Below are 288,358 nucleotides of genomic sequence, written 5' to 3' on the forward strand. Positions count from 1 at the left end.
ATGTGCCAATAAATTACATTTTAGAGACTGAATTTTACTTCAAAAGATTAATAAAAATTACCAGTGCAAATTAATACAGTTAAAACAATCTTCCCAAATTCATCAGCTTGTTACAAGAACTTGTATGGAAATTGTTAACTCACAGCGTTGAGGTCAGAGATCAAATGAGAAGAAGCTGGGTGAGGAACAGAAAGGTAGAAGAACAATGGAATGTCAGCAAGTTTGGAGTTTCCTCCATATTTTCTCTTCAAGAGGGTAATGTTTGTAACCTGCAACTGGGAGGACTCTTAGGTGCTATGCAGAAACCTGGCTCTATCTCCTCAGATCCCAGGATAGTCATGATGGGTACAGAGCACTCTGTGTGCTGCCTGACTTTCCACTCACCTCCCTCAGGAGCCATACGTCCATTGGTTATCCCCCAGTACCTATGCCCAAGGCACCTCTCTGAAGGCAGCCATAGAGAGAGTAGTAAAGCTGCATTAGCTTCCAGGCTGATGAGGAGAGGAGCATGCATACAGAGCAGCTGTTCTCCATCTTCAATTCTTCCCACCCTGTGGAACCCCTATTGCTTGGTACATTAGTAATGGGGTTTGGAGGAGGGAAGAAAGCATTTTGTGGAGCATACCCTCTTCATCCTTCCCACCTGCTTTGCTTCTCTTCGTCAGCATAAATGGAGGGAAGCATCTGGCTCCTCATTAACTTACTAATCAAATATGAAGACAAAATGAAGTTAAAGGCTCCCAAAATGATAAATAGAAGTACAATTAAAACAAACCCACAGATGTTAGAGAGATGAGGCTCTCTTGGACCCTGGCCAGAATAAACTGTCAGCTGTATGGAAAAACTTGCCAAGCTCTTCAGGGTAACATCAACCCCCTAAAATGTTATCATTAACAATTTTAGTTTAACATCTTTGGATGCCTTCAAGTTATTGTTCCAGGTAGGTTTTCTCCTGAGCTGGAAACATGTCATTTCCTAGAACCATGCTGTAATTTGATGTAAGGACTAATTACTCAATCTATTTTTTTAATCTTGAAAGGAGTTTGAAATCTATTGATTTACATTTGCCTCATTGGAATGAATAAATAGGTTTGAAAACTTAGGCCAAAGTTTTCAAAAGTGGCTTCTGAGGCTATTTGTGCCACAGTTGCCTTTCTTCTTCAATGGCAGCTACTGTAAGTACAGATGTGACTGCAGGAATTCCAGATGTGTCATGGAGGAGAAGAGCACACTTCAAAGCTGTTTAGCGCTTGTGTTTTTAGTGAAAATGTCCCAGATTTTTTTTTTAAAGTCTCAATTTGTGGCTCTCGGAAGTGAGGCCAGTCCTGAGGCTTTTGTGAGACAAAACAAGCTGCTACAGCACCTTCCAATCTTTTTCTTCTTTTGAAGTTTGGCTGACCTGTGTTCAGCACAGGACCCGAAGAGAAAGTGCTAAATCTGTTCCACTCCTTCTGATCCTAGGTGGTTGAATGGCTGCTATAAGCTACACTAGCTGCAACGGTTCCCTGGGGACTGCTCTGATGGCCAGGAATTGCAGATCACAAGGTGCTGTGGCCACACACTCAGGGACGACGAGAGGGGGGGGGAAGCTGGTATAAATTACCGGGGCCCGGCGGTCCAGAAGGGGGCCCGGGGCCCGGCTTCCCCCACTCTCGTCGGCCCTGTTTAGCTGGTCCACCCTTGCTGGGGGGCCCGAATTTTTTTTTCACCGGGGCCCGAACCCGCTCTCGGCGGCCCTGCGCACACTTACTCTAGTTTCTAGTTTGACCTTAATAAGCCACATACACTGGGTGGAAGGAAGGCAAGAGCAGATGGTATAGAGACCAGTAAGTAGCTATGGCATCTATGCCACTCAGGAATCCTGCCCATATCAGGGGAATCCCCAGCTGTCAAGTGAGGCAGGATGGAATGGAGGCAGAGGCCTTACATGACTAACAATTGTAACTGTATCTGAGACTATTTAGGTAGAGTTATTTGTTCCATTGAGGGTAGAATAAAGCTCAGTATCTCATGCTTCAAACAAAGAAAAGGGGAAACTAAAAAAATAAAATAAAACGACACAGAAAACATAGCCAGCCTCTCCCACTAGGGGTCCATGCAATCTACTATTCCCACTAGTTCTGCAGCTATAATTGATGCTACTGCCGTTGCTTTGCTGCCGTTGTGTCCAGTGTCACTAGAAAACTAGCTAACAAAAGAAAAACTATCAAAGAAGACGGGGAAGGGTTTCTGAAACTCTGAGTGCACTTGGCTGCAGAAAAGTTCACAATCAACATCAGATGTGTGGAACATTGTTCATTTTTCACATTACAACTATGCTGTATGTTTTAAACATATCATAGAATATTGAGGTTGGAAGGGACCTCAGGAGGTCATCTAGTCCAACCTGCTGCTCAAAGCAGAACCAATCCCCAACTATTTTTTTTTGCCCCAGAGCCCTAGCTGGCCCCCTCAAGGATTGAACTCACAACCCTGGGTTTAGCAGGCTAATGCTCAAACCACTGAGCTATCCCTCCCCCCTATGTTGTTTGCTGTCTTCACCATACAACAGGAAGCTGAGTTAAGGCTCTAAGTTATATTAACATTTTTGTACCCATTGCACCCACTACAATAAGTCAGGCATAGCATGTGGAATTTAAACGATAAAATTAGGATCTGGCTCCAGATATGGATTGTGTGACAGACCCAGACCAGTGGGGTACAGGAGTCTGGTAGAGGGCAAATATACTGGTCACTGGATGAGTAGTTTTCTGTTCCCTGAGTGACCAGACCTATTGGGATCCAGGAAGTGGGCGGGCAAAGCCAGCCCACTGCTAAAGGATCCCCCCCAGCCTAAGGGGGGGTCCACAGGACCTGGAGACCAAAAAATTACGGGGGACAACTAATAAAAGAACAGGGACAGGAGTGAGGTCAAAGGGTCAAACGAAGTGAACCAGATGGGGACACCGAGCAGAGAACCCCGGACAGCGCCCACTGCTCCTCAAAGGCGTCAAGGGAGCCAGTGGACGCCGCCCAGAGGAACTCTGCCCGGATATGTGAAAGAACGGAGGACCTGAAATACGCCCCACAGTCACAGGAAACTCCATCGGCCAACCTCCTCACTCTGGTTTTATAGATGGCCAGTTTCGCTAGGGCCAGAAGGAGGTTGACCAGGAGGTCCCGCGACTTTGTGGGGCGACGGATAGGGAGTGCATAAATAAAAAGGTGAGGAGAAAAGTGCAACCAAAATCTCAACAAAATATCCATGAGGAGCCGGAATAGGGGCTGCAGCCTGGCGCACTCCAGGTAAACATGCGCCAGGGTCTCCCTCACGCCGCAAAAGGGGCAGGTGTCTGGGATAGGGGTAAACCGCGCCAAGTACATGCCCGTGCTCACGGCTCCGTGAAGGAGCCGCCAACTGATGTCCCCGGTGGGCTTCGGGATCAGAGCAGAATAAAGGCTGGCCCACCGGGGCTCCTCACCCTCCAGAGGTGGCAGAAGGTACCGCCACTCGGTATCGGGGCGGGACACGAGGGTGAGGACATGAAGAACATGGAGCACGAGCATGTATAGATGTTTCCTTGGCGCGGTCCGGAACAGAACTGGCTGCAGATGGTGCAGCCGGCTCATGGCAAATGGACGGGGAGGGGGCTGGTTGGGTCCACGGGGCAGGGGCCCGATGAAAAAGTCTGGAGGGCTCGGAGTGGAGGGTGGGCGGGGTGTTCCCTCTCGCAGGACCCGGTCGAGATAGTCCCGAGCAGCGGGCGGCAAAGCGGCCCTCACCTCCTGAAGTATGCGCCGGGGAGTACGAGGTCTGGAGAGCCCCATGCGCTGAGCGAGCGTCAGGGGATCCAGCCAGTCTCCCCGGTCGTAGTCCAGGAGGTCTCCGACTTTGGTGACTTCTGCCAGGACCAACCTCTGGCGCACCATGGGGGACTCCGCCACCTGCACACGAAGCTGGGGGTTGTGTAGCAGGGGCTCCGCGAGGAGATCTGCCCCCACGGTGGCCGCCACGGACCTGGTCACTGAAAACAGTTTCCAGGTCCGGAGGAGGTCCTGGTAGAAGACCGGCAGCTCGGAGAGGCCTCGCGGAAGACCTCTCGGATGGAGACAAAGGAGCTGCCGGTCATATCGGAGCCCTCGGAAGCGGCGCAGGAAGGCGTGCGCCAATACGCTCCATGCCGGACTACCTGCACCATAAAGGAGCCTCTGCAGGGCCCGGAGGCGGAAGACATGGACCTGAGCGTGCAGACACTTCAGGCCCTGCCCTCCCTCCTCCAGGGGTAGATGGAGAACCCCCGCAGAGACCCAGTGCAGTCCTGACCAAAAGAACTCCAGAATCAACGCCCGGAGGGTGGTCAGGAAGCCCGGAGCCGGGACCAGGGTGTTGAGCCGGTACCAGAGCATGGACAGGACTAGTTGATTGAGCACCAGTGCTCTCCCTCGAAGGGAGAGACACCGGAGCAGTCCTGTCCATTTCCGGAGCCGCTCTGACACCCTGCCCTCTAAACCTAGCCAGTTCTCCGGTGGAGACGGATGCGTGGCAGAAAGGTAAATGCCGAGATAGAGCAGCGGACCCGCGCTCCACCGGATGGCCTGAAGTGCAGGTGGGACGGAGCTCGCCTGCCACCCGTCCCCTACCACCAGGCCAGAGCTCTTGACCCAATTGACCCGGGCGGAGGAGGCTGCCGAATAGATGGTATGGCAAGCCTCCACCCGCACCAAGTCGCCCGGGTCCTGGACCACGACGAGCATGTCGTCGGCGTACGCCAAGAGGACCAGCCGCAGCTCCGGCTCCCGCAGCACCAACCCTGCCAACCTCCTATGGAGGAGACAGAGGAAGGGCTCGATCGCCAGAGCATACAGCTGGCCCGAGAGGGGGCACCCTTGACGTACTCCTCGCCCGAAGCTGACCGGTTCGGTCAGGGTCCAGTTGAGCCTGACCAAACACTCTGCGGAGGCGTACAGCACCTGGAGAAAACCCACAAACTGGGGCCCGAAGCCAAACGCTCGCAGAGTGCCCAGGAGATACCCGTGGTCCACCCTGTCGAATGCCTTCTTCTGATCCAGGGACAGGAGGGCGAATGACAGACCATCCCTACACCCGAGTTCCAAGAGGTCCCGGACCAGATACAAGTTGTCGAAGATGGTGCGGCCCGGGACGGTGTAGGTCTGGTCTGGGTGGATCACGTCCGCCAGCAGGGACCCTAGCCGCAGCGAGATGGCCTTCGCTACGATTTTATAGTCCGTGCTGAGGAGCGAGATGGGACGCCAATTCCGTAAATCGCGGAGGTCCCCCTTCTTCGGCAATAAGGCGAGCACGGCTCGCCTGCACGAAAGAGGGAGGACCCCGCCCTGCAAGGACTCGGCCCAGACGGTGACAAGGTCCGGGCCGAGGATGTCCCAAAACACGCGGTAGAACTCCACGGTCAGCCCGTCCATGCCCGGAGATTTATTGGTGGGCATGCGGCAGAGGGCTTCCGAGAACTCGGCCAGAGTGAGAGGTAGCAACAGCCAGTCTCGGTCGCCCGCGCTGACCGTCGGGAGTTCATCCCAGAGCATTCTGCAAGCGTTAGGATCGGTCGGATCCGGGGAGAAAAGGCCTGCGTAGAAGGCCCTGGCCCTCCCGCACATTTCCGCCGGATCCATGAGGGGGGTGCCGTCCTCTGCTAGAAGGCAGGTGACGTGCTTCTTGGCCCCCCTCTTTTTCTCCAGGGCATAGAAGAAGCGGGAGCCGCGATCCATCTCCCGAAGGAGGCGGATGCGGGATCGAACAAAGGCACCTCGGGCCCGATGGTCCTCGAGGGTCCGGAGCTCTTCCCGCTTCTCCCGGCACGCTCCGCAGAGGGATGGATCACCGGGGCTGGCGGCCAGACGCCTCTCCAGCTCTAAGACCTCCCGTTCCAACTGCCCTATCGCCGCATCCCTCCGTCGGCTGGCGCCCCGGGTGTAGTCACGGCAGAAGAGCCGGGCGCGCACCTTCCCCAGGTCCCACCACCGCCGCGCTGAGGGAAAGGCACGCCGCTGCCCTCGCCAGGCCAGCCAGAACTCCCGGAAGGACGCCACGAAGCCCACATCCTCCAACAAGCTATTATTAAAGTGCCAATAGGTCGGCCCCGGCCTCTCCGCGCAGAGAGAGGCTGTTACAGTGGCTAGATGGTGATCTGAAAAAGGGGCCGGCCGGACGCTGGAGGAGTGGGCCTGGGAAAGATGGAAGCGTGACATATAGATGCGGTCCAACCGGGAGTGGTACGACCGATGGACCTCCACCCGGACAAAAGTGAATGTTGAAACGTCATCCGGGTGGTGGTCGCGCCAGACGTCCACCAGGGAGTGATGTTCGACGATCTCCCGGAGGACATCCGCGGCGGCCGGGTGCTGCTCGGTCCCCGAGCGGTCCCGTTCCTCAAGGGTGGCGTTAAAGTCCCCGCCCAGGACCAGGCACTCGCGAGGATCCAAGGTGCCGAGGAAGGCGGACGCCTGCTGATAAAAACACAACCTCTCCGAGCCCAATGTCGGGGCGTAAACGTTGACAAGATTAACCACAAGCCCCTCCATGCGGACCCGGAGGTGTAGCAGGTGGCCTGGCACAGCCTCGGCGACCCCCAGCACCTCGGGCCGTAGGTCGGGGGAGAACAGGGTCGCCACTCCAGCCGTACGAACTGTGAGGTGGCTAAAATAGACCCTGTCCCCCCACTCCAGCCGCCAGCTAGCTTCAGCAGCCGGATCCGTATGGGTCTCCTGCAGGAAAATCACAGAGTACCCCCCCTCCCGAAGGAAGGAGAGCACCTGGCTCCTGCGGAGACCCATCCTACAGCCCCGGGTGTTCAATGTTGCGAAGATGATCGGTGCCATGAGGAGGGCTGGGGGGGATCCTCGCCGGCAGAGACGCCCACGGCCTCCGTCGGGCCGCGCAACAATCCGTGACCTACCCCGTAGGCGATTAAGGAGTCACAGAAGAGGCGGACCAGTTGGTAGGCCGCGGCGGCCTGCCTCCCGGTCCTCTTACCCTCCCCCATGAGGGCCCTCGCGGCCCAGAGGATCTGATGAAAATCCCCCCATCGCTGGAGTGCAAGCTGTACCTTGTTGCGGGAGCCACGGACGTCCTCACGGAACTCTCGTAGCTCCTCTCTCAGCGTATGGGGGGGTGGGGTTACCGATCTATGGCTATCCCCCAGCGGGGCCCCTGTCACAGCCCCGTGCCCCACAGAGACGGGCAAGCAGGGGGCAGACCCTCGACGTGGCGTCCGATGGGCTGGCGCCACGTGGCCCGCCTCAGACCCTGGCTCAATGGGGGGCGGCGGAGGGAAAATAGCAGCCCCTGGTGGGTCGGGACAAGGAAAAACAAAGGCCGCTCCTTGGGGGTCGTCCTCTGGGATATGGAAGGAGACAGCCCCAGGGGCGGCAATAGCATCACAGGAAGTGGATGGGATAGAGACTGGGTCGGTGTCAGGGGCAGGGTCGGAGTCAGGAATAGGGACAGGGGAAGGGGCGATAGTGGGCTCGGGGGGCCCAGCAGCCAGGCTCCTGGGTGGGGGGGGTGGCACCCCGCAAATGGGCTCAGGGATTTGCGGGGAGGGAGGTGGGCCCTCTGTGATGCCGGGCTCGTGCTCCAAGGCAGATGGTAAGGCCACGGCATCCATAGGTGGAGAATCAACGACGGGGCCCCCACCCAGGGAGGAGGTTGGCTGCCCCTCAGCCACGAGGGAGTCCCCTGGCGACTCGGGTCCCGGTTGCATGGCACTGGCCGTCACCTCAAGAGGCTCGGCGGCCGCTAGCGGGGTGCCATCTGCAGCCGGGTTGGTGGAAGAGTCCAGGGGCTCCTCGGAGGCGGGAGCGGAAGCAGTGGGTAAGGGGACAGAACATGGGGAAAGGGGGGCTGAGGCGAGGTCGCTCAGATCGAGGCCCGCTGGCAGAGGGTCGTCCTCCCCCTGGGTAACCGGGGTCAGACCCAGGGCCTCGATCTCCTCATAAATGGAGGGGAGATCACCTTCCACCACCCAGGGCTCTCCCCGCCTGCACCCGAAGCGACGCTCGCCTTGGTGCATGCAGGGGCTTCAGATTGTAAGGGGGCGAGAGGGGCTCCATCAGGGGCTTCCATAGGAAGGGACAATGGAGGAGGGGTAGTGCTTTCCTCCGATGCTGCCACGTCTTCCCTAGCCGGTAATGGTGGACAAAACCCACCCGGGGGCAAAGCGGAAGGCTCAGCATCGGTGCCCCCCTTCCTGGTCTTCCGGGGGGCTACCGCATCATATGGAAGGAGTGGAGCTTGAGCCTTCCGCTTGCCCCGCTTCCCCTGTACTAAGGACCATCCCTCCATGGCATCATCCGGGGGTTGGCTAACAGGGGTCGGGTCAGGGAGCAAGGGCGAAGGCTCAGGGACTCGGCGAGGCAATGGTGGGGCAGCATGTAGGAGGGAGGAGCCACCCTGGGGCATGCCCTTTTCTATGCCCGGCGGTATCCCTACCTCACCCTCCTCCACAGGCCCCGCCAGATCATAGGCGGCAGAGGCGGGGCCCTCCCGCTCGTCTGGGCACACTAGGGGAGATACCCCTTGGGCCCGAGCGGGAGCGTTGTTGGGCCGGAAAGGAGGAGGGGCGGCTTCGGGCGCCGGGCAGCCAGGGGCGCCGGCGATGACGGGGCCGGCGCCCTGCCGGGGCTCGGGGGTCCCGGATGCCCCTCCGTGCCGGGCCAAGGGGCAGTCCCTCTGGATGTGCCCCATTGCCCGGCAGAGGTAGCACCGGGCCTCCCCCGTTGAATAATGCATCCGGTAGTGGGCCCCCTGGTAGGGGACCAAGAAGGACCCCTCGAGCGCCTCACCGTCACGTGCCGCCGGCGGCAGTTGTAACTGTACCTGCCGGCGGAACGAGAGGACATGACGGAGGGCGGGGTCTTTGCAGCCCAACGGGAGAGGGCTGACCACGGAGATCGGCCTCCCCAGGGTAGAGAGGGCAGGTAACAGGGCGGCATTAGGAAGGAAGGGAGGGACAGAAGTCAGGACCAGTCGGGCGCCCAGGTCTTCTAGCGGCTCCAGGGGGACGAACACGCCCCCCACCGCCAGGCCCTTCTCCACTGCCTCCTGGGCGGCGGCCTCCGATGCTAGGAAGAAGACGACCTTTCCGTACATCTTGGAGGCCGCCACAATGGCCGTGGGCCCCACCACCCTCGCCAACGCCCGCACGTAGGTTTCCACGTGGGGCGAGGTGGGTACCAGGAGGCAACGGACGCCGTGCTTCCTAGTCAAGGTGGGGAAGGGGCCCCGGCCACTATAGATGGCAGCAGAGGCGGTGGTTGATTGAGATGATGATGCAGCGGCAGGCGGGGGGGCCGCCGCTACCTGGGCATATGCCCTGGGGGCCGGGGGAGGGACACCTACAGAGCTGGTGGAGGGAACAGCGGGGAGGGATGCCGCGGCCGATGGCGGGGCCGTGGCAGTGGGGGCAGCCCCTGCCATGGAGGGTCTGGCTTTTTTAGCAGGGCCTTTACCCTTCTTTGTGCCCTGGCCCTTCCTGCCGGCTGGGGGGACTCCTCCAGAGTCGGAGGGAGTGAGGGACATGGCAGCAGCGGAGGTCACCTCGGTATCTGCCGCTGCCGGCGCTCCAACAGGGGCATTAGCAGGTGGCACGGCAGCGGCGGTTGAGGTAGAGGCTAGGGGGGACGATGGTGGGGTGGGTGGAGGAGGGGCAGCAGGGTCTGCCCGAGAGGTCCCACTCGCCTCGTCCCCTGCCATAATGAGGACGGGGGCAGAACAAACACCGGAGGGGGCAGGGAGAGGGGAAGCAGGTCGACCACTTCTCCCCGCTAGGCTGCAGGCAGGGGAGGAGGGCGCCAAAAAGGGGTGGGCTGGATGGGGGGGACTATCAAGGGCTAGGGGTCAGTCACTGACTCGGGGAGGGTTTCCGGCTCCTCTAGTCGCACCAAGGAAGGGGGAATATAACAGCATTGGGGGGTGCAGTGAGACAAGGTCAAACTAAAACGGGAAGGGGCACAAGCGCAAGGGAGGGGACATGGGCACACGAGGGGAGGGGCTAATCAGGGCAAGGGGACCGCAGGGGGAAGGGAGCAACCAGGCGGGAAATGGGGCAGAGGAACCACGGGGCTAGCTTCAGAGGCTGGGGCGGGTCAAACAAACAAAGGCTGCAGAGGGAAAGGGCGGGGCAGGCAAACAAACTGGAGCTAGCAAGGGGCTGGGGCAAGGGGGAGGGGCAAAAGGCAGCAAGGGGCAAATGGGTAGGCAGCAGGGGCAAAGCTGGGGGCTTGCTGCAGGGGGGAAGGGGTCAGTCCAAAAGGGAGGGGAACGTGCACCCACGTGCGCTTGTAACAAAAGGAAAGTCTTTGGAAGCTGGCTGCTGTATCAGGCCCAATGGTGGCAACAGGGCGTGGCAAGCCTAGGTGAGCAGCTGAAATCCCAGAGGCAGGAGCTCAAGGTAGATGGTAAGTAGCCAGTGGGGGTGGTGGAGGGGGCAACGATGATGGTGGTGGTGGGGATCGGGGGGGGGACACAGATGGACCAGGGGGCAGGCTCCACACCACACCCTCTGTGTCCCCACAAACAAAGTCTAGATCCCCACCACAAGAGCACAGTTCAAAAGTTACTCAGTCCAGGAGGGCCCCCTCCACGGTGGTCTGTAGAATTCCTACGCGCTCCCCCACTGGCAGATGGTCCTCTTCTTCTCCTCAGGGCTCCAGCAGCTCCCCAGCAGCAAACACAGCAGCTCCAGGCAGCAGTCCGGTGGCCAGCAGGAAGGACCCTTCTCAGGTGGAGGTGGTGGTGGCATCCCCAGCAGCAGGAGCAATGGCTGGGGTCTCTCCCTCCCCTCCTCTGGGGAGTGGGCCAGCAGGCCCCCCCCAAGGGGCTGTAGCTGGAGCAGCAGCAACCAAGGGTGTGGGTGGGTCTAGCAGCCAGCCAGCAAGCAGGTAGCAGAGAAAGAGGAGGAGCAGCCCCCTACCTCCCTCCCTCCAGGCCAGAGGGCTACAGGAGAGTGATCTATTAGTCCCAGGTCAGACAGGGTTTCTGTTCCCTGAGTGACCAGAGCAGGGGCTGCACTAGAGTAATCAGGAACCTGCTAGAACCAGTTAAGGCAGGCAGGCTAATTAGGACACCTGGAGCCAATTAAGAAGAAACTGCTAGAATCAATTAAGGCAGGCTAATCAGGGCACCTGGGCTTTAAAAAGGAGCTCACTTCAGTTTGTGGTGCGAGTGTGAGGAGCTGGGAGCAAGAGGCGCAAGGAGCTGAAGAAGGATCTCTTATACCGGGTTGCACCAGTGCAGGGGCAGAAGGTACAGCAGATCCTAGTATGTCAAAAACACCAGAACGCTGTATTAAGTCTTGCTCATAGTCATCTTTTGGGGTGCATTTGGGGGTAGAGAAGACCCTGGCACGAGTCCTACGACGGTTCTTCTGGCCCGGAGTACATGAAGAAGTGCGGAGGTACTGTGCCTCCTGCCCGGAGTGTCAGCTGCACAGTCCCCGTCCCCACTTGAGGGCACCTTTAGTACCCCTTCCCATCATAGAGGTCCCCTTCGAGCGAATAGCCATGGACCTAGTGGGACCCCTGGAGAAGACGGCTCGGGGCCACCAATATATACTTGTTGTTTTGGACTATGCTACTCGCTACCCAGAAGCCGTCCCCCTGTGGAACACGGCCTCTAAAACTATAGCCAAAGAGCTGGTGGGGATCTTTGCCCAAATGGGGCTACCGAAGGAGATATTAACCGACCAAGGAACCCCATTTATGTCGAAGCTAATGAAGGATCAGTGTACGCTGCTCCATATACATACCCTGAGAACTTCGGTCTACCATCCGCAGACTGATGGGTTGGTAGAAAGGTTTAACCGAACCCTCAAGGCTATGATAAGGAAGGTGGCAAGTCGGGACGGGAAGGATTGGGACACCCTACTACCCTACCTTATGTTCGCTATCCGGGAGGTACCACAGGCCTCAACTGGGTTTTCCCCCTTCGAGTTATTATACGGGCGTCACCCCCGTGGCATACTAGATATTGCCAAAGAGATCTGGGAAGAGGAACCCAATGAGGGGAGAAATATAATAGAGCATGTAATGCAGATGCGAGACCGGATAGCCCGGGTTACCCTATTGTACGGGAACATTTGGAGAAGGCACAGGAGGCCCAGCGAACCCATTACAATCGCCAGGCAAAAGTGCGACAGTTCCAACCAGGGGATCGGGTTATGGTGTTGGTACCCACGGCAGAAAGCAAGCTTCTGGCCCAATGGCAGGGGCCCTATGAGGTGGTTGAACCCGTGGGGGAAGTAACCTACAAGGTGCGGCAGCCAGGACGCAGAAAATAAGAACAGATTTATCACGTTAACCTTCTGAAACCCTGGCATGCACAAGAGGCATGCACAACGGTCCAAAAAGACCTAACCCAGGAAAACAAGCCTTCCAAACAGGTGAGAGTGTCTCCCGATTTAACACCAGACCAGAAGAATGAGGTGTCTGAGATGATCTTCCGGAACCAAGATGTGTTCTCGACAAAACCGGGTCGAACAACCAAGACATATCACCACATCGTCACGAACCCTGGGGCCAGAGTAACAATGAGGCCCTATCGGGTGCCAGCGGCAAAAAGGGAGGAAATAAAAGCAGAAGTAAAAAAAATGCTGGAGTTGGGGATCATCGAAGAATCCCACAGTCAGTGGTCCAGCCCAATCATGCTGGTGCCCAAACCTGGTGGCACCACAAGATTTTGCAACGACTTCCGGCGACTAAACGAAGTATCCTAGTTGGACGCATACCCCATACCTTGCATAGATGAGCTAGTGGACCGTCTGGGTAATGCCCGGTACTTCACTACCCTAGACTTGACAAAGGGGTACTGGCAGATTCCCCTTGCGGAAGACGCAAAGGAAAAGACTGCGTTCTCTACACCAGAGGGTCTTTTTCAATATACTGCCCTCCTTTTTGGACTACATGGGGCCCCAGCTACCTTCCAGCGCCTCATGGACAAGCTATTACGCCCGCATAACAGTTATGCTGCTGCCTACTTGGACGATGTGGTCATTCATACCCCAGACTGGGAAACCCACCTGGAGAAGGTGGAGGCAGTCCTCGACACCTTCAGGCAAGCTGGCCTTACAGCAAACCCTGCCAAGTGCGCTGTAGGGTTTACAGAGGCCAATATCTTGGCTACGTTGTGGGAAAAGGTCTGGTAAAACCCCAAGTGAACAAGTTAGAGGCCATCCAAAATTGGCCCCGACCAAGTCGCAAGAAACAAGTCCGGGCGTTCCTAGGTGTGGTGAGGTATTACCGACGATTTATCCCCCACTTTGCCACAAGGGCAAGCCCCCTGTCAGACCTAGTGAAAGCCCGTGAACCTGATCTGGTGAGATGGTCTGACGCAGCAGAGGAAGCATTCACAGACCTACGGACTGCCCTCTGCAATCCCGTACTGATAGCCCCTGATTTCACCAAGGAGTTTATCCTGCAGATGGATGCATCGGAAGTAGGGTTGGGGGCCGTTCTATCACAGATGGTCGGGGAGGAGGAACACCCAATTCTATACCTCAGTTGGAAACTCCTTCCAAGGGAACAAAAATATGCAGTGGTGGAGAGAGAATGCCTCGCTGTAAAATGGGCCATGGAAACATTGCGCTACTACCTGCTCGGGCGCAGATTTGTCCTCGTGACCGACCATGCCCCTCTTCAATGGATGCAGCGGAACAAGGAGAAGAACACAAGGGTGACCAGATGGTTCTTATCCCTCCAACCTTTCCAGTTCCATGTGCAACACAGAGCAGGGAGCCGTCATGGCAACGCTGATGGCTTGTCATGTGTGCACTGTCTGGCGTCCCAAGCTGCCCAACCCCTTGGCATTGAGCAGGGGGGAGGGATATGTGACAGACCCAGACCAGTGGGGTACAGGAGTCTGGTAGAGGGCAAATATACTGGTCACTGGATGAGTAGTTTTCTGTTCCCTGAGTGACCAGAGAAGGGGCTGCACTAGAGTAATCAGGAACCTGCTAGAACCAGTTAAGGCAGGCAGGCTAATTAGGACACCTGGAGCCAATTAAGAAGAAACTGCTAGAATCAATTAAGGCAGGCTAATCAGGGCACCTGGGCTTTAAAAAGGAGCTCACTTCAGTTTGTGGTGTGAGTGTGAGGAGCTGGGAGCAAGAGGCACAAGGAGCTGAGAGTGAGAGGGTGTGCTGCTGGAGGACTGAGGAGCACAAGCGTTATCAGACACCAGGAGGAAGGTCCTGTGGTGAGACTAAGGAAGGTGTTTGGAGGAGGCCATGGGGAAGTAGCCCAGGGAGTTATAGCTGTCATGCAGCTGTTACAGGAGGCACTATAGACAGCTGCAGTCCACAGGGCCCTGGGCTGGAACCCCGAGTAGAGGGCGGGCCCGCGTTCCCCCCAAACCTCCCAATTGACCTGGACTGTGGGTTCTTCCAGAGAGGAACGTCTCTGGGCTGTTCCCCAACCCACATGGTGAATCTCTGAGGCAAGAAAATCTGCCAATAAGCGCAGGACCCACCAAGATAGAGGAGGAACTTTGTCACACTGGTGTCAGGAGTGGGATCTTGGGGTGCACAGCGCGGTGGAAGAAGGAGGGTGATTTAAAAAAAACAAAAAAAACCCAGAAAAAAACAAAAAAAAGGGGAGGGTTTTTCCCCCCCACCACAATGGATGACGTAGTGCGGGCACTGATACATGCTATGGCGGCCCAGCAGGAGGCTACCCGTGTCCAGGCAGCCGCCCAACAGGAGGCAGTGCGGCTGCAGCAAGAGACTAATCGCCTGCTGATGGACCAGGCTGCTCCAGACCGAGCTATATTGCGGGAACTGGTAAACCAGGTAAAGTCCCTTACAGAGCTGAATCATGGCCATGATGGGACGCGGCTCATACGGGCCAGCCATTGGCTGCAGAAAATGACACGGGAGGATGATGTAGAGGCATACCTTCTGGCCTTTGAGAGGACAGCCCTACGGGAGGCCTGGCCTCGAGATCAGTGGTTTGGCATCCTTGCCCCATTCCTGTGTGGGGAGGCCCAGAAGGCCTACCATGATCTGCCTGAAGAGGCTGCGGCAGACTACCCCCAGCTGAAAGCAGAGATCCTGACCAGATCTGGGGTAACGACAGCAGTGCGGGCCCAGCAGTATCACGGTTGGAGGTACCAGGAAGACAAAACCCCGCGGTCCCAATTGTATGACCTCATCCATCTCGCACGAAAGTGGTTGCAAACAGAGTCCCGGAGTCCGGCAGAGATACTAGCGGTTCTGTTCATCGACCGATACATGAGGGGACTACCACCAGACCTTCGTGCCTGGGTAAGCCAGAATGAACCCTCCACTTATGACGAGGTTGTCGCCCTGGTAGAGAGGCGAAGGACAGCGAGGGAGCTGACCCGACCAGTTAAGGAAGAGGCACCCCTGGTTAAACTAGCAGCACCAAGCCCTAAAGTTCGGGTGACTGGGCCACCAGGAGGGCCCAGGTGGAAAAAGAGAGAGGCTGAAGGCCCATCAGAGGCCACAAAGAGTCGGAGCACTGAGGGAGAAGAGGATCGTGATGTTAGACTGCCCAAACCAAGAGACCGGGGAACGCCTAGGGCTCCATACAGATGTTATGCTTGCGGGGAGTGGGGACACATAGCTGCACAGTGTCCCAATGCTGAGGAGCCTATGCAGTGTAACCTGGGGAACTGGGCAGATCCATGCTCCCTAATCCACCTTGTGGGGGTCTCACTATACCAGACCAGTGAAACTAAATGGGGTAGGGACCACGGCACTGGTTGATTCGGGGAGTGCTATCACGCTTATCTCAGGGAAGCTCGTGAAGCGTAGTCAGCTGCTGCAGGCTAAACGTACCGGGATAACATGTGTCCATGGGACAGTTAGTTACTACCCCACCATCCCAGTAAAAATCAAGATCCAAGGGAACACTACTGAGGTAGCAGCAGGGGTAGTCCCTAAACTCCCATACCCGGTGCTCATAGGGAGGGACTTCCCAGGGTTTGGAAACTTACTCCCAGTAGGGGGATTGGAGAAAGATGGGGACCCTAAAATTGATGAGGCATCCACAGCAGACTGTCAACCCCCAATCTTCTCTGAAATATCCCCAGATTTGTTCTCCACTCCCAGACAGGGTAGAAAGACAAAAAGGGAAAGAAGGGCAGCTAAGGCCTTGGGAACCCGAATACTGACCCAAAGCCAGAGGGTCGCTCTTGTAGGTAGGCGGACCCGCGCAGCTGAAAAGGAGGCCACGCAGGAGGGAGAAGCACCTAAGTCTGACCCCCACCCTAATGCTTCTGAACCAGTAGAGGCAACAGAGACTGGGCCCATAGACCTTGGGCAGATTAGCCCTGGGAGAGGAAATTTTGGACAGGACCAGGCAGAAGACCCAAGGTATGACAACATTAGGAAGGAGGTGACTGAAATAGATGGGGTCCCCGTGGAAGGGAAAACCCAGGGCCATACCTGGGAGAGATCAGGATGATTTCCCTATAAACAGTAGCAGAAGGCTACAATGAAGGGCTGGAGTTCAGGAAATTGTGAAGAGGCTGTAGAACAGTCGTCTCCAACCTTTTTACACCCAAGATCACTTTTTGAATCCCAGGATCTACCCTTCCCCGAGGCCCTACCCCTTCCCCAAAACCCCGCCTCGCTCACTCCATCCCCTCCGCACTCCGTCGCTCGCTCTTCCCCACCCCCACTCACTGGAGTAGGAGGTTGGGGTTTGGGAGGGAGTGAGGGCTCTGGGTTGGAGCCGAGGGGTTTGCAGTCTGGGAGGGGGCTATGGGCTGAGCCTGGGGAAGGGGGTTGGGTTGCAGGAGAGGTGAAGGGTGCAAGTTCTGGGAGGGAGTTTGGGTGTGCGAGGGGGGTCCAGGCTGGGGCAGAGTGCTGGGGTGCAGGAGAGGGTATAGGGTGCTTCTCTGGGCTGTTCCCCAACCCACATGGTGAATCTCGGAGGCAAGAAAATCCGCCAATAAGCGCAGGACCCACCAAGATAGAGGAGGAACTTTGTCACAATTGTGACCGCCCCACATTTGGGCTTGCTCAAATTGGGGGATTTGCCTTTACACACTCGAAAGATAAGAGCCATTCTGGAAAATCCCCATCTAGTGTGGGTTCATATTAAGAAAGTCCAAAATTTCAAGGTATCCATATCCTAGGCTTTTGTCTGTGCCGCAACTCTAGCCAGGTGTTTACAAAGTGAAAAACTCAGCACTGCCCAGATCAGCCTGTTATCCTTCTCTTCTCTACTTAACTGTTAGAAAACTAACACCACAAGCAGTTTTCACACCAAAGGGAACTTTAACTACATGGTTCCATTTGTACCTATTAAATCCCCATGACAAAACAAACAAACAAACCAGAAAAAAACCCCCACACATCTCCCTTCAGTCTTCTGTTGTTGAGAAAACTAGGAGGATGTACTAGCAGCTCAGAGTGGTGGGGATGAAGGAGAGAAGTAATCTTATTCACCAACCCTGATTTGTAGTAAGGTCGATTGTTTAAAAAAAAGAGAATGCTGTACTGTACAGGGGCCACTGCTGATCCTTATGTATAACTTGTTACACAACAGTTGTTTTTCCTTAGGATAGGAGAGAGAAAAAAAATCGATGGCATAAATAATATACTTTTCTTTTCCTCCTGTGCCATATGTCCTCTACCACTGCCCAACACACACAAACTTTGCAATTCTCTCTTGAATTTTCACACAGACCTGACATGATAGATCATACCAAGAACCTTATACCATCCAGGAGCATCAATGGAAATTTGAGATGTATGCTGCCTTCAGTCCCCATATCTAAGGCTGGATCTGATGGATTGAATATATAATTTTAAAATAAATAAAACGTGTTTTCTCCCCTTAAATCATAATTCTATTATTTGTATCCATATTATAGCTAGTGTATAAGCAAAGCTACAGTAAAAGTTACTTGAATGTTTCCATTTTAAATGTCTTTCCAGTTTCTTACAACTTTGTCAAGCTGTTGCATTTTGGGCTGAAATTTCCTAGGTCTGGTCTCTGGTCACAGCAAATTAGTATTTATGGAAAGCTTAAGCAAAAAGACATTTGAGTACAAAGGCATCTACAAAACTACTCTGTTTGCATTTTATTTTTGGCAGCCTTTTATTGAACAGCTTTAATGCCTAATTGGAGAAGGCCTGAAAGTGATTAATAATTATTTATTACTGTAGTGCCTAAAGACACCAATCAACAACGAGGACCTCATTGTGCTAGGCGCTGTACACACAGCTAGTGGAAGAACAATAGCTACCCCAAACAGCTTGCCATTTAAGTAATGAATGGCAGCAGGTGAATCCAACAAACAGGAAGTTGAGCAGAAGGTAAGAGTGAAACAGTTATTAATAGTTTAGTAACCAGCAGTTACAGTATACTAGCTGCATGGCACATACACAGCCCCAGCTAGTAAAGGATTATTCAAGTAAGGAAAGGGTTGCAAGATTATGACCCATGAGCTTATATGGAGACAGGATGGTCCAGTGGTTAAGGCACCAGTCTGAGGGTTTGGGTGTTCCACCACAGATTGTGTGACGTTGGGCAAGTCACTTAGCCTCAGTTCTCCATCTGTAAAAATGGAGAGAATAGCACTGCCCTTCCTCACAGGGGTGTTGCACAGTGTGAGATGCTCAGAGACTATGGTGATGGGCACCATAAAAGTATCTAAAATAAATAGAAGCTCCAGGGCCCCAATCTTGTAATCCCCTTACTTACCCTATAGTCTCATGGACTATTCAATTGTGAGTGAGGATTATTCACCTGAGTAAGGGCTTGCAGGATTGAGACCCAAATGTTTAATATGAAAATCGGTATATTTCAGAAGTAATTCTTATCACAAAAATCAAGGTGTGTGTGTGTGTGTGTGTGTGTGTGTGTGTGTGTGTGTGTGTGTGTGTGAATAAAACAAAACCCCTTACTCCAAGGAAAGTATTAAACATTGGCACAACAGGGCCAGCTGGATTCTGAGCAACCCCTCATGGCAAGAGGTCACTCCAGTGCTGCTACCAATTTCTCCCCTTTTCCGGGAACTCCCTCATGGTGAGAGGTCACTCTGCAGTGCTTTCAGGGCCCCTTAATAACTCACAGTCCACAGATAGTTAAAACATCCCCCTCTTGGGGTCCCATATATTGGGTCCTTACATAGTGCCCCTTCAGGCCCCAACCCCAGTTCAGTCACTCTCTCCAGGGCCGGCCCTAGACCAAATGGCAGCCCAGGTGAGGAACATCTTTGGTGCCCCCCATATTTGTTAAACTTTTGAATACCTTATTTTTATTGTATATGTAGCCCATTTCATGACTTTGATGCACTATTTGCATTGCATGATTTAACCCTGTCATATAAGATGATATATTTGCATACTAGGATCTGTAAATCTGTATTTATTTATGCCATATGTAAGCAAATAAAAAAAAACAGTTTCCTCTAACTTATAGAAACTTTTTAATTTTAATAATAACTGGAATGTAATAACATCAAGAAATTGAACTGAGCACCAACATTGGGTGGACAAGTCTTAAAACACAAGTACACTGTCACAATCACACTAAAAAAGATTTACAATATTGCAGCTGGGCTCTCACTTCATTCTTATATCTCACTGACTGACTAGCTGGCAATGCCCTGCCCGACATACCTATGAGGGCATGGCTGACAACATTCTAGGAATTTCAAGGAAAATGTAGTTCTCAGAAAATCTGGAAGGTTCCAGAGATTCCATAAAGGTCCAGAACATTGTAGGAAGTTAGTGAAAAATGAATCCACATACGGAATACCTGAAATATTTTACTTCAGACATTCTATTTTCCCTTTTGTCACTAACAACAGAAACAGCATCCCGAGCCCAGCTCCCCACAAGCCCAGCACCCCAGGCGACCTGGGTTGCCTGCCCCTAATGGATAGGGAGTCCTGAGCCCTTTCTCCCAGACCTAAGTCTCAGTTCAAAGTCTCTCATGCTTCACTTGACCAGAGCTGAGCCTTCTTCCATCCTCTGGTTCTAGCTACCAGGCCCAAACCTTTCTCTCAGGCCTTGCCTACACTATGGGGGGAGAGCAATCTAAGTTACGCAACTTCAGGTATGTGAATAACGTAGCTAAAGTTGACAAACTTAGCTTAGTGTGGACCCCACAGTAAGTAAATCTATGTCGACGGGAGATGCTCTCCCTCGTGCTTCTCGTTCAGGTGGAGTACAGGAGTTGACCGGAGAGCGATCTGTGGTTGATTTTGCGGGTCTTCACTAGACCCGCTAAATCAACCGCTGATGCATTTATCGCTGTGCGTCGATCCCCCGGTAAGTGTAGACAAGCCCTCAGTGTCTCTAGCAGGAGCCTTCTGCTCACTGCAGTTTCTCTCTGTCACAGCTCCTTTGGTCTCAGGGTCTTCCCTACGGGAGCCTTTCACACTCTCTACAGCAGTGGTCACCAACCAGTCAATCCTAGAGGATCTCCCAGTTGATCATGATGTCTGGCGGTGCCACTCCCAGAAGCGGCCAGCGCAGCCCCGGGGGTAGGGGGGCAGGGGTCTCCCGCCATGCGCTGCTCCTGCCTGCAAGCACCATCCCGTGGACGGGATGCTGTGGCCAATGGGAGCTGTGGGGGTGGTTCTTGCAGAGAGGGGCAGTGTGCGGAGCCATGTACCCCCTGCCCACCCCAGGGGCTGCAGGGGCATGTTGGCCCCTTCTGGGAGCGGTATGGGGCCAGGGTAGGCAGGGAGCCTGCCTTAGCAGCAGCCACGCTGCGCCACCGACCGGGAGCTGCCGGAGGTAAGTGCTGCCCAGCGGGAGGCCGCACCCAAACCCCCAGCCTTGAGCCCCCACCTGGAGCCAACACCCCAAATCCCCTCCTGCACCCCTAGCCCTGAGCCCTCTCCCAGAGCCAGCACCCTATACCCTCTCCTGCACCCCAGCACTCTGCCCCAGCCTGGACCCCCCTCGCACACCCAAACTCCCTCCCAGAACTTGCACCCTTCACCTCTCCTGCAACCCAACCCCCTTCCCCAGGCTCAGCCCATAGCCCCCTCCCAGACTGCAAACCCCTCGGCTCCAACCCAGAGCCCTCACTCCCTCCCAAACCCCAACCTCCTACTCCAGTGAGTGGGGGTGGGGAAGAGCGAGCGACGGAGTGCGGAGGGGATGGAGTGAGCGAGGCGGGGTTTTGGGGAAGGGGTAGGGCCTCGGGGAAGGGTAGATCCTGGGATTCAAAAAGTGATCTTGGGTGTAAAAAGGTTGGAGACCACTGTTCTACAGCCTCTTCACAATTTCCTGAACTCCAGCCCTTCATTGTAGCCTTCTGCTACTGTTTATAGGGAAATCATCCTGATCTCTCCCAGGTATGGCTCATTCTGTAGTCAGGGTTGGCTGGCACGAGCCCTTAACGGGTGAGTTACCCTGTTATAATGTGAAATATCTGAGAAGGATCTTGAAAGTGTAGTTTTAATATTGCCATGAGAAAAAAATTATATAGCTTTTCCCACTCTCATTCTCATCTTGTTACACATGCCTGGGGGATAACATTCTTTTCTTATTAAAATGTTTAAGATTAGTTCTTGCTTGATAATTTCTTGTTTCTATTAGTAGAGATAGGTCTGCGTTAAACTGTTTTAAATTTGTCATTATTAAGCTTTCTCTAAAAAACATGTTTTACAGCGATCATAATTTTCCTTATGCTCCAGTTAGTATTATACACCAGTGTGATCCATCCTAATGACAAAGATATGGAGAGCTGTATGGAAGACTATAATGATTCTCCTAAGCAGTACACTTCAGACCCGTGTTCTTCGTAGGTCTCAACACAAGGTGTATGAAATGCTAGTCCTGGTGAGTGTCATAAATGTCAGGTCCAGGTAGGAGATCATTCCATGTGTGGACTAGTCCATTTTTGGACTAGACACAAAACAGACATTTTTCAGACACCTCTTTTTGTTTTATTGAAAAATATGATAGGAATTATAAAACTCTAACCCAAATTAACCCTTCAGCTAATACACTGCTAATTTTTGAGAATAAGTAAAATAATTATTTATTGTTGCCTTTCTCAGACATTGTTCTTTTTTTTAATTACATCAAAATGGAAAAAATAAAGTTTATTTGAGGATGAAAAAATAACACTCTTGATGACCTTTTGCTATATTTCCACTAGAACTGGGCAGATTTTTTTTCAAAAGACTTTTTCAATGGAAAATGGTTTTTCAACTAAATGGAAATTTCCTTGAAAAAAATTCCATTTTCATTAAACATTTTTTGGATATTCATGAAAACAACAAAAATTAAAATATGTTTAGTGTGGGATTTTCTTTAAAAAAAAACCACAAAAAACTAAAAACAAAAAAAATTTGAAGGCAAATTTTGATTAAAACAAACATTGCTTTCATCTAAATGTTCCCCTCTGTAAAAAGTTATTTCCTGAACAGCCTAACTTTACACTTTTTAAACTCCTTTCAGTGTGACCAATCTGAGAGAGTTCAAAATGCTGCTCAGAGTTACAGGATATATGCCCACCCTGACTGCACCTCACTAAACATTTGGAGCTTGATTGTGCCTTGTGTTGGGGGCAATATGTAGCTGTGCTGCGTCCCTGGGAGCACTGGGAGTCAGTCTGCCTGAGGAGATAAATTCCCTCATGCTGTCAACCATGGGTCAGGGGGAACCACAGCCCCACCCCTCCCAATACTCTCTGTGGCACTGTAGTTCTGTCTGCCTCCTATGCTGTCCCGCAACGACTGTGCCCCTGTGTCAGAGGCAGGCAGAATCAGGATCTCTTCACTGAATTTTTTTCCATTAAGATTAGAAATCGCATAGCTCAGCAGCAGCACACTAGCAGATCTAGATTTTGCTGACACCATAACTCTTCTAAGTGACAGATCAATCAAGATGGTCCCGCATCACAGAAAAGATGGGGTTAATAATCTGTTATGAAAAAACAAATCTAACTGAGAACCCCAGCAACTCCCAACTCAAGCATTACGTTAAGATGGCAAGGAATACAAAAAGTAAATCAATTCACATTGGGCAGTAAGGTGCAAGCAAATGAGGATGTCCAGAAGGAAATAAAGTCATGAATTAGCAAGGTTGCAGCTGTGTTCACCAGCTTACACAAAATGTGGTCACTGAAAATCTACAACTTAAAGACCAAACTGAATCTTCAACTCAAATGTTATTTCCATCTTGACATTTGCATGTGAAAGCTGGAAATCCACCAAAGGTCTGCCCAGACATTTAAATGCTTTGAAAGGAAATACCTCAGGAAAAAAAGCAAGTATTAAATAGAATTAATTTATAATAAAAGCCAAGATTCTTCAGAGTTCAACAACTCCTTATCTCCAAAAATATCCAGAAAAGAAGATGGAAATATCTGGGATGTGGTAAAGATGAAGCCAGAGTGCCTGCCATGGGGTAAGCATGCCACTGGGCAGCTGGAGGAACATGTAAAAGGAGCTGGCCGAAAGAATCCTTGTTACAAACACTATTTAGAGATGGAAAACTTATGGGACTTAACAACACAGAGGACACATGAACAGTGGCCTAGGATAGACAGGGAGGGTGGAATCTTGTTTGTGCCCTGAGTGACATCTGATGGCATGGGAAGGATTCAGATTCAGAAGATTAGAAACAGAAAAGAGAAAGGGCTTCAGATAAAGCTGTTCTTGTGACAACTTTAATATATTACCAAGAGCAGAAAATAATTCTAGGCTAGTGTGCTCTTGTGGCAGTGACTGGCTCCCTTTTATAGACAGACTAGGCAGTTGCCTGGGGCAGCAAAATGCTTAGCGACTTCACAGTGACAATGATTGCAGGACTCTGAGGGGTGTATGCTATCCAGCAGTAAATGTCTTATGCCAGAGCCAGTCTTGCTTGTGACAGTTTGAGACTGTAACCACATGATCCACCATTATTTGCAAAGAGAAGAGAGAGGGTCTCAAGTACTTTCAGTGTGCCTTCAAGAGCAGTGGGCAGAACCCCCCTTTTATAGTCCTAAGCAGTATTGAATCACAGAATTAGAGGAGCTAAAGGCCTCTTAGCATTTCTCTCCCTGCCTACGCAGGATTGTTCTGGAGGGACTTGATGACGTAGTACAGCGAATCCAGTAGATTATCCACCAAACAGGTTCAGTTCATCCACTTCTGCCAATGGTAAAATTGAGATACATCAGATTACCTTACTCGGTGAGGAACATTGATGGACTATAAGGCTACACTTTCAAGTCATCCACAAAAAAGATTAGTCCTAGTACAGGGTATTTACTTTTTTAGGCAAACTGGAAAATGTTTGGCCCTCACAACTCTACAATCACTCTCACAGTGTTGGGCACTTGGAATCTGAAATCCCAGCTAGCAATATATTGCAGGTGTACATAACTTCCCACAAAATGGTGTTGTAGCCAATTACTCCAGATCTGAATTTGGCCCATAAAGGTAAATTCTCTCTGTAAATGAAGGGTCAGGACAAAGTGTATGAAATGCAGCTTTTTGTTGCTGGCAATCTCAAACAAACAATTTCATTTGCTCCATTAGAGAAAACAGGAGTACTAACAGGTAGGATGGTTTTGTGCAGTTATATTTCAATTTAAAATAGTTTATATAAATGTGTTTTGAACATTGGTTTCAAATCTCACCCTCCCATCAAATTGTTCATTAGGCTTCAAGGTTGCAAAATCTGAGTATCTTGGTATAGTTTGTAATGCACTGTAGAGAACAGTTCTGCTTGGCCAGGGGTCTAAGTAGGGTAACAAGAATAGAAGCAGCAGCAGCAACAAACAATAGTAATTAATCTTTAGCACTTACACAGTCTTGTTTATGGAAATCAGCTGTAAAATTTTTAATGGAGAGAGTAATTAACCATTGGAACAATTTACCAAAGGTCCTGCTGGAGTCTACATCCCTGATGATTTTAAAATCAAGACTGGATGTTTTTCTACAAAATGTGCTCTAGGACAGTGGCTCTCAATCTTTCCAGACTTCGGTACCTCTTTCAGGAGTCTGATTTGTCTTATGTACCTCAAGTTTCACCTCACTTAAAAACTACTTGTTTACAAAATCAGATATAAAAATACAAAAGTGTCTCAGCACACTATTATTGAAAAAAGTGCTTACTTTCTCATTTTTACCCTATAATTATAAAATAAATCAATTGGAATATAAATATTGTACTTACATTTCAGTGTATAGTTTATAGAGCAGTATAAACAAGCCATTGTCTGTATGAAATTTTAGTTTGTACTGACTTTGCTAGTCATTTTTTTCTGTAATCTGGTGTAAGACTAGGCAAATATCTAGCTGAGTACATGTACCCCTGGTTGAGAACCACTGCTCTAGGAATTATTCTGGGGAAGTTCTAGATCAGTGGTGGGCAAACTTTTTGGCCCATAGAAAGCTTAGAAAATTGGAGTTGGGGTGCATGAAGGGTGCAGGTTTTGGCTGGGGGTGCGGGCTCTGGGGTGGGACTGGGGATGAGAGGTTTGGGGTGCAGAAGGGTGCTCCGGGCTGCAGGGCCGGCTCCAGGGTTTTGGCCGCCCCAAGCAGCCAAACACCCCCCCCCCAAAAAAGCCGCGATCGCGATCTAAAAAAAGCCGCGATCGCGATCTAAAAAAAGCCGCGATCGCGATCTGCGGCGGCAATTCGGCGGGAGGTCCTTCACTCCCAGGCGGCGTGAGGGACCGTCCGCCGAATTGCCGCCGAATACCTGGACCTGCCGCCCCTCTCCGGAGCGGCCGCCCCAAGCACCTGCTTGAGAAGCTGGTGCCTGGAGCTGGCCCTGCCGGGCTGGGATCGAGGGGTTTGGAGAGCAGGAGGGGGATCAGGGCTGGGGCAGAGGGTTGGGGCATGGGGAGAGGCTCATGGGTGCAGGCTCCGAGCAGCACTTACCTCAAGCGGCTCCCAGAAGCAGTGGTATGTCCCTTCTCCAGCTCCTACGCGGAGGCATGGCCAGGCAACTCTGCGCACTGTCCCATCTGCAGGCACAGCCCCTGCAGCTCCCATTGGAGCGCCGGAGGTGGCCATTGGACCACGTAGGAGCCAGAGCTGGGCCATGACGTGGCTTTCGGGAGCTGCGTGGAGCGGCCCCCGACCCTGCGCCCTGGCTGGAGCGCCGGAGCGGGGCCGAGCCGCGTGGTGCTCTGGAGTGGGGCCAAGCTGCGTAGTATGGCCCCAACCCTGCATCCCAGCCAGAGCAGGGCCGAGCTGCGTGTTGCGGTCCCAGACCAGTGCCCCCGCCGGAGCGCCAGAGCAGGGCCGAACGGCATGATGCGGGCCCTGACCCCAATCCCCAGTGGGAGCTTGCAGACCAGCTTAAAACGTCTCATGGGCCGGATACGGCCTGCGGGCCGTAGTTTGCACACCCCTGTTCTGGATGTTCTAGATCAGAAGTTCTAGACCAGATGATCACAATGGTCCTTTACCGGCTTAGAATCTATGGATCATTCCTTGAACACCAATGACTCCTTCCCACCTCTTTGTGGGGCGGATATCTTTTGCCCAGGGTTGGGATGAGGAGATGAGGCACCGAGTGGGGAGGGATAGCTCAGTGGTTTGAGCATTGTCCTGCTAAACCCAGGGTTGTGAGTTCAATCCTTGAGGGGGGCCCTTTAGGGAACTGGGGTAAAAATCTGTCTGGGGATTAGTCCTGCTTTGAGCAGGGGGTTGGACTAGATGACCTCCTGAGGTCCCTTCCAACCCTGATATTCTATGATTCTCTGAGGTTAAGTGAAGTTGGTCAGTCACCGATTCTACTACTTGCTCCCCTATCTCTCCCGACTATAGCTAGTGCCCAGGCTGGTAGCAGCTCCCAAATGAGGAATACTACCCCTCCGTCCGTCCCCCTACCTTGCCATTGTACAGGCAGGGGCAGGGCATTCAAGAGGGCTGAGGGGAGAGCAGAGCTGGCCGAGGAGCCCGCTGTGTGAAGCCAGTTGCACAGGCAGCGGAGTCAGTGGCATGCGGCAGGTGGCGCCTGAGAGCCACGCTGGACTGCGACTGGCGACTCCCTCCCAGTGGGCTCGCACATGGCACGCGCCTCTGTGAAAAGCCGCGCGCCGCTCCGGGTCAGCTCACTTGTGCCGGGAGAGCCTCAGCGGGAGGAGCGGCCCGTGAGTCTCCGGCTGCTGCTGCTGGCGCTCCAAAGCTCCGCCGCCTCCCCCTCCCAGCCCCGAGTCCGATGCAGCCTCAGTGCCGCCCAGCGGGTACGCGCCGAGGAGGCATGCCAAGGAGCGGGGCGGCGGCAGCGGCACTGCCCTCTGCCTGCACCCCTCACCCTTACTGCTGCGCGGGCAGAGGGGGCGAGAAACCAGGCACCAGAAGCTGCGTCTGCTTTTAAGAGGCGTTTCCCCCTCTTCCCCGCGGGATCCTGCTCCCCAGCCTCCCGCCCTCCCCGTCCCATCCACTATGATGCTTCAGCTTGGGACTTTGCACCCCTGTTCCTGTGCATGGCTCCATTGCGTGCCGGAGGAGAACTCGGTACCGTCAGAGCCCTAATTAGGAAGGATGACTTCGGGGGATGAGCACAGCCTCAGGAGCGGCGAGGAGGAGAGCCAGCTGCAGCTGACTTGCTGAGGAGGGTGTGATCCCCAGGCTGGCTGTGGGGGTCCCCCAGACTTCAGCCCACCTCCCCCGCTCTGTCAGGATCTGCGGTCCGGGTCCGGAAGATCCCCGCCTTGTATCAGCGCAGCAGCAGCAGCACATCGTGGCCAACTTGCTGGGAGAGAGCAGCCCCTGGACTGGGTTTCGGGGCTCCTCCCTCTCTGTGAGGCGCTGCTGTCCGGGCTGAGGAGCCCCTCCTCCCACTGCCTGAACCCAGCGGCAGCAGAGCCAGGGGCTGACTTGCTGGGGAGCGGGCAGAGCCCGGGCTGGCTTTGGGGTCCCCTCGTCTGCTGCCGGGGCGGCCGCGGGCAGGGAGGTTGGACTTGGGCTGCCACCATGTCTAAGGCGGCGGACAGCGGCGGGGCGGCCCCAGCCGAGGACCTGTCCAAGGTGTCCGACGAGGAGCTGCTGAAGTGGAGCAAGGAGGAGCTGATCCGCAGCCTGCGCAGGGCCGAGGCGGAGAAGATGAGCGCGATGCTGGACCACAGCAACCTCATCCGGGAGGTGAACCGCCGCCTGCAGCTCCACCTCGGCGAGATCCGCGGCCTCAAGGTGAGGGGCGGGGGCAGAGGGGGCCGCTGCCGCCTGGCACTGGGCAGGGCCCCTGCGCCTAGCCCGCTTCAGGTGCGCTGCTGGAAGGGTTTGGCTGCGGGGCTGAGCCCGCTGCCCCTGTGGTCTGTTGGGCTGTTCTGTGCTTGGAGCAAATAAAATTTGGCAAGAGTCTCCTGGTGGTATTTTGCGGGAAGGTTTGGAGAAGAGAAGCACAGATTCCCCATGAGGTTAGGGGGATGGGGAATGATGAATGTGTCTCTCTCCCCCACATCCCTGGACTGGCAGAGGGCCTTCCGTGGGTTCAGGGATCTGCCCTTTCAAACAGAGGGGGGATTTCCTATCTGCATGTGCATCATCCAGGGACAATTCCCCTACCTACCCAAATGTTTTTACTCAGTCATTATATAGGTAAATTCTCACGGAGGGTTGATAGGTGTTTGGACAGAGTAAAACCTGAATAAGGATGCCTGGATTCAGCCCACAATGAATAGGAGTTGCTTCTTTAAAAAAATCACTCAACTTTTATCTCCTCCCTAGAGTGTGCAGGAAACAGAAATGGCAAACTGTGTGCAGGGTGTAGAACGAGTATATGGTGCAATGTACATCAAAAACTTTTTTTGTGGTGATGGGTACCTTTGATTCTTTGAATTCTTGCCCTCAAAACGTATAGATTTCAGAAGATTTAAATGTTCTCATTTCAAGTGAAAGGATAAAATATACGATGCTGGATAGATTAAAAGATTGTTTTTAAGATTGTCTGACTGTCGTGTTAATTCTATTGCTGTCTTAAGATTGTTTCTTACTTTATCAAAAAAGCTTCTCACCAGGCTTCTGGGAAGCCTTGATGATTTTCAGTGTGCAGCACATAGTATTTATGCTTTCCAATCCTGGGACAGATTGTTGGAAACCTCTCTGATTTTGGGTTCACCAATACCATGCTTTGATTTCTTTAGTGAGAGCATGTCCTCTGATTAAACACTAATATTTTTCTGATTCCCTCCTTTAATTTTTTTTAAAAGCCAATTGCAGTTGAAACTCTTCTGAAGCAAGATGTTTTAACAAAATCTATGAGTTGGGCATATCTTCAGAGAGTTTCCACTTTTTGACGTGCTGTTTCTGTTTTAAGACCTGATCCAACCATTCTAAATGGAATATTTCCATTGACTTCAATGGGAGGCAGATCAGGCCTGTAATTATTTATTCCTAAATGTTTTAATGTTTTCTGGGTGAGAGGCATAATCACTCATGGATGCTCACCCTGCCTTTGAGAACTGCGGCTGTGTCATAGCTACAGCTATGATGTAACATGCCAAAGCTGTTATATGGAACAAAAATTTACTCCAGTTGGGATTTATATAGTTTATATAGCTCACAAACACTTTCCATCCTGTTGCTCTGAGGGATGAAATTCTTAGGGAGTTCATTAACTGAATTGAAACTGAGGGGTTATGAGGGGGTCATGAGAAGAGACACATAGGGAGAGGTATGGACTTATGAAATATTATCTGGGGAAGTTCTTGTCTGACAAAGTAGAGCAGATGCATACAGTTAGCCCATATTATGTACTTTGGTTAAGAAAAACCTCTTCTAATGCGCTAGAAATGGGTGATTGATAATGGTGTAGAATAAAACAGAAAATCAGTGAGAGAGAGAAGACTTCATTCCCCTCCTCATATGTCCTGCTCTGCAAAGCATGACTAGACCTGTTTCCACTTTGGCGGTAAATGACATCTGTTTGCACTTCAGGAGGTGCTGGGGTCCCATCTGATGATACAATTATCTTAGTTAAAATAAAGCTAAGGTTCTAAATTACAAAAGCAATGCAAGGAAATGCAGAGTTTACGCTGTTACTCTCTCTGCTGCTCTCTCCCTTGGTATTGCAGGGGTGTGGTTAGAGTGTATGGGCTTATATACCAGGTAAGTTTAATTAAGAAACCACATTGGAATGTGATAGGGAATGAGTGATAAGTTACTATCTTAACTCTGACTTCCTAAGCGATACTTTTATTTCCCCTTTTTTCTTCATATTTTTGAACTGGGACTTGAAAATGAATTTTCTTCTAATAATTCATAGGCCTGCTTTGTAATGTTTTAAGTATCCATTGTAGATGTTATTCATTACAGAAGCCTTATTCTCTCTTTAAAAGCTTGAGCTTAGTTTCAGAAGGCTACATGGTTGTGATTTTCTAAGGTGTTTAAGGGAGTTAGGTGCCTACTCTCCACTGAATTTCAATGGGATTTGGGCACCTAGCTTCTACATCTTCCTTTGAAAATCTGAGCTTGTATAAACATTGTTGAATAAACATCCTTCTTTGCTACTAGGAAACAAAAAGAAAAAGGATTTTCCCTAATGCTAAAACATCATATGTGTAATTCATCTCTGTATTTCAAATAATACAGAAGAAAGGAAGAAAAGGGAAGTATAGGAAATGTATTTAAAGTGTGAGCATTTACAAAATAAATATGTGTCACAAATACACAGAATGTTACAAAAGCATTAAAAGGTGGAAAAGAATACCCTGAGTTGCAAATGATGAATATAATCACAGGCCAGATTATTAAAACTAGGAACAACCATAACAAATGCTTTTGCATCATGTCCTGCTATAGCAATATGGCCGTTATGTTCTTATGTTTTTGAATCTTTTTATTTTAGAGCATGAATGTTTAGTAGTTAGAGAAGGGCATGGGGTATGTATTTCTTAGTCTTCTTTGAACTGAGACTATTAAGAGTTATTTATAGGAAATGATTTCATTTCAGAATGGCTGAACCAGTCTGGACTAAATCAAACCTGATCAGATTCTTTTGTCCAAAATTGGAATCAAACCAAATGAAACCCCAAACTCTTTTGCGCTCTGAAAAGTATGGTTTTATATATATAAACCTTCCTTCAATCATCTATCGATCTATCTAGATATCTAGATATAGATTAGATATAATAAAATCAAAGTATAATCATATATATAATCATTAGTGCCTCTACACTTCCTGTTATTCAGCAATAATACAAAAGAGGACATTTCATGATAGTGGAAATCTTCTGAGAGAAGCTATGATAAATATATTTTTTCTATCCTGTTTGATATTAAAAGGTTATAGATGAGTTTTGGTTAAAAAATTGAACTTTTCACACCACATCTGAAATTAACGTCTGAACCTTTGAGATTCATTCAGTGAGATGTTTAGTTTTGTGCTGCCTAATGTCTTTGTTTTACAGAAACATCATGCAGTCATATTAGGCCAATCGTACTTGCAAAATTGATTGACGTATGCTGATTGGAGCAGGATGGGGAAGTTAGATGACATGTCTATAACAGCTCTGCTAATCGGCTTATGTAATGTTAACATTAGAATGAATGTTAATTTTTAGACATGTCTCTCTAATTATTTTCTTTCTTTTAAAGGATATCAATCAGAAGTTGCAAGAAGATAACCAAGAACTGAGAGACCTTTGCTGTTTTCTGGATGATGATAGGCAGAAAGGCAAGAAGGTATCACGAGAGTGGCAGAGATTGGGCAGGTACAGTGCTGGGGTTATGCACAAAGAGGTTGCCTTATATTTACAGAAACTGAAAGACTTGGAAGTGAGACAAGAAGAAGTGGCTAAAGAAAACATGGAACTGAAAGAACTATGTGTTTTGCTGGATGAAGAGAAAAGTGGTGGAGCAGGGAGCAGGAGTTCCATTGACAGCCAAATCAGCCTCTGCCAGCTAAATGCAACAAGTACTTACATACGAGATGTTGGTGATGGGAGCAGCACCTCTAGCACTGGAAGTACGGACAGTCCAGACCATCATAAACACCATCCAAATACTAGTCCTGAACATCTCCAAAAAAGTAGGGGTGAGGGAAGCCCAGAGCATCAAAAACATAGGAGTGTTAGCCCAGAACATCTCCAAAAACCTAAGAGTTCTGGAAGTCCCGACCACCAGAAGCATCTAAAAGGACCAAGTCCAGAACATCATAAAAATGTTGGCAAAGGTAGTCCTGAACAGCAAAAGCACACCAGTAGTAGTCCAGAAACTCTTCCAAAGCACATTTTAAGTAGTAGCCCTGAACATTTTCAAAAACATAGGCCTAGTAGTAGCCCAGAGCATCAAAAGCACAGCAGTGGCAGCCCCGAGCATCTTCAAAAACACACATTGAGTGGAAGCACAGAACATCTCCAGAAAGTGAGGGGGACAAGCCCTGAGCATCTCAAACAACATTATGGGGGGAGTCCAGAGCATCTCAAACATCTCAGTGGAGGCAGCAGAGAAGGTACCCTAAGAAGACAAGTAGCAGATGATATGTTACCTCATCACAGGAGTGTATACAATGGAATGAATGGTGGGTCAATATATTTACTGAAACCACATTTACAAAGACTACTGAAGTCGATGTAAGATTATACCAGCCACTTTTGAAAAGAACAATTACATGTAATGATAAAGCCAATAAGAGCTAGATATTATTATTATTATTTCATTATGAAGTGAGGCAGGCATAATGTAGCCATTCAGACATCCATCGGCCATTAGACTTAATAGATAAGTAAGGGATAATGCAACCATGTCACTTAAGTGTGTAAATGTCATGTCTGTGACAGATTAACAATTCTAGGCCCTGATCCTACAATGATAGTTATATAGACAGACCCTTATACCTATGTGGAATTACATTGAAGTCAGCTATTAGATAATAACAACTTCTGGTTAGGTCTGATGCTGACTGGATGTGAGCCACCTATTTAAAGTTGAAAGCTTCCCCATCTCAGTGCCAGTTTCCTGCGCCACCCGTCTTCTAGTTAAAAGATGAATCAGATAGCTTCCTGAAGGCCGTTACTTGGCCATAGGCCCCTACAGTGTCCCAAACCCTATAGTTGGTATATATCTATTAATGAATTGAAAATAAAATGAACAGGATTAGAGAGAATTTTAAGTATTTTTTTCCTGCTCTTTAGTGTTCCAATTCCGGAAGCACATGCTTAAGTATCTTTCTGAATTGAGCCCTTGGTATTTTGGCAGGAAAAAAACACTATGGAAGCATCCTATAGAAATTAATAGACTACAATACCTTTTAAAATCAACCTATAGAACTCAATAAAATAGTCTATCTCTGTTGTAGAATATTTATAGAATGGATGAAAAACCCACCTATAAATTCTATAGATCTTTCCAGTAATTTCCATAGAATCTGCTTGATTTAATTCCTTTTACATTCTATATGATGTTTTCATAAGGGAGGGCCTGAGTCTTAGTTATGCAGTTATAAAACTCATTCCTCACCTCTTCTTACTCTGATTTGGAGTAGGGCATCCTACAACTCTGCCGACAATGGAAATTTTGCCTGAGTAAGGGGCTGAGGATAGGGTTTATAGGCCCCAGCTCTGAAAGGCCAGAGCCCTGCACCTGCATGGAGCCCATTGACTAAAATGGAACTCTGCACTGGCATAAAGGTCTTCCTGTGTGGATCTGCTTATAGGATCAAGGCCATAATGAATTACATGCCTGGGTTGCAATCCTCATCAGCTTGTGACAGTGCTCCCTCAAGTCAATCCATTTATAAATAATGCATGCCTTACAAGAGGGTTTCGTTTATGAGATGACCTACTCCTCAGGCCTGTGGACTGGCTTATTCCTAGTGAAGTGTGGATTCACAACACCACCAAACCCTGAAGGATGGTTAAAATATGGAGATTTCCAATTAATTTTTAAAACAATTAATTAAAGTAAATATTTGAAAAATGAGAATTTAGATTTAAAGATATAGACATTTAAAAAACTTCTTATGCTTTATTAAAGTATATTTCCTTTTTCATTCAGTTTATTTCATTTAAAATGAATGAAAAACATTGAACCTCATAATATTTTAATGTAGTGATACATTTTCAAAGGACCTCCTTATTTGCAACCACGTTATTCATGAATCTATCCACTTTGATACCTTAAATCATTTCTTAGCACACCCAAATATATATTTGCATGCTTGCAGACATAGATGCAGGTTTTCTGTGTGCAAATGGCCATGCTAACTAATATTCTAAATACAAATAATCAGATCCCTTGAAAATTTGGCCATGTTATTTCTAATGAAACTAGAGAAGTTGCAGGTTTAAACCTGAAGTGATTGGCATCTCTTGAGTAAAGTATTCCAGCTTTCCACAATTTGGACTGAAGTCATAATGAGCTGAAGGGAGGAGCCAGTAATTTGGGAGTCTCTCTGTTCACTATTGAGCTGGATCAGACTTTACGTCCAAATGCTCCTTGAATCCTGCCCATTATCTAATCACGTTAGTGGAGGCCTTTGGGTGCTCAAGGGCCTTCACTGTACTTTTCCTTTGTTTTTGTATAATATGACTTAAGCGTGAGTTAAGTAAGGTAATTGTGAGGTTCACGTTTGAAGTTAGAGTCTGACCCTGGGGCCATTGAAATCAATGTCAAAGCTCCTAATGACTTCAGTAGTGCAGGATTAAACCCTCTATAAGTTAAAATTTAGGTAACTTTTCTGCTTCCGAACTATACTGTAACTGTTTTGTCAATTACTCTAAAAAAATTGCAAGATAGACATTGGTAATAAAGAACTACATTTTCATAAGTGGCCTGTAAATCTGTGTTTGCATAATTCTATGCATACTGGTACATGTGCAAAAAGCCTGCACATTTGAGTGCAGATTAGAGAATTGTGAATTAGATTACCCAGTATTTGAGTGCAAACTCAGGTTTTACATGTGCAAAGATGATGCAATTTACAAGCATGAATGTAGAGGGCCCTTGTGAAAACTTGCCCCAAAACATAGTGGAATAGAATAAAAATAATGCTATAATCACTGCATTAAAAAAAATCAAACTTGTTATAGGTACTTGGGATCCTGTGTGGGTTAGATAAAAATCTAGATAAATTTCCATCTCAGTACAAGACAGCATGTGTTTGATCAAATATCAATGTATAGTGTTCATTTTATGAGGTACTGGCAATCTCATTGCGATATTATTTGTGACTATCATTTGTTTGACCAATAGGAATAAAATGTTCATGTTAGGGTATGATGAATAGAAAGGTTTAAAATCAATGGAAAGATACCCATTGACTGCAGTAGGCTTTGGATCGGGCTGTAATTCTGCCTGATGCCAAACCATCCTGTGAGGTGCAATGGTCTCTCAGTTCTTACTGACTTCAGCGGGAGGTGAGGTTAGTTAGTGCTTTGCAAGATTGAGCCCTATGTAGGGCTAAAAATTGTGTGTGTGTGTGAGAGAGAGAGAGAGAGAGTAAAATTTGGTATGCATATTACTCTAACATTAACATTTTGTGGAATTTTTCTGCAGTGGGGACATGAACATCATTATTTCTGTAAAAACACAAAAGAGAAAAATCCTAACATACACACAAATGTTTGTTCCTTATTACAGTTGCGTTGCTTGCTTTGGATGTTGTTAATCTTTCACATTTATACTACAAACTTTGTCTAAGATTTCTAATTTGGCAGTTTCAAATAACATGGGCCTGAAGCAACATAGCAGATTATGGTCATGTCACTCTTATGTGACAGTTACCAGCCTGAACACAAAATGAGTTGTTTTTTTGTGGATATAAATCCATTTCCAATTTATAAATTGTGAAAAAATAGAAAATGCTTAGAATTAGAGGTGCTCCTTTTTTTGCTGAACATTATTTTGAAAAAATCGTATTATGCAGACTTGAAATGGACTAATTGCTCTTGGTATTTGGAAAGCACTTTTGTAAACAATCAACACATTTCTAGTAAAATGAAAGCTCCTATAGGTACTTTTCTTGCTGTCCAAAATTCTGCTGTCATTAATACTTGCATCACCTCTGATAGAGCAGTATAGTTAGCAGCACAGTTATGATGGCAGAATTTTGCCCTACTATATGTGTTATAATAAATACAAAAGGTATAAAAATAGCTTAAGAGTTTGATTGAAACCGACAAACACTGTGGAGTTAAGGCTGTTTTAGTAGGCTATTATAGGGGTAGCTGAATTGTATCATATTAAGTAAATATGCTGCAGTGTGTGGAATGGTATGTGTTGTAATACTTAAGGCCTAGTTTTCTCTCAGATGCATGCTTAGGGCTCCCACTGAAGTTAGTGGGAGCTGCTTGCACCTGAGAGCAGTATTTGTAGGCACAATTGGATAAGTAAAGGATGTTGGGTGTCAGCTTTAAGTTTAAATTTCTGTTTCCCCCCTCTTTATGCCAGAAGTATGATTGCATTTTGATATGTTTTTCATGTATTAATTTTCAAATTCTAATGATAATATTGTAAACGTTTTAAAAAAGTAGAAGATAGGAAAATGTTCTATACATTCCACTGAAATGGGTCCCCTCATCTGCTCAAAAGTTTTGTGTGCTTAAATGCTCTGCTAAATTGGGGCCAGAGAGTAGAAATTGGCCCAGTGTTTGTAACTGAAAACCAGGGCCGCCCAGAGTATTCGGAGGGCCTGGGGCAAAGCAATTTCGGGGGCCCCTTCCATTAAAAAAAAGTTGCAATACTATAGAATACTATATTCTCGTGGGGGCCCCTGTGGGGCCCGGGCAAATTGCCCCACTTGCCCCCACCTCTGGGCAGCTCTGCCAAAACATATACTTCATCTTAAGGATGTTAACCGAATACAACATATGTTGTAACAGTTAATAATATTTTACAGTGATCAGTCTTAAAGTGTTCTGCTTAATGAGCACAGAACTATTTGGGGATAAGAAGACTGCAGAAATTATAGGACAAAATAGCAATGGTAAAATAAGTTTTACAGTAAACATTTATGGAATCTAGAAATAAGGTATGACAATCTTTAACTCTGACATAAGTATAGGTATTGTATATGTTCCTCTATATAAATTAATATGCTTTGGGAGCTAGTAGTTTGAGTTGTTTTTTATTCTAAATGGTTTATTGTAAATCTCCCATTTTCTGAATCTGTTTTAGTCTGGACTTTGATTTTTGTGCTTTTAGAGCTGCCTCTTGCTTCCTGTTGAGGTTATTAATGAGCCGAAGTAAAAGTGCTGACTAGCACTAACTGGTACATACTGCTGGAAGTATGGGAACTCATGTACAGAACAAGTGCAGCAGTATTTCTCTCAAGCAAAAATATTTGTAGGTTAAATGGACACACATCTTAAATTATGAACAATTACTGTTATAAATATGTTGCTTTTTAAGGAAAGACAGTGCATAGCAGAACATACTGCTTGTATGTGAATGAGCACAGAAGAAATTGCTCTGTGTCTTCAGGGAGAAAAGGTTGAATGGCAATACTGCAACTGATTTAATTGTTGTCTGGTGGTAGTATGCAATGGCCAAAGAACAAAGCAATGGCATATGTTCTTGTGCAGGTTTATTTAAGGTAAAGTAACCCCCTTTAAAAAATCAAAGTTTTATCAGAGTCAGCACTCAGTGCTATTTAAGATGCAACAATTATTTTCCTATACTGACAATAGGTAATCATTTTGGTGTCTTAAATACTATGGTGTGGTAACTTGTTGGTAAATGCAGCCTTTTTAATGGAAACCACTGTACTCCTGTCAGTAGGGGGTCTAATCTAGCATTACTTACTCAGGCAGGTAACCCTTACTCTTGCGAATAGTTTTGTTGACATCAATGGGACTATTTGGATGGTTCACATGAGTAGGAGTTTCAGGATCAATCCAGTTTGACAGAACTTCTACTTGTCTACTTGTATGACGAGATAACTGGCTCTGTGGATGAGGGGAAAGCAGTGGACGTGTTATTCCTTGTTTTTAGCAAAGTTTTTGATACGGTCTCCCACAGTATTCTTGCCAGCAAGTTAAAGAAGTATGGGCTGGATGAATGGACTATAAGGTGGATAGAAAGCTGGCTAGATTGTCGGGCTCAACAGGTAGTGATCAATGGCTCCATGTCTAGTTGGCAGCCAGTATCAAGCGGAGTGCCCCAAGGGTCCGTCCTGGGGCCGGTTTTGTTCAATATCTTCATTAATGATGTGGAGGATGGCGTGGATTGCACCCTCAGCAAGTTTGCAGATGACACAAAACTGGGAGGAGTGGTAGATATGCTGGAGGGTAGGGATAGGCTACAGAGGGACCTAGACAAATTGGAGGATTGGTCCAAAAGAAATCTGATGAGGTTCAACAAGGAGAAGTGCAGAGTCCTGCACTTAGGACGGAAGAATCCCATGTACTGCTACAGACTAGGGACTCAGTGGCTAGGCAGCAATTCTGCAGAAAAGGACCTAGGGGTTACAGTGGACGAGAAGCTGGATATGAGTCAACAGTGTGCCCTTGTTGCCAAAAAGACTAACAGCATTTTGGACTGTATAAGTAGGGGCATTGCCAGCAGATCAAGGGACATGATCATTCCCCTCTATTCGGCATTGGTGAGGCCTCATCTGGAATACTGTATCCAGTTTTGGGCCCCACACTACAAGAACGATGTGGAAAAATTGGAAAGAGTCCAGCGGAGGGCAACAGAAATGATTAGGGGGCTGGAGCACATGACTTATGAGGAGAGGCTGAGGGGACTGGGATTATTTAGTCTGCAGAAGAGAAGATTGAGGGAGGATTTGATAGCTGCTTTCAACTACCTGAAAGGGGGTTCCAAAGAGGATGGATCTAGACTGTTCTGAGTGGTACCAGATGACAGAACAGGGAGTAATGGTCTCAAGTTGCAGTGGGGAAGTATATGGGTATCTACATGACTAGAATATGTTGAATTTGTTATAACAACAAAAACATTTTTGTGGGCTAGTGTGGTTAATGCTGGAGGTGCAGTTTGTAATATGAAGATTATGGAGCTTTTGGTTAGCTTCATGTTACTGGAAAATTTGTGTGTGAACACTTTGGAGAGAATTGTAAGTACTGCCTTACATATTGTTAACCACACTGGAAATATTTTATTTATGCTTTAAATGTTTTAGTATCTGGTGAATCATCTTTCCAAAAATGACTCCATATCTTAATAAGAGCACTAATGTTGGTTTATAAAGCGGTCTAATCTAGTTTAAACAGTTGTCTGTATGTACTGGCACATCACCACTGTGATTACTAAAAGTTTAAAGATTGAACTGGGAATCATACAATAGCTGATACAACAATGCACATAAAAGTGGGAATCGCTACAAATGATTGCATTTAACAGCCCTCCATCCTTACAGCAGTGTAGGTAAGAGCAGACAACAATGAAAAATGCACATTGCATGAATGCGCTATGTCCAGGCTGTATGCCTGTATTTCTGAAATGCTAGTAACCTTTTCTGAAAGGGTTCAGCTAAAAGTTCAGCACTATGCAAGAGGCACAAAATAAAGTGTGTAAACTTTTAAGACAGGCTTTACTGTAAGCTAACGAGAAATACCCATTTTAAGCCAACATTGGCCAAATTCCAAAGTTTATTGTTTAAGTTGGATAGTCACGCAAAGAAAAAATTTGGTGAGATTTTCATAAGCACTCATTGGCGACCTAACTCTGCTCCCATTGAAATCAATGTCAGTTTTATCATTGACTTCAGTGGAAGCAGAGTTAGGCCTACAGAATGATGTTCTAAGGAGATGTGGCCATGTGGCCATGGTATTTTGGCTCAGCCAGCAATAATTCTTGTGTTGGGCCTTTGGAATAGCCCATGTCTGAATGCGTGCAATACACTTTCTCCATGCACACTGTGGCCTTATTTGTTAGGCTAGTATGGAAGAGGGCCCAGACCTCTCCCCTGGCCCTTCTTGTTCCCTTCAGGAGTATAGCAGTGGCAGCACTACACTGTCCTTGTGTTCAGGGAATGTAAGGGATTGGATTTTGGCTGATTCCTGTGGGACATAAAGGGTCGGAGAAAGCTTATTGCACCTGTCTCTGTGCACCTTTGCACACCCACACAGGGCCAGCACAGTCTGGATTGACCTACATCAAGCCTGTTTGCCATCAGTTTTCGCATCTCCGTTTCATATGTATGGTAGTTGTGCTCATGACTGGTGGCAGAAATTGCACCAATTCAGGTTTTCTGTGATTTAAATAAACAGTAACCCTTTTAATTTGAGCATCAGACCTAGGGAATTGTTCTGTAAGTGCTGTAATGATTCCTGTCTGGGAATAAGAGAACAGTGGGCTCTGCAGTGTTACAGTATGTCTTAACCATACCTTTTAAGATCATGTAAAAATTTAATCTTGAGATTTATATTAAGGTTTATTAATGTTATACACTCCTCTCTCTCTGCTTCTGTCTTTCTGTCTCTTCCTTATATGTTTAAAAAGTGACAAGTATGTTTGGGTGCATTAATAAAGAAGGAATATGGTAAAACACATAATATAAATAAATGGATATGAAGCAATGGCATGTTCTCACATGGAATATTGTGCTTAATTTTGGTTCTCGTACCTTGAGGAGGTTACAGCAGAGATGGGAAGCTTCAGGGCAGGACAACAAAGATGGTGGGGGAGGGGAGGGGAGGGGAAGAAGAACTTACATAGGAGGAGAGACTGCAAAAAGCTAGGATTAATTGGCTTTGAAAGGAAAAGAGTTGAGGGGACTTACCAATATTGAGGTAGATAAAATTACAAAGAGTATAGGAAAAGATTTTCAAAAGGCACAAATTGGAGTTAGGTGTCCAATCTTCATGGACTTCTAATTGGTGGTAGGCCTTTAACTGCCCTTTATGTCTTTGTAAACCTTCCCCAGAGTGAAAACAAACACTCCTCCTGTTGTGAACTGCCCCTCACTGTGAGATGCCAGGTCACTCAGTGAAGTGAATGGCAGGAGAGCATAAACCACATAAAATGAACCTTCCATTAAAGGAAATGCCACTTCATGCAGCGTGTAATCAGCCTCACCACAGGAGTTCACAGAGTGTAATACCTTAGCTGGATTTAAAAGGGGGCGAGTGACCAGCCATTATACGTGTTGTTATGCATGTTAAAATAGGGGTAGTTACACTTTGTGATTCAGGGCATCATGATGCTGATTGTCTCAGGCATCAGGAAAGAAATCTGCTCTTCCTCCATGTACAGCACTGTACAATTGGCTGGGGGTCTGATCCACTCCCATTGAACTCAATGGAAATTCTTGGGAGTTGGCTTGGCACCCAGGTGTCAGATGGATTTATTGAAATTTCTCTGAAAACACAGACATGAGACCAATACTTGTTAGCCCGGTTGTCTGACTGGTGTGACAAATCCTATATCCTAGAAATCTTATTATCTAAGCCCTGTTTGGTCCCATGCATACTGCATCCTTCAAGAGATCCACGGACTACCCTGTATGTGATGGGGAAATGCCACCTAAGCAATATTTACAAACAATCTAAGGGCTCCACCAGTTCAACAGGAAAGGTTATCAGGAGGGGAACTAAAAAAACAGGTGCTTGTGTATCTGGAGAATGGAGTTTAGCAAATGGTAAACCTAGTATATCTCATGAGTAAAAGGCCAGTAACATCTGCTAGAGCCAAAGGTGTCCATGAGAATTCCTAGGTCCTGAGGACATTAATATTTGAAACCCCTTTAACCTTATACAAATGTTTTTCCTCCACTCTTCCTCTTCTTTTTCTTCTGCTTCTCTCCCATCCCTTTCTGCTTTCCTATGTGTCCCTGTCAGGCCTCCTTCCTCACTCCTTCTCACCTGTTGCTGTGCTGAATAAAAGTTAAAAAATATTTTGCCATCTGCTTTTTCTTGATGGGCTACTTCAACAGTAGTCCTGTCCTGTAGCAATACAGCCACTCTGGTCTCTGCTTTTGCATGTGTTTTGTTCCTCACTATGAACTATTACTGTGTCCAGCAGCTGCTGCAAAGGCCCAGTGGCACCAAAGTGGAATCACTGATTATTAGAATGAGTGGGAATCACATCAAGGAAATAGGAGATAACTCTACTGCAGGAAAGTTATCTGGCACTTTTAAAAGTATGCTTTATTTGAATTAACTTTCATGACTGGTGGACCCTCTGAGTCATTGTCACTTTCCCCAGGTGGGTCTGGCTAGACCTAGGCATGTTGCAATTATACAGAGGTATCTGCGCAGTCCTATCAATTCCAGACCAGCAAGTGCCCTGATGTTCCCAGTGTTTGACTTTTGCAGAACAGAATCTAACAGCTGTGCCAGATTGTCTGGGTCATTTGAGGTGTGTGACTACCCAACTCATTTCAAGTATATATTAGAACTTAAATGAGGTTTGAAGACAGACTTCCAGAGGTGAAAAGCTAGCATATTAAATCACTGTGCCATGTTTAGTAGCACCTTTACACTTAGGCAATCCAATTCTCATTCAAATCCACTGACTTTGCTGGGATGACACTTGGGATGCATTTGAGCTATAGTTTCTTAATTGATTTTTATGTTATATTTTGATTTCAGATTAGTGACTAGGAGGTTGTTTCAGCACCCATTGAAGTCTATGGAAAGGATCATTGATTTCAGTGGGAACCATCAGGAGCTTGGAGGATCTCAGAATGTTTGTCTACCTGAAGTATGCAGTAATATTTTGAGGCTGGGAGGGAAGGTCTGCCACAGCTCTTGAACTCTTAACTCAGTCCTTTATTCAAAGGAGGCTCCTGTTGATTTCAGAACTGGGTCTTATGCATCACGTTAAACTGAATTCTGGGTTTCTGTATTGCAATATTGTTGCAATGTAAAACATGCTCTTTAGATATATTTTGGTGATTAAATTGTCAGACTGTTTGAGGTCTGGCTGTTTTAATGCAGATCAGTAATATTATCATAATTCTTCATAAGTGGTGCTTGCTTAACCTCTTCAGATTTATAATGCACATTAATCAAAAAGCCTCTTTTCTTTCCTTCTGCGTATGCTAACAGAATATTTCTTACTGCCCTGTTGAAATAATAGAGCCTTAAAAGAATGGCTGCCAGATGTAATAGGTCCTGGAGTAGAATGGGTTAACAATGAGTAATGAGGAGCCCAAGTGGTCAGGTAAAGTGGAAATGAAAATACCGGCAGCCTGCGTTTACCATTCAAATGTAGAAATCATGCTGTACAGATGCTTTCTGGTGTTATATGGTGTTTAGGGATTCCAAGAATATATCTGTTTAGTGAGGTGTAATAAAACTGTGCATGCCTAGTTTTCATTGCTAGAGTGATTTTGTTTATTGGTTTTAGAGCTAGCAAGCATTGCCTTAATTACTGAGCCAGAGAACTGCTAGGCTGAATTTAGTTCTTTCATGTCACATACAACGATTTTTTTCCCTACCAAGAGAGCATTCAGCATTATGTTCAATTAGTGGTCTTGAAATAAACATTGTCCAGGTGGTGCTACTTGAATAGTTATAGTGTAGTCTCCATGAAGAGAATCAACTTGGAACTCAAGTTGCTCAATTTCTGAACGCTGCTGCTTTTTCCAGAGAGTAGTACATCTTCAAAATGCCATGTTCTAACTGTCACAGGATCAAAACTGATCCATGCTATGATGGGTCTGTGTGCAACCTTGCAATCTTGTATTTTAAGACTGTAGGAAGGTATATTTTCTAACCTTCAATATTTTTTTCTTTCTGAAGGTGCTTTGGAGTTTGGAGTCTCAAATGGAAAAAGGGTAAAATGCTGCACAATGGCATTTTGGGAAAATATTTTTGATAGGATGAGACTCCTTAATCTCTTAAACCACAGTTAGCACAATTCATTGCCACAAGATACCATTAAGACTAAGAGCTTAGTATGAATAAAAAGAGGATTTGCCATTTCTTGGGATTTTGACAACATATAGAGCTACAATAGTAGAGATGAAAACAAACAAACAAAAACTTTAAGGGTTTTGGAAGAAACCAAACCCTCCTGCTGGAGGGCATAAGCCAACCTCTGCTAATGGAGGTTTGGAGGAAACTTCACGGTGGGCCTGTTATTCCATGACGGCCTACTACAGGGTATCTTGCATCTTCCTTTAACATAGCTGGTATTGGTCACTGTTTGAGACAGACTATAGGACTAGATAGATTCACAATGGAAATTCCTGTGTTTTTAGGTTACAGTTTTTGAAAAACGGCTCTTTCTTTTACCATACCTACATGCATGTTTGTGATTTGTCTACACACTGGTTTTCTGGCTGTGGCCACTAGATCACTGATGCTAGAGCCCTCTATTACAAAGGTAAAAGCATTTGTAAGTTATCCAGCAGTGATGATTTGGTTACTTATAGATACTTCTGGGGGAATTTTGCACCAAAAAATTAAAAATTCTTCACCAAAAATTAAAAATTCTGTGCACAATATTTTAAAATTCTGCAAATTTGATTTGTCAAAATAACACTATATAATCATTCCAGTTTCAAAATTATTTTGATAATTTATTTCAGAATACCAGTCAGCAAGTATGTCTGTAACAATACAGACACACACAAAAAAAATCCCCCAGGAATAGTTAAAGAAACCCCTACGACAACCCAGTTCCTGTTTCTCTGCCCCCTCTCCTGCAGAATCCAGTCATGGAGTGCCCCCCAGCCCAGACACCCGTACCCCTGACCCCCAGAGCCCAGAGGTAGAAACTGCCTGATGCTGGGTCCTGGGCTTGTATGGAGTTTCCTCCATGCCATCTCCTTCCTTCAGGTCGTGCTTAGTACTGCAGCTGCCCAGAACCCTCCAGCTCCGTCTCCCCCTCCCTGGCAGTGTCTTTTATTTGTGAGCTGGGCTCTGCTGGATTCAGTGGCCTCTAGTGGCAGCCAGCAGTTCTGTAGTCCATTTCGGGGGGAGTGGAGCGGGAGGGGAGGAAAGGAATTTCTGCATGCACAACATTAATTTCTGCTCAAATTCTGCTTCGCACAGTGGCACAGAATTCGCCGAGGAGTACTTGTAGATCAGTCCAGATTCTTTTAGATTTTCCAGGCATTTTTTTGATCAAGGAACTTAAAAATAGTAAAATAGTAAAAAATAGTAAAAACCCATCCCCCAAACAAAACACAACCCTCTCTGCACCCTTTGTGCTGCTGCATGGCCTTTCTTTGATGTAAGTTCAGTTGTGATCACATTTGCAGACAGTCTCAAAACTGGAGCAGTAGCATTTACACCAGGGGACAGAACCAAACCACAAAGAAACCTGGAACTTAGAGCAATGAGGGTTGAAAGGCAATGAGGTACATTTCAGTAGTAATAAAGGTAGAGTGTATTCCCAGGAAATTAATAGGGGAAAGATGGGGGAAGAGACTTAGTCAAGTAGCTGTATCAATCCCATTAAAATTAAGAACATAAGAACATAAAAATGGCCATACTGGGTCAGACCAAAGGTCCGTCCAGCCCAGTATCCTGTCTACGGACAGTGGCCAATGCCACGTGCCCCAGAGGGAGTGAACCTAACAAGTAATGATCAAGTGATCTCTCTCCTGTCATCCATCTCCACCCTCTGACAAACAGAGGCTACGGACACCATTCCTTACCCATCCTGGCTAATAGCCATTAATGGATTTAACCTCCATGAATTTATCTAGTTCTCTTTTAAACCCTGTTATAATCCTAGCCTTCACAACCTCCTCAGGCAAGGAGTTCCACAGGTTGACTGTGTGCTGTGTGAAGAAGAACTTCCTTTTATTTGTTTCAAACCTGTTGCCCATTTATTTCATTTGGTGGCCCCTAGTTCTTATATTATGGGAACAAGTAAATAACTTTTCCTTATTCACTTTCTCCACACCACTCATGATTTTATATACCTCTATCATATCCACCCTTAGTCTCCTCTTTTCCAAGCTGAAAAGTCCTAGCCTCTTTAATCTCTCCTCATATGGGACCCGTTCCAAACCCCTAATCATTTTAGTTGCCCTTCTCTGAACCTTTTCTAATGCCAGTATATCTTTTTTGAGATGAGGAGACCACATCTGTATGCAGTATTCAAGATGTGGGTGTACCATGGATTTATATAAGGGTAATAAGATATTCTCTGTCTTATTCTCTATCCCTTTTTTAATGATTCCTAAGATCCTGTTTGCTTTTTTGACCGCCGCTGCACACTGAATGGACTTCTTCAGAGAACTATCCACCATGACTCCAAGATGTCTTTCTGGATTAGTTGTAGCTAAATTAGCCCCCATCATATTGTATGTATAGTTGGGGTTATTTTTTCCAATATGCATTACTTTACATTTATCCACATTAAATTTCATTTGCCATTTTGTTGCCCAATCACTTAGTTTTGTGAGATCTTTTTGAAGTTCTTCACAATCTGCTTTGGTCTTAGCAGTTTAGTATCATCTGCAAACTTTGCCACCTCACTGTTTACCCCTTTCTCCAGATCATTTATGAATAAGTTGAATAGGATTGGTCCTAGGACTGACCCTTGGGGAACACCACTAGTTACCCCTCTCCATTCTGAAAATTTACCATTTATTCCTACTCTTTGTTCCCTGTCTTTTAACCAGTTCTCAATCCATGAAAGGATCTTCCCTCTTATCCCATGACAATTTAATTTATGTAAGAGCCTTTGGTGAGGGACCTTGTCAGAGGCTTTCTAAGTACACTGTGTCCACTGGATCCTCCTTGTCCACATATTTGTTGACCCCCTTCAAAGAACTCTAATAGATTAGTAAGACATGATTTCCCTTTACAGAAACCATGTTGACTTTTGCCCAACAATTTATGTTCTTCTATATGTCTGACAATTTTATTCTTTACTATTGTTTCAACTAATTTGCCCGGTACTGACGTTAGACTTACCGGTCTATAATTGCCGGGATCACCTCTAGAGCCCTTTTTAAATACTGGCGTTACATTAGCTATCTTCCAGTCATTGGGTACAGAAGCTGATTTAAAGGACAGGTTACAAACCATAGTTAATAGTTCCGCAATTTCACATTTGAGTTCTTTCAGAACTCTTGGGTGAATGCCATCTGGTCCCGGTGACTTGTTACTGTTAATTCCAAAACCTCCTCTAGTGACACTTCAATCTGTGACAATTCCTCAGATTTGTCACCCAGAAAGGACGGCTCAGGTTTGGGAATCTCCCTAACATCCTCAGCCGTGAAGACTGAAGCAAAGAATTCATTTAGTTTTTCCGCAATGACTTTATCGTCTGTAAGTACTCCTTTTGTATCTCGATCGTCCAGGGGCCCCACTGGTTGTGTAGCAGGCTTCCTGCTTCTGATGTACTTAAAAAACATTTTGTGATTACCTTTTGAGTTTTTGGCTAGCTGTTCTTCAAATTAGTTTGTTTAAATCTTGTATCTATATTGATATTACTTTTTGAGGTAACTAAGCAAAATAGTAGCCTCCAAGAAGATGTGAGATCTGGATTGGAGGTGTGCCCACTAGGTTATTTTGATCTCAAGATGTAGTCTACTATATGAAAAAGTTTGTAAACATTTGGATAGCAATTGGTCTTTTATTTTGTCTCAATAGCAACTTGAAGGGGACGGGATAGCTCAGAGGTTTGAGCATTGGCCTGTTAAACCCAGGATTGTGAGTTCAATCCTTGAGGGGGCCATTTAGGGATCTGGGGCAAAAATCTGTCTGGAGATTGGTCCTGCTTTGAGCAGGGAGTTGGACTAGATGATCTCCTGAGGTTCCTTCTAACCCTGATATTCTATGATTCTAACTCTGTGAAGTTCAAAAGCTTGTCCCTTCTACCAGCAGAAGTTGGTCTAATAAAAGATCTTCTCCGAATGCTTGCTCATATCGATTCCAATTAGGTGTGCGTGCACGATCGTCGGAAGATTTTTACCCTAGCAACTCTCGGTGGGTCGGCTGAGGCGCCCCCTGGAGTGGCGCCGTTATGGCGCCCGATATATGCCCCTGCCGACCCGGCGCCCCCTCAGTTCCTTCTTACCGCCCGTGACGGTCGTTGGAACTGTGGAGAGCTGCGTAGTGGACCTCCACATCCCTAGCGTTCCTCGTTCTATTGCTAGTTCCTTAATGTAGTTGTAATTAGTTTAGTAGTTAGCAAGTTTATAAGTTAGTAAATTTAGTGTATATAGTTGTAGATAAGTTGAGGATTCGGGGTTTATCCCCGTTCCTCTCACCCGGTACCGGGGCTCATGCCCAAGGCTCCAGGCTTTAAGCCTTGCACGGCTTGCCTCAAGCCTATGCCTATTGGAGACCCCCACGACTCCTGTCTGAAGTGCCTGGGGGAAGCTCATCAGCCTGACAAGTGCCGTATCTGTAAGGCTTTCAAGCCTAGGACGAAAAAGGAGCGGGATTTCAGATTAAAACAGCTCCTGATGGAAGCGGTACTTAGCCCAGTGCCCCTGGCACCGCACGCAGATCAGGCACCATTGGTCCGCAGCACGCCTCTGGCACCGGAGCGTCCCAGTCCTAGTAAGGCCCACCAAGCCCAAGGTGGTCCCTCAGGTGCCTCTCGCTCAGCTCATTTGGAGCCTAGGGTTCCTGAGGCAACGGTTAGCCATCCTCCCCGGATACAGTCAGAGACAATGGCTTTACCACCTGAGCAGGCCGATGTCCCTCCAGTCGTGGACCTTGGACAACTGGACCCGCCCCAGCCTGACCTTCCCCAGGACCCACTGGTCCAGGGACTGTCGTCCTCATCTTCGCCTGACGAGGCTGTGGCAGGCACGTCCTCCTCTGGCCCTCCATCCAGGACCTCCTTCGTAGGGTGGCACAGAACATGAATCTGCAGGTGGAGGAGGTGGCAGAGATTGAGGACCCAGTTGTGGACATCTTGTCAGCTGATGCCCCCACCCGGGTAGCTTTGCCCTTTATTAAATCTATCCAGGCCAATGCCAATACTATCTGGCAGTCCCTGGCGTCCATCCCTCCCACAGCACGGGGGGTGGAAAGAAAATACATGGTGCCAGCCAAAGACTACAAGTACTTGTATGTGCACCCCCAACCTTGCTCCCTCGTGGTACAATCCGTAAACGAGCAGGAAAGACGTGGCCAGCAAGCGCCCGCCCCTAAATCCAAGGACGCCAGGCGCCTGGATTTATTCGGGCGTAAGATTTACTCCTGTGGTGGACTACAGCTCAGGGTATCTAACCAGCAAGCCCTCCTGAGCCGGTATAATTATAACACCTGGAACTCGATGGGGAAATTCAAAGAGCTGGTTCCCCAAGAGTCCAAGGAAGAGTTCGGAGCCTTGCTCGAAGAGGGCAAGAAGGTGGCAAGGACATCTCTGCAGGCGTCTTTAGACGCAGCGGACTCGGCTGCTAGAACTCTACCCTCAGGGGTGGCCATGCGACGTATTTCCTGGCTACAAGTGTCCGGCCTCCCACCGGAACTGCAGCAGACTATACAGGACCTTCCCTTTGAAGGACAAGGTCTCTTCTCGGAAAAGACTGATCCCAGACTGCAAAGTTTGAAGGATAGCCGGGCCACCATGCGCTCATTGGGTATGCATACCCCAGTGACACAACGTAGGCCCTTCCAGCCCCAATCGCAGTGCACTTACCCCAACCCTCGACCGCGACAAGACCCTCCTAGAAGGTGTGGTCGCGGCACTAGGAGGCGTCAACCTGGTCCGCAGTCAGGCCAGAATCAGGGCCACCCGAGACCACCAGCGGGGCCCAGACAAAACTTTTGAAGCCGCGCTCGAGGACGGAGCACCAGTCTCCTCCCAGGATCCTTCCCTACCTTTCTCCAACCGCCTCTCCTTTTTCCTCCCTGCGTGGTCCCACATAACATCAGATTGCTGGGTCCTTCGCACGGTGAAAACAGGATACCATCTTCAGTTTGTTTCGCCCCCCCCTTCCCACCCTCCCTCCCCGTCCCTCTTCAGGGACCCTTCTCACGAGCAACTCCTCTTGCAGGAGGTACAAACACTCCTGTCTGTTGGAGCGGTGGAAGAGTACCAAAGGACTTGAGGGACAGGGGGTTTTACTCCCGCTACTTCCTAATCCCCAAGGTAAAGGGGGGGCTTCGGCCCATCCTAGATCTACGCGGACTCAACAAATTCATGGTAAATTTGAAGTTCCGCATGGTCACCCTGGGAACCATTATCCCATCCCTGGATCCTGGAGACTGGTACGCCGCCCTCGACATGAAGGACCCGTACTTCCACATAGCGATTTACCCGCCGCAAAGGCGTTTCCTTCGCTTTGTGGTTGGACACCAACATTTCCAATTTGCTGTCCTCCCCTTCGGCCTGACCACAGCGCCAAGGGTCTTCACAAAATGTATGGCCGTCATAGCGGCCTGGCTCTGCAGACATCAGGTCCAAGTGTTTCCATACCTCGACGACTGGCTCATTCGGGGTCAGTCCGAGCTACAGGTGCGGTCTCACGTTCGCTTCGTCATCACCTGCTTCAGGCAGCTGGGCCTGCTGCTCAACACCCAAAAGTCCACTTTGGAGCCGACCCAAAGACTAGACTTCATTGGGGCAGTCCTGGACTCGAATCTCGCCAAGGCTTGCCTTCCACAGACCCGCTTTCAGTCCATGATGACCATTATCCACGGCCTCCAAAGCTTCCCAACCTCGACAGCACACACGTGCCTCGGTCTTCTGGGCCACATGGCCTCGTGCACCTTCGTGACCAAACATGGCAGACTACGCCTCCGCCCGCTTCAGATCTGGCTCTCGTCAGTGTACCGTCTAGGCCGGGACAGTTTGGACACAGTACTCACGGTGCCTACGAAGGTATTGTCCTCTCTGAGTTGGTGGCTAAATCCCAACCATGTTTGCGGGGGCACACCATTCCATGCCCCGCAACCTTCTCTAGTCCTCACCACGGACGCGTCCTCCTTGGGCTGGGGCGCTCACCTCCCGGACCTTCGCACTCAAGGCCTCTGGTCCGCACAGGAAATATCCCTCCACATCAACGTCCAGGAACTGAGGGCAGTGCGCCTGGCGTGTCAGGTATTCTGCGAACACCTGCAAGGCCATTGTGTCGCTGTCTTCACAGACAACACAACGGCCATGTTTTACATCAACAAGCAAGGCGGAGCACGGTCGTCCCTACTATGCCAGGAAGCCATTCGCCTCTGGGAGTTCTGCATAGCCCAATCAATCGACCTGGTGGCGTCATTTCTCCCAGGAGTCCAGAACACCTTGGCAGATCGCCTCAGCAGGTCCTTTATGACTCACGAGTGGTCAATACGTCCAGACGTCATTCATTCCATTTTCCGGAGGTGGGGGTTTCCCCACATAGACCTCTTCGCCTCCCGTGAGAATCGGAAGTGCCAAGTGTTCTGCTCTCTCCAGGGACGCTCCCCGGGCTCCCTGTCAGACGCCTTCCTGATACCGTGGGAAGACCAGCTGCTCTACGCCTTCCCTCCGTTTCCGTTGGTCCACAAGGTCCTTCTGAAGTTACGCAGGGACAAGGCCCGCCTAATCTTGGTCGCACCAGCGTGGCCCAGACAACATTGGTACACCACACTCCTCGATCTGTCGGTGACCAAGCCAATTCCTCTCCCATTGTGGCCAGACCTGATCACGCAGGATCACGGCAGGTTATGCCATCCGAACCTGCAGTCCCTTCATCTCACAGCATGGATGCTGCATGGCTGACACAATCTGAGCTGCGCTGCTCCAGTTTGGTGCAGCAAGTCCTATTAGGAAGCAGAAAGCCCTCCACTAGGTCCACATACCTAGCCAAGTGGAAACGCTTTTCCTGCTGGTGTGCCCTGAAGGATGCTGTCCCCCTACAGGTTCCAATATCTACCATCCTAGATTACCTCTTGTCACTCAAACAACAAGGTCTAGCGGTATCATCCATCAAGGTACACCTGGCAGCGATTTCAGCTTTTCACCCGGGCAAAAATGGCCGCTCGATTTTCTCCAATCCCATGGTCAACCGGTTCCGCAAGGGTTTGGAACGGCTGTATCTGCAAATCCGTCATCCGACCCCTATGTGGGACCTCAACCTCGTCCTCTCTAGACTCATGGGTCCCCCCTTCGAGCTGATGGCCACCTGCTCCCTTCTGTACCTTTCCTGGAAAACAGCTTTCCTCATCGCTATCACATCAGCAAGACGAGTATCGGAGCTTCGAGTTCTTACATCGGATCCACCATACACGGTGTTCCATAAGGACAAGGTACAGCTGCGACCACACCCCGCCTTCCTCCCTAAGGTGGTGTCTGCCTTCCATGTCAACCAAGACATCTTCCTTCTGGTCTTCTTTCCGAAGCCCCATGCTTCGCGACGGGAACAGCAGCTACATTCCCTAGATGTTCACAGGGCTCTCGCCTTTTATATCGAACGAACTAAGCCCTTTAGAAAGACATCCCAGCTGTTCGTAGCAGTAGCAGACCGGATGAAAGGTCTCCCGGTCTCCTCGCAGCGAATTTCGTCTTGGATTACATCTTGCATGCATGCATGTTATGACTTGGCGGGTGTTCCAACTACCCGGCTTACTGCCCATTCTACTCGGGCTCAAGCGTCATCCTCCGCCTTTCTAGCTCATGTGCCCATACAGGAAATCTGCAGGGCAGCGACTTGGTCATCCGTACATACCTTCGCTTCCCACTATGCTATAGTGCAACAGTCCAGGGACGACGCAGCGTTTGGTTCAGCAGTTCTTCGATCCGCAACATCTAACTCCTACCCCACCGCCTAGGTAAGGCTTGAGAATCACCTAATTGGAATCGATATGAGCAAGCACTCAAAGAAAAAAAGACGGTTACTCACCTTTGTAACTGTTGTTCTTCGAGATGTGTTGCTCATATCCATTCCAAACCCACCCTCCTTCCCCACTGTCGGAGTAGCCGGCAAGAAGGAACTGAGGGGGCGCCGGGTCGGCAGGGGCATATAGCGGGCGCCATAACGGCGCCACTCCAGGGGGCGCCTCAGCCGACCCACCGAGAGTTGCTAGGGTAAAAATCTTCCGATGATCGTGCACGCGGCGCACGCACACCTAATTGGAATGGACATGAGCAACACATCTCGAAGAACAAATGTTTTAGAAATGTGAAGTTACAAAGGTGAGTAACAGTCTTTTACCTCACATACCTCATCACTTTAATAAAATATGTGCAGATTCACAGTGAATAGAAACATTTCTGTGGTTCAAACTGCATCAGGTTTGTTACAGAGCTAGTGTATTTTCAGTTCCCTATTTTGCTATACACTTGCCTATTTTGGAAAAGACTGTTGGAAAAGGGGATGGGATGGATCACTGTTTCGTTTTTTACCCCTATGATTCAGTGAGTACATTTCTCAGAAAGCCTGGTGTATATTTCTCTTACATCTGATTTGTATGAAATTTGCACTAGGTTATCCTGAAGGGTATTACAAATAATGCTGGCTGATGGAGGAGAAGAGACTGCAACATTTATAGTGCAGTTCCGTAAAAATATAGTATGATTTTAAGTGGTGGTTTAAATTAGTCAAACACAGCAGCATTTAAAACTCTGTTAGGGATAACAGAGATTTATTACAGTTAATGAAAGGCTAATCTAAGTGAGCCCTGAGATAAACAGTACAACAAAGCAAACATGAATTAGTATAGTAAATAAACAAGACCCAGTAGACATTTAAAAGACTTTGTGATCTTGGGAAGCACTCAATAAGTTTTCCAGAACTCCTATGACATAGCTTAGATTTAAAGTTTAAATGACATAGAACCAACTTGTTCCATTTAATCAGCAGAATCAGATTTGCCTTCCATGTGCTTCCAAATGTTTGGCTTCATGGCCCAATGCCTATGGCTGCATAACTATGTTTCTTTTAGTGCATCTGTTTTTATGGGCTTATGAATAGTAAGGCTCTCCCTTGATCATTGCCTGGAAGTTTTAGAAATGTGAATTTACAACTAAGACCTAACATCTGTGGTGCTTTTTGAAACATTTCTGGAGTGATTTGCTACCAAGTTACTCACATTTAAATAAACCTTACTTACAGTTGGGGTAATACATTGCTTGGTGACTCACATTCTATGTTGGTTTAGGATAGGAGTCTCTTTCAGTAGAGAATTTTACAGTGGATGAATCTAAGGATTTTAAAAATGCATCCCATGATTTTTGTTGTCAGGTCAACTGAATACTGAATACTGAAAAGCTTGATAGATTTCAGAAAATATTGCCCAGCTATGGATTATGTAGTATTTCACTGGAGTTAGTTAAACAAAACCAGTAAAACTAAACCTGTTGAAACAAATGTGGTGGGGCTAAAATTGGAACATTCTAACCTAGTTCCTGCAGTGCTCTTTTCAATGACATAATTTAACTGTTATTTTAGTACTTTGTTTTCATTTCTGTTGTGGGACTTTGAATCATTTTAGGGTTTGCTATATTATTAAATCCATAAAAACAATGAAAAATAAAACAAAGCATTCCAACAAAGTTTTTTTTCCTAACCAGATCTCGAACCACCAAGACCAAAGGCTCTGCAGTCTTAACTAAACAGCAGAAGACACCAGAGTCAGTGTCTCCTCCAGGTACAGGTGCTTAGTATTCTTTGATTTATTCCTTGTTGGAACTTGATAAGAAATGAGGCCTGATACACTCTGCAATCAATATGCGGAATGCTACATTTCATCTAGTTGCTACTACAGAGCAGGTGTATAGTTTGGAGAGCTACGTAGACAAAGAGCATCTTGGATATATTCAACCAAACTCTGTTAGCTTTTGGGTATCTGGACTCATATCTCTTTTCACTTCCATATCAAGGTACTAACATGGAAAATGAGGAGAACTCATCTTTTAGAACCTACTGAAAAATTGTACTCAAGCTAGTAAAGATGAATCAGTGGATTAACTGAGAGCACGAAAATGACTGATCAGACTATTTTGGAATCACGGCTCTCAGAGTTATATCACCTCAAGACACCCAGTCATCCTGGTTTTGTTGAGAATTAGTTGGATAGTGCCAAGTCAATGTGTTGATCACAGTCCTGCTGTTATATCCAGGGTTACAGACCCAAGGGACAGAGAAAAGATACTTGTGGAAGTCTAACAGCAAAAAGAGATTCTGGATAAAGGGAACTGTGTTATCCTCTTTCTTGACATTTCTGCAACAATTCAAATTAAACAGAGGGTTTTTTTAAATACACACATAAACATTTATCAACAGTCACTTGGAAATGCATACTGTAGATTGTGAAACTAGGAGTCTGTTTCCAGGACAACACATTTTTATTCTGGTACTCTGTCATCTGAAGGCTTTTTATTTTAAAGCCAGCAAACTCAGTTGCTGGAAGGATTCTGATATCCATTTGTACAAGAGGGTTGTTTGAGTGACTGAATTATATTCCAATGTGAAATCACTATTTTTTGCTTTGGGAACAAAATATTGGTTTGAATGTACTAATGTGCAAGAGCTCTATGTTTTATTAATGTGGCAAATCTCAGTTTTGTATGTTTCTTGTTATTATGGTTACATTTGGAAGAGATGTTTGTCAGCAGATTGCTGTTAGATATCAGTCTTATCACTTCCTTGCTATAAGATTTCAAATATCTGCATAATGGAAAAATAGGATTAAATAGGTGACATTTGCCCCCAAATTTAATATTTTTAATAACATACTTTTACAAACCCTCAAATTATTTAACATTTCAGTGAATTTACATGAAATTCCAGTAGAAATACATTTAATCTCCCCTGTTCCCCAGAAATTCTCTGCCTTCTTTGCAACCCCAAAATACGTAGTACTAATGAATGAAAACATGAAATTGAAATTGACTGGAAAGAGACTACACTCCAGAGTGAAACTGAATGTATTTTCATTGTCCTAAGTGAGAGAAATACAAAGAGTCAAAACAAACAGCACTAATAGTGAGAAATGTTGTGTCTCAGAGAATGAGGAGCTCCCTAAATCAAAACACTGAGACTCATCCAGTATTTCTTCTTTCCCTCTCATGGCGCTCTAACCAATCTCCCCATTACTGTCATCATAATTGGGAGGGGCATTCCTGATGTGAAGCTGCTAGATAGACAGACAGCAGACAGATGACATTCTCTTCGTTTGTCTCTTTTGATCTCGCAGTGCTTTTTGCACTGTGACAGGCTGGTAGAGGAATGGAGAGACAGCATAAGTGAGGAGAGAGGCAGGTGGCACACAGACTAGCCTCTTAGGGAGGGCAGCAGCAGGCCAAAATCAGGAGATGGTTTGAGTAAGTTGGGAACACAGGAGTTTGTGGCCAACTCTGGGAACTTTACAGGTGTAGACAGTTTTACCTGTGGTTATCAAAGCTGCTTTTGTTAGTTACCTTCAGGAAAGGGCTTCCCAGGTTGGCCAGAGCAGAACAGAAACGTTTGGCCATGACTCCTTTTAAGGTGCTTCCTCAGTTCATGATGAAGCTTCCCTTGCAGCAGGATGTCTGGATATGTCCTGAGTATCTGTTGTGCAATTCCTCCAATGTCATTATCATGAGCTTGATTCCCGTGCATGACAATGAAGCCAGGCAGTCAGAAGGCCTGATTCTTATTTAAAAAAATAACAGGAGTACTTGTGGCACCTTAGAGACTAACAAATTTATTAGAGCATAAGCTTTCGTGGGCTACAACCCACTTCTTCGGATGATTCTTATTTAGATTGTTCTGGCAGTGTAAAGGAGCTTCAGTGTCAATGAGAATAAGGCCCAGCGAGTCTGCTTTAAAGGAAGGGGTTATGTGGGTTTGGTGAATAAAAGGGTATTTCTCCCATCAACATCACTGTCACAGTGGCAGCTATTGGGCTCAATTCACCCTCACTGGCATAGGGAAAAGTTACATGCGCCTGCCTGTGCCAGCAGGGACAGCTGTGCCCCAGAGGGTTTCACTTTGGAGGATGGGCATGCAAGAGGTTTCCTCTGGAGGAAGGCAGCTTTAAATTAAATTGGGGGCAGGGTGCAGAGGAGCCCACTGGCAAAGGCTCCAGTGTGCTGGATCAGCGTGCTGGATCAGTGCCCCAACCATGATCCGTGCTGCCCATTTTGGGAACATGCTAGCCAACTGCAGAACTCACTGTGGACTTTCAACCACCCTAGATTATTCTGGCTAACCCAGGGCTGAGTCTAGCTACTGGATTAATAGGAATTCTACAGAGCTTCTGGGAGACTGCAGCTGCCTAGGTTAATTTCAACTGGATTGAGCATTTAAAACTATAATCCTGCATTGTGAGTAGAAATTCTGTTAAAATATTGGTGTGATGGTCTGTCTGTTTCCTGTAGCAGAGATGGCTGAGGGCAATATTGGTTTATATTACAGGTTTTGCCATAGTTTGTGTTTCTGTGTGTTCAATAATAGATGCATGGAAGTAAATTGTCCTTGATAGCTATTCCGATAATGCTTGGCATTTTATGTGTGCTGTTATTTTGCACAGGCTTGTTAGGGCCTGCTCTTTCAAGGTGCTGTGTACTTCCTGGGACCTCCTTGAGTGCCTCAGCTCTCTGAGAGATCAGGTCACTGCACACCAGTCAGGAAGCATTCCTTACCTGGTAGGATGGGGCCATTATAGCAGTTCAGCTCCTGTATCTTTTGTTTGCTCAATAATCCTTGAGCAAAAAAAAAAAGGCATCTTTTTTTAAAAGTATTGTGCAGAAAATTGAAAAATAAAATAAAAGATCAAGCTGCTACTGAAATAAACACACAATGTAGTATCATCCCCAGGGTAATGTCTACAGTGTGTTTAAGCAGAACAGCTGGCAAAAGCAGGAACTGAAAATCCCTAATATATTGGTCATCAGACTAATCTCGTTAATTAATTTTCTGGCAATCAGCAATTGTAGTAAGTCCGCTCCCTTCAGCCCCAGTATACATCCCCTGACCTGAAATTTGCTGCTCTGATTCTAATTGTATAAACTGACTGCTGCATTCCTCAGAGAATGTTGAGCTGCTGTTGAGCTCCTGACAGGCTCAAGTGAATGCTGCGGTCTCCTGGATGGAAACAGTTGCAGTGGCCTGGGTGATTGGGGCACTGTAGCTTTGATTGTTTTTTATCCCTGTGGCTTGGATGCTGTGAAGAGCGATCTGAAAATCCTCTCCTCTTTTACGCCTTTTAGTTGCAGGCCCCAGTCTGCAAAGACTTGACATAGGCATAACCTGAGGGTGCATATGTGTTTCAGGACCCCCTCTGTGCCTGAATGAAAAAAGATATGAGTCCATTACAGTGTCACCTGGGGAGCCTTGGCTTCTAAGCTCCAGCTGGAGAAACTCATACTTTCAACTCTGAAGGTCCCTTGTTAAGTCCCCAAGAAGGTGGCCATCAGACTGGTATTGCACAACTTTAGTCTGTGAGTGTTAATTTCAGTAGAACTGCTTGCATGCATAACATTATGTATGTGCGTAAGTCTTTGCAGGGTTGAGGCCTCGATGTTTCGATAGAGCTGCTGGTGAACTGATAAATCGAAGCTAGCCAGCTTCTCAGATCTAATCCTTTTCATCAGTTGATTTCAAGCGCTTTACAAAGGAGTTCAGTATCATTATCCCTGTTATACAGATGGGGAATCTGAGAGGGGAAGTGACTTGCCCAAGGTCACCCAGCAGCAAAGCTAGGTGTGGAACCCAGATATCCTGAGTCCCAGGCCAGTGCGCTGCCCACTAGGCAACACTATCTCCTCTTATAGGTCTTTTAAAGATAATATCTTAGGGGAAATAAAGCTTTACTATCATGCATAGAAAACCTCATTTTTAATCATTATAATGATATCAACATTATCAGTGTGTTTCCTTTTAAAATTAGCTTCTTAGGGAGATCTCTTTTTTTGCTAGGCCAAAGGGAAACTAAGCTACTTTCTAATTTTTGATGCAGAAAACCCATGAATAGATGGCAATGTGCTTGTAATGAGATTGTCTTAAAGATCCTTGCTCACAAGTAAAAAATGCAATTTAAGGCCCTCTCTCTCCCCAAAATCTTAATAAACAAAGAATTGATGCTTTAGGTAAAAATTGATGAAGGGATTACATGCTGTGATCATGTTTGCGAAGGCAGCTTTAATTTCTAATCTTGTTTCTTGTGACCTGTTTTTCATGTTACAGTGTAGTGCAACAACCTTAGTCATTGTACTACTACTATAGACAACTTCTGGTGGCTGTGCAAATCTTAGCCTAAACATTTTTCACTCTATAGTGACTGGTACTGTAGCACCTCCTGTTATATGTACAGAAAGATACCGCAATTATTGCAGGTTCCTGTGATGTTTAATGTTGAATTTTTAATGGAATTTTTTATTATAAAGCCTGTTTGAGTGCAATTTAATCTCTCTAAATCATCCATAGATTAAATCTCAGATGAGGTTCCATTACTATTTTAATCCTACATAAAAACTAGTGCAAACATCAGGTTATGTGTCCTGAGCATGATTTACCAACATTTTTGATGGTCTTTTAATTATCTATTTCTTAATTACAGGTTTCAGAGTAGCAGCCGTGTTAGTCTGTATCCGCAAAAATAACAGGAGTACTTGTGGCACCTTAGAGACTAACAAATTTGGAAGATGATGTCTGTCTGTATCTGTACGAGTTTTTTCATGAAGTTGATGGATTTCCACTCCATACGGCTAAATGCAGTGCCTTGCATAATGACAGGTTTCAGAGTAGCAGCCGTGTTAGTCTGTATCCGCAAAAATAACAGGAGTACTTGTGGCACCTTAGAGACTAACAAATTTGGAAGATGATGTCTGTCTGTATCTGTACGAGTTTTTTCATGAAGTTGATGGATTTCCACTCCATACGGCTAAATGCAGTGCCTTGCATAATGACAGGTTTCAGAGTAGCAGCCGTGTTAGTCTGTATCCGCAAAAATAACAGGAGTACTTGTGGCACCTTAGAGACTAACAAATTTGTTAGTCTCTAAGGTGCCACAAGTACTCCTGTTATTTCTTAATTAGATTAGTCTGATTATTGACTCCTTGAAATATGTGCATATTTTAAGGATCACAGGGCAGTAGTTTTTCAGAAAGTCTTCATTACGTTTTGTTTTACAGTCAGTATTTCTTGCAAGCTGAAGTGTAGAACAGATGGTGTCACTTATGATGTAACACTCTTGTATAAAGGTCTTTGCTGTAAAACATTCTGCAGAGACATATAATTTTCTCCTGTGAAAATATTCCTAATGTATTTAGTCAATTTTATAATAATAGCGTGGGCTTAAAGCATGTGTGCCACTAAAAACCTTTTACTGGGTATAGGTCAAATAATTAAATCATTGCCCCAATTTAAGATAAAATGAGTAATAAGTGGTTAGAAGTTTAAAGTGCCTAATCAAAAAATAAGTAGTTTAATACAGACAGTGAAAATAGCACAAGAAATCAATTATTTTTAGCAAAATGCACATAAGAAATTCTCTAAGAGTCAAACTATCAAGGCTCATACCTCATCATTTTACTTTTAAGATAAATGCATTTGATATGGAAATCACTGAGAGACAACAACCATGGGACCCCCAATGTCATTTGTCAGAGAAGAACCATATTATATGTGATTCCTTCTTGTTTTGTGTTCAGTCTAGTTTTAAATATCCCAAGTGATAGTGCTTCTGCGCTGCATGAGCATGTTCAGCTTGAGTTGTCAGTGAGCCATCCAGGTTGAAACCTCAGAGAAAGAAATTTAAATATACAGGACTGGACAGGCAGAGACTGGTCAGGCATGGGGAAACAGATTTGAAAGCCATCAGAATAAAGATGATAGTTAAATTTGTGTGAATGGATGAGGTTGGCCAAGGCCAAGCAACAGAGTGGACAAGGACAAAGCCCTGTAGGTCCTTTGCAGAGGGAGTGAGAGAGAAATCATCAAAGGATACATTGAAAGGGTAAAGGGAAGGGAGTGGAGGCAATGAAAGCCAGGGGGGGACAGAATGTCCTGGAGAAGGGGGTGATCAACAATATCAAAAGCTGTGGAAAGGTTGAGGCTGGAGTACAGGTGGGAACTTTGTATGAGGGGTAGGGCAGAAAGAGGAAATGGCAGGAATCTCACAGTGGTGGAGAGGGGAAATTGAGTGATATCAGGGAAGTCTCCTGTTGATAGAGAAAGAGGATTGATTTGGAGATATGGTAGTTCAGAGTGCAGGTGTAAAGAGACCTGGTGATTGCCATGCTTCTTATGAAGATTTCTAGGATGGACACTGCCTGGTGTTTTAAAAATTAAAGCTGTACATTGTAAAGGAAATGACAATAAGTGCCTTCCTCTGATTGGGCAGATCCAGTACTTGATGAGATATTCTTTTGCTTCTCAATAATGTGATAGCCTTGTTTGTACAGAAAGTCTAGCACATCTAAACAGTAGGTGGGATTATATCTGTTTCTCTCAAAAATGCTGACAGACAATGCTCCTGTAGCTTCTGAGGTTTGAATTGTTAGTGAATACAGAATTGAGCCTAGTTCATTCCCTATATGCAGGATGGGGTTTGTTTGGAACTAGCCACCAGCTATATTGTTCAGTTCAGGCATGGATTTGGGGGGCGGGAGGGTTTGGAGGGAGGATTTCAATTATTGATGTTTTGGTCATTTACAATAAGAAATTACAATTATACTGTTGTGACGCATATTGGTACATATGTAAATACGGAATTAACAGTGTTAAGCAAATTATTGTATGTTGACCATATATTGTTATATAATTAACATTTCCCTTTTTTTTAAAGTTATTTAAATACAGCTTTAATATGGTGTGTGTTTTTGCTTGTATAATAACAAAACGAACTTCATATTAATGTAGGCATAGATCTTAATGCAGCATGTGTAAATCTGGAGATTATGGCATTTTCCCGACACACTTCATTTTGTTATTATACAAGCAGAGCTGAATGCTCTTTCTCTCTCTCATTGTAACCTGTCTATCCACAGTGCAGATACAGTACTTGTTTTTAACAGGGCTACTGCAGGCACTCCCTGTTCAGAGGTATCTTGCATTCGCCTAGGGCCGTTTAAAATAATTATTCCTTTTGGAACCATTTAGAAATGTTACATTCAGGACTGGCTCTAGGCACCAGCAAACCAAGCATGTGCTTGGGGCAGCACAATTCCAGGGGCGGCATTCCGGGAGGTTTTTTTTTTGCTTCCGCAGTTGCGCTCTCAGAGGTTTTGTGTTTTTTTTGGCTTGGGACAGCAAAAAACCTAGAGCTGGCCCTGGTTACATTGTGCTACTTAGTGGCTTTTGCCCCATCTCATGATGATAATGATAAATAATGAGTGTAATAGAACTAAAGAACTGTACTTCATTAAAAACATTGCAATAATTAAAAGAATTAAAATAGTAAAACTACCTTTGAAAAAATAAAATCAAAGGGATCTAGAAAAAACAAAAGGGAAAAATGGGTAAAAGGACAGAGAGACATGAATATAGGGTCCACAATTCTTACAGTAACAAATAAACCTTCATAGCAAGGTGTTTTATAAAAGTCAGGGAGAGCTTGATGGAAATGGATTATAGGGAGAACCAATTCCCACATTTTAGACCCACCTTAAGAAGCAGAGGTAGGGAACTTAAATGATGGATAGTGCCTGACCACAGAGACCCACCAACCTGAGGCTGAAGCTATAATTGACTTTGAGACCATTAAGGGCTTTAAAAATCAAGGGTGCTATCTTAAAATCAATCCACTGCAGCAGGCAGCTGATGAGAAGCACACAGGGTGGCCCTTTCATGGTAACAGTAGCTATAGCCAGAGGGCATATGTGCTGTCCTGGCTGCATTCTGAACAAGCTGCCAGGACTGGAGAAGCCCTGCTAAGTGAGGATTACAGTAACTGAGGCATGTGGTCATGAGGACAAGTGTTGGGGTTGTGAGGTCCTCACAGGATAAAGAGGGATGTAGCAGTTCAACTGTAAAAGCGCCGTTGCCGAATCACATCCAACCCATTATTTATCATTGCCACAGAAAGGGGGTCATCTAACGTGACACGATGCTTGAACTGACTTACTGCTTTGATAAATAGGAATATAAAGGAGAGGGGAGCCTCCTCATCACTAGGGGCAGCTTTATGTATTTTGCCGCCCCAAGCACAGCAGTGAGGCAGCCTTTGGCGGCACGCCTGCGGGAGGTCTGCTGGTCACGCGGATTTGGCGGCATGCCTGCGGGAGGTCCGCCGGTCCCGCGCCTTCGGCGTACCCGCCGCCGAATTGCCGCTGAAGTCGCGGGACTGGCGGACCTCCTGCAGGCATGCTGCCGAAGGCAGCCTGACTGCCACCCTCACGGTGACCGGCAGGCCGCCCCCCGCGGCTTGCCACCCCAGGCACGCGCTTGGTGCGCTGGTGCCTGGAGCCGCCCCTGCTCATTACTGTACTCCTGGCCCTGCCTTCTTCCACAGCCTTTCATAAAGCTACCTAGAAATAGCTTTCTAGTATTTAAAGAGGAGTTAGCAGCCGCGTTGACCACTAGCAGTTGGGAATTCCAAACTATGGGCTGTTTTCTGTTCTAGGAGTGCAGGAAGTGACATGGAGGGACCCAGCTAGGTTCCCTCTTAGGGGCTCCTAGCCAGCACACACTGCTTTACCACCTTTATGGACATTCCCTGTTGGCCAGTGTAGCGGGAGGTTAGGAGGCCTCCCCCTCCCTTACCTCTCCCTGACCGCTAGTACCTGTGGGAGTGCTAGGAAGGAGGAGGTCCTACTTTCCCATTAGAGCTCTGATCAGCTCCTGTGCAGGGGCATGGAGAGGGGGCTCTGTGTAGGAGCTGGTCAATGTCTTTATATTAGTAGCCCTAGCAGAGGAGTAGCCTAAAGCTGAAAAAGCTTACAGAGGCTGATCGAGTCAATTAAGGAGTGACTTGCTACAGAAAATTCCATCCAGGTGATCAGTTACCCTTTTGTTCCATTGGAACTATCGATTCCAGCATCATTAGGAAAGGCAGAGTGGGGCGCTAGCATTTTGGAGCAGTTATACCTAGGATTACGACCTGACCAATATTTGACCATCGTGGCTGCTTTTCTATGGATTTGCCAGTTGCCAGAAAAATAATTAAATCTGCTGGGTTATTTATGTGGGTCTAAAGATTTGCATTATTATCACAATGCACTGGGATATCTAATGTTAAAAGTTTCTGTGTCCAGGTAAAGATGCTGCAGTGTTCCCACGTCTTCAGTAAGAAAATGATGTTATCAATCTTATCTATATGTGTGTTCTCTCTGGATTCTATATATGGCTGTTGAAGGGGGAGGGAGGTTGCGGTGTTGCCTTGTAGGGGGTAGGGTGTGCCTTTTTTGCATTTCAAAGGTGGTAACCTTAGTTATACTCTACCAAGTGACACACTCCTTTAAACCCGCATGTGACACAGATCAAATTTTTTACATGTACAAAATTGGATTTTCTAACTGCTAGCCCTGCGAACTCAGCGTGGAGTATCCCAGTGTCAGACTTAGTTCTTTCTGGCTTGTACATCACAAGTAATACAAATTTGCCAACTGGAACCTGGTTAACAATTCTGATGATAATGTGCAAGTCAGGAAAGAATTAGCTTATTCTCCCTTAGCAGTATCGGCTCTGCAGTATGAATAGCAAAGAGTGGTTAAAAACTAGTTTGTGTTTCTAGGAACTTAGTATGGCCTTCATCACTGCAGAAGCTGAGCGCCTTATAAACAGTGACAATACACCTGTGAGGTAGAGAAGTAGTGTTATCCCCAATAGCTGGTACGTCTGCACTGGAGAGTGAGAGAGAGAGAGAGAGAGAGAGAGAGAGAGAGAGAGAGAGTTATAAGAGGTAATTTCCCAAGGCCCAGGTAGCATTGTCTGTTTCAGAGACATCATTCTTCTATTGTGAGGCTAGTGCTCAGGCATGTGCCTTCTCCCTATTCCTTTATCAAAGGAGGCGTAATTGGGCCCTGAGTATCAGTAGCATTGTCTTCTAGCTCAGAAAAAATACTGAGAAGAAATAAACTACACATTTCCTATTTAAAAATAGATTTTTAAATATTCCTATTTAAAAACAGTGACCTGTCAAAGAAAAGCTAAATGAACAGAACAGTGAGTGTTAAATTTGCTCTTAAATAGTGAATCACTTAGGGCCAAATCCTACTTGCCTTACTAATCTAAGTATTCCAATGACAGCAGCTGGTACTCTACTCATATGAATAGAGTGTACAGATTGTACTTTTCAGCATGCTCGTTCTTTGATTGAAATATATTAATTTTACTTTAAAATCTTCACTATAAATGTAAGATGCTATGTAGTTTCAGAAACTTTTAGCAGCTGCCTATTGCACTGTTATAAATAATTAACAGCACATTCATCATAGATGATTCAGATTACTTGCCTGTCTTTAGTATCAGTTTGACCTTTAAAGTATTCTTCTGCAGTTGGATTGTAATTTAAAAACAACACGTAAAAGTCTATTAGTCAGTCTCTTTCAGACATTTCCATGTTCCCTATATATTATTCAAATAGCTTTGGTTTATTTGGGAGAATATCAATAGTATTTTTTAACAGTGACTTATTTTGCAGTGGCTGTGACAAGAAATTTTGTTTTTGATCTCTAACAGCCTTAAAAGGTCAGCAAATATATTTACTAGTGTTTATTCTGAAATGTATAAAATATATCATTTGACGAAAAATGTAGACTTGAAGAAAAATGCAGTACATTAATCAATGTGCTGTGAAAGGAAATATTAAATTGAAAATGTTATCGAAAATGAAGATCTTGGCCTTCGTGGAAAAAGTTTGTGTTAGTCACTCATTTTTCTTCCAAAAAGTAGATAATCAGAAATATTTCAGCATATTGTTAAACTATTACCCAGCATGAGCAAAAATTAGTAAGAGGACGAAGTCTGTAAGACAGATTGCCTATTAAAGTTAAGGTGAGCAAAAATACTAATCTCAACAAATGAGGCATATATAAAATTACTCCACTTGCACAATGATGGGAAAGTGATGATATTGATTAATATGGCCTGCTAGAAACTCTGTAAGGCATCAAGATATGAGGATCTGATTAGCATCACTCGCATTACCGTATTAGGAAATGCTCCAGGGCCTAACACAATGGAAGACTGATGACAGAGCCTAATGCTCCTCTGCAGCTTTCTAGCAGTTACATTATCCAGCAATCTACTGCAGTTTTTGAGTGCAAATACTGATTGAACTGGGCAGACTTAGGCAGACAAGCAACCAGAAAATGTCTCCCATAATGCACAAAGCCTTAAATGGAAGCACAGATTTGTACTGATAGGGTTGCCAACCCTCCAGGATTGGCCTAGAGTCTCCAGGAATTAAAGATTAATCTTTAATTAAATGTCATGTGATGAAATCTCCAGGAATACATCCAACCCAAACTGGCAACCCTATGTAATGAACATTTTTAAATGTGCACTGACCTTTTAGGAATATGCACTATTAATATAAAACTTAACACAGAAAGCTCCTGTTGCTGCTTCCTAGGACCAACACTTTTCCTCTCTTACTTGGACTATTTTCTCATTATGTGCAAAATTCTAGAAAATAATATTAATGTTGTAGTTTTTCTTCCTCTGAGAACAGGAGAACTCACTTTGGTATCATATCTAGGATAAGCTAATCTAGTTAGTGAAAGAACTTAGGGCCTGGTCCTGCATTTGTTTATGCAAGTAACTTTATGCATTTGAGGATTCCTATTGAGTCCACAGTCTCTTAGACCAGGGGTCGGCAACCTTTGGCACGTGGCCCATCAGGGTAATCTGCTGGCAGGCCATGAAACATTTTGTTTACATTGACCATCTGCAGGCATGGCCCCCGGCAGCTCCCAGTGGCCGCGGTTCACCGTTCCTGGCCAGTGGGAGCTGTGGGAAGCCGTGGGCTACGTGCCGAAGGTTTGCCGACCCCCCGTCTTAGACAGAAACAGAAACAATGTTGGCTGCATGACACCATAGAAATACTAATGGGCTGGGCCTTAAACTGCTTATTATAGGGGAACCTGGTAATGACTCCTATATTTAGGTTGCCTAATATTTTCCATTGTAAAGGAAACTTTTCTTTGAGGTCTTGCATCCTTACTGATTTCAGCAGGCCTGTGACACTCAGCAGGGAGCATTTCCTTGTTCTACAGAATTGCCTTTTCTTTGTCCTATGAAATTCTACTCAGGTTTGCCTGAGTGTTAAAAATCACCATTTCCCTCTCTCTGCTGAGTTCCTGCCAGCCTGCCCAAATCTTTGAACGTACCGAAGTCAGGCTCATGCTGCCGCCAAAGCAGCAGTAGCAGCAGCTCCCACTACATGGAGAAGACCAGGGAGCTCTCAGAACAGCTGTAGTGGAAGGGGAAAAAAAACCTCACTGTGCTCCCCCACCCCTCCACTGTAAACACTAAGACCCAACATATGGCCATAGTGGCATATTTACTTCCCACTCCTTCTGAGGTCACCACATGGGGCAGGAGAGAGAGAGAGGTTGATCAGCTGGGCTCCCCACAACTATGTTCTGGACTCAGCACAATGGTACCAGAGGCCAATCTCTCCCTCATGGGGCAACACATAGGAGAGGAACTCCCCAAACTGTGGGAGTGGGGATGGTGGTAGAGGGGGGAAGGAGAGAGTCAGGCTAGACTGGACTTATTCTTTAGTCCTGGCCATTCTCTGGGACCAGCACCAGGATCTAGCAAACAATTGTCACCTCTGGGAAAATAATGTTCTCTTGCTGCCTGTTCATCTGGTTGGTCCTGTAGCTCAAGTGTTACAGTACTAAAAGTTCATACCTCTAGCCTGATGATGATGTGCAATAGGGGGTTGTTAGAGGTGCACATAATAGAATTTGTTTTATCTTTTTCTTAAAAAAAACCCAGGAAATCACACAAACACTTACACACACAAACCTACGATAAATAACATTATTTAGACTGAAAACTCAAACACTCAAAAGCTAGGAAAAACCAGAAGTAAGGTACCTTAATTCGGACCCTTTGTGCATCTGATACAGTCTTTAATTACATGAGCACATGCTACTTTTTCCACAGGACTCCCGCCTTATTCAGTGCACAGGATAGATGTGCAAGGGAGCAGAATTAAGGTTGAATAGGAATCCATGAATCTGGCTTTTCCTAACTTTTGAAGATAGGTTTAATATAGTTTTTTTTCGGTGTGTGATATATTTAATGGTTGAAGGTTTTAGTATTATTAAATAAACAAATTGTAGTGTCTGTGACAGGTTCCGGATTGTTAGCCTGAACTGCCCCTTAGAAAAGTTAGTATCTATATTATAGCCACTGCCACCAATGGTAGCAGTGGTACTGAGTTACTGGTGTAGTTGAGAGTCAGGTATTTTTAACACTGTGCTATGCTCTGTGCCCCTGGCTGTGGGAGCTGCTGGTACTTCTGAGGAAGACCTCTATAGAAATCATATAGACCGTCCCGATGTGCACAAAAAATAGCACATATGGCAGGCGAACAGCTTGGCTTAACAGTGAAATCTTCGGTGAGCTTAAACACAAAAAGGAAGCTTACAAGAAGTGGAAACTTGGTCAGATGACTAGGGAGGAGTATAAAAATATTGCCCGAGCATGCAGGTGTGTAATCAGGAAGGCCAAAACACAACTGGAGTTGCAGCTAGCAAGGGATGTGAAGGGTAACAAGAAGGGTTTCTACAGGTATGTTAGCAACAAGAAAAAGGTCAGGGAAAGTGTGGGACCCTTAATGAATGGGGGAGGCAACCTACTGACAGAGGATGTTGAAAAAGCTGAAGTACTCAAAGCTTTTTTTGCCTTGGTCTTCACAGACAAGGTCAGCTCCCACACTGCTGTCCTGGGCAACACAATATGGGGAGGAGGTGAGCAGCCCTCAGTGGTGAAAGAACAGGTTAAGGACTATTTAGAAAAGCTGGACATGCACAAGTCCATGGGTCCAGATCTGATGTGAGTAGAGAGCCATTGGCCATTATCTTTGAAAATGTGTGGCGATTGGGGGAGGTCCCGGATGATTGGAAAAAGGCAAATATAGTGCCCATCTTTAAAAAAGGGAAGAGGGAGAACCTGGGGAACTACAGAGTGGTCAGCCTCACCTCAGTCCCTGGAAAAATCATGGAGCAGATCCTCAAGAAAACCATTTTGAAGCACTTGGAGGAGAGGAAGGTGATAAGGAACAGTCAACATGGATTCACAAAGGGCAAGTCATGCCTGACCAACCTGATTGCCTTCTATGATGAGATAACTGGTTCTGTGGATATGGGGAAAGCAGTGGACGTGTTATTCCTTGTTTTTAGCAAAGTTTTTGATACGGTCTCCCACAGTATTCTTGCCAGCAAGTTAAAAAAGTATGGATTGGATGAATGGACTATAAGGTGGATAGAAAGCTGGCTAGACTTCTCAGGCTCAATGGGTAGTGATCAACGACTCAATGTCTAGTTGGCAGCCGGTATCAAGCGGAGTGCCCCAGGGTTTGGTCCTGGGGCCGGTTTTGTTCAACATCTTTATTAATGATCTGGACGATGGGATAGATTGCACCCTCAGCAAGTTTGCGGATGACACCAAGTTGGGGGGAGAGGGACCTAGACAAATTGGAGGATTGGGCCAAAAGAAATCTGATGAGGTTCAACAAGGACAAGTGCAGAGTCCTGCACTTAGGATGGAAGAATCCCATGCACTGCTACAGACTGGGGACCGATTGGCTAAGCAGCAGTTCTGCAGAAAAGGACCTGGAGATTACAGTGGATGAGAAGCTGGATATGAGTCAGCAGTGTGCCCTTGTTGCCAAGAAGGCTAACGGCATATTGGGCTGCATTAGTAGGAGCATTGTCAGCAGATTGAGGGAAGTGATTATTCCCCTCTATTCGGCCCACATCTGGAGTATTGCATCCAGTTTTGGTCCCCCCACTACAGAAAGGATATGGACAAATTGGAGAGAGTCCAGCAGAGGGCAACATAAATGATCAGGCGGCCGGGGCACATGACTTATGAGGAGAGGCTTAGGGAACTGGGCTTGTTTAGTCTGCAGAAGAGAAGAGTGAGGGGGGATTTGATAGCAGCCTTCAATTACCTGAAAGGGGGTTCCAAAGAGGATGGAACTAGGCTGTTCTCAGTGGTGGCAGATGACAGAACAAGAAACAATGGTCTCAAGTTGCAGTGGGGGAGGTCTAGGTTGGATATTAGGAAACACTATTTCACTAGGAGGGTGGTGAAGCACTGGAATGGGTTACCTAGGGAGATGGTGGAATCTCCATCCTTAGAGGTTTTTAAGGCCCGGCTTGACAAAGCCCTGGATGGGATGATTTAGTTGGTGTTGGTCCTGCTCTGAGCAGGGGTTTGGACTAGATGACTTCCTGAGATCTCTTCCAACCCTAATATTCTATGATTCTTCTATGATTCTATCTCTGATGGGTGGGAAGGGGACGTTGTCACTTAAGCTACATTAGAGTCATGAGACTTAGATAACCAGATGACTTTTCGCCTAATGAAAACCTCCTTTCCTAACTGAAAAATGACAATATAAGAACGATAAGAATGATCACGTTGGGTCAGACCAATGGTCCAACTAGTCCAGTGTCCTGTCTTCTGACAGTGGCCAGTGCCAGATGCTTCGGAGAGAATGAACTGAACAGGGAAATTATTGAGTGATACATCTCCTGTCGTCCTGTTGGTCCTGCTTTGAGCAGGGGTTTGGACTAGATGACTTCCTGAGGTCTCTTCCAACCCTAATATTCTATGATTCTATGGCTTTATCTTCACTATGGATCAGAGTAAATGGAACAGATTCATGGAGAAGTTTGCATTCCATGTGCTGCTGCTGGTTCCCATTCCAACACTTTCTCTTCAGGTCTTGACACATGGGGATGAAAGTATTTTAAACCTTTTTAGAACAGCGTGCCATTATAGGGATCTGCTGGCAAGACAAAATGACCAACCATGAGGTTCTCCAAAAATCAAATGCCACAAGCATCGAGGCCATGCTGATAAAAGACCAATTATGCTGGGTTGGACACATCATTAGGATGCCTGAACATCGACTCCCCAGAAAAATTTTCTATGGAGACTTGGCACAAGGACATCGGAATCAAGGCCGCCCCAGAACGCGCTACAAGGACAGCATCAAGAACATCATACACTTTGATACAATAAAACCAGACGATCTCGAGAAGGCTGTGTCAACTAGATCAGCATGGTGACACACAACACTCAGAGCTTTCCAAGCCTTTGAAGAGGACAGAAATAATCGATTGTTAGGTGCAAGAGAAAAGCATCATACCACTGCTATAACTATCAAGATGCTCACCAATGACTTTGTCTGCCCGATCAGCTCAGATCAGCATACGCGTCACGCTTTGGACTTCAGAGTCACTCCAGAATCAACAAAAAGAGAGAGCATGAAAAGGGGGAGGCAGCAGGGAGGCAATGGGACACTACACTGCTAAAAATGTCTGTGTAGATGGGGAGGCACCGCTTGGGTGTGTAGAGAGTTGTGCTGGGCATATATCCTAAGGTTATGGCTTGTCTTTACTCACATAAGCAATGCCACACTGTCTATACTGCTGTTTATACCCATTGCTAGGCGGGTGTGCAGTGCATATACTTTACATGCCACCATAAGTATAAACATTGCCTTAGGGTACGTCTTCACTACCCGCCGTATTGGCGGGTAGCAATCGATTTATCCGGGATCGATATATCGCGTCTCGTTAAGACGCGATATATCGATCCCCGAACGCACTCACCGTCGACTCCGGAACTCCACCAGAGCGAGCGGCAGTAGCGCAGTCGACGGGGGAGCTGCGACCGTCGATCCCGCACCGTGTGGACCCCAGGTAATTCGATCCAAGATACTTTGACTTCAGCTACGCTATTCGCGTAGCTGAAGTTGCGTATCTTGGATCGATCCCCCCCCCCAGTGTAGACCAGCCCTTAGTGAGAGGCAGGCCCTGCCCTGAAAAGCCTATCTTCTAAATAGACAAGGCAGACGAAGGATGGGCGATGAAGCAGGAAGCTTTTTTTGTTGTAACAATAACTTTAGAAAAGAGCCAGAGATCCCAGTTAAGTTTGTCAGCCATACCTATACAGTCTGGAAAACCCACTGTACTTTATTCACTCTCCTCATTTTGGCTGGAGACCCCACGTTGCAAAAGTATATTGATCATAGACTCCAGAGTATCTTATATAAGCCTACTTATGCAGCAGAGTTGGGAATTTACTTGGGCCCTGAACACAGGGAGGGGTATGTGTGTGTGTGTGTGTGTGTGTTGCTCTTACATGGCAGCCTCACCACATGGTTAGATGCTGGGTTATTTTTATTTTTCCCTAGGAGTATGTAAGAAAAGAAGTCCAGTGTAGCTAGAATGATTTAGAACATGGCAAAACAGGTTGAGTGCAACAGTACAAAAGAACAGAATATAGGCATTTAGTGGAGGATCCAGATGGCTCATGCTGCCTTGTTCTTTCAGCACTGTAGAGCTGCTTAAAAGCTTAGCAATGTGCTGCTAAGCATAATCAGAATGATCCATCAGGCCAGAGACAATGCACATTACTCAAAAGTCAAAAATGGCTTAGTAGTTACATTTTTCTTATGTAAAAAGCAACAGAGGGTCCTGTGGCACCTCTAAGACTAACAGAAGTATTGGAGCATAAGCTTTCGCGGGTGAATGCCCACTTCATCATCTTATGGTCCTCTTTTCTAATATATTAAACTTACCGTGCAAGTTGCCTAGCATCTTAGAGCCCAGTCCTTCAAGCATTTGCGTATGTGCCAAACTTTAAGCACATGAATGGCTCCATTGACTTCAGTGGGACTTTGCTCAAGTGCTTAAAATTAAGCATGTGTGTAAGTGTTTGCAGAATTGGGGCCTTGGTTCTTGTTTTAAAGGGCAGAACTGTGCAAAGTATTCATAACAAAATTGGAATCACAAGAGACTCACCTGCACTGGGGGCCTTGTCTCTGGCTTGAAACTCAGGCCATGTTCACAGAAAGATTTCAATCAAATTTGGCTTTTGGAATCTGTATCTCATGAATTGTGAAACAAATTCATGTGGATCAAAACCATAGAAAATGTTGTGAGAATCCCTGAGAAGAAAAATGATCCAGTCTTGTATAACTCTAGTAAAGAGCACAGACCCACTAGTCAAAGTAGCAAATGTAATTGTAAGAAAGATTATAGTGTGAGTATATCTTGAAAGCAAAGCTTAGTTTATATAGTGTTTTCAGTTTTAGTTGTAGTTTATTGACTTTTCTAGCATAAATCATTAGCATAGTAGATTAATGCAACATTCTATAGTGTTTAATGTAATAACATAACAAGATTTCATTTCTTACATAAACAGGGCTATGTTAGTGCATTTTTTTATCATTGTGTAACCAACCTTGGCATATAAACTATGGCGAGCTTCAGACTGATGTAACTCCACTGAGTTCAACAGCATCATGCTTGTTTGCAGCAGGGCTGAATTTGGTCCTGAGCATAATGTAGATGCACATATTACTGCAAATCTGCCAGTGACTAAAATAATCACAGGCTCTCCTTTGTTTTTTCTTACTTTATTTTTGATAGCTTATGAGGGGCTGTCCAGAGGGAGACAGCGTGGTGTCTCGCAGCTGTTTTTTTTATATGACAGTATATATGACAGTTTTTTTTATATGACAGTATGCCTTGCTGGGAGTATTCACGAAAGCTACTCCTGTATTTTAGGCTTTCAGTAATGTTTTGCAAATTTTAGCAAATATTTCCAGTCCAGGCAAATTAGAACCTGATGATGCAATGGACCCATCCTGTACAGTGGCGTTAAGTACATTCAGGGTATTGCTCATTTTTTGTTTGAAGTGCAATAGAAAATGCACAAACACTCTGATGTCATGGTGATTGGTATGACACAAATGCCTAGTCAGATTAGGTAAAATAAAATTTATAAATGGATTTAAACTATTGAAATTGTATTTTGTATTGAGTGACAATCATATTGTTCTTTTCTTTTTAATATATAAAAGGTGGCTTATACCTTTTAACTGGCGGGTTAAATAGTCCCATGCCTATTATTTTTTAACTCTTAAAATCTTAAAACCAGATTCTGATATCTTGATTGACATTGAATAGATTTTATTACTATTCTTATCCCATGGGCTTCAGTGGGGCTACTTTTGAGGTTAGGTGCTACTCAGTGTGAGTAGGTTTTCTGAATTTGGCCTTTAGAGTTATCAGGCTGGGTCAATGATTTTCTACTCTTTTTTTTTTATTACAGATAGGCAGCAAACCTAATGCTAACCCTAATGAAAATTGACCACAGCATTTAACAGCATCTCAGTGTGACTCCCTTATTCTGCTGATCCTTGGGTGCACTGCCACATCCAGTTATATTAGTAATCTCAAAAGTAGTTATAAGCTGCTGCACTTGTTACAGGTTGAAAAATAAAGAGTGTTATTAGTGCACTAGCAGACAAATGAGCAGCACTAACTCTGAGAAAAAGTTCCAGGTCCTTCAGACATCTCCTAACCTCTTATCTTTCCTTTGAGTTGTCCAATCACGTGGGTGTACTTGCAGCTATTAAAATATGCTGAAATAGAGGTAGAGGTGAATATTGTAAGATGTAATTTTTCAAAATTTTCAGCCCTTGCAAATGTTTGAGGAGAGGCAAAGAGGTGAGGCTTTCTGAAGATAATACACTGAGCAACACTGTTATCAAGTGTCCGTTCCTTAATGCTAGTTCACAGGAAAAACTTCTTCAGGCAGAGCAAAGGCACTAAGGCCTAGCAGAGGGCTGGGATCAGTGGGAGCTGAGGGCATTCCACACTTCACAGAACTGGGATCATAGGGCTCATTTCTGGGTTAGGTTGTGACTTGGACTATACAAAGGAGTAAGGTGGAATAAGAACCCCCTTACAGTCCTGCACAGGCTACCCAAATGTTGGGTTCTAACATTAGGAGTAAGTGGAGGTAGTTGCCTGTTTACTACTTCCTGGGTGGGGAGGAATAGGGAATGGTGAACCTTCGACTGCACCTCTTTTTCTTGAGGCCAGAGTGATCAAGCCAGCATCAGGTGATATATATGCCAGCAGTAGATTACTACGCCCTTCCCACCTGCCTGGCAGCCAGGAGGAAGTGGAACTAAGCCCTGGTCTATACTACGAGTTTAGGTCAAATTTAGCAGTGTTAGATTGATTTAACCCTGCACCCGTCCACACGACAGCCATTTTTGTTGACTTAAAGGGGTCTTAAAATTGATTTCTGTACTCCTCCCCAATGAGGGGATTAGCGCTGAAATCGACATCACCGGGTCGAATTTGGGGGTAGTGTGGACGCAATTCGACGGTATTGGCCTCCGGGAGCTATCCCAGAGTGCTCCATTGTGACTGCTCTGGACAGCACTCTCAACTCAGATGCATTGGCCAGGTAGACAGGAAAAGCACCGCGAACTTTTGAATTTTATTTCCTGTTTGGCCAGTGCGGCAAGCTGATCAGCACAGGTGACCATGCAGAGTTCATCAGCAGAGGTGACCACGGAGTCCCAGAATCGCAAAGGAGCTCCAGCATGGACCGAACGGGAGATACTGCATCTGATCTCTGTATGGGGAGACGAATCCGTGTTATCAGAACTCCGTTCCAAAAGACGAAATGCCAAAATATTTGAAAAAAATCTCCAAGGGCATGAAGGACAGAGGCTATAACAGGGACCAGCAGCAGTGCCGTGTGAAACTTAAGGAGCTCAGGCAAGCCTAACAAAAAACCAAAGAGGCAAACAGCCGCTCCGGGTCAGACCCCCAGACATGCCGCTTCTATCATGAGCTGCATGCAATTCTAGGGGGTGCCCCCACAACTACCCCACCACTGTATGTGGACTCCTGCAAGGGAGTCTCACGCAACAGGGATAAGGAAGATGATGAGGATGAGGAGGTTGTAGATAGTGCACAGCAGCCAAGTGGAGAAACCATTCTCCCCGACAGCCAGGAACTATTTATCACCCTGGAGACATTACCCTCCCAACCCGGGCTCCCGGACCTTGAAGGCGGAGAAGGCCCCTCTGGTGAGTGTACCTTTGTAAATATAATACATGGTTTAAAAGCAAGCGTGTTTAATGATTAATTTGCCCTGAAGACTTGGGATGTATTCGCGGCCACTAAAGCTACTGGAATGCAGTCAAGCAACATCCGTTCTTTATTTCTCTGTGTTATCCTCAGGAGAGTGATATCATTCATGGTCACCTGGTTGAAATAGGGGAATTTTATTAAGGGGACATTCAGAGGTGGCCGTTCCTGCTGGGCTGTGTGCCTGTGGCTGAAAAGAAATCATCCCCGCTGTTAGCCACGCAGTGGGGGGAGGGGTGAAGCGATCATCCCAGAGAATTGGGTGTGAGGGGAGGTTTAGTTGGGTTTGTGCTGCACGTTAACCCGAAAACCTTAGCCCCTCCTTTTAAATGGCCAACCCATTTTAAATGGTCAACCCAACTCTCCCTTTTTTTCCTCACGCAGCTGCAAATGTTTCAGCACTACCACTATCATCTCCGTCCCAGAGGCTAGCACAGATAAGAAGGCGAAAAAAAACGCACGCGCGATGAAATGTTCTCTGAGGTCATACAGTCCTCCCGCACTGAAAGAGCCCAGCAGAATGCGTGGAGGCAAACAATGTCAGAGTCCAGGAAAGCACAAAATGAACGCGAGGACAGGAGGGACGTGTGAGATGAGAGGTGGCGGGAGCAAGAGGAGCGGTGGCGGCAGCATGATGAGAGGAGGCAGGAGGCAATGCTGAGGCTACTGGAGGATCAAACTGATATGCTCTGGTGTATGGTTGAGGTGCAGGAAAGGCAGCAGGAGCACAGACTGCTGCTGCAGCCCCTGTGTAACCAACTGCCCTCCTCCCCAAGTTCCATAGCCTCCTCACCCAGATGCCCAAGAACGCGGGGGGGGGGGGAGGAAGGGGGGCCTCTGGGCACCCAACCACTCCACCCCAGAGGACTGCCCAAGCAACAGAAGGCTGGCATTCAATAAGTTTTGAAGTGCAGTGTGGCCTTGTCCTTCCCTCCTCCCCTCCTCCACCACCCCACCTGGTGCTTCCCTCCTCCACCACCCCTTCCGGGCTACCTTGGCAGTTATCCCCCTATTTCTGTGACTAATTAATAAAGAATGCATGAATTTGAAACAACAATGACTTTATTGCCTCTGCAAGCGGTGATCGAAGGTGGGAGGGGAGGGCGGTTGGCTTACAGGGAAATAGAGTGAACCAAGGGGGCGGGTTTTCATCAAGGAGAAACAAACAGAACTTTCACACCGTAGCCTGGCCAGTCATGAAACTGGTTTTCAAAGCTTCTCCAATGTGCAGCGCACCCTGCTGTGCTCTTCTAACCGCCCTGCTGTCGGGCTGCGCGTAATCAGTGGCCAGGCGATTTGCCTCAACCTCCCACCCCGCCATAAACGTCTCCCCCTTACTCTCACAGATATTGTGGAGCACACAGCAAGCAGTAATAACAATGGGAATATTGGTTTCGCTGAGGTCTAACCAAGTCAGTAAACTGCGCCAGCGTGCTTTTAAACGTCCAAATGCACATTCTACCATCATTCGGCACTTGCTCAGCCTATAGTTGAACAGCTCCTGACTACTGTCCAGGGTGCCTGTATATGGCTTCATGAGCCATGGCATTAAGGGGTAGGCTGGGTCCCCAAGGATAACTATAGGCATTTCAACATCCCCAACAGTTATTTTCTGGTTTGGAAAGTAAGTCCCTTGCTGCAGCCGTTCAGACAGACCAGGGTTCCTGAAGATGCGAGCGTCATGTACCTTTCCCGGCCATCACACGTTGATGTTGGTGAAACGTCCCTTGTGATCCACCAGTGCTTGCAGCACCATTGAAAAGTATCCCTTTTGGTTTATGTACTGGCTGCCTTGGTGCTCCAGTGCCAAGATAGGGGTATGGGTTCCGTCTATCGCCTCACCACAGTTAGAGAATCCCATTGCAGCAAAGCCATCCATTATGACCTGCACATTTCCCAGAGACACTACCCTTGATAGCAGCAGCTCAGTGATTGCGTTGGTTACTAGGATCACAGCAGCCCCCACAGTAGATTTGCCCACTCCAAATTGATTCCCGACTGACTGGTAGCTGTCTGGCATTGCAAGCTTCTAGAGGGCGCTTCAGGACAGGGGAAAGCAAGTCACAAAGTTCCATGAAAGTGCCCTTACGCATGCAAAAGTTTCGCAGCCACTGGGAATCATCCCAGACCTACAACACTATGCAGTCTTACCAGTCTGTGCTTCTTTCCCGGGCCCAGAATCGGCGTTCCACGGCATGAACCTGCCCCATTACCACCATGATGTCCAAATTGCCAGGGCCCGTGCTTTGAGAGAAGTGTGTGTCCATGTCTTCATCAGTCTCGTCACCACGCTGCTGTTGCCTCTTTGCCTGCTTTTGCAGGTTCTGGTGCTGCATATACTGCAGGATAATGCACAAGGTGTTTACAGTGCTCATAACTGCCGCAGTGATCTGAGCGGGCTCCATGCTTTCCGTGGTATGGCGTCTGCAGGAGAGCAGAGTGGCAGCGGAAGTGTGACGATGGTTTGCAGCCCTACTGCACCGTCTGCCGCCAGAGCAGGAGAGCAGCGTGGCAGCAGAAGTAGTCGTTCGTTCGGTCAATGACAATGGTTTGCAGCCCTACTGTACCTTCAGCTGCCAGAGCAGGAGAGCAGAGTGGCAGCGGAAGCGTGACGATGGTTTTCAGCCCTATTGTACGTCAGCTGCCAGAGCAGGAGAGCAGAGTGGCAGCGGAAGCGTGACGATGGTTTGCAGCCCTATTGTACCGCCTGCTGCCAGCAGCACCCAGGACACAACAGCGGTGGCTGAGCTGAGCGGGCTGCACGCTTGCCATGGTATGGCGTCTGTGCGGAAAAAAGGCGTGAAATGATTGTTTGCCCGTTGCTCTCAAGGAGGGAGGAGTGACTGACGACATGTACCCAAAACCACCCACGACATGTTTTTGCCCCATCAGGCAGTGGGAGCTCAACCCAGAATTCCAATGGGTGGTGGAGACTGCGGGAACTGTGGGATAGCTACCCACAGTGTAATGCTCCGAAAGTCGACGCTAGCCTCGGTACTGTGGACGCACTCCGCCGACTTAATTCGACTTAATGCACTTAGTGGGGACACACACAATCGACTGTATAAAATCGCTTCCTAAAAAATTGACTTCTATAAATTGACCTAATTTCGTAGTGTAGACATACCCTAAGAGGAGTGTCTGAATCATGATACCTAGCAAGGTTACTCTGCAGATGGAGCCACTTCCCACCACCCTTTGCTGAAGGCTGTGCCTAAAGCCACAAGTCACCCCTAAAGTCATCCCTCCGATGAGTTTTTCAAATAATGCTGTGTTTGAGTTAGCAGGGTATAATTAAAAAGAAAATCTGAAAAGTTTCTTAACAGTTGAAAACTGCCTGTCCCCCATTTTTGGATAACACAATAATGACTGAAAAGGTTTTCATGGATTTTTCCAAAATAATTCTGAGAAAATGAATGAAAAGGGTTGTTTGGATTGGAAGGGCCACCTCACTATTAACTGTCACATTGTTAGTGTGGCACTATGACATGGTGCATAAATGCACTGGAAATCCCCAAAGGACCAGAACAACCAGTAGGAAAAATCCTGACTGCACAAAACTGTGACAAAGCAGTATAGGTTTGTTTAGATTTGCTGTTTGTGCACGTACTATGGAAACATCCATCCACATTTGATTAGGAGGAAGGAAATCCAGCATTGACAATACATTTTGAAAATAATGAAAGCTTCTTATTACATACTGTGTCTTAGTGATACAGTCGCTTAACAGATTAGGTCTTTAGCTAAGGTCTGAAAAACAATTCCCTACAGTTCAGAAAACAGATTGAGGATTTTTTATAAGTATGTTTCTTTGAAAATTATCAATAAACTAACTAAATAATCTTACAAAGACAGAAAGTTGGAAAGCTTTCTTAAAAAATTTGTAATGCATAGAAAAAGTCATGAGGCTAAAGGCTAACTCACAACCTGATTACCTCTAATCTCTCATCTTGTCTAAATGGTAATTCTGATAAATTTAACACCAACCAAAGACACCTTGGGGGTGGAAACCTTTCCTGGAAGATGCCCAAGAAGAGAAATGGATTTTTGAGTTAGATGAACAAAATTAAAAACAAATTTATTTTCAGTTCTTAAAAATTAAAGTTTAGAGGGCAGATCCTCTGCCTGGAGAAAAGACTATGATAGTAGAAACTAGTTTAGTGAATGAAGATTGGAGACACTTAAAAAATCCTTTTGATGAGGCACAAAAAATTGCTTGTGAAAGGGATAATTAAGTTTTTTTTGTAACTCAGATTGCAATGTAAAATAAAATATGCTTCGAAAGAGGGGCCATATTGATAATAATTCTCTCTGCATTATAGGTAGTTCGTGCTCCATGTATTGTAGATTTGGAATTCCCCATAAAGAAGATTGTTGTTTTTTTAAAAACAAATGATTTGTGCTTCAAAGGGATAGTTACCAGTATAACAAAGTACCCAACTGAGTAAGCAGTTTGATACCTAGACTATACTGTTGGTTAAACAAATAAACATTGTGACCGGGTACATAGGGTATATTTGAAATTACACAAATTAGTGATGTAAAGAAGAAATAACACAAGGATGTAGGCAGGACGTTGTTATAGTGATAGGCAGAAGACCATGCGTGTGCAATAAATCAGTTTGTAAACAAGTTCTGGACAGACACGGGTGGACCAAACTGTGTATAGAGCTTGAAGTGGCATTGTTGTATGTGGGTAAGCACTTAAGGCATTTGGTGTCATATGTCATAGTCTGTCATATTTCATGGGGCTGGAATAATTTCCTGTTAGTTTACAAGGGTGGTCTCTGCTTTCCCTTTAATATTTTTCTTAAGCACCTGTTCAAAGTGCCAATATAATTGAATTGCTTTAGATGTGGTCTTCTGCCAAGAGTAGAACAGTATTGTGCACCCTGGGTCGAATTCAGCTCCCAGCCCCGGTGCCACTGGTGTAACTCCACTGAAATCTCATTTACTCCAGCTGTGAATACTGTAACTGAGGGCAGATTTTTGGAAATACTATGCTCGTAAGTAAAGAGGTTGCACAGATGGTTGTTCTCTTTGTATTGGTGTCCATGTATTTCAAACAAATGGTGCTGGATGAGAAAATGTCATGTTGGGGGTACCTGTTCTTGGGTGCCTTGGAGAGAAGGGCTCTGACCACAGTGAAGGCTAAGTCACGACAGAAGTAATGGATCATCTATCAGATCATTGAAGTCAATAGAAAAAACTGCCACTGATTTCACTGGTTGTTGGACTAGGTTCTCAGACAAGAGCAAAAGGGGTTATGAGCCCTTTCCTAAACATTGCCATGAAGGAGTTGGTGAATATGGGCATGGGGAGAGCCAACTGTGCTGAGGAATTCTCGGCTTTATAGGGGAAAATGAAAGCAAACAAGAGTCCGCCATAGAAATAAAAACGTAATTATACCAGTTGTAAAAAAATATAAGTGCTTGAAATAAGCGAAGAAGTCCCCATTTTAAAAATAGTTTTTCTAAATATTTCTAGTAGCAAATGCCCACAGACTCCCTTATGTTGACCTTGGGCCTTTTACACTCACCATAAGCAATATCTCAGGTGCCTTATGCTATAAACCATGGTTGCTCAGAGTGATGCATGTGAAATACAGGCATTTAGCTGAATTGATCGGGCATCAAAAGAAAACAGCATAGGCCAAATCCTCAATTGGTGTAAATGGGCATAATTCCACTGAAGTCAGTGGAGTTACTCTGGTTTACACCAGCTGAAGATCTGGGGGGACTTCTCAATTAGTAGAGTCTGGAATTAGTCTTTTGCATGCACCTCATTTGTCAATCATATTTGGAAGATGATATGTCCAGAACATAGTCCTGAAGGTACTGAAAAGGATAGAGGGTGGGGTGGGGCCATGTATTTTCACAAAACATCCAAAAGATCATCACTGTCTCAAAAGCAGAAATAAAATTACTACTCAGCATGCAACTGACCCCTTGGGAATGAGAGTGATGTATGTTTGGAAGACTATGCTGGTAGTTCCAGAATGTTTTACTTAGGTTATTCATTACCTTCTTTTTGTTTGTTTTCTGTGAGACATAGTGTGACAGGTTGGATCACATAAACCCTCTTGGGAGCTGCCACTCTATGTGCCAAGACTACTTCTGCCCCTGCTTTCCCTTCCAGCTCGGGACCCCGACACCCTGTCTTGCTGAGCCAGACACTCCCGTCTGCTCCAACAAAGACCCAGGGTCTGAATTACTTGCTCCAAAGCTGCAGGTTTACCTGAAAACAGCTAACAGAAGTGTTCCTGTCTTTAACACTCAGATGCCCAACTCCCAATGGGGTCTAAACCCAAATAAATCCGTTTTACCCTGTATAAAGCTTATACAGCGTAAACTCATAAATTGTTTGCCCTCTATAACACTGATAGAGAGATATGCACAGTTGTTTGCTCACCCAGCTATTAATACATTCTCTGAGTTAATTAATAAGTAAAAAGTGATTTTATTAAATACAGAAAGTAGGATTTAAGTGGCTCCAAGTAGACAGACAGAATAAAGTAAGTCACCAAGCAAAATAAAATAAAACGCGCAAATCTATGTCTAATCAAACTGAATACAGATAAGATCCTCACCAGTTCCAGAATGCTCCCTTTTACAGACTAATCTCCTTTTAGCCTGGGTCCAGCAATCACTCACACCCCTTGCACACTGTCCTTTGTTCCAGTTTCTTTCAAGTACCCTGGGTGGTGGAGAGGCTCTCTCTTTAGCCAGCTGAAGACAAAATGGAGGGGTCTCCCAGGGGTTTAAATAGACTTTCTCTTGTGGGTGGAGACCCCCTCCTCACTCCTATGCAAAGTCCAGCTCCAAGATGGAGTTCTGGAGTCACCTGGGCAAGTCACTTGTCCATATATGACTCACAGTTTCTTACCAGGTAGCAGCCATGGGTCACATGCTACCTTGAAGGTCCTCAAGTAGACTTCTTATGTGGGTTGGAGCATTCCAAGATTCATTGTCCTTTAAGTGTCTCTTGATTAGGTACTTAACTTCAACATTCCTTGCTCCAGGAACTGACCAAATGCTCTACTAAGGTTATTTAGAAATCAAGCCAGTACACAGCCAATATTCATAACTTCGAATACAAAAATGCTACATGCATACAAATAGGATTAATACATTCAGTAGATCATAACCTTTACGGAGATATGTTACATGGCATATGTAGCATAAAACACATTCTAAGCATATTTCCATAAAGCCTTATGGGGGATACCGTCACACATAGAATGGCAAAAGTAGAGAGAAAATTTACTCTTGTACTAAGAGCTTGTTGGGTAGAAATCCTTTGTGATTTGTTTGCATAGGGATCTGAGCTTTGTTCTTGACAATGAGCTTTTGAAAAGAGACATCATATTCTTTGTTTCTCACCATAGTTGTTACTACCAGTGTGGGAAAAGATTAGGGTAAATAGAGAAGGAAGAGAGGGAAGAAAACAGTGACAGTTCTAAACATATGCCTGTTATGCCCTTTAGAACTGTAAAATAATATGGATGATCAAGGGGGGATATTTCCTGGCTCCTAATGAGGTGTTATTTGTATTCCTCTTGTGACAAATACAGAAGGACCCCTAGGATTATGGGAAGAAGGGACACAAGAACTTGGGAAATGTTCAAAACTCCTCTTGAGAAAATGAAAATAAAACTGAATGGCAAATTTAAGATATGGGGGCTGTTCCTGCTCCCATTGAGGTCACTGGGAGTGTCAAATTAGCTTCCCCTGGAACAGGATCAGGTCACGCTGTCTGAGATTCTGTGATCTCTACTATTTGTATTCAGTTCACTGCTGCTCTTAAAAACTCTGCTTAACTGGATGGAGGTTTAATTAACTTCGGTGTTGAGTATAAATATCACAGAAGTCACATGGATCAAATTGAATTTCTTTCCTGAAACAGGATTTCAGGGCTCTGCATTTTGCTTGCTGGCATATTTACCTTGTAAGAGGAGCTCTCCATCTGTAATAATTGTAATAATATGAGGTATGGAATGCTGCATCACTCTATACTGTACTGTGGAGAAAATGATTTTTGTGGCTCCATTCTACATATTGTATATTGATGGTTTGTGAAACAAAGATCTAGACAAAGAAGTGTCAAAATTACACAAATGTGGATATCTGGGGCCAGACTCTAGCCCAAGACACACACACACAAGTTCCATGCACATGAATAACCAAGGGCACAATTTAGCCCTCATTCTTTACTTTAAGTAAATTAATGAATGGTTGTTAGTTAATAGACATAAGCTGGTTGAGAGTGTGCTAAAATGGCACCATTCTCATGTGACAGCTTAGTGGATCAGGAAATGTGTTTTAGCTCTTTACAATTTGGAGGTGGTAAAATCTTGTGCATCTTTCTGCTTCTGCTGCTGCCGCCTCCTGCTCCTCCTCCTCCTCCTTCTTCTGTATTCTAGGTCTCATTTATTTCACTAATCAAAATACAGCCCTTTTTTCTCAATAGCAAGCTATACAAAATGACAATGTGATGGAAAGGGACATTTCCAAATGATGCTTAAATCAGCATTTGCATTTAGCTTAGACAGTTGTCTGGGAGGAAATCTAAATGTGGCAAAATTGCAAAGAGCTCACCTATGTAAGGGCTTCTTGTGAAAGGATTTTTAGAACAACCTTGAAGACCCTCCCCAAATGGGAAAATCTCTCTCCCTTCATTTCCAGATTATACCCTAAAATTGTTTAGAAAATGCAAATGTGTACTAGTCGCTTTCAGTAGCATTGTTGTTGCTGCTTGTACTGTGTTACAGATGTTTAACATACAAGGCAGAGCTACTGCTCTAGGCTAATTTGAAGGCTGAAATAAAAGCTAAGTTCTGTAAAGTTTAATTGGCTAAACTGTAGAATGTGATACTACCAATTCAATTAGTATATAAGTAAAAAGGTGAGCAGAGGAGAAGATGCCTGAAATCATTAAATTATGTTTGCTGAGGTAGAAAGTTTCAGTAGCTGAAATTGTTAAATAATTTTCTAAAAATCCAGTATGTACAAGAAATTGAGCAAGGTTTGATTTATTTTAAGCTCAGGTGAATATAATGTGAAAACCTATTGCAGGTTCTTGGAACTAGCCAGAGACCGCAGTCAGTTTAATAAAAGATACAGATACTTGTACCATGATAAAGTGTTGCTTCATGCATGAAATAGATGTCCTAGTACCGTGTCGGTGATTTGGTGCTGTATTGCCCTAAAAATGTGCAACCAACACGCAGAATCAGTTTTTAGTGGATTATTCACTTATCACTTGTTTAGTTTGCACACTCTGGGATGTTATTTGATTGAAAAAATGACTGAAATACACTAAGAACGAAGTAAGAAAGATTTATTAAAATGTACTTTTCACAGCTATAGAACTTCAATATTTTCCTTGAGATATTTTATGAACCCAGTCTTGTAGCCTTTTATGGCAACCTGCTAAAATTAACATTGTGGCTTATTTTATTCTTATTCAATTTCAGGGTGGTGGTTCTGTTCTTTAAAGCCCTCAGTGGGCCTAATTTGAACTCTCTCTGGGCAATCCACCTCATCCTGTGGGATCCCTCATAGTGGCTTCAGTTACTGGGACACTCATAGCAATCCTTAGTTTGAACTCTAGGGAGTTGGGGGCAGAGCATTTACTGTGATGGACCCAGGGTAGTTAAACACCCACCTGCTAGAGATCAGGATGAGCCCAAGTCGTGCCTTGTTCTGAGCGTATTGTAAGACCCACCTTTATACACCAGCTATCATGCAGTCCAGAGTGGCAGAGGGGCTCAGCAACATCTTCCTAGACAACAGAAACCAATGGCTGAAAATATGCAAAGATGGAGAATTTAGGTCCTATATGTCAATGCCCTTTGATTAGGGCCCTACCAAATTCACGTCCATGAAAAACGCATCATAGACCGTGAAATCTGGTCTTTTGTGTGCTTTTACCCTATACTATACCGATTTCACGGGGAAACCAGAGTTTGTCAAATTGGGGGTCCTGACCCAAAAGGGAGTTGTGGGGGGTCACAAGCTTATGTTACGGGGGATCGTGGTATTGCCACTCTTACTTCTGTGCTGCCTTCAGAGCTGGGTGGCTGGAGAGTGGCGGCTGTTGGCCTGGTGCTCAGCTCTGCAGGCAGCAGCACAGAAATAATGGTGCCAATACCATACCATGCCATCCTTACTTCTGCACTGCTGCTGATGGTGGTTCTGCCTTCGGAGCTGGGCTTCTGGCCAGCAGCCGCCGCTCTACAGCTGCCCAGCTCTGAAGGCAGTGCCGCCACCTGCAGCAGCGCAGAAGTAAGGGTAGCAGTACCACAACTCCCCTTACAATAACATTGCGACCCCCCACAACTCCTTTTTGAGTCAGGACCCCTACACTTACACCACCGTGAAATTTCAAATTTAAATAGCTGAAATCATGAAATTTACGATTTTAAAAATCCTATTACTGTGAAATTGACCAAAATGGACTGTGAATTTGGTAGGGCCTACCTATGTTATATTTAGCTTCTATAATTTTTTTTTTATGTTCTACCTATAGTGACTACTGGCATGTTGATACATTTAATATTTTAAAAACGACAACAAGTAAACATCACAGTCAAGGCATTCCTAAGCATCTGAAAATTATTTAAATGTGGACTTCAGTAGAAAGCAAGGTCTTGTCAGAACTCAGTATGTCCATGTGTAAGTGTGCAGTGAAATTAACATTTGTGAGCAGATGAATATGCTTATGTTTAATGCAGCTGTACTACCTCAAGCTATACTTTACTCATATTTTGTAAGCTAAGCAGGGAGAGGCAGGGTCATTACTTGGATGGGCATCCTCTAAGGAAAACCCGAGGGCTGCAGGAAGTGATGTTGATAATGCAGTACACAGCATTTTTCCTCTGAGTCAGTATTAAACATGATGAGAGTAGAGGATGAGAGATTAAATTGAAATCCTTCTTACTTGTTGTTTTAAGTCCCAGACACTTTTTATGAGAATGGGAGAGTTTTCCAATGTTTTGTGTCCATACATTAACATGGGTAATTACATTTTGCTTACCCACATTTCCCCTGTAAATTTTAACTGGATACATTATCATTCACTTCTTGTCATGAACACTTGGGCAGTGCAGCAGTGTGCTATTAACAGTTACTTTTATGCCAAAGGCTGGCAAAATGGTTCAGCTATATCTAACTAGCCAAATTTTGTTCTTGGTTACAACTCCATTGAAGTCGTGTTTCCAAAATGATAGCAGAATTTGCCAGGTAAAGCTTGATACTAGTCTTCTTTATATTGACAGAATGTGAATTATCAAAAAAGGTTTGCTGAGACACTGAGCCTCCTGCAATTGTATTGCTACAAATCTTTACAATATCTTAATCATCTGAGATAGTGTTCATGTTAAAAATAAAGATACTTTTGTTCCATCCCCAATTCCCTGCCACAATCCATTATCAATTTTAACTTCTAAAGATTTTATATAACCATAAGTAAAGTGTCGTCTGAGGCTGCAAATTGTCCTTGACTATGTCCGAAGGAGAACTCCACCTTCCTGAACTAATTGTTTTTCCCTCTCTCTTTGACTGGGTCCATCACTGAAGTAAATGCCCTGCACAGGTTTGTTCTTTCTCTGTCTTGAAAGCAGTTTCCCACACAGATCTGAATAATCTTTTAAAAAATAATTTCAAAATTTTTGCGTTAGGTTTCTGCCCTTCATGGCTGGTAAAGTAAATAACCATACTGTAATTATGCAAACCCCTGTGGTCTAATTATATGAGCCAATGTACCTCCATTTGACTCTGATCCGATGGTATATCACAACTGATCATAGAATCATAGAATATCAGGGTTGGAAGGGACCTCAGGAGGTCATCTAGTCCAACTCCCTGCTCAAAGCAGGACCAATCCCCAACTAAATCATCCCAGCCAGGGCTTTGTCAAGCCTGACCTTAAAAACCTCTAAGGAAGGAGATTCCACCACCTCCCTAGGTAACCCATTCCAGTGCTTCACCACCCTCCTAGTGAAAAAGTTTTTCCTAATATCCAACCTAAACCTCCCCCACTGCAACTTGAGACCATTACTCCTTATTCTGTCATCTGGTACCACTGAGAACAGTCTAGATCCACCCTCTTTGGAACCCCCTTTCAGGTAGTTGAAAGCAGCTATCAAATCCCCCCCCACATTCTTCTCTTCTGCAGACTAAACAATCCCAGTTCCCTCAACCTCTCCTCATAAGTCATATGCTCCAGCCCCCAATCATTTTTGTTGCCCTCCGCTGGACTCTCTACAATTTTTCCACATCCCTCTTGTAGTGTGGGGCCCAAAACTGGACACAGTACTCCAGATGAGGCCTCACCAATGTCGAATAGAGGGGAAGGATCACATCCCTCGATCTGCTGGCAATGCCCCTACTTATACAGCCCAAAATGCTGTTAGCCTTCTTAGCAACAAGGGCACACTGTTGACTCATATCTAGCTTCTCATCCACTGTAATCCCTAGGTCCTTTTCTGCAGAACTGCTGCCTAGCCATTGGGTCCCTAGTCTATAGCAGTGCATGGGATCAGGGCCGGCTCTAGGATTTTTGCCGCCCCAAGCAAAAACAATTTTGGCCGCCCCCGTTTTTTTCTTATCCCACCCCTGGCCCCGCCTCAACTCCGCCCCTTCCCCAAATCCCCAGCCCTGCCTCCTCCCCCCAGGCTCTCAAGCCTAGGAAGGAGGGAGGGGGAGAAGCGGCGCGCGCGCCGCGGCCACTCAGAGTCTCCCCTTCCCTCCCAGGTTTGAGAGCCTGGGAGGGAGGGGGAGATCCCGAGCGGCCGCGGCGCGCGAAACAGCTGATTCGCACGCCGCTGCTCCCCCTCGCTCCCAGGTTCTCAAACCTGGGAGGGAGGGGGAGATCCCGAGCGGCCGCCGCGCGCGAAACAGCTGATTCGCGTGCCGCTGCTCCCCCTCCCGCCCAGGTTTGAGAGCCTGGGAGGGAGGGGGATACTCCGAGCGGCCGCGGCACGTGCAACAGCTGATTCGCGCGCCGCTGCTCCCCCTCCCTCCCAGGTTTGAGAGCCTGGGAGGGAGGGCGAGTAGCGGCGCGCGAATCAGCTGTTTCACGCGCCGTGGCGCGGGAGCGGCAGCAGCAGCGGAGGTGAGCTAGGGCGGCCGGGGCACATTTTTAGGGGCGGCAGGGGCGGCATTCTGGCACCGGCCATGCCGCCCCTAAAAATGTGCCGCCCCAAGCACCAGCTTGTTTTGCTGGTGCCTAGAGCCGGCCCTGCATGGGATTCTTCTGTCCTAAGTGCAGGACTCTGCACTTCTCCTTGTTGAAGCTCATCAGATTTCTTTTGGCCCAATTCTCTAATTTGTCTAGGTCCCTCTGTATCCTATCCCTACTCTCTAGCATATCTACCACTCTTCCCAGTTTAGTGTCATCTGCAAACTTGCTGAGTGTGCAGTCCACACCATCCTCTACATCATTAATGAAGATATTGAACAAAACCGGCCCCAGGACCGACCCTTGGGGCACTCTGCTTTATACCAGCTGCCAACTAAACATGGAACCATTGATCATTACCTGTTGAGCCCAACGATCTAGCCAGCTTTCTATCCACCTTATAGTCCATTCATCCAGCCCATACTTCTTTAACTTGCCATCAAGAATACTATGGGAGACCGAATCAGAAGCTTTGCTAAAGTCAAGGAATAACACGTCCACTGCTTTCCCCTCATCCACAGAGCCAGTTATCTCGTCATAGAAGGCAATTATGTTAGTCAGGCATGACTTGCCCTTGGTGAATCCATGCTGACTGTTCCTGATCACTTTCCTCTCCTCTAAGTGCTTCAGAATTGATTCCTTGAGGACCTGCTCCATGATTTTTTCAGGGACTGAGGTGAGGCTGACTGGCCTGTAGTTCCCCGGATCCTCCTTCTTCCCTTTTTTAATGATGGGCACTATGTTAGCCTTTTTCCAGTCATCTGGGATATCCCGATCGCTATGTGTTTTCAAAGATAATGGCCAATGGCTGTGCAATCACATCCGCCAACTCCTTTAGCACCCTCGGATGCAGCGCATCCGGCCCCAGGGACTTGTGCTCGTCCAGCTTTTCTAAATAGTCCTGAACCACTTCTTTCTCCACAGAGGGATGGTCACCTCCTCCCCATGCTGTGCTGCCCACTGCAGCAGTCTCGGAGCTGACCTTGTTCGTGAAGACAGAGGTAAAAAAAAAGCAATGAGTACATTAGCTTTTTCCACATCCTCTGTCACTAGGTTGCCTCCCTCATTCAGTAAGGGGCCCACACTTTTCTTGACTTTCTTGTTGTTGCTAACATACCTGAAGAAACCCTTCTTGTTACTCTTAACATCTCTTGCTAGCTGCAACTCCAAGTGTGATTTGGCCTTCCTGATTTCACTCCTGCACGCCTGAGCAATATTTTTATACTCCTCCCTAGTCATTTGTCCAATCTTCCATTTCTTGTAAGCTTCTTTTTTGTGTTTAATATCAGCAAGGATTTCACTGTTAAGCCAAACTGGTCGCCTGCCATATTTACTATTCTTTCTACACATCGGGATGGTTTGTTCCTGCAACCTCAATAAGGATTCTTTAAAATACAGCCAGCTCTCCTGGACTCCTTTCTCTCTCATGTTATTCTCCCAGGGGATCCTGCCCATCAGTTCCCTAAGGGAGTCAAAGTCTGCTTTTCTGAAGTCCAGGGTCCGTATTCTGCTGCTCTCCTTTCTTCCTTATGTCAGGATCCTGAACTCGACCATCTCATGGTCATTGCCTCCCAGGTTCCCATCCACTTTTGCTTCCCCTGCTAATTCTTCCCGGTTTGTGAGCAGCAGGTCAAGAAGAGCTCTAGTTGGTTCCTCCAGCACTTGCACCAGGAAATTGTCCCCTACACTTCCCAAAAACTTCCTGGATTGTTTATGCACCGCTGTATTGCTCTCCCAGCAGATATCAGGGTGATTGAAGTCTCCCATGAGAACCAGGGCCTGTGATCTAGTATCTTCTGTTAGTTGCCGGAAGAAAGCCTCATCCCCCTGGTCTGGTGGTCTATAGCACCCTTGTTGCTCACACTTCTAAACTTAATCCAGAGACTCTCAGGTTTTTCTGCATTTTCATACCGGAGCTCTGAGCAGTCATACTGCTCTCTTACATACAATGCAATTCCCCCACCTTTTCTGCCCTGCCTGTCCTTCCTGAACAGTTTATATCCATCCATGACAGTACTCCAGTCATGTGAGTTATCCCACCAAGTCTCTGTTATTCCAATCACATCATAAGTCTCTATCCGGGCCTTTTCCTTCCACAGGGAGGATGGACGAGAACAGCACTTGCACCTCAAACTCCTTTATCCTTCTTCCCAGAGCCAAGTAGTCTGCAAGAATGACTGCTCAAGGTCATTCTTGGCAGTATCATTGGTGCCCACGTGGAGAAGCAGGAAGGGGTTGCGATCCGAGGGCTTAATGAGTCTCGGCAGTCTCTCTGTCACATCGTGAATCCTAGCTCCTGGCAGGCAGCACACTTCTTGGTTTTCCCGGTCGGGACGGCAGATAGATGACTCAGTCCCCCTGAGGAGAGAGTCCCTGACCACTACCACCCACCTCCTTCTCTTGGGAGAGGTGGTTGTGGAACCCTAGGACAGTGCATCTCATGCCTTCCAATGGGTGGAGTCTCCTTCTGCTCCCTTCCCTCAGATGTATCATCTAGTCCACTCTCTGCATTAGTACCTGTGGAGAGAACATGAAAATGATTGCTCACCTGTATCTGCATTGCTGGTACATGGACGCTCCTCTTTCTTCTTCTGGAGGTCACATGCTGCCAATTTTCTTCACCGTCCTTCTGTCCCCGCTGCACCGCCTGCTCTGATTCTTCAGAATGTTGTGCCCGTAGAAGCATATCCTGATGTCTGTCCAGGAACTGTCTGTCACTGGAAATTATTGACATGATTCTTGTTTAACAGCCAGTAAACCCAACAAGCCAAAAAATACCCCCAGTTCTGCTCGGTTAAAACCCCTCATGATTTTTTTACTGTCATCTTGGATTTATCAGAGTGATTAGTGTTTGGGATTTCATGACTACATCTGGCTTGCCTATCTGATGAACAGCTGTACTTATGAAGAGACAGTTTTCTTAACGAGCCCTTGGCGTTCCGGTCTTCATCCTTGAAAAAAGTTGTAAAAAATGAATGAATATTGATAGTGCAGTAAATTCCCGTGTGTGTTAAAGGACTTAGCTGTGCAGTCACAAAACAACGATTTCAAATTATTGACTTCTGAACTGCAAAGTAATGAAACTTAAGTTATGGAAAAAAATTTCTATATTAGAGAAACTAATCCCAGGTTACATCTAGCTTTTTTTTGTCTCTGCCTGCAGTCATACTGTTGTGGGCTATTTAGGAGATCTCATAAATTAAGCTGAGTTCAGCCATGCTAGTACTTGAACATTACCATGTTTTTGTCCTAGTGGAGGAAACTCAGCTGGAATCAAGGCATCATTCTGTTTGGGAATAAAGATGGCCTTAAGGTTAAGGCACTAGTCTGAGATTTAGGAGCTCTGGGTTCACTTTCTAACTCTATCATAGACTTCCAGTATGACCAAATCACTCAGAGTTGGATTTTGAAAAGCATCCAACATTGATCTAACGCTGCTCCTATTGAAGTCAATGGTAAAACTCCAAGGAGAGCAGAGTTAGGCTAACACTGAATGCTTTTGTAAGTGCTACCCTTGATCTCACTGTATATCAGTGCCCCATCTGTAAAACAAGAGTAATAATTTTCCTTTTTCCTATCCTAAAATTGTCTTGTCTATTTAGACTCTTCAAGGCAGGGACTATCTCTTAATAGGTGTTCTGACAGTGATTAGCAAAATGGGCCTCTGTTCTCAGCTGAGGATCTAGGTACTATCTTAATACTGATAACCACAACAATTTTGCATCATACTCAACATGCTGATGTGTTAAAATGTCATCCAGCCGCACAAACCTTAGTAATATTCCCAGATCTCCAAAAGTAATTTTATGACTTGTTACCATCCTGCAAACAGCACTTTGGGAAGCGGGATCACCTCATCAAAATCAAGATGGCTGGCAATCAGCCCAATCTCTATGGAACATCTCTGTGCTGCATGAAGCAATACTGGTGGTTTAGTAGGTCCATCAGAGTCAGGGCTGAACCAGTTCCCTAGTAAGATGGTAAGAGGTTCTGTACAGCTGGAGGTACCATTTGTTACTCTAGATGTACTTCAATGGTTGTAGATGTGCCCCTTGTATATAACTGGTTTGAAAGTTTTAATGTAATTTTTATGGGTCCTACAGGCCAAGCAACTATAATAGGACAAGAACTTTTTGGACAAGTACAGAATGTATTATCAGGAAAATATGTAAATATATTATTACTTTTTGTAATGTAAATAATTCTTAAAATTGAAACTTCTGAATTGGTGGGAGACGTTTACGAGAAAGGGTAGAATGAGAGGAGACAATAGCATCATAGAAATGCAGGAATTGAAGGGACATCGATAGGTCATCTAGTCCAGTCCCTTGTTCTGAGGCAGGTCTAAGTATTATCTAGACCATCTCTGACAGGTGTTTATCTAACTTGTTCTTAACCCTCCCCCCAGTGACCGAGATTCCACAACTTCTTTAGGTAATTTGTTCCAGTGCTTAACTACCTTTACAGTTAGGATGTTTTTCCTAATGTCTAACCTCAATCTCTCTTGCTGCAATTTAAGTCCATTACTTCTTGTCCTGACCTCAATGGATAAGGATAAGGAGAACAATTTATCACTGTCCTCTTTATAACAAACTTTTACGTACTTGAAGTTTGTTATCGTGTGCCCCCCTCAGTCTTCTCTTCTCCAGAGTAAACAAACTCATTTTTTTCAACCTTTCCTTGTAGATCATGTTTTCTAGACCTTTAATTATTTTTGTTGCTCTCCTCTGGACTTTCTCCAATGTGTCCACTTTCCTGAAATGTGGTGCCCAAAACTGGACACCATATTCCCACTGAGGCCTGATCAGTGCTGAGCAGAGTGGAAGAATTACTCCTTGTGTCTTGCTTACACTCCTGCTTTACATTCCAGAATGGTGTTTGCTTTGCTGCAACAATGTTGACTCATATTTAGTTTGTGATCCACTATAACCCCAGATCCTTTTCTGCAGTACTCCTTCCTAGGCAGTCATTTCCCATTTTTCCTTCCTGAATTATGTACTTTGCATTTGTCCTTATTGAATTTCATCCTATTTATTTCATACAATTATTCCAATTTGTTAAGATCATTTTGAATTCTAATTCTGTCCTCCTAAGTTCTTGCAAATTGTCCCAGGTTGGTATTGTCCACAGACTTTATAAGTGTACTCTCTATGCCATTTTCCAAATCATTTATGACTATATTGACCAGAACTGGACCCAGGACAGATCTCTGTATAGGACCCCACTCATATGCCCTTCCAGCTTGACTGTGAACCATTGATAAGTACTCTCTGTGTATGGTTTTCCAACCAGTTGTGCACCCACTGTATAGTAGTTTTGTCTAGGCTGTATTTCCATAATTTGCTTATGAGAAGGTCATGTGAGACAGTATCAAAAGATTTAGGCTATGTCTACACTACTAATTTTTGTTGACAAAAGTGATGGTGACACCCAAAAGTCAACATAATAAAAATTGGACTCTCATGTTCACACTTGCTCCCTCTGTCAGCAGATCACATCCACAATAGGGGCACCATCATCAACAGTGTGAGCATTGCACTGTGGGTAACTATTCCACAGGCCAGCTCGACACCTTATGTTGCTATGGAAGGCAGAGTGGATCGCATCACAGCACATCTTGGGACCTTGCTAAATGTCCCATGATGCATTGCTTTGTGTCCCAGCAGTCCATGGGCTTCCAGCTTTCTTTTGCAGCATTTTTGCAACAGTCCTTCTTTGCTATGCGGTCAGGATGGGCATTGTGGGATACCTCCTGGAGGCCAATGAAAGTGATGAAATCAAGCATGGTGTCTACACTGACACTTTGTTGAGAAAAATGTAGAGGAAAAAGACATAAAGTCTCTTGTCAGGATGGATGTATTTAGTTGTCAAACTGGGCATTTTTCCCGACAAAAGTCTCATCGCAGTGTGTATGCACTCACTGTTTCGTTGACAAAAAGCAGTTTTTGGTGACAAAACTTGGTAGTGTAGACAAGGCCTTACTAAAATTGAGATATATCACATCTACTGCTTTCCCCCATCCACAAAGATTGTTAACCCTGTCATCACTTTCCTAGTTTATCGTCTTAGCTGAATCCCTCAAAGGAATTAGTCCTGGTGGGTAAAATTATCCTCTCACATGTATATACAGGGCTCCCATTTATGCCAGTGGGACTTGTGCGCATGCATTCATGAGCAGAATTTGGTCTATTACGTATAGCTGAGGGTACATTATTCTTTTATTACATTTATACTTTGCACAGTATGCTTCATCACCGGTTTTTCCTTGCTGAAAAGATAAAGAAGTGGCAACCATCTAGGAGGAAGGTATAGTACTCTGGACATACTCTTTTGCTAATGATAGAAATGATGTATCCTGTTAACTCATTTAGGGAGGAAATCTGTCTTAAAATTGTTCAAACTGTTCACTGGGGAGCTAGAATGTATTGTGCAGTATACTTGTGCTTTAACTGTACTTTAGAAAGTTTACTGCAGCTGTATCTTTACTTGTTATTGGATCATTTCAGAAAGGAACCAGAGATATACAGAAAGTGACATTACTCAGTTGACTGTTTCTAGACATCTCAGTTTCTGGAAGCCATGGTGTGTCACCTCAATAAATGTTTCCACTTTCCCATCATTATAGAGAAATAACAGAGAATGAGTGAAGAGTTCCAGAGTATGGCAGGATATTTTTATTATTGTATTTTCTTGGCATGAGAAGACCTTGAATGTGGGTGTTTTTGTTTTGGATTTGTTTTTATTTTTGCTATGGTGTAAGGAGCCCAAGAGCACAAGGCCAGTGCCAGGATCACCTGAAGCAGTAGCAGAACTGAGTGCAAATACAGCAGTTTTTTGAGCCACTGAAGTTTTGCTTGCATTGTCTGCTGTTGAGGGATTTCTTATGTAGTGTTGTATTGGGAAAGTGCTCTTGGTGTTTCTTTAGGTCATTTTAATTTTAATAATGTCTGTAGATTGTGTATTCAGAATGAATTAAAATCATGAGTCTTTGAATGTGCATCAAATGGTTTGGGTAGATGTAAGGAGTGGCAGGAAGCTGTGGAAGTGAAATTTCTTTGATAGACAAATATTTGGATGTTCAACTCCATTTAATGCAGTTCCTGTCAGGGTAGGGGAAAGGGTACTGGAGTGACTGTTCAACCCCTTTTTTCAGAAAGAGAGAATATATGGCTGATTAAGCCCCAAATAACAAAAACAGATGCTGGTAAATTTGGTCTAGCAAGTGAATTAAGTTATCAAAACCACAGCAAAGTTCCCATTTGATTTCAGTGGGAGAGGATTTCACCTAAATATCCTATATCCTGGTTCTGGACTTCTGCACCTGTGTAAACTGGCTTCCTTAGAGTTGGAATGGTTACTTATACTTGAACTAAGACTACTAGGAACTGGAAAAACAGCCCTGCCCCCCACATTGTTTTCTTTCAAATACACTGCAGCTAAAGTTTTTTCATGGTCCCAGCAGGGTTTATTGTAGTTGCAGTGTAGTAATCTTAACAATGCAACACTTTTTAGGCACAGAACAAAGAGACATGTACCTTTGAAAAGCTTGTGGGACACAACATGAGGGAAAAGGAAAGTTAGATGCAGTACAGGATTGCAAACTGCATCTTACATTCTTTAGCTTTGTACAACTCCGATATTTCATAGAAGAGGCAAAACTCCAGTGAACTGATTGGAAGGTGCACTAGGCCAAATCCTGTTCACTGACACCAATGTACATTCAGAATAACTCAATTAGTTAGAATGGAGTCACTTTGGATTTACACTGATGTCACTGAGAGCAGATTTTAGTCTATGTAGAGAATTCAGAGAAAGTATCAGGTAATTTTATTCTACATTTTTAACCCGGAATGATGGAAAATACAGAGTTCTTATAAACAGAATACCCAGAAACATTTGAAGTTACCACTTACATTCATACAAATAGTTTGATTTTTTTTTTCTGAAACTAAATAAAAACCTTGCTTCACTGAAGTCAACAAAATCATGAGTTTTTCAGGGAGGCTGAGAGTTAAGAAATGCAATGTGCAGCTTCAGCAGGAACCAGATTAGATAAGCCTGATAAAGGCAGGAGGATAATGAAAGAAGCACGAGCAGGGGTAGATGGGCATCATACTCAACTATCAGTTGAATGAGTGGTTAAAAATGAGGAAACTGTATTGGAGTCAAGGTAGGGGAAGGAAATCAGCAAGATGCACTGTGACAAGAGCAGGTAATGCTCAGTGTGTGTGGAGAGAACATTTCCTTTGAAGAGCAGTAAACAGCATTATTTCTTCTGGCAAGTACATTGTGAAAATCTAAAACAGATCCCTTTACAAGAACACAATAAAAACAATGAGGGTGATGTTAGCATGGACATAAATGCAAGAAATTAATAGCAGATGCAAAGAAGGTGAATTGAAATAGAAATTCATAGCAATGGAGGATCTTATGGTTTGAGTTACACAAAGCAAGCTGGAGCCTGTATTCGAGCACTAGAAAAAGAATATTCTTTCCAGAAGGAGTGGAAAGAATTCCACTGCAAATGTTAAGTATCATTATGTGGAAATTACTCAGCAAAATTCATCATATGAAAGATCTTCAATCACAGTAGATCAATAATTGCTGGAAGGTTCAAGTAGTGGATGCCAAAGTTGGATACTAAGCTACAGTAATATTGGAGATGTCATGTTGGAGGAGCTAGAGTGCATGTAAAATGTCTGAGAGTGTGTAGGGATGAAGTGGGTATTGATAGCACTAACATTTTGGAGAGTCTTTTCATTTAGCTAAATAGAGTCTTGCTGAAATCAAGTAATTTTGCATACACTTAAGATTTTGGAGAAGGAAGGGAATAAAGATGAAGATGTCAGTTTGATGTTTACCTAGCCCAGTTTTCCTCTGACAGTAACTTCTTCATCTCTTCTTTCTTCCATTATAAGTGAGTCTGAGTACAGTTATTTATTAAGCTAACTGTAGCAGCAAAACAGGGCTCCTTTGCTTGTGTATAACTGTTTTTTTCTTACTGTATTCACCCTCTAGTTCTTTTTCTAAAACAAAGTTGTTAAAATAATATGAAAAATAATTCTGAAGAAGCTACAGTTAGGTAGGAAGAAAATTAATAGACTCCAAGGCCAAAAGGGACCATTATGATCATCTAGATTAACTTCCCATATGATACAGAAAATAACTTTGAGTAAATCATTTTGAACCTCTAGACCTGCATTTCCTTTAGCATTGCCAGAGTACGGGTCAGAGGGACAGAGAAGAAAAAACACGATGAACTAAGTTCAACCATTGCATGTCACCTGCAATTATGGACTTGATAGTTACAGGTGCCAGCTTTTTCCTTTGCCTGGGGGTGCTGAGTCGGTGCCTATGGATAGCATAAAATATACCATGCTGATCCTAGTTATTCCCAAATATTGTATAGCAGTTAAAAATGTTGAAAGATTATATGTGAAATCCTCAGCTAATATAAACTGGCTTCCACTGACTTCAGTGGAGCTGATTTACTTCAACTGAAGACATGACCCTATTTTTTACATCACCAACCATTTGATTCTTTTGTTCCCCAATTACTGCAAGTCATGTCAAAGTCCTTGGAAGCGACAAGAAATGGGTTAGTGGCAATCCTAATGTTATTCGCAGTTAGCTCCCTCATGTCACTACCTCAATTATAACTTTTAAAGAGAAATCTACTGAAATGTATTTACTGCAAACATAACTAAATATGTTTTTACACAATCGATGAACAGACTTCAGTGGGACTCTAATAATGGTATCTGCATGTACAGATCTGTTTGTAGGATCAGGCTCTACACATGTAGGATTGGAGTTCCAAAAGATCTCCATAACTCTGACATAACTGACATAACTCTGCTTCCACTGAAGTCAATGTTGAAATTCCCCTTAATGTCAATGGGAGCAGATTTCAGAGTGGCAGCCGTGTTAGTGTGTATCAGCAAAAAGAATGAGGCGTATTTGTGGTACATTAGAGACTAACAAATTTATTTGAGTTTGGCCAATGCTGAGCATTTCTGAAAGTCCCACAGTGAATGTGTGTTTTGTGTGAATGTGAAAATTGCTGGTTTTAGAATTCAGAAATTTACACATTAATCTTGGAGTGACTTTAACAGCTTTATTCCATGTGGTGCCTAATTTTAAAGCTGGTACAACTGATGGGCCCCCAAAGTCATGCTTGCCTATTCGACCCATGAAACGAAGATGTACTTGTGTATACAGATCAGGTAACTGCACACCTAACTGTCTTTTGGAGTGTGTACAAATGCCCCTTGACTCATCTAAGTGCGTGGCTTTGTGGGGGCATTAGCTGTGCCCTGGCTTTGAAGTCTGTCTGCCCTACCATAATGTGCAGGTAGACTAAAAAAGGCTATGTGCATATTGTGTAGCCTGATATACAAGAAAGGGCTTATTATAAATGCAAAGCTGATTAATGCTGCAGCAGGAATGCATATGGACATTAAAGATAAGAGGAGTCAAATTGAGGACGTAGCTTCCCATTTTTCAGCATTTAGCTTTGGGGGTATAAAAACTAAGGTAGTCCAACACCAAAACTTTCTTCATGGGTAATATAGTTTTAAGTAATATGCTCATTTGGGATCATTGTAGCCTGACTCGAAAATCTAGCTTGATGGTTTTCTGATAGATAGTCTGTATCCAGGCCTTTTCTGAGGATTTATGAAAAAATGCCAGTGTCACTTTTGTTTTTGTAAGCTGCATGCAAACTTGCAAGAAGAATGAACTATATTTCAGTTTTTACAGGATTTTTATCAGTTGCTGTTTTATTGGATTAGTGAGTTAACACCATTCATATTCAGTTTTGTGCCTTAAAGGTTTAAAAGTAATGGTTAATAAGAGGGCGGGCACTTTTGCACTTCTCAAAAATGATAAAGGAAAACTCCACACAAGACAGGAAACACCTATGTTGGGTTAAAACTACGTCTGTCAATTAATTGCAGTTAACTCACGCGATTAACTCAAAAATATTAGTCGCGATTAATCGCAGTTTTAATCGCACCGTTAAACAATAGAATACCAATTGAAATTTATTAAATATTTTTTTCACCTCATACCAGTACTATAGTGCAGTGTCTTTATCGTGAAAGTGCAACTTACAAATGTAGATTTTTTTTTGTTATGTAACTGCACTCAAAACAAAACAATGTAAAACTTTAGTGCCTACAATCCCGCTCAGTCCTACTTCTTGTTCAGCCAATTGCCAAGACAAACAAGTTTGCTTACCTTTATGGGAGATCATGCTGCTTATTTACGTCACCAGAAAGTGAGAACAGGCATTTTTGTGGCACTTTTGTAGCCGGCATTGCAAGGTATTTACGTGTCAGACATGCTAAACATTCGTATGCCCCTTCATGCTTTGGCCACCATTCCAGAGGACATGCTTCCATGCTGATGACGCTTGTTAAAAAAATAATGCGTTAATTAAATTTGTGACTGAACTCCTTGGGGGAGAATTGTATATCTCCTGCTCTGTTTTACCCACATTCTGCCATATAATTCATGTTATAGCACTCTTGGATGATGCCCTAGCACGTTGTTCGTTTTAAGAGAACTTTCATTGCAGATTTGACAAAACGCAAAGAAGGTACCAATGTGAGATTTCTAAAGATAGCTATAGCACTCAACCCAAGGTTTAAGAATCTGAAGTGCCTTCCAAAATCTGAGAGGGATGAGGTATGGAGCATGCTTTCAGAAGACTTAAAAGAGCAACACTGCAATGCAGAAACTACGGAACCTGAACCACCAAAAGAGAAAATCAACCTTCTCCTGCTGGCATCTGACTCAGATGATGAAAATGAACATGCGTTGGTCAGCACTGCTTTGGATTGTTATCGAGCAGAACCCATCATCAGCATGGATGCATGTCCTCTGAATGGTGGTTGAAGCATGAAGGGACTATGAATCTTTAGTGCATCTGGCTCATAAATATCTTGCAATGCCGGCTACAACAGTGCCATGTGAACGCTTGGTCTCATTTTCAGGTGACATCGTAAACAAGAAGTGGGCAGCATTATCTCTTGCAAATGTGGGAAGGGATAGCTCAGTGGTTTAAGCATTGGCTTGCTAAACCCAGGGTTGTGAGGGGGGGCATTTAGGGAACTGGGTAAAAATCTGTCTGGGGATTGGTCTTGCTTTGAGCAGGGGGTTGGACTAACTGCCCTCCTGAGGTCCCTTCCAACCCCAATATTCTATGATTGGCTGAACAAGAAATAGGACTGAGTAGACTTGTAAGCTCTAAAGTTTTACATTGTTTTTTTTTTTAATGCAGTTTTTTTGGTACATAATTCTATATTTGTAAGTTCAACTTTCATGATAAAGAGATTGCATTACAATACTTGTATAGGAAAATTGAAAAAATACTATTTCTTTTGTTTTTACAGTGCAAATATTTGTAATAAAAATAAATATAAAATGAGCACTATATACTTTGTATTCTGTATTGTAATTGAAATCAATATATTTGAAAATGTAGAAAACATCCAAAAATGCTTCAATAAATGGTATTTTAGTATTGTTTAACAGCGATTAATTTTTTAAATCGTGCGATTAATCACAATTTTTTTTAATCGCTTGACAGCCCTAGTTAAAACAGATCAGCCAGTATTTTACAGGTAATGGGCTAGATTTAGTCCATGTCTAGGTTGGATTCTGCTAGCATACCCAAGGCCTGGGGCCCCCAGCAGTGAAATGTTGGCCATGGAAAAGTTTTGATAGGACTAATGGGTCACAACTTCCCTTCTGCCAGGGGGCTTGCAGACAGCCAACAAATGTGAGCAGAGCTGGCTGGCGAAGATGGTGCAGTCAGGGTAGTAGTAGGAATTCTCTGATTCAGCATATCCTAGCTCCATATGCTATGGACCTCCTCCCCCCAGTGGATATTGCAGCCATGTGCTCCTTGGCAGAAAACCAAGAGGAGTGTAAGTGGTAGCATCATGGTATATGCTTCCTCAGTGAATCTTCTCTGGGGGCACAGAGAGCCAGACTTGAGACCAGTAGGTGTGACTTAGAAGTGTATCTATACAAATGTGACTTTAGCCAAATATTCCTAGGTATTCTGTCTCATTTGGGAGGCTATGAATTTATATGTACTTGTGTAGAAAGTGCTGCTTATTTGTATTCAGCATATTTTGGTGTTGTATTCAACATAATGTATTGTCTCTGGTGTAAGATACATTACCTTTTGTTTGTAAATTTCACTTGGCACAGTGCTGAACACAGTATATCATTTCCCTATCTGCCTCCAGATAATAATTGTCACATGTCTGAAAATTCATAAACCAGAAGGATAAAGGGGATATGAATACAAGCAAAGTGTAGTGACAAGATTTAAACCAACAGGATATAGGATAGGAACAAATTTGTAAACTACAATTTCAATTTTTGTTGGCCAAATAAGAAAAAGTGTCTTTTAAAATAAATGACAAAAGCATGCAAAGAAAGTGGCATTCTGTAGCAGCAAAACAAAGGTAAAAAAATATAACTCAGAGCTAAATATTGGGGGTGTAGAGGTAACAATAAAACCTATATGAAGAATTAAAGAAATAAATAAAGACCAATAAATAAGAGGAAATGTAAAACGTGTGTCTTAGGGACCTTTGTGAAAAAGAAGCAAATATCCTTAGGAATAAGGCTGTAAAGTATGTACATTCTTGATAGTGTTTGCTTAACTGGCAGAAGTATGCTTGAAAAAAATTCATCAGCAGCACTAATTTATTCAAAATCAGCTTACCTGAGATGGCAAATTTGTCAAATTTCACTTGAATTTGATGTGGAGTTATGGTATTTTATTAACCAACAGAAATTAAATTGTTTAAATATTGCAGCATAATGACCTATGGGTTTCATATCTTGCCAGTGCTAGTAATCGTTTTTCTTTTTTTTCATGACTTACATAATGAATTCAGTGGGGATATGCATACTCTTCTCTGTTGTCATAGAAGCTTCACATCCACCACGTGATTCAAGGAAATATGTCAATATCTTCCCCCTTTCTATGAGGATATGTGGTGGTGGGAAAAGAGTGGCACTTTTGAATTGTCAACAATTAAGCTAATTACTTATGGTAGCTAGATAATAGGATAAATGAAAAATGCTGCATGTCATGTACTAGACATGCTTGTAAGAAAGTGACTGATATTAATTTCCATGTTCTCATTAAGTTAGAATTGTGAAAATAGGTGTAGTCATTCATTATGGGCTGCTGAGTGCAGCAATCTCATAGGGTACCTAGGAATAATCCTCTAATCCAGTAGAAGTCTGATCCTGAGCCTATTGAATTCAGTGGGAGCTTTGCCATTGACTGCGATGGGCTCAGGATAAGATTCTAAAATGGCACAGAATCTTCTTAGTGATCTGAGAAGCATGTTTGGACAGTGATATCTCCCTTTCTTATCAAGGGGAGCTTCATGAGAACCAGGGACCCTCTATGGAAAGGGAAGACAACAATGCACAGCTCATTGTAGAGTCACACAAGACACTCCTTCCTCTTAGGACTGTGTGAGAGTCACAAACTCAGATTTTCCCCCATGTTAGCGTGTTTGTTGTGACACTGCTGGGCAGGCCTGAGGGTTGTTATTTTATTATTTTTATTCTAATCCATGAATAGCTGACTGATTTGTTAACATAATGCTGTTTGCTTTTACTTTTGTACCACATACATTTAAATAATTTGCCATGTCCAAAGTGATGTCAAGTGCCAAGTGATGTCACTGGTCTCACAACTTTGTAATCAATAATGTTTATGTTATTGAGCCAAATTTTCACCCTTTTCTTCCCTTCTCCTTGCCCTGCCTCCTGGCTAATGAAGACAACTGTAATCTCTAACTGCACAGGCTTGCTGAATGACAATTCCCATCCTCCTTCATTTGCTCTAGTGTTTCCAGCAGCCAGGTCCATACTTATAACTTTTGCTTCCCACTGTTTGCCTGACAGATTTGAGTTTGGGCCCTCAAGCAATGGTTCAAATTACACATAATATTCTGCTCCCTAACTTTTGTACTCAACTTCATATTGTTGGGAATTGGATCAACAGATTCAAGTTACTTTCTGAGGGCCAGATTGTGTCTGTATGTGCTGGTTCAGAGGGGGCAAGGAGCCCCTTCCATTTCCCAACCTGATATGCTCTCTGCTCTGAAGGTTTGGGGAAGAATGGGGAAGGAGGTGGATCTATATCCCCTGGAGACTTCCCCATACAAGGGATTCCCCAGCAGGGTTGGTAATCCAGATTCCATAGTCTTTGCAGCACCGGAGAGGTACACGGGAAGGCTTGGGACAGTGAATCAGGCCCCATATGTTTTACCCTTGCACCCTCCATGCTGCAGCTGGCCACAATCACTTCAAAGCAAAAATAAGTGATATAACCTTGATATAACAGGCATTAGAAACTTGGTGAAATGGCAAAATTCAACAAAAAACTGTATTATCTGGTTACAAACTATACGAGAAAGATAAACTACACCAAAGAGGTGGGGACTAGTGTTGTATGTAAAGGATTTCATAGAATCTAATGAGATAACTATTGTGAGTGGAGAGAACCACACAGTTGAAACTATATGGATACAAGTCCTAAACGATAAGAAAGTAAATATATGAGTAGGGCTGTACTATTGACCTGCAGTTCAAGAAATAGAAATTGAGTGCACAATGTTGAAAGAAATCAATGAGGCAGCAAAATCTAATAAAATGGCAATAATGGGGGACTTCAACTACCCACCAGTAAAATAGTCAAATGTCAGAATGGGACAAAATTTAGTGAAACAATTTCTCGACAGTTTAGGTGTTCACTTATTGGAACAGCAATTTCTAGAGCACATATGAGGAGAAGCTACTCTTGACAATTATAAGTAACAGAGGAGCTAATTCAAGAAGTGATAATAGCTGAGCCACTGAATAATAGTGACCACAATGTAATTAGGTTCACCATCCAAGGGAACCAAAAGTTAGGGAACCAGAAAGTGACACAATTGCACTAAACTTCAGAAAAGGAGATTTCATTTTAATGAGGCTAGTCTAATAGGCCATAAAGTTAAAAGTAAGGGAAGTAATATCCGTAGAAGTGGCATGGATAGTACTTGAGGAAACAATAATAGAGTCTCACAAAGCATGTGTAATGCTGAACAAAAAGGGAACAATGAAGGCAAGGAGTAAATCAATATGGCTAAATGGCAAAGTTGAGAGGCTATTCAAGCCAAGCAGAAATCCTTCAAAATTTGGAAATCTGACCCTAGTGAAGCAAGAGCATAAATTACAGCAGGCAATATGCAAGAAGGAAATTAGAAGTTCCACTTGTGGGCCCACTGGAATCTCCAGAGGCTACGGAACAATTAAGGAAGGCAAGGGCATCACTGAGAAGCTAAACAATTTCTTTGCATCAGTCTTCACCACAGAGGATGTTGGAGAGATACCTGCCTAAGACCTGCACTTTTCTGATAATGAAGATGAGTTACTCTTGGAAACTGAAGTGTCAGAAGTAGTAGTATAGGAAAGAATTGATAATTTCAAAAGAAATAAAAGTCACCAGGCATAGGTGGTATATCTAGGAGAAATATGAAGAGGCTGAATTACTAATACAGATATCCAATCACTCATTAAAATGTTCCAGAGGACTGGAGAGTAGCAAATATTGTTCCTATACTTAAAAAAGGTTCTAGGGTTGATTTGGGAATTATAAACCAGTATGCTTTACATCTGCACCTGGCCCATTGGTTTGCACCTGGCCCATTGGTTGAAACAATAATTAAAAAACAAAACAACAAAACTCCTGGAAGATAATGCAAGTTTTCTGCAAAGGAAAATGATGTCTCACTAATCTCTTAGAGTTCTCTAAATGTGTTAATAAAGTAGTGGATAAAAGAGCATTGGTTGACATAATTTATTTGGACTTCCAAAAGGTCCTGCAGAGGAGGCTATTAAATAAACTAATCATGTGAGAGGCAGAGTATTGGCTTGGATCAAAAGTGGCTAGGAAACAGAAATCAAAGAGTAGGATTAAATGGTCAATTTTTATCATGACAAAAGGTTAACAGCAGGTGCCTCAAGATTCTGTACTAGGTCTCGTGCTATTTAATATATTTATTAATAATCTAGAACTGGGGAGTGAGCAGTAAGGTAGAAAGTTTTGCAGATTACAAAAAGTTACTTAGGAAAAGTCAGGACCAGAGAGGACTGTGAGGCGCTTCAGAGAGACCTAACCGAGCTAGATGAATGTGCAACATTATGGCAAATGAAATTCAGAGTTGATAAATACAAAATGATGAACATTGGGAGGAAAAATGTGAACTACTCATACACCTTATAGGGTTCTAAATTTACTGCATCAACTCTGGTATTACCTAGGTATCATTGTAGACACTCAGTGAAGAACGCTGCTCAATGTGGTCAAAAAAACTAGCAAGATGTTAGAATGGGAGAATATTGTAATGCCTTTATATAAATAAGCCAGCCTCTAAGTATTAAGGATCAGTAGCAGATCTATTGAGGGAGGCAGATTATCCAACGTCTGTCTAATGCAGGGTTTTTACACTTTCCATTGAAGCATCTGCTACTGGCCACTGTTGGAGATGGAATTCTGGACTAGAAGGATCTTGGGTCTGATCCAGTCTGGCAATTCCTATGTTCCTGAAGCAGTTTGATTGTCAATCATAAGTGCTAAATATTACTCTTTTAGTGTCTGTGGACAGCAGCAGCAACGTTAGCATCACTTAAGGGGTGCTGGAATTGTTTTTTTTTTTTTGTAGAGTCCATCTACAGAAATAACATAGGGCCAGACTCCTGAAAGTGCACACTCATTTTTGTATGCATGTGTTAACAATCTGGCTGTGATGGGATTTACAGACCCCAGGCTAAACCAGAGCAAGACTGGGTGGGGTAGGTCCCACCCCGCAGCAGCTGCAGGGCATGCTCCAGGTGGAGCTACAGGATGTTCCAGGAAGTGAGGCTGATGCCTGGAGCTGTGGGAAGAGCAACTGCAGTACTTGTGAGGCCACTTTGCAAGTAGTGATCAGGACCCTCCACCCTTTGGAGCTGGGAACCAAGGAGAGGCCAGAGGAGTGGAACATTATCCCCTGGCAGGCTAAACTGCTACAGACTGTGACCACGCCCCAAATACAGGTGCTCCTGCCCAGTAGGAAGAGATCCAGCAGGGAGTATAGTTTGGGATTGCTGGATGAAAAATGAAATTCCCTTCAATTTAGGCTTAAACAGTTTCGTTAGCTCTTATGATGTATGTTTTAAAGACAATGCTATTATCACTCATGAATTACAATATACATGCAAAACCAGATAAGACAAAAAGGTAAATGGTCAAGTTGCCTTCCTTGGGGACAGTGTGACTCCTTTCAAATCTCTGGTCTCTGCTATGTTCACCCCGTGTCTTCTCCACTCTCTTATTGTCAAACATCTATCTTTTATCCCTTGTTCTGTAACTTTGTACACACTCAGTTTACCATGTTACCTCATCTGTGTGCTTATCTACTAGAAGCCCCTAGTTTCTCCTGCATAAATCACAATAACTATCCTAAACGAATACATTTTCCCCTATCCTGATAAAACTTACTTTTATCTGTCTGATTTCCAAACCCTCTCTTCTCTGCTGTCAACCCCACTGGCTCTTGTCTTACAGCAGTTGTTTGTTATTCTTATTGGTCTGTTTATGTAGCCTTGGGTTTTCACTTGTTAGCTTGTCTTGTTGGGGGGAGGGAAATACACCTGAAGCTAACAACTCCCTCTTGACACTCTGCTTCACCTTGCTATTTTATACTTCAGGCACACAAACCAGTTTCATATAGTACACAGCCCTGATGCTTTTTCTGCTAAGTTCTGAAATGCTGCAGCAGCAGAGAGACATAAAAAAGCAAACATTCCGTTATATTTTTTATAATACTATAAATTATATTATTTTTTCTAACATTCAGTATATAAGAACAGCCATACTGGGTCAGATTATTGGTCCATCTATCCCAGTATCCTGTCTTCTGACAGTGACTGGTGCCAGATGCTTCAAAGGGAATGAACAGAACACAGCAATTATTGAGTGATCCATCCCCTGTCATCCAGTCCCAGCTTCTGGTAGTTGGTAGTTTAGTGACACCCAACCAGATGTGTCCCTGACCATCTTGGCTAATAGCCACTGATCCTCCATGAAAATATCTAATTATTTTTTTGAACCCAGTTATACTTTTGGCCTTCACAATATCCCATGGCAGTGAATTCCACAGGTTGACTGAGTGTTGTGTGAAGAAGGATTTCTTTTTGTGTTTTATAAACCTACTTGCTATTAATTTCATCAAGTGACCCCTAGTTCTTGTGTTATGTGAAGCGGTAAATAACACTTCTTTATTCACTTTATCTCCACCTTTTCATGACTTTATAGACCTCTATCATACACTCCTTACTTGTCTCTTTTCCAAGCTGAACAGTTCCAGTCTTTTTAATTTCTCCCCATATGGAAGCTCCATATCCCTAATAATTTTTATTGCCCTTCTTTGTACCTTTTCCATTTCTAATATATCTTTTATAAGATGGGGTAACGAATACTGCACGCAGCATTCAAGGTGTGGGCACACCATGGATGTATGTAGTGGCATTATGATATTTTCTGATTTATTATCTATCCCTTTCCTAATGGTTAGTAATATTCTGTTAGGTATATGTTTGAGTAACACAATTCATTACACAGTTCTCTAACAGGGTGGACCAACAAGTGGTCTGGGCACTGAAATACTCTTTTAGGGCCTGGTTCGGGACCTGGTGGAGTGGGAGGGCCCCGGGTCCCCTACCTTGCTCCCATCCTCCCTCTGTCATGACAGAACCCTGAGGGAAAAGGAAGGGATGCACAAAGAAGGGCTCTCTTCCAGAACAGAGAGATTAAAAAGAACTGTGGAGCAACAGCCTGACCACTAGGCCAGCTGGGTTTCAGACCGACCTGCTACAGTGACCTGTTAGTTATTTGTTATGAGAAAGATTTTTAATAAAAATAAGCACATAACGAAAACAGTGAAGTGGCCCAGTAATAGTATCTGAAGCTCAGAGGGAAGGCAACATTCATTACACTTGTTTATTATGTGCTAGGATCAAACGGGGCAAATGTGCTGGGATCAAAGGGGAAGAAGTACACTACGTAACAGATGCTTTTAAAAAAATTATACACTCAAATGATGAGGCGGAGAGTAATCTGCACTGCTCCATCTGGCAGCTGTGAGGAGAAAAATAACAGCACTTGAGAACGTTATTAATTAGGGCTGAAGTGGGCAGTTTCAAGTACTGCAAACTTCTAAAATAAAGACCAATTGGGGAACTAGTGAGTACTTGGCCTGGAGTGGCTTCCCAGAAGAGCAGCCAAACAAATGGTGGTTGACATTTCATGTCAGTCATAAGTTGATTATAAAACAGATGTAAATGGTAAAGTAGGATAGTGTGCACTGATTTGGCATTCAGTGGGCATGAAAAACAATGTGCCAGAGGGGTGTAGTAGAATAAGCTACTGCCAGGAGGTAAAGAATACCTGCACCCCAGCTAAACAGGGAAAGTTCCAGTATTACCACTTATCCTGTTTTACTGAGTGATTTACACCCATTCTATACCTATTCCACCACATTGCCATGCTGAATTTGGCATTGAGATTTCCTTTTAAACCCATCAGAGTTCTGCCCAGACAGTATATAGCAGGCAGAAATGTTTATTGTTGTTAAAGTAAATATATTAATTTTGTTATTTTTAAAAATACCATTATGGGCCAAAATCTGTTCTCAGTATGTCCTATACAACCATATTGGGACAAATTCACCCTTATGGTATCTCCACTGACTTCAATGGTCTTACTCCAGAGATGTGTTTGGCCTGTTGTCTTGAGGTGTGACTGAGGGCAGAATTTGGCCCTCTGCATGCACATTGAAAAGATTACAGCTGTTACAAAAGCCAGGATTCCCCTGGGATTCAGACTGGCACTAGATGGAGTGAGGACATAACTTTAGTTGTGGCTATTTTATGTCGGTTGCAAATTAAATTATATGATGACTTCCAGGTGTGTCCTCTTGATGTATGTGCTATGGAACCCTAGCCTGACCTATTTTTCTGCTACAGTCGCAACTTACTGAAGGTCACAGCCTGAGAGCAATATCCAAACATGCTGAGGAATGGTGAAAACTAAATTACTCAGATATCACATTGTGTCATTTTCTGCTGCACTGGCTATTGCTCCTCTGCCATCCTCTGTCAGTCTCTGACCTTTTGCCTTTGCTTTTGCTTCTTCCTTATAGGTGCCTTGTTGGAGTTCCCTATGTATAATTGGATGTATTATTATTAGCTAAATTGTAGCAGTGCTCAGAATGTTCCAGGCACTTGCCAAACACAAAGGAAGACATAATCTCTGCCCTGAACAATGCACAGTTTAAAAGTCAGAGACAGAAGAATGGCAGTGGAGAGGTATACAGCAGACAAGCAAAGTGGTCAGGGAAATGATGCACGTCTTATTAGTGCACGTCTTATTAGTAACATATTTGTTTGTTATGGATTTTAATTTTGTATATAGTTTAAAAGTTAAATATACTAAATTCCTGTTCTTCCTCCATAAATCAGCTCTTGCCCTTTCCTCCTTCCCTGCCCCACAGCTGTTCCCAGGTTTAGTCCCTGCAGTTCACCAGAGAGTAAAGAAGGGAATAAGTAGAAGACTTTATCAGCCAGTTTCTTGTAGGTGCTGTGGAAATAGGTCTTCAAGAGGGATTTAAATTCTTGTCTGGAAAAATGAAAGCTTGGTGTTTGTTATTTGTCATCTTGCTAGAAATGTAATAAACTCTAGGTAAAAGTCTGGGATATTACTATCCTCAGGTTGATAAAGCCTGTGCAGAAAGCATGCTCGCACCTTTAAATTACAAATGTGCAGCATTATAAACAAATCACGTGGAAGACAAGTTCTTATAACTTTTATCTCTTTCATTTATGATGCGCAATATCCTGCCCATTATTAAACAACCTGAAACGTGGCTAATAAAAATTAAAGCGGAATCTATTGGCATTACCCGAGACCTCCTACAGCCCTGGGTTCTCTGAATTCTCATTATGCCTAACATTACTATCTGGGAATGATGTTAGTATCAGTCAGACATTGTTTCCAGAAGCATCCCCCCCACCCCTCATTATGGTACCTCAAAACAAAAAACAGATACATGGATATATGTGTTGTGGGCAGATACTTTCCAGTGGTGGCTCTGAGTATAAACAGAGAACATCAAACAATAAATTAACCCTAATCTTATCTCTCACTAGAAAAAAAACTCTTAGGACCTTCAAGAACCTTCTCCATGGTTCAATTAATACAGGGGGTGGCATTCTAGCCTCACAGTCATATTCTTATTTAACACCCAAGGCATAACTCTAATAAATGTCCATTTACTGAGATGAAAATGCATGCTGGCATGTGCCACTGTTCATCTCCGCTGGAAGTAGAGTAAACATAACATAAGAATGGCTGTACTGGGTCAGACCAAAGGTCCATTCAGCCTAGTATCCTGTCTACCGACAGTGGCCAATGCCAGGTGCTACAGAGGGAGTGAACCTAACAGGTAATGATCAAGTGATCTTTCTCCTGCCGTCCATCACCACCCTCTGACAAACAAAGATTAGGACACCATTTCTTACCCATCCTGGCTAATAGCCATTAATGGACTTAACCTCCATGAATTTATCCAGTTCTCTTTTAAACCCTGTTATAGTCCTAGCCTTCACAACCTCCTCAGGCAAGGAGTTCCACAAGTTGACTGTGCACTGTATGAAGAAGAACTTCCTTTTATTTGTTTTAAACCTGCTGCCCATTAATTTCATTTGGTGGCCCCCAGTTCTTATATTATGGGAACAAGTAAATAACTTTTCCTTATTCACTTTCTCCACATCACTCATGATTTTATATACCTCTATCATATCCCCCCTTAGTCTCTTTTCCAAGCTGAAAAGTCCTAGCCTCTTTAATCTCTCCTCATATGGGACCCGTTCCAAACCACTAATCATTTTAGTTGCCATTCTCTGGACTTTTTCTAATGCCTGTATATCTTTGAGATGAGGAGACCACATCTGTATGCAGTATTCGAGATGTGGGTGTACCATGGATTTATATAAAAGCAATAAGATATTCTGTGTCTTATTATCTATCCCCTTTTTAATGATTCCTAACATCCTGTTTGCTTTTTTGACTGCAGCTGCACACTCCATGATATTTTTCATAGATTCATAGATTATTAGGGTCGGAAGGGACCTCAGGAGATCATCTAGTCCAACCCCCTGCTCAAAGCAGGATCAATCCCCAACTGGGGCCCTCAAGGATTGAACTCACAACCCTGGGTTTAGCAGGCCAACGCTCAAACCACTGAGCTATCCCTCCTGATTCGTTGTAGCTAAATTAGCCTCCATCATATTGTATGTATAGTTGGAGTTATTTCTTCCAATGTGCATTACTTTACATTTATCCACATTAAATTTCATTTGCCATTTTGTTGCCCAATCACTTAGTTTTGTGAAATCTTTCTGAAGTTGTTCACAGTCTACTTTAGTCTTAACTATCTTGAGCAGTTTAGTATCATCTGCAAACTTTGCCACCTCACTTTTTACCCCTTTCTCCAGATCATTTATGAATAAGTTGAATAGGATTGGTCCTAGGACTGACCCTTGGGGAACACCACTAGTTAGCCCTCTCCATTCTGAAAATTTACCATTTATTCCTACCCTTTGTTCCCTGTCTTTTAACCAGTTCTCAATCCATGAAAGGATCTTCCCTCTTATCCCATGACAACTTAATTTATGTAAGAGCCTTTGGTGAGGGACCTTGTTAGAGGCTTTCTGGAAATCTAAGTACACTGTGTCCACTGGATCCCCCTTGTCCACATGTTTGTTGACCCCTTCAAAGAACTCTAATAGATTAGTAAGACACAGTTTCCCTTTACAGAAACCATGTTGTCTTTTGCCCAACAATTTATGTTCTATGTGTCTGACAATTTTATTCTTTACTATTGTTTCAACTAATTTGCCTGGTACTAACGTTAGACTTACCGGTCTGTAATTGCCGGGATTACCTCTAGAGCCTTTTTTAAATATTGGCGTTACATTAGCTATCTTCCAGTCATTGGGTACAGAAGCTGATTTAAAGGACAGGTTACAAACCATAGTTAATAGTTCCGCAATTTCACATTTGAGTTCTTTTAGAACTCTTGGGTGAATGCCATCTGATCCCGGTGACTTGTTACTTTTAATTAATTCCAAAACCTCCTCTAGTGACACCTCAGTCCAGGGCCGCCCAGAGGGGGGGGGGGGGGGGGCAAGTGTTGGAAGTAATGTGAGTCACACTGCTCCAGGAGGAGCACTGGGGAACATTCTGCCTCAAGGAAGGCAAAATACCTCCCAGAGCTCCTGGACAACCCCATTGAGACAGTCACCTTCGCTTCCCACTGTTACTTACAAAAGGGCTAGGAAGAATCGGGCTCTCTAAGAGTCATGTGTTTTTCCCTCTGGATAAATGATTCCTTATAGTGATGATACAGGCTGTGAAGTCAGGCTTAATGAACCTTAGATCATCCTAGAATGCATCCCACCATTACTATTTCATAGCTGAAACCGCTGTGGTATGTATGGGAGAAAGAACACATACGTACACTACAGGGTTGTAATTATCAGCATTAATATAATTTACAAATAAAATATTTGTTATTACAATTTTACCCTGACTAATGGAGGCAGTAAAAGTTTTTCAGCTAATGCAGCAGATTTTTCCTTCACCCAGATAAAGTCTTAAGGAAAATAGCACCATGACAGAATAGTATGTAGAGAATAGCTCAGTCTGTTGCCAAAATGAAATGAATAGCTAAATCAACTAAATGGAATGCTATACTTGGGATACATTGCTTGTCTCTATGAAAATGCATATAAATGTTAATACAAAGTGACTGATATAAGAGGATGTGAATGTGATATATCACAAAATGGTCAATGCAGAAAGATACAGTTTTCTTAAATACGAATGGGGGTGTGACGGGGTTGGGACTCACCCCCTGGCGCCTCCTACTGGTTGTCTCGGGAATTAGCTCTGTCCAGTGGAGCGCCCCCTCCTGGTGGTGTCCCGTCTGTTGTTTCGCCCTCGGTTGGCATGTGGACCCGCGTCGCTCTCCGGCTTGCGGCGTCCTCTTCTGGACCACTGCCCTCCGGCAGTGCCCCTTAGTCCATCCACACCCCCTTCCGGGGGGGGGGGGGTTACCAGGAGTCTTTGCACTGGCCTCAGCGGCCTGCCACAACCCCCAAGTCTAGCCCCTCTTGCGTCAGGGGGCAGGTTGCAGCGTGACTCGGCCACTGCTCCACGGCTCGGTGCAGCACAAGGGGGAAAGGCTGTCTCCAATCCGGGCCCTGATTGGCTCGCAATAAGCCCTTCTCTTATTGGCTGCCGTGCTGCACAGGCGCACTGGCCTGCTGCAGCCCCCTCTAGCATGGGGGTGTGGCAGACACCCCACCATAGGGGGAAAAGATTTTATAAGGAATATCATGTGAAGAGAAAATCACTTCCACTTAAAGAACTATCAGGTAAAAGGTATATAGACTCTGCTACGATGAGACATGTCTAGTTGTATCCAGCTTTGTAAGCCATTGGATGATGTGAAATTGTGAATCCACCTTAAAATTAATAATCACCAAAGGATACTTTAAAAAGTTTTTCCCATTTATTTTAATGTTATTTACATATTTGTTAGTTTTTTGTCCTATTTCTCACTAGTATTTAAATTAATACTTGTTATTTGGGCAATGGCTTCTATTACCTGTGGTCTAGATTAGTACATTGAGCAAATACAGATAATCACACAAGTCTAGAATCTGCCCGTGAGCTATGGGGCTGTGCAGGGGAGGAAGGACTCCTCTCAGGCCCGTGTGTGACTGCATGAGTCTTGCCTAGATGGTGGCCCCAGGTCTGGGGTGGAGTGAGGAGGGAACAGGAGCTGAATGTCCAATGCGTCCCCCAACACTCCCCCATGTTAATGTGTATGTGTGTGAGAGGTTTAGGAGTGGACAGAGCTATGCTCCAGCCAAAGGAGGGTGGTGCGGTATAAAGTTCTCGAAAAAGGCTGTGGCAAAAGTACGCCTGACTGAGAGCAAGAGGAGTTTCTCTCTGAGACACAATTCCTTCCCAAGGCTCCTTGTGAGGCAGTGCAGTTATAGGCCACAGGGGCTCAACTGATAGAACCAAAGAAAGAAAGATAGAGATGTTTGAAATACAGCAAATAGTCCCTCTCAGAGTAAGCTAGTGGCATTTTATTTCCTCTCAACCTTTTACATCTAGATTATAAGATCTTTTGGGCCCTTTTTCAGCAAGGTCCTTAAGCTTATGCTTCACTTTAAGCATGAGTCATCTCATTGAAGTCAAAGGGTACCAATGGTTTTAAGTATCTTGCTGAATCAGGGCTCATGGCAGGACTGTATCCTGCTTCTGCTATATATGTGAACATCACTACGAGGCTCCAATCCCGAGCTCTGCTTTCTTTCATTGCAGCGGCTGTTAAGCTTTTGGAGTGTGTCACTTCTATTGTGTTTCATGGGATTGTGAAATCCATACTGGTAGTTTGTTCTTCCAGGTCTTCAGTGTATCTTCCCAAGCCCGTCACCTTTGTTGTTACACTGTACAATGTAGAGTTTACATACCCCACTCCTTTTTGTAACTTATTTGTTTCCCTTCCGCTTACACTGGAAGTTCTGGATGGCTGCAAGTCACAGTTCTGCTGGCACATCCAGGTTTTATGAGGTTCACTGAAGTTTGGTTTACAGGTATTGCTTGTTTCACTTGCCTTGGCTTCATCAGGCATTTATTTCTTTGTTCTCTCCCCTCCCCTTTCCTGGGGTGTGTGATCTTATCTGTTATTAAATTAGTTCGATTTTGGGAAGAAGCTCTACCTAGAACACTAACAAGCCTGTTGGCACCCACAAATGTTGTTAATTTGCTTTCTTTATGGAAGATGGGTGGTGGAAAAGGGCCCACTTACCCTTATTAGTCACCAACCTAGTCTCGAATGGAAGGAACACAGATTCCCAGAAGACATAAAATGGTGTGTGTATAACATGCTGGGTGGGTTGTGTTTAGCTCCAGCCAGCGAGGTCGCATGATGGTAATTGGCAAAATCAGAAGCCGGTGAATTACTCCTGTTCAAAGCAACAGAGGGTCCTGTGGCACCTTTAAGACTAACAGAAGTATTGGAGCATAAGCTTTCGTGGGTGAATGCCCACTTCATCATCTTGCGTCTGATGAAGTGGGCATTCACCCACGAAAGCTTATGCTCCAATACTTCTGTTAGTCTTAAAGGTGCCACAGGACCCTCTGTTGCTTTTTACAGATTCAGACTAACACGGCTACCCCTCTGATACACTACTCCTGTTCAGAGGATCAGTAAAACAACAGTTTATTGCAGTGCATAGATGGCTACCCTAAATCATCTTGTGCAATTGCAGGATGGCTCTGGTGGCAGATGCAAAAGCTACATACACCCAGTGTTCCCATCAATCCACCTGCTGCATAGCTGCCCTGAATGACTGGTCCAAGAATACATAGCAAATTAGTGGTAAGTGCAATAGAACTCAGACTCGCTGGATAAAAAGATTTTTGCTGTTTTTGACATTTGTTTCCATTTGGATGCAGAATGAAACCTAGACCATTCGAAATATTTCATGGAAAAACAAGAGCTCAGAATTCAGAATAGCCAATAGCTCCATGGTCAGGGCATTCATATGGGAGGTTCAAGTCCCTGGCTTAGCTGACTTTAAACAGGGTCTTGAACCTGAGTATCCCACGTGAGCAGTCTAACCACTGGGCTATCTGCTATTCTGGGTTAGATTGGTCTGACTCTCTGGTTTTGACCAGAAATTCCATCCTGGACCAGAGAAATGGTTTTGCCAAATTGGTACTTTCCAAAGAAAAAATTGTTTGGTTGATAAGTTCCCAACTAGCTCTAAACATAACATGTTGCCGTTGGGAAAGGGAACAGCAGCCTACTGTGGCTGGCAGACTATGAGGAGGGTCTGGTTCTTTGACTGCAGTACTTGCTTAGGGGTGATGGATTCTTTCATCTAAGCTTCTGTTCTGGTGGTGGGGTGAATTCATTAATTTGCTTGAGATAGGCAAACAATTTTTATGCCATTAAGTGGCCATTGGTAGAGAGCATTCTGCATTTTTTTCTGTTCCAATGATAGGGATCATATGTGTTCAATTTCAGTTTCATATCCAGTTTATAGGGTTTCAATGTTCATCTGTGCTTTTACAAGAATCAAAAATTCTGATCTGGTCAGATATCCCCAGGCGAATGACATTGGCTTGGAGACAATAGGATATTATGGTCTCATAAGTCTGTTTGATGCAATGTGATTTTTTTCATCCTTCTCTGAGGTGAAAAAGATTCTTAAATCAAAGTGATATGTATTGTCATAACATTGTTTGATATGATAGCGCTTCCTCAGTAGGGCCACTACTTTGGTTAGCTTTGGGAAGAAACTACAACACCGCCTCTTTTCTGTGGTAGTGATCAAGGTTAGCAACTATCAAAACTGCAAGAAACTCTCTCTCACTCCTAGCCCTTGGGCTAAATTCACTGATGGAATCAGAAACCATAACACAATTGAAATCAATGGGGTTGTGCCGACTTAAGCAAGCCCTGAATTTGAACATTGCTGTCAACTTTCAAGAGAGCAGAATCCAGAGTTGCAGTGCAGTGAGTTAAACTGTCCCCACACGGTCCTCCTTTTGAAGATTCATGAGGCCACAACATGGATATTCTGTGGAACTCCCACTTGGTAGCATGGAAAATTCAAAAAAGTAATATTTTCATGTTGCAACAAAAATAATTAGTTCCTTCTGTCATCTCACTCAGCTCCACATAATGGCTCTGACAGGACTATTTCACTATAAGAAATCAGAGTCTAAAAATATCAAAAACAGATAGCTGTTGTTAAATAGATATTAGGTCACTTTTTTTTTACTTCTAAAATGTAAATTTAGAAACTCATTAAATTGTGGTCCTCCTGGATTAGACATTTTAAAACAACTGCAGAGATTTCTCTGAGGGATTTTTAAAATTTGTTTATGTGATTAAGGAGAAAATTAAGGGCATGATCCAAAGCCCATTAAAGTTAATGGAAAGACACTCGTTAATTTCCAAGGGGCTTTGGATCAGATCTTAAGATTCTTTTTTCCAAAAAAGTTTCTTAACTTACATATTGGGGAGGTAATAACCTATTATTACTTTCTAAAGGAAAACATGGCACTGATTCAATTTGGATGAAATATATCGTTTGTATACAGTGGTTTATAAGGCTCTAAATCTTGTAAATGCATTTTTATGTGTAGTAGGAGATGGCATAGACATTGCAGATGTAAGCACTCATCCTCAAAAAAGCAGTTCCTGTTAGCAGGTAACTTTCATTTAAGGCTCAGTTCAGCTTGATTTAAAAGCAGAAAACCCTACACAAAGCTACAGAGGCAGAAAACATGCTCCTTGCCTGGTCAGATAATTAATCAAAAAATTGGTTGCTGTGACAAAATTGGTTCAGAACCAATCAGCCAACATCTTCAAAAGTTACCTCTGATTTTGGGTTCCTCAGTGCTTGGCTGTTCAAGATGGCTCAGCGTGGGCACTGAAAGACTGAAGCATTCAGAATCAGCAGCTGTTTTTGAAAATTTTGGCGGCAAATTTCCACCGACCTCATTTTTAGATATGTTTTTTGCAGCTGAGCTCACAAATGTAATTTGCATTTAATTTAACATGAAAGTAATATTTCCAGAAGCAAACTGCAGCATTAAATTATTCCAAATCATCGTCACAGGTTTTCCATTTTAACAGCTGGATATTTACATGCTTCATTAATGTTATATGTTAATAACATTGCTTATAGCTACTAATGTTAGTTTATTAAGGGGTTGTTGGTACACTCGACTTTGACCTCTGGTGACCTATATTCACATTCTGATGGTGGTCATGAGTAAATTGAATTTTTTCCTAATCTCCAGTTATGCACATCATAAAACCACTATGCACTTCAGTAAAGTGCTAAACAATCTGCAGTTTTCGTTATACTACAAGGGAAGCAGTGATGCAAGTAAGGATTATCTAGTGCATTGGCAGAATAGTATTTGGGAACTTGCACTATGCATTGTGTCAAGACTACTTATTAGTCCATATATTTTGTGAACCTTTAGTGAGTGATGTTTACCCTATTCTGTTCTGATTTTTTTTTTATTTATAATATACCCACATCAAAGCAGAGCTTAGGCATTGTATATATGGTCCTGTCAGACAATAATTGGGCTTTATAATTAGATAACACAATTATTGTGTGAAAGGACCATAGTCTTCACAGCTTCCTCACTGAGTGTTTGGCTTCTCTTGTTACTATTTTGTTCAGTTTGTCTCTGGGGTGCACTGGGATCATGATTGTGCTGCAGGGAGGGAAAACATTTTGCACTTTACTTACCCCCTTGCACATCCATGCACCAACCTCCAGTTCCACTAACCAATGAAGGCCACTGGAAGTGCCTATACACCTTCAGAATGTCGAGCTATATTGAGTGCTCTGCAGAAACACAAACTTTATTTTCATTTTAAAAAGTAGCTACTATGTATATGCACCAATTGTTTTCCTCTAGCAAAAATGACATAAGGGTTGTTAGCATTCAGTTCTCATGGGCAGCAGTTGCAAGATGTCATGGTCCTTCAGATGACTATTTCCCATTTAAAGCAAACTCTAAATATGTATATTGAAAAACAAAGAAGCCATTATAGCAGCTGTCACAGTACATGGGATAAAAAGTTCCTAAAATATACATTTCCAGGGTAGTCTTTGAAGGTTTGGAAGAGCTCTCTTATGTTCTATCAAATCAATAATATGAGGTACATTTTAGAATTCCATCCACACACTGGATAGTGTACACTTTTGAGAGAGGACATACAGGAATGATTTTCTTTTCCTCTCTCCCCATTATTACACTATCTGGAAGGGAAAAGAAAACTTGAGATGAAGGTGTATTAAAATGAAAAAGTTCATCCCATTATGCGTAAGCACAGAGTTATTTGAACATATGGTAACTGATCAAAGCAGATTGCTGCTGAAATCAGGGGAGTCACAGACAGAAATTAATTTATGGCTCCTTGTTCTTCAGACCATAGACCCAGTTCTACAAGGTACAATATGATCAGCCCTACTGAAGTCAGTGGGACTCCTCTGGAGTACAAGTGCTGTTTGAAAGATCAGGGCCTATAGCTGGCTTCAGTTAGATGCATTGGGCCAGTTTAATCAGTTCCATGATACGTTCTGTAATTATATAAAAATGCATTTACAGTAGTTGCTGTTGAAAAGTCAGTATTTACCCAGAGTTACTGCAGGTATTTCAATATATCTAGAATGGAAAATAACTGTGGTATCTCAATTGTGTAAATGTTTACTTCTTAATGGCAGCTCCTGTAAGAAGTAATTTGGTAATCATTAATTAATAGGTTTTTAGAACTGTTGTCTCTGCCTGAAAGCAAGCCTGTGAGTGCAGTGTGAATTGTGTTGATAAATTGCATAGTCAGTTGCTTGACCACACTTTGGTTTGATATGAAATATACTCAAGGGGCCAAATAACCAATTTTAGTCAGGTTTATTGCTCTAAGCCAATAATAATATAGTTACAGGACAAAGATTCTACACAATACCAATCCCCAGGAAGCCTCTTTTGCAGCAATGTTACGTTCACTGCAGGAGGTATGTTCCCCAAGTTATAAATTTCAGCTGGTATTATTTATATGATGATTTTACTAGTTACACATTGTGACGCTCTGTACCTCCGGGGAACACCCAGCACCCCATGTTCATCCTTATAAAATGATTGTGTGGTATCCAATGTAAAGTTTGTCATGTCAGGTGTCTTTGGAAGGCTCATGATGCACTGAGCATTCCTGTTATAGTGATGTTATAGTAATTGTTGTTACAGTCATGTTATAGGTTGTAATTTCATGTATATAGTTATGAGGCTAGAAATGTGTCCTCATGGCTTAAAACAGGCCCAGGCAAAACTCTCCAAGAGCAGAGGGGCAGTTCACACCTCATCAGGGCATGTATGGGACAAGTCCAGCTCAGCCTCTCAGGAACAAAGGACACAGGCCTAGGCAGCAACAAAGGATCTGTTGGACTCTCGAGTGAGTCACCGCCCTTCCTTTGGTCAGTTTGGGACTACGATGAGGTAATGATCACCTGATCCTGAAGGGGGGGCAAAGCCAAGAGGGAAGAAATAACATGATAAAAGGGAGAGATGTTTGCCATGCTCTTCCTCTCTCTTCCACCTCCATCTACAGACATCACCACCAAGCAACTGAAGCACTGATCAAAGGGGAGAGCCTGGCTGAAGAGCAACCAGCCAGCCTGGTGAGAAGCATCTACGTTTGTAAGGGCATTGAAAGTGTTAACATCAGCTTAGAATGTGTTTTGCTTTTATTTCATTTGAGCAAATCTGACTTGTTGTGCTTTGACTTATAATCACTTAAAATCTATCTTTGTAGTTAATACATTTTTTTGTTTATTATTCCTGAAGCAGTGAGTTTGGTTTGAAGCACGTCAGAGACTCCCCTTGGGATAACAAGCCTGGTACATATCAATTTCTTTGTTAAATTGACGAACTCATATAAGCTTGCAGCGTCCAGCAGGCATAACTGGACGCTGCAAGACGGAGGTTCCTAGGGTTGTGTCTGGGATCAGAGATATTGGCTAGTGTCATTTGGTTGCACAATCGAAGGAGCAGCTTACATACCAGAGGCTGTGCGTGAACAGCCCAGGAGTGGGGGGTTCTCACAGCAGAGCAGGGTAAGGCTGGCTCCCAGAGTCAAGGATTGGAGTGACCTAGCAGATCACCGGTCCGGATAACACCAGAGGGGAACGTCACACACATCTCTTGACATGTTACTAAAATCCAACCTATTTGTCCCAGTTCCCTAACTTCTTGTTCTGTTCCTTCCTTATCTTTGTTTTGGATACTAGCATTTCAGGTACTGGTCCATGGAGGTACTGCCCTAGCTTGTACTAAGACATAGAACAAATGTATCTTGATTTTGACCAGTTTCCTGTCTGCTTATGCCCAAGCTTACTTAAAGGTGTTATGGGATACTTAGCATAAGAGAACAGGATTGTAGTAAAGGTACAGGCCAATTTAGAAGTGCTATACTATTTGTGCTTAATGCTACTTGTGCTGAATGCATACTAACGTATATAGGGTGTGGCTAATAGATATTATCAATATTATATATATTGACAGGGCAAGGCCAGATGGCTATAGAAAAGTAGTGGGAGATAGATATATTAGCCTCAGGCTAAACAAATCCCTGGTACCAGGATAAGTAAATGGCAGCAGCTCCAGGTCAATTAAGATACCTGGGGCCAATTAAGAGCTTTCCAGAAGGCAGGGAGGATGCTAGGTTGATTGGGACACCCGAAGCCAATCAGAGGCTGGCTGAAACTAGTTAAAAGCCTCCCAGTTAGTCAGGTGGGCATGCGTGTCAGGAGCTGTGAGAAGCTGCGCTGTTGGAGAGACTGAGCTGTACACACCATATTAGGCACAAGAAAGGAGGCCCTGAGGTAAGGGTGAAGTGGAGCTTGAGGAAGTGGGGGCTGCTGTGGGGAAGTAACCCAGGGAATTGTATGTGTCCTGTTCCTAAAAGGTCAGCTACGATAACTGATACTATTAGGGTCCCTGGGCTGGAGCCCGGAGTAGAGGGCGGGCTCGGGCTCCCCCCCTTTGCCCTCCTGATTAATAACTGAGACTGGGAGACAACAGAAACTCTGCAAGGGAGGATAGCTTCTCCTCACCTCCCTCGCTGGCTTAGGATGAAAATGTCTCAGTAGACTGTGACCCTTGTCTCTAGAGAGAGAAGGGTTAAGTGGAGGGTCACAGTGAGCCTCTGAGGCTAGCGAAATCCGCCAGGAAACACAGGACCCATGGAGACAAGGACAAAGCTTTGTCACAACATATATAGATAGATAGATAGATAGATTAGATTAGATATATGGTAGCCAACATATATTGGTCAACAATTGAATACAGTAATAAGGTGCACTAGTTTATTTGGTTTCAGTGGTGTTACACCAGCAGTGAATTTGTCCCTTATGGGTAGCAGTAATTTGATCTTTGGAGGCCAGGGTGGCGGAACTGGAGGAGCTGAGAGAGGCAGAGAGGTATGTTGATGAGGCTTTCCGGGACACTGTAGAATTGTCCCACCTCCGCTTAGACAGCACCTGTGCTGTTAAGGAGGAAGAAGGGCCCAGGGAAGTAGAGCGGTCAATGGGAGCAGAGGGAAACTTTTCCGTAGTTGGGACCCTCCTTCTAGATGGTTCTGGGGTTGCCTCTCGCACTGAGGTTGCCTCTCCGGGGGAGGGAACTCCAGTTTCTAGGAAAAGGCAGGTGTTAGTAATGGGAGATTCGATTATTAGAAATGTAGATAGCTGGGTCTGTGATGACCGGGAGAACCGTATGGTGACTTGCCTGCCTGGTGCGAAGGTTGCGGATCTCTCGAGGCATCTAGATAGACTTATGTGTAGTGCTGGGGAGGAGCCGGTGGTCGTGGTACATGTAGGTACCAATGACATAGGGAAGGGTAGGAGAGATGTCCTGGAAGCCAAATTTAGGCTGCTAGGGAAGAGACTGAAATCCAGGACCTCTATGGTGGCATTTTCAGAAATGCTCCCAGTTCCACGCGCAGGGCCAGGTAGGCAGGCAGAGCTTCAGAGTCTCAATGCGTGGATGAGACGATGGTGTAGAGAGGAGGGGTTCACGTTCATTAGGAACTGGGGAAACTTCTGGGATGGGAGGAGCCTATACAGGAGAGATGGGCTCCACCTAAACCAAAGTGGAACCAGACTGCTGGCACTAAACATTAAAAAGGTTGTAGAGCAGTTTTTAAACTAGGAGATGGGGGAAAGCTGACTGCTGCAGAGGAGCGTGTGGATCGGACACAGACTTCTCTTAGGGGAGAGTCTGATGATAGAGAATCTCCAGGTTATAGTCAGGAGCAGAGGACTGAAAAGTATAATGTAAGGGCCGGATCAGATGATAAACAGTCACATAAAAAAGAATCTGGCACATCAGAAAAAGGCAGGCTAATAAACAGGGACAAGTTTTTAAAGTGCTTGTACACAAATGCCAGAACTCTAAATAATAAGATGGGTGAACTAGAGTGCCTTGTGATAAAGGAGGATATAGATATAATAGGCATCACAGAAACCTGGTGGACTGAGAGCAATCAATGGGACACAATCATTCCGAGGTACAAAATATATCGGAAGGACAGAACAGGCCGTGCAGGGGGAGGAGTGGCACTATATGTTAAAGAAAGTGTAGATTCAAATGAAGTAAAAATCTTAAGCGAATCCACAGGTTCCATAGAGTCTCTATGGATAGAAATTTCATGCTCTAGTAAAAATATAACATTAGGGATCTATTATCGACCACCTGACCAGGACAGTAATAGTGATGATGAAATGCTAAGGGAAATTAGAGAGGCTATCAAAATTAAGAACCCAATAATAGTGGGGGATTTCAATTATCCCCATATTGACTGGGAACATTTCACTTCAGGACGAAATGCAGAGATAAAATTTCTCGATACTTTAAATGACTGCTTCATGGAGCAGCTGGTACGGGAACCCACAAGGGGAGAGGCGACTCTAGATTTAATCCTGAGTGGAGCGCAGGAGCTGGTCCAAGAGGTAACTATAGCGGGACCGCTTGGAAATAGTGACCATAATACAATAGCATTCAACATCCCTGTGGTGGGAAGAACACCTCAACTGCCCAACACTGTGGCCTTTAATTTCAAAAGGGGGAACTATACAAAAATGAGGGGGTTACTTAGACAAAAGTTAAAAGGTACAGTGACTAAAGTGAAATCCCTGCAAGTTGCGTGGGCCCTTTTTAAAGACACCATAATAGAGGCTCAACTTCAATGTATACCCCAAATTAAGAAAAACAGTAAAAGAACTAAAAAAGAGCCACTGTGGCTTAACAACCATGTAAAAGAAGCAGTGAGAGATAAAAAGACTTCCTTTAAAAAGTGGAAGTCAAATCCTAGTGAGGCAAATAGAAAGGAGCACAAACACTGCCAACTTAAGTGCAAGAGTGTAATAAGAAAAGCCAAAGAGGAGTTTGAAGAACGGCTAGCCAAAAACTCCAAAGGTAATAACAAAATGTTTTTTAAGTACATCAGAAGCAGGAAGCCTGCTAAACAACCAGTGGGGCCCCTTGACGATGAAAATACAAAAGGAGCGCTTAAAGATGATAAAGTCATTGCGGAGAAACTAAATGGATTCTTTGCTTCAGTTTTCACGGCTGAGGATGTTAGGGAGATTCCCAAACCTGAGCTGGCTTTTGTAGGTGACAAATCTGAGGAACTGTCACAGATTGAAGTATCACTAGAGGAGGTTTTGGAATTAATTGATAAACTCAACATTAACAAGTCACCGGGACCAGATGGCATTCACCCAAGAGTTCTGAAAGAACTCAAATGTGAAGTTGCGGAACTATTAACTAAGGTTTGTAACCTGTCCTTTAAATTGGCTTCGGTACCCAATGACTGGAAGTTAGCTAATGTAACGCCAATATTTAAAAAGGGCTCTAGGGGTGATCCCGGCAATTACAGACCGGTAAGTCTAACGTCGGTACCGGGCAAATTAGTTGAAACAATAGTAAAGAACAAAATTGTCAGACACATAGAAAAACATAAACTCTTGAGCAATAGTCAACATGGTTTCTGTAAAGGGAAATCGTGTCTTACTAATCTATTAGAGTTCTTTGAAGGGGTCAACAAACATGTGGACAAGGGGGATCCGGTGGACATAGTGTACTTAGATTTCCAGAAAGCCTTTGACAAGGTCCCTCACCAAAGGCTCTTACGTAAATTAAGCTGTCATGGGATAAAAGGGAAGGTCCTTTCATGGATTGAGAACTGGTTAAAGGACAGGGAACAAAGGGTAGGAATTAATGGTAAATTCTCAGAATGGAGAGGGGTAACTAGTGGTGTTCCCCAAGGGTCAGTCCTAGGACCAATCCTATTCAATTTATTCATAAATGATCTGGAGAAAGGGGTAAACAGTGAGGTGGCAAAGTTTGCAGATGATACTAAACTACTCAAGATAGTTAAGACCAAAGCAGATTGTGAAGAACTTCAAAAAGATCTCACAAAACTAAGTGATTGGGCAGCAAAATGGCAAATGAAATTTAATGTGGATAAATGTAAAGTAATGCACATTGGAAAAAATAACCCCAACTATACATACAACATGATGGGGGCTAATTTAGCTACAACGAGTCAGGAAAAAGTTCTTGGCGTCATCGTGGATAGTTCTCTAAAGATGTCCACGCAGTGTGCAGAGGCGGTCAAAAAAGCAAACAGGATGTTAGGAATCATTAAAAAGGGGATAGAGAATAAGACTGAGAATATATTATTGCCCTTATATAAATCCATGGTACACCCACATCTCGAATACTGTGTACAGATGTGGTCTCCTCACCTCAAAAAAGATATTCTAGCACTAGAAAAGGTTCAGAAAAGAGCAACTAAAATGATTAAGGGTTTAGAGAGGGTCCCATATGAGGAAAGATTAAAGAGGCTAGGACTCTTCAGTTTGGAAAAGAGAAGACTAAGGGGGGACATGATAGAGGTATATAAAATCATGAGTGATGTTGAGAAAGTGGATAAGGAAAAGTTATTTACTTATTCCCATAATACAAGAACTAGGGGTCACCAAATGAAATTAATAGGCAGCAGGTTTAAAACAAATAAAAGGAAGTTCTTCTTCACGCAGCGCACAGTCAACTTGTGGAACTCCTTACCTGAGGAGGTTGTGAAGGCTAGGACTGTAACAATGTTTAAAAGGGGACTGGATAAATTCATGGTGGCTAAGTCCATAAATGGCTAATAGCCAGGATGGGTAAGAATGGTGTCCCTAGCCTCTGTTCGTCAGAGGATGGAGATGGATGGCAGGAGAGAGATCACTTGATCATTGCCTGTTAGGTTCACTCCCTCTGGGGCACCTGGCATTGGCCACTGTCGGTAGACAGATACTGGGCTAGATGGACCTTTGGTCTGACCCAGTACGGCCTTTCTTATGTTCTTATGATCTTGACATATTTTTTTTTAATAAGATGCACTGATATTTCATGCGCCATGTGTCTGACAAAGTGGGTATTCACCCACGAAAGCTTATGCTCCAATACGTCTGTTAGTCTATAAGGTTCCACAGGACTCTTTGTCACCTTTTACTGATATTTCAGTTGACCTGGACTCATGGAAGATGCCTCCCCCACATGCTTAGATACTTAGGGCAAGATTCTGATGCCCTTAGGAATATCAGTGAAATCAATGGGACTACTTGAGCAGAAAGGTGCCAATCCTGCAAGTTACAATGCACAGGTAGTTGGTTCTCTGTACCTATACAAACCACCACTGAAATCAGCTTTGGTTTTACTTGCAGAATCAGCTCAGAAGGTACTACTTAGCATGAGTAAAAGTGGCAAAATCTGGCCGTATTAATTAATTATAAATAAAATTGCTGTTAAAAGTGTGCCTGTAAAACCATTTACCCAGAGTTAGCATGCCACATGACCATGATATATCCTATTCTCAGGAAAATACCTTCAGTATATCAGATACTGTGATGTGGAAACTCTGGGTAAATGGTGGCTTTTTAATAGTCACTTCTGTAAATGCATTATTATCTATTGTGTTGGATCACATTGTGGAGATGTGTTTAAATTATTTTCTGTAAGTGCTTTGTATCTGCTATAGTCTCATCTGTTAAGTATTTTAAAATAATTGATACATGACTAAAGTATGTTCTAATGAAATTTATTTATTTAAAATTTCTATTAATTTCTTAATTATTAAATTATTCATGTTACTTTAATTTTACATGTTACTGAATATACTCTGTCATAATATGCAGCTACTTTCTCCCTGTATTGAGGGCAAGATTAATACTGAAACATTATGCATAATATCCAGTTCTAACAAGAAAAATAGGCATGAATCTCTATTAATTCTCAGTCCTGTTGCCTGTTTTGACTTTCCTGTCTTTAATGCCTTCAAAGTGAAAGACCTGCAAATACAAAATGTTGTCCTAAATGAATTAAAATTCGTAAGCAATATACATTTTATGCTATAATTTTGTTTTGGTAAGAGCTATATCCACATAAAGGGCAAGGTTTTCAAAATTGCTCAGCGTTAGTCTAACTCTGTTCCTATTGGAATCAGTAGGAACTTTAGCAGTAGTGGGTCTTAAGTGGGTCAAAAGTTCAACAGAGACACTTTCATCACACCAGCTGCAGGTGATCTATTGGGGGAAAGAAACAGAGTATTGCAGTATATGTGATACAGCAGAGCTACATAAATATATATTACTGTATAAAACATTTATCCTGTGTTAGTAGTGTTTACATTTAATCATTTTTATTGTATATTATGGGAGCCCTAATCAGTGCATTCTTGGAAAACAGATACTAAAAAATCTTGCAAGCGCTGCTTTTCCTGGAGTGAGATAATATTTGTCTGTAGTATGTATTAACAAAATGTGTTTGAGTGGAGGACACGTTGCAATAAACACATTTCTGCTTGTTTTACATGATGGTTTTTAAGATTTCTTAGGCAATCACATTAAAATAAATGATGAACACAATAGTTAGTGGTTCAGCAAGGCCCAGAATTCATTATAGCCCCCAGACTGAGTAGCTGGGGAGAGGCTCAGTGGGTAGTGTGAGAAACCTTACTCTCCTTAGTGTAGAGCCACTATGGAGTATATCCACAGAAGCTACTTCAGCCCAATCCAAGTCCGTAATCAAGAAACAGTCCCGTTGGTCTGTTCAATAGACATCATCACATTGTTTCAATCACTGATTTCACTATAGTTGTAATTTGTAGAACTCTTGTGGTTTTCTAAAACAGAAACAAGCAAGACAACAAAGAACACAGACCTTGTGTCTTTCTATATTCGGAGGAGAGATGCTGTTTCTCACCCCTGCCTGCACTAAATAATTCAAATTAACTAATCAAAACCAATTTGGCACTCTCTGCTGTCATTGCATATTAATAAACTGTCTGTGCAGATTCCCATCATGGCTTATTTATGACTGGACCATTGTTTGAACTATTTTATTGTATAGGGCTGGATCAGTCAAGTGTCCTTAGATCAGTGTTTTCTCAATGACTGGTCTGTGAACTGACGCCAGTCCCTAAGATCTCCATGACACAGTTTAGGAAGGCAACAAGTCAGTTCCAGATATCAAAAAGATTGAGAAATGTTTAGATCATTCATGTTTAGGTCATGGTGTCTAAAATATGTGGCCTAAATGGCTCCCTTCCATGGAGGATTTAGTGAGGTGAACTCTGTGTCTTCTTCCTTTGAGGTGGGAGGAAGCAGTGAGATACATCATAGATTTATGATTGGGACTCTGAAGGTGCTGGCGGGAGGGAAGTCTGTCATACAGGAGTTCTTCCTCTCTCCAGCCCCAAAGTCCCACCTCAGTCCAAGAACACCTACCCACCTGGTGTTAGTGTGGAGTGGTTTCTAGACATTCCCAAAATGGCAAAATGTGATGTTACCACCTTCTTTCATTGCTTTTGGGGCTATTAGTTTCTCCTTTATTCCCTTTGCACTGTGCAGCACAAGGGAGCACCTGGGCCTTTTGTTATCCACATGTGGAAGGGGCAGTATTATTTCCCATAGCAGAAGTGTTTCTAACACATTTTGAGAAGAGGAGCACTTCCATAAGGTGACAATCAGCTTTGAAAGTGCCCCTGTAAAGATAAGTTAAAAGTGGAGCTTGAACCATGTGTGTGCCCTTTGAAAGCGTGCTTTGGTGCAACTCGGCCCAGATTCTCCCTTCCACTTCCTATCTTATCCTATCAGTGTTTCTGCTCTCCAAGCCTTGATCACATCCACACCATAAGGAAACCAGCATGCTCTGCTTCAGAGTAATATCACAAAGGAGACTTATGTGGGAAAGTAGCTTTATGGTTTCCATCAGCTCTTCGCTGGCTTTTTCACTGGAAACAGTTTGAAATTTTATAGCATCTCTGCCATTCAGTGGCACAGTTTTCAAGCTGAAACTTCAAAGTTGGGCAGGGCAGCATTTGCAAAAAATGAATCTCTGGTCAACAGCTGACTGCAAATGGAAAGGCAAAGAAACAGCCAAAACTGCAAAGACTCGGTGTGAATGACAGGTTATGGAACTAAAGATAAAACAAATGGCAAAAAATAAGTAAGGCCAAATGTTGCTCTCATTTATGTCATTTTTAATCTCCAAAGCTCAATAGAGTTACGCTAGATGAATAGTATTGCAAGTGAGAACATAATTTGGCCCTTAAATGAAAGGGACATATAATTTAGATCCCTAGTATAAAATTAATCTTGGCACAAGTTACACTATTATTACTAAAATCTCCTATTCTTAAAGCTGCATAAAAAGTTTCACACTTAGGGTACGTCTACATTTGAGCTCGGTGGTGTGAATCCCAGAGGGGTCTGGGCATGCCACCCTGGCTACACTGCTGTTTTTAGTGTGCTAAATCCAGGAGAACTAGTGTAGAAATGTCTACGCAAGCAGGGAATCGCACCTCCCAGCTCAAATGTAGCCATATGGTGAAACTGTCTATCTAAAATTAAAGGTAGATATTGACTAGTAGAACTGAAGAGACTGATGAGTAGAGAGTACTTTATTATAAAATAATTTGTCCAGACAGACACTAAGAAATCACTGTTTTGTTTAGGTGTATATTATGTAATAGATATTGGCATGATCACATTTGACCATACAGATCTAGGCCCCAGTTATGCAACTTCTTGCAAATGAGTGGACTTCTGCTCTTGCACAGAATTGCATTGACTTCTCTAGGACTCAGTGTGGACTCAGCAGTCTGCCTGCATGCCAGAAAATTGCATTAGAATTCTAAGCTGGAATTCCTTCCACATACAGTACAGGTTAAAAATCCACTTTGAAAATCTCAGGCATATTAAGTTTAGTTACACACACATTTTCAGAGGAATAAAATGATGTATGATTGATTGCCCTCTTCAGCTGTACAATCATTGCAGTAATGCATTTGATTTGAATATAGCAAGCCAAAAATTTCTGCTGAAATTTTAAATTCTGCCCTCACTTTGCTCTCCCTTTCCCCAATTGGCAAGCACGGGTCCTCTCTGGCCTCCTCTTTATGTCCTTGTCCTAATGGGCTCCTACTTCACCCCTTCCTTTCCTTTCTAGTGTGGAGTAGAGCCCACCACAAGTTCTTTATCTTATTTATCTTTGTGTTTCTACACTAGGTTGTTAAGAACAATCTGCTCTAAGGCGCTGTACATAGCTGTGATGCCCCCAGAGTGGACTCTGAGAGTCAAATACCAGCACCAGATTACTTCCCTCTCCATACCAGCCTCGCTGCGCTGGTTGGTGACTGCATCCCGTGCAGGAGTGCGGAGTAAGATACAGAATAATCAGAAGATTTGGGCCCAGTTTCTGCTAATTAGATTACACGTCTGCCCATGACACTGATCTTTAACATAATATGACCTGTTTTTCTACTTAGAAAAATATGGATGTAGTTAATGCTGATGCATATTGGACAGAGAGATAAAAGAGGTGAACACAGACGTATAAACAAGGGGACAGAACTTGATATCTGCTTTGAATTTTTTAGGGCAAAATGCCATAGTTCAATACATTCCTTCTGTACTAATTGTTATGGGAGGGAACCACAAATGAAAGTAGACTAGCAATAGAATACATGTCTAATTATATTATATACATGTTTAATGATAAATTCTGAACAAAAACTTGGTTCATATTGGTAAAAGTAGCAACAGAGGGCCTGAGTCTGCCCTCAGATGTATGCATGCAACGACTTTTAAAGTTGAAAGCAGAGGTTCTCAAACTGTGGTCCATGGACCACCAGTGGTCCGTGAGCTCCATTCAGGTGGTCCACGGTTAGTTCCCTCTAAGGTGCGTGCCTGGGCGGCCGCACACGAGAAAATGAAGGGCCACCCATCTACCTAGTTAGTGGAGCTAATTAGGTGCCTGGACCCTGGAGAAGATGCACATGTAAAGTGAGGTGGTGGCCTTGGGGGGAATAGGAGGTAGGTGGGAGGGGGCAGTGGGGTGAGAAGAGGGGGTGGGGGGAATTTGGGATGTGCAGGGCTGCAGTGGCCAGAGAAACAGGTGACTTTCCCCAGCTGCAGGGCTGCGGCTGCTGGGGAGAGACGGCCCTACTTCCCAGCCTCAGCTCTGTGGCTGCTGTGGTGGGGGAGAGACCCCGCTCCTTCCCAGCCCCAGATCGGGGGCTGCTGCGGTGGGGAAGAGAGAGAGAGACCCCCCCCTCCTTCCCAGCCCCAGCTCGGGGGCTGCTGCGGTGGGGTAGAGAGGGCACATCCATTGCATTAGAAAGGTAAAACTACTGATATGAAAATATGAGTTGTGTGCTTTTATTTGTAGAACAAAAAAAGTTAATTATTATAACTTTTTTTTATATAGTGCTTTTATCCAAAGCATTTTACAATAGTTAGCTAATGGTACAAATATCATTTGGAAAGCTCATTAAGTGGTCCGCTGAGACTCTCAGCAATTTTCAAGTGGTCCGCAGAAAAAAAAAAGTTTGAGAACTACTGGTCTAAAGGGCATAATTTGGCCCATAATCTGTTAACAAGTTGATTTATTATAAACCTACATTTGCAGTGTACAGCGAATACCCTAATGCTCTACAGAATAAAATACACACATGCACACACCATAAAAATGGGCCTCTTGCAGAACTGGATCCCTGTGTACAGGGGGAAAATGTACAATTAACTTGTTAACCAATATCTCTCATATGTTGCATCTATAGGTATTTTCCTACATATACAGCAAAGTACATATTTCTTCTAGAGATTTTCCTTAATATATCTAACATGGTAAAGGCAAACTTTGTTAAGCATGACAATAGTTGCTGCACTTTAATGCTGATTTTACTACAGTATATGATGGGAGTCAAGGGATAAAACTTCTTACTGGGATCGTTGCCTGTGTTTCAATGTCCTATGTACATTATGACTTTCCCTATCAAATAGAATATTCTGTAGTTCTCAGATCATTACAAAACATTATCTTGGTTAAAACCCTCTAAAATGCCTCATGAGAGACTTCATCCAAAATGGGGATTTCCTGAAAATTGTGGAAGATTTTGTGTTTGATGTTTTTGTTTCAAAATGTAGAAGGCTCAGTAAAGGTCATTCCTTACTACATTTCAGTAAACGATATACCAGCATTACTTAATTAAATATGTGGTCTTTGTTTGATTTGGTGATGTATGTGCTTAACATGCAGTATGTAGTAGGTGATGTATCTTATAGGATTAGTGGTAAATTTAATTCAGTATATGATGCACTTGATTCAGTAGTCAATGTTTTCTGATTTAATAACAAAATGCCATTGGTTTGATAAGTGACATACTTGATAAGATTAATCAACAACTTTAGGATTTAGACATTTTGTACTGGATACATCATGATTTTAAAGGAGGAAAGACTTCAAGAGGATTTGTAGTATGAGATATTCGGTGACATATATGATACTCCTTCAGTATCTGTTTCCCAGTGTGATAAACAAGTTTTACAAGAAAATATACACAAAGTATTTTAAAACTTAATGTATATTCATGCACTCTTGAGTTGCTATAATATTTCTGGATTCTGAATTGGAAGGAGATTTGCATTCTTTTTCATGTAAAGGCAGTTGTCTGAATCAGCAGATTTGGTAGAATGCTTTTACAGCTGGAAGATAAAAGACAAAGTAAATGTATAACTTATTATAGCCCTGTAGCCTGATTTTTACAAGAATAATGGTGGTTCCCTGTCTTAGTGATGAAGGACTTTTCTTTCTCTACCCTTTGAGTGTTTTACACATTGTAATGTAATTGCTACTGGATAAGTGAGCACAGTACAATACACAGAGGCCAGCATTTTTCCATGTTCATTAATTTTGGATATCTGTTTGTGGGTGCCTGACTTGAGACGTCTAGAAGCTGATTTTCATAGATACTGAATGCCTGCAACTCCTCAGAAATTCAGGCCTTGATGTCAGTGGAATTCATCTTATGGACCAGGAAATCCACTGCAAGACAGGTGGAATTTGAAGACTTCAGGGCTGTGGATTTTGTCATTTGGCAGAGTGCGTAGAAATGGATGGTTAATCGCATGATGAAATTGCCACCATGTTTAGCTCTAACATAGCCGCCTTGCTGGAGTGTCTGCAGAGAAGCCGAGGATTAAATAGATGCGGAGAGCTACCTTCTTACTACTAGAGAAGGTCCCTCCAGGTCAGGTGTAAGGCACATATGGTACAATAGCTTTGAGAAGTAAGCATAGATGCTTATCTGTTTTGTGGCTAAAGAGGGCTCTAGCAGCCAGAGCCTCTCCTCCCCTTCCCCCCTCCTCTCCCCTGCAGCTTCAAATCACTGGCCAGGCAGCCTCCTGCAACTCTAGAGCTCCTCCTCCCTCTCCCCCTCCCCTGCTGCCCAGCCTGCCGCTCCCTGGGGAGAGCCGGGGCACGGCTGTTCTAACCTGCTTTTGCAGGGGGGAGAGAACTGCCCCGCAGCAGGGAAAACAGAGAGTTTAGCTCCTGTCTAGAGCCCAGGTGTCCATTTCCTCACGGGGCGCTGGTCGTGCCCTCGCTGGAACGGAGCGGGGGCAGGGGGAGGGTGACTACGGGGTACTTGGCCGATGAAAAGGACGCCTGGCAGCAGTAGCCTTGCCCAGCCTGGTGCTGGGCGCTGGGGGATAGATTTTGGGGAAGATTTAAAAAAACAAAGCCCCAGACAGATGATGGTTAGAGGCCTTGGGGGGTCCCCCCCATTAATGTCTTCTGAAGTCTCCCCACCCCCAGGCCCTCTGAGCCAGTTGTGGCTGTGTCCAGATGCCCCCTGGAGTGTGCTGCAGAGCGGCATGGTAAGGGAGCCAGGGGGTTGGAGAAGGGGCAGGGGGGTTCTGGAGGGGGCAGTCAAGGGACAGGGAGTAGGGGGGGTTGGATGGGTTGGAGGTTCTGGGGGGGCCTGTCAGGGGGCAGGGGTGTGAAGAGTGGTCGGAGCAGTCAGGGGACAGGGAGCAGGGGGGGTAGATGGGTTGGGGGTTCTGGGGGGGGCAGTCAGGGCACAGGGAGTGGTTGGATGGGCGTGGGAGTCCTGGGGGTCTGTCTGGGGGCGGGGGTATGGATAAGGGTCGGGGTAGTCAGGGGACAGGTAGGGGGTAAGGTCCTAGGGGGGCAGTTAGGGTGGGGGGGGGGTCTCAGGAGGGGGCAGTCAGGGGACAAGGAGCAGGGAGGCTTAGGTAGGGGGGAGTCCTGGGGGGGCAGTTAGGGGCAGGGGTCCCAGGAGGGGGCAATCAGGGGACAAGGAGCGGGGGTGGGTGGGTTGGGGATTCTGAGGGGAGCAGTCAGGGGGCGGGAAGTGGGAGGGAGTGGATGGGGGCGGGGCTAGAGCGGGGCTCCCCCCCCGTATCCTCTTTTTTGATTGTTGAAATATGGTAACCCTAGGCGGTGGGGACTCAGAAGGAAAAAGGTTGAAAACCCCTGAGTTATGCTGTACTTTTACTTGTATGCACACACATGCAAAGAAGTGAAAAGAAAAGGATCGCAAAGATACCAAGAGAGATTGCATCTGAATGTGACATTTTTTGTAAGCACAACATGCAGCTTGTCAGACCACACCAGGTATGGAAATATGTTTCAGTTTGCAACATATTGTTACGTTGCCAGCTTAATAACAATGAGTTTCACAGACTCTGGTTAGTGATACTGTTGACTAGGTTTCTAAAATACATCATATACTAATCCCAGTATTTTAAATAAAATATTGTAAAATATCACACAGGCAGTAAGTATCATGCTGTAATAAATGTGACGTCCTAAGTTCTATAATTCAGCTATGATAGATCTTTCAAACTAAAATATTTTCAATTGTGATTTTAATGTTCTCATTTAATACTCTGAAAGGCAGTTCCTAGCTAAAGGAATGAATTAGCTATGTGGCATTGTTAACAGCAGGTATTACACGTGCTATTACATGAGCCACTATAAGAACTTTAGAAAATTAGGAGACCTCATTGCATAGTCAATTACTGTGAAACAATAATGTTTGTTACCCACAGTTAACAATTTTATTAGCCAATGCTTTGATGCTAAATTTGAGGGATCGCAATACTTCAGAAGAAACTCTTGTCTGTAGTAATGACTGTTTTTGAGCGTCGCCGTATTAAAAAAATCAATTTTTCTGTTTTGGTTTATAGTCAATTCTTTACCAGTTATAACATAAGAAGCATTTTGCTCAGTGGTTAAAAAATTAGATTAAATAGACAAGATGACTTACCCAAAATAAAAAATTATTATTTATTACTTATTTCCTCTCTGCTTTTACTTTTTTCAAACATCTACATTCCTTTGCCTTCCATAGTAACAGATTTGTTTCATTTGTTAGTTTAATTTGAGGTCAAGTTTTCTCTTTTTTCCCCATTCTCTAAGCTTCAAAACCAAATATGAGCTTATTTCTCAGTCGCTTCCTAACAAAAGCATGTAGGGACAAAAGTTCACATCTATTGAAAGCTGCTCCTGCTATATCTCCCCTACTTTAGATTCTTACAAGAGCTGAGCAAGTGATATTTACACTCAAGACACAAATAAAAACCTGTCTTTATTAACATGTAAAATAATTCAGTGATTATTATAATAAAATCAACAGAAATGATTGAATGATTACAGGGCATATATTGCTTACGGAATATCAGTACATCAAGCTAATAGAGATCAGTTGAAGATAAGTGTTCATATGTTAGGGACTGGATGGCCCTGGAAATTGATAAGGGGAAACAGGTCCTTTCACTCTTAGACTGCTAGTTTAAATCCAGTAGGTGTCAGCTGGGACTGGATGCCATTGCTGTTCAGCCAGTGTCTTCTCCGTGGCCATTGTGAAACGAAAGGCTGGTCTCAGTCTTGTTATATCAATAGAGAAGAGTCCATGTAGCAAAAACCATCATGATGCTTTGGCACCCTTGCTTGAAGTTTCAGCAGAGGGGCCAAGAGCTGAATAAGCTTGGAGACTGAGGCACAGTAACAACATGCCATGGTGAAGATGGCACTGCCAAAATTGTACCTATTCTCTGGTCAGTAGAGGATGTTACTTCCAGGGCTGACAGTATGTCACCTTTCACAAGCATTTAACCTCGGTATTGCAATATCACAGTGGTAGGTGCCTTACAAAAACCCCAGATCTATCTATCTGTTCAGGGTTGTGTTCTGGTCACCACAGTTTGAGTGCCTCACAAGTTAAGGAGAATGGCATAGTGAAATCTCTACTGGGCTTCATAGGGCCTTTGGCCCCTGCCCCTTCTCTGCTTATAAAAAGCACTGCTTGGGGTAGGGATTTTGGGGGAGATGGGTGCAGTTGTTGAAAAGACAATACTTAAATTCACTCACAGTTGTAAGGAATTATCTAAAAGGTGATTATTGTCAAGGACTTAAAGGCCACAGAGCACGATGCAATGCCCCTTTGCTCAATATACAGCTAATAGGCCCCGTTGCGCACCGAGGGTAAATGCTGCAGTTTAGCTTGGTGTGTAAAGAATCTATTGTAACTTTGAGCAATGAAGTTAGCTGTATGATATAAGGATGATGTGAAGGCTTCAAGGATCTTGTGCTAGTCAGAAAAAGAATCTGTCTTCCTAGTCAGAAAAATAATCTATCTTCCTATAATAATTTCCTTCTGATTACAAAGTATATTTTGTGTCTATATTATTTTTGTCTGTCCATTAAAATTTTAAACTCCATAGAGCAGGGAGTGTCTTCCTATGTTTTGTGTATGTGGCTAAGTACAAAGTCATGGTATAACAAGTACTGTTGGAAAACTCAGCCATCTGTGCAGACTGGCTCAATGGGCATTCCCTTACCACAAGGAGCAAAGCTAAGCCCAGGAATATTGTGAGTTATTGAACCTGGAAAGAATCCATCCATGGACTTCTTTGTAACAGTCAGGAATGGGAAGACGTAGACATTGAGGTGGAAAAACTGTCAGTCACTTACTTACTTTAGCTTTGCAGCCTATGTGGTGTCTTAAAGAAAGGTGTCAGAGACGCCTGTTCTCTTACACCCTTTTGTGCTGGCTGATTTTTTTTTTTTCAGTAAAAGAAGCAAACATAATTCAGATTACTACTTTTCTAGCCCCACTTGCTCCCTTAGAGACTGATCCTATGAAGTGCCGAGTACTCTAATGGGAGTTGAGGGCACTTAGCTCAACACCTCGTAGGAGCAAGTCCTGAATTCTCAAGTCAAGGAAATCTTGGCTATCTGTAAATCTGCAATTTTCCATAAAAGAGCCATTCCCTCATTCAGACCTGGTCTGTCAGTGCTGACAGCTAAGAATCTAGTCTTCGACAGAGCGGGAGGTGGTGATCAGTTTCTGTTCTGCCTGATAATTCTTCTGCTTCGGTTGTTATTGCAGAGTCTAGTTGAAGTTTGTTTATGCTACCGGAAAAAAGTAGGCTTATAATCTCCCTCAGACATTGGCATGTTTCCAGGAAGAAGAGTGTTTGCATGTCAACTGTCTCAGGGATTCAGTGTGTAGTAATTGCTACTATTAGAGGAATAAGAGAGAAGGACATTTGTTTAGTCTCCCATCACCACATACTGAGATTTTTTTTTTCAGTCTGCATTAGGAATCTTTATTTTTGTTGAGCTCTTGACCAGCAGTCCTCAACAAAAGACTACCTTGCACATGGTGAGTAGACCAGGGTCACGCAAAAGCCGGCTCCTGAGTTATATGCCCCCAATTTTTGCCCCTGTGGAGTCAGAAACAGCTCCCAGTTAGACTCCTGTTTAGGTGGAAAGGTTTATTTTTGGGTGGGAAAAGTCCACAGTGAATTTCTATGGAGGAGTTTTTTTGCTTGCGGTGCTGCCTCTTACGTTTCTTAGGAAGTTTTCAGATGCATATGAGATTATTATCAGAGCATGAAAAATCTCTGTGCTGTGAGGCAAATTTCTACTGCTGACAAGAGCCAGAAAAACAGGAAATTTAGCGCTCTAGTTCTTGACAGGTAGCCCTGCAGCCTTGTACTGAGAGCGGTCTCTGCCCTTCTTGTGTAAAACATGATGTAGACCAAGTGGCTGGGAATGAGAGAAATGGGTTTCCTGGTGCTATCCCACAACTACAGCACACTGTATGAGCATAATAGCAAGGCCCTTCCTACCACTGAACTCACAGAGACAACCGGAGGTGATGTAGGGAGACTGAAGCCAGCAACCAAACCTGATGACACCACAGTAAGCATTGCCACAGGCACCAGTGGATACAGCATTGATGCAATGGGAATTGCAATAATTCTTAATCTGGGTATTCCTGGCATAGGGTGAGTATGTCCCTGCTTCAGTAATTTGCTTCCTCTAACCCCACCTTTGGGTTGTGGCTGGGGCTGGTTGAAAATCTTCTGTCAAATCTATTTTTAGATGGAAAAATGGGTTTTGATTTTTTTATGGGTTTTTTTTGTCTCAAGTTTCCAGAAAGAAAAAACCCATGTTGTGACCAGCTCTAGTTCTGTCAGTGAAGGAGGGACAATCCAGAAAATAGTTAGCTTATCAAGACAAGGTTAAAAGGTAACTTGAACGCAGTCTATAAGTACCGAGAGAAGATTTCTGATAGCAGAGGATTCTTTAATCCTGTGCACAAAGGTATAATAAACTCCAATGGCTAGCAGTTGAAGTTAGTAAAGTTCAAATTGGAAATAAGCACAAATTTAACAGTGAGGGTAACTAACCATTGGAACAATGTACCAAGGGATGTGATTGATTCCCCTAGAGATGGAAAAATGTATTCATCACTTTAAATCAAGATTGGAAGTCTTTCTAACTGCTCTAGTTCAACCAAAAGTTATTAGAGTCACAGAGTGAAAATTTGTGGTCTGTGACATACAGAAGATCAGACTAACAAATCATAATGGTGTCTTCTGGTTTAAAATATCTGAATCCTTTTAATTGCTTTTCCCCATTACCTTCAAGCTCCTCAGGGTGCTATCTGCATTCTGATCTAGTACCTATCCTGCTAGATCAATTACAGAACCTTTCTGTCTATCTAGATACTTCTATAGCTTCATCACTATACTATCTGAGCTCAAACTTACTTAATAAAATGAGAGGTTGTCTTTTTATTGTCTTTTTTAATGAGTTATGGTGGATATATGTATATGATATCATCTGATTTGCAATTCCCCTCTGACCCATTGCAATTCATCCTTGAAGTCATATCTGCCTTTTATCATACAGGACTCTGGGAATAGTGATATCTTTTTGTCTTAATCCTAAAAATTCGCCGGAGACGTCTTTCCAGCCTGTAGCTTTTGGGAGAGTAAAATGTCAGCATTTTTGTTTTTTCTAGAACTTTCATTTTTTACAAAACTACTATATTTTTCCATATGAATTAATAAAATGGTTATGATAGCTACGAGTAGATTGTTGGTTCTATCATCCTAAAGTATTTCCCCAAATTATTAAACCACAGTTATTGAAATGTGCTGTGTGAAGTATAAAGCAATCTAATATGTAGAAATGTCTAGCCTGGCTACTTAGGTTTGTGTCATTACATGTAATGTGAGGAATCTCCCGTGGTTTGGATCAGGCCCTTTGAGCTCTTTTCTTAGACTGTAAATTCTTGAGAGCTAAGTAGCTGTATAACATCTACCACAATGGGGCCCCTACCTTGAATGGAACCTCTGGGCACTACTGTAATATAAACTTCAATAATAATAGTAATAGTCCTGTACTGCTGGTAACAGCACTCTAAAAAGAGGCTATTTCTCCATAAAGCTTGCAGCAGGTATGGGTCTCTGTTCTGTCTACATTGCACTATGAACTCTGAAGGATATTATTGTTTCCATTATCCATTGTAGCTTAAAGTGGAGTTCAGTTATTTAGGAAAGGGAGCTGCTTGCCCACTATTGAAAGAACCAGGAAATAAGGAAGAGAGACTTTGTTTAAAATATATGTTTGTGTCAGCTGGATAATAGAGGTAAAACAGCTGTGATCTCTCTTACGGAAAAGTCCTGTACAATGTAATCGAAAATTATAGCCTTTGTCTAGAATTTTGGAAGCCTCCAATAGTGTTTAATACAGGACGACATCCCTGTTTATAGAAAAGGGACAAAAAAAGATACAAAATAAAACCTAGAGAAGCCAGAATGGAAATCATTTTGTAGTACATTTTATAGGTTTAAGAGTAATTTCTGTAGAATCCTACTGATTTAATCCCCATTGAATTAAATTGCACTTTTCCATAAGGGATTGAGAAGGTGGTCGAGACCAACTCACCAGCAACATATCATGGTTTTGAAAGCCTTCAACAGAAACAGCTCATTGCAGAAAGATGGTACAGTCAGAAATTGCTAGCTGGGTTATTTTTGGCTGGGCATTACAAAAAAAGTATGTACTGACAGATCTGTATTTATGTATCTGTTCATAGTCATTTATTTAGAGCCATTCCTAAATATATTTGATTACTTCTCCTATGCAGTAGATGGTATAGCTTAGAGGGATTGGTTAGATAAACTATTGGCCTCTGAATAGTAAGGAGGAGAAGATGATAGTCTGTGTTAAAGAACCTGGGATTTTGGTTGGGTTTGATAGATGGCTTGCAGAGAGATGCAGCAGCTGAATGGCTGCTAGGGGAGGATGTAGTGCTGACATAAGGTGGCCGCAGCCTGCCCTCGACTGGGAAGTATGTGGTCTGTAGTGAGCCAGTGCAGACTGGAAAGTGGGTGGTGCTGGCCAAGAAATGGACATGGCCAGGTGGCTGGGGGACATGTGAGTCAGCATATCCATCTCATCAACCTCTGCTGTGTGGAAATTAAAGATGCTACAACCAACAGACAAACAGAGGGAGGGCAGGCGACAGCATCACCACCTACTCTCCCTTGGGATGAATTCCCCTAGTGTGCAGAGGCCATGTCTGACTCAGGGAGGTGCAATTTACATCCTCCCTGTGCCAGCTTCAATAAATCTTCCCCTCTAACTGCTCTACAATTTGAAATTATACATAGAAGGGTAAGAGAAACATAGCCGTGTTTTATGTATGACTGATCTCATTTGCCTTTGCATCTGTACCAAGCTATTTCTGATTAAATCATGACACTGCAGAGAAAACTGCACAAGGGTCTGTGATTTGGATTTAAGGTTTACAGAGATGGCAAACTAAAAGGTTATACTGATATCTCAGTCTCCTTAATAAAGTGCTATCACTGATTGGACTGGCTGGTGAACAAGATTTATTCATTGAGGGGTCAGATCCTTTGCTGGTCTATAGCTGTATTGACATCAGTGGAGTAATGCTGATTTAACCAGCTGAGGATCTGGCCCCAAGCACTTGGTAAACAATATACTTGCCAGCTCTCATATTCTGGCATGGAGCTCCTATATTTGGGACTCCCTCCCTGTCTCTTGTGTATTTTGAAGAGCCTTATGTTTCTATTTCCACCAAATATAGCTCTAAGTCAGATGGAATTTTCTTCTGTTTGTTTATTTTTTTTTACCCACTCTCTTCCTCTTTCTCCAGAAGTATAAAATATGTGTGTTTATAACAAATGGAGACTGCAAGAGATATTTCTCAGTGAACTGAACAAATGCACATACCTCAAAGAACACAGCAAAAGACTGGGACTCTCCAGGATAGACTTAGAGAGATTTTTAAGATGAGGTGTGAAGTTTCAGGAAATCTTGAGTAAAACCCTGCACTTTGATAACACACCTCTATTGTGTTCAAATAAGCAAGTGCTAAATCCGTCCATTCCATATGATCCAGATGGAGAGCTCCCTCCATGCAGATCTCCCCTGTCTAGCTGGAGGAAGGATACATCACCAACTACCACAGCATGTTATATTAATAACTAGTATTTTATGAAGGACCAGATTGTGGTGCCTTTGTTTGCATTGAACAATATCTTGCTCCTACCGTAGATCCATTTACATCAATTACACTATTTGTGGTGAAATCAGTATGATTAAGGGTATCATAATCTAGGCTAAATATTGGATTACAGAGAATCCTAAATGTTCAAAAGTGACTAGTGACTTTGAGGTCCCCAACTTTTGGGTGTCACCCTGATGACATAAAGGGGCCTGATTTTTCAGAAGTTCTGAGCACCGTTTCTTGGAAAACCAGATCTCTTTGAGATGTCTCAAGCTGGGCACCCAAAATCACTAGTTGCTATTGAACAGTTATACCGTTGTCTTTTAAAAACAGCAAATTTTGCTGTTCAAATCTGTCTGCTCTTGCAATCACGTGTGCAGTGTAAAGTGCTGTGGGGTCTGCAGATGAAAAGCCCATTATATTCTGATATTTTTTCATTTTACTTAGGGTAACTCTGCTTCATTCAAATCATTTGCCACCATTATCAAAGAATTAATTCTGGAACAGCGACAGAGGAAAATATAAGAGCGAAACCAAGAGAAAACACCTGAAAGCAGCTGGAAGTAGATGATGTGGAGCACTGGGATAGCACATACACTTTAAAAATATTTCGTTCTTTACATAGTCGAAGTTAGAGCCCTTTATTTAGCTTGGTACACTGACCAGCTAAACACCATCCTTCAGGGTCACTTGGACACAGTGCTGTTTGTTTGTATTTTTACATGTTAGCCTTGTACAGTACTTTAGAGAAAATGAATCCTTTCCTAGAAGGCTTTTCTTTGCTGCTTGATATAAATGTAATGTGGCTGGCACATCCGTTTCATCTAGGGTCACCAGACATCCCATTTTTAAAGGGACAGTCCCGTACTTAAGCCCATTCCCCTGCCAGTCCGTCAGTGCAGCCCCTGCTGTGTGCTGGCTCTCGGGCAGCAGGGCCCCACCCCCCGTCCTGTTTCTGGCTTACACTGGCTGCACGCTGCATGCTGCGGTGGCTGGTGAGTGCAGGCAGGTGGCAGGCAATGGCTGGTTATGTGTCGCCTCTGCGATCCACCCATCTGCCCTTTACGTACTCCCTGTCTTGCTGTCCTCTCCCTGCTTTGCCCCTTCAGCACCCCCATCCCCGCTGCTCCTCTATATCCCCTCCGGCGGCGCGCATCTCGCTCCCAGCGCTATGCAGAGAACCAGCCCCTGGTTGGAGCGCTCAGCTCATCAACAGCCTGGCCGGCAGGCTTCTTCCTTCCCCCACTGCCTCTGGCTGGGCCGGGGGCCCCAGGAAAGCCCAAGACCTCTGGCCCGGGCGCTGGCCAGGAGGAGCCGAGCCCTGCATGGGCCAAAGCCCCAACAGCGCTGGCATGGGGAAGCCTCTCTGCCCCTCAGCTAAGCTCTGGAGTGGAGGAGGGAAAGCGATTTCCAGCCCGTTTGCACTCTGACCCTGCAGGCTCCACATCAGCCTCCCAGGCAAGGACTTAGCACCCTTTTCACCCACTCCGTCCCCTAGGCACCCTCCCCTGCTGAGCCACCTCTCTGGCTGGGTTTGCTGAAGCCCCTGCAGTCAGCTTCCCTGGGCCCTGGTGCACAATGCAGTCTTAGGGATTAACCCCTTCATGCCCACGCTATAGTTGGGGGACAGGAGGCAACTGGGTGTGGCTATGTTAACTGCTTTTCAACACTGTGTGGGCAGGAACGGACAAGCTGCTTCCAGCCAGAGTGGAGTGTGTGTGGGGGGAAGAGATGAGCTCTGCAAAGACATGGGCCAGGTCATCCCTTTCCCCCTCACCCCCCGCCCCGCAGCTGGAAGCTGTTCCCATCCCTTCTATTCCACACAGTGCCGAAAGGCTGCTGCTGGCCACATTCTGGTATGAACCCTGGCAGAAATCTGGGGAGGGGGAGGGCATGTGACCCTGTGTGCCCTCCCCCCCATGTTGCCTTGGGAAGACGTGGCGCCAGGTACCAGGAGAGGTGGGTCCGTCCTGGGGGCCCAGCCAGGCATGGAGGGCGGAAAGTGCCGGGCAGAGAGGGTCAGGTCAATTGGTCAACCCCCGTGCGAGAGAGGTGCACGGGAGTGTGTGTGTGTCACCTCTCCTCATGTGAACCCTAAAGCCTTAAAGAGAAAAAGGTAAATTCTGGGGACTTGATTTACAGGGATCCTCTAAGTTACATCAGTACGTGTGTCCTGGATATGACTCGACAGTGTGCCCTTGTTGCCAAGAAGGCTAACGGCATTTTGGGCTGTATAAGTAGGGGCACTGCCAGCACATCGAGGGACGTGATCATTCCCCTCTATTCAACATTGGTGAGGCCTCATCTGGAGTACTGTGTCCAGTTTTGGGCCCCACACTACAAGAAGGATGTGGAAAAATTGTAAAGAGTCCAGCGGAGGGCAACAAAAATGATTAGGGGGCTGGAGCACATGACTTATGAGGAGAGGCTGAGGGAACTGGGATTGTTTATTCTGCAGAAGAGAAGAATGAGGGGGGATTTGATAGCTGCTTTCAACTACCTGAAAGGGGGTTCCAAAGAGGATGGATCTAGACTGTTCTCAGTGGTACCAGATGATAGAACAAAGAGTAATGGTCTCAAGTTACAGTGGGGGAGGTTTAGGTTGGATATTAGGAAAAACTTTTTCACTAAGAGCGTGGTGAAGCACTGGAATGGGTTACCTAGGGAGGTGGTGGAATCTCCTTCCTTAGAGGTTTTTAAGGTCAGGCTTGACAAAGCCCTGGCTGGTATGATTTAGTTGGGAATTGGTCCTGATTTGAGCAGGGGGTTGGACTAGATGATCTCCTGAGGTCCCTTCCAACTCTGATATTCTATGATTCAATGATACCTGAACACTAAAGACTTTAGTTGGACTAAAGCATTTCACTCCTCAGGACTGTGTCCACGGACAGAGAATGGGAGACACTGACATTCCATCAGTCCCGAGGCCCCTGTATTGGCAGGGAATTGATTAGGTGAGATATGCCCAGTTGATCCCAGTGGGTGAACTACCATGTGCTGTTGAGGAAGATGAAAAATCTTCAAGGTCTCTGCCTGTCTGAGTTGGGGAAAAATTCCTTCTCAATCCCAAATCTGGCAGTCAGCATGATCCTGAGCATGTGAACAAGACATGTCAGCTTGGCATCTATAAAATAATTCTCTGTACTATCTCAGAGCATCGGTCCAACCTATCAGATTTCCTGTCTGTGGCCAATCTCTGATGCTTCAGAGTAAGGCCCACCCTTTCCCACCCAAAATATACCTGACGCTTAGACGATGTCATGTGGCTATTTATCGTAACTATTCATCTGTCACAATTTGGGATCTGAATGGAAAGAAATACTAGTTTTCATAAAGCAGCTGCCAGGAGTTGCAGTAATAGCACATTAGTAGCTGAGAATGGAGGCTAGATTAAGATCCATATGCACATGATCTCTCCTCAAATTGGTAGTATAACATTAAAGCAGATAAAAGAATATGTATGATGTAATCTGACAGCACTTTTGTGTGCTGGTTATTATAGCTGAGTTTTAGTTGCTTTTCCTTTAAATTTTTGAAGCAATGTCTTTAATCAGCACCACAGTAACAAAACAGCAACATATTACAATATCACTGAGATATCTCTCTGTGAAAGCGGGCCAGGAAACTTAGCTAGCTAGTATTTATGTGATATATTTTGTTTTCCCGTAAGGTGCTGATTTTGTGCAGCTCCATGTGGTATTTATGCAAATTGCTTAATTATCTAATTTGCATATTCACTTATTTGCACATAATACAATTCAGCTTATGATCAACACACTCTGTCCTAAGCAGTGACAGGGTTGGAACAAGGAGATGTGGAAAATTTGCTAGTGACTGTTTGGATGCTACAAAGGGGGAAGTTGGGTGGGTGCTGGAGTAGCTGGTAATGGCGGGTGGTGTTTGCTGGTTGCTTGTGACTGCTGGGGTTTTGAGGGTTGGTTGTTGTTTGAGGGTGGGCAGGAGTTCCTTGGTGTTGGGTGGCTGGCTGGGGTTAGGGTTGGTGCTGGTCCCGGAGTGGGGATGGCTGGTGCGGTATGGTGTTGAGGGGCAGAGGAAGACAAGGGATACACCTTGTGCAGCTGCTGATACCCCTTCCTACAACTGCTGCCTGGACCCAGCAGGGAGAGTAGAGAGGGAGAGGTGGGGCAGGGTGTGCCACAGTGGTCTCTAGCTGCCATAGCAGCTGTAATTTCTGCCTGCAGCTCAGCCAAATGCATGAAATTCTGCAGCTGAGCTGAAGGTCGGCATGACAGGGCTGCCAAACGACTGAGTGTCATATGCAATGCTTGACATTGGGCGCTCAGGGTTTAATCCATTGCTTTATCAATGCCCAACTTTCAGGGCATAAGTGTGTAGTTGTGTTAAAGGCACGGGGAGCTTGTAATTAACACAGAAATTATTTTTATTTAAATGTTACATAATTCTAACACAATGGCATCCAGAGTCTGGTATTGACTGCAGCCTACAGCTTCTTGTAGTGCAGGACCCTGCCTTCAAAATGGAGTATGACTTTGGTCTCTGCAGTCATATCTACATCCTTACATAACAGTGACAGCTACTCCACACAACAAGTGGCCCCATGAAATCCCCTTGAGACTATTCACATTCTTTAGTCTGGGCTCTAATACCTAACTTTTTTCCTAGTGTTCTTGAGAGGAAGTTTATCTAATGGTTGAAGTGCATCGTGGGGCCTTAGGAGATCTAGACTTCCTTTATTTCTGTTCATTATAGTAATGATGATTTATTTGCATTGTAATCATATCTAGAGGCCCCAACTGGTGTTCAAGGCCCCACTGTGTTTGCAAACCTTTTGTTATGTTGCCTATCTAGCTATAAAATATAAAACAGGTGGATACAACAGACAGGGTGAGCACAAGGTAACAGTGAGATGATTACAGTTAACATAATAAGCAGCAGTGTCTGCACCCCAGCTGCCTAGCCATTGTCAAGTGTTTTGTAGGCATTGTGGCAGAGGAGAGGTCGGAAGGAGGACAATGTAGTGACTTGGTGGACTTTTACAGGGAGCTTGTCCCATGCATCAGAATGGAATGGGAGAAAGCACGCAGGTGATTGAAGGAAAATTGGACTGATGGGTGACAAAGACTGGCATCCCTGACTGTGATGATTGGGATCACTGGCTCAACATCATATCAGAGACAAGTAGGGTGAAGTCACGAAGGACCAATTTTCAAAGGTATTCAGGTGGTTAAAGATACAGATAGGCACTTCTGGGATTTTCAGAAGTGTCTAAGCAGGTTAGGAGTCTGTTGATTTCAAATGAAGTTAGGTGCTTAGCCGTCTTTGGGACTTTTAAATATTCCATTAGGCACCTATTTGCATCTTTAGGCACCTAAATACCTCTGAAAAAATGGCTCAAGTGCCTTAACAATGAAGACAAATATTTTTGTTTGATCTAATGGAAAAGGGGGAGATAGTGGAGGGATGCAAAGAAGGGGGCAGCATAGGCAGAGGGATGAGCTAGGAAGATCTTCTCAATAGTATCTTTATTATGCATCTTTATTTCCTGCTTTGTCACTAACTTCCTGTAATACATTAGGCAATTCATGTAGGCAAAAGTTTATAAAAGGGGACTTTTTTTAGTATCTCATATTTTGGGTACTAAACATGGCAGGTGCTGAACTTCAGAGGTGCTGAGCCTCTACTTCCCATTGATTTTTGTTTGGAGTTATGGGTATTCAGCTCTAGGCAAGACCAGCTCCAACATGTCTCACATTGGGTACCCCAAAACTGAGGCTCCCAGAAAGGCCAACTTTCAAAAATTTTGGCCTTAATGTCTGTGACTGTTTCTCCATCTGTAAAGGAGTACTTATCATACTTACTTCACAAATGGGTTGAGGCCTAGTCCTTCAATATTTGTAAAACACTTTGAGCTGCTCACATGGAGGGCTTTAGAAAAGTGCAAACAGTTCTATAATGAAGTTATTGGTGGCGAAAGGCACAATATTGACAGCCTTGTAGACTGAAGTCTTCTCTTTACCCCCAAAACACATAGCATGGACATGGTCTCCGCAAACTCCCCCATGCTGCCCCATAGACAGCAGCAGAGAGCAGATAATTATTTTTTCTCATAGTTGGCCTCTCTGCTGAGATTGCCAACATGGTAATTTTGCAAAATGGTTACCTTTATGCTTCAAATTTGACCCAGGTCAGTGGAGACCAAGAGTCATTATCATGTGATGGCTCTTTAATGGGCTATGTGACATGAGCTGGTGGTTTCAGTCCAATTTCTAATAGTGATCTAGAGGACATATTTAATGTTGCAACATCTTTTACTGCATTTAGTAGCCTATTCCACATGTTAATTACCCCTGTGTAAAGAAATTAATCCTAAAAACCCTTATGTCCTGATTATTTTAAGATGTAGTTTGTGTGCTTATGTTAGCCTGCCTTTCTCTCAAACAGTTCTATTGCATCTACCCCGTCTATGCACTAATTATTTTAATCTCTCTTCTAAGGAATATAAATGTAGTTTTCCTATAATTCAGAGACCATTTATTATAGTTGCACTCTTGTATACTTTATTCAACATGCTTCCTGTAATATGGCACTCACAACTTTGTACAATACAATTAGTGTGGTCTCACTGGTTCTTTGTATGATACCATCAAGTGGTCTTCTGATTTGTGCTTTGATCCTCCATTGATGTATCTCACCTATCCTGTTTGCTTCTTCTAAGGACACTAAGAGCCACATTTTTGAAGGAATTTAGGCACCTAATGGATACAGATAGGCACCTAGTGGGATTTTCAAAAGTGCCTAGATGCCTAGGTTGGATATTAGGAAACACTATTTCACTAGGAGGGTGGTGAAGCACTGGAATGCGTTACCTAGGGAGGTGGTGGAATCTCCTTCCTTAGAGGTTTTTAAGGCCCGGCTTGACAAAGCCCTGGCTGGGATGATTTAGTTGGGAATTGGTCCTGCTTTGAGCAGGGGGTTGGACTAGATGACCTCCTGAGGTCCCTTCCAACCCTGATATTCTATGATTCTATGATTCATTGAGATCATTAGGAGTTAAACAATTCCTACTAGTGTGGATGCAGTTATATCACTATCAAAGTGCTTATAGCATAGGGTTACCATATTTCCACAAGCAAAAAAGAGGACATGGGGGGGAGGAGCCCCGCTCTAGCCCCGCCCCTGCCCTGCCCTGCCCCCATCCACTCCCTCCCACTTCCCACCCCCTAACTGCCCCCCTCAGAACTCCCAACCCCCCCCCCCTCCTTGTCCCCTGACTGCCCCCTCCTGGGACCCCTGCCACTAACTGCCCCCTAGGACTCTACCCCCTATCTAAGCTGCCCTGCTTCTTGTCCCCGGACTGCCCCTCCTGAGAACCCCCTACCCTAACTGCCCCCATAGGACCCTACCTGTCCCCTGACTGCCCCGACCCTTATCCACACCCCCACCCCATATTCACACCCCCGCCCCCAGACAGACCCCCGGGACTCCCATGCCCTATCCAACTGCTCCCCGCCCCCTGACAGGACCCCCAGAACTCCCGACCCATCCAACCCCCTCTGCTCCTGCCTGCCTCGACCCCTCTCCACACTCCCGCCCCATATTCACACCCCCTCCCCCGGGACTCCCACCCCCTATCCAACTGCTCCCCGCCCCCTGACAGGACCCCCAGAACTCCCGACCCATCCAACCCCCTCTGCTCCTGCCTGCCTCGACCCCTCTCCACACTCCCGCCCCATATTCACACCCCCTCCCCCGGGACTCCCACGCCCTATCCAACTGCTCCCCGCCCCCTGACAGGACCCCCAGAACTCCTGACCCATCCAACCCCCTCTGCTCCCTGCCTGCCTCGACCCCTCTCCACACCCTTGCCCCCCTGACAGCCCCCCCAGAACCCCCGACCTATCTACCCTGCTCCCTGTCCCTGACTGTCCCAACCCCTCTTCACACCCCTGCCCCCCTGACAGCCCCCCCCCGAACTCCCGACCCATCCAACCCCCCTCCCTGTCCCCTGACCAGGGCCGGCTTTAAAGAGCCCAGGAATCGGGCTGCGCTCCGGCCGGGGTCGCGGGGCTTGGGGCCGGGCCGGAGGTGCTCGGCCGGAACCGGGGCCGCCGCCCTGAGGCCCGAGCCGGGCCGGGCCAGAGCAGCTGGGGCTGGGGGTGCTCGGACGGCGCCGCTCGGCCGGAGCCGGGCTGGCGTGCTCGGCCGGAACCGGGGCTGATGCCCCGGGGCCCGAGCTGAGGAGGCCGCAGCCGCTGGGGCAGAGCCGGAGCCGCTGGGGCCGCCGGGCGTTGCTCGGCCCGGGCTGGAGGGAGCCGCTCGGCCAGGGCCGCGCCTCCCCGGAGCTCTCCTCCCCCCCGCCCCAGCTTATCTGCTGCTGCCACCCGCCTGCCCCTGCTTCTTTTCAGACTTCCCACAAAGATCTGATTCACGGGAAGCAGGGGAGGGGGAGGAGCAGGTGGGCGGAGCGTTCAGGGGAGGGGAGGAGGGGGAAGACAGCTGAGGGGCCGGATGGCGTGGTAAGGCTGCAGGGGCTGCAGGGGATGGGGGGAGCCGGGAAGGGGCTTTGGCTGCCGAGCGACAGCTTTTCTGTCTATACATAGCCGACCGGGGGGAAATCCCGGACATTTTTAGATTTTTAGAAATCCCCCCCGGACGGCTATGTATAGACCGAAAAGCCGGACATGTCCGGGGAAATCCAGACATATGGTAGCCCTATTATAGCAGTATAGCTGATTCCTGTATGAGAAAGGGAATAAGCTGTATTGGTATGAGCACTTTTATGCTGATATACCTGTGTTCACTCTAGAGCTTGAACAAGTACTAAACGTTTTGGTAAAAGAAAAAAAATCCACCCCCCCCCCCACCTCAACTGAAATAGTTATACTGGTACAAAATTGTGTGGAGATGAGGCCTGAGATAGTGGTTTTAAGTTTCATTTCACAACCACACTCTGATTCTTTCTCTTAACAGTGGTTTGTAGCATCTGATCCATTAGGATTTAATCATTTCTCCCTTTTTTGACCCAGTGTTTGTCACTTTATTTGTTAAATTACATGAACTGCTTTTCAGCCAGTATCCTCATTTTGCCCCTTGGACTCTTTCCAGTGGCTTTAATGGGCATTAGATTAGGCCCTTTATATAGATAAGGGGGCACACTGCTTGTGCAATGCAAAGGGACCTTGGTGTATATGAGAGTCAGATCCAACAATGCTTTACACTTTGAACTTTCTGTATATGCATACCTCAGTTAATTAATTCAGAGTCTCATCCAAAGCACACTGAAGTCAATGGAAAGACTTTTTGGGCCTGATTCTTATTTGCACTAAGTTCCCTCTGTACTGTTCTGGCACTACCATAGTGATGTCAAGGGACCTTTGTGTAAATGAGAATCAGGCCCACTGACTTCAGTGGGGTGTGGCTGAAGCCCTGGTAGGGTATTAAAAAATAAAAACAAAGTTATTAGTATAACTCATCACTACTACTTGGTCCTCTATCATAGATGCCAATGTATTACATTTTATATGTCAAAAACCGAGTGTTTGAATTTTTATATGCTAGCACTTTTCTTGTTTTCATGTGATTAAAATCACATGTGCAATGCTTATAGAAGTCTTATAATTTAGCTAAATTTCACACTAGACCACCAAAAACCATGTCTGTGAGCTATGGAATTACATCGAAGGTAAATTTTAAGTTTCTATCCCCACAATGCTGAAGCACTAGATTTGATTTTTTTTAAAATTACAATTTTTTATAATGGTCAAAGTGTTTGTTTATTCCACTCATTTGTTAAAAAGGCTACATCATTTTTGCTCAGTGTTTTTTTTTTTTTTTAAATTCTGGGACTAAGAACAAACTTGGAAAAATTAAATCCAAAAGGTAAAAAAAAAGTCTGAGGGAGTCTGAATAACAGTCTTTTCCTGTTAAGAATAGAGATGGCTGTGCAACTTTAACTAAAGGAGTCATTTTGAGGTCCTCCAATCAACTCATCTTTTGTAACCCAAATCTTTGGGGGAAATGAAGCACAAATCTGAAATCCAGAGTTAATTTGTACTGCTCTTTAGAAAGTCTGATTCATTATTTCAATACAAAATTGTGCATTGGCAATGTTTGTAATACAGCTAGTAAGAAACTCTTGGAAATGTTTATAGCTCTGACCATAAAGCAGAATAACTTTTCTTTTTACTACTAATGATCTATGTTTCCATGACTGAGAATTGAAATAAGGATTTAAAATGTCACAGAAGGAACATCCCTGCAAATTCCGTGAGCAAGCACTACCATTGTCAAATACAGTAATTAAGCAGGAAAAGCAACCCAGGAGTGATCGTCCTCATCCACCTCCCCATCACTTGTCTAATAGCGATATGATTATTTTATAACTACAACATCATATAATTGTTTTAGGTCAGTGACTACAAATAAAATGTAAACATTCTATAAACATGGCAAATAAATAATGTACTGGCTTGGTTTATTGAATGAAGGGCTCCATGTTTGCGATGGGTGAGTATTAGAGGGCGGGTGTATGATGGGTAGGCATAAGAGGGTTTTTGATCTGGAGGTTGAGTTTTGGTTAGAATCATGGGGAAGAATATAAGGTTGTTTGAATGTGTTTTATGTTATTTTATACTTGTACATTTAGGTTAGAGATTATATGAACTGTATGGATATTTGGAATATTTGTCTTTCTCAACTGGGTTCTTTTAGGTAGCTAAATGGGTGGTGTTCTTTGTAGGGTTTGTTTGTTACTGTGAGATTCCTTGGTGTCCAGGACATATATTTTAATTGTAATAGTAAGTCTGAACTGTAACTTAAATTACAAAAGGTTTTTGTCTGTTGCATGAACAAGATCAGATCTAACTAGTCTCTTTGGCATTGTGCTTGTCATTTTCTTTCTACCCATCCCAGTATCTTTCTTTGACCTCAGTTGCTAAGATGATTTCTTTATCCAGATGAAAATTTTACGATCAATATTGTACTTAATACATTTATATACTAGGTTTTTTATGTGGTATGATCTGTGTTTGAAAGCCCTCTTCAAGTCCCAGGAGATTACTTTAGTGTTGTATGGTTTAGAATGCCAGCAGATGTATTTAATTCACCTAAGATGGCATTTTCCACAGTGTGTTTTAATCTATTTAATGGGTATTTTCAGCCATCCCCAAACACTTTTTCTTGTTCTGGATGGGATGGCATATGTTAATTTACAAAGCTCTGTTCAGAAGTGAATGTTTGGGATTCCTGGCCCTTTCAAAAGCTTTTTACTACAAAGGAGAGTTTTTGGCACACAAAAAATAATCGCATTAGGCCCAAGCTTCCTTGCCCAAGCTATTCTTATATTGGAGTGAAATTTTGCCTTTAAGGGTCAGGTTGTTTGTCTGCCCCTCGCCATGGAAGAGGCTGGTGTTTAGCTGTGTAAACCCAGAAATATCCTATAATCCACTTGGATTACTGTATCAATAGTTAAACTCTCAACCAATCTCATTTTTGGACATTTTTGTGCTTCTTCAGGCTATTAAGTCCAGCAAGTGGCTTTTTGATTTAGAAAATCTGTACCTTCCTTGATCAGAGGTGTAGTTATTACTTCTGTATTCAGCGCTGTGAGGTGCTGAGCAACTACAATTGCATGAGCTCAGCACCTCACTGGATTTGGCCATCAGATGTTAAGACATATCTGTTTTTCTTTTGCAGAGTCATGCTATATGACAAACATGTATGGAACAATGGCACTCTGTTTCTGTACAGTTGGGTGGGAGAAGGAAGAGTTGATGCTGGAGGGTAGTCAGTAGCTGGATCATAGGAACTGGCTTATGCTTCTGTATTGTTAATATATTTTGTAGAGCTGGGGGGCCTCTTCAGCAAGGAGTTGTTTATTAATAACAATAATAAATACAAATGAAACAGGAATTTTAAAGCTGTGACACAAACTGAAGATTATTTCCCTAGACCTGATGCTTTCTTTTTCTCCCATCCATGTGCTTCTCTCCATGCCCTAGTTGTGGAGCCCTCCCCATGGTTATCTCTTGCTCCTGGACCAATTCTTAATCCTTTCTCTGATTTAGTAGCCTTTCCCATTTAGTGATCCTCCCATACTACTAATCCTGCTGTCCCTCATCGCAGCCTGTGTCCTTGTTTCCTTCTTCAGCTCTTCTTCTCTTACTGAGGCTGCTCTAAAGCTCAGTTTTGTCAGTCTTTCCAATGAGTTCAATGGGCTTTGGATCAAGCCCATTCTGAACACCAGTCTTGCTTGCTGCATTCAAAGTGCAGTGGGGTGCATCTTGAGGCAGGGAAGCATTGCTAAAGAGTAAAGGAGAGCATGTTGGTATATGGAACTAACCACTCAGTGAAATAAGAAAGGCCAGAAAGACCTCTAACAATCCTGAAGCACACAAAATCAATTCTGGAACAAACCTGCAACTAGTGAGAAGAGTTTAGCAATGGCATAATGGGTTCGATTTTTCTCAGTTTTCGTTGATAACCTGGCAGATGCATTTTGCGCAGACGGAAGCTGAGCTGAAAGCGTATCAAGTAACCCTGTGAGAAAAGCATCATGAATGTCAACCCATGAGTCAACAAAAAGCCTGAATCAATGGTGTGAATGTTACAGCAGGCCCTCATAGTGGCATTGTTATGCAGCTGTTAAAAATAAATCTTACATATAACTTTAGAGGAGAAGTTGGAATCAAGACTACCACATATTATGTCTGGTCTTAGATCTAGTGATGATTTCCTAGTCACTGAGATGCACTTTTGTAGTAGAGGCTTTTTTCCAAGAGCTATGAGGGGGTTCGAAAGCAGAGCTTTTGTTAGAGCTGAATTCATCTGGAGGAAATTTTGTTGCATCCAAAGTTTTATGTGCAACAATAAATCTCCTACACCAAGACAGTAGAATCAATATTGTTCTTAAGTAAAATATAAATATGCTTATCCTCAACAGAAAGTAGAAACCCAAGTCTGTATTTTTAATAACCTGTCTCAAAGGCAACATCTAAATAGTGAATAAGAGTGTGGCTTAGAACAAATCTTTAAGGGACTCCTTAAGTGACATCATCAGGAGTCAAAGGCCTGGTCCACACTAACCCCCCACTTCGAACTAAGGTACGCAAATTCAGCTACGTTAATAACGTAGCTGAATTCGAAGTACCATAGTTCGAACTTACCGCGGGTCCAGACGCGGCAGGCAGGCTTCCCCGTCGATGCCGCGTACTCCTCTCGCCGAGCTGGAGTACCGGCGTCGACGGCGAGCACTTCCGGGATCGATCCGGGATCGATTTATCGCATCTAGACAAGATGCGATAAATCGATCCCAGAAGATCGATTGCTTACTGCCGGACCAGGAAGTAAGTGTAGACCTGCCCAAAGAAAAGTCTGCTACTGAAACAGAATTATGCCGTCAAGTTGAGTAGGAGCAAAACTAATGCACTCTGGCCCTAGTCAATGCAGCCCCAATTCAAAAGGATGTCATCATCTACAGTGTCAAAGTAGCACTTAAGTCCAGACAAATGCAAACACACAGACAACCCCAGTCAGACTCTGTCGATAAACCATTAAAGCCTTGACTATAGCAGAGTCAAGACTCTGAAAAAATACAAGCCTCTGACTGCAACAAATAGAGATAATTTGCAATTAAAAGCTGCAACTGAGAAAACACTAGTCGTGTAAGAAAATTTGGATAAAAATGTCTAATTCTAGAGACATATAATTACTTACATGTCTGGATCCCATGTGTGTTGAAAACAGGAGGTACAGCACCTGTTGCCCGAGAAACAAAAATAACTGTTTTGATCGAAAGAATAAAATCTGAAGGATATATTCTAGTTAAAAAAGTATAAAGCTTACAAGCACTAAGACTTAATTTTGAAATAATCAGAGCAGTATCCATGGAACCGAGTTTAGTGAATTGACAAACAAAACCAAAAATAACCACCACCACCAACAAAAGAAGTTATATTGTTAGTTACAGGAAAAAACTGAATAGTTGTGACCAATAATCGCAGATGAGAGTGCTCAGTTTTACTGCAGCATAATTTAAGACAAATAATTTTTCTTGTCAAAAGAGCAATAATCTGAGTGATACAAACCCTACTCGATGGTTTTTGCTGCCATAGGTGTTCTAGAAAACATGCTTTACTTTCACAATAAACAGTTGCTAAACATTTTGCTGAGCTTAATACAATTCTCCCTTAGGCAAACCTCAGTTTTATCTATATGATAGTGCTAGCCTTAATATTGTTGGGTTTCAGAAGAATTTCACCATACTTTAACAAGAAGCTCTCTAGGATTTAAGAATGTCATACAAGGGATGCAACTCTAATAGGGCTAGTGGAAATACAGAGTAGCTTCAATGAATTTATACCAGTGTAAATAAGAACAGGATGTTGACAATATATAGTAACTAGATTTTAAAATAGGCTGGATATGGTTATAACATTTCTAGTTATGACTGTTAATATAGGAGTAATCAATCATGCTTTGAGCTGTTACTTGGTCACTGTAAGGTACAAGGGAAAAGATTTATATTCTGTAATATTAGATAGTTGGCTATGTGCAGATTCTCACCTTTCATCCAGTGAGATATTAGTTGTCATTGCCAGGAGATGGATTTAATTGACCTGGTCTGATACGATATTGCAAATCTTATGTTCCTGCCCAAAGTAGTACAGTGAAAGCAAGGTTACATGTACCCTTCATGTTTTTGTAATGGCTTTCCAAAGACTACAGCCAGCATCTTAAAGGCTTTCCCTATTGTTTGAGCCTTCTGCAAATATTTTAAATTGAACCAAATTCATCAGCTACCTATATATCTTGGCACACAGTTCTTTGCTGATATAACTAGATGGCTCCATTGACTTCAATGTAATTTTACCCATTTACACCACTTGAGAATTTCTCACTGTATTTAAAATATGGTCACCACATTCATCAGAATATAACAAGGCTTATTTAGATCCTGGAACACTCCAGGTAAATTATGATTATCAAATAGAGCTAATCAGAAAGTTTTGATGAAAACCAAAACAAGATTATTTTAATATTTTCCATAAAATTTTATTTTTCCACTTCTGGCCAGCCATATTACGAGATTCCTCCCAATTTAACAGAACTGCACATCAGCGAAGGAACTATCAGCCAGCTCCTTAATTGTACAAAATAAAACCTCTATTCAAAAAGGAGCTGCGTAATGAACAATGGCCACATATATATAGACACAACTGTTGTCAGCACAACTCAAACTCAGCACCTTAAGCACTAAAAACCAGAGCTTTAATGCTTGAGTTAAAGAAGATGTTTTTTGCTGTCTAATTAGCAGACTTTTAGAGTCAGTTGGGCCAGTCACTAAAGGGAAACATGACCACATGCACTAATGGCTTATCCAAGGCCTATTGAAGTCAATGGAAAACCTACTATTGACTTCAGTTAGCATTGAATCAGGGCCTAAGCCATATTCATAGTATGAGAAAGCCCTAGTGGAAAAAAAAACAGAACAAAAGGAAGCTGTCTTAAAAAATAGAATTTAATGTGACATCCTCAACCATTCTAAAATGGAGGAAATGTAGTTTAAAGAACATTACAAAAGTATTTGATGTAGGGAGATCAGTCATAGACATACTGAAAATGGATATTCTGTATGACAAAAAAAAGTCAAGAATATGCATGTGGGAATAACATCAGGCTCTAACATAGTTTGACACAAACCAAAAATATCTAGCAGTTTCAAGAATTCTGATATCATAAGAGAAAAACGATCAGCTACATAAATACTGAAGTCCTCTAATAACATGTTAGACTAACTGATACAGAATGAGGGCAGTTTGTCTCATACTTTCTATAAAAACTTTCTATAAAAGTTTTTGAGGATGATAAATTACCACATATAATACACTGTTATTATACAGATAATCCAGAATTTAGTTTCATTCCCAGAATGGAGTGAGGCACAATGACTACACTTCCAACTACGTTAACAGCATGTGGAGCTGATGTAAAAAGGGAACATTTGAGGAACTGTGTGTGGTAAAACTACGAAGATTCTCATCTTCACCGAGCAGATCCATTACATCTGAATACAGCAGATCCAGTACATCGGAATATACTTGCAGATTGGAAGGAGACTCTTAAGGGTCTGTCTCCACTGCAATAAAACACCCATGGCTGGCCTGTGTCAGCTGACTGGGCTCACAGGACTTGGGCTGCAGGGCTATAAAATTGCAGTGTAGATATATGGGCTCAAGTGGAGCCCAGATTCTGGGACCCTTCCCCCCTCACAGGGTCTCAGAGCCAGGGCTGAGACAACAAAGATGATTAGGGGGCTGGAGCACATGATTTATGAGGAGAGGCTGAGGGGACTGGGATTATTTAGTCTGCAGAAGAGAAGAATGAGGGGGGGATTTGATAGCCGCTTTCAACTACCTGAAAGGGGGTTCCAAAGAGGATGGATCTAGACTGTTCTCAGTGGTACCAGGTGACAGAACAAAGAGTAATGGTCTCAAGTTGCAGTGGGGGAGGTTTAGGTTGGATATTAGGAAAAAAATTTTGCTAGGAGGGTGGTGAAGCACTGGAATGTGTTACCTAGGGAGGTGGTGGAATCTCCTTCCTTAGAGGTTTTTAAGGTCAGGCTTGACAAAGCCCTGGCTGGGATGATTTAGTTGGGGATTGGTCCTGCTTTGAGCAGGGGGTTGGACTAGATGACCTCCTGAGGTCCCTTCCAACCCTGATATTCTATTCTGATTGTATGACCTAACAGCCATCTCCATTGTTTGTGCTCATGGCTTTAATGAATAATACTATAATTTTAAAATACACATTTATTTGACAGGGATCATATTTAATGAAGTAGAATGGAACTCATTCAAGATTGCTGCTTTAGTAGAACAAATATCTAAAAACAGAATATTGGACCATGGGAGAAGCAGAAATAATGCAACCAAACATGAAGCTAGGAGTTCCCACACTGGATCTGACCAGTGGTACATTGGTGGGGAGAGATGGATCAGCATTCACGTCGCACTCCCCATCAGTACTCAGCCCAAGCCGGGGAAGCTAATGATCCAACCAGCAGACCAAATTCAGTGATGAATCCTGGTCATGTGCCACCTGAGACATATTGCACATAAACTAAGGGCTTGTCTACACTACCTGCTGGATCGGCGGGCAGCGATCGATCCAGCGGGGGTTGATTTATCACATCTAGTATAGATGCGATAAATCGACCACTGAGTGCTCTCCCGACGACTCCGGTACTCCACCAGAACGAGGAGTGCAAATGGAGTCGACAGGAGAGCGTCAGCCGTTGACTTACCGCAGTGAAGACACCGCGGTAAGTAGATCTAAGTACATCGACTTCAGCTACGCTATTCACGTAGCTGAAGTTGCGTATCTTAGATCGACCCTGCACAGTAGTGTAGACAAGCCCTAAGAAGAAGTGGTCCATCTACTCCAGTATCCTGTCTCTGGGTCCAAATCCTGTTTAGTTCTTGAGCAAAAACAAGTTGTTTGGTCTTATCCAAGTCCTCATTTGGCCGCAACATCACTGACAGGTTTACGCTGATATTCAGAACATAGAATCATAGAATATTAGGGTTGGAAGAGACCTCTGGAAGTCATCTAGTCCAATCCTGTGCTCAAAGTAGGACCAACACCAACTCAATCATCCCAGCTATGGCTTTGTCAAGCTTTGTCATGACAATAGAGCTTTTACTGGTATTAATACAAATATTTTTCCATTATTTATTAGTTGTTTTAAGACTGAGGGAGCTCAGATCAGATGTGTTTGGGAGTTAATATTCTATATGTAAGCAGCTGTGCAACCAAAGATTAAGATTTGTTTTGTTGTTAATGGAGGTCTTTTGCCGGGCATTAGAAATCCTAAGAACTACATGGATAATAAATTAATGTACTTAGAGAAGCATAAAACACAAATGGCTTTACTAATTACATCAGCTGAAAATCATCTTGTTTGTCCAATGATTATCAATTTGTCTTTCAAAACAATTATTGTCTAATATTTTGTGGTGGGGTAATTTGCCCCTTATAGGCTGTAAGCCACCTTGCCACCTTGCCACGTGACATGGCCTTTTAAGGCTTTAAGGGTTCGTTATATGGACCTAATGGGGACAGAGAGAAAGTGGTCCTGGGAATAAATGATACTTGGGAGGAAATCCTGTCATTATATCTTTAAGAATCTGAGGCCAGGAGTCTTTCAAAAGGGGCGGTAAAGGCTCCTCTCTCCCCTCCAAATAACTGGGAATGAGCTGGGAAAAGAGGTCCAGTATAAATGCTGTCTCCTCTCTCGTGGCAGGTCAGATGCCTGCAGACACTGTAGGGAGTAAAAAGGCTCCTGTAGGGCCCTAAATTAGAAGCAATAAGACACCAGCAGGAGAAGGCTGCCTGCTGGATCCTCCTAGCCTAAGGATTAATTGAGGATAAAGGGGCCAGCAGAGGGAGAAGTTAGTTAACGCCCTACAGCTGGCAAAATTATAACCCGACCCCAAGGAGGAGAGCTGGTGGGGCTCCTGCAGTAAGGAGAGACAGTGACTGAAGCACAACACCAGCTCCAGGAAGGAGGGTGGGGGGGCTCCTGAACTGGGACAAAGAGCTGACTGGGCCTTTTATTGGGACCCCAGCATGGAGATCTGGAGCAACAAAGTAAGTCACCCATTGTAGAAAACTGAATAAATTATCCCCAGGAAGGGGGTACATGTTCTTGAGCCAATCCAAGTCTGGTAATTGAAAGAACACGAGGGTGGAGTGCCTTGGCAGGGCCATAAGGGGACATGGCTTACTTCTTGACAGATATATTGGAGCATCTTGCAAAATGCTAGACTGGGAAGCAACACTAATATAGCTCTGGTCAGTGTTACAGCTACAGTTCTCGTAATGCCTTTGGCTGTGCTGCACTGAATATAGGGTGGATGAAATCCTGCTCCATAGCAATCATTGGGAATTTTTCCACTGACTTCAATGGAGATAAAATTTCACGCCGTGTAATTTATGGTGTCCATTTTACAACATAACTTGAGTATATTAATTTATACTTCAATATATGTATTTGTAATAATTAAGGGCACCAGGACTACTGATTTCAATTAGCATTTGCTAGATCAGGCCCTCGGTATCTGACCTAATTGTTAGTATTAATGAGATTGGTAGGGAGATTAAAATAAATCTTTCATACTATGGAAGGGTTGAAAAACCAGGAGATTTTACACTAGATGCTCAGATAGTGTAAATCAACATTGACTTCAGTAGAGTAGATTTACACCAACTATGGTTCTGGTCCTTAAGATATAAAGTAGAAAACAAAGGAATAAATAAGAGAGGTGAAAATCTTTTACAAATATAATTTGTATGTATGTGGTGCTAGAAGGTGGTAAAGTAGAAAATGGCAGAAGCAAAAAGCATCAAGAGTAAAAGTGAATTCAAAAGACAATGGCACGGGTTGGCGAGAGCATGATGTTCAAAAGGAGCAGCACTGAGTCCAGAAGCCTCCTCTTGCTGTGGAAATCTGCAAATCAATCCCCTTGAGAAGATGGTACTGTAGAAGGGGGAGGAGTACATAGTCTTTCCCCAAGAAGAGTTTTGTTGGAAGGGAAGGATGTACTGTGAACTACTTCCCAAAATAACTGCCCTTAGGGCAGTGCCGTAACAAGGGCGAGGCGAGTGAGGCACTTGTCTCAGGCACACAAAGCTGAGGGGCGCAGAAAGTGGTGGAGAAAAAGGGGGGGAAAAAAGCCGCTGGCTGGCACGGAGATATTTATAACCCAGGTGATCTCCACCCCCCGCCCCACCTGCCGCCCCCCCCCCCCCAAGTGTCCCCCGGCCCCAACTTGCTTCCCCCGCTCCCTTCACGGCCCGGGCCCGGAGCAGAGCAACTCCATGCTTCCTCCCTGCAGCAACTGCTGCCACAGGGTCCTAGTGCCCCCCATCTCACTGCCAGGGCAGACTGACTCTGAGCCTGCCCTTCTCCCTCAGACCCTTTCATTTTCCAATGGGACCCTCCAGCAGCACAGGGGGTCCCCCTGCTCACAGTCACCGCTCCTGCCCCATGCTGGGCAAGGAGGCAGCCCCATCCCTCACCCCCAGTGAAGCTACAGTCAGGGGCAACAGCAGGGGAGGAGGCGCACGCAGCACCCCACGGCACCCACCGCAGGGGAGGCAAGGGAGATTCCTGGACCTGAGAGGGGCCCCAGGAGCACATGCAGTGACAGTGGTGGGGGTGAGTGTGCTGCTGGGGGGGCAGGAAAGGGGGGGCTCCTCCCCCAGAGCTTGCTGCTGCCGGCAGAGAAAGGGCTGGGGGGAGTCCTCCTCTCTGGCCCCTGTCTCAGAGCAGCCTGCCTGCACCCCAAACTCATCCCCAGCCCTGCCCCACCCCAGAGCCCACACCCCCAGCCAGAGCTTTCACTCCCCCACAGTACCCTCAACCTTCTACCCTAGCCCTGAGCCCCTCCAGCACCCCAAACACCTTATCCCCAGTCCCAGCCAGAGCCCTCACCCCCTACACCCCTACTCTCGCCCTGAGCCCCTCCCACACTCCAAACCCCTCATCTGCAGCCACAACCCACAGCCCTCACCCCTACACCCCTTCCCTCTGCATACCTCCCATCCCCAAACTCCCTCCCAGAGCCTTCACCCCAATCCCCTGCCCCAGCCTAAGGCCTGCACCCCAGACCTCCTCCCTCACCCAAACTCCCTCCCAGAGCCTTGGGCGGGTGGGGGGGGGCAGAGTTTGGGCAGGGGTGGGGTTCTGGGCACCACCAAAATTTCTACAAACCTGCCACCCCTGATCCTGCCCTGCAAGCCTGAACTCCCAGCATTTTCAGGACACATGCTGATCCCTAGTGGCCACTGCTGCTATCCAGCACCTCCGTCCTCTCTTAACCTGTGAGTCCCTCTCTGGATTGGAACTGGACTGGAACCAAAGACCATCTTGGAAGCAACATTGCCAGCCCAAGCAGTCAAAAATCATGAGTTGACCCCCCAAAATCACAGGCTCTACCACTGCCCCTTCATTCATTCTTCGGCGGCAATTCGGCAGCAGGCCCTTCCCTCCGAGAGGGACTGAGGGACCCGCCGCCAAATTGCCGCCAAAGAGCCACCCCTGGGGGAGGGCGCAATTTTATATTCTTGCCTCGGGCACAAAAATACCTAGTTACAGCTCTGCCTTAGGGTGGGAAAGGTACTGCGTGAGACTGTTGTGAGTGCTGCTACCACAAGGGGTGGGTTACAGAGAAGGAAGGAGGGTCATGAGATGGGAGGTCCTCTTAAAGGATGTGGTTGTTTTGGATAAGCTTTGCAACTTCAGTGCTTATCTAAACCAAACTTTGGGACTCTTCAGAGACTCATCCAGCACTAGTTAATACAACACTTGCAGAGCACAGCATATAAAACCTCAGATTACCTTTCTCCCTCTGTTTTTATGTATAGTCCACTAGCTCACTGTGTACTAATCATTTCTGACAAATGACTTTATATTGCCTTCATGTTCTGTAACTTCATATGAACTACATATGTTTGCATATTTTAAGGGAGGGTTTCTCAAACTTCATTGCACCGCGACCCCCTTCTGACAACAAAAATTAGTACACAACCCCAGGAGGAGGGACCGAAGCCTAAGCCCACCTGAGCCCTGCTGCCCTGGGTAGGAGGGCCAAAGCCAAGCCCCACTGCTCCATGCCGGGGGCCTGTAACCTGAGCCCCGCCATCCAGGGCTGAAGCCCTCGAGCTTTGGCTTCGGCCCTAGGCGGTGGGGCTTGGCCTTTAGCCCCGGGCCCCAGCAAGTCGAAGCCAGCCCTGGCAACACCATTAAAATGGGGTTGCAACCCACTTTACGATCCCGACCAGCAGTTTCAGAACTGCTGTTTTAGGGCTTGTATTCATTGAGACACTCAGGAAAGTTAATCAGAATTAAATAAAGGTATGAATTTAAAGTGGATTAGTTAAATTGTATTAAACCCCCCTTTGGACGCTCTAATTCAGAATTAAAATGGCCCTTAGTCTACTACCTCCTCATAAGGGTGGTAAGTGAAACTTAGTCTACTAGAGAGACAAGGTGGGTGAGGTAATAGCTTTTGTTGGAAATATATTTCCTCACCCACCTTGTCTCTCTAGTATCCTGGGACCAACATAACTACAACTACATTACATTCCCAGTCTCCTGACATTTTTATTTCATGGACTGGGTGGCACGTGAAGTGACTTGGATATATTAGGGATCTAGAGTGCCAAATGCACAGCTAATTTAAATCGGGGAACTCCAGTGAAGTCAGTGGAGCCATTGGGTTTATGCCAGTTGAACACCTGACCCAGCGTGTCCACAGACACACCCTTTCGAGACCAAAGAGCGAATTCTCCACTCTATTCCATGAGTAGATGGCTGGTGTAATTCTAACTAAAGTCACTAGAGTACACCAGCATACAAATGGTGTAGAGGATTAGTGAATCAGGCCCCAGAGAAGGGCTGACTTCTGTTGAATTAATAGGGACTGGTAGAGTCACAGTTATGCTCTTGTATCGAGAAGTAGTCTTTTGTATTACAATTAAACTACATGAAAACTATGTAAATTCCATGAACATTTTCTTTAGAAGCAGTTTTCTACCTGCAGAGCTTCCATATGAGCCAAGATATGCATGGTCATCTGTATTGGAAAATTCTGATTTTTGGCTTTGGTTCTCCTTATGGACTAAATCCTGCTCCCATTTAAGTCATTAGGAAAACTGTTTGCTTCAGTGGGAGGAGAATTGACCATATGTGACTCTCTCGAGGGTGGAAGTGAGCCCATGGGATTGATGTATGCTTATTTTTTGAATCTCATACCTGAGGGAAATCCTGCTCTCCTTTTTCACCTGAGGCCAATGAAAATATTTGTGTGAATTGGGTGAGCAGGATGGGGTGAGCAGGATTTACCTCTGTGATTGGCTCTTGCTATAGAACAAACTCTTTTATGTCCATGCTTGTGCAAAAGTGACCCCATAGTTCACTGTATTATTCTTATGTTTCTAAAATTGTATGTGGTTACATAGCACAGCAAATTCAGAAAGCTTAGGGTAGGTATTAGCCGAAATTGATCTTCATTGCCTTTCTTCAGGACTTTTATTGTGTTGTAGTGTAGAAGCAACTGCCTTGTCATTTAAAGCAGTGGTTCTCAAACTTGGGATGCCGCTTGTTCATGGAAAGCCCCTGGAGGGCCGGGCCGGTTTGTTTACCTGCCGCATCTGCAGGTTCGGCCGATCGCGGCTCCCACTGGCCGCGGTTCGCCGCTCCAGGCCAATGGGGGCTGCGGGAAGCGGTGCGGGATGAGGGATGTGCCAGCCCGCCAGGGGTTTTACCTGAACAAGCAGCGGCCCAAGTTTGAGAACCACTGATTTAAAGTACAGTAGTTTAGACTCAAAATCAACAAGGAATTAGGCTGATTCTGCCAAGTCTTAATGTTTTAGACTACTTATAGTATCAGTACTTACTGGTATTATCTTAGAGAGAAACAGAACTGAATGTTGTAAGGTACATTTAAGAGGAGATATCTGCTGTGGTTACACCAAATCAGAAATCTCCTGTCTTATATAGGCACTGATGCTAGTGCACAAAAGCAGACCTGTGTGTATAATGTGAGTTTTTTCTTTTTAATTTTAGACTCAACCTTGTCCTATGTTAGGCAGCTGGAGGCAAGAGTAAGACAGCTGGAGGAGGAAAATCGCATGCTACCCCAGGTGGGTGACTTCCTGTTGATAGGAACAGTAGCTCCTAGCTAGATAGTAACACTCATATATTAGTGTTTAACATCAGTGTTTTCTGCAGTGGGACATTGATATAATTGAACTCTCACGGTGATCAAAGACTCTCATTACAGTAATCAAAGCCTCTAGCATCTTTTATTTTCATTTCTCATTGCTGATTATAGTGGAGCATTTCTACTGGTGTATTTGAGATCATGACAATACTTCAGAGCATTTTTTTTTCCTTTACAAGTGTTGATACCTTGTAAGAACTCACTGGGGGCTGAAATTTATGTTATAATTAACAATTAAGACGTTTAAAATTACAAACAGCTGACCTTTGACAGTCCTAGTTTCATCTTAAGAGTGAATTTCTGTCTTTATATCTTTCTAAAACATAAGCCTTTTGTTTGGCTGTTCATAAGTTATTACTGGGCAAAATGTAGCAAGTTTCAAATGCTATTCTGCAGTCAACTAAAAACATTACTTTGATTCAAAAATGGAAATTTGTCAAGCAATTAAAATAATAAATTGGTTATTGTAATTTTTTGCGGGGATGTATTAGGTGCTTAATGGGGAGACTGAAATTACATTTTAAAAATAAACAAACATCAAGTGAATTCGAGTTAGCTCTCCTTGGTACATGCTTTTCTTTTTCTTTTAATTGTTTTTATTTATTAGCAATGAATTAATAATATTTGCATTTTTCAAATATATGTTAATTTTTTATTGACTAACGCATCTTGCTATTATATTTCATTTAAAAATACTCTGGAAATCAATAACTTTTCAAAATGAAATATCTTGTTCATTTAAAAAAATAGACATGTAATGCTAGTTCATTGTACTGACTCAGAATACTATCACTTGTATGTAAAATCAAAGATAGTGGTAAAGGGAAGGGGCAGCGATATTCATGTACTCTGATTTAATCATTTTTATAAAGTATAGAGACAAATGCATTAGTTACAAGGATGGCTCAGGATCAGAGTTGGTGATGTCTTTGCTAAAGCAGATTTTAAGCAAGGTTTTGTCTAATAGTTAAAGGAGTGATCTTGGTTCTATTCTTTGTTCTGCCACTAACTAGTTATGTGACCTTGAGCAAGTGATTTAACTTCTCTGTACCTTAGTTTATTCATCTGAAAAATGGGCATATAATACTTCCCACCTGCAAGGGGTAATGAGGATTATCATATATAAAATAACATTTGCAGAGCATTTGAGATGCAAGATACTCTGTGATGCAGAGTATTATTGTCTTGCCAAGCAAGATGTTCAAGGCAAATGAAAATGATTGACCTAAAAACATAATCTGTGATTTGTCTTGGTGTGGTGAAGCAGTAGTAGGAGATGGAGATAGGTCATTCAGGAAACACTTTAGGGCCAAAATTTTTCAAGTTACTAGTGGTTTTGTTTGTCTCCATTTTGAGGTGCACACCTGAGACACTGTAAAGGGGTCTGATTTTTCAGAAAGTGCAGAAAATCATGGCCCTTTAAGATCTCTCATGTTGGGTATCCAAAATCACTAGTCAGTTCTAAAAATAGTGCCTAAAAGTCTACATTAGGGGCAGTGGTGTTTTTGGCGGGTGGTGTGGGGGGCGGGGGCACAAGCTGAGGGAAATGCAAGGGGAATAATTAAGTAGGCAACAAAGTCTGCATCTTGCCCAAAATATATGCTTTATGGCCAAATGTGTGTCTATATCTTGGCTTGCTTTATTGGTTCTAGAAGCTAACCAAACACCTGTGAACACTTTATCATTAGAAATGATGAGAATGACATGTGTTGGCCTTTCATAGCATGTCTGCTCATCCTAGGAATTTCATTGCTTTCAATACAGGAAGGAAGCATAATCAACAGCTAGCCCATTCTGAAGTCATACTCAGGTATGTTAGTGTTTCATTTATATGAGACGGTAGGGACCCAGCCAGCATGTTCTGTAAAGAATATTCTGGGGCTTTCAGGTGAGTTGGTGAAAGACTCTTGTTCAGGCAATATTCTATCTGATCTGTTTTTCTACCTTCAAAGTTACTAAGGTTAAAAAGGGCAGTAGTGGCTAACCTTGTCTGTTGTCTGGGTTGGTTGTCATTATGGGAAACATGGTAACTATACTCTGGACACTTGTCAGGCTGAAACAGAAATAGAAAGACATAGAATGGGATTTTGATTTTCAAAAGCTCTGTCCACATTGGTCTAACTCTCTTTCTGATGAAGGCAATGAGAGTTTTATGAGGGTTAGGCTGACTCTCGGTGCTTTTGACAATTCCACTCCAAGCGTACAACATCAAATGAAGTTCCTTTCCTGGTACAGATATAAAAACTCTACCTGTTTTGTGGGAAGGGAATGTCTTTTTGTAAAAACAAAAAATAACAACAAAACCCCCTGTTATTCAGTGGCACTCACCCTGCAGGACAACAGGGATTTTAAAGCTCCAGGACTATACATATTAGAACAGTGTTTTTCAACCACTGTTCCGCGGCACACTAGTGTGCCGCGAGATGTTGCCTGGTGTGCCGTGGGAAAAAAATATTAAACCATGCTTGAATGTCGGAACTGGTTACTAAAATTTTTGAATCCCACCACTGATGTTAAGGACTATAAATAGCTCAGAATATCAGCTTTGTGTTCAGCCAAACAGGCCCAGGTTGCGCACTGAATAAAGTATTTTATAATTTTTCATATTTCTGTTTACTTACTATTTCATAATAAAGTAATTATAAAATACTTTCTTTGTGTTTATTTGATTCCTATTCAAGAGAATTACTTTATATATAGTCAATATAGGCACAGAGTTAAATTTTTTAACATTTTCTAATGGTGGTGTGCCTCGTGATTTTTTTCATGAAACAAGTGTGCCTTTGCCCAAAAAAAGGTTGAAAAACACTGTATTAGAAGAGAGTGAGAGAGGTGAACTGTTATTGATACACTTGTTAATAACTATTCTATCCCTGAATGAGTATGATCAGTGCTACTTACGATGCTTATTTTTTCCTGCCTGCTCACCTCTCTTCTTCTGCTACGCCTCCTCTCTTCCTCTTTAAGCCCTTTCCTCCCCTGCCCTATTTCTCCTCTTCTAGATATGCATTACTCATACCAACTTGTGTAATGGTGTGACCATTTATACCCTGCATAGAGCACAAAACCCCTTGGCAACCTATTAGTTATCTCCCCTTTTCCTTTGCTTTTCTTGTCTTTTTCTTACATATTTGTTTTTATTTCAACCCCCCCCCCTCTACCTGTAGCTTAATGGTTTTATTAATATTTAGCAGCAGGCACCTCTTCAGAGAAAAGTGTTTCAGTGATGACATCTTCACTGTCAAAATTGAATTCTGAGCTCTAGTTTGCTGCACTATGACAAGAGATTACAGTGGCTAGGGAAAAAACCAATAGCTACAGTGAGTCAATATTTCAGTCTGATCAGGGAATAGAAATGGTATAAAAATGCTCCTATTCATTTAAGACTGCAAAAGTCTCCCAACATTTGCTTGCATACTGGTTGATTGCATTCTAGTACGTTTAAGAGTTATGAGAAGCTGCAGACAAGTTGTAAATTTGCTTTGTTGATGGGGGCAGCAATTAGCATGTATTTGTTTTCAGATGGCAAACAAAAGATATAATCCAAGCACCTTCAATATATGGCCATAGATATGAGTTTTGGGAAAGAAAGCAGATGTTTTCCAAGACTTACAGCATGCAACAGGGTTTTCCTACCAGTTGCCAAACTACATTGGCTAGGCATGAGGAAACAGTATATTATAGGTTTCAGAGTAGCAGCCGTGTTAGTCTGTATCCGCAAAAATAACAGGAGTACTTGTGGCACCTTAGAGACTAACAAATTTATTAGAGCATAAGCTTTCGTGGGCTACAACCCACTTCTTCGGATGCATCCGAAGAAGTGGGTTGTAGCCCACGAAAGCTTATGCTCTAATAAATTTGTTAGTCTCTAAGGTGCCACAAGTACTCCTGTTATTTTTGAGTATATTATAGGTTAATATCAGTGCTTCTCAAACACAAAAGTATGTAACAATGCTTGCAAGTGGTGTACATAGAGAGACACGATTTGGGGAAGGATGTTTGTGGGTGGTGTAATTCGAACCAAGAAAGATCTGGCATATAATAAGACTCTTTAAGAGATCTGTGGTTTGGCCCATGGCTGTTCTGCGCAATTCACAGAAGCACAAAATATGTATGATGATTTTGGTAGATCAGAAAGAAAGCAGACTTAGGAATCAGTAATGTCAGACTTCTTTTCAGGAGATTCATGGTTAGATATAATATTACTGGAAAAGTGTATCCAGTATGTATGTATGTTTAAGCAACTTGGTTTATACAGTGATTATTTTCTCCTATATATTCAGGGCAAGTTTAGAATTCCTGTTTAAGCCTTACCAGAAACTTGCCATGAAGAATAATATCTCTGCACCATCTTATCTGAAGTTTTATTTCATGTTTTTGTTTGTCTTGTCTATCTTTAATTTAATATCTTCAGTGCAAGGAATTTGTCTTAGTCCAGGTCTACACTTAAAACTTTTGTCACTGTGATAATGTTGGGGTATAATTTTTTAAAGCCTTTTTATACTGGCAAAGCCCTAGTGTTATACCAGCAAAAAAGTGCTTTTGCTGGGATAGCTTATTTTGTTTGAGAAAACCAAGATAAGCTATGTTGGCAAAAGCACTTCCTTTGCTGGTGTAAACTGCATTTACACTAGGCGGGTTTGCCAGTGTACCAGTAGTTATACTGGCAAACCTTTTCTAGTGCAGCTTACTGTATAGACTAGTTTCAGTCCTTATGTAAAAAAGGCACAACTCTTGTGTGAAATAGTCGCTATTGTTATGTCAGATTGTGGGAGGTGGATTGAAAGTTCTAATGGCCACCTTTCACATGACAGTACACGGCTCTGTGAATGCTGAACAGAATGGAGTTGCTTGTTTCAGATAGAAGCTGACTCTGGTTTGCCTTCTATCACTTGGCTGTAAAGTTAAGAATAAAATTATTTATATAAGAAAAGCTTTTTTCATTAATGTGACGACCAACACAACTCCCATTAAAATTATTAGTATTCGTCACTTGTATTACGGAATTCTCAGCCAGGTTCTGGCCCCATTGTTCTAGACACCATGTGAGCATATAGTAAAGTCTAGAGAGAGTTGCAGTTGCTTAATCCTAAAATCAGTTCCCCAAGATTTTCCACTGATATTTACTTGACTAAAATTTTGATTCATTTCAGCAGTGTTCATGTCTCTGTTCCAGACAAGTTTCCAGTAAATTAGGACTGCATTTTCTTGGACTAAAATAGAAGAATCTGGGTGGTTAGAGCACATGCACAAGGTAGTAGAATAGAAAGGATAAAAAAATGAGTGGTTGAACAGAAGTCCTCTTCTGTTTTAATTAATGGGTAGGTGAGAAAGGTGGGGTGGTTAAGAGCATAGAGTGGGAATCTGCTTGGGAAATCTCTGAATGTTTGGAGGGAGAGGCTGCTACAAAAATTAGGCCCTTATTTGCAGACTTTTTTGTCCCCGTGCATAAAAGCAGAGGGTGTGATCTGACCGCACATCTTTATTGCATGCAGTAACCACAGTCCTTAACCAAAGAGTTGCAATTAATGAGCTGGCTGTATTACAATGCAATATGTTATAAGATGCACCATACAAAAACATCCTATGCATCACCCTTCTCATGTGCCTTTTCTGCTGTTAGTCTCTACCTATTGATCAGCTCTTGTGCACAGAATTTTAGGCTATCTCTGATAGTACATTCTGCAGTTAGCAGAGACATAATGCTTGCTTGTACTGAGACATTTTGCAGTAGTCAAGAAGCTTTTTAAAGAGAAAACTGGATTCATACTTCATTTACATCAGTATTACATTGATGTAAATCCATTAGGCGACATTCTGATCTCAGTTATGTTGGTGGATGTCTAGAACAGTGGTTTTCAAGAAGGGGTACGTTCACCCCTGGGGATATGCAGAGATCTTCCAGGGGGTACATCAACTCATCTAGATATTTGCCTAGTTTTACAACAGGCTATATAAAAAGCACTAGTAAAGTCAGTACAAACTAAAATTTAATATGGACAATGACTTGTTTATACTGCCTTATATACTATACACTGAAATGCAAGTACAATATTTATATTCCAATTGATTTATTTTATAATTATATGATAAAAATGAGAAAGTAAGCAATTTTTCAATAATAGCGTGCTGTGACACTTTTGTATTTTTATGTCTGATTTTCTAAGCCAGTAGCTTTTTCAGTGAGGTCAAATTTGGGGTACTCAAGACTAATCAGATTCCTGAAAGGGGTACAGTAGTCTGGAAAGATTGAGAGCTACTGATCTAGAATAACTCCACTGATTAGGCAATCATTATTCCAGATTTGCCCTCATGTGTAACTGTGAACAAAATCTGTCCCATTGACTCCTTATCTACATTGGTGTGCAATCAGAATCAGGCCTCCAAAAGTCAGTTAAATGAAAAGGAAGCTTGTGAATTGAATAGGTTGATTATATTTCTAGGGGTGATGATAACATCATATGTTGAAACAACACAAGTGTACATGTGCCGTGTAGTCAGTGAATGTATTTGATAAGAATATTCCTGGCAAGCCACTCTCTTCTTCTTATATTAGTTCCATTTTAAGTTGTATGGTGGAGAGAAGGAAGCATGTTAGGATTAGAATGGAAAAAAAGTCTCTGTTTATCTAATAATTTGGCTACAAGTCCCACCTTGTAATGAAATAGGAAGCCAGAGGCAAATATTGCCAAGACAACCAAGTCTGGACAAACAAAAAGAATGTTGTTGTTGCCAGAAGTTTATATGAGTGTACAAGAGCTAGAGGAATTGAATTCTCAACTTCCATGGTAACGCAGCATAAACCTGACAAGGCAGAGCTTATGCACAGGTTAGCTAATGAGTCAGTGAAAGAATCTGTGAGGTTATCTAGCACTATGTTTCTTTCTGTGCATTCTGTCCTTTCTTTTCAGTTTCATGATTCTTGGGTATTTTATTTATTTATTTATTATTGTTATCATAGTGCCGAAGGCCCCTGTTGAGGCGTGGGATCCATTGTGCGAGGTGCTATTCAGACATATAGGAGACAATTTCTGCCCCAAAGAATTTATGATCTAAATAGACAAGACACAGACAGTAATAGACAAACAACAAATAAGCAACTATCTAAAGTACAGACCATGTAACTATTTATCCCTTCCCCATCCACACTCTACCCAGGTGCCACAGCCACGGTGCATTGTTGCTGCTCCTCTAACACTTCTTTCTTCTTCAGAAACTGCAGAACTACAATTCATGTACAGATTTAGCACCATTAATTTGGGCTTGAATAGGGACTGGGAGTGGCTGGCTCACTACAAAAGCAATTTCCCCTCTCTTGGAATTGACACCTCCTCATCAATTATTGGGAGTGGACCACATCCACCCTGACTGAATTGGCCTTGTTAACACTGGTTCTTCTTCGAGTGCTTGCTCATATCTATTCCAATTAGGTGCGCGCGCCGCGTGCACAATCGTCGGAGAATTTTCTACCCTAGCAACACCCGGTGGGTCGGCTGTGGAGCCCCCTGGAGTGGCGCCTTCATGGCGCTGGATATATACCCCAGCCGACCCAGTGCCCCCTCAGTTCCTTCTTACCGCCCGTGACGGTCGTTGGAACTGTGGAGCGCGGCATAGCTGTTCTCCACTCTCCTTAGCTTTACTCGTTAGTTCTTGTAGATAGTTGTTAATTGTATTCTTTAGATTAGTAGTTTGTTGTTAATAGTTTGAAGAGTAGTTATAAATAGTTATAAGTAGTTAGCGGGGGTTAAGGGGGCTATTATCCCCCCTTAACCCCCCCCGGTGCACAGCCGGGCTCATGCCCAAGGCTCCTGGCTTTAAGCCATGCGCGACCTGTGCTAAGCCTATGCCAACGGGAGACCCTCACGACTCTTGTCTGAAGTGTTTAGGAGAGTCTCACCAGACGGACAAGTGTAAGATCTGCAAGGCTTTCAGGCCCAGGACCAAAAAGGAGCGGGACTTTAGACTTAAGCAGCTCCTTATGGAGGCGGCACTTAGCCCAGATCCTCCTTCGGCGCGCCAAGTTCCGGCACCGAGCGCCTCGGTGCGCAGCGCCCCAGCGGCACCCTCCGGTACTGCACCGCGAGCAGACGCAGATAAGGTCCCACAGCACCGTCCTCCCTCGGCACTGCGCCCCCCGCAAGCCACTCGGCGCCGTTCCCTGTCTCCGGGACATAAAAGACCCCGCAAGACCCAGGACGCTGCTGTCCAACAGGCACCGGCTCCCCCCGCACCGGTGGTAGAGCCGCGTCCGGCTTCGGAACGACAGAGGGTGCAGGCATCGTCAACACCGTTGACTCCGGCACCGGGTGTAGGGGCGTTGAGTCCGGTGCGGACTGGCTCACCACCTCGTCCTGTGGTGGAGCCCTGTCTCCCTTCTACACCGGAGACTTTTGCAACGGCGAAAGACCTCATCGCCCTCACGGAGCCGGCGCCGTCTCAGCCCGCGGCACCGCATGCCCTTCGTACTGTGCAATCCAGGGGCAAGCCTGCCCTGATACGCCCGCCATCTCCGAGCGTGGACTCGCGGCACCGCTCCCGGTCTCGGAGCAGTTGCCAACGCCGCTCGCAGTCCCGGCACCGATCTTCATCTCGGCGCCGGTCGTACTCGCGGCCCAGATCTTCCTCCCGGCACCAGTCTACTTCTCGGCACCGACCTGAGCATCGGTACCGGTCGGAGTCCAGACGCAGTTCTCAGCACCGGTATGAGCGCCGCTCCCGTTCGCGAGGCCCCTCCTGGCACCGAGTCTACAGATGGTCTTCGTCTTCCCGATCCAGATCCGGATCCCGGTACCGACATGGCCATCGGCACCGTTCTCGATCCCGGTACCGCTCACCGGCACCGCGCAGAGACCGCTCGCCTGTGGACCGGCACCGCTCGGCACCATACTAGGACGAGCCCCTGCAACCACGCTCGTCACCGCCCTGGCCCTCAAGATCGGCGTCTCGCTCGTCGGAAGGGGCTTCCCGTTCAGCGTACCCCGCTCCACTCAGGGTCAGGCTGCAGACGACTTGGGTCATTGGCAGGAGGGGGCAGAGGACCCTAGACAGGACCCTGCACATTGGTCTTTCTGGACCCCATGGGTGTATCACCAAGCTCAAGGGGCTCCACCAGCGGCCTCTCGCTCGGCACACTCTGAGCCCAGAGTTCCTGAGGCCACCATCTCCCGTCCTCCCCCAGGGGGCATGGAGGCTCCAGTGCCGACACCCACGCAGGCCCCAGACCCCGGTGCAGGGGATCCTGCACATCAGGGACCCTTGGAGCCGGACCCTCATATGGATCCTTTACCCCCTGAGGCGTCCTCCTCATCCTCCCCAGATGAGGAGGTGGTGGGTACAACAGCCTCAGGCCCACCTCCAATAGACCTCTGTGCCCACCAAGACTTGTGGCGTAGGGTGGCACAGAATATGGACCTACAGGCTGAGGAGATAGTGGAGGTGGAGGACCCGGTGGTGAGCATCCTTTCAGCTGATGCCCCATCCCGGGTGGCGTTGCCCATTATTCGTATGATCCAGGCTAACGCTAATGCCATATGGCAAACCCCGGCCTCCTTCCCTCCCACTGCCAGAGGGGTAGAGAGGAAGTACTTTGTCCCCTCTAAAGACCATGAGTACCTCTATACACACCCTCCGCCGTGTTCACTGGTAGTCTTCTCAGTGAACGCAAGAGAGCGTCATGGTCAGCAGGCGGCAGCGCCCAAATCGAAGGACGCCAAACGCTTCGATTTGTTTGGACGCAAGGTTTACTCAGCGGGGGGTCTGCAGCTCAGAGCCGCAAACCAACAGGCACTCCTGAGTCGGTACAATTACAACTCATGGAATTCCATGGGTAAATTTAAAAAGTTGGTCCCCCAGGACTCGAGGGAAGAGTTCGGGGCCCTAGTGGAGGAAGGTAAAAAGGTGGCTAGGACCTCCTTGCAGGCCTCCTTGGACATAGCGGACTCGCCCGCCAGGACACTAGCATCTGGGATAGCCATGCGACGCGTCTCCTGGCTCCAGGTTTCGGGGTTACCGCCAGAACTGCAGCAGACCCTGCAAGATCTGCCGTTCGAGGGCCAGGGGTTGTTCTTGGACAAGACGGACTCTCGGTTGCAGAGCCTCAAGGACTCCAGAACCATCATGCGCTCCCTGGGGATGCATGTCCCAGGACCCCAGCGCAGGCCCTTTAGGCCCCAGCCACAAAGGTTCTACCCTCCTCCTCCTCGTCCGAGACAGGACTTCCCCAGAAGGCGGGGACGAGGTGGTAGACGGAGGTCGACCGGCCCCCAACCCGATCAGAACCAAGGCCCTCCTAGGCCACCTTCAGGACCTAAGCAAAACTTTTGAAGGTGCGCTCGAGGACGGCGTGCCAGCCACTACCCAGGATCCATTTCCTTTCTTTCGGGATCGCCTCTCCCGTTTCCACTGTGCTTGGTCCCTTATAACCTCGGACCGTTGGGTCCTTCGCACGGTGGAGAGGGGATACGCTCTCCAGTTTTCTTCGTTCTCCCCCTCCCATCCCCCCTCCCCGTCCCTCTTCAGGGACCCTTCTCACGAGCATCTCCTTACACAGGAGGTTTTTGGGCTCCTCTCTATGGGGTCCATAGAGGAGGTTCCCCCAGAGTTAAGGGGCAGGGGGTTTTACTCCCGCTACTTCCTGATCCCCAAAGCAAAAGGGGGTCTGCGACCCATTTTAGACTTACGCGGACTCAACAAATTCATAGTAAAGTTGAAGTTCCGCATGGTCTCCTTGGGGACCATCATCCCTTCCCTGGATCCTGGAGACTGGTCCGCCGCCCTCGACATGAAGGACGCATATTTTCATATAGCAATCTACCCCCCACACAGGAGCTTCCTTCGATTTGTAGTAAACAATGTGCACTACCAATTTGCCGTCCTTCCCTTCGGCTTGTCCGCGGCTCCCAGAGTGTTCACCAAATGTATGGCTGTCGTGGCAGCATACCTTCGTCGACAAAGGATACAGGTGTTCCCGTATCTAGACGATTGGCTGGTGCGCGGCTCCACCAGGGAGCAAGTTCAAGCTCACGTCCAGATAATACTACAAACATTCCACGAGTTAGGCATTCTACTCAACAAAGAAAAGTCCACTCTGGAGCCAACCCAGAGAATAGAGTTTATCGGGGCAGTTTTAGACTCCAGACTCGCCCGAGCTCTTCCGCCAGACACTCGGTTTCACACCATCGCAAACATCATCCACGGACTCCAGGTCTTCCCGATCACCACAATAAGGACGTGCCTCGGCCTGTTGGGACACATGGCCTCTTGCACTTATGTAACCAGGCATGCCAGACTTCGGCTTCGCCCACTTCAGGCCTGGGTATCGTCAGTGTACCGTCCTTATCGGGACAACCTAAACATGGTGGTCACGGTTCCGAACTCGGTCTTGACCTCTCTCACCTGGTGGCTGGATCACAAGGCGGTTTGCGCAGGAGTGCCGTTTCACGCCCCACAACCCTCCCTGCACCTGTTCACGGACGCTTCATCTCTAGGTTGGGGCGCTCACCTCGGGGAACACCATACCCAGGGCCTGTGGACCGCATCCCAACTAGCTCTGCACATCAATGTTCGAGAGCTGATGGCGGTGCGCCTAGCCTGTCAGGCATTTCTCGGTCTCCTACATGGCCGTTGCATGCAGTCCTCACAGACAACACCACGGCCATGTTCTACATCAACAAGCAAGGAGGAGCCCTGTCGTCTCTCCTATGCCAAGAGGACATTCGCCTGTGGGAGTTCTGCATTACCCACTCGATACATCTCATTGCATCATTCCTCCCTGGAGTCCAGAACACTCTAGCGGACCATCTCAGCAGATCCTTCCAGATGCACGAGTGGTTGATTCGCCCGGATATCATCCATTCCATCTTCCAGAGGTGGGGATTTCCCCAGGTCGACCTCTTCGCCTCACGAGCCAACAGGAAGTGCCACGTGTTCTGCTCCCTCCAAGGGCGATCTCCGGGCTCCCTGTCGGACGCTTTCCTCCTATCGTGGAGAGACCAGCTGTTCTACGCTTTCCCTCCATTCCCACTAGTCCACAGGTGCTGCTCAAGCTACGCAGAGACAAGGCACGTATGATTCTAGTCGCTCCAGCTTGGCCAAGACAGCACTGGTACACCACGCTTCTGGAGCTATCGGTACAAACTCCGATCACGCTTCCCTTGTGCCCAGACTTGATCTCTCAGGACCACGGCCGACTCTGTCACCCCGACCTGCAATCGCTCCACCTTACAGCGTGGATGCTCCATGGCTGAATCGGACAGAGCTACGATGCTCACATCCCGTGCAACAGATTCTGCTGGGAAGTAGAAAGCCCTCTACACCGACCACTTACTTAGCCAAGTGGAAATGGTTCTCCTGTTGGTGCGAGCAGCAGGCCACGCCCCCCTTGCAGGTGTCTATTCCTCTTATACTTGAATATCTCCTATCCCTGAAACAGCAGGGCTTGGCGATATCTTCAATCAGGGTTCACCTGGCTGCTATATCGGTGTTCCACCCAGGAGAACACGCTTCCTCGGTCTTCTATAACCCGATGGTCGTCAGATTCCTCAAGGGCTTAGACCGACTATACCCACAGCAACACCAACCCGTTCCGGTGTGGGATCTTAACCTGGTTCTCTCCAAGCTCACAGGGCCCCCGTTCGAGCCATTGGCTACCTGCTCACTCCTTTACCTATCTTGGAAGACAGCCTTCCTTGTAGCCATCACTTCAGCAAGGTGTGTTTCTGAAATCAGGGCGCTCACGTCTGAGCCTCCGTACACAGTCTTCCATAAAGACAAGGTGCAGCTTCGCCCCCACTCTGCCTTTCTTCCCAAGGTGGTATCAGCTTTTCATGTGAACCAGGATATATTTCTCCCGGTCTTCCATCCTAAGCCGCATGCCACCCGTCAAGACCAGCGTATGCACTCCTTGGACATACGCAGGGCCCTGGCTTTCTATATTGAGCGTACGAAACCGTTTAGGAAGACGACACAACTCTTCGTTGCAGTGGCCGACCAGATGAAAGGCTTACCGGTCTCCTCGCAACGTCTCTCCTCTTGGATCACGTCCTGCATTCGTGCTTGCTACGACCTGGCCGGTGCCCCGACGCCGTGCCTCACTGCCCACTCCACGAGGGCCCAAGCCTCCTCGACTGCCTTCCTGGCTCATGTCCCGATCCAGGACATTTGTAGAGCTGCGGTTTGGTCATCGGTCCACACCTTCGCCGCTCACTATGCGCTTGTACAGCAGTCCAGAGACGATGCTGCATTCTGATCAGCGGTTTTGCACACAGCGATGTCTTACTCCGACCCCACCGCCTAGGTAAGGCTTGGTAGTCACCTAATTGGAATCGATATGAGCAAGCACTCGAAGAAGAAAAAACGGTTACTCACCTTTGTAACTGTTGTTCGAGATGTGTTGCTCATATCCATTCCAAACCCGCCCCCCTTCCCCACTGTCAGAGTAGCCGGCAAGAAGGAACTGAGGGGGCGCTGGGTCGGCTGGGGTATATATCCAGCGCCATGAAGGCGCCACTCCAGGGGTCTCCACAGCCGACCCACCGAGTGTTGCTAGGGTAGAAAATTCTCCGACGATCGTGCACACAGCGCGCGCACACCTAATTGGAATGGATGTGAGCAACACATCTCGAAGAACAACAGTTACAAATTTCAGAGTAGCAGCCGTGTTAGTCTGTATCCGCAAAAATAACAGGAGTACTTGTGGCACCTTAGAGAACGCTCTAATAATTTGTTAGTCTCTAAGGTGCCACAAGTACTCCTGTTATTTTAACAGTTACAAAGGCGAGTAACCGTTTTTTCTCCACTTGTAAGGTAACTCCCTTCTCTTCATGTGTCAGTATATTTATGCTGCATCTGTAATTTTCACTCCATGCATCTGAAGAAGTGGGTTTGTTACCCACAAAAGCTTATGCCCAAATAAATCTGTTAGTCTTTAAGTGCCACCGGACTCCTCATTGTTTTTGTAGCCTCAAGTCTTTTCGTCTGTTGCTGTAATAGCAAAAGAGATTTTAAAGAACTTCCCAAAAAACGTTTATTTTCTTTTTTGGAACTCAGTCACAGCACTCAGTAGAAGGGTCATAAAAAAGTGACATCTTCCTGCAGTCACCAGCATTATTTGTCTTGTGGTCCCACGACAAATTCACAGTGACCTCCCAACGGTCAGTCCTTTAAAGATGCTTCAGATTGCAAATGGGATTATTCAGCTTCTTACACTTGCCTCTCCTCTGCTACAACCAGGGCAGATCAGAAAAAGTTATCCAAAGAGACAGAGACAGAACTTCTCAGGAGGCTTTGGTTTCTTGGTGGCATAAAACTGACCAGGAACCGACCAAACTGTGTGATGAAAAGGAGCTGCAAGCAAACAGGCATGGAATGGCACTAGCAGGAAAAGTGAGCAAATGGAAGTCATTATTACCACAGATTCAGAAGATACTGCTAGTACTAGCAACTTCAGACAGGTGGAGCTGGAATGCAAATATGAGCTTACTCCAAAAGAGATGCTAATTTGACACCAATATCTAATAAATGATCTAGAGAAGACCTAGGGAATTCCATACCATTAAGGGTGATTTCTGCTTTAGGGAAACACTGAAAACACACACTAGGGACAACATGGGAGAAGACCTTCACCAGTAAAATTTCAGCATGGATTGCTGATAAACATGCCTAACCAAAACTATTTACATTCTTGAAGGAAATAACAAATATGATTTTAAGAGTCTGTAGAAAGTCATAGATGTATTCTGTTTAGCTCTTAAGAAGGTTTGTTGTACAGTAACACTTAAAAGACCTCTATAAGGTCTATGGAATGAGTTGTATTTCCATTGTGTTGAGTAGTTATGTAAGATAAAGACAGATAAGAATTGATTAACTCTCACACTACTTTATTGTAACTTCAGTGTGGTCACTGGAGACTTCTCCATTGTACTACCTGTAATTAGAGCTCCCAACTTTCTTCTTGTACAGTCATGCAGCATCTAGAGATTTAATAAGGTGTTGCAAGATTTTCATATAGTAAAAATGCTCATGTTAGACAAAACATGCACTAAATTAACTTTTAGCAGTTGTCTAATATGTTGATCTTGCAATTGGTTTAATTGTATATGTTATAATTTCGTGTCAGATTGCCTGGTGAAAGCATATGCTTTTTTAAAATTACATCAGATGACAATTCAGAGGGAATTGTTTTTTCCAATGAAGTTTAAAGGACTATCCAGAATGTGAAGTTTGAATCATATTTGCTTCATCAATATGCTGTTTGAAAGTGGTTGGTAGTTAAAGTAAAAGATAAAGTAGAAAATAGATGTGATCTAATGTTCTGAGCATAGGACTAGAGACTAGGAATTCCAACCTTCTAATCCCGGGTCAGATGCTGACTTTCCCTTGTGGCCTTGTGCTGACTGACTTCACTTCTCTGCCTCAGTTTCTCAACTGAGGATATTAATAGAGCATTAGGAGGTATGTTGTGGTATTCTAGCAGGGCTAAGCATGGATCCCAGCCAGGCCTTTCATGTTCGTTGTTTGCTCTGACTTTTCTATTTATCCATTCAACTGTGCATAATAGGGTCTTGACATCGTGTGTTTTTTGCCAAAGATTTACTTCCCTTCTGACATTAAAGGATATAGGAGGCATATAGGATTGCAAATAAGAGACTGCTTCATTTACTGGGTCAGGGTTACAAAAAGTTATGCCCCTGTCACATGTCAGGTGTCAGTATCCACTACTTTTGAGATTCTTTATTTTGTAAACTGATTTTTTTTTAAAATGGCACATGTACTCCTTAGTTCTGCTGTTCAATGTCCTGTTTAGCTGTAGATCAGTGCATTTTTCTTCAGGCTCTGTGCTGTGGGTTGTGAAAGGCTAGTCTAGTTATATCATTATTTAGTGATGAGATCTGCTCTAAATAAGGATTCAGAAACAGCAAGTGAATGCAGTTGGAAATATCCATCTGAAAAGGTTTTTGACATCAGATGGGAATTCAGAGAGACTATAGTTCTAAGATGCCTTCTTCATTGAAGAAATTTAAAAAAAACCTTAACAAATGGAGGTTTTCTGAGATCTACAAAAGCAAGAAACGTAGTGAACAAAAATGACATAATGTACATTTTAATCAACAGGATTATTTCCAACAAACTCCTTGCTGGTTTGTCTTAATGGCGTTTTCCTCACAGCATGGCCCTGTAAATCCAGTTTATCCTGCTATCCCAGTTGCTTCCCTCCCTGCCCCCCCTGCCCACTGTTTCGGAACTCAACGTACATTCAATTTGTCAGCCAGCCTCCATCCAAGAAAGCTTTTTGTTTACTATCTCACTAGCTTTGGCTATCCATGACACATGCAAGAATAGCCAAAAAGGAAGAGACACAATACACTGCTACTCAGAGGACAGCTGTATTCATCTCCAAAGCTTGCTTCAGAGAAAATACATTTTTTCCTATCCACTGGGGTCTGCACCAATTGCTCACTTGGCATAGAACATCCTACTTCAGCAAATGTAAAGACCTTGTTCTTCAGGAACATTTACTCCCAAAGGCAAGGGGCCTGCTAGGGAAGCATATTCTTCCTGCTGGGTAACTCCCACTCCAGTTCAATCACTGCCTGATTTTGAAACCCATTCACTTCCCCACTGTGACGGGTTCCCCCTGGGGTGCCATCTGGAAATGGGGTACCACTGAGTCCCCCTGATCCACCAGCCTGGGCTCCCTTTACACTGTACTGCTGTGACCAGCCTGCCAAGCACTCTCCCAAGCTCCAGCACACATACAGGTAGGGACACACCCAGCTGCAGATGTTGTGATCAGCTCTGCCTGGGGAGGCTACAGCTAAGGAACTACCCAGCTGCTTAAGTGCAGGCCCCCCTCTGGAGTGTAAACCCAAAATTATACTGTACAGCGTAAGCGCATGAAATTCGCCCCCTCCCTCAGTGTGGAAAATGATATGCAACAGCTTTCTGCCCCAAGTTATGACTCCCACACACTGGTTTTAGACAAAGCAAAAATAAGTTCATTAACTACAAAAGACAGATTTTAAATTATTATAAGGGATAGCACACAGATCAAAGCAGATTACCTAGCAAACAAACAAAACACGTGAACTAAGCTTAATATACTAAAGAAATTGGATATGAGTAGCAAATTCTCACCCTAAATGATGATTGAAGCAGGCTGCAGAGATTCTTAAGGGGCCAGCTGCACTTGCTTACAGCTTAAAAACCCCAGGTGTTCCTTTCACAGGCTAAAAATCCCTTTAGCCTGGGTCCAACACTCCCCTCCACCCCCAGTTCAGTCTGTGTTCCTCAGGTGTTTCCTAGAGTCTCTTTGGGGCAGGAGTCAGTGAAGAACTACGATGATGTCACTCCCCTGCCTTAAATAGCTTTTGCATATGGCGGGAACCCTTTGTCTCAAAGCTTGGTTTATCAATAGTGTAGGCAGAAAAATGATATTTTATGGTGGCTCAAGTAGCCAAAAGGCCTAGGATTAGCTTTCTACTTAAAGGAGCAAGCTGTTCCATGCACTGTCACATAAGAGCCTTTACTGTGTGACTTAGGTATTTGTGAAGTGCACTTACACCTGTGCATTGTGGAAATAGAGTCTGAGTGTCACCAATTTTCTGGGGTCAACGCCAGGGCGATGCAAGGTTTCTGTTTATTTTATTTTATTTTATTTTTTTCCTAGAGCAATATGGTGAAGCTGTGCTAGATTTTCCTGTTTCCTGTTGATTAAAGAGCTGCTTTGGGTGACCTGGCATTAGGAATTCAATAGGTTTACTTACAATAGAAAATAAGTTCACATGTTTATTGATTCCATCTCTCTCTGCTGTAGGTACCCCAGAGGGAATGAACAGAACAGGTAATCATCAAGTGATCCATCCCCTGTCGCTCATTCCCAGCTTCTGGCAAACAGAGGCTAGGAACACCATTCCTGCCCATCCTGGCTAATAGCCATTGATGGACCTATCCTCCATGAATTTATCTAGTTCTTTTTTGAACCCTGTTATGGTTTTGGCCTTCACAACATCCTCTGGCAAGGAGTTCCACAGGTTGACTGTGCATTGTGTAAAGAAATACTTCCTTTTGTTTGTTTTAAACCTGCTGCCTATTAATTTCATTTGGTGACTACCTAGTTCTTGTGTTATGAGAAATCGTAAACAACACTTCCTTATCTACTTTCTCTACACCAGTCATGATTTTATATACCTCAATCATATCTCCCCTTAGCCATCTCTTTTCCAAGCTGAAAAGTCCCAGTCTTATTAATCTCTCCTCATACGGAAGCCATTCTATACCCCTAATCATTTTTGTTGCCTTTTTCTGAACCTTTTCCAATTCCAATATATCTTTTTTGAGATGGGGCGACCACATTTGCACACAGTATTCAAGATGTGGGCATACCATGGATTTCTATAGAGGCAACATAATATTTTCTGTCCTATTATCTATCCCTTTCTTAATGGAGAACTATCCACAATGACTCCAAGATCTCTTCCTTGAGTGGTAACAGCTAATTTAGACCCCATCATTTTATATGTATAGCTGGGATTATGCTTTCCAATGTGCATTACGGATGATTGGAAAAAGGCAAATATAGTGCCCATATTTAAAAAAGGGAAGAAAAAGAACCCGGGGAACTACAGACGGGTCAGCCTCACCTCAGTCCCTGGAAAAATCATGGAGCAGGTCCTTAAGGAAACCATTTTGAAGCACTTGGAGGAGAGGAAGGTGATCAGGAACAGTCAACATGGATTCACCAAGGTCACGTCATGCCTGACCAACCTGATTGCCTTCTATGATGAGATAATTGGCTCTGTGGATATGGGGAAAGCAGAGAACGTGATATATCTTGACTTTAGCAAAGCTTTTGATACGGTCTCCCACAGTATTTTTGCCAGCGAGTTAAAGAAGTATGGATTGGATGAATGGACTATAAGGTGGATAGAAAGCTGGCTAGGTCATTGGGCTCAATGGGTAGTGATCAAGGGCTCTATGTCTAGTTGGCAGCCGGTATCAAGCGGAGTGCCTCAGCTGTCGGTCCTGGGGCCTGTTTTGTTCAAAATCTTTATTAATGGTCTGGATGATGGGAGGGTTCCAAAGAGGATGGATCTAGACTGTTCTCAGTGGTAGCAGATGACAGAACAAGAAGTAATGGTCTCAAGTTGCAGTGTGGGAGGTTTAGGTTGGATATTAGGAAAAACTTATTCACTAGGAGGGTAGTGAAGCACTGGAATGGGTTACCTAGGGAGGTGGTGGAATCTCCTTTCTTAGAGGTTTTTAAGGTCAGGCTTGACAAAGCCCTGGCTGGGATGATTTAGTTGGGAATTGGTCCTGCTTTGAGCAGGGGGTTGGACTAGATGACCTCCTGAGGTCCCTTCCAACCCTGATAGTCTATGATTCTATGATTCTCAGGCTCATAATGGAGTCAACAGTGCACAGTAGTGACCATAGGAATTGCCATAGTGGATCAGACCAGCGGTCAGTCTATTTCAGTGTCTGTCTCTGACAGGAGCCAGAACCAGCTGCCTCAGAATAAGGTGCAAGAGGTCCTGTAGTTATGGAGTGACAGAACCCTGACTGCACTGATTTTAACAAAGAAGCAAGGACCTGCTTCTAAATGCTTTCTTCCATGGGGGTGGAATTCGGGCCACTCCACAACTCTCATGTGGCAGGCTCCTGGCCACCCTAAGAAGTTCCTATTGTAATTAGTAACTATGTAGGTACCTCTTGTGGGCATTTACTAGAGAATTCCAAGTGCTGTGCTACAGAATCATCCAAGACTTCACTTGGCATCCATCAATCATCAGAATACCAAGACTTTTACCCAGCTTCACTTTCAATATAAGAATCAGCTTTAATTTTTTTACATTTTCCAAACACAGATCATGATTTTCAAAAGTGACTAGAAGTTTTGTTTGCCTCAGTTTTGGGGTGTCTCTTTTGAGACACTTCAAAGGGGCTTGATTCTCAAAAAGTGCTGAGCACTTTCCTTCTGAAAATTGGTCCCCTTTTGGAGGTCTCAGGTTGGACACCCAAAAATGGAGGCACTCACAATTACTACAGTAAAAGCTATTTTATCCGGCATGTTGAGGGAATTGGGGGTGCCAGTAAGTGAAAAATGCCAGTTAACTAAGAGGAAGGGAGTTTGGGTGTGGGACTGAGAGTTGGGGCATGGGAGGGGGTGTGGAGCACAGGCTCTGGGAGGGAGTCTGGGTGCAGGAGGGGTCTCGGGCCAGCAGGCTGGGGCACAGGAGGTGGTGGGGGTGTCAAATCTGGGGGGTGCTCACCTCGGGCGGTTCCCCACAAGTGGCAACCTGTCCCGGCTGCTCTTAGGTGGAGGTGTGGCAGGCGGCTCCGCGTGCTGCCACCACCCCGAGCGCTAGCTCCGCAGCTTCCACTGACTGGGAACCGCGGCCAATGAGAGCTGCGGTGGCAGCACCTGCAGGCAGAGGCAATGCGCAGAGCTGCCTGCTGCGCCTCAGCCTAGGGCCAGCCAGGACAGGTCACCACTTGTAGGAAGCTGCCCGAGCTGAGCACCCCTCAGATCTGGCACCCCACACCTCCTCCCACACCCCAACCCACTACCCCGAGCTCCCTCCCACACCCAAACTCCCTCCCAGAACCTGTGCTCCACACCCCCTCCCACGCCCCAGCCCCTTGCCAGCCCCGCGCCAACCAGACTATAAACCAGAATTTCAATGAAGATCAGAAATACCAGTTTATAGAGCTTTCCGGTTGGTGAAGTGCCAGATAAAACAGTTTTTACTGTAGTTTCTTTAGAAAACCTTGACCTTATCCTTTATTTATTAGTTCACAAGCATCCCTAGTAACTCCTCTCAGTAGAAGGTCAGTCTGATGGTACAGCACTGCCACTATTTGCCAGAAATGGTGCAGACCAAAACCCCTGATAAGGAAGTACACCAAAGTTGGTAGCACTGAGATCCGCAACCAGTTCTTTGACTCATAACCTGTTATCTAATTATTGGGCCAAACCAAAGCCTGAGCTCCAAACTTTGGAACGCTTGATGTCCGGATCCAAAATGAAATATCGAGGTCTATCTTTAGAGTCTATTCTCACAAAGTAAACAATTTTGGGAGAGTCTTTGTAAGCCACATTGAGCTGCTTAGATGGATGGCAATCAGGGGCAGTAAAGCACCTTTTGTAGCGCATAGGAAGCTGTTGCCTCTTGTGAAAGGACAAAAGGGGATGGATGCCTGAGGGAGAAAGATTCATTTTTCAAACACTTCTTATGAATGTGTGCATTGGATTTGCCTTGAGAACTGTGGTTGCTTTGACCCATAAATGTTCACAACTAGTTCTCATGTTCAGTTGGGGACAGTGATGGGGGTAAGTATTCTGTGCGTACACAGAAGTGACTTCCTGGAAGAAGTCATAGCGCCTGCAGGAAGGCATGGACTCTGACAGCAGCACAACTCACAGGACTCATATTTTCTGGAATATGGGAGGTTTTAGATGCCTGTGCAGCATCTTGTATTTTCCTTGCTTTTAATATCAATATTTATTTTACACAGTTTGAAATTGGCCAGCGTTTTCACTGGCCATGGAGTCAGTAAAGAAACTGAAAATATTGACTCATAAGAAAACAAAGGGACCTGAGAGAATTTTTCCCAAAACAGAATTGCTCCAATCTATTTTATTACTCCTTTCCTCCCTCCCCCTTGAACACTTATTTCCTTTCCAAAAGGGTAGCTTTAGGCTTGTCCAGTGACTAGCAGATCTATAAATTTTTACTTTGGATTTATTTTTATATAAAGTTATATAAACTCCCTTCCCAAATTGATACCAGTATATCACTTCGGAGAACTGTAAGATTCACTATGTATTGTGGTAAATACATTTGTATGTCAGTGTTATCAGCCCAATTACTAGGTTCATATGCCATCAGTTACAACTGTTTTAATCACTTTCTCATAAAAAAGAAAAATCCCAACATCCTTTGAAAAGATGAATGTACAGGATGAGATGAGTGAGAACCTAAACTGGTTTCAAATGCTGATCTAAACACTCATTTACATGTTTTCAGCATACAATTTATGATGTCTATATAGAAGCATTCTCATTTCTGTAGCTATGCTTTTATTTCTAGGATTTTTCACATATGGGGCTCAATCCCACAATCTCAGTGTGCTGTGAATTCCCAGGAAGTCTCAGGATCAGGCCCCTTGTCTGTAATAATCAGACAATTCTCTGTTCTCTTCAGCTTGTGCAGTCATTTACACTTTGCACTGGTGTAAATATCTATATCAGGTGTAACATAATGGAGATGCAGGCCCAAAATGTTTTCATAAAATCACTCAGAACATACAAACTCAGGCTGTTTCTTATGCAATATTGTCAGGGAATTCAGTTGCATGTCACTTCCCTGTGCCTGTTCTCTCCCCTCCCTCGTCCTTCCCCCCTCTCCCCCCCCCCCCCCCGCCCCATTTGTCTTTTCTATTTAGATTGCAGGCTCTTTGGGAGAGAGAGGCTGTCTCATATTATGTGTTTGCACAGGACCTAGCACAATGAGGCACTGATTTTCATTGGAGGCTCTTGGCACTATTAACTATTATGGTTATAACAGAAATGCATTCCCATTTCTACAGAAAAAATAATTGGGGAATTTTGTATATAATACAGTGTTTCCAAGAAAAAAATGTTGGAAGGAGACATATTTTCCTGTATTTTAGCAACTTCTAAATGCTTTCCTTTGTTTTGCTTTGCTTTGCATGGTTTTCTTCCTTTTTAAATCATGTTCTGTGTGAAGGATGAAAACAACAAGGGATCATATTAGAACAGGTTTCAGAGTATATCTCCTCAATATATGGTTCACTCTATATGCATCCGAAGAAGTGGGTTGTAGCCCACGAAAGCTTATGCTCTAATAAATTTGTTAGTCTCTAAGGTGCCACAAGTACTCCTGTTATTTTTGCATATTAGAACAGGTCAAGTTGAAAAGATCATCAGTACCTCCTAAGTGTATTACATAGCTGTTTCTCTCTGTGGTGTTATTGGGTTGCTATTGCAAGACTGAATTTTTAGCATTTCACCGAAGTAGGCTGCTAGATAAGGTTACCTCAACACAGCAGTTTTGCCTTTTGCTCCCTATCGTCGTTATAGGAACTACTTTGAATACTGCAAGTTGAGGTGCTCAAACAGCAAATGTTTACTTAGCTAGTGAAGTTATTGCAGCACAATGCCAACTCTAAGTCCCTATTGAAAAGAATTACTAACTGTTGTTGTTTGTTGTTTAAATGCTTGGATCAGTGGCTATTATGATTTCACTATTTCTATTAGAGAAGTATCTAAAGGCCCCAGCTAAGCACATACGCCATGTCTACACTAGGGATGCTTTACTATACTGGAAAAGTGCTTCTAGTGTTGATGCAGCTTTTACTGGCTTCTGTCTATGCAGCTATGTCAGTCAAGATTCACACCTCTGGTCGGCATAGCTATGCTGGATGAAGTCTATAGTGTAGACATGGTCAGTGTGAGAGGCAGCCCCTGCCTTGTAGAGTTTACAAATGTAAATGGTCAAGACAGACGAAGGGTGAGAGGTGAAACAGAAGAAGAGTGGGGAGTGACTTACCAAGGTCTCACTGTAGATCAGTGGCAGAGCCAGGAATACAACCCAGCTTTCCTCAGTGCAGGGGTCGGTAACCTTTGGCATGCGGCTCACCAGGGTAAGCACCCTGGCGGGCCGGGCCGGTTTGTTTATCTGTTGCATCCGCAGGTTTGGCCGAGCGCGGCTCCCACTGGCCGCAGTTCGCCACTCCAGGCTAATGGGGGCTGCGGGAAGCGGCGGCCAGCACATCTCTCAGCCCGCGCCTCTTTCCGCAGCCCCCATTGGCTTGGGATGGCGAACCATGGCCAGTGGGAGCCGCGATCGGCCGAACCTGCGGATGCGGCAGGTAAACAAACCAGCCCGGCCCGCCAGAGTGCTTACCCTGGTGAGCCGCATGCCAAAGGTTGCCGATCCCTGCCTCAGTGCTTCATCCACTAGATCATGCTGGTCCCCAAACTCTTTTTGCTTGGGTATCCCCTTAGGGCACATCTATACTGCAGTAAAAGACCTGTGGCATGGCTGCGGCTGGCCCAGGTCAGCTGACTCAGGCACGTGGGGCTCACACTGTGGGGCTAACAGTTGCAGTGTGGATGTTCAGGTTTGGGCTGGAGCCTGCACGGAGGGTTAGTCTCAGAGCCTGGGGTCCAGCCTGAGCCCAAGCTTCTACAGTGCAATTTTTGCCCTGCAGCCTAAACCCCGCGAGACTGAGGATAGGTCTACACTATGGGGTTAAGTTGACCTAAGTTACGCAATAAGATGAATAACATAGCTGGAATCGATGTAGCTTAGGTCAACTTAGTGCAGTGTCTACACTGCGCTGGGTCGAGAAGAGAAACTCTCCTGTTGACTTACCTTACGCTTCTCATTCCGGTGGAGTTGACAGGAGAGCGATCTGTGGTCAATTTAGTGGGTCTTCACTGGACCTACTAACTTGACCCCGAGTGGATCGACTGCCACAGCGTCGATCCCTGGTAAGTATAGACATACCCTGAGTCAGTTGATCCAGGGCTCTGAGACTTGGTGCCTGCAGGTTTTTTATTGCAGTGTAGATGTATCCTGCATCTTCTCATGTCAGGCCAGCTGCTACTCTCTTGGCTTTCCCTCTCCCCTATCCATTTTTGTTTCTGTATCATTGTTTGTTGGGTTGTTGTTGGTTTTTTTTTTCCTTTTGAGTTTTTGTATTGTTACATTTTTTAAGATTCCTCTCATAGAATATCAGGGTTGGAAGGGACCTCAGGAGGTCATCTAGTCCAACCCCCTACTCAAAGCAGGACCAATCCCCAGACATATTTTTGCCCCAGATTCCTAAATGGCCCCCTCAAGGATTGAACTCACCACCCTGGGTTTAGCAGGCCAATGCTCAAACCACTGAGCTATCCCTTCCCTTTTTCCTCACTGCCTCATTCCCCTACGCACTGGAAGTCTACACTCCTCTCAGAGTGGGAGAAGATCCACTGATGCCACCCATGGCATTTTTGAATGCCACAGGCCACAAGTAAAGAGAATGGACTTGCCAGGCTGCCGTCTGAGCCATATCTCCATAAATGGGAGCTACTTCCAAGGCTGGTAACATTTGATGCCATTGCACAAGCAGCGAGAGAATGCAGGTGACTTTCGAGGACCCACCTGTCACTTTATCTTTAGCAGACTGCATATGTTTAAAGTGGGAAAAGGATAAATCAGGAGTCATGTATCTCCCCACTCACACTGCCCCTCTCTGAATAAGACACAGCAGTATTTGGGCTGCAAATTCTACAGGGGAATGTTCCAAAATTAAACTCTTCCCAGTCAATTTAACTGTAATTAAAGTATCAACCCCTACTCATGGAAACATTTTGATTGAGGTTAGGCATTCTCAAAACCTAGTGTGACAGATAAGGTGACTTCCTGCAAAATCCTGGAAAAAAAACTTTACTGAATTAAGTTTAAGTACCTTTGGAGTCCATTGTATTCAAAATGCAAAGTTTGTGTTAATGTGCAATTCTATGTAACTTCAGTAGGGGAGATGTGACCAGTGTAAACCCTGGGAAGTGTTATGAGGATCAAAGGACTATTTAAAACAATGAGCCAGACAAAAATGAACTTATGGGACAAACAAAGCTAGGTGGGTTTCCCAGAAAATCTCTAGGGGGAGATGTAGGCAAATATACCCTCTCTGGGTACACAAGAGCTCATCTTTTGAAGCTTAGCCCTGAGGAGGGGACCTTTGCTGATTACCTGTTCCCAGGGTCCCAAGGTCAAAGACCCAAACTGCATAAATGAGTGACTCTGAGTCCTGGGTGTGCTTGTTCTGAACAAAAGCTGTTCTGAACTTGTGACCGCAGAAAAAACCCTTGGTGGGATTTCATGGACTGAATCCTTCCTGAGCCCTTGCTGGAATTGGGATGATCTCTGCTAAGCTTATTAGCATGTGTGTAGGTTTTGTTTATTGTTGTAATACGTTTCCTCTGTAATGCCTTCACCTTGAAAATATATGTGTTTGCTCAGAATGGGCTGTGTGGAAACTTTTAATTGAAGGCAATTGTTCTGTGTATAGCCTCTGAGGAGAAAGCAAAGCAGGCCTGCTTAGGTAGCCTGACTTGCTGGGAACTCATTGTAGGCAGGGAACTGTGCAGCTTGGAAAAACCCTTGTCAGGAGGGAGAGAGACACAGGTCTCTTCCCAAGAGAGGTGATGGCTGAGGAGCTGGACCATGGAGGTGAAAACAGGTGCAGTTGCCCTGAACTGTGACACCTATATTTGGGGCCAAAACTGTTTACCTTTAAGCTTCACAACACCCTTCTGAAGACTGTCGGTAAGTAGTAGTATCCTAATTTCCCAGATGGGAAAACTGAGCCACAGAGTTTCAGTGACATGCTCAAGATTTCAGTGAGGCTTCAGTACAGCAAGCTGCTCTGCACAGACAGACCTTGGTAGAACACCTTGCAGATGCTAAGTTAGTGGCAAAGCAGAGAATAGAGCCAAAGCATCTGATTCTGCCTTGTGCTCTAACCACTTAACCAGGTTTCCTCTCTGTGATAGTAGGTGACCACCAACAAGGGTAAAGAGTATCTTTAGAGAATCAAACTCAGGCAGTTTGATCAATGTAGCTGATGTGTTTTAGACTTAATTCAGGTCTTTTTATTACTGAAAGTAGCACAAGCATGGCACAGAGATAGGCAAAGGTTTTGAATGAAATATGCCCTCCATGCTCACATGATAAACTGACTTTTTTTTAAATTTACATCTGCTTAATTAGTTACAAACACCTTTCATTATTAAATAGTTTTTAATTTTCTACTAAGGGTCCCCTTAGGATGCCATCAGGGGCGGATGGGAGTTACTGCTCTCCAAACCATCCAGCTAGCTTCAGTGGACATGTCTCACCTTCTCAGCAGCCTGAAGCAGTGGTAAATGCTATTAAGGTAACACACACTCCCATACAGTATATGCAGAATGTTACGTATGTTGTTTGACATATGTTCCATTGTACTTAGAGCAATATCACTGCAATATCTTCGTATACAACATTATTTTTTGTTTCAGTCATGTACTTAAGAGTGTGAGCTCTTTGGGTCAGGGACTATCTCCATTGTGAGCGTACAGTGTCTAACACAATGGGCCCCATTGTGTTCCCATAATAAATGATACATATTTTCTTTTATGACTATGATGAAGGGTGGGACAAGCAATCTGTGGACTAGATGTATTCTCTGCTACAGTATAAGGTGAATAATATGAATATCACAAACATTTTTTATAAAAATGAAACCAAATTATACAGGGCACATGCATGGTATGGACTTTGTCATGTGATTTCAGAGAGTGTGATATACTTACTATGTAGTGCTGAAAACGATGCACCATAATCTCTTCAGTTCTCATGCTAACTTTGGTCCAGATTGTGAACCTCTTTCTTACTTTGGTGAGCACACAGGAAGTAGTCCTGTTGACTTCTAAGGAATTATGTGAGCAGAGGGCTCACAGTCTGGCCCTTTGTGACTTTAACAGCAACTACTTCCCTTAATGAAACAAAATGTTACAATGACCTATCAGGAGGTATCTAGCATATCATGAGATTTCACATGGCAACTGTGCAAGTACACGGTCCCACCACTATATATGCATCAGATATGCAATAGAAATCTTTTCTCCTTTTGGGACAGTTTGGACAATTGTGTTAACTAATTGACAGAGAAAGGCGTGACCTAATGGTCTGAGCATAGAACCAGGAACAGTGATAACCTTCTGTGAGGTGTGGGCAAATCATTCTTACACAGTTTACTCATTTGAAAACAGGAATATTATTCACTGTAACTCCTTACCTGCCATACCAGGAAATGATGTAAGGATAAATTAGTTACTTAAGGAGCCCAGTTTTGCACTCCTCACTCAGACAAAAATGCCAGTGAAGTCTGTGAAGTCATGTGAATGGGTGACATTGAGTTCTCCTACATAAAGCTTGAGTAAACAGCGTTGTGGCAGTGAAAGCCATTCCTTCAGCAGAATGTCAGGGTTCAGGCAGTCTCTCCGCATCCACTACTCTAGTTTAGGATTAGCCTCCTGCCACCTGCACATAATTGAGGTTCCTGTGGCTGCTCCCCTAGTCTGCCCTGCCACCATCTACACCCAGTCTGCTTGTGGGCAGTACACATCCCAGCCCTGTAGTATCCAGGGGTGGGGAAGCCATTCAGTTTCCTCTGTGCTTCAGAAGTGCATGTTTCAGCAGCACCAAAGGTCTTGTGTGTGCCCTCCACAGATGGGTGAATTTCACCTGCTATCATTATGGAAAACAAAGCTGCACAAAACAACTTAGCCTAGAGATCATGTGGATTTACAAAATAAGATTATTGTAGTTATCTTTGTATAGCCTCTGACAAATCACTTTGATTGGAACAATTATCAACATGCTTTTGATAGTGTCTGATAGCTAGTTGGTGTAAGTGGATGTGTTTACAGTGGTAAAGTACTCATTAGGGTTATTAAAATGGTTAGATGTATACAAAATTTAGTTTTCTGTGATATGATGCCCCTGCTTTTATCCTGATAGGAATTGTATTAGCAGGCAGAAATAGAGATGAATGATGCTAGGCATTTCCCTGTGTGTGCTAAATTTTATCCAGTTAAATAAAATTTCTTCCTTTCAGCCAGACTGAAAAATGTACATGAGTCCTGATCCCTTGAACAGAGGTGGTCACAAACAACACACAAGGCAACTCCCTCCACTGCCCTGTCTCCAAGAGTCAGCTCACTTGGACCTCTGTCTCTCTTGGGCCTGGGCTGTACTGGAAAGTTACCGGTATAACTGATTTGGTTAGAGGTGGTACAAGCCCTAGTATGAACACAGTTATACTAGCATACAGGTGCCTTTTCCTGGTAGAGCTTATTCCCTTTCTATATAGGAATAGCTATGCCAGTAGAAGGCCCCTTTATACCAACAACACTCTGTCTACAGTAATGGGATTGTTCCACTTTAACTACACTGGTATCTATAAACTGGGGAAGCGTTTATGTATAGATAAGCCTGGGACTCTCCTGGAATCTCTGTACTTAAACGCAGTCCCTTGTTGCTGCCTCAGCCCCTGTGCAAGGCCTTGTCTACATTAGAAATTTTTACTGATTTTTTTTTTTTAAACGACACTAGTCTAGTTGAATCAGTAAAAACTGCTATAACTGCATTACAGTAGCAGTATAAAAATGCTTATTCTGGTGTAGCTTATTCCAATACAGGAAGGGGAATAAGCTATACCAGTATTAGTCCTTTTTGATCAATATAACTTTGTGTGTGTGTGTGTGTGTGTACATGTGTACACTGGTATAATTATTTGATTAAAAAATCACCCCCTCTCCCCCCTTGACATGGTTATGCTGGTAAAACTTCTGCAGGAATGTCTGCACTAAGGAAAGTTAAGGTGAATCAGCTAAATGCGTGAAGTCAGTGTAAGCACATTAAACCCCTGTGTGGATGATGTCACTCAGGAGTAAAGTGGTCTTAATTTGCTGTAACTTAATCCTTTACTCCTGAGTGAGAGCATCCACATGGGAGGTAATGTACTTTAATTTGTGCATGTTGACGTCATACCTTTAGTCGGTTTACAAGTCCTAACTGTAGACCAGGCCTAAGGCTCCTGACTTAGGATCACTGAGGTATGTCTACACAGGGATAAAAGACCTGTGGCATGGCAGGAGCTAGCCTGGGTCAGCCGATTTGGGCTTGTGGAGCTTGGGCTGTCGGGGCTCAAAATCTCTGTGTAGACATTCAGGCTTGGGCTGGAGCCCAAGCTGTGGGACCCTCCACCATCACAGGGTCCCAAAGTTTGGGCTGCAGTCCGAGCCTGAACATCTATGTAGCGATTTTTCAGCCTTACAGCATGAGCTCTGGGAGCTCGAGCCAGCTGACCCAGGCCAGCCGTGGGTTTTTTATCCCTATGTAGACATACCCACAGTGTAAGGTGAAGTTGGCCACTGACCCTCCTTTTGTGCAGATGCTCCGCAACATAAAAGAATTTCAGAAAATTTTACTTTCCATCCAGGAGTGACTTAACCCCCACAAACCCTTTAATAACTGTCTAGATAGGGCAAGTTATATCCTTAGTGTTTGTACCTCAGTGACTCAGAACATAGAAGAGAGTAGCACCTTTCACCATCACCACATATATAGTTAGCAAAAATAAAATAAATTAGAGCTTTGTTTTCCTCAAAACTGAAGTCTATTAAACATTAAGTTGATTTTAAATACAGTTCTCCGGAGCACACAAAAAGTCAGCTCCTATGTGGTGTATCTCAGAAAGGTGCCCCCCAAAGCTTCAGTTTAGTAAAGCACTTGAGCACATGCTTAAGTTAAGCATGTGTTTAAATTCCATGGACTTCAAAGTTAAGTGTGTGTGTGTAAGTGCTCTCCTGAATCAGGATCCTCGCCTGAATCCAAATCCCAAGGGCATAGTCCAAAGCACATTGATGTCAATGGGCCCATCGTTTTTGTGCGTATTTACAGGAAGAAAATGACTAATTAGCCAGTAAAATGGAAAGCATAGGTACCACTCTTGCTTGTGACAAGTAGAACATTTGCACTAAGTCTTCAATCCTAAATGGGAAGAGGTTAACTTCTAGGAACTGATATTAAATTAATTCTGGCTGGAGAATCTTGCCCGCATGCTCGGGGTTCTGCTGATCGCCATATTTGGGGTCGGGAAGGAATTTTCCTCCAGGGTAGATTGGCAGAGGCCCTGGAGGTTTTTCGCCTTCCTCCGCAGCATGGGGCAGGGGTCGCTTGCTGGAGGATTCTCTGCGACTTAAAGTCTTTAAATCATGATTTGGGGACTTCAACAGCTGAGTCAAGGGAGAGAATTATTCCAGGATTGGGTGGGTCAGATTTTGTGGCCTGCATCATGCGGGAGGTCAGACTAGATGATCATAATGGTCCCTTCTGACCTTAAAGTCTATGAGTCTATGAGTCTAATTTAATTTAAATTAAATTAAATTGAGTGAATAGCATGGATTTTTTTTTATTTGAATCTAATCCATTGAGTGTTTGTACATATGAAATAACTGTGTGAACATTTCATATGGAATCACAGGCTTTTATGTTATGTCCAGAATTGTTTTATCACCCAAAAGCCATATTTCCATGTAGAGATACAGTAGAACCTCAGAGTTACGGACACCTTGGGAATGGGGGTTGTCCGTAACTCTGAAATTATAGTAACTCTGAAAAAGACGTGATGGACTTCAGACATGGGGGAATTGGGGCTGCACCGCAGGGCTGGGGGGGGGGCGGTCAGGACTCCCAGCAGGGTGTGTGTGTTGGAGCTTCTGACCTTAGGGGCCACCAAGGCTTCCAGAGGGGGGCTCAGGGCTTCTGCCCCCCAGGAGCACCAGGGCTCAGGGCTTTAAACCTGGGGGGAGCACTGGGACTTGGGTTTCAGCTTAGCCCCACAGCTTAGCTCCTGGTTTCAGCCTCGCGGGGGGCGTTGTGGCTCAGGGCTTCAGCCCTGAAGCTCCGTTTCTGGCTTCTGCCCTGGGGGAAGTGCCAGACCGCTCCTGGTTTCAGCAGGGGGGTGGTGCCAGGCAGAGGCGCTGACTTTCTGTGTTCCCAGGGGGTGCTCAACCACCACTCCACCCCAGGCCCTGCCCCCACTACACCCTTCCCCCAAACCCCCAACTCTGCCGCACCATTTCCCGTCTCGCCTCTCCCTGCCCCCGCTCTGCCCCTGCCCCCATTCTGCCCCTTCCTGCCTCCACTCCTCCCTCTCATCCCCAACACCTCCTGTACACTGCCGAACAGCTGACCGCGGTGGGTGGGGGGCGCTGGGAGAGAGGGAGAGGAGCTGATTGGTGGGGCCTGCCAATGGGCTGAGCACCAACTATTTTTTTTCCGTGGATGCGCCAGCCCCGGAGCACCCATGGAGTTGATGCCTATAGGACCAGGGATTGGGGCTTCAGCTTTGCAGCTCTGTTCCTGGCTTCAGCTGGGGCAGGGCGCTGGGGCTTGGGGCTTCAGCCCAGCAGCTCCACTCCTGGTTTCAGCAGGAGGGAGTGGGGGGGATAGGGGCTTTAGCTACAGGGTGAGCGCTGGGGCTGAAACCAGTATTCCCCTCGTAGCTCAAGCCCCAGCACCCCCGGGGCTGAAACCGGGAGCAGAGCTGTGGGGCTGAAGCCCCAAGCCCTGGCACCCCCTGCGGAGCTGAAGCCGAGAATGGAGCCGTGGTGCTCTCGAGGGTCAGAAGCCCTGAGCCCCGCCCCCCCCTGGAACCCAACCGCCCCCCCCACCTTGCAGCTGCAGCCCCAACCCTCCAGTGGCTGAAGCCCAGAGCCTTGGGTCTAATGTCCTGAGGCAGTACAGTATTTGCTTTTTTCTTCTTTTTTCTATGCGCTACTGTCTGATTGATGACAGTTTCACAGGGTGTCCGGTTGATTGGTAAGTCCCTAACTCTGGTGTTCATATCCTTTAGGTTCTACTGTATACATGTTCCATGTAGGTTATAGTACTGATGTAAGGTACAGCACTTTTCATAGCTTAAGGCCAAAAGAGACCATTCTGATCATCTGTTCTGACCTCCTGCATAACAGAAGCAATAGAACCTCACCCAGTAATTTCTGCATCAAGTTTTTAAATCTAGTCCAATTTCATTGTATACTGGAGTAAATTGTGTGCTGACTACATACTCTGATCTCTTCATTACACTTAAATCTATTATCCAATTACACATGCATATTCTTACACTGAAAAGGCCTTTTTAGAGGTTAAATTTCTTAATGTTCTTTTTGTAGTTGAAGAACAAATTCCATTTGTAAAATAAAATTTACTCTTTTTTTAACATACCCAGGTCTTGGAAGCTCAGGAAAATATAGATCGGCAGCATGGTAAAGAATATGATCATGACCTTAGTGAGACAGAAAAAGCTATAGTCAGAGAAATGTGCAATGTAAGTTTAATGTGCTTAATTTTGTATTCTGTACTGAAACCTGAAACAATATTTGTACCAAGGTTATCAATATTTAAAAATTGCTGACAATGTGCCTTTAAAGTTTTCATATAAAAATGAAGCCAATTACACTCTGATTTTTCAATAATATAATTTACTGAATTTTTATGAACTAAATAATCATTACACTTTGGTCAGCATATTTTATGTTATAATATATAAATATATCTCTATAAAGAGAGAAAGTGGTCCAGTGGATAAGGCACTAGAATGGGACTCAGGAGACCTGGGTTTTATTCTCAGCTTTGTCATCAAGACTAGGATGTTAAAAGATGGCTAATCTCTGTGTGACATTGGGCAGGTATATTAACATCTTGGTGCCTCCATTTCATCATCTATAAAATGCTAGTGATAATTACCCACCTGTACACGGAGCTTTGTGATTTATGGATAAAATGTATTTTCTAAATGATAAATATTGTTATAGTAATCCATAAAACTTCCCAATGGTTATGTAATTTCATGTCTGAAATGTTCATGTATTATATCTGACACAACCATTTCTTCCCAATGCACTTACGTTTTGAGTTTTAAATTTAACACGTTTGTTTAAAAATACTTTTCTTTCTTTTTTTCCATCTGCTCAGCATGGAAAAGCTAAATGTTTTTACTCCATTATTAGATATATTCTAACTTTTTAAATGTTTGTTTCTCCTTGGTTTCAGAGTAGCAGCCGTGCTACCAATGTGATATATGCCATCATGTGCCAGCAATTCCCCTCTGCCATGTACATTGGCCAAACCGGACAGTCTCTACATAAAAGAATAAATGGACACAAATCAGACGTCAAGAATTATAACATTCAAAAACCAGTTGGAGAACACTTCAATCTCCCTGGCCCCTCGATTACAGACCTAAAAGTCGCAATATTACAACAAAAAAACTTCAAAAACAGACTCCAACGAGAGACTGCTGAATTGGAATTAATTTGCAAATTGGACACCATTATATTAGGCTTGAATAAAGACTGGGAGTGGATGGGCCATTACACAAACTAAAACTATTTCCCCATGCTTCCCCACAGTTCCTCACATCTTCTTGTCAATTTCTGGAAATGGGCCATTTTCATTACCACTACAAACAGTTCTTTTTCTCTCCTGCTGATAATAGCTCACCTTAACTGATCACTCTCCTTATAGTGTGTATGGTAACACCCATTGTTTCATGATCTCTGTGTATATATATATCTTCCTACTGTATTTTCCACTGCATGCATCCATTGAATTGGGCTGTAGCCCACGAAAGCTTATGCTCAAATAAATTTGTTAGTCTCTAAGGTGCCACAAGTACTCCTGTTTCTCCTTGGGTTATCCATGTGTATTCAGATGAAAAGCAAACCTTTGATTAGCTAATTAGTCTTTTGTTTTAATTCTCACTGTAGTTTCCTAGGGCTTACAGAATCATTATTTTGCTCCTGTTTTTGTTTTGGTTTTTTTAGGTGAAATGTTTGTCATGTGATCATTTTGCCTCTGTATTCTGGGTCAGGGTTTTCAATAGTCACTGCTGATTTTTTGGGGTACCTTAATTTTTGGGTGTTCAGTTTGGGACATCTTAAAAGGACCTGATTTTCAGAGGGTAGGTGGGCACTCTAACTGTTGAGACCCCAAAGTCACTAGTCAAGTCTGAAAATTTTGGTTTTGTTTTTAAAATTTTTATCTACTATGTGGTTTTTCAGTTTATAAAATGTCTGCATCACAAAATATGAAGGCATTGTAATGTTTTCAGCACACTTTCCATCCCTAAGGATTCCCCTAACTTACACTAAGGGGCACATTCTCCCCTCAGGATGCATGTGTATTCCACACTAACGATGGAAATTATGCCAGTTCCTCAAGAGGAAAAGACACCATTTCTAACACATCCTCTTTTTATTCACATTGGGTGTCTACATAACTTTTAAATAGGCCTTTTACTTTGCATTTGTACAGTGCTTAGTACAGTGAAACGTGTGGTTTTGATTGGAGCCTCTAGCCACTGTCTTATCACAAGTAACAATCATAGGTACATTTGGAGTTATTCTCTCATATTAGCTACTGTGAGCTGGCTTTCAAAAGCATGAGAACTTCCGCCCAGCTTGCTGCACCGTAAATCTGCGGTGCTCCAGCTTGCTGCACACTAACTGTCCGGGTGGACCCTGCTACTGCTCACGAAGTTCCCTAGTGCTTATTGACATACTACTGTTTGTATCAACAGTACATCAGGGCGCACTAGGAAACTTCTAGCGTGCCACAGCAGCGTCCACTTTGCTATTTGGTGCCTGACTTGCTGGAGCACTGTAGAGTTACTGTGTAGCAAGCTGGGGCATATCTGCTTGTTTAGACATGCCCACACAAATGAGGTTCCACATACAATTACTTGATTGAGGGCAAATGTGCCTTTGTGGGTATTTGCAGCCACTCCTGAGATGTTTGGCCCACATTACTCTGTCTTCAGAAAGGTGCCAGTGAAAATCCTAACTAGTACCAAACTCAATATGCTGGAATAGCTTCAAGGCCCGTATATAGGTTGCTTTCCACACGTAAGCAAAGATGGCTGCTGATGGTGACGAGAGATCCCATCTGGTTGTCCGATTCAGATTCTGATATTAACCCCCATGCACCTGATGAAAAGGGTTTTGAACAAGGATCTATCACCTCTCAGGTGAGGGCCCTAACCACTGAGCTATGGGATAGTCTGATGTGAGTCTCCCTCAATCTCGCCTATTGAAGCTGTTCCACTTTGCTAAATAATTGAAGTCACTGGGCTGGAGACAGTGTGAGAATGGCTCTATAGCCTGGTGGATAGGGCACTCACCCGGGATCCAGTCCCTCTGCTCCAATGACTCTCTGGAAAAATAAAGAGGAACTGGGCATCTTTCACATCCTAACCACTGGGCTAAAAGTTATGAGGGAACTGCTTCTTAATCCTTACAATTGCTAGGTGACTAGGGAACTTTTACAGCACAAAGTTTGGTGCCAACTAAGTTTGAGGGTTAGGGGGCAGCTGAGTGGGGATTTTGTGAATCCCAGTGGCACCTAAATCTGGGGCTTTGGGACCTAAAGTGCTAGCTAAGTGCTTAAGTCCCAGATTTAGGCACCACTGTGATTCACAGCCTCCCACTCACCTACCGCCTAACCCTGCAGGCGCCTAAGTTTTTGCAGTAAAAGTCACCTATGTTTCTGCCTCTCAGCATGTGCACTGCTGCCTCACTCTAGAGGCATTGGGACACTTAAGTCCCTTTGCGAAACTAGCCTATAGGTGTCAATTACTGTGCTAGAGGTATGACACTGGTCTCTGGTTATCGACATTTTTCCATGATCTTTACTGTTACTGTTTTGTTAGGAACAGCCTTTTTTGTTCATTCCACCCATCTCCTTCAAATCAGACATGGGCTCAGGCGACAATGTGGGGCCAATTTGGAACATAAAATTCAGAGGGTGTTGGGCTCTGGAATCTTGGTTTGGGCCATCCAACTGGTCCAAAGACAAATCTCTTTACAGCCCTGTGCTTGAATTTGTACTCCCATATTTCATCTTTACTTCTGACCCTGTCTTGCTTCTATTTCTCTTTCTAATAACCAATCTTGTCCAATGATCCATTTCTTGCTTCTTGGTGGTCCACAGAGAGATGCAAAGTCACGTGTTGCTAACTCTTCTTGTTTCCTGTTTGTAAACTTCATTAAAAGCCAACTAAGAATACACTAAATGCTTTCCTAATATTACCTTTCTGTGCTAAGAATTGTTGTAGTTGTGGCATGTATTTAATACAATCATGAATGGGAACAGAGGTGAGGACAAGGAGCAAATCTGTTCACATGTAGTCCACACTATGAAAAATCTTGAACATTCATGTATGACCCTGATCCAGCAAAGGCACTGGAGCACGTGCTTAACTTTAAGTATAGGACCACTTCCGTTGATTTCAGTGGGACTACTCATGTTCTTAAAGCTAAGCACTTGCTTAAACTCTTTTCTGCATTGGGGTCTGTGTGCCTGAAATTGACTTTGATGGGAGTTTTGCCTAATAAACAATTGCATAAAGATTTCCAAACATGACCCTTGTTTTCAGGACAGACATTGCTCCTGGACAGACTTCTACGTAACAGATGGGCAAAAATGTATTTCCTTCCAAATTTATTTTTCCTTCTTACTGTGTCTCTCTGCCTCTATTTCTGTCTATGCTGCATAGTGTGTGTGTGTGTATATATATATATATATAAATAAAATGCATACAGATACACAAATCCACTTTTGGTTGGATGATATAGCTGACATATCTTTCTATCACTTGCCTTTAGGTTGTGTGGCGGAAGCTTGGAGATGCTGCAGGTTCATGTCCTGGAATTAGACAACATTTGTCAGGAAATCAGTATAAAGGACCTATGTAAAATGACCTGAGTGTCACCTCTCTCAGAAGATAGAATTTAAATGGCCAGTGACGGATAGAGGGAACTTATTCTATCCACAGTAACTTCTCAGCCGACAACAGGATGTCTACATGAAGTATACATGACTTCTTTGAAACAGTGGTGAAGTGGTTAAAAAAAAAAGTGGATAAACTGACCTAAACTCAATACTCTCCAACTGAAAAGTGGGTAAACTCTGTTTACTCTTGACTACACTACTGCTTTGAAAATTGGCACAGCTTCTTCATAAAAGTCTTTCAGACAACAGTTATGTACCCTAGAGTTCTTGCACTGTCATTTCAGTATACTGTATAGTTAAACTCTGCCTCTTAGCCATGGCATTGTCATTCAAAAATACACACTCAGAATGAAAAGATCTGAATGCTTCTTATTTAAAACCTAATTGGTATTTTTCAGGAGCTACACAAACATGATTTTTTTAAAAGATTGTTACGGTGAACCTTCATTGAGTCTGAATGAATTTTCCATTAGGTTTAGCAGGAATTTTTCACCAGAGTGGAGAGACACCAAAAAACTGTGCCTTCAGTCATCACAGTTACAAGAAAGTCAGTTACTTGGTAGCTCACACTTCAGTCTACAGTATTAGTTAATGGTGCTTAGGCAATTTACAGCTGAAATTATTTTTTTTAGAATACTTGCATTTTGAGGTGCTAAAAAGACCATAAAATCTCCTAACCAGCCAGTAGTGTAGCAAAAACTACAGTATATGTAGTAAAACACAATTTCTTTCTAAATGAAAGTGAAGATAGACTTTTTTCATTCTCTTTGGTGCACGCCTCCTGGAGACATACATGATGGGCACCATCCCGTGAATAGAACATTGAGGTAACAATATTTAAGACCTCAAACCAAAACCACCATCAGAGTTCTTTTCTGAGACCATTTTCCAATTGCCAAGGCTAATTTCTACCACTTAGTTTAGAGACATGCTGTTTTATTTAGCAAAAATATGAGTCTAAAAGATTGCACTGCTTTTATGAAAAGCTTTCCTTGCCTACTGTAGTGTTCTTTCAAAGAAAACTTTTATTCTTCTCAAAGCATGTCTTTAATTTATTCTGAGGCTAAAAGCTCTTGTTCAGATTGCCTGAGTTTTGACCAGGAGGTGCCCTAGATGTGCTTAGTTTAATTTTTTTCTATGTGTATAACATTAGATTGTGTGTATTGAAATGCTGTGATAGGTATTTCTTGTATATTTAAATGCAACAATACTTTCTTGTATGAATGTGCGACAGGCTTGTGACTGAATGCTGTTGCTTAACTTTTTACCATAGCTGAGCATCAAAAAATAGGAATGCAACAATTCCCAGGTTTTGGGTTTGTTCTTGATTACTAAAATTTAAGTCAAAGGTGATATTCTCTGTTTTTTGTGGGCTTGTTATATGTTGTATTACTGGTTTGTTGGTAGTGGAATGTAGTTGGGCTGCTGTGCAACCTTTTTTATATGGTACTGTAAAATCAGCTTCCTGTCTTCAGAAAACTGTTATGGATTAATTTGTGGCAGTAATTATATCCGTTCTGTCATTTTATTTGGTACCATTCAACATAGTTGTAAGGCCTCCAATCCTGCATTCCTTTCTCAGGCACAACTCTTGTTGATTCCTTTTCCTTGAGTGAGGACTGCAGAATCTGGCTTTTAATTTTGAAACATGGCATTTTAAAAATTATTATATATAAAAATGCTTCTTACATTTCCATATTTTTCTCTCAAGTAGTTTTATCATTTAACTTAAATTGTTGTATTCCTATAATATGTGGGAAGGGGGAAGTAAAACAGTACTATTTACCTGCAGGGGCTAATTCAAGGGACACTGGTCTTTTGACGTTACACTTGTGTAAATTTTGATACTGTATTAAAACTATTTTTTTACAGTTCTGCATACAATTGGGTATCAAGTATCTGTGTTCATCTTAGCAATGGTAATAAATTATTTAATCCCATAGTTGTTTGCTTTCTTTTAATGATGCATTTCATGAGATATGTAAACCAGATGCCAAAAGCAAATTCTGTTCACTGAGAGATCTATTCTAAATACTTCTTGTATAGTAGTTACATTAGTGCTCAAAAATACATAATCTAGCTCTATCTCCCACGACAGTCACTGGAAGAACTGGATGCTCAAAAATAGAAATTCCGGCCCCTTAACTTGTCTTGTCTACTCCCTACTGCTTAGATTCTGCTGCTTAAATACACTGGCCCAGATCCTACTGTGTGGTGGTGTTGGTTTATGTCAGGTAGCTGGCACAGAACAGTTTATCATTCTGATATAGCTGGGCATGGGAGGATCATCTCAGTGTAGGGAGAATTACTTGTGATGGAGAGCCAACATGGTGGCTTCTACTCCATCCACTCCTTCCTGCTGGTGGCATATGGGGAGCAGCCATGAGAAATAGAGACTAGCCAAGGATTCTGTATGGGATGGTGAGCCCAGTCTGCCCTGTTGGTCCATGGGTTCCACTGGCAAATGGCATAATTTAAAGCAGCCTTGTTGTGCATGAGTTCAGATTGGTATACAGCTGGTCCAGAATGAAAGGAGCCCAGGGTTACTTCTGAGACTATTCCAGGAGTCTTTGGCCATAACTGAGGATTGAAATCAGTATCTTTGGGCAAATGTCCTGTGAGATTGTCCTAGTGCTTCTGAATAGGAATTGGTTTTTTTGTTAAACAGTCACTTCCTATTGAGAAAAGAAAATTACTATAGCTAAATCCTTTTTCATTGTAATAAGCACGCACTCAGAAATGTTTCTGAACAGAAAGAAAAATACTTCATAGATTTGCCCTGCATTTTAGGTTCTTTATTGCTCATTACTATCTTTTGGCTATTGCCCTAAATCCCATAATATACATTGGTCAACAAAGAAGAAAATTAGGATAAAAATCATAGAATCATAGAATCATAGAATATCAGGGTTGGAAGGGACCTCAGGAGGTCATCTAGTCCAACCCCCTGCTCAAAGCAGGACCAATTCCCAACTAAATCATCCCAGCCAGGGCTTTGTCAAGCCGGGCCTTAAAAACCTCCAAGGAAGGAGACTCCACCACCTCCCTAGGTAACGCATTCCAGTGCTTCACCACCCTCCTAGTGAAATAGTGTTTCCTAATATCCAACCTAGACCTCCGCCACTGCAACTTGAGACCATTGCTCCTTGTTCTGTCATCTGCCACCATTGAGAACAGCCGAGTTCCATCCTCTTTGGAACCCCCCTTCAGTAGTTGAAGGCTGCTATCAAATCCCCCCTCATTCTTCTCTTCTGGAGACTAAACAATCCCAGTTCCCTCAGCCTCTCCTCATAAATCACTTTCCTCTCCTCTAAGTGTTTCATAATTGATTCCTTGAGGACCTGCTCCATGATTTTTCCAGGGACTGAGGTGAGGCTGACTGGCCTGTAGTTCCCCGGATCCTCCTTCTTCCCTTTTTTAAAGATGGGCACTACATTAGCCTTTTTCCAGTCATCCGGGACCTCCCCCGATCGCCATGAGTTTTCAAAAATAATGGCTAATGGCTCTGCAATCTCATCCGCCAACTCCTTTAGCACCCTCTGATGCAGCGCATCCGGCCCCATGGACTTGTGCACGTCCAGTTTTTCTAAATAGTCCTGAACCACTTCTTTCTCCACAGGGGGCTGGTCACCTTCTCCCCATACTGTGCTGCTCAGTGCAGTAGTCTGGGAGCTGACCTTGTTCGTGAAGACAGAGGCAAAAAAATCATTGAGTACATTAGCTTTTTCCACATCCTCAGTCACTAGGTTGCCTCCCTCATTCAGTAAGGGGCCCACACTTTCCTTGACTTTCTTCTTGTTGCTAACATACCTGAAGAAACCCTTCTTGTTACTCTTAACATCTCTTGCTAGCTGCAACTCCAAGTGTGATTTGGCCTTCCTGATTTCACTCCTGCATGCCTGAGCAATATTTTTATACTCCTCCCTGGTCATTTGTCCAATCTTCCACTTCTTGTTTGCGTTTAAGATCAGCAAGGATTTCACTGTTTAGCCAAGCTGGTCGCCTGCCATATTTACTATTCTTTCTACACATCGGGATGGTTTGTTCCTGCAACCTCAATAAGGATTCTTTAAAATACAGCCAGCTCTCCTGGACCCCGTTGCCCTTCATGTTATTCTCCCAGGGGATCCTGCCCATCTGTTCCCTGAGGGAGTCAAAGTCTGCTTTTCTGAAGTCCAGGATCCGTATTCTGCTGCTCTCCTTTCTTTCTTGTGTCAGGATCCTGAACTCGACCATCTCATGGTCACTGCCTCCCAGGTTCCCATCCACTTTTGCTTCCCCTACTAATTCTTCCCTGTTTGTGAGCAGCAGGTCAAGAAAAGCTCTGCCCCTAGTTGGTTCCTCCAGCACTTGCACCAGGAAATTGTCCCCTACACTTTCCAAAAACTTCCTGGATTGTCTGTGCACCGCTGTATTGCTCTCCCAGCAGATATCAGGGTGATTAAAGTCTCCCATGAGAACCAGGGCCTGCGATCTAGCAACTTTTGCTAGTTGCCAGAAGAAAGCCTCGTCCACCTCATCCCCCTGGTCTGCAGTGATCCACTCAAGGTCATTCTTGGCAGTATCATTGGTGCCCACGTGGAGAAGCAGGAAGGGGTAGCGATCCGAGGGCTTTATGAGTCTCGGCAGTCTCTCCGTCACATCGTGTATCCTAGCTCCTGGCAAGCAGCAGACCTCTCGGTTTTCCCGGTCGGGGCGGCAGATAGATGACTCAGTCCCCCTGAGGAGGGAGTCCCCGACCACCACCACCCTCCTCCTCCTCTTGGCAGTGGTGGTCGTGGAACCCCCATCCCTAGGACAGTGCATCTTTTGCCTTCCAATCAGTGGAGTCTCCTTCTGCTCCCTTCCCTCAGATGGGTCATCTACTCCACTCTCCGCATTAGTACCTGTAGAGAGAACATGGAAACGATTGCTCACCTGTATCTCCATTGCTGGTACATGGACGCTCCTGTTTCTCCTTCTGGAGGTCACATGCTGCCAAACTTCTTCATCATCCGTCTGTCCCTGCTGCGCCTGCTCTGAATCTTCAGAACATTGTGGCCGTAGAAGCATCTCCTGACGTCTGTCCAGGAAATCTTCATTTTCCCTTATGCAACGCAGAGTCGATACTCGTTTCTCCAGACCTCGAACCTTCTCTTCCAATATGGAGACCAGCTTGCACTTTGTACAGACAAAGTCGCTTCTGTCCTGTGAAAGAAAGACAAACATGGCACAACCTGTGCAGGTTACAACAGCTGATCGCTCACCTTCCATATCACCTTCCTCTTAAGAGCTTCCTCAGCTGTTGCAGGAACTACTCAGAGAAACATGCAGATGAAAGCCTCAGTGCGCTCTCCCAGGCACAATTCAGAATGTAAAACTATATATATATCGGCTTCAGCTTCTTCCCTTTATGAAATGACTTATCAGGGTAGCCATCTTCCATCTGCATATCTGTGCTGAGGTCCAGAAGGAGCAACATCTTACTACTTGTATGTAGTAAAACTAATAGAATTTTAAGAACAGTCATTGTATCCTAATCTCTAATCTGAGAGACGTCAACATATATTTTGGGAATCATTTAGCCTTTAACTGTGCTTCACTATGTAAAAAATGGCCCTAACTGAAGTAATATTCTCCTTATATGTACTCAGTGTCCTATCTGCTGACTTCAGTGCCAAAAGGAGTTTTTGCTGCTTTTTACTCCTATTACCACTTCAGGGTCAAGTGCAAGTTCTGGTCTTTCTTGTTAGAAAACAATGCTATTGATGGTGAAGTTACAACAGTTGCACCTCTTACTAATTATTTATTATTAAAACAAGTCAGAGAGGTAAAGTGACTTGTCCAAGGTCACCAAGCAGTGAGTGGCAGAGTCAGAAATAGAGTAGTTCTCCTGTGTCCATGCAGCCCATTTAAGTGGGCTAAAAACTGACTAACTGGGGTACTCCGCTTGATACCAGCTGCCAACTACAGATCGAGCCGCTGATCACTACCCGTTGAGCCCGATAATCTAGCCAGCTTTCGATCCACCTTATAGTCCATTCATCCAATCCATACTTTTTTAATTGGCTGGCAAGAATACTATGGGAGTCCATATCAAAAGCTTTGCTAAAGTCAAGATATATCACGTTCACTGCTTTCCCCATATCCACAGCGCCAGTTATCTCATCATAGAAGGCAATCAGGTTGGTCAGGCATGACTTGCCCTTGGTGAATCCACGTTGACTGTTCCTGATCACCTTCCTCTCCTCCAAGTGCTTCAAAATGGTTTCGTTAAGGACCTGCTCCATGATTTTTCCAGGGACTGAGGTGAGGCTGACCCGTCTGTAGTTCCTCGGGTTCTCCTTCTTCCCTTTTTTAAAGATGGGCACTATATTTGCCTTTATCCAATCGTCTGGGATCTCCCCCGATTGCCACGAGTTTTCAAAGATAATGGCCAATGGCTCTGCAATCACATCAATTCCCTCAGCACCCTCGGATGCATTAGATCTAGACCCATGGACTTGTGCATGTCCAGCTTTTCTAAATAGTCCTTAACCTGTTCTGTCACCACTGAGGGCTGCTCACCTCCTCCCCATACTGTGTTGTCCAGGACAGCAGTGTGGGAGCTGACCTTGTCTGTGAAGACCAGTACATGCCTGATGAAACACATTTGCTATGCTATGCCATTTTTTTAAATACAGTGTTTCTCAACAAGTATGGTGGCCCACAAGGAGGTGGCTGCTGGGTTGTGTCAAAATCTCTTTCCTCACCAAAAGTTCAGCCTGTTAAGTAACAAATAGATCCCGGGACCAGGAGGAGTGACAGAAGGGGAAGATCCACGCCATCCTCCTACTGTGGCTAATCTCTCTCTACTTCCCTCCGTCATGTCTTTTAAAGACACTCTTCGGGGGGGGTGAGAGTGGGAATGCTTCAGTTTCTTGATGATTTGTTTGTGTCCTGGAAACATCATGATATGACTGACACTTTCACAAAGGGAAGAGACTGAATGAATCACAATGGCCCACCAAGCACTGGGTTCAATTAAACTTAGGCTCATAGATGGAAATACTTAAGGAATCAGTTTTGTTAATCACTGTGCCTGTCTAGCTGCCATTCATTGGGAGTTATCCAGGCACATTCATGGCTGCCATACCCCTCTGAAAGTTGGCCTTACTTTTGCAAGTTTCACTCAGCATTGGCCTCACTTTAAAAAAGCACATGGACACATCCCTATAGTGGGGCGACTGCCCCACTCCGATAAGCAGGGGTTAAAAGCAGCCAAGCTAGCTGGAGGGAGAAGGGCTAGCTGCCTGAGAGGAAGGTACCTGAACTGGAGCAGTGCTGGGGAATAGGGAAAAGGAGCTGGGGAGCTCCAGCCTGGTAAAACCCCAGGCTGCAGGCCTTGGTGAAGGCCTACAAAAGGTACTGGGGCTGCAGAGGGGCAGCCCGAGAATAGGCAAAGGCAGCAGGTCCTAACCCCTTGCCAATGATGAGTGGCCATTACAGACTGCAGTCTGCCCCAGTGAGCGGGGGCTAGATGATAACTGGCAGTAGCCACTGAGGCAAGGTGAGTTTAGAGGTTTGGGGGTTCCCCTGGGAGGGGAGGCCCAGATTGTGGGTTACTGCTGGGGGCAGAACCCTGAAGGTAAGGGGCATCGGGGGGCCAAGAGGGACACGGGGGCCAGCGGCCGGTGAAACACCGGCCTGCAGAGGGCACTCTGGACTGGACAAGAACTAATTCCCAGGACGACCAGCAGGAGGCGCCGCCCCGGTGAGTCTCGCTTCACTACAATCCCATAAACTCCAATATGTTCTGTAAACAGAGAAACAAAAAAAAATAAAGTTTCATATAATTTAACAGAAATAAAAATATTTTTGTAAATTTTTAAAAGCAAATTCACTGAAAACAGCCTGAAGTTGGAAAATCTTACCTGAGCCGTCCTCATTTTGGTGAGCTGTTTCCTGCCCTGCAGTGGGACTACTTGGGTGCTTGAAAGCTATGTGCAAAAAGAAAGGTTTGCAGGATCAAATCAGATTCACTTTGTACATTTAAATATCCCCTGGTGCCTGAGAGCTAAGTGGCTAGAGACAATGGCCTTCCTCTTTTCCTACAGAGGTGCACTGAGATTGCATGGTAGGAAGATAATCTGTTCCTGCCATGCCATAAACCCAGCATGAGTGGAAAGCTAGTGGATTTATGGGCCTGGATAAAGAGCCAAGTAGTGACCCTCATGTGACGGGTTGGGTCACAGAGACCCCCTTGGGACTGCCACCTGATGTGCTGAGACTAGCTCTGAGCCCATTTTCCCTGCTAGCTTGGGACTTCGGAACCCTGCTTGTTGAGCCAGACACGCCAGTCTGCTCCAACACAGACTCAGGGTCTGAACCACATCCCCCCAAAACTGCAGACTTAACTGAAAATGGCTTAGAAAATGCTCCTGTCTCTAGTACCCAGATACCCAGTTCCCAATGGGATCCAAACCCCAAATAAATCCATTTTACTCTGTATAAACCTTATACACGGTAAACTCATAAATTGTCCACCTTCTATAACACTGAAAGAGAGAGATGCACAGCTGTTTTCTCCCCTAGGAATTAATTACTTACTCTGGGTCAATTAATAAGCAAAAGTGATTTTATTAAATATAAAAAGTAGGATTTAAGTGGTTCCAAGTAATAACAGACAGAACAAAGTAAGTTACCAAGCAAAATAAAATAAAACACGCAAATCTAAGCCTAATACAGTAGGAAACTGAATACAGATAAAATCTCACCCTCAGAGGTATTCCAATAATCTTCTTTCACAGACTGGACTCCTTCCTAGTCTGGGCCCAATCCTTTCCCCTGATACAGTTCTTGTTAGCTCAGGTGGTAGCTAGGGGATTTCTCATGACTGCCACTCCCTTTGTTCTGTTCCACCCCCTTTTATAGCTTTGGCACAAGGCAGGAATCTTTTGTCTCTCTGGGTCCCCACCCCTCTTTCTAAATGGAAAAGCACGAGGTTTAAGATGGATTCCAGTACTAGGTGACATGGTCACATATCCTGTGAGATCCCAAGCCTTCATTCTTCCCGGCCTGACTCACAGGAAGACTTGCAAGTAAACAGAACAATCTACAGTCAATTGTCCTGGTTAATGGTGTTAGCCCAAAACAGTTTAACTGTGGTCTACACAGATCAGAAGATGGGCTGTCTGCAGATCCCACCCCCTCCCGCATCTGTCATTGGGTGATTTATTAAGCCAGAGGCAGAATAAGATGTAACACACAAATATTTATTATGCCACTAGTCAGTAAACTAGACAAGGACCCCCTTCAGACAATAAACAACTTAAGCAAGACACACTCAGTTGTTAACAGTTACCAGAGCGTGAAGCTCAGAGCCCTTAAACCCCCTTAACCTATGGATGTAAAACAGAGGAAAACCACAATGGGTATTACAATACCATATCCTGAAGACAGGGACACAATGACAAAAACTCAGGATACCGACAGGGATAGTGGTGAAAATCAGGGGCGCTGGACACCAAACAGGAACTCAGGAACTGGGTATTCTTCTCCCTCTGGACAGGTCCTCTGGGTAGGTCTTCTCCCTCTTTGGGCAAATCTAAGATGGACATTACCTAAAACAGGTCAGAAACAGATTTTACCCAACAATGGGAGCCATCAAGATTCCAAACCATCATTAATGGCCCACGCTTTGCATAATTACAATGGGACCTCAGAGTTATATTTCATATTTCCTGTTTCAGATACAAGAATGATACATTTATACAAATAGGATGACCACACTCAGTAGATTATAAGCTTTGTAATGATACCTTACAAGAGACCTTTTGCATGAAGCATATTCCAGTTACATTATATTCACACTCATTAGCATATTTTCATAAAATCATATGGAGTGCAACGTCACACCTCAGATCCAGCCAGTGTTCTCTTTGCTGTTCTCTAGTTGCCTGAGTAGCCTGACAAAAGAATGATGAATGAGCCATTGGTGTGTCGGATGCTTGTTTGCCCTCAGGGTCTCAGCATGTGAAATTGTCTCTTCATATATGACTATTCAGTGACTAACACAGTGACAATATGTTCCCAGGACACTCCGGTGGCTGGGCCGAAATAAAAAGGACTCCACATTCCCAGGAAATGAGATGAAAAGCAGGAATCCTTTCTGCAAGCTGAGTCAGTCCCAAGTTACCAATTGATTTGACCAGTCATGGTCACCTACATCCCTTCATCACTATGGACAGGCAGGCCAAGAGTAGGCAATTGCCTCCCGTTCATTCTTTAACAACAAAATCCCCTGCCTGGAAGCAAGGAGTTAGTTGCCTTTATGTTCATCTACAATCATTTCCTAGCACCCTGGTTCTCAAAGAAGTGCCCAAATACTAATGAATGATTTACCATTTCTCTGGAATAGAACATTTAATCTCCACTAGAAGAGATAATTATCATAGAACAGGCGTGGCCAAATTGCAGTTCACGAGCTGCATGTGGCACTTTTAAAATGCAGCTTTCAGAGCTTGGGGCTTCTCCCCTGCAGGAGGTGCAGGGGCTCAGGGCTTCAACCCCACTGGGTGAACCAGGGCTCGGGGCTTCAACCCCCAGGAGGAAAGATGCTGGTGGTCAGGGCTGCAGCCCCGCAGGGACGAGCTGGTGCACAGGGCTGCAGCCTGGTGGGAGGAACTGGTGCTTGGGATTCCATCCCTGCAGGATGTGTCCGGGCTCAGGGCTTCAGCTGCACATGCATATTATAACAGGAAATTACATTATGTAGTGCTGTGAGGACCTCATGTGCTTGGGATCTCCCTGCATTATGCACAACACAGGCTGTGTTTACTATTCATAAGTTGGATTTCCATAGTTTTTGATTTAAGTGTTTACCCTATGTTAATTTTGTGGATGACAACGACATCTTCAAATTGTAAGGTACGCAAGTATGAAGAAGAAAAAATGAAGTTTTAGGCCAGAATGGGAGGAAGCTTTTGCAATCACTGTTAAAGGTGGAAACCCCTGTGTCTTATTTGCAATGCATCACTCTCTCACTACAAAGTGAGCAACTTGAAATGTCACCATGAAACAAATCACAATAACTTTTTGTCTAAATAGCTTCCTGAATCAGAATTAAGGCAAAACAAGCTAACCGCATTAAAAGTACACCTAAACAGTCAACAATCACTACTTTCGGCATTCAGTAAGGAAGCTGATACAATGACAGAAGCTAGTTTTGTTATGTCATGGAATGTTGCTTGTGCTAAACATCCATATTGCGATGGAGGATTTGTGAAGAAGAATATTGCAGAAGTGGGTGCAATTTTAGAGCCAAGTAACACAAAACTTCAACGACTAATAAAGCACATTTCAATTTTGTGCCACACTGCGGAGAGGTGGATCTCCCAGATCAGTGCTGATGTTACAAGCAAGATGCAAAATGATCTGAAGAATTCTCTAGCTGTCGATGAATCCACAGATATACAAGATAAACCACAACTAGCTGTATTTTTTCGCTATGTTTCCATGGATGTAATTGTGAAAGAAGGGATGTTGGAGTTACTGGTGTGAAAAACAACAACTCGCCGTGTTGACATAACGAATGAACTTGACAAAGCATTGACAAATGCAGATGTACCGCTGGATAAACTTGTCAGTGTTGCAATGGATGGAGCACCTGCAATGGTGGGAAAAAACATAGCCTTATTTGACTCTTGAAAAGCGATCCCACATTTCCAGAGTTTGTCCCTGTTCATTGCATCATCCACCGTGAACACCTCACAGGCAGTTACAAAAATTATCCTATAAATTGTCAATTTCATCCGCTCAAATGGGAAGACTCATTGACAGTTCAAAAATTTCATTGAAGATCTAGATCTTGAAGACAAACCTAACCACATCTCTTTCTACTGTATTGTGAGTTGGCTATCAACCAGCAATGTCTTAATTGGGTTTGTGGAACTACTGAAGCCTATCAATGTTTTCCTTGAAGAAAAGGAGAAGTCCTAGCCACAACTGAAATGGATCTGATGTTTTTCACTGATATTATGCTGCATCTGCAAACTCTCAACTTGGCACTCCAAAGGAAGGATAAGATTATTTCTGTCCTTACACAGACAGTCTTCAGCGTGCAGAACAAGTTAAAGCTTCTGCAAAGAGACAGTGTCAAGAATAGGGTAAACATTCCCTGAAATTGAAGTAGAAGATCACAAACTCAAGGAATACAGAGGTAAATTACAACGTCTGCTTGATGACTTTCAGGCTAGGTTTGAAAATTTGCAGAAGCTGAGATCCTGCTTTGCCTTTCTTGTAAACCCATTCATGGTTGATGTGATCAACGACAGCTGTCCAATTTCCAAAACCATGGGTACAGAAACATCTACTGTAGAAATGGAACTATTGGACCTAAAGATGATGCATAAATCATAGTCTACAATTGAGTTCTGGAAGTAAGTGCCAGGAATGAAGAATCCTCAACTCAAGAAGACTAGTGTGTGACTCATTTACATTTTCTGCACAACATACTGCTGTGAATCATTCTAGTCTGTGATGAAGTTCATAAAATAGAAACATCGTGCAGTCCTTACAAATCAACATTTCCTCTGTACCGCCTTGACAACATATCAATGAGATTTCCAAAGATTTACAACCAGGATGGAGACCCACAAAGCCTCTAGCACTAGCAGTAATTAGCTGTGATACAAGAAGTAGGATGTTACTGTTTTAAAAAACGCATGTGTAAAGGTTGTGTGTGTCTTGCAGCTCTCGAACTTCTGAAGATTATCATATGTGGCTCAAAGGGTCAGTAAGTTTGGCCACCCCGTCAGGTTCTTATTCAATGCAGTAGCCTTGATATTTTGGCTCTGGTGAAGATGTTGAAGTAAATGATTACATAATTTATTTAGAAGTCTTCAGACAACTAGGACAATGTGAGAAAAAAAGTACATCACTGGAAATCTCACACTAAATGGAATGAAAAAAAGGGGACTGTATGAAAAGAGGGACAGGTGCAATCATTAAAAAAGAGACTAATGATTCTTCCTTAGTCTTTTATGTCAGTTGCAATATAATTCATTTCCTAAATTTGTCACTTGTGGCTAGAGCAATGGAAGGGTCCTGAGAGAAAGACTCACCCAGAGAGATTAAAAGAGTAGAATACCTGTAACTTGTCTAAGAGGAAGTGGAGAGGTGATTTAATTCATGTTGAGGTCTGCTCAATGGACTATGTTAAATAAGGTAGCTGGTTTGCAGGACCTCGATCCTTATCCCAGTGCATTAGGTAAAGATTTTCAAAAGTGACTAGTGATTTTGGGTGCTTTGGTTTCAGATGTCCACATAGAGACACCTTAAAAGGCCTGATTTCCAGAAAGCAGTAATCCAAAAATCAAGCTCCTTTAAGATATCTGTAGCTAAGCACCCAAAAAGCAAGGCTTTCAAACTCACTAATCGCTTTGGAAAATCTTGACCAGAGCCCCCCCATCATAAAACCAGCATCGTGTTCTCAGCAGAGAGGCCAACTAATGAATGGGTGAAGAAGCTAAACAATTCTCTCGGTTCTGGAAATGGCCCAGCAGATTAAGATGAGGCTCACAGGGAGGATGGTGTGAAGATGCTTGAACTCTGCTGGACCTCGTTAGAGCAGGGCTGTCAATCTGTCCCCTTTCATTGGCACTAAGCTTCACAATAATAGAAGCAAATATACTCTAAAGAGACTCTAAATTAGCAAAAAAACAACCAACCAAATAACCTCCCCCCACAAACAACCAGAACAGGTAGTTCGTAGAAATGCTGCATATGCATGATGAAGATTAACAGAGCACCACAGAGCACACCCAAAGCAGCCTTGAAAAGCCAAGGAAAAGTGCACCAGAAAATGTTACCATGGGAACAGTTCCTGTACTCTAGCTAAGAAAATGGACCAATAATATAAATGGTAACAGGTCTCAGTCTCTGCAACCAAACTACAAACAACTGAAAACTAAAAAGCAATCCAGATAAAAAGGAGAAGCAAATCAGCTAAACTGTTAAATTAATCTGGAATTGGAGTCCCCTTCCATGTCTACATACATCTCTCCACCCTCAAAAAATGCTTAGAAAAAATCATTTTAATTTCAGCATATACAGCCAATACAAACCCCACATACTGTATTAATTCAGCCAGCCTGTTTTTCGGATTCTCTGCAGGAAACTTTGAACCCAGATCAACTGTATTCAGGAGGGAGTCTTAATAATTGCTCCATCTAGCTGAGTCTAAACAAACTAGGACAAGGACAATTAACATTTTATTTGACATTATCTGCAAAATAGCAATATGGGGTGGACTTTACAGTCACACGTACTGCACTTCTTGGAAAAAATGTTTGTAGTTGTAATATTGTAAATTAATTAGATCCTTAGGCCATGGTTCAGGAAGGGCAATTAAGCAGATGTTAACTTTAAGCACATGCTTAAGCGCTGTCCTGAATAGGGATTTTTTCTTGAATGAGACCATATAAATTGTGAAACAAATTTTAAACCAGTATTTTATTCTTACATTTTGAAGAGGCTAGTCTCATCATGCATTAATATTTAAATAAAATGCTCTCTTCTCTCACATCATTTTCAGATTTTGATATTCTCCTGTTTTTACAATCTGGTTTGTGTGGGGATTTTACTCTGTGCAATTTCCCTTAGTTTTTAATTACAGATGCTAGAATTTTCTACTCTGACATTTTGGACATTGGCTGTGTGAAATGTGGTTCTATTGTTTCTTTCTCTAATTGTTGTACCAAATATACCAGGGGGGAACATTTTCCCCCTTCCCCCCTCATTGGATTCAACCATACAACTGATCTGCACTCTGAATACTTCAGAGGGAATTAGAGGAAAGAGCTGTATGTAGGTTCAGAACAAAGTACAGAGGAAGGATTTTCCCTGCAGACAGGGAGGAAATAATATTTCCATTTTCACAGATGGGGAAACGGAGACGCAAAGTGGCAAAGGCCAACATTTTTCCAATCTGGCTGCCTAACTTCAGGCATCTAATTCCATATTTAACAACCTAAGTGACATGATTTTCAAAGGTGCTGAGCACCTACCATTCCCATTGGGCCTGATGCCACAATGTGATGAGAAGTTGAGGATGCTCCGCCCCTTACAGGAAGCCCTTGGAATATTGCAGAATAAGGTCCAATGACTTCAGCTTTAGGCAGCCAAGCATAAATTCTTCACAGGGAGGCGTTTTTGTTTTGCTATGTTACCTGTGGGTCAGTAAGTTACATACAGAGCTGGTAGTGACGCCTATAATTAAGGTTACCCAACACTTCTCATTATGAGAGCTATGCCGGGTGTCTGCCTCAGATGGAAATTTTTTTGAAGTCCTCAGCCAAAATGGTTCAGCTGTTTCCGAGGATGAGGTTAGGGGAAAAAAGACACTGTTGCCCAAGTTAAAAAATTCTGATACCTGGTTAACTCAGATGCTCCTAGCACTTCCATGCTTTTGGAGCAGGTGCTTGAAATTTGGGGTTACCCTGCTGTGACGTTATTGACATAAACTGTGACCGTATAGATCATTGTTGCAACCACTGTTATATATTTGCAGCAAATCATGTACAAAAGAGGTCATGTAAGGTGTTTATGGAGAGGTTGTAATTTGCTGGTTATGATTATGCTATCTGTATGTGTGTATCATTTTTGTATTTGAAGTTATGAATATTGGCTATGTACTTGTATCTCAATGTGCTTGATTCTAAGTAGCATCAGTGAAGCATTTGGTCAGCTTCTTGAGAAAGGACTATTCTGAGTAACTGCCCAATCAAGAAACACTTAACTGACAATGGACCTTGTGAGACTCCAATCCACATCTGAGGAGCCTTCCAGGGACATTCAAGGTAGCATGTGAGCAATGGCTGCCGCCTGCAAACTGAGTCATGCATGGACATGTGACTCCATCTTGCTGCTGTGATTTTCCACAGTAAAAACAAAGGGGTTTCCTTCCACATGGCAGGGGATATAAAAGGCCCTGGAAACCCCCCATTTTGTCTTCAATCCTGCTTCTTACCTCTGGAGGAACCTTGCTACAAACTGAAGCTCTGAACAAAGGACTGAATGACCTGTCCAAGCTGTGGATGTACTCCAGAGACTTGATTTGAACCTGCAGTTTATTCCATCCCTGCTACAAGCTTTAACCAAGAACTTTGCCATTACTGTATGTAATTGATTCCATTTAACCAATTTAAGCTCTCATCTATATTTCTTTCTTTTTATGAATAAACCTTTAGAGTTTAGATTCTAAAGAATTGGCAACAGCGTGATTTGTGGGTAAACTCTGATTTGTATATTGACCTGGGTCTGGGGCTTGGTCCTTTGGGATCTGGAGAACCTTTTTTCTTTTACTGGGGTATTGGTTTTCATAACCATTCATCCCCATAAGAAGTGGCTGCTGCTGGTGATACTGGGAAACTGGAGTGTCTAAGGGAATTGCTTGTATGACTTCTGGTTAGCCAGTGAGGTGAGACCGAGCTCCACTCTGTTTGGCTGGTTTGGTGTGCCTTAGAAGTGGAGGAAACCCAGCCTTGGGCTGTGACTGCCCTGCTCTAAGCAATTTGTCCTGAATTGATACTCTCAGTAGTGTCCCCCCAAGAGGCCGCTTCATTACACCTGCTATCAGGGCCATGCCTTTTGTCATCCCCATGAAAGTCTGCCCAAATTTGTCCAACTTAGAAGCCTCTGAAAAAATCTCAGCTCTTACATGCTCAGTAGAGACTTGTTAGAGTTCGGCAGCTAAATGCGCCAAAGGTTTTGGCTGCCCTGAGCATGCTCCTTCATGGGGCTACCGGGGTGAGCAGGATTTTCCATGCAATTGTTCTTCTTGGTGGCTCAGGGCTGCTGTGGCACCAAGCACAGGAAATGAGAGCAGGGAGTCTGTCTGTTTCTCCTGTGCTCTCAATGCTCCCTGTACTGGTGGCCAGGCAATGAAAATGACCAGCCTTACTGGAATTCAAATGGGGAGACAGAAACTAAACGGAGAATAGAGCCAGAGGGAGAGAAGGATTTGAGGAGTGGGTTGGGGAGAGGTCAGCAGAAAGGGAGGGGAAATGAGTCAAAGGAGGGATAGGAGCAGAGAGGGATGGGGACAGCAGCCAGGTGGGGTGAAACCGGAGAGCAGTTCTAGGTGGATCTGATTTATGTTGATGCCAGACTGTGAAGTGCTTGAGTTCTAGAAAGGAAAGACTTTTCAGTGATACCTAGTTATGAGTTAGGAAAGGTTGCAAAACCAGACACTAGGGCCCTCGAGAGGACCAGAAGTCTGTTGGATTGGGAATTATCTCCTGTTGTGGAATGTGTCATTCAAGTACTTCCTTACAGAGTATAGGTGAACTTGAAGATCTTCTCCCCTACTGAGTTGAGGCCAACAAATTAATTTTTATAAGGGGGGTGACAGGACTTGTGATTGTGGGAATGGGTGATGGAGAGCCTAATGCTTCCATCCCATATGGCTGGGGGATGTTGAGTATCCTTCCGTGGGATGCTATTTCTGAACAGATTTGCCTGCCGAAGAGGACAGCATTATTATGTTGTTTTCAGGATTATCTGGTGTCAGAGTTGGTGTTTGTACAGCCCTGTAACAAAAAGGCAGTACCTATGAGCTGATTTAGTGTGGAGTGGTGTGGGGGAGGAGTTGATGCTCATATGCCATTACTCAGAAGTTTGTGGTTTTTTTCTCCAAGCTTTGACTATACTCACTATGGCTCTGGTGTGGAAGTTCTGTAACATCACTGCAAACTATCTGTGTAAATATCACTCCTCTCTGAGGTTTTCTGATTGGAGCTGGTACCAGAAAGAAAGATAAGTCTTCCAGGAAATGGAAAGAAGTGGTCTCTTCAAGGAAACTAGAAGTTACAAATGGCATAAGGACTTTAAATCTCAGGCCACCTAAGTTGGTTTCTGTCTCACTGAATCACAATCCCATCTTCTATTACACGCTATCTCACAGCATCTCTGTCATTTAAGGCCCTCCAGAAATGTTAGATCAATGGTCCACATAACTTCACCTCTCTGTGTCAGGGGAAAAATGCTTTTCCAGCAGCACTGCTTGCAGCATTTAAGAACACAAAAGCTAGTAAGGTCAGAAGGAGAACATTCATTAGAGATGCCTTCATAGCTGAATACATAAAAAGAACCCATCATGCTCACTGAGCTTGTTTATGACAATTCTGAGATATGTGTTAGAGCCACTACAAAATTCATGCACAGTTAAGAGAAACAGTGAACCATGCCATATCCAGAGCCTGGAAGTTAGCAACAGCTTACCACACAATATACAGCATTGTACCCAAAAACTCAGTGGGGGCTGCAAGGATTCACACCAGCTCTGGATCTGACCCTTGGTACCAGAGTTCTTTATTACACAACAGTTTCCACAAACAAAGGAATTATAGAGCTGAATTGTATCATGTCATGGGGTAGGTACCCTCTGGAGAGGAGTTGGGCCAGAAACTCTCTGGCCCAACTGAAGTGAACCTCATAGAATTTCCTGGAAATTCTTCCCTCAAGTGGCAGGGACATAGGAGCTACAGTGAAGGCAGGACACTTGCAGTGTGTAAAAGGGGGGCTGTGGGTGCAGAGACCAAGTTATGATAGCTTTGAGCATGAGCAACTTATGCATGAATATTTATAAATTGAGGAAGGATCAACAGTGTGATGCCAGAGAAAACCAACTGAGCTGTTGGAGTTTGACTTCATCATACTGCTTTACCTGGCTGCAGGAGAAAACAGCCACAGGCACCAAGCAAGGAAAGTAATAAGCTTTAATGGTAGATAATAATTCAGGTGCCATAGTAGATTCATTTAGGGTCTTTCCATTTATGGTTTGTACTTTTGTTCTCTATCTCTGAACCTGGTCTCACTTCAAATATAAAACAGCTTCTATTAAAAGAAATGGGCCATATCCTGTTGGGGTTGAATGGGGTTGCTAAGTGGGCAAATTAGAGCAAGATTTGGGTTTTGTGTTTATAGGCTTTCATTTCTTATCCAAGAATAAAATGAAACTACAAAGGGTGGGGAGGGGAGATGCATGTTTGGAGAAGCTTGCCCAGGGCTTGAGCACACCATAAACTCATTTACCTATGTTACGATCCATGTGGGGTGACATTTCTCCATGTCCACTGAGGCTGTAGAAAGAACACCAATGCCTCTACTGTGCCTAGAATGGGTGTGACGCCCTTGTGTGGAATTCTGAATTCTTTGCCGATGGTAGAGGTGGACTCCATGCAGGCTCTCCAGAAAGTGAGGTGGGTTAGAGTAAGCTCAGAGAGGTGGGAGTGTGAGACCACTGGGTATTTGGTTATGTGGATACAAATCTCTGTGTAGGGGATCCACAAGGATTCCATACACTGCTCCAAATGAAGAACTGGAATAGCAGCCCCAGAGGGGCTGTAGAACTACCCAACACCATGCCTGGGCAGGTAGGCATATGGAAGATCCTATCTGCATGCCAAACAGAGCCTATTTACTTGGCTTTTGTGTTGGGGGAAGAAGGGAATTTCCATTCATATGGTCCCTAACAACATGTCCCAAGATAGCATTATTACTTCTCCACTTTTCTGAGCAGTATATTCACTCAAAAATGTTTAAAAATAATTCTAAAAATGTAATCAAAAGCTAACAAATCTTGCCTATTCATATCAATACTGCTAATTTGTATGGTAGCATTCAGTGGAGCCTGCTATTAACTGATTCAAGTTTAACATATGCACCTTCTGAACATTCTAGTACCTGCAGCTAATTAGGATACTTTACATCTGGAATCCTTAATCCCCATTTAAAAGGACTCCAATTCTTTTGAATTTAGCTACAGTACTGTAAATAAAATATGTGTACAGGTTTAAGAAACCAAAACAAAATATTTTACTGCCCAGAAATGACTTATTACTGTAAATTAGGTTTATCACAGAAATGCATGTGCTACTTAATTGTCCTACTAAAAGATTTAAATGAAAAACCTTAAAAATAAGGATGAATAATTAATCTTGGTCTCTGCAGATCTCATTAATAAATTTAGGGGAAATTAAGGGATATAAAGTGCTGTTTCTTTCATCCAGCTTCGCTATGGAGGAGAAAAGATATATAATTAGTGCATTACAGTTAATTTGCATGGAGGAAAATATCAGATTAGTAAATCTCAGTGTGTCAAAGAAAATTAGAAATTATTTAGGTCCTGATCCAAAGGCAATGGGAGTCTTTCCATTGGCTTCAGTAGGCTTAGGACCAAGCCCCAAATGAAGACTTCTATAGGCCGATTCTTCACGCTTTACTCACGCAGAGTAGCAGTCCCATGAGTACTCCCACTGAAGTAAATCAGACTGCTTGTATTAGTGAGTACCACTCACCATGTGTAAGGGCTGCAGAATCAGGCTCAGAGTAACTTGGGATGGATCCCAGCTGCACAGTTCAGATTTGCAGCTGAACTTCAGGAGTGTTCAGATTTGGAGGTTTTATTCAGGCCCAATTCACCAGATCCTTTCCCCTCACCAATGGGCACTGCAGTTCACACACACACACATCGACAACACAAAATCCCTCCCTTCTGTGGGACTCTCTCTCACACAGACAAATAAACAAAAATACCTATAAATGAAGGAAGGTCTTTCTCCTACACGCTGGAAAGGAAGAGAGATTCTTGTGTCTTTTTAAAATGCTTGGGTGGCATACGGGTGATGATGTCAGGTATATGGTGATGTCTGGAGTATATAGGTAGATTAGATAACTCCTCTGTCTAAGAAAATTCACGTGACTCAGAGATTGAAGTAAAGATCAGACAAGTGATTTTTCCAATGTTAAGGAACAAAATGAACTTATTTCCCCCCAAATACTGGCCTTGACTATATACACAAATTAGTATACTTACAAGTATGTGTACTGTATTTAACTAGAACTCACACCTTGCCTCTTCAGCAATGCTCACTGGACTTCAGCCAGACTAAAAGCAGCTAATCTTTCACACAGGTCATCTGAGATTTAAACTCTGGCAAAGAGGCTTCAGACCATGGTTTTCATGGAAAGCCTTGCATGCATGCTACTGTTTGACGCAAGCCCCAAAGCTGCTGAGAAGTGCTTCAAACCACTGATATCCAGAACTCAAACTCCAGAAAGCAATGTAATTGTCAAAGCTATTAGCATGCTGCTGAAATAACTGAGCAGCCCTGGGAATAAAATAACTCCATCACAATCCTACTCTAACTGTGACTTTCTTGTCATACCAAAGTATCAGAGGGAAAGAGGAGAAAGAGTAGATGGGGTGATATTGTGCTGCGAATTAAAATTAAATGTATGAAGTGAGGCTGAGATTTTCAAAGTTAGGTGCCCAACCCAACTGAATTTCATCCAACTCCTAATTCCCTTAGGCACCTTTGAAAATTAAAATTCTTTCCACTTAAACACTGAAGACAGTTCTTGGTCCTAAAATGATTGGAATGCTATATTTGTCATGGTTATGGGGCTAGCTGCACCTCTGTCCCCTTACTGGTCTCCCCAACTCAGGTCTTGGACCTTTAGACCTTGCCTGCTTTGGGATGGGATTTTGCAATTCTCCCCCTTAGACCAGGACTACACCATGAGTACCAAGCCAACTTCTTCTTACTGAGCAGGCCTATCTTGATTTGAACACCTGCTTGGTTCTCCCTTTGTGAACCTGTGACCCATGGAACTGCCCAACAGCCTTCTTAAAATGAAGTATATTTATTGAGCAGTTGGAACAAAGCATTTGAGAAGAAAGGATTTGGAAAAGCCAACCTACATGCATATTTGGTCTCATCTCATTTTATGTTTCGCTACAAGCTAAATTAGATTGGCTTTCTTCTCATATTACAGGCGCTGAACTGAACCAATCCACATTAGAATCTCCAGTGTCCCATCCTGGTCACAACTGCCAGCATGGCTTGCTTTCTTCTCCTCCCCCTCAATTGTCTGTGAGAGTTTGTCAGTCTGTCTCTCTCTGTCTCCAGACACTTTCAAACCATAACAGCTCTATTGAGTTTGCAAAGACAAGTCATTGCTGAGTGCAATTGTGAATATTTTTGTGATATGGTCGCTTGTTCACTAGGAACTGGACTGAGACTATCACCTCCTTGTATATAAGCTAGTGAATGGCCATGAGATGGTAATGTCTTTTGGTCAGAATAAATTCTTTGAATGACTTCTTTCCTCTTGTGCTGCACAAGTGCAACCACAATCAACCACATTTTGGTTTCCTGATGAGAAGCAGTGGAGACTTGGCCAAAACCGCTATACTGATTTTTTTTCCCTTGGGACTGTCCATCACAGGCACCAGTGTAGCACTGTGTGGTGTCACACTAATGGAGAGGCCATTCTTTAAACTAGACACAAAGAGCACCAGAAAGACTTACTGCTACCCTCAACATACCAGCAGAAACTCTACCCTTTTTCTTCTTCGCCGTCATTAGCACTATAGATTAACTGTCAGGAAGACAAATGCACATGACTGTTGTGGGCTGTCACCAAGTGTGTAACAGCCTGATACAGAAGCTCCACTGCAAACAACTTCTTGTAGCCATTTGTCACAGTTTCAGGGGACCTACAGCTGTATTCCCTCTTAGTATTCCCTCATAGGCATCACTTTAGTCTCCCAGCTGTCACTTTACGTGGGTCGAGATCCACATCTCACTCCCTTCTGACTGGGTTTTAAGGCTGCACAGCTCCCTAGATTACACTGAAATATCCTCAGCAAACCAGTTTGCCTGAAAAGGGCAGTGCTTCCACTTCACTTTCTCTCCCAGGGCTATGATCAGAGTATTGCCCACAGTTATAAGCTACCACATGGCTCCTTCTAAGCAAGCACATTTACTCTAAAGGTAAAAGCATTGCAGAGAAAACATTGAAAACAATACATGAACCTACATGCATGCTAAAAGCTCCCCAGAAGTCACTTATCAGTCTTATGGGGCCCTAGTAGGTCAAGTGCTTCCAACACTTCCACAAGGATTGAGGCCCTCCCGACCCTCCGGACAAAAGGTCCTGTCCATTTGCTGGCTCAGAAACAGGCCCCAAGTCAGTTTAAAATCAGGATATTTATCCAACAGTCATTTATTTGTCACCTGATCTCTGAAGAAAGTAGTCTGAACTAGTATATGGAAGCTTCCCCAGGGGATGGTACCTCTGAGGGGCTGGGAGGAGTATGGGGATGGTACAACTTGGCTGATTGGCTTTAATCACCATGGTGTTTTCAGTTCCTGGACAAGCTGTGGTAGCCCTCCCTCATGGGCTAGAACACAGTCATACATAAACCTTTCCTTTACAACAAAGGACCCTAAAGATACTGCATATGGTTGCAATGTCTGTCACACCTCCCCTCTAGAGACATTACATACAATCCAGGCCCATAGTTCATATATAAACTTAATACAATAAGGTCTTTCAAGGACTTTGCAGGAAATTGCCATATCTGTCAAACTGTGTACAACATTTGAAAGTATTTATATCAGTTACACTGTGGGTTGTATATACGCCAGTGAATGGCCACGAGATGGCAATGTCTTCTGATCACAATAAATTCATTGAATGACTGTGTGCAATTGTGAATATTTTTGTGATATGATCACCTGTTCACTAGGAACTGGACTGAGACTATCGTTGCCAGGGTATGTTGTGAAGCCAAAAGTCTGTGTTCAAAAAAAGAATTAGGTAAGTTCATGGATGGTAGGTCCAACAACGGCTATTAGCCAAGATGGTCAGGAATACAAGCCCATGCTTTGGGTGTCCCTAGCCTCTGATTACCAGAAGCTGGAAGTAGATGACAGAGTAAGGATCACTCAATGATTGCCTGTTCTGATCATTCCCTCTGAAGCGCCTGGCATTGGCTACTATTGGAAGACAAGATACTGGGCTAGATAGAGCCGTTGGTCTGACCCAGTATGGCCATTCTTATGATCTGCCAGGTGGGTTGACCACAATGAAAACTTTCTATATAGAATCAGAACAGATACTGAGTGTGTCCGGTAACTACCACACCCTCATTCTGGGTGTTTCTGGACCCTTCTAGATGAGTTGCCCTACTCTGCAATCCATGTCTCTTCCCCATGGTTTCTCTCCCTTTCTATGAAAAAAGATAAAGTCAAATGCTGCAGTATAAAGCATGTGGGTTACATGATGTCACAAAGGAAGTCTGTAGATAAGTCACAAATTGAACCCTGCAGCTAAATCTGGTGCACTAAGCTATTCTCTGAACCTGTTAGTGTTTCACTTGCAACACTGAAGTCTGAACTCAGGGCTTGATGGGTTAAAAAGCTTTTAAGTTCACCATTAGGAGATTTGAAACATATTAGAAACCACTAGAAGAATGGGAAAATACCCTACTCTGTTTTGTTTCTACAAGGGCTGTGAATGAAAATATTACCTAGGCCACATGACTACGCGCAAATCCAGCCACTGATTGGCTGAAATGCTAGAGGCAGACTGCAAGGTTTCACTATATCACCTAAGTCTATTCCCTAATTTCATTTTGGGGCCTACACTTCTTAATACTCAGTGGCTAATGTTTTCTAATTACTCTTTGCAAACATTCAGGCCATGATCATCCAATGAGCTCTGCTTGGGCACCCCCTGTGTCTGCATAGTTCAGTGGGCTCTGAGTGGATGCGTGGGTCTAGTGTGTGGAGCTCATTGCAGGATCAAGGGTTGGTTTCCAGGGTTTAGACCTATATTCACACTATTCGAGAAATCAATTATTAGATTACCCATTATAAACATGATAGTTTATAGTTAGGCAAACAACAGACTTTCTGGTTGGTACCCTATGTACTTGTCAATGGGAATCTGGATTTTAGAGGAGGCAAAAAAGTCTGCCTTGACTGTGCAATAAGATTCAACTGTGAAATAATTCCTGATTATCAAAGAATTACAAGGGTAAAAAGGAAAATCATTTTTTGAACTAAAAATCCAGTGCTGCCTTAGATTCTGTGAACAGCTTCCACTGGTTTTTGAATAAGTCAAAAAATAGCATCTAACCATCTCTTGAACTTTTCTCAGAAGAACTTCCAGGTGACCATATACCTGATATTTCTTCTGCCTAATGCCTCTTCATTGTCAGGAAAGAACTAAAAATACTGAGAGAAGATGGCTTCTCATAACATTCAAACCATGATTTGACCTTTCTAAGACTATTGAGACTATGCCCATAGTGGAAAATACGGTGTTATCTTTGATCTTAATGCAAAATTGGTGTCCAATTCCAGTCTCTTCTTTCCCTCTCTCTTTGAGATACTAATAGGGCAGTAGAAAAAGTTGATGCTTATTTTAGTCATATGCTCCTGGGAGAGGGACCATGTGGCTGGTTTCATAAAAGCTTATGACTCAGCAGATATATTGGGGGCTGATGGGTTAGAGGGTGGAAAAAAACCCCAAAGGGCACCAATTCTCAGGTTTGGTTGTACTGTACTTATTTAATGGGGAGAAGCAAATGTGGTTTTACAACAACTTTGAGGCTCCCCAATTCTGGAGCCAGCTACGCACAGGAGCAGTATTGGCATAAGCCAGAGCACCCTCAGGATTGTTCTTAACTGTGTTCCGTTGCCTATAAGGGCACATTCCAGCAATTGGCAATAGTTGAAGCATTGAGATAGTCCAGCCTCACATCTTTTTCTCCAACCATGAAGCAACAGAAGCTGTGATGGGGGCCAGCAAGTGCCCACACTATACTGTCTCTACATCACCTGCAAGTTCCCCCTATGCTGGAGGAATTCCTATGTGGTGAGTTTTTCCAGACTTTATGTGAGGAAAGATCCATTCTTCACTGAGAAACATACCCCAGAAAGGTCTCTCTTAAAATAACTTCCATATATACTTAGAGCTGCTGGGATAAGCACAGTGATTGTAGGGGGTGCAGTGGGAGAGGAATGCTGGTTCCAGCCCACAGAGAGGTGACAGCTGGAGTCCTGAGTCCTAAAGAGGTCCCCTTGAGGAGACCCTGGAGCAGACAAAGGAGCAGTTTGCCCTGGAACTGTGACAGTTACCATTATCAGCCATGTACTGTTCCTACTACGGTGTGGTTGTTCAATGTTGTCAGATCAGCTGCTAATTCAGACCGTTTCCTTCTGCACTCACTTGTAATCTTCTTCACTAGGTAAAAGTGTCAGCAGCACCACATTCCAACCAGAGTTAGAAAAGCACTTAGAAGAGGGGTAGATTATAAATTTCAAGCAGGTGGGCAGAGCTACAGGGGTCAGATTGCTCCCTTCCGTCTCACAATGTTACTGATGCTATGTATTGGAATGTTGAACTCCAGCTGTTCTTACTGTTCCATGTACAGACTGAAGGCCTGCTCCTCTGAATGCATTTAGATGTTTGGCCAGTAAGCACACTGGAAGCATGGTCAGACCTTAATTTAAATCTCCTATATTTCCGCCCCCCCCAAATAGCCCTGCACCTGTTGACTGTAGGGAGAGCAGTATTCCCCCAAGGCAGCACTTTATACAAGCATACCTAGATTAGATTAACAGATTAATTTATTTGAAGGACAGAAGAGACCTTTATAATACTTAAGTCTGCATAACACAGGACACAGATTACATGCAGAAATTCCTGCTTGTAGCCCACAGCTTGCAGATAACCCAACAATCTATAGAATGGCTGCCTTCTCTTTTCACTTATGATTAAGATTTTATCAGGGTTATTTTTAATAAAAGTCACAGACAATGGGCAATAAACAAAAATTCACGGAAGCCTGTGACCTGTCCCTGACTTTTACTAAAAATAACAGTGACAAAATGGGGTGAGCCTGAGCCCTACTGCAGGCGGAAAGGGAGGTGGGGTCCAGCACCCACTGCCCCTGTGGCTGGGAGCTCCAGGTCCCTCTGCTGCCTGTGGCGGTTGGGAACTCCGGGTCCTGCCGCCGCCCGCAATGGCTCAGAGCTCTGGGTTCCCCCAGGGCGGCTGAGAGCTGCAGGGGTCTCCAGCAGCTGACAGCTCCAGTCCTGCTGCCCCGGGGCTGAAGTGGAAAATGTTATGGAGGTCACCGAGTCCATGACTTCTGTGACATAATCTTAGCCTTACTTATGATTTGGTATTCTGAGTGTAGGGCTTTTGTATCGGGGAATTTTTAAGCATATCAGATTTCAAAAACAGATTTTGTCTTTTCTTTAAATGTTTGCAATCATCAGACATGTTTTCATTTAAAATGTCTTCTCCTTCACTGTCCAACTTCCCTTTCATCTTGGTCCTGCACTAAAACCTTACGTCCACATTCCCTTACTCACCTTCTGTAATTTTCCCCTCCTGTTTCCTGCATTCCACACCCTAACTTCCCCCTCCTTTTTGCCCTCCCTCTTGAGTCGATCTTGTGCAATGAGTTGCTTTGAACAGAAATATTTAGGATTAATGGTCATGGGAATGTTTATCTGTCAGCAGAGTCTGAATCATAGACTCATAGGACTGGAAGGGACCTTAAGAGGACATCTAGTCCAGTCCCCTGCACTCATGGCAGGGCTAAGTATTATCTAGACCATTCCTGACAGGTGTTTGTCTAACCTGCTCTTAAAAATCTCCAATGATGGAGATTCCACAGCCTCCCTAGGCAATTTATTCCAGTACTTAACCACTCTGACAGTTAGGAAGTTTTTCCTAATGTCCAACCTAAACCTCCCTTGCTGCAATTTAAGGCCATTGCTTCTTGTCCTATCCTCAGAGGTTAAGAAGAACAATTTTTCTCCCTCCTCCTTGTAACAACATTTTATATACTTGAAAACTGTTATCATGTCCCCTCTCAGTCTTCTCTTTTCCAGACTAAACAAACCCAATTTTTTCAATCTTCCCTCATAGGTCACGTTTTTAGACCTTTAATCATTTTTGTTGCTCTTCTTTGAAGAATGAAACCTTCTTCTTCAGAGAAACTCTTGAGGATTTGGTCTCCTTCCAAATGGCTACCATCTCCCATTATTTTTGGTGGGGTTGAGGCCACAGGTTTCCTCGCTTTAAGGTGCCCTCTTTCAAAATGGCCACCTTCCATTATTCCTGATTGAAGTGAAGCAAGCTGCTCTCAAAGAAGGTGGAGGCCTCCCTGCCCCTTATGCTATCAGGAGGAGGAGCCAGTGAGGAGAAGGTGAATAGAAAAGGACATTTTAGCCAAGAACAACCTGTAACCTCTGCCCCATTGATGACAATAGGAGAAACAGCTATTTTGGAAGAAGGCATTTCTTTGTAGAATTGTCTGTCAGAGAATATTATTCTTCAGCCTCTGCTGAAGGAGAAACTTTCAGTTATGAAGAAAAACAGAAAAATGTGCCTATTAATCCTTAAAAGATTTTTTCCATTGTAGTCTATGCACAAGATATCAGGGAGTTTTAATTACATGGGAAGCTTGAATAGTCTACATTTTTCCATTAAGATCATTCAGGGGAAAAGTCTGACAAGTGGAAAATTTCTTAAAGGACTTATACTAAAATTAATTTTAATAATGTAAAATATTTGCTTACAAATTCATTCAGTACTTAAAGAGTAAATGTAATTTTGGGGACTATAAGTTATAACATTCCTTCATAATAAAGAGGGTGAACAGCTGTTTTAAGTGCAAAACTCATCTCAGCCTTAAGTGGTGCCATGGAATCCACAATAAGAAGGTTTAGGAATACTAGCTTAGGCACAGACTCTCTCTCATACATTTGCCCCAACAGTAGCATATTTGCCCTGGATACATCTGGATCATTGTTTCTAGCTGAAACCTGAGATCAAGTTGTAAAGAATGAAAAAAGGTTTTGAACTTTTTATTTTGAAGTACTGTAGATAAAATATGCAGCAGATAATGTATGATATCATGGACTATGTAGATGTATATTTCCCTGAAACATGGCACAGAACAAAATGTTCATAGTGTTTGTATTATGGAGAGTGGTATTAATTTGGTTAAGAATATATTTAGATTAATTATGTAAATATTTTTAGGGAATTGTTTAAATGCAATCACAGTGTGGATGAGAACCTGAAAATCTTTGGCAAAGCTTCCGTGAACTCAGTGGGTGTATTTCCTTAGTAAAGACTGAGGCCCTTATGCAGGAGGGGACTTAAGTGTGTAAGTAACTTTAAACATATAGTCTCCTTGATGGCTCACATGCTTCAGGGTAGGTCCATGCTTACATACCTTTCTGAATCAGAACCTGGGCTTTAGGAGTTGGCTCAATAATTGTTACACTTCACCTCACCCTCAGCACCACATTAAGTGACAGCTTAAGTACTGGGAACTGCTCAATAAGATTTTGGTCAGAGGGCACTAGGAGGGTAGAAATATTTATTCATGAATTCTTTAGGGAATTAGACATTTAGAGTACAGGAAAGTGTTATTAAGTGGACCTCAATACAACTATTTACTGAATTACGCCACTTCATAGTCTCACGATAATGAAGCCAGCTCTATAATTTTCACAAGAGCCCATTCTCATATGACAAAATAACATTGGCCATTAAAATGATGATAATAGTTTCACTGTTCAAAGGAGTCTTTGCAAATCTGTCAGAAAAAGTCTAATAGGACACAGTGAAAAGGTTCTGCTAGAACATTCAATATTTTGCAAAAACATTCAGCCACTCAATACAAAAGTTTAATGTACTTTTTGTATTTCACTAGTACCATACCCTACACATTGGTACTGTGCATTATGAGTAAAATCCTGACCCCATTAGAATCAGTGGCAAAATCTCCATTGACTTCAATGGGGCCAGGATTTCTCTTTAAGAATATAAAAACGACCATTCTGGGTCAGACCAATGATCCATCTAGCCCACTATCCTGTCTTCAACAGTGGCAAATGCCAGAAACTTCAAAGGGCATGATCAGATCAGGGCAATCATCAAGTGATCCATCCCTTGTCATCCAGTCCCAGCAGCTGGCAGCCAGAGGCTTAGGGACACCTGGAGCATGGGGTTGCATCCTGACCATCTTGCTAATAGCCACTGATGGACCTGTGTCCATGAACCAACCCAATTCTTTTTTGTACCCCGTTATAGTTTTGGCCTTTACAACATCCCCTGGCAATGAGTTCCACAGGTTGACTGTGCATTGTGTGAAGACGTACTTCCTTTTTCTGTTTTAAACCTGCTGCCTATTAATTTCATTTGGTGACCCTGGGTTCTGTGTTATGTGAAGAGATAAATATTCCTTATTCACTTTCTCCACACCATTCATGACTGTGTAGACATCTTGCATAGCCTCCCTTAGAGGTCTCGTTAAGCTGAACAGTCCCAGTCTTTTTAATCTCTCCTCATAGGGAAGCTATTCTATACCCTTAATCATTTTTGCTGCCCTTCTCTGTATGTTTTCCATTTCTAATATATATTTGTTTGAGAACTGCACACAGTATTCAAGATGTGGGTGCACCGTGGATTTATATTGTGGCATTATGATCTTTTCTTTTATTATTTATCCCTTTCCTAATGGTCCCTAACATTCTGTTAGCTTTTTTGACTGCCACTTTACACTGAGTGGATGTTTTCAGAGAACTATGAACAATGACTCCAAGATCTCTTTCTTGAGTGGTATCAGCTAATTTAGACCCCTTCATTTTGTATGTTTAGTTGGGATTATGTTTTTCAATATACATTACTTTGCAATTGTCAACATTGAATTTCATCTGCCATTTTCTTGCCTAGTCACCCAGTTTTGTGAGAGCACTTTGTAACTCTTCATAGTCTGCTATGGACTTAACTATCTTCAGTAATTTTGCATCTGTAAACATTGTTTACCCTTTTTTTCCAGATCATTTATGCATAAGCTGAACAGCACTGGTTCCCGTACAGATTCTTGGGGGAAACCTGCTATTTATCCCTCTCCATTCAGAAAACTGACAATTTATTCCTACACTCTGTTTCCTGTCTTTTAACCACTTACTGATCCATGAGAGGACCTTCTCTCTTATTCCATGACTATTTACTTTGCTTAACAGCCTTTAGTGAGGGTCCTTGTCAAAGGCTTTCTGAAAGTCCAAGTACGCTATATGCACTGGATCACCGTTGTTTGCATGGTTCTTGACACCCTCTAAGAATTATAATAGATTGGTTAGACATGATTTCCCTTTACAAAAGCTGTGTTGACTCTTCCCCAGCAAATTGTATTCATTTATGTGTGATAATTCTGTTCTTTACTATAGTTTAAACCAATTTGCCTTTGCCTGAAGTTAGGTTTTCCGGCCTGTAACTGCCAAGATCGCCTCTGGAGCCTTTTTAAAAATTGGAGTCACACTAGGTATCCTCCAGTCATCTGGTACACAAGCTGATTTAAGTGATAGTTATATGCCTCAGTTAGTAGTTCTGCAATTTCATGTGAGGTTCATTCAGAACTTTGTGGCACCTTAAAGACTAACAGATTTATTTGGGCATAAGCTTTCATGGGTAGCTTATGCCCAAATTACTCTGTTAGTCTTTAAGGTGCCACCAGACTCCTTGTTGCTTTTGTGGTTACAGACTAACACAGCTACCCCTCTGATACTTGATATTCAGAATGTTGTAGGCACAGCCCTGCAACTTACACACAAGCAATCCTTACTCATTCAAGTCATTGATCTGAAGTGAGGCCCTGTATTTGCACCAGATGCTCTAGTTTTTTAGCCTACAGAAGACAGTTTTTATTGCACACAAAGGTTCCAATTATAATCCCATTGGAATTAATAGAAGAGCTCCCATTAACTTCCAGGGGAGCAGTATCAGACACTCAAACAAGGAGCTCATATTTGTAAGAGAAGAGCATATACTGTCCTTGAGTGTCAGGGTTCTTACTTTGTACTCATGATGCACAGTGAGAATTATGCATAAAGTGACCCGTGGTGCATAAGGGATCTCTGTGGTCTCAAAGCAGGTGAATATATGTGTTTGGATACGGTAAATTAAAAGGCTATTTTTTTTAAAAGTGCATATGCGGGCTAATCGAGGACATGGCCTTTTGGTTTGCACTGTCTGAGTTGTTGATTTAGCTAAAATGGAAGTGACTCTGGCAATTGTATGTACAGTTAGCAATACAGACCTTTTTTTTTTCCAGGTCGTATAAATCCTCTGACAACTCAGGAGAAGGACTCCAGAGTTTTGGAGATGGGCCCTTTTACCTTCAGTCCTTTAACAAACATGCTCAGGTTGGTTTGAGAAGTCTCACCTCAGACACTAGTGAAATTTGGGTCTTAATCTTTTCCTTACTTATCATCAGTAAACCGAGAGTGCCACTGTTATTGCCTGTATATCTGCCTCAGGGAAGGAGAAGGCTGATGTTTTTTCAAGGCTACTCAGACATTCTCAGTAGCACTCCTAATTTAAGGCAGCCAGGCTTACTGTGCTTGGTTTACTGTCCTTGGAACTTTATTTGTGCATAAGGTGAGCATAATATGGCAGTATGACCTGGATCTGAAATCAATGAGAGTTTTTTCTTTTTGGAGTGTTTCTTGACCAGTGGGCTCTGGATCAGGACCTAAAAGAATACACTTCAATTGAAGTTAACTTTGTGAGTAGGGCTGGCTGACTCAGATAGAGTGGGGATGTGGGTGGCACTGGCTAGTGCCACTGTCTGGCAGACTTCCAGCTGCACATTGGTTGTGCTGGAGGAAGTTAGCATAACCCAATGAGAGTCTCTGACCCTCAGTGTCAAAGCACAGCAGCTACTAACATCTACAGATCATTGTCATGTAGAATCTTAACATTGCATCCTTCTATTAACAGAACTGGATGATAAGTTTACCTATTACTGTAACTTATGTAACTGGAGTGCAGTAGCATGCATGAACTACAATACAACTACCCCATAATTACTGCATAGGATTTTCTAATATGTACCCGTATCAAAAATATAATTACAGTGTATCTAGTGGCGATCGGTGGAAGTCCCAGATGATTGGAAAAAGGCTAATATAGTGCCCATATTTTAAAAAGGGAAGAAAGAACTACAGACCGGTCAGCCTCACTTCAGTCCCCATCAAAATCATGGAGCAGGTCCTTGAAGAATCCATTTTGAAGCACTTGGAGGAGAGGAAGGTGATCAGGAACAGTCAACATGGATTCACCCAGGGCAAGTTATGCCTGATCAACCTGATTGCCTTCTATGAAGAGAACTGGCTCTGTGGATATGGGGAAAGTGGTAGATGTGATATATCTTGACTTTCGCAAAGCTTTTGATATGGTCTCCCACACAATTCTTGCCAGCAAGTTAAAGTAGTATGGATTGGATGAATGGCCTATAAGGTGGCTAGAAAGCTGACTAGATTGTCGGGCTCAACGGGTACTGATCAATGGCTCGATGTCTAGTTGGCAGCCAGTATCAAGCGGAGTGCCCCAGGGGTCGGTCCTGGGACTGGTTTTGTTCAATATCTTTATTAATGATCTGGAAGATGGGATGAATTTCACCCTCAGCAAGTTTGCAGATGACACTAAGCTGCGGGGAGAGGTAGATAAGCTGGAGGGTAGGGATAGGGTCCAGAGTGATCTAGACAAATTGGAGGATTGGGCCAAAAGAAATCTGAGGTTCAACAAGTACAAGTGCAGAGTCCTGCACTTAGGAAGGAAGAATCCCATGCATCGCTACAGGCTGGGGACCGACTGGCTAAGCAGTAGTTCTGCAGAAAAAGACCTGGGGGTTACAGTGGATGAGAAGCTGGATATGAGTCAGCAGAGTAGCCTTGTTGCCAAGAAGGCCAATGGCATATTGTGCTGTATTAGGAGGAGCATTGCCAGCAGATCGAGGGACGTGATTATTCCCTTCTATTCCACACTGGTGAGGCCACACCTGGAGTATTGTGTCCAGTTTTGGTCCCCCCCACTACAGCAGGGATGTGGACAAATTGGAGAGACTCCAGTGGAGGGCAATAAAAATGATTAGTGGACTGGGGTACATGACTTACGAGGAGAGGCTGAGGGAACTGGGGTTTTTTAGTCTGCAGAAGGGAAGAGTGAGGAGGGATTTGATAGCAGCCTTCAACTACCTGAAGGGGGGTTCGAAAGAGGATGGAGCTCGGCTATTCTCAGTGGTGGCAGATGACAGAACAAGGAGCAATGGTCTCAAGTTGCAGTGGGGAGGTCTAGGTTGGATATTAGGAAACACTATTTTACTAGGAGGTTGGTGAAGCACGGAAATGGGTTTCCTAGGGAGGTAGTGGAATCTCCATCCTTAGAGGTTTTTAAGGCCCAGCTTGACAAAGCCCTGGCTGGATGGTGTTGGTTTTGCTTTGAGCAGGGGGTTGGACTAGATGACCTCCTTAGTCTCTTCCAGCCCGAATATTCTATGATTCTAGACCATATGTCACTGGTCTCACTCATCCTAAATTCAAATTGGTTAATAACTAGTATATTTTGGAGTGGAACATGATCACCTCAACTTTTGGCACAACTCTGGTGCTATTGGTTCTCAGATCTAAGAGAGAGAGATTAAGAATGATCATTCTTGTTTCATCATGTTTGCATTTAAAATCACACGCCAGATCCTCACTGAAGCTATATCAATTTACACCAGCTCAGGATTTGGTCCCATATATACAGGACAGATAAAACATTTATAACAGTTGTAGAATGTTAATATTCCGCCTGTAAATTCATTTAAAAATGAAATTGCATATACTGCAATGAATATTTTTTCCATATTAGCACTGTAACTTGTTCCTTAAATTCTTCAAATCAGAGGTATCTAAACAAAACAAGCAAAAGCCTGGGGGGACTCTGACACAATTGCCAATACAAAAGGATAGTGTCTAGAACAAATATACCTAAGGTCAACAAATGCTGTATGCAGTGCTGTTGTAGATGTGTTGGTCCCAGGATATTAGAGAGACAAAGTGGGTGAGATATCTTTAATTGGACCAACTTCTGTTGGTGAGAGAGACAAGCTTTCGAGCTTACACATAGCTCTTCTTCAGGTCTGGGAAATGTACTCAGGGTGTCACAGCAAATACAAGTTTAGCATAAGTAATTAATATGTTTCAAGGGACCATGCAAGGTGAAGTGGTCCATTAACACTGATCCAGTCATAGAGAGTGTAAGGGGAGGAAGCTGAAGGGTGGGGTGGGGGGTTAGTGGGTTATAGATTGTTATAAACCATAAATCCAGTGTCTGTATTCAGTCCATGATTTTTAGTGTCTACCAAAGTTATGAGTTTAAAAGCTCCCAGGCTTGTCTTTTCAAAGTGTCATGCAGGTTTCCTTTGAGGATGAGCACTGAGAGGTCAGATATAGAGTGATCACTTTGTGAAAAGTGTTCACCCACAGGTAATATGGTGTTTTTGTCTTTTATAATTTTTCTGTGTGAGTTCATTCAAGGGAATAGTGATTGTCTCATTTCAACCACATAGTTGTTGGTGGTGCACAGTTAGTGTGCTGGATGAGGTACACCACATATTGTAGAACCCATGGATCTTGAAAGGTGTGTTGTGGGGAGTGATGATCATTGTAGCAATGGAGATATGTCTACAGGTTTTGCATGTGTTGTTCTGGCAGGGTCTGGTGCTGCTTTGAGTTGGTGTGTCCTTGTTTGTGGGGAGCTTGCTTCTGATGATGAGGTTGGGAAGGGGTGGTCTGAAGACTAGAAGAGGGGGCTCAGAAAAGATTCCTTTTAGTATGTGGTTCCCATCTAACATGGGTTGTAATTGTTTTAGGATACCCTGTATGGATTCCCATGTGGTGTGTAAGTGACAACTAGGGGTGTGCGGTTGAAGGGGGTTTTATTAGTCAAAAGAACCTGCTTCAATACTGGTGTTTAGGTGGCCCATTCCATAATGAGATCTACTTTTCTGTGAAGTGTCCTTGTTTGGTCAAGGCGGGTTTAAGTGTGTTCAGGTATATGTCCTGCACTTTCTCTTCAGAGCATATTCTGTGGTATCTGAGTGCCTGGCTCTGGATAACAGATTTCTTTGCATATGCATCCGAAGAAGTGGGCTGTAGCCCACGAAAGCTTATGCTCTAATAAATTTGTTAGTCTCTAAGGTGCCACAAGTACTCCTGTTCTTTTTGCAGATACAGACTAACACGGCTGCTACTCTGAAAGATTTCTTTGCATGTATTATGTGGTTACTAGATCTGTGAAGGTAGATGTGGTGATCTGTGGGTTTCTTGTATATAGTTGTTTGTAGGGTTCCATTGTTGAATCTGATTGTGGTGGTCCGGGAAGTTGATTCTAATGTGGGAGTGCTCTAGAGGGAGTTAATGGGTGGGTGGCAGTTGTTGAAGTTGTGATGGAAATCTGACGGAATTTAGGTCATCTGTCCAAAGGACGAAAATATCACTGATTTTGTGGTGCATTTGTCCAGAAATTCTTCCTCAAGGTGGCTGATGAAGAGACTGGCATATTAGGGAACCATCCTAGTACCCATAGCTGTTCCAATGGTTTGGACAAAGTGTTTGTTGTTGAATATAAAATTGTTATGAGTGAGGATGAAATAGATGAGTTTGGCGATGCATTTGTGGGTAGCTATCTGAGTGTTGTCCATTGTCTTGTAAATATTTGAGAGAGGCAGCAATGCTGCCATTGTGAGGGTTGTTGGTGTATAGAGATGATGGTGGCAAAATAGTGTTCTGAGGGAGGTAGTTAATGTTGTGGAGGAAGTTGATAGTGTCCTGGAGGAAGCTGGCTCTTTGTGTGGTGAGTGGTTTGAGGATGTTTTATATGAGTCTCGATATTCCTTCAGTAAGAGTGCCGGGGCCAGATATGATGGGTCTGCCTGGGTTCCTTGTTTAGGTAACTTGGGAAGCATGTAGAAGATCCCTGGGGTGGGTTCATGGGGGATGATGTTGTAGAGTTGTCTGGGGAAGTATTTGATGATATCCTTGAATTCCTGGGTAAATTGTGGTATGGGGTTTTCTCTGAGTTCTTTATAGTAGGTAGTGTTGGAGAGTTGTTGGTTGGCCTCGTTAGCATAGTCATCACAGTAGAGGACTACAATAGTGCCCCCTTTTCTGGCTTGAGCACTATCTGGGGTAGTTGGATTTAAGGACTAAATAGCTGTCCTCTCTGAAGTGGAGAGATTGTGGTGAATATGATATTTGTTAAGGATTTCACACACAATATTTTCCTGAAGCAATCAATGTAATGTTCAAGAGTGTGATTTCGTCCGCTATGAGGTGTACAGTAAGATGATTATTTTTTCTTCTGACTGTCAGTGGGGATGTGATAAACTCACACAGAAACTCTTACAGAAAAATGGTAAAAGACAAAAACACCATCTCACCTATGGGTGAACACTTTGCACAATCTATAACCCAATAACACCCACCCCCTCAGGTTTCTCACCCACCCCACGACTTAATGGGCCACTTCACCTTGAATGGTCCCTTGAAACAAGTCAGCTACTTATGCTAAACAATGTGTCCCACCTTGTATCTTGCTGTGACACTGAGTACATTTTCCAGACCTGAAGAAGAGCTCTGTGTAGCTCAAAAGCATGTCTCTTCTCACCAATAGACGCTGGTCCAATACAAGATATTATCTCACCATCTTGTCTCTGAAAAGTCAACAAAGTGATTCATGCTGTGGTAGGACTTATTTATCACTTTGACCCGAGGTCACAGAGGAAGTCTGTGGCAGTACTGGTTATTAAATACAGGGCTCCTGAGTTGTAGTTCAGTGCCTTAGCCACTAGACACCTTTCCTTCCTAAAACTACAGACCATACTTCCAAAATATGGCAGCCATTCAGTCCATAGTTATCCCCGCATTGAGACTTGATTAACATAACTAATCCATTTAAGTGTATTGCAACACAGATATTGTAGGCTTTTGAATAACTGCAGTTTATTGCAGGCAGATATTATTCTGTACTATTGAGGTACCAGAATGTTCCAAAGACACAATCTCTGCTTGAGCTACTATATTCTAAAATTTAACATGTCAATATGCCAACCAATGTGCTAGAAGTGCAGGACTAGAATTATGTTCTAGTGTGAGTTCTCTTCAATATAAAATGAAGTTACACTATGAATGTGGAAACTGAATTAGAGGGTAAATGAGAGCAGGCACTTCTTTAAGATGGACAGCAGCATAAGATATATGCTTTGCAATTACCAGAACCCAAACAAATAAAAGGCCTGGGACAAAAACAACATGCAAAGAGAATTAAAACATGAGCTTTTCAGTTTGTTTTATTGGTGACTTTTAGCACCTATTTCCATTCATTAACTTGGAATGTGCCATTTTAAAAAAATGGCATGAGGATTTTCTATCATTTAATGCCACATAGGAAAAGGACTAGTCCCTTGAAAATAACTTCAATAACACTATGATAAATCATGTGCTATGCATCTTCCTATACACAATTAATTGAGTGTGCAGCAACCATAAAAATCAAAGATGAAGAAAAAAACATCGAACGCATATCATTAAAAATTTATTCTAAATCATATTTACTGCATTTTAGTTCTAAGACATTTTCAGTCACTATAGAAAAAAACCTGAATGGCCAAACTCATAAATCAGAATGATTGCAAGATGGAAACACAATTAGCCTAATTACCTCATGCAATCCATTATGGATGGGGGAAAATGTTAGGCAAACTGCTGAATTCTGAACAATTAAATTTCGCCTAAATGGTTTCTGTATAAACTGCATATTAGCTATATTCATAGTTTTTATTTTACATCATATGGGTCTCAAATCTTGAGGCATGAAGAACAACATAGCTTCACACCTGAAGTTATACATATAGCTATAATATTAAAAGAGAGAGAGCTGTAAAATTGCATTGAGACAACACATCAGACATGCCCTAGAAGTGACCTCCCTTTACAGGGAAATAGAGGTGACCATAATAAAGCAAAATAATATTGATGAAGTGCTAGGGTTATAGACTGAGCTACAAATACATAATTGAAATATAGCATACATTGCACTTACTCTGGCAATCTATTAGACACTGCAGGTGTTATTTAGAATTGTTTTTCAAAAACAAAGTTTCAAGGAGTCATTCTAAGTTTTGTACTTAAAGAGCGGTTCTAGGTACCTGGAAATAGTAAGAGTTCTTCTGCTATGGTAGATGAGGTAGATGGGGGGCTTTGAAAAAATCTCTTACTCTAGCTATAATACATACTGTAGAGTTGCTATTTGCTAGGCAGAGATTCTGATAGCCTTACTCGTGGTGAGTAACGTCTTGAGGGACAGCACAGAACTTACAGCTTGGGGGTAGGAAAAGTCCAGGGCTGTCTGTCACCAGCTGTCTATGACCAACAGCACTGCCCAGAATCTCTGCAGGGCTGCATACTGTGGGCCCTCTCCTGACATGTCCCTCCCACCCCGCCCTGCCCCTAGCATGCCCCTTTTACAGAGGTTTTCGAGGGAGTCCTCAGAGGACAGCCTGCAGCTGTCTTCTTCAGTTTCCACATCAGGGGAATTCTTATCTATGGACTGGGGCTTTTAGAGTTCCTTCATGCTGCTCCAGCCCTTTTATTAAGTGCACAGGGGCACACTTGAGAATCTCACCCAATGACTTCAGTGGGACTAGTCACATTGTAAGATAGTACAGAAGATGAGAAAGGTTATCCGAATCTAGGTCTAGTGGATTTTCTATGCAGTATCTCAATCTTTAACAATTGCAAAGATGTATAATAAACATAAATAAATGCAAATGTATGGGATTTACTGAATGTTAAAACCCAAGGACCTGATTCTCCTCACATTTATGCTGTTTTTAGTCCTATGTAACACCATAAACTTCAGTACTGTTACCCCTCCCATTGATACCCATGGAATCTGGAGTAGAATATAGCCTTGAAATGATGCAGCTCATTCTTAACAGAGTGCATCTATTCTTATTGCCTGAGGAATGAGTATGTTCAGAGAAAGTGGTACCTATTATAAAACAATTGGGCACAGCAATTCCTAAAAAAGTGCCACCTGGACACTGGTCAGCAGCCAAACAGGGAGCCAAAGAGTACAAGCATATAATAGTATCAGCAAAAGTAACCAGAGTAGTGCTCAGTAGAAAAATTGGATATTCCTCAACATTAGATGGCTAGAATAACTCACTAATCCCATGTCTATTTAAATTACAAGTGAACAAAACAGAGCTGCCCCTGGTTTTATCTATATGTGTTTTGCTGCCCCAAGCACGGCAGTCAGGCGGCTTTCGGCGCCGCTGGTCATGCCGATTCGGCGGCATGCCTGCGGGAGTTCCACTGGTGCTGCGCCGTCGGCGTCCCCGCCGCCGAATCCGCGGGACCGGCGGACCTCCCGCAGGCATGCCGCCAAAGGCAGCCTAACTGCCACTCTCACAGCGACCGGCAGGCCGCCCCTCGCAGCTTGCCGCCCCAGGCACGTGCTTGCTGCGCTGGTGCCTGGAGCCGCCCCTGGATAAAACAATTTTATAAACTATCAGAGAAATTCAGTATTTTGCATTTCCTCTGTCAGGTTCAGAGGGTTAAAAAAACAAACAAACAACATTTTGTTGTTCTTTTAGCTTAGATTTTCAAAGGGTTCCATGGGATTTAGAGCAGTGGTTTTCAAACTTTATTTCTGGTGACCCAGTTGAAGAAAACTGTTGATGCCCGCAACCCAATGGAGCTAGGGATGAGGCAGAGGGTTGGGGTGTGGGGGTGAGGGCTGCGAGGTGGGGCTGGGAATGAGGGGCTCAGGACTGGGGTAGGGGGTTGAGGTGTGGGAGGGGGTCAGGGCTCTGCGCTGGGGGTTCAGGCTCTGGGGTGGGGCCTGGGATGAGGGGTTTGGGGTGCAGGAAGGGGATCTGGGTTTGAGGGGGGGCAGGCTCAGGGCTGGGGCAGGGGATTGGAGCATGGGGTTGGGGCGGCTCCTGGTAGGCAGTGCAGCTGGGGTGCAGAGGCAGGCTTCACGCCTAGCTTGGAACCACGGACCGTGCTGGGCCCTGGAAGTGGTCAGCAGGAAGTCCAGCTCCTAGGTGGAGGTGTGCAAGTGGCTCCGTGCGGCTCTTGCCCACAGGCACCCCCCCCCCCAACTCCCACTGGCCGGGAGCCGGCCAATGGGGATGTGGATCTGATGCTTGGGGTGGGGGCAGCACATGGAGCCCCGTGGCCTCCCCGCCTAGGAGCCAGACCTGCTGCTGGCTGCTTCCGGAGCACAACATGGTGTTGGAACAGGTAGGGACTAGCCTGCCTTAGCTGGGCAGCACCACCAATGGGACTTTTAATGGCCTGGTCGGTGGTACTGACCAGAGCTGCCACAACCAAGTGCCTTACATTCCGTGACCCAGTACTGGTTCACAACCCACAGTTTGAAAACCACCAATTTAGAGAAGCTACTGGATAGAACTTCCATTGACTTCAATGGAATTAGTTTATCTTCTTCCTATATAGCGCTTTGAAAATATAGAGGTACAACAGGGATAGTTTGCACAAGAATAATTTATAGCATTGAATACAAGTCATTCCTCTACTTACAAGGGCATAAATTCATTCCACATCATACTGAGATCCATCAAATGTCTTGCTACAACTTTTTGCTTTCACAAATAAGTAGCTGAGCATTATACATACAGCTCCCCTGCACATAAATTGCTGATAACTAAATATGATGTATGCATGTTTTGACAGGTAATTACATGGTAAATATGCTCTATGAAGACAGTATATAAGATGTTGGCAAATACCAACAATATAATTTGTACTAACTTTGTGCTGACATCAGGAGTGAGTACAGGTTGGCAACTGCTCTCTGTAACGGAGTGGACTCACCCCTGCGGCGCCTCCTGCTGGGTCCAGTCTGTGGGAATTAGCTCTTCCAGCGTCCTGGAGTGCCCCCTGCAGGCTGGTGATCCTCCTTGCCACTGGCCCTGTGTCCCTCCCAGGACCCTTTCTCTGGGTGCTATCCCCTGGCAGTACCCCCACAGTTCTGGGTCTCCCCTCCCAGGGGAACCCCCACCCAGTACCCCCACTTCGCCTCAGTGTTGGCTACTGCCCAGTCTCCATCTAGCCCCATTCACTGGGGCAGACTGCAGTATCAGCCACTCATCACAGGCAAAGGGGTTCGGACCTGCTGCCTCCGCCTACCTGTGGGCTGCCCCCTGCAACCCTACACCTACTAGGCCTTGCCAGGCCTGCAGCCTGGGGCTTTCCTAGGCTGGAGCTCCCAGCTCCTCTGGCCCTTCCCCAGCCCTGCTCCCAATCTAGATGTCTGGTAAAGCTCTCTGCAGCCAGGCCCTTCTCTCTCTGAACACAGAGAGAGAGTGAGTCCTTGCTCCTGGCTCCCAGCCTTTATAGGGTCAGCTGGGCCCTGATTGCGGCATGACCCAGCTGCTGCTGCTTCCCCAATCAGCCCAGGTTTTTCTTTCACAGCCTGCCAGCCCTCTCCCAGGGCTGGTTCCTATCAGGGCTGGAGCGGGTCACCACCCCGCTACACTCTCATTTCAAATTCAAGGGGCCCACTTCTGCTCTAGTGGTGCAGTAACACCAGGGCAACCCTAATGCACAAATCACATGTATGAAATCCAGGGCAGAATTTGAAGTCAATGGTGTTACGCTGGTGTGCATTGTTTTGCTGGTGTGCATTGTTTGTTTATAGGTTCATCAATGGCTATTAGCCAGGATGGGCAGGAATGGTGTCCCTTGCCTCTGTTTGCCAGAAGCTGAGAATGAGCGACAGGAGATGATTACCTGTTCTGTTCATTCCCTCTGGGGCACCTGGCACTGGCCATTGTTGGAAGACAGGATACTGGGATAGATGGACCTTTGGTCTGACCCAGTATGGCCGTTCTTATGTTCTTATGTTAGCCTGTGGGATTTTTTTTTTAAACTGGTGAGGATGTACTATCTGGAAAGGAGCCAGCTTGATTCTCAGCTCCCGGGTTGAGTTGGCAGGGCTGGCAGTTAGGAAAAAAATGCTTCTTTTTCCTTCTAACCTGAGCTCATCTGACATGGCATCACTGACAGACACATGGGGCTGCAAAACGCCATTTTTCTAGAGCACTTTTCAGAGAAGATCTGCGCCTTGGCCTAGAGTTCCTCCTGTGCCAATCTTTCCTTGTTGCAGGGGATGGGAGGTTGCTTAAGGGTGCCAGAGCAAAACTCTAGCCCTTTCCCAACCCTGAAACATTCCCAACACTGAGCAGGGAGTGGTGAGGGCTTCTCACCTATGGAGCTAGTACATTTAAATTATGTATGTATTAGTTCTAGGATACCCCCCAAGTCACAAATGTTATTAGGAATTATTACCAGAGAAAGCAGAGTCATTAAGGGCACTATTCCATAATCAGACCTAATTTGGGACTGGAATGGCTGTTCCTGGTCATGTGCCTCTTCAGGCACAACAAAAAGTTCATGGGAGAAATGATGCGGGCCTTTTTCCATGGTATTATTGTACCTTTAAGAGTTCCTATATTAGTTCCCTCATCCTGGCTTTGAAAAAGAGGAAAGGAATTTCCTTTTCCATTATCCATATTCTTGCGAGGATGCTCCTAGCAAAGAGAAGAACTTTTAAAATACTCCCACCAAAAGCTAAAACCAGAGCAAGAAACCCAAACATTGAATCAGAATGTAAATGAAGGACCTAACCCTTCAAGCTGCTGAGTGTTTTTTAGAGGTACTGGGCGCACTGAACATTCACTAACATCAGTGGGAGTTGAGGGGGCTTAGCACCTGTTGGAAATACATGGCACCATGCAGCATTGGGCCTTTATTGAACATAAGGAGGCAGCTGCATTTCCAGGATTGAAGCCAAAGCTTTGCCCGGGAAAAAAAAACGTGCCTGCAAAACTCATTTGTGAAAGGGTATATTGAGGATTTCCACATGGAAATACCCATTTGTGCACACAGTAATCATTTGCACATATACATGCAAGGTTTGTGCACATGACTGTTGTATGCAGGCAGCAGTACTGAAACATTTTCTGCTTGGTAGTTTCACTGTATTGCTTGTAGATTATTGCAAGTTTTTTTCAAAGGGATTTATTTTGTGACTTTCCTCCACCCTCTCCCACTCTATCCCTTAACCTGTTCTCCTCTCCCTTCCTCCTCTTTCATCAGCAAATGCTGCTGATTACAGGGGTAAGACTCAGTTTGCAAAAATGTGCCAGAGCAAGCGGAATGCTCCCTTTGTCCTTCAGCACTGTCTTCCGCTGTGAATCACGGTTTAGATTTCAAGGTGGAAAACACTTTTCAACATGTGAAAAATAACTGTCTTTAGCTGATACTAAAATCAGCAAAACCCTGCAGATGAAAGCAGAGTTTTCCGTCCTTATTCACTGCCATGAGGAAAAATTCACTAGGTTTGCTTGAGGAACAACTATACAAATCAAACCAGCAGGGGCTGCCAAGGTATGGGCTCTTTATTATGCTAACAAGTAAGACATTTGCATCTAGAAAACTTCCTTCTGACTAGTTCCTTAATGAGAGAGCATGGTATGAAACAATGAGTAAAATAAAGAAATGGTATTGAGCTATAATTATCTAAAGATGACCCTAGTGACTGATTGTTTATGTATAATTTTGGCATAGAATAACTGAACTCCAGGTCTTCCTGTCAAACATATAGAAAGGATTTTTGTTGAGGCTACCAAAATATTCTTGGTTGTAGCATGAGTGAACGTGGGAGCTCTCAGGCTTCCAAGATTTAAGATTCACCAAAGATCCAACCTTGTTCCACTTGGGCCCTAAGATCTAAAGAGTGGGATATCTGTTTGTTTGTCAATATGCAAGAGTGACTGTACCTTGCTCATCATTATGATATCAGAAATAAGCAGGAAGCTCCTTGCTGAGTGATTCCCTCTCTCTCCTCCATCCCATAGCGGTGAGGAGCCATTTGCTTCACTTATTGAAGCTTGGGGGATTTATTTTAATTGCTAGAGTAAAGCTAGGGTATAGTGTTGGATTCTGTATTTGCATTTGGAGGTGATGACATTGGTGATCATCCGGAGCTCTTGAGGAAGAAATTCCACTACTGTAGGCAAGCCTCTGAGAAAGCTCAGTCTGCAGCTGTCATGATTCTTTGGGCCAGGTTCTATAGTTCAGTAGGACAGCTTTGTATCAGTCTCCAGTGCAAAGCTGCATTTAAGCAAGTGGATCTGGCCTGTGTAGGATTATCCCTGTGTAAGGGAATTCTCAGGTGGCACAAAGCCTACAGCCGTTCCATTCCCTTGCATACTGATATGTCAGAGTACAAAAGGGGGCATGGTTGGATTGTCCCTAAACCCCAGCAATATCTAGAATGGCCCCTTCGAGATCCTGGCAGCTAGTGTAGTTTACAGCAACCTTCAGATTGCACTCATTTTTGCTTGCAGACAGAGCTAATATGGAGGTAGGCAAGGTTTGGGTGGGCCAAATATACCTCTACCTTGATATAACGCTGTCCTCGGGAGCCAAAAAATCTTACCGCGTTATAGGTGAAACCGCGTTATATTGAACTTGCTTTGATCCACCGGAGTGCACAGCCCCCCTCCCCCCAGAGCACTGCTTTACTGCATTATATCCGAATTCGTGTTATATCAGATCGCTTTATATTGAGGTAGCGGTGTAGCTGGTCTAAAGTCACCTTGGCGGACACCTGATTTTGTGCCTGAATTTGTTGTGAATGGTTTCATGTTCCTAAGGATCACAGCTGTCATGGAAGATATTGATTACAGAAGGAGAGTTGGTCCCTTGATCCACTGTTCAATGGGGAACCAGCATAATGACCAAACATAGAGGTGAGGCATTTACAGGGATTTTGTGTTCATTCTCAGGTATAGGTCACCACAATATCTAGCCTAGGGGTCAAAGAGGCATAGATCACTGATCCGATCAGTTTCTGTCTGAATAGGGTGACCAGATGTTTCGATTTTATAGGGACAGTCCCGATTTTGGGGACTTTTTCTTATATAGGCACCTATTACCCCTACCCCCGTCCCGATTTTTTACACTTGCTGTCTGGTCACCCTATGTCTGAAGAGGATGAAGTCTCGTAGCAGAAAGGTGGCAGAAAGTATTTCTAGCACCAGTTGCTATTTTGATATTCTTATTCAGCAAGGAATCCAGGCGCACCCAGAAGCTCCGCACTGTGTCATGTATGGGATTGCATTGCTCATTAGGTAGCTGATTTTCCTGCCTTGGTAGAACGGGTAGTTATGAGCAGACAGGTGCATTTGCAACCAAAGGCACAAGGATAGTTTGCCAGGCCAGGCAGTATACATCTAATGTTGCCAAGAACTGATGTACTGCTGTCCCAGTGATGGAGGCAAAGTAGGAAGCATTTATTTTAGAGAGAGAGGGAAGAACATATGCAATGATAAAATGAGCACTAAAATGATTCCCTGTGTGAAAGTACAGCGGCGTTTACAGGGGCTGACAGGAAACAAATGGAGGTTTTTTTCATATGAAAGAACGAAGGAGAGACTGGGCAGGTGCTAAAGCTTTTGCCTAACCAGAACTACAGTAAAGTGAGGTTACTTGGTAACTAGGGATGGGCAGGGGAGGAAAAGGGAAGCCTAGCTATTTTGGCAGAGGCTTTGTAAAATACATGTGAAGCTTCAAGGACTGCAGTTGCTCTCACAGTGGTTTAACTCCATTGATTTCAGCCGATCAGCATCAACATAATTGCTCAGAATCAGGCACTATAGGCCAGCTTCTTAGCTAGTGTAAATTTAAGTCAATAGAGTTACACCTATGAGGATCTGGCCCTTTGGTTTTAATTAAAATGGACAAAATTCTGCTCACTATTATAGTCATACTACCCCTTAGAACACAGTGGTGCAGCAATTTGCAGAGCAGAAGCAAGCTAGCATGGTGCAGTGTATTTTTTGTATGGCTGATTTCTTGAGACAGTAGCAGCTTAGTGTTGCTTACTCAGAGCAAGTGAACTGTCTTTAGGTTATTTGAAATTTGTCTGACTAAAGGCTCGAAAGCGTGCAAAATCACATTGATCTGTGACTGGAACAGCCATTCATTCTCTTTATCCAGTCATAATAATCTGCTTATTCCATATATATTTTAGTCATCAAAGAAATACCATTTACACTGCTGCTAACAAACATGTATTATTGCAGGAAATTTTAGCTGCCAGGGCAGACCAACCACTTGCCAATTGCTGTCATCCAAACAGTCATGAGCCAGCAGGACAGGCTGTGATCCCAGAAGCCCAAACGGACTGACAGACATGGGATTCAACCACTGCAGAGGGATTTCTTTTGGAGCAGCTTTCTTCTGCAACTCTCAGAAATAAATCTGTCAGAAAGACAGGCGATGTAAAATAATGTTCGAGCAAGAGGCATTCTAATAGCAACTTTGTCAGTGAAAGCTGGATAGCCTAGTATGTATCTAATCCTGCTGCCAAAGCAAATTTCCCCACTGTATGTAATTTAGTTATCAAACACGGGTATTCCTCTAGGGATAGCTCAGTGGTTTGAGCATTGGCCTGCTAAGCCCAGGGTTATGAGTTCAATCCTTGAGGGGGGCCACTTAGTGATCTGGGGCAAAATCAGTACTTGGTCCTGGTAGTGAAGGCAGGGGGCTGGACTCGATGACCTTTTGGGGTCCCTTCCAGTTCTAGGAGATAGGATATCTCCATGTATTTTACAGAGGGGTCACTGGCTATGGTTATCAGGTTGTTAATTGTTAAATGAGTGTCTTCAAAACTTCAGTAAAATATTAAACTTGTCCAAAAGATATTAGCAGTAGGAGAGCGATGTTTTGTTATCAGCCATTGTGGTTTATACTCTACAGTGTTTTGCTTGTAGAATAAAGCACTAGATGAACAGTCTGTCATCCACATGTGATAGAAATAGTTTAAGACTTGGTAGTTTATAATTAAAAGAACCGAAGAGTCAGAAATAATCTTCAGTTCTCAATTGGCCGGTATTATTGTTAATGATAATAATAAATTAAGTATAACACCATCGATCTAAGGATCACAAGTTGCTTTACAAAGACTAATGGCCACATTCTGTTCCTATTCCCATGCAACGACTTCCATTTCAGTGGGATTACACAGCTGTGAGAGTAGAATTCAGCTTTAGACATTTGATCCAAAGCCCAAAGAAGTCAATGGAAAGACTCCCATTTATTCAATAAGATTTGGTTCAGACCTCACTATATTAAGTTCGGCTTTGTACCACAGATAAGCATTACTGTATCCATTTTTACTTGAGTAAACTGGGTCCAAGAGAGCTTAAGGATTCCTTTAGGCTCTTTTGAATATCCCTGATTAAAGGACTTCTCCATGGTCATACAAGTAATCAATGGCAGAACGAGCAATGGAACTATCTTCATGTCCTCTGTGGTGGTTAGACTTCACTGGAATCCAGAGGGGAAAAAAAGTGGCTGAATTGCTGTTTAACCTAAAGCACTTGTACAGACTCAGCTACTATGGGATCTATGCTATGGTAGGGCTTTCCCCTAGCATTGAAGTACACACTGCCACACCCTTTAAATAGGTTTATTGTCCAAGCAAACCACCCAGTCCTTCAGCTCACCCATTGTCTCAGGGTTTCACAGCCATCCCTCCCAGGAGTCTCTGCTGCTTTTTGCAGCTTTCCAGTCAACATCCTTCTCTGCCAGACCTTATTCAGCCAGCTATGTTACTCTTCTGAAACAGCAGTACCAGGGCAATTTTCCTAGCCCATTGCTCCAGGAATTCCTCACAAGCATTGATACTATTCCGCTAGGGTTCCTTTTCCCCCAGCACAGCCTGTTGCAATAGCTGGGTCTCTTCCTGGCCTCTGACAGCCTTTTTAGCCCCAGCTGTAGCCCTGCCCCATCTTAATTGGCTCAGTTGGGCCCATCTGCTCTAACACAGGGGAACTGGGCTTGGTCTACTCACAGGACCCAGCATTCCTGTGATAGGATTATTCAAGATATGCAGTGTTGCCTTGAACCTCACATTACCAATGACCCCCACATGCATGTAATAATCAAGCCTAAAGTGAATTGCAATGGTGGTGGTGGTGGTGGTGGGGTGGGGGGGGGGGAGCACCTGCTGATACCACAGTTACAGCCTATCAGTCTGTCTTGGGTCATACCACAAGGACATTCAAGGGTCAGGGTTTAAGCAGCAGCCCTCCAGTACAGGGCAGAGTGGCCTAGCAGCCAGAGCCAATACCGCAGCCCTTTCGTTCAGGGCAGCACGGCCTAGCGGCCAAAGCCAATATTGAGGCCCTTGCATTCAGGGCAGTCCGGCCTAGTGGCCAATACCCAGGGGGCCATGACCACAGGGGTGGTGGCTCAGGCCCACCCCACTACACCTGTGACACTGGTGGTGACAGATCTCCATTTCGGACATCAGGATCTCTGGCTCCCGCTGGCAAAGGTACTTCTTCTCCAGCAGTCCACCCAGACTGAGCTGGGCTGCTCCCTTTTATACTAGCACAGCACTTGGATCATGTCCAGTACGGTCTGAGAGGTGGGACTTCCTCTGCCCACAGTGTGGGGTTAAGCCCTTCCAGCCCAGTGCAGGCTATTCAGGCCAAATCACAGGTACCTATTGAATTTCTGGGGAAATGGGCATGAATTGCAATGGGTAGTGGGCACTATGTGAGATGTGTGAAATCCTGTGCCTGTCCTGGCCACGTGGGCTGCACTGCCTATGCATGACAGGCATGTTAAGGATGGCAGGATTTGCATAGCTTCTCTTGGGTTGCATCAGCATCTCCATTCTATTTTAATTAAATGTTTCTATTAAAAAATCATTTCTTAGTACTAGGGAACAAAATGCTCCATTTTAAAATACAATAAGTTCCAAGGCAACTTCATGGGTGAATTATTGATATACATTAATAGCATAGCAATTTGTGGTGCGTATAGGTGAACAAAGTATGTTCAAAATGTGCCTCAAAATGTGCTAATCAAATAGCTACTGGTCTATATAAAAAAACCTAACAGGACTACCAGTGGACACAGTCTCATCATTTGCCTGTGTAGAAATGATCATGGAACCACAAATTGTGGAACAGTTTCAAAGTAGCACACTTTAAACCTTGTAAAAAAAACATTTAATGAAGTGAAACATGGATCAATCTTAAATTTTGTATAGTGCCTCAGTCATATTGATTGCTATTGCCAGTGACTTTTAATATAGACCTGTTAAACAACTATAAAACTTGTTGAGGTTGAAATGATAGGTGGTAAATATTAATGAGGTTCAAAGGCTGAATTACTATGTTTGCTTAAAGTACCAGATTCTTTTTTCTTATCTGTTGTTTTTTATAATGGGAGAGCATCAATGGGAATCTTTAGGACACGTGAATGAAATCTTGCTTAGTTTCATGCGAGTGCAATGAAAAAGAGGCAAATTGTAACTGGTGGCTAGTACCATGTGAATGCTATGGAATTCTTTCTTTTATTGGCTTTATTTCCAGTGTATCCAATGATAGACATGAAGATGCTGCTTAGACTTACTGCTAGAACTAACTCCAAGTGTCATATTTACTGAAGTATTTGAATTTCTTTCTAAGGAAACACAAAAACATAAAATGGGAGGACAGAGAGTCCTGGATACAGTGGAAATGGAGTGGTATTGGGCAGAGTCCCGTGAGTACCACCGAGCAGAACTATGCAGGGTTCTGAGTGTCCTAGTGTGAATGGTAGATGAGCTGGGGGGCGGGAAGGAGATGATAGATCCATGACTATAATGGAGCCACCAACCATTCTCCCCGTGGACTTAAAGGGACAGATTCTCAGGCATGGGACTCAAGGCATTGGAGCAAAGATAGATTTCTGTGATCTTTCTGCCCCCATGATCCTGATGGCAGCTTCTCTAACTTACGTTAACTTGTAATAGCTTGTTTCTGGCCCCCAGCATGCCCCCTACCATCCCCTATACGGTGGAGAGGGGAGAAATGGGTGTTTGGCAAAGAGCTGGCTCTATGCCAGGTAGAGATTTGCCTTAGGGCTGGTAAGGCAGTTTTCTGGCCTTTGGAGGTTGAGGCTTTGGTTAGGAATGCGACTGTAAAATTGGCATTCCCTTACTTAATCAGGTGAGGGAACAGCTATTTTTCCCTGCTTTGTGGACTGCATTGGGGTTTAGGCATAAGATAGACAGCAGTGAGCATGCCTGGAGGCAGAAATATAGGTGTCCACAGGACTTTTACATTTAAGCACTGTGTGAGTTAGGCACCTACAGGGTGCGCTGGCAGCAGCCAAGCAGGAGTTTTGTGGATCACAGTGGCACCTAAATCTGGGACTATGCCCCTAAATCTGAGGTTTGGTTACCGCAATACTTTTGTGGATCTGGGCCTAACTCCCTGAATACTGAGCACTTGGCTCACATTAGCAGCAAGGAGACCCAGCTGGCAACTGACAGTGATGCTGCCTCTTAAATCCTCCCCAATACTTAATGGCAATTACTTCATTTAAATTGATATTTAGTGCTGCTCATTCCTGTTAGCCCCACAGAGTCGACACAGCTGTGGGAGAAGGAGATAGGCTCTGTTTCAGCTCGTGCTTCATCAACACAATTGTAAACCAAATCCTTGATGCAAAACCTTTTGCCTTTGCCCCAATTATCACAAGTACGGTGGTAGTGCTAGTTACTTGGGACAACAACATTATAATGGCTTGTCAACACTGGTTCTCCACTTCTAAGGTAACTCCCTTCTCTTCATGTGTCAGTATATTTATGCTTGCATCAGTAATTTCCACTCCATGCATCTGAAGAAGTGGGGTTTTTAACCCACAAAATGCCAAAATAAATCTGTTAGTCTTTAAGGTGCCACCAGACCCCTCGTTGTTTTTGTGGATACAGACTAACATGGCTACCCCTCTGATACTTAACATTATAATGATTATACTGCCAACCTCTGAGTAACACACCTCAGTTGGGTCAGCGCTACTGAGGATGAGGTGCAAACCAAAAGAGCTTGGCATTCATCTCCCAAGATGCATTTGGCAGTCAGTTAGTTTACTTGTAACCAGGGTACAGTTGACCTGGAAGTGACAGAGATGATTAATATGCAGCCCCCATTCCCATGATGCTATTTTTAGAGTCACTTTTTAGAGTGAACTCAAGTCTGAACTAAGAAACAGTGACTCTGTGATGAAAGGAATTTCTTCACTTGACCAGAGCTAATAATCAGCCCTAAAGCTGCATTTCATAGAGATGTAAGATGGCATTGGTATTATTTTTTTCCAGGGTGCACTGCTAATCCATCAGCACTTTTTACTTCAAAATATTCTGAGAACAGCACAAGGTCACAGTTACAATAGTGAGAAGAATGCTTCCCAAGGGAGAAAACTGATTGGCTAGTGATTTATATGGGACCGGATTTGCTACAGTAGTTGTTTGTAACAGTGAAACAGAGTATAATTTAGCGGTAGTTGGCTTTAGTACAATAAAAGCTAGATCCTGGCTCCAGTCTGGTCCCCTAGTGAGACATTTGTGATTTTGTAACCACTCAAGGATGCTGACTCCTTTCTCTCTGCTGCATGGAAATATACAGTACTCTGCACCCGCAGCTATAGGATGCATGCACAAACACACTAAAGCTGTTATACAGGAATAGCGAGGTGCATATGATCAAGTAGGCACTACTGCAATATAAAATCAATACAAATCAGCCGAAGAGATTTAATCTTGCATTTCAATAACATAGTATCTATCTATCCACCTTACATACATTATTGATACATATATAGCAAAATATTGCAATGCAAGATTACACACACACACACACACACACACACACACACACACACACACACACACAGACACACACACACTTCCTAGGTGACAAGTACCATAGTTATATGGTGTAGGAAAATAATAGGTTAGAAGCTGTGTTGAACCTGTCAATATAGTCTGTCTTTAGTTAGTCCAATGATGATCACATACTTAACAACTGGAGTGTAAAATGATTCTTATCTAATAAAAAAGCAGCCACCTTTACAGCATACTCTTCCACAACAACAATTAAAAAGATAGCACAGCCTAGGGTTATTAGCCTACATTTTTTTATATGTTTTGATATTGATGAATAGAAGAATTTAAAGGCCAGCATGGACCCAAGTGGGTTATTTTAAAATCACAACAGATAATCTTTCATTCTTATTAGCTGTTTAGGGGCAAATCCATACTCCATTGTTTGCTCTGGGTAGCAGGCTGAGTGATTGACTGATGTGCAGTTGGGTGGGGAGAATGATAGGTAGATGTGCGTGTGGGTGGGAATGATGTGCTGATGTGCAGATGTGGGAGAAATCCTCCCTTTCCATGTCATGGAATGGCTGTGGAACCATTTTGTGGATGCTGCTCTGGCTCAGTGGCTGGAATAAGGTCTGTGGCCCCTTACATGTTTACACAGCCCCTCATGGAAAAGGGGGAGAATCAGACATGACAAACCTGTGAAAAAAATGCAGAAATTGGGCTTGTTTTTGGCTTAATTGGCTTTTGAGTTGCTTGTTGGCTAGTTTTTGGCTTGTAGCTTATTGCTTGTGTCAAGGCTGCTTCCCCACTCTGAACTTTAGGGTACAGATGTGGGGGCCTGCATGAAAACTTCTAAGCTTAACTACCAGCTTAGATCTGGTCCGCTGCCACCACTCTCGATGCTAATTCCCTTCCCTGGGTAGCCTTGTGAGACTCTTCACCAATTCCCTGGTGAATACAGATCCAAACCCCTTGGATCTTAAAACAAGGAGAAATTAACCATCCCCCCTCCTCCCTTCCACCAACTCCTGGTGGATCAAGATCCAACCCCCTTGGATCTAAAAACAAGGAAAATCAATCAGGTTCTTAAAAAGAAGGCTTTTAATTAAAGAAAAAGGTAAAAATCATCTCTGTAAAATCAGGATGGAAAATAACTTTACAGGGTAATCAAACTTAAAGAGCCCAGAGGACCCCCCTCTAGCCTTAGGTTCAAAGTTACAGCAAACAGAGGTAAACACCCTAGTAAAAGGTACATTTACAAGTTGAGAAAACAAAGGTAAACTAACACGCCTTGCCTGGCTGTTTACTTACAAGTTTGAAATATGAGAGACTTGTTCAGAAAGATGTGGAGAGCCTGGATTGATGTCTGGTCCCTCTTAGTCCCAAGAGCGAACCACCCCCAAAACAAAGAGAACAAACAAAAGCCTCCCCCCCCCAAGATTTGAAAGTATCTTGTCCCCTTATTGGTCCTTTGGGTCAGGTGTCAGCCAGGTTACCTGAGCTTCTTAACCCTTTACAGGTAAAAGGATTTTGGAGTCTCTGGCCAGGAGGGATTTTATAGTACTGTACACAGGAGAGCTGTTACCCTTCCCTTTATAGTTATGACAGCTTGTTTGGCTTGTAGCTTGTTGCTTCTTTTTTTTGATCGGTTCCCAGCAAGTAGGAGCAAGGGGGGACAAGCAAGGGCAAGGGGGGGAGAGAGAGTCAGGGGTACACAGTGGGCCCACCACAGATAGCATTCACATGGACTGCACGCCGGGGGGATCTAGTCACATAGTAGGGTGACCAGATGTCCCAATTTTATAGGGAGAGTCCCGATTTTTGGGTCTTTTTCTTATATAGGCTCCTATTACACCCCACCCCCTGTCCCGATTTTTCACACTTGCTGTCTGGTCACCCTATCACATAGAGTGTTGGGGTTCTTAGGGATTGGCTTGTTTTGGCCTTGTTTTGAAATGGGATTAGCTTGATTTTTGGTTTATTGTGAAAGTCAGGTGCTTATTTACCGCATGAAAGTTGGCAACTGTGGGGAGGATCTGTGAAGCGATTGAATACCTCTACATCCTTCCAGAGACCCTGCCCTGTTCCTGCAGTGATTCTGCTGCCAAGGGTGCTTCTGTGGCTCAGGTGATGGGCAGGATTTGCTCCAAAGTGAAGAAATAGTTTTCTCAACCATTATGATGGAAGCTGTCATATTCTTCAGATAGTTTCCCAGTACCTCAGACTCTTCCTGTTCATTATGCGTACGCCTTACATTTGCATACAGACTCTTAAAGACTTACAGGAGGGACAAATCCTGCCCAGACCTGCCCCTCCCACCGCACAGAGTCTGTTCCAGTCCCACTGCACATTATGGGCTGTGACCCTCTGCAGTCAGTTCACAGTGCTGCAGTGCTGGGAAACACAGATCCCTGAGCCCCAGCAGGGAGGAGAAGTTTGGTGTCAAGGGGAGTATTGGGGCCAGTGGATGCATGCAGTCATGGATCCACTGGGTAGTCCTGCGTCCTTAACCCCTTTGTATAGGGGGCACAGAAACTGTAGGTGCTTCTGCTCTACTCTGGCTACAGTAGCAACTGAAGAGCGTGGCCTTGTGAGTGGATTAGGTGTACCTGCACACATGATGATGATGTCCTTTATTTAAGAATTTCTGTTTTTACAAATATGACTTTTTAATACATGTCAATATAGATATTATATTTCCTGGCCTCTTTGTTACAGTTGGACTCTTATGATCATCTTAAATTCTGTTTCATTTTTAATAGGAAGTTCACAACATTTCTGTTACTCAAAATCTCTGACACTGAGAATGGAGAATAAATTGCATGGAATAGTAAAGGGCCTAGCATTGTACAGATCTGACCCTTTATAAATAGGGCTGCCGATCAATACCTGATGGTTTACTGAATTTAATCAAATTCCAGATAGCCAAATGTGTATCTTAAGAAGGCACTGACCTTGTATAGCTCTCCTTCCACGTGAATGCTATCTGCTGTGTGAGTGGTTCAAAATCAATAACCACTGGCATTGTCCTTTGAGGACTTGTGTATTTATAAGGGTGATGTTGTAAGGCATGGCAATATTCTGCTGACGGATGACTCAGTGCTTATATAGGTAAGGGGGTGGGAATTACTTGATAACTCTAAAATTCACTAATAATGAATGAGAAAAAAAATGTTGGAGATGCAATTTTATCCATTTAGAGCCTGATTTTGCTACCCTCTCACCTTGCATAGCATCTGCTCTGTAAATAGCACACTGAAATGGACTGCAAGAGCAGCTTGGAGAAGGTGGAATGTTCCTACCCCTACCATTCCATGTGCATATCTGCCATGCCCCCTCTCCAGCATCTGTCTGATAGCTGACTTCAGCTGGAATACATGTTAGGTATTACCTCTCTATCTAAGCTTCTTTGCAGAGTGAGATATTGGTCAGAGTGAGTGAGTGTGGTAGAATTAGGCCCTTGGAGAATGAATATGCTCTTCTTGATGACTGATTTATCTCAGAAAAAAATTAAAGGAGTGAAATTAACAGTTTATTTTATTTATTTATTTTTTATTTTGACAGCCCAAAAGAGTTAAGTTTGCCAAGTAGTGTTTTTCAAGCTTGATGCTGGTTTGTTTGGTTTGCCTATAAAAGCTACGCTACAAGTCCCTCAGAGAATGCTCACAAAACTCCTACTGAATAACACATATCCTCCTGGTTCCTTCTTTCTTCCTTTTTCTTTAGATGGGTTTGGCTTAACGTTCCCTTGCTTTATGAGCTGCCTTCCTCTTAGACTGTTACTTTGATTTCAGAGAACATGTCTCACAACTATGTCTGTTCACAATTTGAACAAAACATTTCCCAGCAGACAACCTCTCCCTTGATGCACAGTGGGAGCTCAGCAAGTGGGGAGACTGGTGTATCATGGAAGAGAATGGGGGCATGAGGAAGCCAAATTACAACTCATATGAGGCACCACAGAGGCATTTTGGAATCAAAATATTTTGGTTCAGGGGCAAATATTTTAATTTTTTTTCACTGAAATGTTTATATCGTCTATGGAATTTTTTGAAAAAAGTGATCCCCCTCTCTCCTTGTCTTCATTTTCCTTTGGAAACAATTTTAACAAATTTTAATTTAATTTAATTTTTAAACAATTTCCCAATCATCTCTATTTATATATGTACTGCGTGTAAATTGGTCAGCAGTAAGCAATGAGTTTTATGGACGGTTATCATATTAATGGTGAAGAAACGTGTGTAGTCCTTTCGAAGTCAATGGCAGTACTCGTACTTTACAGTCACATGTTTGCTTTCCTGGCTTGCCCAACTGTAGACATCAAACTTTGAAAACTTCTCCCTGCCATTTTAATTTTACATTTCTACATTTTGGTTCTGGAACTATAGTACATATCAAGGGCTAAATCATTGTGAATAAGTAGAGAATATTCTATAGGCACTTCCTGGGAGATATTTTGATGAACCAATTTATGCAGAATTACTGTTGTGTAAGTTAGATTTAAAAATTAATAGCCTTCCGAAAGAATAGTAATGTCTCTTTTTTTAAGCAGCCCTACAATATAGAATGCATAGATGGCTAGAAATGTGCATCTATGAGAGAAATTCAAATGTCTTTTTGTCTGATGCATCATAACAGTAAGAAAAGCAATGTGTACAATTGCATAAATGTGTAACTGCAAATTTATGATAACTTTTTTCTTCTTAATGTTTCATATACTAGTAGGTTCAGTGGGTATCCTCATAATATGTAATGTGATTAATTCTAACGACAAAAGATATTCATGCAGATAGGCTTTACAGCTAATGAGCAGGATGCATAAAATATGCTCTGCCATTTAATGAAGGTAATATTGTCATCTGACATTTTTGTGAATTCCTGTGGAACTTATTTTGCATTATTTTCTATTAATGCTGTTGGAATTGGTGAATTATCCACTTTTTGACTGAAATTTGAATGCTGGGATGGGAATTTGTTGTGTAGGTTGGATGTTTCTTTTACACCATTCTAAGATGTGCAAAAGGTAAATTATTCTTTTCATGTATTATTTTCAAGGCATACTAAATTATTCTATTAGTATTTGCCATTCTATTCATTTATTTTGGAATGATTACATGTGAATGGCTGCAAGAAATTAGCCAAGTTATTGTGTTTTGTTTTTCAGTGAAAATCACCCTTCACTCAATACAAGACAAAAAACAAACAAAATAACACCATAAAACCTCTTATCCTACCTCTGAATAGCAGGCTGTTAAAGAGATCTGCATGGTATTTTTCTTTTACTTCTGTAGGTTGTTAATATACATAACACAGGCTTGATTATGGCCATAGCTCTGCAACGTGAAACCGCAGCACCTCTGGGGACACACTAGGCTAGGGTGACCAGCTGTCCCGATTTTATAGGGACAGTCCCAATTTTGGGGGCTTTTTCTTATATAGGCACCTATTACTCCACACCCCTGTCCTGATTTTTCACACTTGCTATCTGGTCACCCTACACTAGGCACTATGTACACATATGACAGATCTGGAACACCTGGAGGCTGTGGGCACAGACTATTACCTCTTTCTGCAGGCTGGTAAGTGTGGGTTGGGGAAGGAGCCCTGACTTGCCTTCTCCCTCCCCTCTCCAACTAGTCTATGGCTCTTGGTACCTTCCAGTCTCTTCTGATAGAAGTCATCTTCACTTTCATATATTTTCTCTAGACTGCACCTTTGTCTGTGCACACATGCAAAGACCTAGATAAGAATAAGAATCTCCCTTACATTCTGAGGGTGTTACCTTGATTTTAAGACTCAGCATGCAGAAGTGAGCAAGCATTGTGTACCTACTACTCCTCTTTGAAGGGAAGAGCGGCCCTGCCCCCGCAGATCAGCTGGAGCAACTGAGCTGGTCTGGGGACTGTCAGAATTTCTGGTTGGTGTGGTCCAGTGGCAAAGGTACTTTCTCCATGCAACAAGAGGGAGCAAGTAGAGAATCATGCCTCTCAGGGCATGTCTACACTGCTAATTAAGGTGTAATTATAGTGCAGGTAAGCATATATGCCTTGCTCTACTGAGCATGAGGAACAACAACAGTTAAGATATGGCAGCACAGGCTAGCCACCCCAGTACAAGCCCACTGTGGGTGACTGCTTGGTGGCAAGCACACGCTGAAGTCCATGCCACTGCATGTTCACTACTATTGTCACCTGCACCAGCTAGATTAAAGCTAGCACAGGTGGGCTTACTAGTACTACAATTATACCTTAATTGGTCGTGTAGAGGTACCCCCTGAGGCACAGCTCCTTCCCTGCAGTTCTCCTGGGATGGCACCCTGGTGTATGGCCCCTTACTCAGTGTTTGTGGCAAAAGCTATACTCTAACCTAAAATTCTGCCTACAATCTAGCCCACAGAAGTTAGTGGGGATAGGATCAGGCCCCAAGTGAACATTTTTTAATCCAACAAACTCCAGTTGACACTTTTATCCCTTCTGCAGTTAATAGCTGAAATGATTTTCTCTTCATTGCTCTATTTAGGAGGCTACGATCAAGTAACAATTGCATAGTCCCATCTCATTGCTTTTCTCAGGCTGTGTATACATTTATCATGTAAACTGCAGGAAATTTTGGAAGGCAAATGTGCTATTGGTTTCACAGTTGTATCAATTTCATTATGATGTTTGCTCGTTCTATGGCTCATTCCATTCAGTACATTCCTCAATAAGCGCCTCTTTTATAAGAAGGTCTTCTATTCATGTTAAGCATCAGTTCTTTGTAAAAGCCTCATCTTCAATGGAATTGAATTCCTAACCCTGAGAAGGTACAATAAGCACATCAATGGTGTAGAACTCTAGTTCATCTTCAGTTCAGTCATAAACAGGCAGAAAAATTCATTTGCTGTGAATCTGAATTTTGAAATCTCTGTAAGAGAACAAAGGCACCATTGTTTTTATTAAGTCCATTGACTTAAGGCAGTTTATTACAGCAACCTAGGTAGCCTTGCTGCTGTTAAGCTTCACACAATATCAGTGTTTCTATCAAAGCCTCTCATTTTCAGGGGTATTTAACCTGGTCATTAGAATCAGATGAAGGGTGAAAGTCAACTTATAGAACTAGGTGAGTTTCTAGAAGTAGATTTATATGTATTTGTGTTTTATCCTTATACTCACTGATCAAAACTTCAGCCTTTTTTTCAGTTAAAATCAGGAAAAACGACATAACAAAAAAAAAAAAAAAAAACCCTGTGACTTTTCAAAATAAAAGGGCATGTTCCTGTATGCATTCCACAAGTCTGTCCATAGTAGGTAGGGAGTAATGCTAAAATTTTCAGCCTCAAGTGCACCTAAATGCATAAATGCTTTTGTACATGCCTGATGTAAATTCCCTTCTCCCTTGATAAAAGCATATGTTGGGGACTTTCATGTTCCTAAAAAAACATCTAAATGTCTGAAGATTAACCCATACGGACAGAGTCCTTCTGGCTCCATTCTCCCACCATTGCATTCAAGCAACACCCATTGATTTGCATGATTGTATGCAGTGGTGGAAGAATTGGGTCTTTGGTAATCTGTTTCTAAAAGAAGAAATGATTGGAGATACAAATACAGTAGATATTTTCCAGAATCTCTTTTTGGGTTACTTTAAAAACAATGTTCTATAGTGTGCAGCTTTATATTATTTCTTCTGACTTTCCCAGATTCCAAGAGGAGGTGGTGTAAGAACAAAGCTCATTATGGAACTGAAATCCTCTTTTTGTGAGACAGGAGAGGAAGGATCTGAGAAAATATCCAAAGATCATGAGGAAGTAAGACATATATTCTATGATTCTATGATACCATTACAGAAAAAAAGACTGGTCTTTCACATTATTTGAACTCTGATTTGGTATTTGATATATGTCAAAGTATATCTTGGAAAATTAAAAATAAATATGAACCTCTTTCTAAACACATTGGGGATGGCAGTTGAATTTGCCTTAATAATTATTACACTACCATTCTCTAACTCCTTGCTTTGAAAACTGTTTTGAGATAATCTGAGTCTGAATGTTACTGAATAGATTCAAATTTTATTTTATATCAAAGATATTAAAGCTGCTCATAACTTTTCTTGAATGAGATTTTCATTCAAAATGAAAATGTATGAATAAAACATGTTTAATAAAAACTAGAAACTGAAATCTGTTTTTTTTATTGTAAGTGATGTCTGAAAACAATATTTTAACCAAAAATTGTTTGTTAAAATCAAAATATTTTCTGTTTCATCTTTCCTTTGAAAAACTAAAACATGTTTATGGGAAATGTTAATAAAAAAATCCCACTATAAATAATTTCTCTTTTCTGACCAGCAGTAAAGTTTATCCCATTGATAAGTGAGGACACAAACTAAACACACCCTAATTCCAGCCACACTCAATTTTAATTCAGACCTGCAGGTAATCACAGAATATCAGAATTGGAAGGGACCTCATCTAGTCCAACCCCCCTGCTTAAAGCAGGACCAATCCCCAGACAGATTTTTGACCCAGATCCCTAAATGGCCATCTCAAGGATTGAGCTTACAACCCTGGGTGTAATAGGGCAATGCTCAAACCACTGAGCTATCCCTCCCCCTCTTATATGCTCTACATAATCTTGTCCTTAGATTGTAAACTTCTGGAATATAACAAAAATGCCTAGAAGCACTGGCCTATTGTATTCTCATGCTCAAATTTTCTACTGAGAATTCTCCAAAGTTCCTGAAGGGAACACTGTAGTTATCTCATAGTTACAGCAAAAAATGTTACTTTGAGCACCTGTAAATGGCACAAAACCAGCCTTAAGGCTTGATTTGGTAGCCATTATTTTTCATACTTAATCACATGAATGGCCCCATTGACTTCTTAATGGGTCTAAACAAATGAAGAGTTTGGTTCATTAGGCCAAGGCACAGATTAGACCTAGATACTGGGCTGACTCAGAGCTGTGCTCGGTGCAGTTCAGGAAGGAATGGGGCAAAGATTATTTAAATCATCTCCTGATTCTGGGACTCATTCCCATGAAAAGGTTAGACATCTGCTGCCCTGAAGCCAGGAATAGTTAGAATCGGGAGACACCCGAGTCATGCTACCATTTTTTTTCCTGGCTACACTCCTAGCACCATGGGGGTGTGGAGGGTGGAGGGGACATGGCACAGGAGCTGCTATGGTGGCTCTATGTCACACAGGAACACGCCAGGAGTGATACAAAGCATCAAAGAGTTAATAAACGAGTGGGTTTTTCCAGATAGTAAAAGGCTTTCCTATGTTAATACAAAATTGTGTTTTGGGGCCAGCCATGTGCAGAAATAGTGATTTTGCAAAATAGTCTTTTTTTTCTAATATGCTGCAAAAAAGGTTTCCTTGTTGCCCACACATTACTTATATGGAGTGTTTTTAAATACATTGGCCCCAATTTTGAGACAATGACTGGTGATTTTGGGTACCCCAAGTTTAGGCTCCCAGTTTAAGACATACAAATGGAGCTGCTTTTCAGGGAGTGTGTGTTCAGGAGTTTCAGGCCCCTGGAAGATGACTGAAGCTGGGCTCCCAAAAATGGAGGCATTTGATTTTAATAATAAATAATAGAAGCCAGTGATCATATATCTTATTTCCTGTGTTATCTGCCTTGAAAAGTGTTTTATATTTCTAAATTAGTGGGCATGTTTCTAATAATTTCTCTTTTCCATTAAATGGTTCTATAAATGACTTAATATTTTATAAAGTGTTTTCGGTAATTGACTGTTGTAATGTTGCCTGCAAAGCTGCTGTATATTACTTAGGACTTTGGTATGGACTGTAAGACAGAAGTTCCTAAATTTATCTTGGGCTCTTGATATGAAAATAGTAACAATTACTTTTAACAACAAACCGCCAAACCACATACTGTATATTTAAAAATTGTAACCTTGTCTGAAAATTTAGTAATGTACTGTACCACTCAACTAGTTCTTTGTAACGGTTCTCTACAGGACTTCACAGCTAGGAGAAGGTACAGAAGTAAGGATAATGGATAATCTCTATCAGTTGTAAGCATGGTAGCATTAGGGTTTATATTCTGTAGGCAATATGCTCACACAGGCCTGAACTCGTCTGAACATAACATAAGAATGGCCATACTGGGTTAGACCAAAGGTCCATCTAGCCCAGTATCCTGTCTTCCGACAGGCCAATGCCAGGTGCCCCAGAGGGAATGAACAGAACAGGTAATCATCAAGTGATCCACCCCCTGTCACCCATTCCCAGTAGAGGTCAGTGGTACACATGAATTCTTACATGCTAGCTCTTAGATCAGAGGTTCCCAAACAATGATCTAGTGAACACCAGTTGCCTGCTGAGCACTTGAGGAGAGCTAATTAGTTGTACAGTGCTGACTCTCCTTTTTGTTTCCAGCAGAAAGAAACAGAACAGCTAGGAGGGGCAGATGAAATGAAGAGCAAAGGTAAACAGCATCATTAATGCTTTCCAAAATGGACAAAACAAGTATCACTCTAAAACCAGTTAAAACTACATAAAGATTTTCCTAATATTGCATTTCCATGTCAGCAATTGCTGTGGTTGCCATGGCGATGTTAAGCAATCCTGAATGTGAGGGAAGATGGTCCATATGATGGAGAGTGACTGGTGATGTGATCCCCAGCCAATCTGTATTACGGTATGATCCACACCATTGAATTCCAGGCTCTCCCTGCTACCCATTAGCTTCTGTGGAGACAGACATTCAAAGTCAGTGGCCTGCTGGTTCCAGTAGGGAAGAATCATTCAGTGTTCATGGCCCTTGATTGCTCTGTAACAGCTTAAAATATCTGAGAACACCCCTGGCTTTGACAGTGAAGGGATGAGAGCTACCTAAAGCCCTAATCCTACAAACAGTTCCATGCATGTGGACCTCCACACCAGAACAGAGTCCCAGTGACTTCAGTGGGGATTTGCCCTTGCAGAGCATTTCTGAAGGCCTAAAACTACAGACAAGTCAGGCTGGAAGAATACCACAGATGATTCACTTTTTTAAATTCCTGGCATACATTCTATATACAGCAGGTGACTGTATTTTCTGGCTCTTTAAATTCTGCATTATGTGCAAAACACCTTCCAATATTTTCAACTTAAACCACAACACAGTTAGCAAAACATCACTAAATTCAATTGTTTAGCAGATGGAATTTGATGTATCACTAATAAATCAAGAAATGTCTTTACACGGCGTCTAGATAATGAAAGGTTGTTGTTTTTTACAGGATCAAAACAGACCCACCATCCTGGAAGAAAACAGGCAGATGAGAACAGCAGAACAGTTCCTAAAAAAATGATAAATGACAAACTTGCTTAAACCCTGCACTTGCAATTTACTTGAAGAAAATGTACAGGGAGTGAAAAGACAGGACATCTGTTTTATGTTAGTCCCACAGTGACCTGCTTATTCGTCTATAGGCATCTCCACCTGTTCCATTAATAGGCATGGATCTTGTAATATTCCCCCTTCATCCATTCTAAACTGGATGGAGCTCTCTGAAGCCAAGAGCTGCTGTCTCATAAAAGTCTCATTTAGCACAAACAAAGTAGTTTAGAGTGAAACTCTGCACCTTACCCCTGCCGAGGCCAATGGATGGAGCAGATTGGGGCCTTCTGGGGAGCCATTTCCTGGGAGAGCAGACAGCTTTGGGAACTGCCTAGGCAAGCAGCAGGGATGTGGTCACCTATGTCTTGATTTTTGCACACAGAAGCCCTGATTTATCCTTGGGATGGTGCCATGTTTGTAAGCAATAACATTCACCAACCAAATAAATAAAAAGCAACATGTACCCAGCAAACAGTGCACTGGAGGAAGTGAAGGCTGCTCCTGCATAGGTGCAAGGGAACCCCACCTCACCCCTGGAACAATCCCACAGTGCAGCAGTCTGCACTCCTTGAAATAAGGGTTAGGTGCCTATTAGCACAGCAATAAGCACTGCATATCCTGGTGGTGGCAGGTCTGGGTTGGGGGCCTGGTCTTCAGAGTGCTGGCAAGCGCCAAGGAAAGCAGTTCTGTGGGGGATGCAAACTAGCCCTCTGAAGACGTGTAACAAATGTCCTTGTTAGGTGCACAACCTAGAGTGCCCTTGGAGATTTTGGCCCAGATTCTCAAAGGTATTTTAAGTACCTAACATTGATCTGGGCCCTTGTGCCTTAACTTTAGGGAGGGGGTTGGCTGCATGAGGGATGAAGCAACACGCCCTCAGAAAGCTCCCAGCAGCATGATACTCTTAATGTATTTCTGTGCATGTTTGATATTTACAATACGCTGGTTGTCCCAAAACATATTATAACAGAAAGAAAATTGATTTTTCCAGTCCTTTAATTTCATAAAGTAAATAGAAAAAGAATTGCTTTGTCAGTGCTTTGCACTTTCAGTGCAGTAAGCATAATGCAGTTGAAATCCTGGACCCAGACCACAGGATAATTGGGTTTCAAAACTCAGGTGACTACAGTGAAAACTCTGGGCCAAATGTACTTGGCCTGCCAAGAAGCCTGTGGGAATTGAAAAAATGCTAAAAAATAAATAAATGGTGCAGTCATCTGCTAAGTCAGGCCAGCACAGGGAAGGGGCTTGTGTCCAGGCTGAGGAAGCAGAGCCATGTCCTTGAAATTCTGCAAAGACTGCAGATCCATGGCCAAAATCCCCCCAATCTCAGGGCATCTGTACAGTGTGATGGCCTTACAGCCCCAGCTTATTTGGAGGATTGTTCCTTGAAAGTTCATGTAAGTGTTGACAATTGTGCATGGTCTGTAGCACATGGATCGCTATTCTATTGAGGTTCTTATATTGTGCCCATCACTGTGGTATCTGAACTACTTGAGTAGGACTCCACTTACATCTGCTGCAGGGGAAGAAGTCCCCCTGCCCCAACCCTTTTAAATGTAAAATTAGTCTTTAAGTTTGGGGCAGTGAGGAAGACTGTGGTGGTAAGACTGGGGCTTTTTTGGGGGGGGGGAGAGGAAGAAAATATTTCATCTGCCATCTTGACAACCCTAAAGCCTGCCCTGATTGCCTATAAGAAGCACTGAAAGCCCCAGACTTCTGTAGGTAGGTATCACAATGGAGGGATAATGGACGTCCAAAAAGCAGCAGACTTCCCAAGGAAGAGAGTGAGATTGAAAGTGTGAATTAATTGGCTGGAGAACAGGGAAAGAGGACAAACGCTAGCTCAGTGCAGATAGATGGACAACAGCCCAGAAAGAGGGAAGAGCCAGTGCAGCTGACAGCATCTGAAGCAGCAGCATTGTGAGAGTCCATTTCTGAAATGCCTGAGGGTCCCATGTGTGCATCCCATCCCCTAGCTATGAAAGCTACAGCCACTGCTTTGGCACAAGACTCATCTCTTGCATATACACATATAACAAGTTCAAATTCCCCCAGGAATTCCATCACTTGAACTAACAGAGAGAGAAAAAAAATGGAGAAATTATTATGCAGCACTTCCCATGCACAAGCAGCATCAACAGTACAAACCAGGCTCTTATACCTGGGCTCCCATATGCACAACTGTGAAGGTGGGCAGCTGGCCAGGAACAGAAACATATATAGTGAAAGGATAGACTAATTAACATGACACCCCCAACAACTGCACGCCCTACATTAACCGAATTCTTATGACTGCAAAATCAACCACTCAAAAGTTATGATATATCAGAATTAAGGTTGCCTGTGCGATATTGGTACCGAATTAATATTTTGTTTTCTCCTTGCTGTTCAGTATGTAACCCTAGGACTTATTTACTGCATGCTATTCTGACCCTGCTCTGAAGACAGAATTATTAATTTTCTCATGGGCTTTTCTATGGCACTCATCACTATAGTATCTGAGTAGTTCACAAACATTAATTTATTTGTTTTCACAACACTCCCGTGAGATCAGGGGGGTATTATTCCCATTTTGCAGATGGGGAGCTGAGAGAAAAAGATTAAGGTCAAAAGTAGGCACTAATTTTGGGTGCCTGATTTGAGCTACTTAGGACCTAATTTTTCATTAGCCTTTTAGCATTATATAGCACTTTATACGTTCAAAGCACAGCTTCCATTGACTTCAGTTGCAGCTGTGAGTGCTTCTCTGCTCACCCTGCTGGTTCCTAGTCCCAGTCTCCTGGTTCTGCCTCCTCCAAACTCTTTGTCCCAGTCCATTCCTCCTGTCCCTCAGGTCTGGCTCTTGTCCCTTCATTTGATTCAGAGGCCTCCTCCTCCACACTGCCTGGATGTCAGCAGAGGAGTATTGAGAGGACAGGACAGACAGGTTCTCAGTTCCAATGCCTGGACCTGATACAGCCCAGATTAGTTGGGAACTGCAATTGTGGGGACTATCTTGCTCATCTCTCTACAGCTCTGGGTTGGAGCACAGTCATTGCAAATGGAATCTTCAGGGAATTAAGCAGTGAAGCTCTAGCAAGTGTCTATTGAGCATATGCATAGTGAAAAATCCCATGATTTTCAAAGGCTTATAACGTGGCTAAAAGGGTAACTTCCTACCAAAACTCAAGTTCCTATTCCAAAGCAGGGGTCACTAGGGTTGGTCAAAAAAAAGATCACCAGAATTTTTTAACGTGGTCAAAACAATGTATTTTTCCCTAACCTTGGGCTCAGAAATAGGTGAACCATTTTGGCTGAAATTTTTTAAAAAGTTGAGCATGAGGCAGACACTCAGCATGGAAAATTTCAGCCCAAACAATTAAAATTTGGCAAAGTTTTAAGCAAATGAAACCAAGTTGTTATAATGGAATGTGTTGGGCAACCTTAACAATGAGTGGTGCTATCAGCTTTGTCTATAATAATGAACTGATTCAAAAGAAAATCATAGGGTGACTGTCACCTATTTATACAAAAAATAATCTTTTATGTTTGAAAAGCAGCAAAATGCAAACCAATGAAACATAAATGCTGTATGAACATGTAAGTGAGCGAATGTGACTTTCCAACTGGGAGACATACCAGAGAGCCTCATTGCATTTGTCTTTTGGTCCCCCTAGCATGCTAAACATATGTTCATGCAGCCATAGGTTCTGTCAAGCAAAATAACTGATGGCCTATATCTTACTTTTCAGTACTGTCATTTATTTTGTAATTTGGATTGAGTTGTGGCTCTTTCCCTTTACTAGCAGTTGTTTCAGAATTGGCCTTGTGAAGGGGCAGATGGAGATTTCAGAGGATTCACTGGTGGCCTGTCACCCACCTGTCACTCAGTGCAGGGCTTCTTAAGTCATAGGCAGTGGTGTTGGATCTGGCATGAAGAATGTTGCCTTGAGAACTGAAAGCAGTTGCCAGCTGAAGCAGCAGCAGTCTCGTTCCATGCATCTTTGACTGGTAATGAATGTTCTGATGTCACTTTAACAAGATTTGTCAAGGTGCACCTTCCTGCCTCTTCCTTTCCAGCTCTAAGTGATGTATTGCACTCTCCTGTTCACAAGTATAAGATGGTGGATTAAAGCAGAGGTGACAAGTTGGCTTCTCTCTCTGTGGCTGCTGGTTGGGTTCTTACACAAGTGATTCTGTATGTTATGTGACATGGATCAGTCAGGAGCAAGGCAGTAGAAATTCTAAATGAACAAGGAGGAAACTTTCGTTTATATGTCACGGGTAGGGTGACCAGACAGCAAGTGTGAAAAATCGGGTGGGGGGTAATAGGAGCCCATACTAAAAAAAGCTCCAAATATTGGGACTGTCCCTATAAAATCGGGACATCTGGTCACCCTAGTCACAGGTATGATATTCTCGTCAGCCTTTTGCTGTCAGGCATGTGCATCAGTGGGACATGCTTCATTCCATGACAGTTTGGGGGAAATGTCATTGTCAGTTTATGAATTTCAGTTTGTTTTGTGAGTGCCCTTTTAGACTGTAACCTTTATTATGAGTTAAAGCATCCATTGGGTAGCAAAGGCTTGACCTCTAGTTGACAGGTTCTGTCTGAGAAGCTGTGACAGAGCAACCCAGGGCCATGAACACTGAATGACTCTTCCCTATTGGAACCAGCAGGGCCACTGACTTTGAATGTCTGTCTACACAAAAGCTGATGAGTAGCAGGAAGAGCCTGGAATTTCCCTGGCAGAAGCACATGGTCAACAAGAGGGACTGAGATTGTTTTTTAAAAGGGATGCTTCTCTATGCAAGAGAGGCGATTCCATCACCACATGCGGAAGATCGGGCTAAGCAAGCAAGAAGAACCACTTGGCCTAAGGGCTTAGACCAAACCCAGGACTCACAGGAATGGTGAGGTCAGATTGAGGAGGACTGAGTTCAGGATTTTGTTGTTTTGCATAAATCTGTAGCTCTTTTGTGCTTTTGCAAGAGTGAAGTGTTTGTGAATAAGAAATTCCTTTACTAAGCATGTGTTCATGTCTTCTCTGCCACATAGTCCCTAAAGGGTATAACTAGGGAACTTGAGCTTCCACAGTCAGGTGGACTCTGGGGGAATGTGTCAAAAAGACTGGGGCCTCAAGAGGCCTGCGGCACTGGTTTTGGGATCTAGGCAGCTGGACTGCAGGGTCCCACTGCCCAAGAAGAGTGTCAGACATGAGGTCTGCACCTCAGAGTGGACTTGAGAGACCCAGAGCTAGGAATAATAATCAGTTGCTACCCAGACCAAGGGGACTTAGAAGCATGTGGGATTCAGTGACTGGATTTAATAACAGACTGATATCTGGCTAGAGATGGGGACTGAGGCCAGATAGTGACACTGAGCTGATGATGCAGAGTTTAGATACTACAATAGCAAGTGCTTTATAAACGAAAACACCTGTGATGGGTTCAGTCACAGAGACTCCCCTCGAGACTGTCACTCGATGACCTGGGATACCACTGAGCACAACCCTCCTGCCAGAACAGGCGCCCCTCCACTCCTGTCTTGTTAAGTTAGACACTCCAGTCAGCTCCAGCACAGACCCATAGGTTGGGCCAGGCCTCTCTGCCGTTCACTGAAACTGAGATTCACTCAGCCCAGGGGCTTCTCAGTTAACAGGGACTTTCCTAGTGCCCAGTGTTCAGCCTTTCTGGGAGCCTGAACCCCAAATATATCTGATTTACTCTATATATCTTATACAGGGTAAATTCATAAATTGTCCGACCTCTATAATACTGATAGAGAGATATGCACAGCTGTTTGCTCCCCCAGGTGTTAATCACTTATTCTGGGTTTATTCTTATTGTTCTGGGGGAGGGATAGCTCAGTGGTTTGAGCATTGGCTTGCTAAACTCACAGTTGTGAGTTCAATCCTTGAGGAGGCCATTTAGGGATCTGGGGCAAAAATCTGTCAGGGGATTAGTCCCGCTTTGAGCAGCGGGTTGGACTAGATGACCTCCTGAGGTCCCTTCTAACCCTGATATTCTATTAATAAACAAAAGTGATTTTATTAAGTATAAAAAGTAGGATTTAAGTGGTTTCAAGTAATAACAGACAGAACAAAGTAAGTAATAAAGCAAAAACATGCTAATCTAAGCCTAGTACATTAAGAAACTTATTACAGGTAATATTTCACGCTCAGAGATGTTCCAATAAGCTTCTTTCACAGACTAGACGCCTTCCTAGTTTGGGCCCAATCCTTTCCCCTAGTACAGCCCTTGTTAGTTCCAGCAGACATCTCGGGTGGTAAGCAGGGGTTTTCTCATGACTGGCAGCACCTTTGTCCTTCTCCACCCCCTTTTATAGCTTTGGCACAAGGCGGGAATCTTTTGCCTCTCGGGGTCCCCACCCCTCCTTCTAAATGTACCAGATTTAAGATGGATTTCATTATCAGGTGACATGGTCACATGTCACTGTAAGACCCCTAGTTTCGATTCCCCATGGGCTGGCCCACAGGTACACAGGAAGGCTTTCAAGTAACTAAGCCCATTTACAACTCATTGTTTCTGGAGCACCTTTAATGGCCTCCACTTAATATATTTACATCAGTGATACAAGTTTATATCTTATTCTCCTAACTCCAGACATAGAAATAATACATGCAAACAAAAAGGATTAACACACTCAGTAGATTATAAGCTTTGTAATGATACCTTACAAGAGACCTTTTGCATAAAGCATATTACAGTTACATCATATTCACATTCATAAGCATATTTTCATAAAGCATATGGAGTGCAATGTCACAACACCTATGAGCTGTAGCTAGGTAGATGCTGGTAAAGAGACAGAACAGCAGTATTCAATGACACTGAAGGTTTTATCAAAAGTCATAAATCATGACCATCTCTGAAATACAAAAAATGTTGCTTAAATGTCTGACAGACAGGCAGATGTACCCTCCTGAGCAACTGACCATCAGATTTCTCTCAACTTTGTCACATGCAAACAGAAAATCCTATTCCTCATCTGTATTTTGATTCCCTTAGAGGTTTTCTTCCTGATGGTCTGGGCAAATATCCACACTCCTTTTCAATGCCAAAGCAGCTTTGGCTGTCAGAGCCGTGATCAACTGTCACAATACATGTAGGCTGACTGACCACTATGGGTGCAGATTGCAGGGATTTGCATTGTTTCACAACTCTGCCTCTAGCAATGTCTTTGCTGCTGCCAGTATTCTCACAGCGAGCTGGTGGTCATTTGCCACATTTTCAGGCTGCAGTTGTTCTTTTGCTTGGGACAATGAGTCATATAATTAGGCTGTGTTGTCAAACAGTAAAACTGATGTGGCACACTTGGAAGATGGAGGATTTCTCTTTTCCTCTTACTGCCACATGAACTGCTCTGCCAGTGGGGTCGCTCTCTCTGAACAAGCTGTTATTTAAATGCTGGTTTGAAAGCATCACTGGAACTTCTTGTAACAATATGGACTTCAGCCTCTATGTACTGGAAGTAGAGTGAACACTAGAAGCCCACAGTAACATTGCAGATTTCAGTATGAAAATGTGATCTGCAAAATGCCATCAGAAGTCCTGTGCAACAAAGGTGGATTTCTAGCCACCATGGGGCTCCCTTTATGGAATTGTTACAGAAATAGTCTATAGCTGTGCTGGTCACCCAGAAAAGGGATTCCCCCTAAATAACAGTGCTATGGCACTCTCTCTTGGCATGAGCAGTAGAAAGCATCCTTCCTTCTCACAGACTCCCTCCAGATGAAACTGCTTAAGCCTCTCAGTGATGATGACCTGGATCAGAAATGGGCAGCTCTATCATCTATGCCTTTTATTGCTCTCAAATCTTGGATGCTGTTCTCATTCAGCTAAAATGGAAGAGTCTCAGCCATAATCTGATAAGAACATCTATTCTGGTGATTCCAAATCCAGACCTAGGAAATAGCACCTCTCTTAACAGTTCATATCTGGATTCATTGTTTCTCTTCCACTCCAGTCAAAATTCAGTGGTTCTATTTTAGATGATTCCAAGGCCAGAAGTGACCATTGTGATCATCTAATCTGCCTTCCTGTATAACATAGGCTATAAAACTTGCTACAAATAATTTTTAGAACATGTCTTTTAGAAAAGCATCCAATCTTGATTTAAAAATTGTCAGTGATAGAGAAACCACCACAACCCTTGGTAAATTGTTCCAATGCTTAATCACCATCACTGTTAAAAATTTACATCTGATTTCCAGTCTGAATTTGTCTCATTTCAAATTCCAGCCATTGGATTGTGTTATACCTTTCATAAAAACATAGAAGATTAGGGTTGGAAGAGACCTCAGGAGGTTATCTAGTCCAACCCCCTGCTCAAAGCAGGACCAACCCCAACTAAATCTCTGCTATATTGAAGAGCCCATTATCAAATATTTATTCCCCATGTAGGTACTTATAGGCTGTAATCAAGTTACCTGTTTACATTCTATTTGCTAAACTAAAGAGAGAGACACAAGGAGCTCCATCACTATAAGGAATGTTTTCTAATCTTCATTTTTCTTCTTGAATTGTGTTTACCAGAACTGTACACAGTATTCCAGTAATGGTCTCACCAGTGCCAAACACAAAGGTAAAATAACTCAAGATTCCCCTGTTTATGCGTCCAAGGATTGCATTAGCTCTTTTGACCACAGCATTGTACTGGGAACTCCAGTTTAGCTGATTATGCACCCCCTCTCACCCCCCAGAAAAAAAAACTTTCAGAGTCACTGCTTCCCACGATAGATTTTCCCCATCCTGTAGGTATGTCATACATTCTTTGTTCCTAGATATATAGAGTTAGCCATATTAAAATGCATACTGTTTGCTTGCCCCCAGCTTACCAAGAGATCCAGCTTGTTCTGTATGAGTGATCTGTCCTGTGCATTATTTACCCTTCCTCACTTTTTGTGCCATCTGCAAATGTTATCCTTTTGATAGTTTGTATGACCCAGTTTATAAGGAAGTAGAATGAAAGTTCCAAAGTGTTTCAGTGTGATGCCATACCAGAGTGTGCAGTGCAATTCCAGTTGTAGTGAATTCCTGCTGAGTTGATATGTGAAAAAAAAAGTTCATTTTAGGAGGGGTCCAGTGTATCTAATCAGAGTGACAAACATCAGATTCTTCACTGTAGTCCTGTTAACTTCCCAACATAATACTCCACTTTATTTACAAAAAAACAGATACTTCAGAAAGCGCCAATACTAAAATATCTGTAAATGAACAGTAAAGTGTTCCGGCTTGTTCCACACAGCCAGATGCTCTTTCATCACTCACTGTCTTTGCTCACCTAACCTTAACACTGCCTCCCCAATCGTATAAACATAGATAAAGAGGTCCCAATAAAATGTCCAGGAACCCAGCAAATCAATTAGCAAAGGAGAACACAATGGCAGACCTTACTGTCTCTTTGAAGCAATAGAGCAAGATCGTCAGTTTCTCAGCTCCTCTTTGTTACCTTGCCTTGGGTTGGGTAGGGAGAACTGATTCAATAGAAAACTGGTGGATGCCACCCTATGCACATTGTTATTGCTCTTCTCAGGGACCTTCACCCTGTGTCTTTTATTTATATCCCTCTCTAATGACTTATATCCTTGGTTAACCCTTGCTCTGCCTAGCTCACTGAGTTTTATTATATTACAATGGTGCTTTTATTATGTCTTTTAATCCCCTTCTCACTAATCCCTGTACCTTCTCATACACACACATCCCTGGCCTGCAAAATAGTAAATATTACTTCTCAGCAAGGCCAGCACAATAAATGTCTGGGCCAATCCAATCTGGAAATATGCTGAGTCCGCTGAAGTAAGGAAACTTACTTAAAGGACATAAAGGACAGGGAAATAATTAGAAAGCAAAACTTCAAAAGCCATTTTCAGCTTTTTACCAAACTTAACAGAAGAAGAAAAGAAGCTCTTTCCTGGGCTAAGATACAGCATTCAGAACTTAAGGGGGATAGATTTCCTTTCAGAGAAGCTATGTGAGGTGTGTGTGTAAGGTTTAGCAATGGAGTGCTACTTTTGCTCCGCAATAAATTGCTTTAATTGCAAGCATTTTTACTGTAACAACTTAGAAACAATTTTTTACCCACAGGTGATACGGTGTTTTTGTTTTTAATCATTTTCCTATGTGAGTTCATTCAAGAGTGTAGTGATTGTCTGGTTTCACCTACATAGTTGTTTTTAGGGCATTTAGTGCACTGGATGAGGTATACCACATGTTGTGATAGGCAAGTATAGAACCCAAGGAAACCCTTGAAAGGTTTTGTGGGGGGTTTGATCATTGTAGCAGTGGAGACATGTCTGCAGGTTTTGCTTCTGTTGTGCTGGCAGGGTCTGGTGCCACTTTGAATTGGTGTGTCCTGGTCTGTAGGGATGAGCTTGGGAGAGGTTGGGGGGGTTGTTTGAAGGCCAGAAGTGGAGGTTCAAGAAAGATTTCTTTCAGGATAGGGTCCCCATCGAATATGGGTTGTAGTTCTTTGTGGCCACTTCACCTTGAATGGTCCCTTGAAATATTTGTTAACTACTTAAGCTAAACGATCTGTTACACCTTATATTTAGCTGTTACACTCCGAGTAAGTTTCCCAGACCTGAAGAAGAGCTCTGTGAAAGCTCAAAAGCTTGTCTCTCTCACTAACAGAAGTTGGTCCAATAAAATATATTATTTCACCCATCTTGCCTCTTAGGAAAAAAAAAGGCAGCCAACTGTTCATCTGATGCATAGTGCTCAGCATGGAATGTTCAAACTATATCAAAATGTACATTTTTCATTTGGAAAAACAATCTCATGGTCATCAGTTTTGCTGAGCTTGGTGGAGGTGATGAGGGCCAGAGAAGAGCCTGGATACATAGAAGAATAGAGAATACATAGCTATCAGCACAGTGGGAGGTTTCCAAAGGCACAAATGGGAGTTAGGGGCATCACTCCCAATGACTTTAAACAGGAGTGTCGGGGGGTGCCTTTTGTATCTGTCAATATCTCCGTCCTAATATATAGCAATTACATGCAGTAATTCAGTATATAAAGCAGAGTACATAGCTCACTGCATTTTTCCAATGTTTAGTATTAAAATTTATACCTCTAAATTGCTACATCTATTGGACCAAATTTTGGTGGTGGTGATGTGGGTTTTTGGGGGGAGGGGTGGGGTTGGTAAGCAGGAGTATGGGGGGAAGACAAATAGAGGAGAGCAGGGAATAATACAAGGCTGTAAACTCAGTCAAGCAATATCAGTGCATATCTATATCTTGTAGGAAAAACAACAGCAGAAGGAAAAATATGGTACAGTGCAACAATGTGTGAATTCTCCTAACCACAAGACTATCATTGCTACTGCACACCAATTTCACATGCTCCATTATACATTGATTTCTAGAAAAGTAATTTTAGCTCATCAGATGAAATTTAGCAGATTAAATCAAACAAAGGCATATGCTGTCTGAATGGCTACTGCCATGTCAGGGGGCAGTCAGTCACTCTGATAGGGTAACTGAAAATGAATTGGTCTGCAGCTCAGAGGCTTTTCTTCCGAAGGTGTCAGTTCAGCAAATGTGATGGGTGTGGCAATGCCTGTTCACAGCATGGGACACATTTAACATAACATCTGAACCATGAAGAGGTAAAAGGATAGTTCAGGAGATTGGTAATAGGTACAAAGCCTTTCACTGTTAGATCACTGTTTTGGTTTTGGCCTAAGTCAATAGTAACTGAAAGTCATTGACATCTGATGATTTCGAAGTGCTATATGAAATGACATGGTAGTCTCAGGTTAAATGTGCACTCCACAAAAACAGCATCCTTCTTAGCAGCAAAGGCCAATGACTGTGGATAGAGTTTCAACTCTCCCCAAGAGATGATCGCTTCAGGAGGGGAGGTATAGGGAAGCATGCACTACTTTGGTCTGTGGATAAATAGAGGCCCTCAGACTCCAGTATGATCATTCCTTCTCCAAAGGGAAAGAATACTGCATATTCACAGACGATGCTGAGACCTGGCAGAGTAGGCATGGGAGTAAATCCCTACAGGTAGGATCACCCCTGGAGCCAGTCAGGATTAAGAAAACAGTAGATGGAGGTTAGCTAGGACAAGGGTTTCCCCCTCATCCTCAATTGGCTGAACTGTGTTTTCTCTTTGTATTAGTGCTCTGTTCAGATACAAACAAGAACCGGAAAGGCTTCAAACAGGTCACTCATCCCTGAGTGAAGTGACTGAAGAGAACCCATCACACTCCTGAGCTGAACCTCATTATGAAGGAAAAGTCCCTCATTTTATACCCAAATGATCATCAGTATAAAAAATCACAGCAGACTGAATGATGGGGTGCCAGAGGAACAGCAGCAATACTTACACCTTCATTAAATGACCTCGGTCCACTAAGAGGAGACTGTAGTTGTCCAGGTACCACAGAAGTCTTGTTAAAGACGATAGATGCAAAATTGAGCAGAAATGAATTAAATTACCTGAGGAAGTGATCGCTGCTTATTCAGTATGTAATTATTGTAATCTGCAGCAAGAGAACCCTCCCTGATTCCACGGACGGATGAAAGACAGATGTTAGTAACATGAACGATGTCTTCTTGGCACTGCTTTCAAACTAGCCCTGGCCACATGGATCAAGGCAACGGATTGTGGGGTGCAAGTTTTGCTTGTAAAACCAAAGAAAATGATTGGTTTCTAGGATTTTTTGGGGTGGGAATTTGCAGGTCTAAGTCTCAGGAGACTTGGGGAGTTTCCACACGTGAGCCCACAGGGAGGTGTACTGCAGAGTTAATATGGGGTGTGTGCATGTGTTACAAGAAAGCATGAGCAGGCCCAGTAGTAGCTGCTGGCTTTATTCCATGGCTGGGGCTCACTGAGCATGCCTGGAAATCTGTGCTAGTAGTAAGTAGGGGCTGTTGGCATGTATCTAATGTGGTAATAGATATAGACTTCATAGAATAAGCTTCTTCTTCTTAGCTTATGTGCAACAAGCTTTGAGTGGCACATGACCAGGATTCTTCTCTGAATTTGGTCCACTGGTTGGATTATTAGCTTCCCCGGCCCAGGCCAGGTACTGACACGGAGCGCGACATGAACGCTGATTCAGTACACTCCACTATATAATTAATATGTATAATTAACAAACCAAGTGCTGATCATGCAGAAGATTATTTTACATCTGTTAACCACTGTGTCACTCATACAGCAGATTCAATGCAACATATACTTTACAACACACACTTGAATTTTGGCCCATTTAACTCACTGTCGCTGTTTCTTTCAATATGATAATTAATTAACTCTGTTGATATCATTATAATTATCTCTGCCAGTCAGTCTCTCTCTTTCAATTTAGCCTTGTTCTAGTCCTAAATGGGAAAGGGGAGGCAGTACTTTATATCTCAGTGGATTATTTCCAGGTATATTAGTAGCATTTTAGCACTGTGATTACAGGGTTTAATGGCCTGATTTAATTCCTGTGATAGTCATGTTAATAACAATGTCTTTTAAGAAATCCATTAGAAGTCTGTGATGGTAATTTAAAAGTAAAGTCAAACACACTTTTTCCCATTCAATTAAAATCATGTTAGTAACTTTTAGTGGATATATTAAATATATGCTGTCATCACTGGATGTTTTACACAATCAAAATTAGGTTCACATTTCATTAATAATATAAATGGTATCCACTAGACTGAAATGGCCTTCCAACTACAGTAGCATTTTTTTTTTAAACAGAAAAGCTTCCACAGGGTTACAGGACACTGTACAATAGCGCTCAATGGGCAACTATCTGTAATCTATATTTAAATTACACAGAAAAATGACATTAAAGGAATATTATTAGGGTTATAAAGTCAAGCAGTTAGAAGTTAGGAACTCGCAGAAATCAGGTTGCTCTGCAACCTTAATTTGGTACTCTTGTGCATATGTATTATCAGACAATCTTTAATTGTATGATCACATACTATTTTTTCTACCTGACCTCTGCCTCATTCAGTGTACAGGGTAGATAGGGCTCATTTTGTTGCTCAGTGTGTGGCCCTATGCATGATATATTGCACACTGTTCAAGCCCTGCTCTGAAGACAGAATTATTAATTTCCTCATGGATTTTTTTAATGTTGCTTGTCACTACAGTATCCAAGTGTTTCACAAATATGAATTTATTTTCACAACACCCCTGTGAAGTGAGGGGGTTTGATTGTCCCTACTGTACAGATGAGATTAAGGTCAAAAGTAACAATTTAAGACAATTTGGACCTGATTTTTCAGCCTTCTTAGTATTATGTAACACTTTGTATGATCAAAGTACATCCCCCATTGACTTCAGCTGCAGTTGTGAGTGCTCAGCCCTTCTGCAAATCACATCCCAGGGTTTCAAGTCAGACATCCAGAAAAAAGAGAACACACAATTGTGAAAAGTTTTATTCACGTTACTTGCCCAGCATCACATAGAAACTCACTGGCAGAGGCATAGGGCAGCATTAAACTGCCATAGACTCCTTTCTCTTACTGCAATCCCCTTCCTCATTCACTACACAAATTCCAACTTGTGCAACAAATGAGGCAGGTTACAGACAGTCTCCTTCATTAGAGCTCCCTCGTTCATTCCCAGATAAGGTCCATTCTGTGCACTGAATAAAGAAGAGGTTTGTGGAAAAATAGTATATGATCATAAAATTAAAGACTGTATCATAAGTATAAGGGGAGCTAATTAAGGTTGCATGGACAATCTTAATTCTGGGATTTCCTAACTTTTCTGTTATGTCATATTAACATTGTATGTGTGTGATTTCCTAGGTTTTAAAAAAATCAAATTAAACAGAAATTCCATCATGTAGTATCATATTAACCCATCCCACATGGGTTATCAGCAGCATTGGAACCTTTAGATCTGCTGCATAGACTTCTGCCACTTGAGCTAATGAAATAACTGAGAGCAGTAGGTTGACATATTCTATGTAGATCAGCACTAGAGGGGGATGGGACACTTAGCAAATAGCTGTGGAACTCAATGGCAGACAGCAGGGTGATGGTGAGACTCAGGAATCCTGGATTCCATTCCAGGCTCCGGAACCAAGTGTTCTCTAGTGGGCAGAGGCTTCTGCCCATCCGCCCCCCACCCTCCAAGCTTGACCTCTCATGTCCCATCCCCTCCAACCTGCCCTTGTCCAGTCAAAGGGGTGAACATAGGGGTACAGATTGCCACTCTGAAAAGGCAAATTTCACCTCCTTGAAAATATGTTATTAGTTTGAGCCAAGAAAGGAGGAAATGGGGTGGAGGATCCTTCAAAATAACCGTTTTTTCCCTCCTGATAGGATCAGTTCGTACAAACCAACAAACAAGCCCATTTCTATTTCTGCTGAGCGGTATTCCTCAATAATTAAAAGACTGACACAAAGGACACCGTGGTCAGAGACTTTCATTGACTTCAGTGGATGGATTTTGGTTCAGGCCCACATCGTAGGAGGACATTTCATGTCTAGAATATTTTTCCTTAAACAAAGCAATTATATTTTATTATAAAGACATAGCCCAGCCCACACACTCCCCAAATCTCTTGATCCATTCAAGCTCAGCTGAGAGATTGATTGTTTCTTAATTAACATATAGAGCTAGATGCTGGCTTGGCTTTACTAAGGCCTGCATGATAGTGACAGTAAGGAGCCTGCTCCCAACCTGGCACAAGGCAGTTCTAGCATGGCCTTTATGTAAAGTCCCTCTGCATAGGAGAATATTGTACTCCAAATGGGGTGGGGAGAGGCAGGGAGAAGGGGGAACCCCCCCTTCCGTGTTGGCCAGCAGAGCCAAACTACTGCACAAGGTGTAGTAGTTTATGCACTCCCTTGTAGCAGTGATGAGCTCCAGGAGACTAGCACCTTATTCCATGAATGCTCCCACAGTGGAAGTAAGATACTCCTTAATGTGTGGAAATAATGGTGGCAGCATTTTGGCCTTATAAGATATCTTTTAAGGGTCTATGTTTCCAGGTGCTCTCCAAAAGGATAAATACAGAGAAGACAAACTGACTTATCCTCCAGTCTAAGCAAAACACAGGGGATAGAGAAACATGCACCTGACTCTGGATGATGAAGTTAAACCCCATTGCTATTCATATATCACTTGGGAAAAACAAACTACCAAAAGCTATTTTCAACTAAATATTTAAGTGCTTGCTCCTCAGATCCAGCCAGAGGCCAATTCGGTCCCAAATATCAGGTAAAACAGTGCTCCAGTCATGCCCCCTTTCAGTTCTACAAGCATAAGATCACGGACAGATCACCAGGTGGTGTAAGTCAGTACAGCTCTGTGACTTCAGTGAAGCTACCTTGATTTACACCAGCTGAGGACCTGACCCTTGATGTTTGAGATCTGAGTATATTTTTATAGATAGCAGCCACCCTAAGATTTTTAAAATCTCCTTTGCTTCTATTTTGAGGTATTGTGTATAGTTCAGAATATTCAGTGCAATCTGGCCTTTTCCAATTTCTCATCTGACTGGCCAGCCATGCCACATTTTTTCTTGTTTACAGCCTTGCTAATCTGGAGTACAAGGAAGGGATGAAAATGCCAGCTAACCTATATACTGTAAAAAATATCGAAAGGTCAGGGTAATTGGACACACTTCTATAGCTCACAGAATACATCAAATAACACCGCATTCCATGCCCAGTAAACAAATTAATGTTTACTGGTTCAAAATTTTGTAGGAAAAAAGCGTTCAATAGGAAATGGTGAAAACCTTAACTCATTCATGGGAAAATATTCAAGGTATAACAAATAACATGAAACACACCAAAGAGCAGATCGCCAGCTCTCAGTCTACCCCTTTTGTGCTCTTCCTTAAGTGGGCAGCTGTGGCATTTCTTTGTATAAAAAGTATGTAGGGGTAGGGTCAGAATGCTTGAATCTACTCTAATTTACACCAGCTGTCCAGAGGCGTTAGGAAGCACCAAGATGGATTTAAGCCACCTTTGCTTTCTATTTCAAGTCCTATGTGGAGTGTAGCTCAGTTGAACCTGAGGATCTGTCCCCCAGATATGAGTGGCTCTATTTGAATTTGAAATATTTTTCTCCCAATATGGGATTGATCCTGCAAAAGTCTCTTTCAGATAAGGAGTCCTATTGATTTCAGGTAGGGAGTGATCAATTATGGCAATGAGGTTTCTAGCATCAGCCCCTGCTTCAGTACTCTGGCTTCCACTCTCTGTCATGAAGATGTTGGTGAAAAATCAAAACCTTTCAATGTTTAGAAAAGATTTAGCTTCATTTAGGGGATGTTTGGTGTGACGGGTTTGGTCACAGAGACCCCTTGGGACTGTCACCTGACGTGCTGGAATTACCTCTGAGCCCATTTTCCCTTCCCATTTGGGACTCCAGAACCCTGCCTTGTTGAGCCAGACATGCTAGCCTGCTGCAACACAGACCCGGGTCTGGTCCACACACCCAAAGCTGCAGACTTTAACCAAAAACTGCTCAGCAGGTCACCTATCTCCAACACCTAGACACGCAGTTCCCAATGGGATCCAACCCCCCAAAAATCTGTTTTACTCTGTATAAAGCGTACACAGGGTAAACTCAAAAATTGTCCACCCTCTATAACGCTGATAGAGAGATATGCACAGCTGTTTGCTCCCCCAGGTATTAATCACTTACTCTGGGTTCATTAATAAACAAAAGTGATTTTATTAAGTATAAAGAGTAGGATTTAAGTGGTTCCAAGTAATAATAGACAGAACACAGTAAGTTACCAAGCAAAATAAAGCAAAAGCACGCAAGTCTAAGCATAATGGAATCTCCATCCCTAGAGGTTTTTAAGGCCAGGCTTGACAAAGCCTTGGTTGGGATGATTTAGTTGGTGTTGGTCCTGCTTTGAGCAGGGGGTTGGAGTCCTGAGGTCTCTTCCAACCCTGATATTCTATGATTCTATGATTCTATTATAATACATTATGAAACTGATTACAGATAATATCTCACCCTCATGTTCCAATAAGCTTCTTTCACAGATTAGACTCCTTCCTAGTCTGGGCCCAATCCTTTCCCCTGGTACAGTCCTTGTTAGTTCCAGCAGACATCTTAGGTGGAAAACAGGGGCTTTCTCATGACTGGCAGCCCCCTTTGTTCTGTTCCACCCCCTTTTATAGCTTTGGCACAAGGCAGGAATCTTTTGTCTTTCTCGGTCCCCACCCCTCCTTCTAAATGGAGAAGTACCAGATTTAAGATGGATTCCAGTATCAGGTGAAATGATCACATGTCCTGTGAGACTCAATTCTTCATTACCCACGGACTGGCCCACATGTACCCAGGAAGGCTTGCAGGTAAATAAACCATCTACAACCAATTGTCCTAGTCAATGGGAGCCATCAAGATTCTAAACCACCATTAATGGCCCACACTTTGCATAATTACAATAGGACCTCAGAGTTATACTTTATATTTCTAGCTTCAGATACAAGAATGATACATGCATACAAATAGGATGAACACACTCAGTAGATTATAAGCTTTGTAATGATACCTTACAAGAGAACTTTTGTATAAAGCATATTCCAGTTATATCATATTCATAAGCATATTTCCATAAAGCATATGGAGTGCAACATCACATTTGGGTCAGTATTTTGGTTTTACTTTCTGCATTCTGGTTTGATCATCTTTGGTTATAATCTTGTGAGTCTCCATTCAAGAGAGAGTGAATAAATTTTTAAAAAACATGCTTTAGTCCCACTGAAAATTTTACCCACAGTCTCTCTTCTCATACAAGTGTAAATCAAGAGCAACCCCATTCAAGTCAATGAATTTACACCAGTGCCAGATTAGTATAAATAAGAGAAAAGTCAGACCCAAGATCTTTACATTGTGATTGTATTGTGAGTTCTCATATCCTTATCCTGTAAAGACAAGCACATGCATAACTTTATGCACATGCCTAGTCACATCAGCTTCCATGGGACTGCTCATGTGTGTAAAACTAATTCTTTCAGCAAGGAAACAGAAGAGTTGCTTTAGCATGACTGCCCACCGTTGCTGGAATCCCTAGGTGAGTCAACATGGTCAAGAATCACATTCTTTCATTACAGGAGCAGTCTTACAATGGGAGTTTTGCCTGATAAGGACTAGGATATGTAAGATTTCATAGTAAATCTGTTACGTAGTGTCTATATTTTCACAAATGACAATTGTCTGTTTGTTAATGGGTTCATGGTTTAGCCTGGATTAAAGACATCTGAAATACTTATCCAACTTCTTTGACCTTTTGTTAGTAAGAAATTCACATGATGCACCAATCTGCAGGTATCTTTATGTTGATTCTTAATTGTGCAATGTGATCATCAGTTTCTTCGTAACCATCTGCAATGACCTAACTTTGTCCTCCAATTCATCTCTCACCACATACAATCTCTGCAGAGAAAGTTACAATGGAGGCTGAACTATTATTGAAAGCCTCTGCTTTAATGTCTTGGGGCCCACTGGGGCTGCACAAGTGTAATTTATAGCAGATATGGGCGCTCAGCGTAAGCCTGTGCTGCATAGTCTATTTCTGTTATAGTTCTGAAATAAGTATAAAACATAGCTAGGCTTAGAAGAATTAGATTTTTATCTGTAAATGTCAGTAAACCTCAATTTCATGGTGAAAACCAAGGAAAAAATATTTCCATCAATAATCAAAATTTACAGATAGGCAAGGTAAGTAAATGCTGCTTGAGGTCTCAGCTTGATTTAAGCATATTTACGTTGTATATTTGGATGTGATGTTGACAATTTATTTTTCTAATAGTTATAAAGCTTTAACTATTTGAATCTCAACATCTACTCTCATGAAATAGTTCTGACCCCCCCACACCCATAATTTTGTGCAACTGTGAAAAAGCTGTTAAAATTCAGGGGGAAAAAAGCTTTAAATAATCAATATTATCCATCAAAATTATAAAATACTAAAAATCAAATTCTGCCAAGCCTAAGTATAGCATGAGCCCTGATTCCCTTTGACACTCGTGTAGCTAAGAAAAAGTTGTCCTATTAGGGCTTGATCCTATGAAGTGCTAATCCCCCTGTAGAGTATTGAACACCTTCAGAGCCAATTGAAATCAGGAAGAGTAGGTGGTGTGGTGTGCTGCACCCCACAGTAGTGCTCAGCACCTTGCAGGATTGAGCCCTTAGTGCACATAGCAATAGAGCTTTTCAGTTGTTACAGTACATTGAATCAGTAGGCGCTCTCACTGCACCAGGTCTGAGAGAGCACCGCTTAGTGCTTTCCCAAGCTACAGAGATGAGTGAGATCTGTGCCCCCCTGCTCAACTCCCCTTACTCTAACCCCTGGATGATTCCCAAGTCTAATATGTGCTCTATGGAATAAATAAGGTGTTAGAGCTGTGTGAAAACTTTCACCTACCCATGAAGCTGGCACATAAATAAAAGTGACAATAACAGACACACAAAAAGGGACAGGGTGAGGAGCTGGCAGATGATGCCAATTCAACACATCTCCCAGGCAGCCTCTGCAAGTGGAGCGCCAATG

The 288,358-nt window shown here is 43.8% G+C and overlaps 1 protein-coding gene across 3 annotated transcripts; it reads left to right on the top strand.

Moving 5' to 3' along the window:
* Positions 1-27,874: 27,874 nt before the first annotated feature.
* On the top strand, positions 27,875-204,042 carry CCDC85A (coiled-coil domain containing 85A). 3 transcript variants are annotated; one of them, XM_065401841.1, is made up of 6 exons: positions 27,875-28,090; positions 31,496-32,420; positions 166,511-166,587; positions 193,497-193,616; positions 199,518-199,616; positions 203,953-204,042. In XM_065401841.1, the coding sequence occupies exons 1-6, from the start codon at positions 27,875-27,877 to the stop codon at positions 204,040-204,042; spliced, it is 1,527 nt and encodes a 508-aa protein (XP_065257913.1). The 3 variants fall into 3 exon arrangements, with proteins under 3 accessions (XP_065257913.1, XP_065257914.1, XP_065257916.1); XM_065401842.1 differs by lacking the exon at positions 199,518-199,616; XM_065401844.1 differs by lacking the exons at positions 193,497-193,616; positions 199,518-199,616.
* Positions 204,043-288,358: the final 84,316 nt, after the last annotated feature.

Source organism: Emys orbicularis, chromosome 3 (genome assembly GCF_028017835.1).
Source record: "Emys orbicularis isolate rEmyOrb1 chromosome 3, rEmyOrb1.hap1, whole genome shotgun sequence".
NCBI classification, from domain to species: domain Eukaryota; kingdom Metazoa; phylum Chordata; order Testudines; family Emydidae; genus Emys; species Emys orbicularis.

Coding starts and splice junctions, on each gene's coding strand:
- CCDC85A (XM_065401841.1), top strand. CDS start 27,875: ATGTCTAAGGCGGCGGACAGCGGCGGGGCGGCCCCAGCCGAGGACCTG. Junction 166,588..193,496: donor AAAATCGCATGCTACCCCAG/GTGGGTGACTTC, acceptor TTTTCTACTAAG/GGTCCCCTTAGGATGCCATC. Junction 193,617..199,517: donor CAGTGGTAAATGCTATTAAG/GTAACACACACT, acceptor TAACATACCCAG/GTCTTGGAAGCTCAGGAAAA.